Source organism: Hippopotamus amphibius, chromosome 3, assembly GCF_030028045.1.
Source record: "Hippopotamus amphibius kiboko isolate mHipAmp2 chromosome 3, mHipAmp2.hap2, whole genome shotgun sequence".
Taxonomy (NCBI): domain Eukaryota; kingdom Metazoa; phylum Chordata; class Mammalia; order Artiodactyla; family Hippopotamidae; genus Hippopotamus; species Hippopotamus amphibius.
In genome coordinates this window covers 92,856,127-93,144,484 of record NC_080188.1, presented here as the reverse complement: position 1 = coordinate 93,144,484, position 288,358 = coordinate 92,856,127, and the positions used below count along the sequence as shown (strand labels likewise).

The 288,358-nt window shown below is 35.3% G+C and overlaps 1 pseudogene; it reads right to left on the bottom strand.

The window, feature by feature from the left end:
- Nucleotides 1-82,040: 82,040 nt before the first annotated feature.
- Nucleotides 82,041-219,898, bottom strand: LOC130848494 (ATP synthase mitochondrial F1 complex assembly factor 1-like; annotated as a pseudogene).
- Between the last annotated feature and the right edge of the window lie 68,460 nt (nucleotides 219,899-288,358).

The following is a 288,358-nucleotide window of genomic DNA, read 5'->3' as shown; positions in this document are numbered from 1 at the left end:
AGAAACATATCAAAAATATCATTATCATACAAGCTCTTATATTCTGGGGATGAAGACACATGATAAAAAGATATAAGAATTCAGAAGAAAGAGAAATCACATTTGGAATGTCGTCAGCAGAGACAGCCAGGATGTTTTATTTGATTTTGGCCCTGCAGCATTATTGTTTGGGAACCGAGGGTGGAATGAGGAAAGGTAGAAAAGCACAAGGGTTTTTAGGAAAGAGAAGTGTGGGAAACCAGGGAGGACGTGGAGAACAGTAACTTGGAAACACCTGCAGAGGGCACATGACGGCTGAGTGACTGTAAACATATTCTGAAAACAGAACCAATCTCAAAGGAAAACCGGCTGAGATAAGGTAGCCATGAAGCCCGATGGTGCCAGCTCCAGGTTGATGCTTAGCTATACTCCCTAGTAGTGATAATATACACAAGGCATTTGGTTTGGCTCTTCTGAAGTTCCATGCCTTGTGTTTTTCATTGTTTTGTTTATAACTTGGTCTCTGCTAGAATGCTTTTGATCTTTCTCAATAAATATGCCATGGGAATCAGAGCTCGGGGCTCTTGACTGACTTGGTCTTGGGTCCCCTGACCCCGTGCTTTCCTATACTCTTGTGTGAATTTTCTTAATTCCACCATGCCACTCACATTCATGTTCGTTCGTGTGGTTACCTCCACAGAGAAGCAATAAAATGTTTTCCGGAACAAAATATTCATCTAAGGTATGAAGATGGCTGTAAACCTGGAAATGCAATTAAGTCCATTTGGTACAAGCCCTTATGTTCCAAGTTTCCTAATTTATATTTAACATACTGGTCTTTAGAAAGAAAAGCTGTGGCAGAAACAAGGTAAGATAAAATACTATTTATTCAGATACATTGTGCAAAATACTTTAAAATAACTGGATGTTACTTAGCACCAGGAATGGCAGAATGGTTCCCTAACTTCCAAAACAGATAGGATGCTACATCTTCTCCTCTCTCTTGTCATTCAGTTCTTTTACAGTCTTACACAATAACCCAGTTTATATACAATGTTTGATATTTAGTTTCCTCTTTTTTAATTTAATTGGATATGACTACTTCTGATGAGAAATGCTGGAGTATTCCTTCCTATCTTGAAAATCTAGGCCTATCAAAGTCTTTTAAACTACTTTTCATCTGTAAGGAACAGAATTGTCTAAGATTATTAACTGTGCCTACACAGAAAGATTTCCAGAAGGGTCACAAAGGTAAAAGCCATTTTTTTTTTCAAATGAGCACTTCCTTATCTCTGTGACACTAACGGCAAACACCATTGGCTATCTCTTTTTTAATTCTCTCTCTTATCTTTAAAAAATAAAAATTCACACATAAAAAGACCAAATTGTGTGAGCACCCTCACGCATGCGCGCACACACACACACACACATACACACACACAGAAGACATTTACAGAATGTTTATAGCAGTTTTATTTATAATAGCCTCAAACTGGAAACAGTCCAGGTGCTTATAGATAGGAGAATAAACAGACAAATTGGGATAAAATTATACAATGTAATTCTACCCAGCAATGAAAAGGAACATGTTTAGATAAAAGCAACATAAATCATCACAAAAAGAGTGAAAGAAACTTACACAGAATAATACATTCTGTATTTTTCTGTGCATAGGAAATTGTAGAACTGGCAAATCTTTTCTGTGGTGAGAAAAAAACAGTGGTTGTCTCTGGAGTCTGTGGACAGAGAATGGGTGGGAAAGCAAAGGAATTTGGGGTCTAGGGTAATGTTTATATCTCAAGAGGTTTGCGGGTTACATGTATCTATCCACTTGTCAAAACTCGGTGGATGTTTACCTAAATTTTCTGCATTCCAGTGTATGTAAGTTTGAACTCTAAAGAAAATAAACCAGCAAACAAATGTTAAATCATAGTAAATGATATGCAAGATGAAATGTTAGGGAAAGTCTACTGCTGCCTGAAATTTACTTTGGAACACATCAAAAATAAGATTGATGGATGAATAACAGAGGGATGGATCAATATGTTATAAAGTAAGCATAGGAAAACTTTTAAGTATGGAAACTAGGCCATGGTGGATATGTTGATAGTCACTGAAAAAGTCATTTAAGTTTTCCTACTTGCAAATTTTCACAGTTAAATCCTGGAAAACTTATCATTTTGTTTGTTTGTTTTTACTATATTACAGCACTGAACACAATGTCTGGTATTTAGGGAGTGTCCAATCAAATATTAGAAAGAAAAATAATGAATGGATAAAAAGGGGGAATTATGAACATGAAGTCCCAAAAAAATATCCAGTCATTAGGGCCCTTGTCTTGGCATTTTACAAATCATTTTTGTGACCCTGACTAAAACCTGACCCTACTCTTTCTTTCTTTCCCAGAACAGCACTGCCAAACAGTTGAGATGATTCTGAGAGAATCAAATTCTTTCTCAACTACAGAGGATCAAGATCTGGAAGGTCCCCATCCCAAGGATGAGGGAAGGAGACAGAGGAGTAAGTCACAGAAACAGGTTATTATCTTGACCATAATAATTTCAGAAAATCTGTAATCTTAGATGGACTCAGCAGTTTGAGGTTGTTTGTTTTAATGCTTAATTTTCCTCAGTTTAGTGGCTGGTCTTTGAGATTTCAGTCTCTTCTCCCTTCTCACATCCAAGATGGAACATGGATTTAAGAAGGAGGTGGGTAGCTTATAAGATCTCAGGGTGATGAAGGGAGACAAGATTGCAAGACTGCAATACCCCCATGTTACACTTTTATGCAGGAATAACTGGACTGGGCAAATCCCTGGACTGCTGACTGTGGTACAAAACTTGTCTCATCTGAATATTGTGCTTGCCAAATATTTTGCTGCTGAAACTTTTGTATGGGGTTAACTCTGGTCTTTTCCCATACTTCTTCTTCTTCTCAATTTTCTTACACTAAGTTTGTATTGATTTCACAGGGCAACCATAGCACATTACCACTAGCTTGGCAGCTTAAAACAACAAGCATGTATTCTCTCACAGATCTGGAGACCAGAAGTGCTGAACTCAAGGTGCTGGCAGGTTTAATTCCTTTTAAAGTCTCAGAGGTGAAAGCTGCCCCTGCCTCTCTCTCCCAACTCCTGGTGGTTGTCAGTGATCCTTAATATCCCTTGGTCTGTAGATGCATCACCCCAATATGCCCATATCTTCACACGGTATCTTCTCTTAATGCCTCCTTGTCTTTTCACCTGATCTTCTTATAAAGATTTAGGGCCCATCCTAATCTACTATGACTTTATCTTAACTAATTACATCTACAAATACCCAATGTCTAAATAAGATCACATTCTGAGGTTCTGAGTGGGCATTAATTTTTTTTTGGTGGGGGTTGGGGGGCACTGTTCAACCCAGTACAAGCCTCAGTGTGATTCTAATTTTGCTTAATTCCTGAAATCTGACTCTAGCTCCCAGTCCTGGTACAAACACCCCATCTTGTAGCCCTCAGCTATAGGCCACCTTTCCTTGTGGAAGTAGCCAATTCTGAAATACTCCTCAAACAGATTTCAGCTGATGTTTGTGTCCCTCTTCATTAGAAATTTAGGATATTCTGTGTTCTTATAAACTTTGGATAATAAATTGCTGTTAGTTCAGGGACCCTACTTTGAGAACCACTGCCCTAGATGTAACCAGCATAGCTTGTCCTTATGGCCCTTGGCCTGAGAAGATCTGGGCACATTTCCTCACACCCCTTCTCAGTTAGACAGTGCGGGTTTCAAGCTTTCTACCTTCTCTACACAAGATCCCTTCCATCTGAGCATAATAAGTTTCATTGGCTAACAGTTCTCAGAGAAAGTGACATCCTAAACATTTTATGTGAAAAACCCCATGGACTAGTGGCCTAGATTAGCTGTCAATGTGTAAAACAGGAAAAAAATTTACAGAATTATTTCTTCTAGAGAAATCCTGGCATTTCTTCAATTTATTATTATTATTAGTTCAGAAACTGGATTTTAAGTTTATTTTTCTTCACTTTCCAGTTATCTTAGCAAACTGAATTTCCATACTGTTAGAAGTTAAACTGAAGTATATTAAGATTTTGGAGAGTTTATTTGAACAAACATCAGTTTAAATCAAGTAAAGCCAAAGAGAAAATGGCTCAGAGCGCTCCACCAGCAGGAGATGAGGAAAAGTCTTTTGTAGAGCAGACATGAAAGGAAAGTAAGGAAATTATTTGGTTAGCTATAGCTCTAGTGGTTGCCTTATTTGGGAAGCTTAGTCAACTGTTTGTAATTGATTGTTCTTGAGTTTTGATTTTTTAACCTTGAGACATGTATAGGGGTTAACTCTGGCTTGAGTTTCAGCTTGCTTTTGCAGGCTGCTAAGGCCTTAGAGTTCTATTGGGTTGCACCCAACAGACCTACAAGCCCTGTGCTTGCCCAGCTTCAAGACTAAAGAAAGGATCCTGAGTCAGCAACTGAGATATCAATGGTTTAATGGATGGGGGATCTTACACATCTGAAGCAAGGTCCCAGAGTGACACCCCATGGTGTGCAGTGGATGGTGGGCAGGACACAGTGTCAGTCTTTGCTCTGGGGGGAAGGGGAGATTGCCAGTTATAGGAGAATTGACATCAGGTTGGTTCATTGGTTGTCAGGGAAACCAGTAGAGGGGCACACCCCTCACCACCCCTTTGATAAGAACAGTCACTAGCTTGGGCCTGGGCCAAGCACATGGGAAGGTCAGTCATGTGAGGAGGGTGTAGGGGAAGCAGGTCCTGGTCAAGCAGGGGATGTACAGAGAGCAAGAGAGCAGCCACCTTGAGTGGCCTGACCATACAATCTCCCTCAGCCTAGTGGCCTCCTGTTTAATGACTTTAATAGCACTGCCGACAACCCTGGGGTAAGTCCACATATGGGAAAATACAAAGAGGAAAGTGCATTAATAAAAACAAAATACCATACCTATAAGAAATATTCACACTTTTGATTTTTTTTAACAAATATTTATCAATTACCAACAACACTCTCAGCATCTTGTGCACAGTATTTCACACATATTACTTATTTTAATAGCTTACAACAGATGGATGTATCCTACCATCCTATTGCATATTGCTCTTCAGTGCTCCCTGGTTGTCACAGCATTTTTCCTACATTTTCTCATTTGCAATTGAAAATTTCAAGAATTATAGTGCTTATTTTTAGCTAGAAGCATTGAGGCTCAGAAAGGCATAAGGTCATAAAACTATTACAAGGAAAAATCAGAAAAATCTCAGTTTTTATTAAACCTAATTTAGTTCACTTTACATTTGTCCCTAGAGAAAGATTATGTATTTCTGCCTTTAAAAATAGTATTGTCTTAGGCATCTCACAGGATTTTTGAGACTGAGGTTTATAATGTTTATCCCGAACAAAACTTGGGGTAGAGGATCATCATTCTCTTCCTTAGGGTTGTTAAAAGAATTAAGTAACATTTACTTGAAAGATTTTACAAAAATTAAAATGAAATAATGTTATTTTGTATTATGTTTATAGGTGCCTAACATGGTTTTTTTTTTGCAGCCAGTGCTAGCTGACTACTGCAATATTCATTTTCTACTTTTTTATTAATAACAAAATCTTATTTTTTTTAGCTATTTAGAGTAAAAACTACATTGTCAGACCCAACTGTAACTGAAAGAATCACATGACTAACATCTAATCACATGTTTGAAACATAAATTTGAAATAAAAACAGCCATCCGCTGGTGAGGAAAGGGCAAAAGCCCTCTCTTACTAAGAATCTTTCACTGTTACAAAGCAGGGATCTGCTTTCATTGAGAACAGGACACTTGCTCCAACCCAAGAGCTCTCCCCAAAATACTCCAGGGACCCAAAGCAGAATTCAGCTGCCATGGGATGAGGGTCAGTAGTGCTAAGCCCTGTTCTTGAGGCAAGAGCACATGTGGCCTAAGTTTGCAGCTGCAGCAGAACTGAGCAACCCATCTGCTACCATTCATGAGCTTTTCATCAAGTTAGAGGCAAGAGAAGTTGACCTCTGGGCTTATGTCTAACTTCTGCACCTGTGTCACACCTGCATGCTGAAAACTGAGGGAAGAGTAAAAACACTGGTAAAAATCTCTCAGGACACTTAGGATCCACAATAAGCACAGAGCAGCAACATTCCATCTCTGGAGTAATTTGAAGTCCATGGTGCCCAAACCAAGCTCAACTACTCACTAGATTGACTCAATCACTCCCATTTACAGTATGACAGAAAAAGAGTTGTGCCTATTTCCACACATTAAAACTATTTACCTCAGTCTCTACACAATTTGCACATAGTGCCCAGTATCTAATAAAACCTATGAGACATCAAAACACATGAAAAAATTACCCATTGTCAAGAGAAAAAGCAATTGATAAAATCAGACTCAGATTTGACCCAGATGCTGGAAATATCAGAGACTTTAATATAATTATGACTAATATATTATGGTTTAATTTTATAGAAAGATTTTATTTCACATGACTTTAAAACAGTAGTATATTCAACATACACATTAGAATATATCTTAATGTTAAACTATGCAAATATGCATTAAGCTGTTTTCAATAAATATACTGACAGTAATAATATCAAAATCTCTGTTTTCAAATGTACTTATTATACATATTTACATACAAAACTATATATAAAATGTAGTTTTTAAAATATGATGCAAAAAATAAATAAAATATGATGCAAAGAATTTTAAATATAGATATAAAATGGTATGTGAATAAAGCAAGGTAGCACTCATGTTGAAGGTATTGGGAACCACAAATGTAGGTGTAATAGAAATAGACTCAAAGAACTTAGTAAAAACACTGGGTTTTTCTGAATCCTAAAAGTGAATTGTCAATACTAATAAGCTCACAAGGTGTAAGCCTAGAAAAAGTGACCATCCAATAGTAATGAGCACCACTATCATAAATGCCACTAAAGGGAAGCAGACAGCAGAAATATATACCTCCAGACCTGTGATAGGAAACATGCAAGATGAATTTGAAATATTTTGTTGAATATAAAGGTGAAAATCAATGACTATAGGATTATATTAAAATAAAACATGAGCCACATTGAAGGGGCTCCTCGTAGCAAATAGGGACCATTTTGAACATTAAAAAAAAATAAAACCTGAAATAGAAAGAAAAGCAACAAAGATACTAAAATCTATGAGTTCTTAATAATAGTAAAGGAAAAAACAGTGATGAAACTCTTCATATTTGAGTTTGGGTATAAACCAATTTGTTATTCTGAAGACAGCTAAACAAAGGAAAAGCACCAACCGTATATGCAGCCATTCCTACTAGATCTATAAATTATAATAACCTAGTAGTTAATGAGATATGTTACTTTTCAGAGAGGTATTTCAGAAAATAAGTGCAGAAAGATTAATAAAATTGAGTATTACCATTTGTAACCCCTGATGAAAGAGTGAATCGAGGCAATGATCTTCAATGGCTGCCAAGATGTTTTTGCAAAAGACTGCTGGGAAAACTTATTTTGGAAGAAAAGGACAGACAGCACCCAGCTGATGAATCTTAACATTACTGAGCAAGAGATAATCAGGATCACATTTCATGTGATACTCTAAGATATACACTGTACCACCAATGAATATGCGGTATTCTTTCAAAAAATTGAACCTGAATTTCATCTATCCAAAAGTGTTCCTGAAATATGGAACATAAAAAATGGGAACCTAAGTGCTGAACTTTGCAAAATATATAATATGGAAAATTTTACAAAACAAATTACCCAGTTTGTTCAGCAAATAGTGTTTTTATTTCCCTAAAGGTTTTCTTTCCTTCTTTTTTTTTCTTTTTTAAAGAGAGGTAGTGTCTCAGAAATCGGTGCACCGAGAAACCAAGCACCACACTTGGAGGGTTGGGGAACTCAGGTTTATTAAACCACTGGCCCCAGATAAGCTAACGCTCCAAAGTTCTGTGCCCCAAACTCTGGGTGAACTTTACTTTCATAGAGGTGTGTGCACATGTTTACAGTTAGTATTGGTAGATTTGTTACTTGGTTTACAGAGCACGGAAGTTTCCAAATAGAAGCTTACAAGAGCAGGTGCAAAACATTCCATATTTAGCAAAACATCCTATGGTTACATTTGATTGCTAGATCATCCTGTTTTTGTTTTTCCTTTTCAGTACAACAAGCATATTTTACAAAAGCAGAAGGAGCATGGAGTTATTTTTAGCTGAATGCAAGTTTCTAATTTTCCTCTTCAATCCCCCCTCTTGAGGCCCCTTAAATCTTATAAGGCATCAACCTCTTGATCTTCTAAGCCCAGGCGCTGATAACCTCTCAGGGCTAGGAGGTGTGTGGTGGCCCTCCTATCTTCAGTGGCCTCAGCTATGCTGGGAACTATCCTCATGAATAATAGCAAGAGGCAAGGTAAAAGAGGGCAGGTCCCAAGTAGGAGTAGGACTATTCCCACAAACATTTTGAATCCCCCTCGGTAAGAAAACCAACCCCAAGTAGCTCTCCATTCCAGGATTCCTTCCCTTCCAAGTCTGGACTGGGGCATGAGCTATTTTAGTCATCTTGTTGGTTATTTCTTCTATAACCTTGCTCTTATCATCTATCTGTAGGCAACAATTACTGAGATTGAACTTCCCACAGATGCCCCCTTCTATAGCCAGTAAGTAATCTAGGGCTAGGCAATTCTGATAAATAACATTATGCATCTTGGTTTGTTGCCCTGCCAACAAATTAAGAGCCTTGGCCATTTCATTAGTAATGATTTCAGCCACTGCCTGGAGCCAGATAGTTCTGTTGAGCATGTAAATTGGGGTTCGGTAGCCCCAGGACCCATCTTCTGCCCAAGTGGCTGGCCCAGAATATTGGATTATGCATTCAGGACACCACTCATCATCTTTCCAGTTTCCAATCTATAGAGACCTGTGCTTCCTGGTGAGGCCTCTGCTCTCATAAGCTGGGACCCCTGATGATTCACCTTGGGCTAAGGAAAGTAGGAAAAAGGAGGGATGGATAGTCTCGAATATGCATGCTCCTGACCTATTGGCTGGCAAAACTGAATATGCATTAGCCCCATAAATTGAATATAATCCTTCTGGAGCAGGCCACTGGCCATCGGTGAACAAGTCATTCCATCTGGTCTTTAAATTGGGGAAGCTTGCTAGAGGGTGAGGATTAGGCTCTGTATAGTTTGGGCTTCCCTACCAGTCAGAAGTGTGAGTAGTTGTAGTATAGTGTTTTTCCCCTAGGCAAGTGAGGTTTCCTACTGGAACATTGAATAATGGGCCCCACCACACCAGACAGTCCCTGCTGATTATGGAAGTCTTTAAATGCCAAACCCTGACCCTGGTTTTCTTGAATTCCTCTGAGTTGTTGAAGGGTCTCTGGAGGTCTAATTCTTTAGCTTTCCAAGGTCATTGGTCTCCCATATTACTTCCTCCACACACATAGCAAGAAGTAATCATCAATGTCTGGCCTATGGTTTCTGCTAGGGCTAAGAATAGGTTTTTAGTTTTGACTGAAATAGGAGGAGGACTAATTTCTACCTCTTCATAAAAAGAATGGAAGAGTTTCTGTGTAGAAGCCTGGAGTGAAAAATAAATACTCTGGAAATTAACACAGTTCCTGGGTCAACACCTCTCCTATTGTTATAAATACCGATTTTGAGACCATTTTTCCATTTTGAGTCTCCAGGGTTGAAGATAGTGAAATTGACAGGAGTACACATCCCTAATTTACAATTGGGGTCAACAGTTCCCTTTTGAAGAAGAGCTATTTTGCTTTGATTCTCCCAGGTTGCCCATGTGACACAGCTCCAGTAAGGGCAATAAACCCAGAAGTCACCATAGCAGGAGGAGTGGGCTGGGGCCTGTTCACACATATATTTGTCATTGAGCCTGTACTCCCATTGCCACAACAAGCCCCCACATCCTATAGTTACCCAAGGGTTCCTGCTAACAGCAGCACACACATCAAATTGTACCGACACCAGATGTTCTAGATTTGTAATTTGTGTCTGATTGATCAGAAGCCCCCTTTGTTGGTGCTGGACTTCTAACCAATCTTCACTGGGGGTGGGGGGAATCAGGGGTCAAAACAGATATATTGGCCTGCTTGTTGACAAATAGAATAGGTTGTTTTGTTATGTACACAGTTTCCTTGGACCTCCCCTTCACAGGAGAAGTGAGTATGGTAAAGCAAGGTCCAAGTGACCCCCTGACCTGATCTAGTCATGCAGATGCATGGAGTACATGAGAGGTCTATTTTACTTTCCAATGTACTACAGCTCAGTAGGATATAAATCGCTACTACACAAAACATTTGATCCCACTTAATAATTTCATTACTTTTGGGTAAATTGTAGCCAGAACGACCCCTTGTATTTGGCCTATAGAAAACATCAAGGCCAGTGGTGCAACCAATCCTTACAAGGCAGGGTATCATTGTAACACTGACTCTCAGATATCCCTCGTCAAATTCCTCAAGCTTCCACCATGTGTAGACCAGTCAGCCCTGGAGTGACTGGAGCAGGGCTGAAGATCTCAGAGGGGACTCAGTTGTCTCTGTAGGAATACTCGAAGCAGCTTGTTCAGTTGAGTTTTGGCAGTCCAGGTCCCTTGCCCTTCTAGAGGTGCTGCTCTCTTCACCTGGGTGTGGGGGATCCAAGAGGTGACTCCTATAATTTTAACAGCAGTAGGGGTTGCCAGGATGACCATATGTGGGCCAGACCAAACTAGTTCCTTCCTCCAATCTTTTACCCATACCTCATCTCCTGGCTGATAGGGATGAACCCAATTGCCCAAGGGAATGGGAGTCCTTTCTAAGGTTTCTCGAGTAATACAGTGGAAGAACTTTCCCAGGGCCTGGAGGTGTTGCAACATCTCCAGGTCTGCTAGTTGTTGGGGGTCTCCCTTGAGCTTCCCTATCACTGGAGAAGTCTCCTGTATAAGATCTCAAAGAGAGAATAGGCTGAGGACTTCGTGGTGCATCAGGCTCGAAGTAAGGCTAGGGGTAACATGTCAACCCAAGGTAACTGGATCTCCTGACAGAGCTTAGCTAACATAGTCTTGAGGGTCCAATTCATGTGCTCAACTTTCCCTGAGCTTTGTGGCCTATAAGTGGTGTGGAGCTTCCATTTGACTCTCAATGTCTTGGACAAAATCTAGACTATCTCAGACACAAAGGCTGGCCTGTTGTCAGACCCTGTGGAGAGAAGTAGCCCATATCTGGGGATGATGTCTCTTAGTAGGGCCTTGGCCACCTCTTGTGCCCATTCAATGTGCGTGGGGTAGGCCTCAGCCCATCCCAAGTAGGTGCAGACTATCACAAGCAAATACTTATAACCCCGGTAAGGCTTGACTTCAGTAAAGTCCACTTCTAAATCTTCAAAGGGCAATGTCCCAACTGTCTGCACCCCTGGGCTGGGTCTTGGTCCTTGGCTGGCATTGTTTCATGCACAAGTCATTCACCTAGCACTGATCTGGGCACACAGGGTTGGGAGCTTAGGAACAAAGTAGTAGCAGCTCAGCAGACTTTCTAGTGCAGTCTTCTGTAAGTGAGTTTTCTCATGGTGTTGCTTCACCAGCTGGACTGCCATAGCACTGTGGACAAAGAGTCTTTGGTCCAGAAGCTTCCACCAGCCCTCTTTTCCTTTAGTTCCTCCCTCATCTAAAGCCCATTGATCTTCTTCTTTGGTATATCTCAGGGATGGGGAAATTATGGTGCCAAGAGAACCATAGAGATTGGTTCTGGGCCCAATGTAGGACTCAGTTGAGTCACTGCCTCCTTGGTTGCCTGGTCAACCAACTGATTTCCTTTGCTGACTGGATCAGTTTCTCTTTGGTGGCCTTTGCAATGGATGACTGCCACCTGGGAAAGCTTCCAAATTTCCTCTAACAGCTGAAGGATTTCTTCTGTTTTTGATCCCTTTTTCCCCTGCTGTTAGTAGTTCCCTTTCTTTATAGATGGCTCCATGAACATGCAAAGTAGCAAAGGCATACCTTGAGTCTGTGTAGATGTTGACTCGCTTCCCTTTGGCATGCCTTAGTGCCTGGATGAGTGCCCACAGCTCAGCCCGCTGTGCCAACCACCCCTGTGGTAAGGCCTCAGCCTTTATTACCTCATCTGTTGTTGTTATTGCATAGCCTGCTTTGCATTGTCCTTCCTGGATGAAACTGCTTCCATCAGTGAACAGTTCCAGTTCTGGGTTCTGGAGGGGAGTGTCCATCAGGTCTGGCCACCTCGAGTAGATTTCATCCAGGACATCTTCACAGTCATGATCGGGGGTTCCCACCTCTGTAGGTAAGAAGGTGACAGGATTCAGTGTCCACACAGTCTCAAGGCAGACCCATGGGTTTTCACAGAGCAGTCCCTGATAGTGAGTCATTCTGGTGTTGGTCAGCCATTTATGTCCCTGGCTGTTCATCAACATGGTAACAATATGGGGAAATTTCACATTTATATTCTGTCCCAGTGTAAGCTTCTCTGCTTCTCTGACCAGGACCACTGTAGCAGCTAATGCCCTGAGACATGGTGGCCATCCCGTGGCCACAGGATCCAGTCGTTTGGACAGATATATGACCGGGAGCTACCATGGCCCAACTGTTTGTGTGAGGACCTCCAGTGCAGTATGATTTTTCTCATGCACGAAGAGGTTAAAGTCCCATGTCACATCTGGCAGTCCTAATGCTGCAGGACTGGTTAAGAGTCTCTTTATCTCCTTGAAGGCTTGTCTTTTGTTTAGGGCCCCACTCTAGGGGGTCCTTACCAGACCTTGCCATGGCCTCATACAATGGTTTGGCAGTTTCAGAGAAACCTGCTATCCAGATCTGGCAGAATCTGGCAGCCCCGAGGAACTAACAGACCTCTTTCTTGGTCCTCAGCCAAGGTATTGAACAGATGGTTTGTTTCCTCTCATGTCCGAGTACCTGATGCCCTCTCAAGATGACAAGCCCAAGGTACTTGACCTCCTGTCTGCAGATCTGTGCCTTTTTCCATGACACTTTGTACCGCTGGTGGAGAGCAGGACCAATAGGGCTTTGGTGCCTTTCCAGCAGTCCTCTTGGGTGAGACTGGCTGGCAACAGGTCATCTACGTATAGGAGTAGGGTGCAGTTCAAAGCTCCTCTGGGAAAGGCAGCAAGATCTGTAGGCAGTGCTTCACCAAACAAGGCAGGCAAGTTTTTGAAGCCTTGTGGCAGTTGGGTCCAAGTCAGCTGTGTCTTTCTCCCAGTGTGTCGGTCTTCCCATTCAAAGGCAAACAAGGGCTGGCGGGCTGATGAGAGCTGGAGGCAAAAGAAGGCATCCTTGAGATCCAGACAGGTGAACCAGCCTGTCTGCATGGGTAAGAGGCTCAGGGGGGTGTAAGTGTTCGGGACCACTAGGTGGATGGTGATCACTGCATTACTGATGGCGTGGAGGTCCTGGATGGGGCAATAGTCATTCCCTCCAGGTTTCTTGACTGGTAGGAGTGGAGTGTTCCAGAGAGACTGACACTCAATCAGAATTCTGGTATCACGCAGGTGTTGGATGTGGTCCCAAATTGCCAGACATGCCTCTCATAGTACTAGATATTGCCTCTGCCTGACAGGAGTGGCCCCTGGCCTCAGGTCCACCATGATGGGTGCATGGGTTTTGGCCAAATCTGGGGCCCCCTTTTTTGCCCAAACAGCAGGGAACTCTTCTAGCAGACTAGTTGGATTTGTTTGTTCTCTTTCTGAATAGAGACACCATTTGTCTTCCCTGGGCATGGTCACAACCATTATCAGAGCTGGTTGGCTCCCCAGGGTGAGGCTTTCAGGCTTCCTGGGGACAAAGGTGATCTGTGCCCCTAGCTTCATCAGCAAGTCTCTGCCCAGCAAAGGAATGGGGCAGTCTGGTAAGTACAGGAATTCATGAGTCACTAGGTGGCCCTCTAACTGACGTGAGCAGGTGTTGCAGAATGAGCAGGCAGTCCTGTCACTGTAGCCCCAATAATAGCTGTTGTTCGACCTGTGAGGGGAGCCACAGGTGTGGTTACCACAGAAAGTTCAGCTCCAGTATCCACCATAAAAGTCATTGATTGGCTGCCTACTTTCATTGAGACCATAGGCTCCCTGGGGCCCAGGATCAGGGAACCTGGTCCTCCCTATTCTGATTCTACTCTGACCAGGCCAATAAGGTCTTGGACAGCTGGCTCAGGTTGGTACCTTCCTCTGCTGGATTGATTGAACTTCTTTGACCCTTCAGCTGTCCCTCTGCGATGGGGACATTCATTCATCCAGTGTCTGGTCTCTTTGCAATAGGTGCACTGGTCATGAAATAGTGGTGGTCTCCTCTTGGCTTCCCCTTTGCGAGGGGGGAGCAGTCTGCTTTCCTGGACCTGAGTTCCCCAGTGCGGTGGCCAGCAGGGGCACCTTCTGCTTCATGTGCTTGTTAGCCACCTTTGGGGGTTCTTGGTCACAGTTCACAAACATCTTTTTTGCGACTTCCAGCAGCTAGGTGTCATTCATTACAGTGAAGCTCGCAAGCTTCTGAAGCTTATGGCATATTTCAGCACAAGACTGGGCCATGAATGCCGTGTTGACCATGTGTTGGTTTTCCCATGCTTCAGGGTCAAAAGGGGTATACACGCAGAATGCCTCACACAGTCTCTCATAGAACTCCACGTGTGATTCATCTGGCTTCTGGTGCACTTCTGTTGTCTGGGACATGTTGGTTGGTTTTCTGGCTCCTGCCCTCAGTCCCTGCAGCAGGGCTTGTCACTATTTATCAAGGGAGTCCTTCCCATCTGGGGTGTTGAAGTCCCAGTTGGGTTGATCATCCGGTGCAGCCCCCAGGGCCCAGGTTGCAGGATCTACTGTATCAGCTGGTGCCTGCCCTTGGAGACATCTCCGTGCCTCCAACAGGATCCAGGAGCATTCCTTGGTGTTGAAGAGAGTTGGGAGGAGATGGCAACAGTCATCCAGGTAGGTTGGTGGGTGTGAAAATTGGACTCAAGGAGGTCAATCATTGCTTGTGGCTTCTCCGAATAGGACAGGGTGTGGTGTTTCCAGTTGAGGAGGCTGGTGGTGCTGAAGGGATGATAATAAAGGACCAGGCATCCTGGCTGGATGGGGCCATGCTCGTTGATCTGGGGTGGGCCTTGGACCTCTCCCAAGGGCATCTGCAGGCTATGGGCTTTTGAGCTGGTTGGTTGGCCAAACGAAGTTGCCGTGGGCTTGGAAGGCAATCTGGATTTGGAGGCGGTGGAGGCAGAGATGGCAGAGGGCTATCTAGTAAAGGGTGAGGAGGCTGAATAGGAACTGGCAGAGAAGCTGGCATATAGGGCAGAGGCACAGGGGGCTCTTCTTCAGGCTCTTCTTGGTGGATAACCTTTGCCAGCTTTTCTTTGCTTTTCCTCAGAGCCAGTTGGGCCATGAAGATCCTACACTGTCCCTGCCTATTTGCACAGAATGGAACCCAAGGAGGCAGCTGAATGGTGATTTGCAACCAGGAATCTATGTATGGAAACTGGTCTGGGTGCGCAGGGGTCCCTGTCACCACTCGGTATACAGTTCTAATGGTAGGAAGGTCTAGAGTACCCTCCGTGGGTCATCCCACCCTGAAGGTAGGCCATTCTAACTCACAGAGGTTGTGGAGCTTTCCCGAGGTCATCTTAAACCCCTAGTCTCCAAAAAAACCTTTCTTAAAGTTTTTCATCATAAAATCCAAGGCAGTCAGCTTGGAGGAACTTTCCCCCATGTTGACAAGTGTAATCTACGTCTTTGACCAGGGAGCAGAGGGGTGCACATGGGAAGGGCCTTGTCTTAGGGCCTTATAACCCAGGTAGTGCTGATGTCACTACTCCTGGAAAGCCCAGTATTCCCAGACAGCACGAGTATGTGCCTCCTTGAAGATGGCCCTGATCATTAAATGTCTCAGGGCTGAAAGGAGGTGGTCTCTTGTAATGGGGTTTGTGGAGGAATAACTTCAGGTGGAGCTCCAGAGGGGGTCTGGGGTGGTTGATCCTCTTGTGGGCACTGAGCAGGCAGAGGGAGCAAGTGTGCATACTCCTCACCTAAGTGAAGAACTTGAAATCCTTGGGGAATCAGGGGAGTATAAAGGAAAGGTGACAGAGGAAGGCAGCCTTGTAATGAGAATCCGAAAGTATACAAGAACATATCAGAGTGTGCCGCTCTACATGGACCAGTCCAGGGGACCAAGAGGGAGGGAGGTAGAGATCTATCTGGCAAATGGGGCAAGTCTTTCAGGGAAAAGCTAATTCCTCAATAAATCAGCTCAATGAGTCAGTTTATGGAAGGGGAGAGTAAGCCTTAAAATTTTAAGAAAATAATCTTGGTGGAGGGCCCTTGGGCAAAAGGGACATTTGGACATACACAATTTCTAAATCAAATCAATAATCAATTGTCCCCCCCCCCCCGGTCTATCCTTCCCTATGTTGGTGTCACAAAAACAAATGAGGGTGGTTGCCCCCTCAAAAGAGGAGATCATTCAGTTGCCCGCCTGGCTGCGTCCCCATGGGGAACTTAGGTGCCTCTTAACTTTGGTGGGCCAGTGTAAACTCCTGGCCTGGATCTGACTCGCAGGGAGGGATTGGGTCCCCCAGAGACAGACACTGCCCTGAGCTGTATGAGGTCACCACAGAACCTCAGGTTAAGGTCCACTCAGACTCCGTAGCCACAAAGGCCATGGAGCCACACAATCACCCTGGAATGAGGACGAACCAGGGTGCTCACTCACATACACACACATTCAGACCAGAGTTTATCACAGTGCCTCCCCGCTCTGGGAATTTCCCTAACTGGTGGTCTTACTGAAGACCATAGGAGGTGATCAAGCTCCTCTTCCATCCAGAGATGGGATCTGACTGGGTTCCATGGCCTGGGGCTTCACCTGATCCTGTGGCCATTCCTGGTGAGTTGGTCAGTCCCTCCAATGAGTCAGGTCAGGACCCAGCCATCTGGAGAGTCAGAGCACCCATCCGAAAGAGAACCTGGAATATCATCAGGTGGCGCGCCTCCTTGTTCATCTCAGATCTCCTTCACTCCAACTCAGTTGAGCCACTGGTGCGGTGGCTCAAAGGGCCAACATGGTTGGAATCTCACTGGGGCCTCTAGAAATGTTGCAGAAGTTGGTCCGTCGAGAAACCAAACACCACACTCGGAGGGTTGGAGAGCTCAGGTTTATTAAGCCTGCAGCCCTGGATGAGTTAATGCTCCAAAATTCTGGGACCCGAGCTCAGGGTGAGCTTTACTTTTATAGGGGTGTGTTCACATGTTTACAGTTAGCATTGGTACGTTCATTACTTGGTTTACAGAGCACGGAAGTTTCCAAACAGAAACTTACAAGAGTAGGTGCAGAACATTCTATATTTAGCAAAACATCCTATGGTTACATTTGATTGCTAGGTCATCCTGTTTTTGTTTTTCCTTTTTGGTGCAGCAAGCATATTTTACAAAAGCAGAACAAGCATGGAGTTATTTTTAGTTGAGTGCAAGTTTCTAATTTTCCTCTTCAGTAGAACCTATAGATTAAACAGACTTGATAAGCATATAATTTACGTGCAAAGTGTAGACCTTGTTTTTATCCTAAATAGAACAGATCAACTGTAAAAATGTAGTAAAATCTGGGGAAATTTGAACAGTAACTGAATATTTGATAACATTAGATGATTATTGCTAATTTTTATTTCAGTTGTGATAGTGTATTATTTTTATGTTTAAAGTATGCTTATCTTCTTATCTTTTAGAGATAGGTAGTGAAGCATTTACATATTGGAAGTTATGATGAGTGATTTTGTTTTAAAATAATCCATATTTGTTAGGTTAGGGAGGGAGTGGTTGGGTATATGTAGAATAACATAAGATTGGCCATGAATTATTAGCTGTTTAAGCTCAGGAAAGGCTACATAGGGGTTCACTCTTTCTCTCCTTATTATGTATTTGAAATTTTCCTTAATGAAAATTAATTCTCAAAAGAAGAAAGGAAAGCTAAACATATATGTTTGCATTTTTAAGCCCATTTAAAATTATTCATGGGTTAAATATATGTAACTAAATGAAAAGGCAAATATTAATATAAAAACATATGGGAGATAATTACACTAAGGAAATTTCATAGTCAACCATATTTACAATAAATAAATAGAAACAAATTATATTTAATAAATTAAAATTTCAACTATGTTAGTTGGGAAAAGAATAAAAGAATAAACTCAATGTGGAGAATAATGAGAGTAAATACAAAGCATAAATTAAGGAGATGAAAAATGATGATGTAGTGTGTATCAACAGTGTGTAAATATAAGCCTCTCAGCAGATGATTACAATTTCTTGGCAAATTAGAAATAGATGGACATTAATTTCATGAAGTAAATCTACCAAAATCCTTAATCTTGATTTGAAGCATCATAAGTGGTCCCTTTAAAATCAGGAATTAGGTAAGCATATTTAATATCACTGTTCCTAGACAATATTGAGCTGGAAGTTCATAGCTTTGCCCATAATAAAGCCAAATAAATAAATAAAAATAATAAGTATTTGAAAGGAAGAAATTATATTCTCATTATTTGCAGATAATATGATTTTCTACAAAGAAAATCCAAACTTATATATAGAAAAAGTATCTAAATTAATAACAGAGTTTAGAAAGATACCTAGATATAAAATCAATATGGAAGAAATGTGCTTACTGAAATTCATTTACTTCTAGCTGTGCAGTTTATAGGTTTGTGCAATGATCCAGAAATGAAAGTGAGGTTTACTAGCTTTGCTCAATCTGCATGAGGCCAGATATTGCATCTCACCATCTAGTCTTTAGGCAGAGTTGTCAACATTGGCTGCACATTAGAATCACATGGGGAGCTTTCAAACCTTCTGATGCTTGGGTACCACCTCCAGAAAATGCTGATTTAATTGGTCTGTGTTATGGCCTGAGTATCAGGATTTTCAATGCTCTCAGTTAAATTGAGAATTGCTTTGAGAGTGGAGAAGTAAATGATTTAAGTACCTTTGTTTTCACCCCAGGACTTGTGCCTTAGATTCTTGGTTTGTAGTGCTCACCTTCAAACTACACTCCCAAGAGCTCATGTATAATGACTCAGTTTACCTGAGTTGTACCAGGGCTACAGCTTGGTTTTTGACTTATTTGAAGCTTATTTGTCCCTTAGTAGAGTGTTTCCCCACCGCCAAACCCCTGATGGTATTTATGAAAAATACAAATTACTAGACCAGACTCTGAAGGATGGAGGAGTTTGGATCCTAAACAAAAGCCCAAATTAAAACAAACAAACAAACAAAACAAAACAAAACAACTCAAGAAAGCACATGGTGTTTGAATATTGATATATTTTAAGTATGCCATTTCTGGAAAACAAAATAAAAGCCCAAATTTTTCTTATAGTCAAGTAAGTTAAAGAAATGTTACATAAATGAAGCAGTTAATTTTATTAAAGTGTTATTTTATATTTTATCATTTTTATCTTCTCTACTGATAAAAGACCAAAATAAAACTTTTGTTTTCTATGATTGGGAAACATATTTATTTACTTCAAAAGGTACATAAGGACATAGGGGCATCCTTGTCCTGGTGACATCCTCCAAGAATTGGGCCGTCTTGAAGTCATTACAAACTGCTTCACCCAGAGAAAAAAAAAAAAAAAAGACATGGCATCACCATCATGGCTTGGATAAACAATGGTTTTAAATTATGTTTTAGAAAGATTACTATATTCAAGCAAAATGTCCAGGAAATAGTTTAGTTTAAATGGCTTCTTCTATATACAATATTTCAGGATAAATTATAACCTTAGCAACAAGAAGCATCACAACTGTGACCTACTTTAAGACTTTAAATTTGGCTGGCTTTGACTACAGAAGAAAACAGCCAACTGCTGTTAGAGCAAGCGATCATTTCAACTCTCCTGACAGAGATTTCATTACACTGAATTGTTTTCAATCTGCACAGTTGATAGGCAGTTATGGATGATATGAAACTCATTAATGTATAAACAAGTGTATGTGAGCTCACATTTCAAAGCTTTGCGTTTGAGAATGTTTCATTTTAATTCGATTTTGTGATACCTTCTATGCTATAGAAATGTCTAAATGAAGGTTTTAGCTCAAATATAAATCTCATGTTGTATGAAAACATCTGACAACAATCTTCAGAACACCAGCTCTACTTAAATTGAAAGATGTAGTAAGTTTCAGTTCTAGGTAATTACAGTAGTATGGGTGAATATAGGTCTTGAACAGTACAATATGTCTGGTCTCTTTGAAATAGCTTGTACAATATTTCAAAAATAGATGCTTTGCATGTAGTGAAAATATCATCAGAGACATACATTAATATTGCTTTTTCTGAGCTAAATGTCTATGTATGAGGTAATATGAAGACCATTCCTTCTGATAAAATGATTCTTTAGGATATAGTCTGAAAACAAGTCTAATTCTCTCATTCATGAAACTGTCAATGGCTCCAAGAGGAATTAAATATGTTAGGCAAGAGAGAATTAATCAATTAGAGACAAATAGTTGTTTTGCCAACCATTTAAACAGGTGTTTTTTAATACTGGGAAAGAAATTGACATACTAAAACAAAACAACCATGAAGCCAAAAGAAATAGAGCCTTGTTTTGATTTTCATCTTTGATGGCAATGCTTTTAAGTTTCTGATCTTTTATTTCATAATATAATTGACCTTAGTGATTTTTCAAAGTGAAATGAAGTATAAATATTTACATCTTGATAAGTTAGGAAATTTTGCCAATTATTTTTCTATGAAATTTGTAAATTTGTATATACAGGTGTATATATAATACATGGAAATATATATAATATATGGAAATATAAATTTGCAAATACATATATGGAATGTGTGTGTGTAAGGCTGAAATTTAAAAATATGTATATAATTTGAAAAATCAAGAGCAAGAATCTTCTTAATGATGATTTGTCCCCAAATTTACATTGGTTCACTTCATGTAGAGAATTCTATTCACTCACACTTTGAACTTGCTGCCTTATTAAAAAAATACATATTAATTTATCTGAATGACCATTTTTCAATGCTGCTTTTAGGGAAGCTATATAGCAGTACTATTACAAAAATCAAGTTTCAAAGACACTTTCTTAGTGAAATGTAACTTTACATTAGGTGGTTTGAAAGTACATTTACCTTTAGAGTAAGAGGGGATGATTTATTATAATACCAGAGTACATAAAGCCTTACTGTCTTATATCTCATTTTTTAATCTCACTCTACAATTTTAAATGTATGACACAATTTAATTTCTGAAATAAAGAGATATGAGGAAAAAATGACTGCAAATTATTCAGTGCCTTGTAACAGTTATTGGTTATTTGTCATGAGAATGAAATAACAATGTAGGCAAAACACAAAATAATCAAATAAAGTCTAATTACACTGGTCTAATTCACACTGCCAGACTTTTCTTAGCTAACTTCTGGTTTCCAAATACATGTGTGTCACAAGGGAGACCTTGTGACATTCTGAAGCTAGATCCATTCAAATTTCTTTCTGCAAGTAAAAAACAACAACCACCACAACAAAAACAACAAAAACAAAAAACCCTCACATCCTACCTAGCACTGATAGCTTAACATTCCCATTGTGGACTAAGAATGGCCTTTGTTCCTGGAAAGAGGAGATGAATTGATAGGAAATGAATCAGATACAAGGAATACTATTGTGTTAAAGAACAGAGGGCTGTCAGAGTAAACAAATGGGGATTGTGCTGCAAATGATTAAAAAATGTAATGGACAAATTGTGAAATATATAAGGAATAATGACAATATACTTGATATGACAATAGATGCAAATAGACTGGTTAAACAAGATGTACTCATTTATTTAAAAAGAAGATGAAGCACAGGAAACAATTCATTCATTTTCTTCAAGGAATACATACTTATTCTGACTTTAAAGGAAAAAATTCAGAAGTCTCTGGTTGTAGCATTTGAAGCTATTTTAGTGAGATCAATATGAATTACCAAAATAATTTTGATACCATAGGTTGATTAGTTTAGTTGGATGACATATAATACTTTTGAGAAATTTGCTCTGCTTATTGGGTATCCTGCTATTAATATGATAGCCAATGATTATTAATCCTTCTAAAATTTAAGAAAGAGACAAGAAAACAGAATAGCTTGAAGTGTGTTGACTTAAAAAATTATTTACACAATGTGAGAGTTGCGAGTTAAGTTTTATTTGGGGCAAAATGAGGACTGCAGCTGGGAGGCAACATCTCAGACAACTCTGAGAAACTGCTCCAAGGAGGTGAGGGGAGGAGCCAGGATATTTAGGAGTTTTGCAGCAAAGGACAGGGCATCGGGAATGTCAAAAGATTAATTAAAGAAAACCAGATATCTCAAGTTAAGGAATTTTAGCATTTTTCTATGTATGGGAAGATACAAGCTCCAGGCTCCCTGAAATCATTCCTTTGATATGCATGTTAGCTATATGGGGGCTGCATTTACACATCCTGAGTTTCCTCAGGGCTCACCACAGGGAGTGGCTTGCAGTCTGATGGCAGGTATTCTTTCCAGCTAGGGCTGCAATCTTTGATGACTGTGACATCCTTTGTTTATTGATATTGCAGGAAATATTCCACTTATAATTATTCCATTTATCAAGTACTTAGCATGAGAAGAGTGGTTCTCAATAACTTGATATGACAATATAGTTTGCCATCATCAGAACAACAGCTTCTATAATCTTTATACCAGAAATAAACTTCAGTGTAGGCATTTAAAGGCAATGATTTCTTTGTATATATCTAGCAATATAAATTTTCATGGATGTCCTGAACTAGTGCATAGGATCTTTTTATTGATTGGCAAATCACCTGATTTCAATCAACAAATTCTATGGCTTTACATGTATGCCCAGCAGAGACCATTTCTTCCATCAGAAACATCCATTGATGTGCTTTTTTTTGCAACTCTTTTTATTCCTAAATTTCAGAATTGTTTTATTCTAACCATTATACTAAAAATCCTAACAGACTGGCCTTTAAAATAAAAATTTAAGTTGTTGCATTCAAAAAGCTATAATATATTAAGAACATTAAAAGGAAGTAAATAAGAGAAAAGTAAACCTAAGAAGTCTGTCACAATAAAATCCTTAACTGAGAATATAAACTGAAACTCAAGGAAAAAATACTTGCCTCAATTAAAAACATATCTTTAATGTTAGAATGAATAACTAGGAACATGGTGATCCACTGATTTGAAACAAGGCTGAAGATGAGAAAGGTCAACCCCTATTTTGTTTCCATCTTCTAAATACATGAGAACTTATCTTTAAATCTGGAAATATAGTGCAAAGAATTCAAAGAGAGAACTGCTGTCTGAAAGGTGAAGAGTCCTTAGGAAAGAGCATGGTTGCTTTTAAAATTTAATTCACCTTCAAGGCTTGTTCAATTTGGATTACATGATACTGGAATAATTTACAGATATTACTCAGTCAATGTGGAGCATCCTTGAGAATTTATGAAAAGGAAAATATGTTCTAAAAATAGAATATGCCATTATCTTGATTTTTAAATAACATTATGGATCAGATTTTCAAAAGTATGGACAAGTGAACTTGATACAAACTTTTTTCTTTTTTTATTGATAGATTCTTCTAGTTTTGATTATGCAGCATGTTCTGGTTCTGCATTCTTTTCAGAATATTTTCCCTGTATTCCAGGCACACTACAATACTTGTATTCTTTAAAACTGAATATATGTTCATTCATATTGCCATGCTTGTTTTGTAAATTATTTATTAGGGAATAACTTACATAGAAAAAACATACAAATAAATTGTATATCTTGATCAATTTTTAAGACTACTTAGACATATAAGCACCAGGACAATAAACAATATTGTCATCTCTCTAGAGGTATTTCCTTCCAGTTTCTTTTCTCTCCAAAAGAGTCACCACTATGAGAACTTATAAAACCAAAGAGTAGTTTCAGCTATTTTTGAACTTTATATAAATGTGATATGATCTCCTTTGTGCCTGGCCTTCAATATTCAACAGTTCAGCTGTGAGGTTCATCCTTATTGATGTAGGAGATTGTAGTATAAAATTTTCTTGCAGTATCACATTCCAATGTGTGAACAAATCACCATTTATATATCTGTTCTGTCTTGTTGGACGTTCAGGAAATTTAAAACTTGGCAGTATTATATGCAGTTCTGCTATAAAAAGTCTAGTCCAGCACTATCTGCTGAACGTGTAAATACATGTCAGTTGATTGTTCACTAGAAACAGAATTACTGCGTAACAAAGTATGGATGTCTCTTCATTAGACTTTGTTAAACAGATGGCCAGAGCAGTCATACTCTCTCTAGCAGAGTATGAGATAGCTCCAATCCTTGCAACACATTAGTCTACTACATGATTATTTTTAACTTTAGCCATTTTCTTACAGGGAGTCATGAAGTGGTATTTCATTGTTTTATTTTTTATTTCTCTGAAGTCTAATGAAGGTGGACAACTTTTCAGGTGCTTGTTGCCATTTAAATATACATTATTGTAAAGATCCAGCACCTTCTATCTTTCATCTTTCTAATGAATTTTCTGTTTTTTCATCTTTTGATTCATATGATTTCTTTACATATATTGCACTGAATCCATAGAAAGATTTGGGGATTGTTATCCATAACACTGAACCTCCTGATTCATGAAAATGGTATAATCCCTCTAAGTGTTTAGATTATTTAAATTTTCTCACCAATGCTTTGCCGTCTTCAATGTCTTATAAAACTTGAATATTTTCATTAGTTTTATTTTTATGTATTTGATGTTTTGATGATACTGAAATGGCAGTTTTATAAATTTCCTTTTGTACTTCTTTGTTGCTGAAATGAAGAAATTCATTTATTTTTATATATTTACCTTGTATTATAACTTTGTATTCAGAGATTTTGCTTAATAGTTTTCCCACAGATTCCTTTGGATTTTCTAGAGATGAGATTACATTAAATGCAAACAATGACAATTTTATTACTTCTTTACTTATCCTTATGCCATTTATTTCCATTTCTGACTTCATTGCATGTATTAAAGACTCTGAAACAATGTTGAATCTAATTGATGAAGAGAATATTTTTATCTCATCCCCCAAAATCACAATTAAGTGTGATGCATACTATAGGCTTTTTGTAGTCATTATTTCCATATTTAGTTGGCTAACAATTTTTTTAATGAATGTTAATCAACTGTTATCAAATCTTTCCTGGATCTCTAGATATGGGCATTTAATTTCTCCTTTTATTTTTGTTAATGTGCCAAATTAGATTGATTTTTAACAGCTTTATTGAGATATATTTCATACACAAGTGCACAATTGATTGGTTGTCAGTATGTTTAGAGAGTTGTAAAATCATTACCATGATTTTACATTTCCATCCCCCCAAAAAGACACCTTGTATACATTTGCAGTCACTCTCCGTTCCCTGCCCCACACAACTCTTTGTGACCTAACAATCACTAAAATAATGCTGTTTCTACAGACTTGCCTATTTAGGACCTTTCATAAAAATTGAATCATACAATATGTGTTCTTCATGACCGACTTCTTTCCCTTAACATAATATTTTTAAGGTTGATCCATGTTGTAGCACATATCAACATTTTTTAATATTGAATAGTGTTCCATATATCACACTTTGCTTATCCATCAGCTGGTGGGCATTTGGCTTATTTCCACTTTTTAGCTTTACCAAAATGCTGTTAGGAACATTTATGTACAAATTGTTTTTATTTCTTTTGGGTATATATCCAAGAATTGCTTGGTCTTATGGTAGCTGTATGTTTAACATTTTGGCAACTGCCAAACTGTTCTCCCAGGTGACTATATCATGTTAAATTGCTACAAAGGATGGATACAAAGGATTGATGTGTTCCAAAGTCTCCACATCCTTGTTGGCACTTGAAACTTTCCGCTATTTTTGTTACAGCCATCCTAGTGGCTAAAAAGTGGTATCTCATTATGGTTTTGATTCATATTTCCCTAGAGATTGATGGTGATAGACTTCTTTTCATGTGCTTATTGTGATTTTTACATCTCCTTTAAATAATGTTGATTGGATTATTTATCCACTTTTTAGTTGGGTTTTGTCTTTTTGTTGTTGAGTTATCAGGGTCCTTTCTTTACTTTGAGTACAATCTTTTACTAGGTATGTGACTTGAGACTATTTTCTGCCATTTTATGGGCTATATTTTCAGATTCTTGAGAGTACCCTGTAATATGCAAAATTTAATTTTGATAAATTAAATTTGTCAAATTAAGTTTGTATCTTTTTTCTTTGGTTACTTTGTATTTTTTTTTCTGTCATATCTAAGAAGACTTTGCCTAACCCTGGAACTGGGCAAAACCTTGCAACTGCCCCCACACCCACCAACTGCAAAACCTCTCTATATCCCTTCCTCTTGTTTGTAGAAAAGTTGAAGTCTCCAAGGCCTCCCAGAGTCACAAAAGAGCAGGCTTGAACAGTTAATGATTAGGATAATAGGGTCAAGGACTCAGTGTCTGATGAAAAAATGGGATTAACACTTTTGCTCATAATAATATGTATCTTTATGGGCATTAGAACACTTGTAGCTTGTTCTGCCCATATATGTAAGCAGGCAACTAAAAGTGTCATCAAAGAGTGCTACAGAACCATGTCGACATCTTCAACTATGAAAATACAGTGCCCTGCATCAGCATGGAGAAGTTACAGAAGATGGATCTTCACCCTAATCCCATAGAAATGGAAAGATGTCTGACAAGTAGGGATTTGTAAGCAGCTCTTTTGCCACTTCCTGTCTGTCTATTTCTGTTCCCCTTAAACCTTAATTATAAGAAGGAGATCACTAGATAACATTTAACCTAACTCTTGTCTTCTACTTTACTGAATGTACACAATGCCTTGCCTAACCTATTTATTCCTTTCCTGGATTAAAACAAGTAAGAATGAAGAATTAAGTAGTTAAAGAATGAAGAATTAAGTAGTTAAAGAATGATTGACTATACCCTCAGCTTCCCCTTAATAAATGTGTGTGCAGGTGGATCACATGGGCAAGAGAGCATCCAACTGCAGTCAGACCACGCAAGCAAGACAGCATCCAAAGGAAGATCAGGAGAAGTCAGCAGGTCTGCATGCAATGGAAAGATGACAAAGAATCTGACCTCCCACCTTAATGATTAGCTGCGATTGTTTCCCCCTTTTCCCTTTAAAAATTGTCATGGCTGAGCAGAATCTTCAAAGTTGGCTTCTGGACAAGAACCAACTTTTCCCCAGATTGCTGGCTTTTCTGAATAAAGTACTTTTCCTTTCTACTGACACTTGCCCGTCAATTATTGACTTTTGACCTGCAAGCAGCTGAACCTGAGTTTGGTAACAACCCATGGATATGGATGTTTACACCTACAATATAGTCTCTACTGAAGAATGCTCCATTTGTACTTTCACTTCTTTACTGAAATATATTCCTAACTCGTTTCTGTTGGTGCTATTGTAAATAAAATTTTATTGTCATTTTCATATCGTTCTTTGCTAGATCATAGAAATATATGTAATGTTTGTGTATTGATGTTTGTGTATTGATCTTGTATCCTACAACTTTGCTAAATGTACTCATTAATGCTAATAATGTTTTGTAAATGTGGTTTCCCATGTATAATATTATGTCTTTGGCAAATAGAAATCATCTTACTTCTTCCCTTCTAACATGCATGCCTTTTATTTATTTTTCTTGCCTGATTGCCCTGATTAAAACTTCCACACGGTATTGATTAGAAGTGGCAGAGAACACATTCTTGTCTTCCAATCTTAAGGGAAAATTATTCTTTCTTTCACCATTAAGTATGCTGCTAGCAATGGGTTTTCTATAGATACCGTTTATCAGGTTGAAGTTCACTTCTCTTTGAATTAAGTGTTTTTATCATACAAAGTTGTAGGATTTTGTCAAATGCTTTTTCTATATCTACTGAGTTGAACATGTATATTTTTTCCTTTAGTCTATTAATATAGTGTTTTTATGAATTGATTTTTGTATGTTGAATTAGCATTGCATACTTAGAATAAATCCTGCTTGGGATTCAATTTGCTACTCTTTGAGGATTTGTGCATCTATATTTATAAGAGCTATTGGTTTGTAGTTTTCTTGTGATGTCTCTGATTGGCTTTGGTGTCAGGGTATTATTGACTTATAGAATAAGTTAAGAAGTATCTTCTCCTCTTGCATTTATTGGGAGTGATTGAGAAGGATTGGTGTTAATTATTTTCTTATAAAGATACAAGTGATTGCATTTAGGGTCTCCCAGAGGGTAATCCAGGATATACTTTTCTCAAGCCCCTTAATTTAAGCAAATATTTTGCTATATAATGTTGTTTTTCTTTAAGAACTTTTATTGAATTTCAATTGACACACAATAAACTGCATATATTTAAAGCATACAATTTGATATTTTTTTCCAATTAGTAATGTGTATATGGCAATCCCAATCCCCGAGTTCATCCCACCCCAACCCCCCCACCCCCACTTTCCCCACTTGATGTCCTTATGTTTGTTCTCTACATCTGTGTCTCTACTTCTGCCTTGCAGAAATCTTCAATTTTTTTTCCATATTTGCCATTTTGCCATTTTAAAATATTTAATCCTTCATTAATTTTTGTTTTTCTGTCTTGAAAATGCACTTAAACTCTCATATTCAAAGCCTGATCCTCAGGGAGCAGCTTTTAACATATGCGAATAGACCTCTTTCAGGGAAAGACTGGGAAATGGGCTTTGGGCCTGCTCTGCTATGAGCTCTGTAGGGATAGCCAGTTAAGAACCACTTCTTTATTTGCTAGAGTCCTGTGGGACTAATAAGTGAAAGCCCTGTGGGCTGGGACCAAACTTCTGTTCAGCTGCTGGTTGCACAAAAGTCAATATTCAAGATATAAGGGTTTGTGAAAGATGCTTTATGCCAGACGCCGGCAACCTGGGAAGATGGCAGACTAGCATCTCAAAAACAACCTCAGAGTTGCCGGTTAGATAGAAAATGGTTTTATAGGGGAAAATCAGGAATTTTCAGGAGTGAGCCTGTGGGGCTACATGCAGAACACCACAGTCAGCTCTGATGATTATCTCAAAACTGATCATGTGACAGTCTGGTCAGCATCATCTTGTTTCAAGCACAGTTAATCTTTAACTGCAAGGTCAGTCTCTTTCCATTTTCTCAAGGCCAATTTCTGGAATTATGCAAGCTGGAGCAGGTTATGTCACAGCTACAGTCCAGTCATTATGCAGTTAACTTTTTCCCTCTGGTGGCAGTTATAGTATCTGCAAAACAACTCAGGAATGCTCCTCAGATATGTTGTTGTCTATGTCCTTCAGGAAGGAACTAAATATTCTGTTACTGCTATATGGCTGACTTGTTTAAATCATTACCAGTTCTCCTGGTCCAACTGCTGTCTTTGTTATTACACATTCATATTCCTCTAATCCTTAACTCTTGAGCTAGCCTTTTGTAACTCACAAGAGCCTTGGGAGACTAAATCTTTTCTACAGACAAGAGGCAGGCAGAGGACATGAGGGTATCTGTCCTGGGAAGGCCCCATAGGGTAACACTCAGTTGCATTTTCCCTATATTCTTTCCTGGACTCATGGATTTTCATGGTATGCATATGCAGCTTAGAATTCAGCAAAATATCCATGGGCTTTCTATGAGAATTTCTACAGCTCTTTTTATGTGAAATCTTTTCTGTTCAGATTTCTGTTATAAAAATTTCACCCTCCTGAGCTAAACCTTCTAACCTCTGGCTACTTGACTTAGTGTGAAGCCCCATGTTTTACTTGGAATCCCATACTTGTTTCACAGTGCAGACTGCCACCAGGCAGAAAGCTGAAGCAATTATGGAGTTCTTTTTTTTTTTTCTCCCTCTCTCTCTCTCAAGGATCTCAGTATCACACTGCTGTGTCCAATGTTAGAAAGCAGTTATCTTATACATTTTGTCCTATTTCTAATTTTTTATGGCAAAAGACTAAGTCTGGTCACAGTCACTTCTTTATGATCATAAGCCAGGATTTTATCAACTACATTTTATTCTGGGATTAAATTCATTTATTACCATATATACAGAGAAATGAATAACAATAATATTTTTAAAATCATTATTTCCAAGAAATATGAGTCTACACTGAGGATGAAGAGATGAATTAGTATAAATTTAGAAAACAAAAGAGAGAAATATACTAAATCTAAATTTATGAAACAAAATCTTTGGACATGGGGATTCTAAATAGGATTTATTTCAGTGGATTGCATTTAAATAAAGAAGAATTTTAGAGTTGAGGTATTTATAGTAAGGAATTAAGGACATCACAGCATGAGGGGAAATATTACAGGAATGAACTGTCCTGAAATTTGAAAAAATTTTAAGTATATACCTATGCTTATGTTGAAGAAATATTGTGTGAAATTTATATTGCTTTCAGGGGATAAAGAATTATAACCAATTAATTTTACTATTGCATGAGACAGAGTGAAGATAAAGGTTATCTACTTGAAGTCATAGAAATTTTTCAAACCAATTATTCAATTAAAGGTAGAGAAGAAAACAGTACTATTACCATAAGTTTCCTCCTATCAAGTAGTAGTTTAAAAATTGTAACCTGCTTTTTGTGTTTTCCAAGATCCCATACTGAAGCAATTCAAAGACTTATGCTTGTCATTTCTTCACTAGCTCATTAAATTAAATAATAGGGGATCAAAACAAACTGACGTATATACCTGAAATATCAAAAGTGTATTTTTGAACCTATGTATGCAACACATATTTTCTACTAATTTGTTAGTTTATCAAATACTTGTTTTTTTCAAGTGTTCTAAGATCTACTCTACACATTGAAAATATAAAGATGAATAGGAGAAGACAAGGACTTATCCTCAGCAAGCTGACATTCTACTGGTAGATATGATAGAAAACTAAAAATTAATAAAATAATTTAAATCATAATAAGTCCTATAAACCAACAAGAAAATGTACTGGAACATTATTAAGCTATAGGGAATTGTTGCTATAGCTAATTTTGTCAAAGACGACTTCTCTGAGGAACTGATATTTGAACTGTGGCTGAAAAAGAGGGCTACATGAAGATCTGGGGAAAGAACATCCAAGAACAAGTGTAAAAGCTCAGTGATGGAACTAGATTGATATATTTCTGAGTTCAAAGTTAAGGAATAAAGCTATCTTAAATTGGAGGGTGTTATGCTAAGTGAAATATATGAAAGCTGAGATAGGCTGAAATCTAGGTCTTTTGTACCAAACAGCCAAGTTGTGAATGCAAAGGAAAAGTTCTTAAAGGAAATTTAAAAAGCTACTCCAGTGAACACACAAATGATAAGAAAATAAATAAGAAAGTAAGTATCAACACCCTTATTGCTGATATGGAGAAAATTTTCATGGTCTGAATAGAGGATCAAACTGGTCACAACAGGCCCTTGAGTCAAAGCCTAATTCAGAACAAGGCTCCAACTCTTTTCAAGTCTATGAAGGATGAGAGAGAGGAGGGAGCTACAGAAGAAAAGTCTGAAGCTAGAAGAGATTGGTTCATGAGATTTAAAGAAAGAAGCCATGTTCATAAGATAAAAGTACAAATTGAAGCAGAAAGTATATAGGCTGATGCAGAAGCTGCAGCAAGTTATCCAGAAGATCTAGTGAAGATAATTGATAATGGTGGCTACACTAAACAGATTTGCATTATACATGAAACAGCCTTCTGTTGGATGAAGATGCCATCGAGGACTTTCATAGCTAAAGTCAGTGCCTAGCTTCAAAGCTTCAAAGGACAGGCTGACTCTCTTGTTAGGGGTTAATTTAGCTGGTGACTTTAAGTTGAAGCCAAAGTTCATTTACCTTTTGAAAATCTTAGGGTCCTTAAGAATTATGCCAAATGTACTCTGCCTGTGCTCTGTAAATGGATGACAACACCTGAATGACAGTGTATTTGTTTACAACATGGCTTACTGAATATTGTACAACCACTGTTGAAACCTACTGCTCAGAGAAAAAGATTCTTTTCAAAATATTGTGTTCACTGATAATGCACCTGCTTATTGATAGTGGACCTGATCACCAAAGAGCTCTGATGGCAATGTACAATGAGGTTAACATGGTTTTCATGCCTGCTAATACAGCCTGATTTATTCTGAAGCCCAAGGATCAAGAAGTAATTTTAAATTTCAAGTCTTATTATTTAAGAAGTACATTTCATAAGCCAAATAGCTGCCATAGATAGTAAATCCTCTGATGGACTGGGCAAAGCAAATTGAAAAGCTTTTGGAAAGGGTTCACCATTTTAGATACAATAAAGAACATCTGTGATTTGAGGAAATATCAACATTAACAGTTTGGAAGAAGTTGATTCCAACTCTCAAGGATGACTTTGAGGGCCTCAAGAATTTAGTGGAGGAGATAACTGTAGACATGGTGGAAATAGCAAGAGAATTAGAATTAGACGTGTAGCCTGAAGATGTAACTGAATTGCTGCAATGTCATGATAAAATTTTAACAGATGAGGAGTTGCTTTTTAAGGATGAGAAAGTGTTGTTTTGAGATAGATTCTATTCCTGGTGATGCTGTGAAGATTGGTGAAATGACAACAAAGGATTTAGAATATGACATAAACTTAGCTGATAAAACAGCAGCAGAGTTTGAGAGGATTGACTCCAATTTTGAAAGAAATTTTATGAGTAAAACACTATCAAACAGCATTGTATACTACAGAGAAATTATTTGTGGAAGGACAAGTCAATCGATGTGGCAAATTTATTTGTTGTACGTGCACTAGAAAACCAAAAGAAAAATTATTTGACTAGTTTTATTGTGATATTCACTTTATTGCAGTGGTCTGGAACTGAACTCACAATATCTCCAAGTATAATGCCTGTATAATAAATTGTGTATATATATACACACACACACAATAATTTTTGTGTATATATACAAACAATATTTTTGAAAGGTTAGTAAATAAACAAGCTTTGTTCTTATAAATAATCCACTTACTGTGAATGGTTTTAAACATATCACAGACAATGTTCCTGATAAATTTTATATCAGGGGACAAAGGGCAAAATATAAGCAGTTTATAACATGCTCAAGAGGCAAAGTCATTTTGTAAAGCTAGTCCTTATAATTATGTTTTTTGTTTTTCCATTTTTTTATCTTGAGGGAATATGTTGAAATGACATGTCAGATTTAAAAACAGCCTTCTGCACGTTATTTTAAAATATATAAAATTATTTCAATCTGTTTATTTTGTGATTTTAACAAAAAGCCAAATATCTTTTTAAGAGCTATATGGTATTTATGGACTGACATTTCCTCTTAACCTCTGAGAAGTACAGTAAATGACATAAAGGGTTAATCATTTGTCTGTTAATTCCTATATTTAAATTATTTGATGGAAATTTCAGGCTTCTTTTTCTCCCTAGTTGCTTTAATAAACAAGTTGCCTCTATTTTTTTTTCCTTCTAGAGTTAAATTGGCAAAGTTCATTAAGTGTAGACGTTTTCAGAAATTGCTGTGTGGATGTATTAAGACTGTATTCAATTTCAAAATTGGACATGGTTTTTAGAAAGTTTGACTTAAAGTTTGTTAAATTATGTACTATATTATAACAAAATTCATTTAGTTTAAATAAGACAAAGTATCCTTAACTGCTCTTGAATTAAGCCTGTAAAGAAGCATAAATCCAAGAATCATAAATTTCTAAGTACCCAAAAGAAATGTTAAAATATGTTTAACTTTCCTAGTACTTCTAAAGAAGGAAGAACAAATATCAATTCATCGTAAGATCACCTTTTTCTCTTGGGTACTCTAGGATTCTTAACAAAGTTAAAACTTAAAGATTTGTAAATTCCCACTTATCCTCAAAGAAGCTAACCAAAAAGGTTGTAAATGGTGAAATATCATTTTCTCAATTGATCTGAGGTGTCCTACAAACACTTCTTCATGGAAGAAAATGCATTTTTGTGATATTAGCACAGCTCTTCTCTCCTCCTAGTTTAAGTGCCCCTTTCTTCATGGAGATCATGACAAGGACAATAACATTGATCAAGTTAAGTATCTTGACAAAGGAAAAAAGATTTTTAAAAAAAGCATGCAATTGTACTTTTTCCTTTTCATACTATATTGGAAAGAAGTAGTAATGATGTCTATGAACACAACTATTTCTATATTTTAAGGGATTTATTAAAGTTCTACGATGGATTCTATTTTTCAGATATCCAGAAATTAGAAAAAAAAGTCACCATGTTTCTAAACCTCCAAACACTGAAACAGAAACCTAAAGTAAAGATTTTGTATCACTCAGTTTGAACTGGGCACACGTTAAATTCTTAGGTCCATGTTTCTAAACAATGTTTTCCTAATAAAACAAAACATATATTGGCTACTGTTTCTGTGAGTGGGGCTTCAAAATAGAATAAATTTGGAAAATAAATCTCTGCTTCTGATTCTACCTTGATGGGAATAATGAATGGAAGGAAGTTTAACCTCTGATAAAAGAAATAAAGAAGTAATGGGTCTACTGTGAGGACACTGTGACTTGGCTTCAAAGTTGGGTCTGATATGCTTGGAATATCTTTTATCAACACAATACTTTGAGTACCAACCAGATAACTGACTTTCTCAATGTGCAACAATTGATGGGGACATTTAAGGTTAAATTTCACTGTAAAAAAACAGAAAGGTTGAAAATAACAGTGGATTTTAAAAGTTTCTTCTTATGTCAAAGAATTCAAGGCAAGAATTAGAGGTTAATTTATGTTGATTTTCAATTGTCAAGGACAAAAGTTGTCCTATTGTACTGACCCCTCATTTGCCTTATTCTTTCATATCATCCAGCTGTGATATCTTTGGATTAGTTCCAACTTAATTTTAATAGTATACAAAAACTGTGCCACCGTCTCCAACATTTTTATACCCTTATTATCCCAGATTACATCTGTGTACAGTTTCTGATGTAAACATATATTTATAATTAATGTTTTATGAAGTTTTTTAAAAAAATAGATTTAAAAAGTTAGAAATGGAAAGTACACCTATGTTATTTTTTGTACTTATGCAGTTAACTTTCTTGGTGCTTGGTATTTCTTCACTTGACTCTGAGTTGCTATTTAACATTCTTTCATTTCAGCATAAAAAAAAGTCATTTTAATATGTTTGTAGAACAGATCTACTACAGCAAGATCTCAATTTAAAAAAAAATTTAAATCAGAGACTGTGTTAATTTCTCTTTCCTTTTTAAAGGACAGTCCTTCTAAGTATAGTATTCTTAGTTGACAGATTTTTTTTGAATACATTATCTCACTGCCTTATGACCTCATAGCCTCTAATGAGAACTCACCTGTGTTTATTGAGGATTCCTTGTTTAAGATGAGTCACTTCTCTTACTGCTTTCAAGTTTCCCTTTGTAGTTGGCTTTCAGTAGTCTGACTATGTTGTGTCTAGGTTTGGATCTCTCTGAGTGTAGCCAACTTAGAGTTCATTGAACTTCCTAAATGTGTAAAGTTTTTCTTCAAACAAGGGATGTTTTCTGCCATTATTTCTTCAGATATTCTTTCTACCCCTTTCTATTTATCCTCTTCTTCTGGTATTCTTGTTAGGCATAAGTTGGTATGTTTTATGGTATTCCATAGAACTCTGAAGTTTAATATATTTTTCTTCATTCTTTTATTTTTTTGGGTTCCTCAGATTGAATAATAAAACTGACCTACCTTTAAGTTATTTGATTTTTCTTCCATGTATCTTTTTAAATCTGTGGTTATTTCCCTGCAACATTTTTTTTATTCCAACTATTTTACTTTCAACACCAGAATTTGTATGTTTTTCCTTTTTATTATTTCTAACTCTCTATTTATATTCTTTATTTGATGAGACTTTGTTCTCATATTTTCTTTTTATTCTTTAGACATGGTGTCTTTTAGGCTTTTGAATGTATTACAATTTTTTTGATTTAAAATCTTTGTCTAGTAAATCTAATGTCTGTGTTTCCTCAGGAGAAGTTTCTACTAATTGATATATATATATATATTTTGTATGGGCCATACTTTCTTGTTTATTTGGATACCTCATCATTATTTTTGTTGTTGAAAACAGTAAATTTTAAATAATAGAATGAGGTAACTCTAGAAATCAGATTCTCCTGTCTTCCAGGATTTGTTGCTGTCACTTATCGCAGCTGTTGTAGTTTATTTAATGACTTTTCTGAATGAATTTTGTGGCCAGTGAATTTCCACTTAGTTAGCTAGGTGGTCAGCAAATACTAGAATAGAGAACTCCCTAAATGCCTGGAACCAACAAATCTCCCAGCCTTTACCAAAGGGCCCTGTGTATGCTGGGGCATGCCTTCAACATTGAGCCAGTTCATTTAAAACTTGGCTTAACCTTACACAGAGCATCAAGATTAACTGGAAGAAGTCTTAGGGCCTTCTCAGATTGTTTTCTGGACATGTGTGTATTTCTGTTTATTTGAATTCCCAGAAATATTTTGGAGCTTTCTAAAGTTCTGGTAGCTATTTTATTTCTCAGCTTTTGCTATTAAGATTTTTGTTAAACTATTGTTTATCCCAACTATTACCCATTGCCTCAAATAGCCATCCCTTTAAAATAGCTGTTAGTGTTTTCAGCAAATGCTAGCCTAGGAGAAGCTTTTGGCACTGAGCAAGCCCTGAGTAAGATCTGATACAGACAAGCCTTTTAAGCAGTTCTGGCAAGGAGTCAAGCAACATGTAAAATAATAACAATTCTTTGTGAATTAATTTCATTCTGCTCTTACCAGTACTGTGAATCTGTAGTGTTGTTTTCAGTATTGCCACTGAGCTAGGAAGCAGGGGATGGATCTTTAGTAAGTTACAATAACTTAAAGGTCACTGTTTTCACTGATATTGTGCCTTCTTTCTTGCATAAATATTTCCCAAGTTGCTGAAAGCTACTGGTTAATTTCTTGAGTTCTGAAAATTTTTGTTCAAATAATTTTTGCAAGTTGTTTTTCACTGCTCTTATGGAAAGGCAAATTTTCAGATTTTTTTATTCAGCACATTTAACTTACAATATTATATTATTTTACTTGTGAAACATACTGATTAGATATTTTTATAGATTATATTCCATATAAAATTATTAAAAAATATTGGCCATATTCCCTGTGCTGAATTCAGGAATTCTTTTTTTTTTATAAATGTATTTAACTTATTTATTTTATTTATTGGCTGCGTTGGGTCTTCATTGCTGCCCACAGGCTTTCCCTAGTTGTGACAAGTGGGAGCTACTCTTCATGGAGGTGTGTGGGCTTCTCTTATTGCAGAGCAAGAGCTCTAGAAGCATGGGCTTTAGTAGTTGTGGCATACAGACTCCATAGTTGTGGCTCACGGGATCTAGAGCACAGGCTCAGTAGTTGTGGCATACCAGTTTAGTTGCTCTGTGGCATGTGGAATCTTCCCAGACCAGGGATGGAAACTGTGTTCCCTGCATTGGCAGGTGGATTCTCAACCACTGTTCCACCAGGGAAGTCCCAGGAATTCTTAATACATTATTTTTGCAGATATCTTCTAGTCATGACATCTTAATACAGTCATAGTGAAGGGAGAAGGGACAAAGTAGGGCAATGGATAACTCTAAGGATATTTCTAGCATGTTGGACATATGATTTTCCATCTTTATTGTTGGCCAAAATTTGTCACATGCCACATCTAGCTGGAAGGCAGGCTGGGAGACATATTTACTCACAGTGGCCATATACCCGGCCAAAAATCAGGGTCCTGTTGTTAAGAAATCAGAAAAATAAAAAAAGATTATTAAGGCAGACAAAGGCAGCTGCAAGATTTTCTTACATACAACACATTCCATATTCCCCAAGGATACCTCATAATTCTGCCTCATGCTACTCTCATAATTGTATTTGGCTACCTTAACCAGCCTGAGGTTGAAGATCTCTAGGTGCTAAACTGTCCTGTTCATATAACTCAGATGGGGCTTCCTACAGAGTATAAATGTTAAAAAAAAAGATAAATCAGAAAATAAAGATAAAAATTGATCAATGATTTGTTTCTAGTTATAATCAGATACCACAACAGAAATTGCACAGATCCTTGACTTCTCAGGGGAGTACGTTCTTGTGTAGGCTAGGTGAAAGACCCTGGGCCTGTCTCTGTCTTTCTTCATAGAATTTTGCTAAAAACAGTGAAAAAAAGAGGAAAAGACAGCAGAAAGAGTCAGAAAACAGCAATAATATAATTTTCAACCATTTTCCCTATCACTGTACCTTTAGTTTTCATGTTGCCTTCCTTCCTGTATACTGCAAGTGATATCTGGATTAATACTTTTACCCCTGCGGAAAAGGGTTTCAGCTTCCCATTCTTCATAGATGAGTTCCTAAAATGCATCTCTACTGTGATCTGGACACGAAGAATTCATAGCACAACTTCTGGCTCCAGAACGAAATTGCTTCAGCTGTCTCTGCACCAGAATGATCATAGCCTACATCTGCTTCTTGACAAAACAACAGTAAGAATTAGGCACTGGGCCCTCTGCTTCAGCTGCCACAGAGGAAAATGTGTCCCTTTCCATACTTGTCACCTGAAATGGGAGTCCCCACTTCAAGTAGTTTACTCTTGCCTTCCAAATTTCATGTGGATGTGTCTACTAGTTGAAAATTTTGTCAGTATATCAAACCATAATTCTTAGGCCACTTGGTAAATGAAAGGTATTTGAGCCTCCAGATTTAGCATGATGATTGTTATGGTGGGTTCAAACTAAGTGACTTAATTTTAATATCTGCACCCAAATCCCAAAGCAGTGAAGTAATGGTAAAAAGAAGATTATTAATGTGTCTACTGACAGCAGGTGCTATAATATAGGTTAAAGGAGCAGGGAAGGGCAGAGGAGGTCAAATGTCAAGGAAAATATCTTGCTTTGAGGTAGAATTAGAAAAGTGAGAGAACAGAGAATAAGTCCAATTTATCTAACTAGTCCAAATTATTACTGAAGAAAAAGTAATTCACTTTGCTTTTATTATTTTTATAAATTTATTTATTTATTTATTTATTGGCTGCATTAGGTCTTCATTGCTCCATGCAGTCTTTCTCTAGTTGAGGAGAGCAGGGGCTACTCTGCATTGTGATGAGCAGGCTTCTCACTGCAGAGCACGGGCTCTAGGCATGCAGGCTTCAGTAGTCATGGCACATGGGCTCAATAGCTGTGGCTCGTGGGCTCTAGGGCTCAGGCTCAGTAGTTGTGGCACAAAGGCTTAGTTGCTCCACAGCATGTGGGATCTTCCCAGACCAGGGCTCGAACCTGTGTCCCCTGCATTGGCAGGTGGATTTTTAACCACTGCACCACCAGGGAAGTCCTGCTTTTATTCTTTCTTTCCCTTCTCTTCGATTCTTTTCTTCTCTCTTTACCTTTCTCTTTCCCTTACACTATTTTATTCTTTCATATTATTTTTATTCTCTTTTCTTTATTCTTATAATTTTTTTTCTTAAAAATAATACATACATTATTCTCTCCATGTTTACCACCTAAATTTCAAAAGTTCTTTGCTAAAGTTTCAAACTGAGTCATTAAAAAAATCACATGCAAAACAGAGTAGATCATTTTCAGATAGTTACTGAATCATACTAAACCAAGGGTGCTCTTTTGATCTTGTAATTCTTAATCTGTTTGTTTGTTTTTGATGTTTTATATTACACTGAAATGTCTGGATAGTGGTTACCCACTGACACGTCATGAAGTATTGGCTTACTGGCTCTTATCTGGAAAATTTTTAACATCCATTCCCTCTTTTCTTGCTTTCTTTCTCTCCTTCCTTCCTGACTTTCTTTCTTTCCTTTTTTCTTTCTTAATTTTGGAAAAATTGTAAATATTAGGAAAGGGAACACAACACTTCTGAGAAAGTCACTCACTTGCTGAGGCCCTTCAATTCAGAAAGCTATCATAATCTTTAGTAAATGTTCTCTGATGCAAAGTCAATGTGGCTTAGTTTGAACAATCAAGTATATGTCAAGCATTTCTTAGCTTCTAGAGCACTTTAAAAATTTAAACTTCATTAAATAGACTGATAACACACTTTAATTTTAATAAGCATTCTTAAAAAAGACTGCTTACAATTTATTATTTATTTTAAAACATATTTTTGACCTTTTGTTCTAATGATATTATCTTCTCAGGCAAATGTCTTAAAGATGTCATTTGACAACATAAAATTAGCCCTAAAAAAATCCCTTACTTTCTTAGTTTATTTTTCTTTCAAACTCTTCTTTACTTTTTGTTCTCTGACACAAAGACTGAGCGATGACATGAAAAAAAAAAAGTGTATTTCAATTTCTCCCCAGGGAATTACTCATTATGTTTTAGACATTCATCAAGTGCTATTAAGCATTTAAAAATGCAAAAAGCATAGCTAGTAAGTGACAAAAGCTTTCATATAATTAGTAGAATGAATATAATGACTTAAAAAATCATTCTCAAAGGAGAGAAAGAGGAAAGTCTTTAGGAAAATATGTAAGATTGAAAGCAGTATAACTACCTTACTTATTCTCCCAACCATCATGTTTTGAACAGTGTGTGGTTAAAATAAATTCCAAATGAGTTGTATTGGAATACTGATATATCAAAGTGTCATCTTCTAGACACTGAGAGCCTTACTAGTACAGACAGCCAGCATGGGAAAAAAATATTGGTATTTGAAGTGAATACTCTTTAGACACAGTCTTAAATTATAGTGATACCAGTAAGTTTGTATTAAGCCAGGATGAGAAAATAAGGTTATAAAAGTGACAGGCTGATAGAGAAAGAAATGAAGGGTGGAATTCTGTTGTTTTGAGGATGATCTTAATACATGATTGGATATTCTATTTTCTTTGTTTCAGGGTAGTCTTTGAGACATCCCGTGTCAGCCCTTCTTTTGGTGTTGTGACATTTCACAATAATGTGCCTGGTTTAGGTTTATTTATGAATACATTTCCTGCAGATGCTAAAAATTGCATGGGGATATTCAATTTTCTTTTGATTTCTTCTTTATAAATGAAACAAAGAAATAAACAATTATACCATTTCAGATAGCTTAAAACAATGCTGCTTATATTTTATATAAACACATTCTAGAGAGAAGTTCAGGTTTGGATAGAGATGAAGTGTCATGTTTATATCCTACTTTATCTCTTGCTAGCTATGTAACATTTTTCAATTACCTGTCATTGAGATTGTGACTGTTTAGTTCAAATGGACATCATTTTTATCTATATTTCAAAGTTGTTTAGATGGTTAAAGGTAATAGCACAGGAGAAAGTGCCCAGCAAAACAAATGGAGCACAACGTGTTCACAAAGAACACAGCTTCTCCTTTCACTTCACTTATGTGGCTTTTGAGTTTTCATTTCTCTTAATCCTGTAGACCATATTCCAGAGTTGAATAACAAATAATACCTTTCTAAGAAGGGAAGGAGTTTGAGGGACACAAACTTAAGCAATAAAGACTTTCTCAATGAAAAAAGTGTGCTTTAATTGTGAATTACTACTGCAAAAGAAATGTTATCTCTATTATTGATGGCTAAGCAATAAGAAGTCTTCATCTAGAGAAGTCTGCAGTCATTCATAGCTCTAATGAGCTGAATATATGTCTACAAATATTGTCATCTTAAATGCCAACAGTAACCCCCATTTCCAGAACTATGAGGATTGTATATGTGAGCATCCAGAACTATAATGCATTTTGTAGTGTGAGCAGGACTATTGTGTCCCCTCCCCTAATCTATTTTACAGGTTTATAGTCCTTCTGCCTGATGGATATCCTCTTCATAACATTTGATAAACCTCCTGATCTTCAGGAGTGAGAAAATTATTTATTTGCTTAAACTATACTTGTATGTGTCTTATTAATTATCTGGTATTCAACCAATTTTATAGAAACCCATGTTTTACAACTGATAAAATATTATTTTTATTATCATTGATAATTTTAACACAAAATAAAATTTAAACCTTAATCTGGCCTCTTTTTCCTCCTTCTCTATAGGTATTTAGACCCTAGGTCTACTACAGGGAACATTAGCTTTTATCTCAATTAGATAAAATTGAGATTTTCATCTAGGCTCAGTGAGTGTGACTTCCTTAATGGAAAATAATAGCCATTATCAGCGAAAAAGGAAGACATGGACTGAAAAGTTGTCTGCTTATGGATGCTCCAGCATTCTGTAAGTTCTATCATCTGGCATTACAATGAAAATCTGGGAAAATCAGGTCAATCACTTAGAATGGTAAATATTTTAGATTTTGTGAAAAGATGAATAATTGAGCAATCTGATTGGAAAAAAGAGAAGATTAAATAGCTGCACAAACAGAATTGGCAGTAAAAGAGGAAATAGTGATTCTGACATGGGAGCCAGGATTTGAATCCAAGCATTCTAGCCTGAAAGGTCAAGTTAATGGAGGATTAGAGTTCCACTTTCAGCTCAGACATGTAAGTTTGGGAGTCATCATGCCCATCCTATCCTGATGGCAAGATAATTATTCTCCAATAAGGAAGAATATCAGAGAAGAAATACATAGCTAATTTTTTAAATTGATCTAAAAGTATTAAAATGACAGTATTAATAATGGATTGTGTGATTACATTATATGGATATGTAAAGTGAATGACAGCAATGTCCTAAGGGATAAAAGGAAAGAATTGGGAATAGTTTATTATAAGACATTAGCACTACACATCAAGTGGAATAGTATTATTTGAAGGTGGGTTTATATTAATTCAAAATGTCTATTGCAAACTATAGGAAAACCTTAATTTAAAAGAAAATAATTCGCATGCTAAGAGATAAAACAGAACCATATATAAATGCTCAATTAAATCAGAGATGGCAGAAAAAGAAGCCTCTGGAAATAAACAGAAAACAATTATAAATATGATTGATATTAATCTAAATATCTCAATAATCACTTTAAATATGAAATCTAAGTATACCAATAAAAAAAAAGATTCTTAGAGTAGATAAACAAACAAGACATAACTATATGTTGTCTATGAAAATTCTACTTTGAATATGAAGACGCTTGTATATTAAAAGTAAAGAGACAGAGAAAGCTGTACCATGGTAACACAATAGAAAGAAAGGTAGAATGCCTATATTAATTTCAGATAAATCAGACTTCAGAAGAAGGAAAATTATCAGAAATAAAAAGAGACACTACATAATGATAAAGGAGTCAATACTCCAGGACATATAACAAATGGAAATGTGTGTGCACTTAACAGCAGAGCATCAAATACACAGGATAAAAACTGATAGAACTGAACAGATCCATTCCAGCACTCCTTCTCTCAGTAACTGATAGATCAATAGGCAGAAAATCAGTAAGGATGTAAAACTGCACTATTAATCAACTTGACCTAAATGAAATTTACATACAAAAATAGCAGAAAACACATTCTTTTCAAGGATACATGGGGTATTCACAAAGATAGACCATGTTCTGGACCAAAAAATACACACTAACAAATTTAAAACAATATAAATTATTAAAGTATATTCTTAACCAAAATAGAAAAAAGAGATCAATAATGTAAATATAGAAAAAGTCTCCCAAGTAATTGAAAATTTAAAAACAGACTTCTAAATACCTTCGATCAATAAAGAAGTCTTCAAACATTTTTAAAACATATTTTGGAAGAAAAGAAAATGAAAATACAACTTACCAAAATTTGTGGAATGCAGTGAAAGCTGTCCTTTGAGAGAAATTGTAGCATTAAATTAATATATTAAAAAAGGTGTTAAATCAATAACCTAACTTCCACCTTAGAAAACTAGAGAAAGAAGATCAAATTAATCAGAAAGTAAGCACAAAAATATAATAAAAAATTAGAGTAGAAATTTATAATATGAAAATGGTAAACAGCAGAGAAAATCAGTAAAAACAGAAGCTGATTCTTTGAAAAGATTTTAAAAAATTGACAAAACCCTAGCCAAACTAACCAAGAAAAATAGAAAATACATGGGTTATCAATATAAGTACAAGAAGGGTCACTACTGAGTCATAGGACATTACAAGGATAATAAGATAATATTATAGATAATTTTATGCTCACAAATTTGATAACTTAGATGAAATGGAACAATTGCTTGGAAGGTACAAACTGTCAAACTTACACAAGGAGAAACAGATAACCTGAATAGCTCAACATTAATTAAGGAATTTGAATCAATAGTTAATATCTGTCCAGAACAGAAATCCTAAAGTCCAGATGGTTTAAATGGTGAATTCTATTAAACATTGAAGAAATTATACCAATTCTCCAAAAATCTCTTTCAGAAATTTGAACAGAGTGAGCATTTTCTAACTCATTCCATGAGACCAGCCTTATTATAATACACAAACCAGAAAAACATATTGCAAGAAAGGAAGGGTAATGATCAACATCTCTTATGAATATGTATGCAAATATCCTTAACAAATATTTCACAAAAATTTTATATGCCAAAATTTATAAAAACTATTATATACCTTGACCAAGTAGGATTTAGTCCAGGTACTCAAGGCTGGTTTAACATTCAAAAATCAGTCAATGTAACCCAACACACACAAAGTCTAACAAAGAGAAAACACTTGAGCATACCAATTGAAGCAGACAAAACACTTGATGTAACTGAATAAGGCATACCTTGGAGCTACTATGAGGTTCAGTCCCAGACATCACAATAATCAATTATCACAATAAAGTGAATCACACAGTGTTTTGGTTTCCCAGCACATAAAAATTTACCTTTATACCACACTGCAGTCTATTAAGTGTACAATAGCATTTTAACTAAAAATAAACAATGTATATACCTTACTTTAAAAATACTTTGTTGCTAAAAAATGCTAACCATCATCTGAGCCTTCAGTGAGTCACAGTAGTAACTTCAAAGATCACTGATCACATATCATCAAAACAAATATAATAATAATGAAAAAGTTTGAAATACTGTGAGAATTGCCAAAATGTGACACAGAGACATTAAGTGAGCAAATGCTGTTGGAAAAATGGTGCCTATAGACTTGTTCAATGCAGGGTTGCCACAAACCTTCAATTTGTTTAAAAAGAAAAAGTTATATACATGAAGAGCAATAAAGTGAAGCACAATAAAACTATTCCTGTACTCGTTTATTCATAAAATCTCTCAACAAATTAAGAACTGAGAGTAATTTTCTTATTTGGATGAGAACATCTACAAAAAGCTTTCACTTGACATCATACTTAATGTTGAGAGACTAGATGCTTTCACCCTAGGACTGGGACAAAGACAAGGATGTCAGATCCCATGAATCCTAGTTGACTGTGTATGGGAAGTCCTAACTAGTGCAACAAGAAGAGAAAAAATATATACAAGAGTATATATGTATACATATATATATATATGAAAGAGAGATTTTAAACTGCATTTGTTCACATATGACATGATTGTTGTCCTAATCCATTTGGGCTGTTATAATGCCATAAATCCAGGTGGCTTATAAACAACTAATCTTTTATTTCTCTCAATTTTAGAGGTTGAGAAGTAAGATCATGGTACCAAGCCAATTCAGTGTCTGGCAAAACAGGCTTTCTAGTTTATAGATGGCATCTTTTCACTGTAACCTCACATGGAGGAAGAAGCAAGGGAAATTTGTGGGGGTCTTTTATTTATAAGGGCATAAATCCTATTCATGAGGGCTCCACCCTCATTACCTACTCACCTCCCAAAACCTTCCCTACCCCCACCTCGGAGTTAGGATTTTGGCATATGAATTTTATGGGGATATAATTCAGACCATAGTATTCTCCTGTCCTCCAAATCCATGTCCTTTCTCACATGGAGAATACATTCAATCCATTCCAACAACTTCATAAGTGTTAACTTGTTCCAGCATCAATTTAAAAATCTGAAGTCAAAAGTCTTATCTAAATATCCTAATTTGATATTGTTGAGACTCAAGGTAAAATTTTTTCTTAGGCAAATTCCTCACCAGCTGTGAACATTTGAAATCAAACAAGTTATGTGCATCCAAAATACATTGGATAGACATATCCATTCCAAAAGGGAGAAATAGGAAAGAAAAAAGGAGTAACGTGTCCAAAATAAATTTAAAACCTAACTGGGCAAATACCCTAAACTCCAGGATTTGAGAACAATCTTCCTTGACCCAATGTTCTACTTTCTGGACCTTTGAGCCCCCAGATCTCCAAGTGGCCCCACCCCATGGCTTTGTTTGGCACAGCCCGTGCTGCAGCTCCCCTGGGTTGGAGTCTCAAGCCTATGGCTCTCCCAGGCTATAATGGCAGCCAGTTGGTCTACTGGTCTGGTGGGGTGGGAGCAGCCCTGCTTCCATGGCTCCACTGGCCATTGCCCTAGCGGGGGCTCTCTGCTGTTGCCCTGCCTTCTTTGAAATCTAGGTGGAGACAGCCATGCCCCATTGTTTGTGCAATCTTTGCTCTGACAGAGCTAGTATGATGAAGATGCTGCCAAATGAGTGCACCATGAAAGAATGACCACCATGACCTGTATTGCACCTGGTCCTGCAGGGGCTGCACTTGGGTGGCTGTGGATCTCAGTACCAGAGTGTGGATGTGAGGCAGTGCCAGGTAAGGTACACCAAGGTCCCAAGGTACTGGCAGCCCCTCTTTTAAATTATACTGATGAGTTCTCAATTACCTTTGGGATCATTCTTCCATTTTCTTGGACAATATGTCTTAGCTTCTATGTCTAGGCTGACTAACCTCCCTATTATCTTGTCAACTAGTTACTAGCTTATGTTGACTTGATCAATCCATACTAATATCCTTATCAAATTTTGCCACTCCTTATTCTCTCTAGAATAAGCTATCTCATTTGTTTTAATATAGATACACTGAGAACATTCAGAATTTTAAAGTCCGCTTCCCTTTGATTAACAACTGTTTAGGACTTCCTAGGTGGCGCAGTGGTTAAGAATCCTCCTGCTAATGCAGGGGACATGGGTTCAAGCCCTGCTCTGGGAAGATTCCACATGCCATGGAGCAACTAAGCTTGTGTGCCACAACTATTAAGCCTGTGCTCTAGAGCCTGTGAGCCACAACTATTGAAGCCCATGCACCTAGAGCCAGCACTCCACAACAAGAGAAGCCACTACAATGAGGAGCCTGCACACCACAATGAAGAGTAGCCCCCACTCTCAGCAACTAGAGAAAGCCTGTGTGCAACAACAAAGACTCAACACAGCCAATAAATAAATAAAAAATAAAAAAAACACAAAAAACACAATTGTTTAAGTCATTTATCTCTTCCTGCATTCAAATTTCCAATTTTATCACTAGCAAGTTTTACCTTCTGCAAAACACTAGGGCATGACTACAGTTCAGCCAAGCTCTTTGCCACTTTATAACAAGGATGAATTTGCTTCAGAGTCCAATAAAGTATTCCTTATTTCCATCTGAGACCTCAGCAGAATGGCTTTTGGGGTCCATATATCTACAAACATTCTGTTTATAACCACTTAGATCTTCTCTAAGATATCTGACCCTTTCTCCACAGATCTCCTTTCTTTTTTCTGGGTTCTCATCAGAACCACTTTAATGGTTCATTCACAAAAATGTAGGCTTTTTCTATCATGCACCTCGAAACTCTCCCAGTCTCTATCCATACCCAGTTACAAGCTGCTTCAGTATCTTTAGATGTTTATTTTACCAGCATCCCCACTCCTGGTACCAATTTTCTTACTACTTCTGGGTTGCTATAAAAAGTTACCTCAGACTGGATAGCTTATGAGAAACGGAAATTCATTTCTCAGTTCTGGAAGCTGAGAGTTCACAGATTCGGTGTCTGGTGAGAGCTTGCTTCCATACTGAAGGCCATTTCTCACTGCAACCTCACATGGAAGGGGTAAAGGAACTTCCCTGGACCTTTACTATAAGGGCTCCAATCCCATTCAAGAGTCTTCCACTTTCGTGACCTAATCATCTCCCAAAGACTCCACTTCTTAATACCATCATCTTGGAGGTTAGGATTTCAACATATAAATCTGGGGCAACACACATATTTGGAACAATGATAAATAGAAATAGTATAGCAGTGATTAAAAATGACTTATCAAGCCATGAAAAGACATGAATGAATCTTAAATTTTATTAGCCTTAATTTTTACTAAGCCAAAAAAGAACCAGTCAGAAAACGCTACATATTAATATGATATCATCTGAATGATATTCTGAAAATGGAAAAACTATAGAGACAGTAAAAAAGATCAATTATTGCCAGTGGTGGGTGTGGTTAAATTGATAAAACATACAGAATTTTTATGCTGGTGAGGCTAAAGGTATAATATTGTAATGATGAATACAAGATAGAATGACCATGCCCAAATCATAGAACTTACAGCGCTAAAAGTTAAACCTAAATGTTTGAAAAATTAGAAAATCTTCTTTAGGAGGCTGGAGAGTCAGAGAATGGGATGCTGTGAGGGACAAAGTAATTTAAATGTTTCACAAATGCATGAAAAACCTCAGTGAAGGGTTTCAGAGAATAAGCTTCTGACCTAAATAACTCTGGAAATAAGTTCCGTCTATAAAAATAAGCTCAAAAGGAAATGTACCTAAGCATGTACTCAGTTCATAAAGTTTCTGTTCACAGAGGTAAGGTTAACAATTCCATTACTGCTATATGTGTATGTATGAATTGAATGATGAGTTAAGTGGATGGTGGATGCTGGGATCCAGGAGCCTCACTATTGGAGCAGGAATTTACAGATAAACAAAAGGAAAAAGGTAAAATGATCCATGTGATAATGGCTTAGAACTGGAGCTACCAGAGTGAACTCATGTTTTACGTCATACATTAATCCCCCTTTACCAATGGTTTCTGCAGATTCAGTTACCTATGGTCAACCAGAGACTGAAAATATTCAATGGAATGTTCCAGGAATAAACAATTCATAAGTTTTAAATTGTGCACAGTTCTGATTAGCATGATTGAACTCTTTTCCTGTCCTGCTCTATTCCACCCAGGACATGAAACATCCCTTTGTCCAGCTTGTCCTGCCTATTAGTCACTTAGCAAATCTCTCAGTTATTAGGTCAACTGTTGCAGTATCTCTGTGCTTGTGTTCAAGTGACCCTTATTTTATTTAATAGTGGCCCCAAAGTTCAAGAGTAGTGAAGCTGGCAACTTAGATATGACAAAGAGAGGATGTAAAGAGCTTCCTTTAAGTGAAAAGGTGAGAGTTCTCAGCTTAATAAGGAAAGAAAAAAATCATACACTGAAGTTACTAAGATACATGGTAATAAATTTTCTGTCTTTGAAATTGTGAAGAAAGAAAAAGAAATCGGTGCTAGTTTTCCTGCCGTGTCTCAAACTGCAAAAGTTATAGCCACAGGGCATGACAAGCACTTGGTGAAGATGGAAACTGCCTAAAATTTGTACAATCAGATATTTTGAAGGACCACATTTGCATAACTTTTATTATATGTTGTTATAATTGTTCTATTTTATTATTATTGTTATTAATCTCTCCCTGTACCTAATTTACAAATTAAATTTTGTCATAGTTATGTATGCATACACAAAAGCATGATATATATAGGGTTTTGTACTATTTGTGGTTCAGGCAACCACTGGGGGTCTGTAATGTATTCCCCACAGATAAGGGGGGGACTACTGTGTAGTATGGATGGTTAAATATAAAGATATCTATAGATATGTGTCTATACATTAGTTAGTAGTCAAACATACATATCTTTGTTCTATTTGCTGAGAGGGCTGGAGGTAACACCCTGGCAGCATTGAGCACACCTAACATTCTAATTTTTGTTTCTAATAGTATTTTCAATAAAACAAACCAGAGGTCCTCAGATAAATGGTTTATTATAGTATTGAAGCAAGGCATATATGATGATCATGGATCATATTGTATTGCCAGAATGTGAGTGTCACACACACACACACACACACACAATGATTGGAGTATGTCAAATGGAAAAGCAAATCAACAGAAAGAGATTTCAATGGCCAAATTTGGAAAATTTGAACAAAAAAAGGAATTAGATAATATTAATTTAAAAACCAAATATGACATTAATATCCATGATTTATTAGCTCTGTAAATAAATGTCTAAATTAATGGGAAGAATATAAAAATCCATCATGCACAAGAATTCCAAATAGTTTATGGAGATGCTTCACCTTTAAAAAGATGGAGTATAATACCACACTCTTTGTGGACTGTGCATAGCAACTTCCTTCCAAAGAGTATAGTATAGAAAGAGAGAACAAAAAAGTAATGCTTTTTCCAGCTTTGTTTAGATATAATTTACATATAACATTGTGTAAATTTAAGGTGTACAATATGTTGGTTTGATATCCTTATACTTTGCAAAAAGATGACCATCACAGCATTAGCTAGCACTTCCATCATGTCACATAATTGCCAATACTTTTTTGTGGTGAGAAATTTTAACCTACTCTCTTAGTAATGTTCCAGTATATAATACAGTATTATTAACTATAATCACCATGCTGTACATTAGATCTCCAGAACTTATTCATCTTATAATTAGAAGTTTGTACCCTTTGACTAACATCTCCCAATTTTGCCTACTCCTCAGTCCAGGTACCCATCATTCTATGAGGCCAGATTTTTAAGATTCCACATATAAGTGATATCAAATAGTATTTCTTTTCTCTCTCTGACTCTTTACACTTAATGTAATAGTCAAGAGGTCCATCCATTTTGTCACAAATGGCAACACTTCTTTCTTTCCCATGGCTGCATAATGCTCCATCACACACAGTTGGCCTTCTGTATCTATGGGTTCTACATCCTTGGGATCAACCAACCACAAATTAAAAATATTCAGAAAAAATTCCAGAAAGTTCCAAAACACAAAACTAATTTGCTGCATACTGTCAACTATTTCATAGAATTTACATTGGATTAAGAATTATAAGTTATGTAGAGATTATTTAAAGTATATATAGGAGGATGTGTATAGATTATATGCAAATACTATGCCATTTTATATAAGGGACAAAAGTGTCCTCAGATTTTGGTATCCACCCATGAGGGGTCATGGAGTGAATCCATTGAAGATATTACCAAAGGATGAATGTGTGTGTGTATGTGTATGCATCTCACATCTTCTTCATCCATTCATCCAATGACACACACTTCGGTTGTTCCCATATCTTCACTATGTGAATAATGCTACAGTGAACAAAAGGGTGCAGATAAATCTTGGAGATCTTGTTTTCATTTCTTTTGGATATATAGTCAGAAGTGGGGTTGGTGGACCATGTAGTAGTTCTGTTTTCCATTTTTTGAAGAACCTCCATACAGTTTTCTATTAGTGGCTGTGCCAATTTAAATTCCCAGCAACAGTGCATAAGGGTTTGCTTTTCTCCATATCCTTGCCAAGACTTGTTATCTTTTGTCATTTTGATGATATCCATTCTAGCAGGTGTGAAGTAACACAATATCTCATTATGGTTGTTATTGTATTATATTATGATTTGTATTTCCCTGATGATTAGTGATGTCAAGCACATTTTCATGTACCTAATTGTATGTCTATTTTGGAACCATGTCTATTCAGTCCCACTAACTTTTTCTTTCATTCTCTCTTTTTTTTATTTATTTTTTATTTTTTGCTATTGTGTTGCATGAGTTTGTATATATATATTATATTTTGGGTGTTAACTCATCAGATCTGTGATTTGCAAATATTTTCTTCAATTTCATAGGTTGTCTTTTTATTTTGTTCATTCTTTTTCTGTGAAAAGGTTTTAGTTTTGTGTAGTCCCACTTGTTGATTTTTGTTCTGGTATAATATCCAAAAAATATGTCAACAAATGTCACTAGGCTTTTACCCTAGGCTTTCATCTACAGTTTTATGGTTTTAGGTATTATATTTAAGTCTTTAAGCCATTTTGAGTTACTTATTATTAGCGCTATAAGTTAGGGGTCTGATTTCATTCTTCTGTATGTGGTTACTCAATTTTCTCAATACCATTTATTGAAGAGACTTTTCCTTCCCTGTTGAGTATTCTTAGCTCCATTGTCAAATATTAGTTGACTGTATATGATAAGGTTTATTTCTGGGCTCTCTATTATTTTTCTTTGGGTTATGCATGTATTTTTGTGCCATTATAATACTGTTTTGATTACTATAGCTTTGTAGTATAGCCTGAAATCAGGACAAGTGAAGTCAGAAAGCTGTTCTACTCTCTTAAGATTGTTTTGGCTATTCAGGACATTTAGTAGTTCCACATATATTTTAGGATTGTTTTTCCTATTTCTGTGAAAAATGTCATTTTGATAGGGATTGTATTGAATCTGTAGATGACTCTGGGTATTATGGCCATTTTAATATTATTAATTCTTCTGATTGGTGAACACAGGTTATGTTTTCATGTGTTTATGTCTTCAGTTTATTTAATCAAAGTCTTGTAATTTTCAGTGTACAGATATTTTACCATCTTGGATAAATTTATTTCTAAGTATTTTTTTATGTTATTGTGAATGAAATTGTTTTTAAAATTTTTCTTTTTGATAATTTGTTATTAGCATATATAGATTTTTTAAAAATTTATTTATTTTATTATTTATTTTTGACTGTGTGGGGTCTTAGTTGCAGCACATGGGACCTTAATTGTGGCACATGGGATCTTTCATTATGGCATGTGGGCTCTTTGCTGCAGTGCTTGGGCTTCTCTCTAGTTGTGGCATGCAGGGTCTCTAGTTGTAGCACATTGGCTTAGTTACCCTGTGGCATGTGGGATCTTAGTTCCCTAACCAGGGACCAAACCCATGTCCCCTGCATTGGAAGATGGATTCTTTACCACTGGACTACCAGGGAAATCCCAAAATATAGATTTTTAATTACTGATTATGTATCCTGCAATTTTACTGAATTCATTAATTCAAACAGTTTTTTGGTGGAGTCTTTAAGATTTTCTATATATAAAGTCATATCATTTACAAAGACACTTTTACTTCTTACTTTCCAATTTGGACACCTTTATTTATTTATTCATTCTGTTTTTAAATTTCTGATTGCTTTGACAATATCTTCTATTCTGTGTTGAATAGGACTGGTAAGAGTAAGCACCTTTTTCTTGTTTCTGGCCTTAGAGAACTTTCAGTGTTTCAACACAGTATGATGTTAGTTGAGGGCTTGACATATGTGTCCCTTATTATGTTGAGGTATATTTCTTCTATACCCAATTTTTTAAGCAATTTTATCATGAAATTATGTTCTATTTTGCTTAATGTGTTTACTGTATCTATTGAGATGATTATAGGACTTTTATCTTTCATTCTATTAATGTGTATCCTATGTATTGATTTGTGCATGTTAAATCATCCTTGCATTCCAGGAATAAACTCCACTTAGTCATCGTGCATAATCATTTTAATGTATTTTTAAATTTGGTTGACCATTTGTTGAGAATATTTGCATCTAAATGCATCAAGGTTATTGGTCTGTAGTTTTCTTTTCTTGTTGTCCCCTTATCTGGCTTTGGTATCAGGATGATGCTGGCCTGGTAAAATAACTTTGGGAGTTTTCCCTTCTGTTTAATTTTCTGGAGGAATTCGAGTATTGGCATTGATTCTTTTTTTTTAATAAATTTATTTATTTATTTATTTATTTGGCTGTGTTGGGTCTTTTTTGCTGTGTGTGGGTTTTCTTTTTAGTTGCAGTGAGTAGGGGCTACTCTTTGCTGCAGTGCACAGGCTCCTCATTGTGGTGGCTTCTCTTGTTGTGCAGCATGGGCTCTAGGTGCGTGGGCTTCAGTAGTTGCACCCATGGGCTCAATAGTTGTGGCTCACAGGCTCTAAAGTGCAGTCTCAATAGTTGTGGGGCATGAGCTTAGTTGCTCTGAGGCACGTGGGATCTTCCTGGAGCAGGGATCGAACCCATGTCTCCTGCATTGGCAGGCAGATTCTCAACCACTGCACCACCTAGGAAGCCTGGCATTGATTCTTTAAAAAGGTTAACTTTACAGTGGAGGTACAGGGTAAACATAATTTTAACCAGGTGATCAAGATCAGTATCAACAGTGATGTCATGTTAAAATATGTGCCCTTGATACAGTGCAATGTAAATGGCAATTTACTTCTGTGATCTTCCTCCCTCAAATTCATAGCTCAAGTCAAATTATGAGAATAACATAAGACATATTCCAATATAGGGACATTCTATAAAATACCTGACCTAACAACTGTCAAGGTCACCAAAAACAAGAAGGGCTTCATAAATTCTCACTTGTAAGAGTGGCCTAAAGAGGCATTATGGCTAAATGTAATGAGGTTTTGAAACAGAACAACAATATTAGAGTAAAACTGAGGAAATTTGAATAAAGTATAAACTTTATTGTTTTATTAAGTGTGATGTGTGCCATAGTAATTTAAGATGTTAATAATAAAAGGTCTGAATATAGGATACACAAAGATTCTTTATATTCTTTTTTGCAATAGTTCTGTAAATCTAAAGTTTTTTCTAAAATAAAAAGAATTAAAGAAATGTGTATAAAAAGCTATAGCTATAAATAACTTTTATTACAAAATAATATTACAAATTATCAGAAAATACATGTGAAAACAAATTGCAGCTTATTTAATGAGTAATTAAAAGAATCAATACATAGAAAGTATAATATTTATAAAATATGATTATATTTCTAGAATCAAATATATTTACATTTAAATAAATTTAATATTTAAGGAAAAAGATTCTCAGATTTAATCTCAAAGCCAAATGCAGTGTTGGGGAGGAAAAAAGTTTTCTGCTACACTTCTTGGTTCTTTAGTGGTTTAATAATCAAATTAACATAAGAAAGATTAATAAGAGAAAAACATTTAATTGTGTGTCTACAGGGGCCCCATAAAAATATAAGATCCACAGATAGTCAGACAATTGAGATTTATATGCCATTTTGAGCTAAGGATAAGAAGGCAGTGGTCTTAAACTTCAAAGGGGAAGAAGACAATTCACAGGAAGATGGGAAGAGCAAATATTTTGTAAAGGAATGTTTGCTCACTCATGCAGAAACAAAGGAACACCAAGAGGAATTTGATCTCCAGCACATGCTGGGATCATCCCAGCTCCTCACACCTGGATCAAAATCTCTGTAGTCATCTCTGGTGACAACTGTCTCCTTAGAACAGGTCCTCTACCTAAAGTCTTTTATGTAGCTGAGGGTGAGGTAAAAATAAAAATCCTGAATGTTTTGTTTCTTAAAAATAATGAGTCTAAAATAATCCTCATGCCAAAAAGAGACATTTTGGGGTGGCAAATTGTCCTCTCCCACAGCAGTATTTGTGATTTAACAAGAGACACACATTACTCAGCATACCTGAATATATGGATGAGTCTATTTGGTAAATTCAAATTAAAAAAGTAGGAGTATAAACTTGAATATTTGTCAAAAATGAATTCAGAAAATGAATAAATAAAACAAACAAAAAAACACATCTTAAGGCAAAAGTTTCAATGCACAATGAACACCTTGGTTATAAATATCTATGCCTTAAATGATATAGTGTCATCATTCATAAATTGTAGTCTACAGAGGATATACAGACATAGAAACTGGTAAGAGCCTTTAATTTACTCTTAGTATGTGATAAATCAAGAGGACAAAAATTATAATACTGAAATGCTAAATAACCTTAGCAATGATGTTAGATGAATTATATTTAAACCAATACTCAGAAAACAATAAGCATACCTTGTTCTCAAACACCAGTGAACATTCTCAAGGAGACCTACACCAGTCCCAAATAGTAGTACAAAATAGCACAAAAAATGATCACTGATTAAAACATAATAAAACTGGAGATTAATTTTTAAAAAGTATAAAATAAAAAGTAAATACAAACATCCTAAAATTTTAAAACATCTTAATTTTCTTGAGTTTGAAAAGCACTGAAGTGTAGTCTAAAATATCTCTGTACTTTGGACATTGGCAACAGTCAAGCCAGGGCTGAGGTAAAGGATGAGAGTGAGAGCAGCATTCTAGCTGCTTCCATACCTGACATTCCCTAAGGCAGTCACACTGAGTAGGTCCCACTGAGCCCACAATTGAAACCAGTTTCAAGATGTAATTAGAATTCTTTATCTGCCTCCTTTTAAATGACCTATCATACTCCTTGTTATAGTCATCACAAGAATCCAAGGCTCTAAAGTAAATACTCATCACTTATTTATTTCCCTATGGCTCTGTGTAATATAAATATCTAATCAGATAAATTCCCACCCTTTCCAGTGCTTCGATGTCTTCCTTCTAGGCTTTAGGAGCTCATTATCTTAGTTTTATCAGAAAATCAGTTTTTTCCTGAGCTCACTGCTGTGTTGGGTAGAGACTGTTCTCCTCCCGTGCCCACGTATCAGTGAGACTAGGAATAGGATACAGTGGTTCTTTGTGTTCCTGTCAAGTCAAGACATTCTCTCTTAGATAGATAGATAGATGATAGATAGATGATAGATAGATGATAGATAGATGACAGATAGATAGATAGATAGATAGATAGATAGATAGATAGATGGATGATAGACATAGATTCATACATACATACATATACAGATATCATTTAAAATACACACCTAAATATTTCCACTCACTGTCTCTTATCTCTTTTCATTGCATTCAACTACTCACTTATTTATTTATTTATATGTTTGTTTATTTATTTATTTATGTATTTATTTTGACTGTGCCAGGTCTCACTTGAGGCACATGGAATCTTCATTGTGGCATGCAGGATCTTTAGCTGTGGCATGCAGGCTCACAGTTGCAGCATGAGGACTTCTTAGTTGAAGCATGGGATCTTTAATTGTGGCATGCAGGCTCACAGTTGCAGCATGGAGACTTCTTATTTGCAGCATGAGGACTTCTTAGTTTAAGCATGTGGACTCTTAGTTGTGGCATGCAGGATCTAGTTTCCCAACCAGGGATTGAAGCTGGGCCCCCTGCATTGGGATCATGGAATCTTACCCACTACTGAACCACCAGGGAATTCCCTCAACTACTCACTTTTTAAATTAATGTTTTAATATTTTATGAAATGGATTACAGTCTGTCCTTCCATCATTACAGGATTCCTATAATCATACTTGGTGATTACAAAATATTGTTATATATATAGGTGATCTAGCTCATGACTTTTAATTTGTGTCCCCTCACCTGCAATGAATTTATCCTCCATGCCAACTCATTCACATGTTCCCATGCCTAAATTCCAAAAAGCTAAATATCATTGGAGGAAAAACATGAAACTATGATGATAAGTGTCATTTTAAATTTATGTTCAAAAGCATCAAGTGAGTGCTCAGCACTTTCAGGCAATTCTATTCTATTCCATGATTAATTTACTCTCCCAATGCGCAAACATTCATAATTTTCCCTCTCTTCTCAAAAATCTACTTCTTTCAAATACTTTGCTCCTACAGTTAACGTCCCTCTCTTATGTTTCATTATTTTTCCTCTACTGGATTCTGTTATCATAATATGCATTAATATAATTGTTCTTACAGAAAAATCCTCACTTTTCCCCAGATCTCCGTCTAAATTCTCCCCCATTTTTTTTCCCTTCAAGGTAAAACTCCTAATAGATTATCTGTGTTCTTAATCTTCATTTTATGTTCTTTTGGACTTTCTTTAAGTCATTTTTGCAGTGATGTCTTTATAATCTGATTCGTAGAATAATTAAACCCTATGGATTTATTTTCCATATGGCAATGATTTGCATCTTCAGCTCAAATTCCTTTATTATGTTCCATGGTCATGCATCTAAATGCTTAATATCCTTCTGTATTTTGTTTTCTAATACAAATCTAAAGTTCAACGTGGCCAGTGTTAAACTTTGACCCCTTTAATCCCCATCCCTATTTCTTCAATCTTCCCGATTTTAGGAAATGGCAACAGTTGCATAAGCAAAAACCATGTGTCTGGATTCACTGTTTATTCCTCATTTACCATCAATCTCCTGTGTAAAGATCTTTTTGTTCCATCTACAGTGACCCACTTATGCTGTTTGTTCAGGTCTTTCCCAGTTATAACACTGAACATCCTGCAACCCAAGAAACTCCTCAGGCTTGGGCAAACAAGGATGGTTGGTGTCCCTAGTTAAATCTTCAAAATCTATCCCTTTCTCTCCATCCCCACTGGTACCACACCTAACCCAGATCAGCAGTTTTGTTCACCTGGATTAGGGGTCTGAGCTCCTGTTTCTCTGTTTCTTCTCTGCGATTTGCAACTCATTATCCTTAGAATATGTTGAGTGATATTTTAAAACATAAATGAGATGACACTCATTTCTCTGTTTTAAAACCTTCCAGCTTTTTTCATTACATCCCATTATAATCCAGTTTCCTTTTCTTGGGTGATAAGATTCTATATAAACTGAATCCGCCTTGTTTGCTTACAGTATCTTGTACTTTTCACAGATTGATCACTAAATTTGAGCCATGTATCTCTGACTTTCTCTCTGCTCCATGAACATGCAGAGTTTCTTCACATTTAGGGTCTTCAAACTCAAAATACTTACTGACTGGAATGCTCTTCCTTCTGTGGATGTGTCTCACTTCTCCTTGTTTTAGAAACCTCAGCCACTCATGATGTATGAGCTAGGTCTCGTTACCAAAACTGAAAGTGTGAGTTAGAATGTCTTTTTGCCCTGATCAGCCTTAAGTATCTTTAAATTGCAAAGCCATGATTCTAATACCAGATTATCAAGATAACTAAAATCCCTAAGCAAAAGAAAATGTTTCCTAATTTCCTCTTTCAAATTCTACCTAAATATTTTCTTCAGTAATCATATAAAATGGTCACAACTAAATATTATTAAAACAATACAGTTTTGTTTAATAATCATAACTTTTTTTAGCTTTTTATTTTGAAATAATTATAGCTTCACAGGAAAATACAAAAAAAAAAAAAAGTACAAGGAGATCCTGTGTAGTCTTTACCCAGCTTACCCCAATGGTAACATCTTGCTTTAGCTATAGCATGACACCAAAACTGGGAAATCAACATCGGTATAATTCACAAAGCTTACTCAAATTTTATGTTTTATATGCATGTGTGTGTGTGTGTGTGTGTGTGTGTGCAATTCTGTGCAACTTTGTCATACAGTAACAAGTTTTAAAAATGACTTTCTCTGTTAACACAATTATTTTGTAATAAAGCAGAATGCTTTATGCTGTTTTGCAAAAACTTTCTATTGCTACTTGTATCCATAAAGTTAGAGGAAATTATCAACTTTCTGTTAAAAATTTATCCAGATTTTGTTTTATAAATAAGCAGGTTTGTAGATAAGCCAAACTATTAATAATAAAAAATAAACTAAATTTTTGTTAGGCTAAATAAATTTCCATTTGATTTATGTTGACCTCATTCAAGTTTGAAAGTTTTTGACTCATAAATAACATAATTTATACTAGTTCTGTAAAATTGTATTTTAATGACACCTTTTCCATGAGTGATTAGTTTCATAATGATTTGGAAGAACAGACCCTATTTATACTAGCAATACAAAGAATAATGTAAGCAAAATCTATAACATAAAAATAGTGACATTCTACAAACAGGTATTTAAAAATGACTTAAATACACAGGTATGTCAGGTTCTTGAATACGAAGAGCCAAAATTATTAATTTGTTAGTCTTCCCATTTATGATTTATCCTTTTGAAAGTTATCAATTGTGGTTTTACTTCCATTCTTGCTCTCTAAAATTCATTCTTCAAACAATAATCAAACTATCTTTTTAAAAGACAGAAAGCATCACTATGCTTTTTTAAAATAGTTCAAGGACTTCCTAGCCTCTTTATTTCTAAAATTTGTTATCAATATCAACAAACACTAGATGATTTAATCCATTTGCTCTCTATCATACATTACTCCGATAAGACTTCCCATTTACATAATCTACATGTGCACCCTCTATTCTTTTAGGTCTCCTTATTTTATTTTCTTCATAGTATTGTCACTACTTAACTTTATCTTGTTTATATATTTGGTCACTTGTTTAAGATCAGAGGGAGAGCATTGTATCCTGTTTTTTTTTTTTTTTTTTTTTTTAATTTGGAACTATTCTAAGTACCTAGTACGTACTAAGTACCTAAAATTAGAAGTTAATAATACTTGTTGAATGGATAAATACATTTGATGATATTTAGAAAAAAAGCTTCAAGCAGAATATTAAAGTGTGGTTTAGAGTTTTAATTTTAATGGAAATAATATACCACATATGAGTTAAAGGCTTTGTAAAACAAACTTTAGTACAGCCTGAAAATCTTTATAGAAGCAGAGAGATGTATTATAAATAAATAACTTAAAGTGTCATTTTATTAAGCATGCTTATTCACAATGCAAATGTGAAACCACTTGTGTCAGTGATAAGCAGAACAAAGAAAAGGAAATTATTGGAAGATATTAAGGGGAATTACTTTGAGAATTTGCCTTTTGTAATTTGTCAATGAAAGTTCAATTAACAATCAAGTTAATTAAAAAAGATAATTTTATTCAAACCAAACTGAGGATTATAACCCAGGAGACAGACTCACACACACAAAGCTTAAGAACTGTTCCACCTGGTAGAAGCTGAAAGTGTGATCATATACATTTTTGAGAAAAAGCAAACAAACTTGGAGGTATATGCTGAAAAGGAAACATTTTATTGATTATACATTTTCTAAGATAACTCTGTTATCTAATACTACTTGGACTGAAGAATTTAGGGATGTCCATTTTGCTGCAATGCTTTTTGTCAGTTATCTGACCAACGGTGGCTGATAGATTTCTGAGCCTAAAACTGTTTATATCTAGACTCTTGTGTTCTGAATCAAGGCTCCCATAAGATTTTTCCACCAGATATCTTGGTATCTTGCTAACATCGATCTTTTGACTGTAATGGAGAGAAAAAGTTGGTTCACCTGCCTCTTTGTATAGACATTAGGGTAACTAATGTCTCAACAAATATAAATCTTTTACCTGCTAGCTAGTAAGATATGTGCCCCTCCTTAGATAGATGTGTCAAACTCAATACCATATATAAAGATAAAACTTGGGAGAGCACAAGTGATCCTTCTCAGAGTGCTCTCATTGACAGCTTCATTAAGTGAAAGTTTTGTTAACAAAATATTAAACCATGGGTCATTTTTTTTTACTTTCCAAAAGCCATCTGTATAGGATTTGACATAGGGGAGTTGTGGACACAAGTTATTTGTATTTCTCTCTTCAAGACATTTGTTAATTAGGTAAGGGATGGAGGAGGGGGGCCCTAGGGCAAGGGTAAGTTCCTTCTGTTCTATAAGGACCAAGGATGTTATCAGACAATGGATGGGCAAATTAATATGTTGGAGAATTTGAACCTGAAAGGTTAGGCCAGAGGGAGATTGATCTAAGTAAGTGTTCACGTCAGGAGCACTTGAAACGTCAGTGATAGGAATTATGAGAGGCCTATATCAACCTGTATTGACTGAGGAATTTAACAACAGATCCAATAATTGATTGAATTTCTTCCAGTGCCTATACTTTGTAAGAACTGTATTAAAACATTTTCCTTTTATATTAAAAAGCATAACTAGAAGCAAAACAATAACTTTCAATTTTGACAAAGAGATAGACAATTGGTAAACAATACAATTGAATTAGTAAGATGGGTCTTACAGCCTTGGTCCAGATTCTTGGGTTAGCTCTCTGCTACTATTGTCTTATTCTTGTTCTGGGATGATGATGCTTGTCTTAATTGAAGCCAGGTGTTAGAAACAGAGGTTGAAGTCCATTCAGGTTGAGAGATTTTTTTTAAATGAGCAACGTGAATCCTTGAACATACGGCCTTCAGTTTGTGTGCACATGGATTAGTTAATAATACTCGATGAGATTCTTTCCATTTTGGCTGCAAAGAATCTTTATGTGATGTCCTTTCAAATAAAGAAAATCTCTAGGTTGTAGTCCATGGTCCTTAAGGGTTTTATTTCCTGGGACCTTGCTGGAAAAGAAGTTAATTACCTTTTATTATCCTTTTAAGTGCCTCAATAAAATCCTGATAATAATGTCATCTATTTCCTTTGAACCATTGTGGGTGAAAGTCTCCAAGAATATTGTTTCCCCCATAAAACTATTTTCTCAGGTTCCCAATGGGTTAAAGAGTATATAGGCTGGAGTAATAGCAATTGTGCTCCAACAGACACTGTAGGCATTTTTTTTTCCTTTTCTTTTCTTTTCTTTTTTTTTTTTTTAATCAGTCTAAACCATATTTGTGTGGTGGGGTCAAAATTCCCCTTTTTGTTGTCATATTTGTTTCTTTTCTTTGTTGGTGATTTCTTGAGCCTGTAGAAGGAAATCTCTTACTGATGTAGCAGGGTTAACAGAGAGCATAGGATATTCTTAAGGCTGGACAAGATGAGTATTTAAAGCTGTTTCTTTGACTGCGGCTTCAGCCAGCTGATTTCCTTCAGCGTTTGTAGTGTCAGATTTGGAATGCCTTGGTGTTTTAATAATTGCTAACTATTTTGACAGTTGTATAATAGTTAATAACTGTAATCTCTTTCCCATTGGGTTAAAAGCTTTGTTTTTCAGCATTTCAAAGTTGTGTGCCACTCAGAGATATGTTACCTGGTCTTTAGCTTATTTGAGGAATTTTGTCAAAATCTTTTCTCTAAGTAGGATCATAAGTCATTGTGAAACAACACCTATTCACTTAACCAAAGTGACTATAAAAGACTTTAAAGGAAAATGCAGAAAGTTATAAGAGATTAATTAAATGGTAAAGAAACTTCACCATCTGTTATCAAAAGCAGATCAATATTTCAAGAAAATAAGATCTTTAACAGAGAAGTTCTACTTTTGCATCATTTCACTTTTTAATATAAAAATTCATCCATTTAAATAAATTTGATCTAATCTTAGTCAATCCTGACCATGCATAAAACTTTTTTCTCAGAGTTCCTTTTAAAAAATTAATTTCTAGAAATATACACCATTGCATAGCATAAGGGACAAAATATATTTATTAATATTCTCAAACAGATTTAGTCTCTGTAATAAGAGGTCAAAATTAGGTAAACATCGATTCCTTTACCAATTAATGTTTCAGTATTTTATCTTATTAAATATGACCTAGACATTCAATGAATTTTCATCTTTTAACTTAATTTGGCAGAACTCTGAAGTTTCAAATTACCAAAAATCTGGAGAAAATGTTTTTAGGTAGATGTATCATAGAATATAATTATTCTTAAAGAGTTCATCCAAAATCTTTTATCCCATTTATCTCTATTTCATTACATATGAAAATATCATCATACCAAGTTAATTTTCTTGTTGACAAATTTTATAACAAAGATAGCATAAGTGTATTGATTTTCAGTAGACTTAGGTACAATAAAAGTATTATAATTAATGTTGATGACTCTAAAGGCATGTCTATATTAATTGAACCATTGCTTTAAACTTGCTTTTATTCATTAAAAATTACTCCTAGATCATGTAATTCTTTTAAAATTGGGCTAATGTTACACTTAGATATATTAGATTTGGAAGCACTTACTGTTAAGGCAATTAAATAGAGCTTTTATAAATTAATTTTGATAATGTCATCTGGCTGTAGAGACCTATCATATTTATAATGTGCACAGAGACATACACACATCCAGATAGACACAGAGATCTCACAGTTTTACTGCTTGAATTAAAAAAGGCATCCTCTGAAACTTTTTATTTATTTATTTATTTATTTTTAGTTTTAGATTCTATGAATTGATTCAGGAGATGGGGGCTGTCTTTATATTTCAAGGATGTGATAAGAGTTATAATTTCAAGCTTTCTCCTTGGAATACCTTTTGTTCTCTCAGAGTCAGAGCTTTGCAAAGGTGTTTGATCAAGCTGCCTTTCTCTACAGTTTTGGAATGTGAAAAAAGTTGCATCCTGGCCATTTAAGAGTTAAGTACTTGAAAGCATTGGCTTCCTTCCAATTGTATCTGAAGCCATCCAGAGTTCCAGGGTGTGGCTGTCTCTCAGGGAGCTGTTGGACATTTGAGACACAATTTCCCATTATTAATTTAGTAGCCTAATTCAGTTATAACCTGAACAACTTTCTGAGGGCAGTGTGATCATTGAGTGTGTGCTGCTTCTGAGTCTAGCTACCTAAGGTATTAAGCTTGGGTCAGTTCAGCTCTCTTTCATGTCTCGTTTCTCCCTCCAACAGTGTAAAACTGCCATGGTTGCTTGGAGTACTAGATGATCAGCCTATTCTGCATCCCTGCGAAGCAGAATTTACTTAATGGTTGTAGTGGGATTCCCTGTGGGACTACTACATGTCATGAGAATTGATCCTCAAACACTCCTGCTAGGTTCTCAGTCACTTGAGAACACCTTGTGGCTAGAAGAACCAAGTGTCCCTTTTCTTTGGAGCTAAGCAGACAAAGTCTCTCATTTCATGGCCAGTTTGTCCAGATCATATATATAATCTTTGCAGCTTAAGCCAAATTTTGAAAAGCCAGCCAATGCAGATCACTCAAAAGTTCCCCGAGGTTTCCTCCTAAGAATTTCCCCCCAGGTCCCTGTCTAGGGAATGTACCCATAACCCCTTAGGACTCCAAGTCCCCCAAAGCCAGCTCAAGTAAAATTCAGGACTTTATTTATTTATTTATTTATTTATTTATTTATTTATGTATAGCTGATTTACAATATTGTCTTAATTTCATATGTACAGCCAAGTGATTCATATATATAGATGTTATTTTTCAGATTCTTTTCCATTATAGGTTATTACAAGATATTGAATATAGTTACCTATAATATACAGTAGGTCCTTTTTGTTTATCTATTTTATAGGAAAGGGACACAGAAGTGGATAGAAAGAATAAGAAAAGGCAGCATACTTGTGAGAAATGATGAAGGCAGAATAAAGGGTTTGTAGTAGGATAAAAGGGAATTCAAAACTCAAAAAAATGATGAAGTAAAGGCAATTGGAGTCTTTTACTGACCATAAGTGTCTAATATAGTAATGGAAACACATTTTTAAGTGAGAAGATAAGATGGATATGTGGGCTTTTAATATTTGTAGGAGTTATAAATGAAGTATATTCAAAAAGCAGAAAAATGTTAAGGAAATCTTTAGTAAATTCTGAGAGGTTTGTGAGTTTATATATGCATTCATTTTATTTGAATAAAAATAAAATATAATTTTATATTGGTATTTTAAAACATGAAATGGTATATTACTCAGGAAGAATTTTGAATAGAAAGTGTGATGTAACATTTGAATTATTGAGTTAATAACATTATTAAATATTTGAATTTTTATTCTGTCCATCTTCAACATTCTTATTCTGCTAATGTAATCAATATCTTTTCCATCTTTCTCATAGATCCAGTAGGAAACAAAGATGAATTTTAGAATCTAGTGTTGCTCAAAAAAGATTTGTTTCATATGAAATCATCTCCTTAGGATGCAAAGATTTGCATTTTTTTTTTCTATCTCTTGAATTTAAGTTTATCTAGGAAATAGTTACATGAGCTGAAGAGATATGAAGACAAGTGCATCAGAAACTAGTACTGATAATTTTATCACAGAAAATAATTATGTGCCAAAGATATAAAGTTATAAAAGCTAATTCATGGAAAGTTAATGTTGACCCTGACAGCTGCAAAATCATCTGTGGATGAAGGAATATCTGGGATCTCAACCAGTTTTGCTGATATTGGTGAGGTTAGTCAAGGTTTGTTCTTTTTGGTTAATGCATTGCATTAATCATGTTTTTTATTTGCCATGTATTTTATGATGCTTTGATTTTTGGGCATTGTGCTGGACAGCCGGGGAGGGGGGGCAGCTCCTCCCAGGGTTAACTATTTCCTAGAGATAGTAAACAACTTGCTTGATAGCATTCCTTTCACATGCAAACCAAACAATTCAAAGCCCAAGTACCCAGCAGCCTTTTTATCTAACTCTCACACACCAAGCCAATATTTCCTTATTCTTAAATCACTCTATGGCCAGATATCAGACAACTAGAGACCACATCTATAACCCAGAGCCCATTGCAAGTATTCAAACTATCCAATCCTAAGCTTGCTCATAGTTGCCTACCCTGTCACCCAATAAAGCTTCTGTGCTGTGCTTTCTGCTTTATTCCTTCCGCCACCTGAAGAACCCTGGTACTTCTCCATGTGGCCTTTTTTGTGTGGCATGCTTCTTTTGCTCGGGAATTGTAAGTAATAAACTGTTCTTTCAAAGCAGTTGTCTCCATGTCTGTCACATTACCATACATGATCAAAACAAGTCCCCAATACATTTTAATACATATATCAATTCATTGTCCTGTAGAAATGGTATTTGTTTGATATAAGAAGGTCAGGATAAAGAAGTTGCTACTTGGACTCTTTTAACTGCTATACTTCACAATTGCCCTGGGACTGGAGAATCTTAGCTGTGTATTTATAATGAAAATTTTTGATAGTTAAAGTTTGAAGGAATATCTGGCAAATATTAAAGCAACAAAGTTCAGGGCTATTTATCTTTGCCAAAAACATAGATTCTGCCAATTAGAGACTGCACTGACTATTATTAAAATTTAACAAGCAGAATTGATTGCTCGGAAATACTTCTTGACAATTCATATAACATCCCTGTGATTTGCCTTTCTATATTTTTCTAACCTGTAATGGATCAATAAAGATTGATTTTAGCATGCAATCAACATTTTTCAAGATGTTGTGGAAGTAAAAGTAAAAATCATATAAATTGCATATTACTAAGTGAAAGAAGCCAATTTGAAGGAGCTACATATAATATGATTCCATCTATCTACATGACATTCTGGGAAAGGCAAAACTATGGAGAAAATAAAAAGATGAGTGGTTGCCAGGGTTTTAGTGGGAGACATGGATAACTAGATGGAGCACAGAGGATTTTTAGAGCAGTGAGAATATTCTGCATGATATATGGTGATGTATGGTGGTGAACATATGTCATTATATATTTATCCAAACTCACAGAATGTGTAACACAAAGAATGGACCATAAACTGTGAACTTTAAGTGATGTGTTAGTGTAGGTTCTTCAGTGGTAACAAATACACCACTCTGGTGAGGGTGTTTATAATGGAGGAGGCTATGCCTACGAGGGGACAAGTGGTACACAGGAAATCTCTGTACCTCCCTTGCAATTTTGCTTTGAACCTAAAACTGCTCTAAAAAGTGTGTTTTTTAATTACATGAATAATCTTCCGGCTCTTAAATATATTACTCTAGAGCCATTTAGCTTAAGGCACTGAAGTAGTCAAAGTGGGGGGTGTGTGTGTGTGTCTGTGTGTATATGTACGTGTGTGTGTGTGCTTGGGTTGCTTCATAAAACAAAGGAATAATTGGATAACCCAAGTTCTGGCTAATGTAGGAAACCAAACGACTTCCAAGATCTCAACAGTTCATGGACATCACTTCTAGAGCCCTGCTGCTCTAAATGTGGACTGAGGATGAGCTGGGGCCAAAACAGATGGGGGCTGGTTAGAGATGCAGAATCTTAGGTCCCACCTTAGGTGCCCTGAATCTGAATCTGCACTTTAACAAGATCCTCTGGTGATCTGCATGCACATCAAAGTTGAAGTGCTGCCCTAAATAGTAGCTTTTAACAAATTTTGTAGACTTTGTTTTTCAGCTAAATTCCTGGAAAATAAATACCACATGCTCAACATGAGTTCTGTAACCTCCTCCTCTTCTGTACATTCTGCCCCCCTCCCCCCAACCAAGACACACCAATTATCTTTGGATGATGAAGCATAAATGAAATGTCAAGGCCTGACAAAACAACGATATACAATATATCCACCAGAGATATCTGAATTCAGAGTTTATTCGAGTGTTTTTTTTTTTTTTGTAAAATAGTCTGTTTTTTTATACAACTATTACGTTGATGCATAGAGACAACTGGAATTGAGTGGCATCCCTGAGAAGGAGGCAGAGAAACAAAAGTGAAATTTATGGTAATGTAGTGTATGCATATTGTTACACATACTATTGCCTGTGCCTTAATGGGCTTTAGAAAATCATATAAATTTGTTAATTAAATTTAACCTATTTCTCACTGAGTTGTAAATAAAACTGTATTTTGGTATTTAGTTGTACTTCTGGCATTAAGCAGTGTAGGTGTAAATGTGTTTTTAGCCTCTGGCTCTATTTTGGGATCATCGTAAATGAAGACCAAGTTCTTAAAAATGAACAAGTCATGTTATTGTGTTGTAAGTGAGGTAGAGGAACAGCATAAGGATATGGACAATATTACTTCAAAAGATCAAGGACTCCAGGGTGGACAAGATTGGACTAAAACTGTAGTCCAAAGAGAACTTCAGAACAGTTCAAAACTTTCTTAATTTCTTTAGTGGAGAAAAGTGTATTAAATGCTAAAGAATATGTTTGAGTATTTTTACACCTTAAGATTTTCAGACTCTAGCGATGGAACTCTAATTTATACCACCATGTCCACCCTCCACTATCTAATTTTAGGTGATTTGGTGAAGAGGAAATCCTGAGAGACTTTGAGATATAGTTACTCTTTCTTGACTGTTTCAAGACAGGTAATTTCCATTTCCAAGAAAAGCTGGTTGCTACGTATTATCCAACAAGCTACAAGCCATAATGATATCATTTTAAAGAGATTTGAATGATAAAAAAATATACATAATTCCCCTATCATTACATTTCCTATGCCTCTCATTCCTTTGTGTAGATCTTTATTTGCATCTGGTATCATTCTTCTACAGCCTGAATGAGTTTTCTTAACATTTCTTGTAGTGCAGGTCTACAGTTGAATTCTTTCAGCTTTTACATGTACAAGTCTGAAAAAGTTTCTCCTTCATTTAAAAAATATTTCCTCTGGGTAATGAGTTCTAAGTTGACAGTCTGACAATTTAATTTATTTTAGTACTTTAAAGATATTGATCTACTAGGATTTGCTCTCATGTTTAGCTTTTTTCCTTTGTACATAATGTGCTATTTTTTCCTGGCTGCTTTTAAGTCATTCATTCTATTATAGTTTTTAAGCAATTTGATCAGACCACGTCTTTATGTAATTTTCTTCAAATTTCTTGTGCTTGGGGATAGTTGAACATCTTATATTTGTGAATTTATAGTTTTCATAAATTTTTGGATTAACATATATACACTATTGTATATAAAAGAGACAACCTAATATAGCACAGGACACTATACTTAATATTTTGTAATAACCTATAAGGGAAAAGAATCTATAAATATATACACATATATATATTACAAAAAACTGAATACTTTGTTGCACACCTGAAACTAACACAACATTGTAAATAAACTATATTTCAATAAAGGACATATTCCATACCTTAAAAGACATAAAAATAATAAATTTTAGTATTATTTGTTCTTCTGTGAAAAAAAAATTAAACAAATTTTTATCATTATTTATTCAAATAATTGGACTTTTCTTACCCCCTTCCAGGATTCAAATTGATATACATTTGGTTGCTTAAAGTTGTCTCACAACTCACAGATGCTCTATTAATTTTTTTCTGCTCTTTTTTTGTGTGTCTCTGTTCCATTTTGGATAGTATCAATTGCTGTCTTCAAGCTCACTAACATTTTCCTCTGCAGTGTCTTATCTACTTTTCCTATCCAGTGTACTTTGCATCTCAGACATTTCAATTTTTTGTATCTAGAATTCTATTTGGACTTTTTTGTTATCTTCCATGTCTATCTTTAATAGCTTCTTGAAAATATAATAACTCTTTTAACCTTTTCTCTTTCATTTTTATCATCTATGTCATTTCTGGGTAAAATTTTGGTGAACTAATTTTTCTTATTGTGTATAGTATTTTCCTGCTTCTTCACATACATGGTAGTTTTTGATTTGATGCCAGAAATTGTGAATTTTACCCTGTTGGGTGCTGGGTATTTTTATAGTCTTAAAAATATTTTGGGTCTTTGTTCTGGAGATGATATAGTTAATTGAAAACAATTTGGTCCTTTTCTGTCTTATTTTTACTTTCCATTAAGCAGGACCTGAGCAGCATTTCGTCTAAGATTAACCTTCCCCACTATTGAGGTGGTATCCTTCCAGTAGTTGAACTCATGCCCCTTAATTACAGTCAATCTTTGTATCCTCAGGTATTGCATCTGCAAATTCAACTAACCATGGGATGGGAATATATATATATTTTTTTAATTCTAGAAAGTTCAAAAAGCAAAACTTGAATTTGCTCCATTCCAAAAACTATTCATATAGTATTTGCATTGCATTGACAAGTATTTACATAGAATTTACATTGTATTATGCATTATAAGTAATCTAGAGATGATTTAAAGTACACAGGAGGATGTGTGCAGGGTATATACAGATAGCATACCATTTATATAAGGGACTGGGACATCCTTGGATTTTGGTATCCACAGTGGTGATTGGGGGTGGGGTGGGGTCCTGGAACAAATCCTCCATGGATACCAAGGGATGACTGTATGAAGTTTTCCAGTCTGGCCTATGTGAACTTTGGCACTCTTTCCATAATTTTTTGATGTGGCTCTTTCCCTGGCTTTAAGTCGTTTTCTTTGTCCTGATAAATTCTCAACTGAATTCTCAAGAGGGATCTTCTGCATTATCCCTGGATTTGTCTCTGTATGCAGCTCTCTCTTCTTCAGTAGCATGCCCTGAAAACTCTACCCTACTTAGCTTCCTTGGAAATCCAGACCAATATGTCCAGCACAGGCAAGCCATTGCCTATGCCTTAGTTCCATTTTCTTGTATTGCAGTCTAGAAACTTTCCGGACAGAAAGCTGTGCCATCGTGGGGATTACCATGTTTGTTTTCCTGTCCTCAGGGATTTCTGCCTTCCATTGCCTGATGTTCAATGTTTTGAGAGCTGTTATTTTACACATTTTTTCTTTTTGTTTGCTTGTTTCTTTCAGGGAGGAGGGTAAATCTGGTCTCTGTAAATCTATTTTGGACCAAATCAGAAATTCTTGGGCTATTATTTTTATCAGTGTTCTTTAGTCCTTATCACTGTTATAAGAGCAGAAAACCTGCATTTTACAATACTCCTAACTTTGAGAAGCCACTGAATTTATGTTTCATTAAAGGGCTGTTTCTGTGGAAGGCAAATAGCTTTTTGGCTATCCATAGACCCTACTACAAATCATAGAATTTTGTCACTTTTTTCCTAACTCCAAATATACTAATGCTTCTCTCCTTAGATCCTCTCTCCTGAACACATTAAGATCACTTCCTAGGAGATAACATGTCTTTTTCATTGATTTTTATCTGTCATTTTCCACTTGTTTTATGTCTGTCTATCTATCTATCTATCTGTCTATCTATCTATCTATCTATCTATCGCTATCTATCTAATCTATCATCTATCTAATCTACTTCTGACTTGTACCAAAGAGACTACATTATTGGATTCATAATGAGAAAAAAAATTGCAAGGCAAAGAATTGCATTACAGCTACACATTAATAATTTTCCACCTTTGAAAATAGTTTTTACCATACTAGAAAATATCTTCTAACACCAAAATATGTATGTACTGGGTTGGCCAAAATGTTCATTCGGATTTTTCCATATGATGTTCATTTGGGTTTTTCCACAACATCTTGTGGAAAAACCAGAACAAACTTTTTGGCCAACCCAATAAATAATTAAACAAGTACTTAGCTAGTTAGTTAGATAGTGGATATAACACAGTAATTGATGTTTACCAACACAGTCAACAAAATGTCATTGTAACATTAAATCAGTCACATCATCTGCCATTCTTCATCCTCTTTCTCACATTTATTTTATTTGAACCTTTGGTCATATTCTGCTGTGTATTCATATTCTTTTCTCTCTAGTAGCAAAGCCAGCTACTAGATTGTACACTGTAAAAATATAAGATAAAATATACTTATATACTTTTAGGATCTCATTCTGTTTTAGGGCAGAGTTTTATATATTTTATCGAAGGAAGTAAATCTATCCACTTTAAATGCAAATTGCCTACTTAATCAGAATGATAATGTAAGATACATTGATAAGCTTAATTTTATCCTAAAAATGCCCTATGAGCCCTCAAGGAAAAAGAAAAAGATAAATATAAAATAAACAGCATTGACAAAAGTACTTTTCCTCCAACTATGTCCTAGAGTCTGGGCATTAGAGTTCCAAGAGCCCTAAGGTTAGAGCTGACAGTCTCAGCAGGCACTAGCGTTTCACAAAAATTAAGGAAAAATTAAGCAATTTTGGATTCATCAATTTTTTTCTGACCACTAACTTTCTCAATTCCAGTCAAGATGCCTTAACCTTTTCTTATAGAGAGAAATGGTCTGACATGGAATATTACTCTAAACAACAATATTTTCATCAAAAACTGTTTTGTAAAAAAGATAAAAAACAATGTTGTGCATAGTTTGTTAATCATTTGAAACCTTTTAGAGTTATAACCTCGAAAAACCAATTTTGACCATGCTTGATCAAAACAATGAAAGCTTTACATGATCTTTAGACAGATAAATATATTCCATTGTGACAAGTAATTAATATTACCTATGGTTTACATTTTTTAGAGTGTTTTTTAATGTATGTGCTATTAAGAATTACTAAATAACTGTGCTGAAATAAAGTGTTTACATCATGGAACTGTTTGGAATATGTAACACTGTAAAGGATTTTTTTTTTTTATATTTGTGATGTGATATTTATCTTGCTTTATTTTTTTTATTATTTTATTTATTTATTTATTTTTTTTTTTTTGGGGGGTACACCAAGTTCAATCATCTGTTTTTATACACATATCCCCGTATTCCCTCCCTTCCTTGACTCCCCCCACTCAAGTCCTCCCCACCCTCCCCGCCCCAGTCCTCTAAGGTATCTTCCATCCTCGAGTTGGACTCCATTATACAACAACTTCCCACTGACTATCTATTTTACAGTTGGTAGTATATATATGTCTGTGCTACTCTCTCGCTTCGTCTCAGCTTCCCCTTCACCCCCCGCCCCCTCCCAAACCTCGAGTTCTCCAGTCCATTCTCTGTATCTGCGTCCTTGTTCTTGTCACTGAGTTCATCAGTACCACTTTTAGATTCCGTATATGTGAGTTAGCATACAATATTTGTCTTTCTTTTTCTGACTTACTTCACTCTGTATGACAGACTGTAGTTCTATCCACCTCATTACATATAGCTCCATCTCATCCCTTTTTATAGCTGAGTAATATTCCATTGTATATATATGCCACATCTTCTTTATCCATGTAAAGGATTTTTATATTATTAGTGAATGTACTCTAGAAACTGTACATTCATTAAATACTTTTTTATTCAGAGAGAATTTTTTAAACTATTTGTATAAGATTTCTTGTTTGTGTATCAATAGATCAGCAATTATATAAACTACTAAATGAGACATCAATGATCTTGGGTTAAAATGCTTTCTACCAAATACATTCTTTTTCCAAATAATACTTTTCCTGAAAATTGAAATGATCTGTTTTGATAGCCAACTTACTCTCATTGAACACAGTAAATCATTTGTTAGATATAGCTAAATAAAAAGTAATTTGAAATTGTTCAAATATCAGACTGTTTCAAGGGTAACGTTATTGGAGAGCACAGCTATTGATGAATTTAAACCAGATTGTTAGGTACTACATCGGTCCAGCTGAATGTGCCAGGTTTGTAGAGATTAGGCCTGTTCATTAATAATGTGACTACCTCAGATGCAGACTGTGAAAAGACTCATTCAAAACCGTCACTTGGTCAAAATGGCCATCATCAAAAAATCTACAAACAATAAAAGCTGGAGAGGGTGTGGAGAACAGGGAACCCTCCTCCACTGTTGGTGGAAAATTAAATCGGTACAGCCACTATGGAAAACAGTATGGAGGTTTCTTAAAAAACTAAAAGTAGAGCTATGATATGATCCAGAAATCCTACTCCTGAGCTATACCCAGAGAAAACCTTAATTTGAAAAGACACATGCACCCCAATGTTCATCACAGCACTATTTACAGTAGCCAGGATGTGGAAACAACCTAAATGTCCATCAATGGAGGAATGGAAAAAGATGATGTGCTACACATATACAATGGAATGCTACTTAGCCATGAAAAGAGAATGGAATAATGCCATTTGCAGCAACATGGATGGACCTAGCGATTGTCATACTGAGTTAAGTACATCAGACAGAGAAAGACAAATATCATATGATATCACTTATATGTGGAATCTAAAAACATGGTACAAATTAACTTATTTACAAAACAGAAATAGAGTCACAGATGTTGAAAATGAGCTTACGATTACCAAAGGGGAAAAAAGGGGAGGGATAAATTGGGAGATTGGGATTGACACATACACACTACTATATATCAAATAGATAATTAATAAGGACCTACTGTATAGCACAGGGAACTCTGCTCAATATTCTGTAATGACCTATATGGGAAAAGAATCTAAAAGAGAGTGAGTATATGTATATGTATAACTGATTCACTTTGCTGTACAGCAGAAACTGACACAACATTGTAAGTCAACTATACTCCAATAAAAATTAATTAAAAAATAAAAAATAAAAATAAAAATAGTCACTTGGGAAAAAGGTACTTTTCTAGAAACTTCTTAACATTAACTTATATTTCTGATGAGTAAATGCCAGGATCCATTTTGTAAAAGCAATCTTTATTTTTCGTATGATTGCATACAAGACCCCACCTGATCCTGAACCTGGCCACGGATACATCTCACTTCCTGCCTCTCCTCACCTGTCCCACTCTAATTCACCCACATTGGCCCCTGCTTTCCAAGACATACTTATTGTCTTTACAATCACAGCTTCTTCAGCTTGGAGTACTCTTCCCCCAGATATCCTAATGGTGCTTTCTTTTTCCTTTTTTTGAGCTTCTGCTCAAATATCATCCATTTAGATATACCTTTCTTGACTACCCTATTTGATTAGAATCCCGCCTCACTCCTAGTTAATCTCAAGCCCTTACTGCCTTTATTTCTTTCATAGCATTTACCATATAACATATTTCATGTTCATTTGTTTATTCATTTATTAACTGTTTTCTCTCAGAGGAATGTGACCTTCAGGGGATTAGGGATTTGTTTAACTCACTGCTGTTACCTCAACTTCTAGAATAGTCCCTGACTCCTATAGGACAGCTATTAAATATTTGTTAAATGCATGCATCAATGAATAAATAAATGTTAAAAATGAGTAACTGTTATCATTATATGCCAAGTCCTAAACTGAGGAGTAAATATACAAAAGCTGATTATTCTCCAGATGTCAGGGAGTCAAGAAATACATAATTCATTACACAATGTGTTTAACTGGAAGGTTTGAAATATAAGCAAACTGGCTAATATCAATACCTAAGAAATGTTAGAACAGTACCCATTTTAGGGGGAGGAAATCTCTAGATATTATGGTGCTCCCTCTTTCCTTGACCTGCTACTTGGCTTTGATTCCCTCCTAGCAGTGTGCCTCTCCATGCCTTGACACCAGATTCCAATTATCCTCTTTCCCTCAAAATCAAATAACAGCAACAGTAAAACACAATAACAATATTTAAAAAGAAAATACTTCTTATAGCATTTGTATTTTAATAGGGAACTCCTGCAAATCAAAAAATCTCAACTCAAGATTAACATTTGATTGTGGAATTGCAGGTACAAGTAACTGGGGAGAAAAGCCTAAGTAAAGTCCAGTCCTGCTATTAATAATAGTTCTACTTAGCCTAAAAGTACTTTTATGAGTCTAGTTTATGTTTACTTGTAACATTTCCTAAAGGTTGGCACATCTGCCTTCAGAAAGCCCACCTCTACCCACCTTTCCTCAGTTGAATGTTGTGTTAGTCCAGACTCTCTGAGAAGCAGATACCAAGATGCTATTAAATGTGCAAAGATTACAGTACATGAAATGTCCATATGAGAGAAATTAGAGCGGGAGCTGATTAAGGCTGGGAAAGCATTCAGACCGAGATGCAAAACTGACCCAAGAGAAAGAGAGTGGAAGAGAAAGTTGTGTAGAAGTACTGCACACTGCCTTAGAAAGGTTTCCAGAGTCTTTAAGGAGTTCTTAAGCTAAAATTGAGAGGAGTCTGTCTTAAGGTTTCAAACACACTCACTTGCTGTCTAGACATAGACTGTGGATGTGTGGTCTCAGGGCAAACACATGATGGATTTCAGAGTACAACAACTGGGACCTCAATCACCATGTGCCCTGCAGTTGCAGGTCTACATAGTATGTTCTCATGACCACAAAGGTTCTTCCTCTGTGAAATTACTGAAACTGAGTGGGACCCTGTGGGGCTTCAGGGAACAGAAGCCTTTCTGTCCCTCATTTTTTTGCTTGTAGGGAACAGACTCCAGCCTTCATGACCTTCCCTGAGTTCGAAAGGATGGATTCCAACACAGGTGCTAATCAAGGGAGGAGCAACCAAGAAACCACCTGAAGCAAGATGAAAGGAACCAGAGAAGCTCATCAAGAATATTACCTGAGACCAGATTAGAGGAGTGCAGGCCCTCCACATACCCTAATCTTATCAGCAATCCCACACTTGAACCTTGCCATAAAATTCCTCACCAAACTCCCCTGGGTTGGGACACACAGTTTTGAGGGGAGGAGGCCCCTGTGTCCCCCCTTGCCTGGCAAATAAAGCTAGTCTTTTCTATTTCACCCCAAATTCTGTCTCTGAAATTTGATTTGGCACCAGTGCTTTTGACATCATTATCCATTTATGTTTCTGTCTCCTCTTTTGGCCTCTGCACTTCTCTAGACCAGAGTTAACTCCTGTTGACTTGTATCTTTGTATCCATAGAACCTAGCTCATGCTAGACCAAATGCTTTCCAAGTGAATAATTTACATCTGTAATGGTGAAGACATTATGTCATCCTTTGTTCGTCATTGTGTCCCAAGCAGCATTAGTACGAATGCGAGCATTGGTATGAATGAAGCACACAAGAAGGCTGTGGTGGTTAGAACAAAATCTCTGAAGTTAGACGTGTAGGTTCCTCTTGCTCCTGCTGAGTGACCTTGAACAAGTCTCTTCAATCAAATAATTGTTCATTTCCCATCTTCAAAACTGGGTTAATGGTGGTTCCTTAATTAAATGCTGTCTGTGGGAACTAAGTTAATTTATCATACAACAACAACAAAATACATTTACATTCATTATCTAGCTTAACATCTTAGTTCACAAAGCGGGGAAGAAGGAAAATGAATGCAACAACTATAATGAGGAATATGCATTGGCTAAGCAGAGAACTCATTACAAAATCCATAGAGGCTGGGGGCTTCCTAGGTGGTGCAGTGGTTAAGAATCTGCCTGCCAATGCAGGGGACGCGGGTTCGATCCCTGCTCCAGGAAGATCCCACATGCCGCTGAGCAACTAAGCCCGTGTGCCCCAGCTACTGAGCCTGAACTCTAGAGCCCACGAGCCACAACTATTGAGCCCACATGCCTAGAGGCCGCGCTCTGCAACGAGAAGCCATGGCAATGAGGAGCCCACGCACCACAACAAAGAGTAGCCCCCACTCACTGCAACTAAAAGAAAGCCCGCACACAGCAAAAAAGACCCAACACAGCCAATAAAATAAATAAATAAATAAATAAATAAATAAATAAATAAATAAATAAATTTATAAAAAAAAATCCATAGTGGCTGAATGGATGTGGTACTATTTAAATTTTTCCATGCAAATAGTTTTAGTTGGAGACCTTTTATTTTTTATATTTTTTTAATTTATTATTTATTTATTTTATTGGCTGTGTTGGGTCTTTTTTTTTTTTGCTGTGCACAGGCCTTCTTTTTTTTTTTTTTAGTTGTGGTGAGTGGGGGCTACTCTTCATTGTGGTGCATGGGCTCCTCATTGCCGTGGCTTCTCTTGTTGCACAGCATGGGCTCTAGTTGTGTGAGCTTCAGTAGTTGCAGCACATAGGCTCAATAGTTGTGGCTCACGGGCTCTAAAGCACAGGCTCAGTAGTTGTGGCACACAAGCTTAGTTGCTCCTCGACATGTGGGATCTTCCTGGAGCAGGGATCGAACTCGTGTCCCCTGCATTGGCAGGCAGATTCTCAACCACTGTGCCACCTAGGAAGCCCTGGAGACCTTTTAAATACCATGAACTCATCATACACATTAGGAAACTAATACCTGTGAGAATGGATCTCTCATCTTTAACAGATGAGCCACACCATTGATGCGCCATTTTTTTCTGCCAAGCCTTGTAAGACGATGTCCCTTTCCTTGCTGGGTCACTTTTTGCACCTTCTACTCCTCTCCACTGCCACCTAGAACTGGCTTGAATTCAGTATTGACTCATGTTTTAAGATCTTACTACCTTGCAACCTTAATAATCCTGAAACACAAATGTAAACTAGCTGCCTTATCTTTAACGGTACTGCCTTAAAATTTTCAATTTCACTGCTCACCCTCCAGGTACCATTTTATATCCAAATTTAATATCACCCTGTCTCATATTAACTATAGCTTTATGGGGTACATATTATTATCCTACTTTTACTGTTTATTGACCGATGTACCTTAATACTCTGATTTCACCAGCTTATATGGTTTAAAAAAAAACGAATAAGCAAACACAAAGAATAATAAAAACACCAAAACAATTCTTACAGATTCTTGTAACAAAATTTCTTTTCTAATATGTACACTATCAAGGTAATTTTTCTTCCCAAGCAAATTCCAATTTACTGTTATAACTTGTATACAGCCTTTCTTAAAGCAACATCTACATCATGTTGATTAAACAAACATTTACTCTGCAAGTGTCTTTTAATTATTATCATGATAGAAAATGTTATAAGGACAGTAGGACAGTGGTCCCTTGAAATGTGAGGATGAAATACAGTGTGAACACAAAGCACTGGGTAGCCTAAATATTTTAAGATGATTATCACTTTTTATTTTAACTTTGCCAGAGAAATTAATGAAATACTCTGTAATCCTCAAATTTTTCTTCTTGTGAAATGGTGCTTGGAAAATTCAGTGTTTTTCTTCTTCATAAATTATTAATACGATTTCAGTGTCTTAATTTGTTTCAGCCCAAGCTACAAATAGGAGCAAGTAGATTTTCATTTTAGTCAGTATTATGTTTTTGTTTCATTACAAAGTATCTTATGTATAATACTACTCCACTAGGATAGAGTGATCCAGACAACAGCCTCTCTCATAAACGTTCACGTCTAATATCCAAGTACAACACGTCTGTTGTAATTACAGTTCAACATTTAACATTTCCCCTGAAAAAAGGAAGAACAAATCAGTGGATGGAAATTCTAGATTGGAAGGTGCTATAATAGTGTTTTCATCTATAGAGAACATCTATAACAATGTTTTCATATTTCAAAGTAATATGAACAAGAAACTAAATATTCAGTGTGATTTATTTTCCACCAAGAAAGAGATAGATCAGGGATACCAGGATTGAAATAGCCAAGCCAAAGATTAGTAAAGAAAATGTAAAGTTTCATATACAGGAAATATATATAAACTGAAGATCAAAAAGGAGCATCAAGGAACAGGGACTGTGTATAAGAAGCTGAGGTTCCTTTCAGAACAAAAAGCAAAAGCCAGTTAATCAGTGAGGAGACAAAAAACAGACAGTGCTTTGAAGACACAAATTTAAGCTGAAACCAAGACAAAACTGGAGAGCCTCTTCTGAATTCTGTATTGACTGACTGGCTTTTCTCAACATATTTGGATCAAAGCAATTTAACTCAATTTAAGCAGAAACCTTGAGTTCATTACAAATCAGACAACAGGTTACGTAGATGTTTACGATTCTTAGGTAAAATGCAAAAGTATAAAATGATTCTGGTATTTCATTGTGAATAACTTTGCTGAAGCTCAAGGGAACACTAACATTGAATTATTAGTTACAGCTAAAGAAACAGAAGCAGAATGTCAGGACTGAGATAGATATTTTCCACTTAAAAGCTCAGAATAAATGGTAGCCTTAATAATATTTAAAATTTGATCTTTAAGAAGATGTATTTTATTTTCTTCAGTTTTGATAGATAATATACTTAATTTTATTTTATACTGCATTAATTCAGCCTCTCCAAATACACAGCTTTCAGAAATAAACTATGGTCAACTAATCTATGACAAAGGAGGCAAGGATATACAATACAGAAAAGACAGCCTCTTCAATAAGTGGTGCTGGGAAAACTGGACAGATACATGTAAAAGAATGAAATTAGAACACTCCCTAACACCATACGTAAAAATAAACTCAAAATGGATTAAAGACCTAAAGCTAAGGCCACACACTATAACATTCTTAGAGGAAGACATAGGAAGAACACTCTTGGACATAAATCACAGCAAGATCTTTTTTAACCCACCTCTTAGAGTAATGGAAATAAAAACAAACAAACAAGTGGGACCTAATGAAACTTCAAAGTTTCTGCACGGCAAAGGAAACTATAAACAAGATGAAAAGAAAACCCTCAGAATAGGAGAAAATATTTGCAAATGAATCAACAGATAAAGGATTAATTGCCAACATATATATAAACAGTACATGCAGCTCAATATCAAAAAAAAACAAACAACCCAATCAAAAAATGGGCAGAAGACTTAAATAGGTATTCCTCCAAAGAAGACATACAGATAGCCAAGAGGCACATGAAAAACTGCTCAACATCACTAATTATTAGAGAAATGCAAATCAAAACTACAATGAAGTATCTTCTCACACAGGTTAGAATGGGCATCATCAGAAAATCTACAAAGAATAAATGCTGGAGAGGGTATGGAGAAAAGAGAATGCTCTTGCACTGTTGGTGGGAATGAAAAATGATACAGTCACTATGGAGAACAGTGTGGAGGTTCCTTAAAAAACTAAAAATGGGACTACCATATGACCCAGCAATCCCACCACTGGGCATATACCCAGAGAAAACCATAATTCAAAAAGACACATGCCCCCCAGTATTCACTGCAGCACTATTTACAATAACCAGGTCACGGAAGCAACCTAAATGTCCATCGACAGATGGATGGATAAAGAAGATGTGGCACATATATACAATGGAACATTACTCAGCCATATAGAGGAATGAAATTGGGTGATTTGTAGAGACATGGATGGACCTAGAGACTGTCATACAGAGTGAAGTAAGTCAGAAAGAGAAAAATATATATTGTATATTAATGTATATATGCAGAATCTAGAAAAATGCTACAGGTCAACCAGTTTGCAAGCCAGAAATAGAGACACAGATGCAGAGAACAAACATAGGGACACCAAGGGGGTGAAGCTGGGGGTGGGGGAGTTGGGGTGGGATGAACTGGGAGATTGGGATTGCCATTTATACATAACTAATAAGAAAAAAAATAAGGCAGAGTTAGAGAAGCAGATGCCACATACTATAGTTTAAAAATATGCAGGCAGCAGACACTGTACTTGTGCATTTAACTATACCTGAAATCTACTGATACTCCAAACCAGCTACACTAATGGCAACTCTGGGGACATCAAGACAGGGTCTTAGTCCTGAAGGCAATATCTTGTTGTTCTAGAGTCTAAACAGAGTATCCAGGTTATGCTTTTGGCCAGCCAAGTGTGAAAAGCATGCAAAGCCCACATCTAACTACAGCAGATCATCAAGCTTGTCCTGTTTCACTTTATAAAGATGAAGAACTAATCATTTAGGAGCTGTGCAGTCAACATGGCCAGAATACAAATGTACTATTACAGTGCAAAAAATCAAGTCAACCATCTTATGGATCCTTGGCTGTCTGTGGTTGTGACCTCAAACACTTAAAAAGGAAACCTCGGGTATGCTGGGAGATAAATCATCAGAATGTTTGGGTACCTTTGTTCCTGAATATCAAGTGACAGGGCTCACCTCCATGTCACTTCTTTGAATAAGCACACAGGGCAATTCCTTAGAGACTGCTCGTGATAGATGCTGAGCCTCCGAGGGTTCGAGGGGTGCGTAAGCTCAGGACCATCCAGAGTTGAACAGACTCTTTAAGCCAGCCTTACAGCTTTAAGTCTTATCCTGGTTCTGAGAAGATTTCAGTTCTGCTCCAAGTCCGCTTTGCTCCAACTCAGCAATGACAGACATACAACTGAACTCATTTGGTCTGAAGTTAAAGTTCTCCACTAACCCCAGGTCTCTTTTCGATCAGCGGCATAGAAGAGCAATGGCAATGCACCGAAATCGGTTGGCAATGCACTGTTGCCTCAGCAACATTCAGAAATATGCAAGCCATTTCTGCTGTCATCAGCACCATGTCCTTTTCTTCCTTAAGTTCAGGGTAGTCATACAAGATCAGTTGGCTGGCTGCAGCTTCCCCTCGGGTCTGAAAATTTGTAAGCGCAGTGAAGTGGAGTTCCATACCTGTCCATTGTCTGATAAAAAAAATCATAACCTTCCCTTCTTAGTAGTGCACACAGAAATGTTGGACAAGACTGAGCCCGGTTCCAGATCAAATCAAACTTCTCTTTAGGAATAACTGTGTAGTCTGTATCTTTTACTGCAAAATACGGCTGCCAAATCTGTTTTACTTCTGCAGTTTCGTCTCTCACCATCTCAATGTTTAAGACTTAACTGAGAGTCTTGTCCTTAGTCATTCCTCTGCTCATAGGCTGTCCCCCATTGTGTCTGTCTGCTGTTCCACACCTTTGACAAAGTCCCCTTGCTTGGAGTGCCCCACTGGCTGCTTCGGAAACTCACTGCGCTTCTCCAGTCGGGACTCAAAAGCAGCTGGGTCACACCTGCGCAGATGCGGGATCCCGTTGCGGTAGTAGTCATAGAAGGCGTTGGCCTCGAGGTCTTTCCTGACCGTGCTGCGGTGGGCGCCCCCGGCGGGCCAGCCCGAGCCACGGGCACCGGGATCAGGTGCAGCTGCGCGAGCCCCGGCCCAGCGCGCGGCTGTGCACCGCGCACAGGCTGCGGTAGAGGCAGGCCACCTGCAGGACTGCCGGGCCCCTGCCGCTGCCACGCCCTCCTCCTCCTGCCTGGGCGCGCTGACCTCCATACACTTATAAATTGCTAATCTCTAAAGGAATTGAAGATTAAGCATTTTGAAAAGAGTCTCTCTGAGGGCACTTTTACCGCAATTCCTGAGTTCCACTCTTCGATGGCAATTAATATCATTTTGTAGTGTATCATTCCCATATACTACGCATATGCAAAGATGTATACTCTCACTTGGACAGATCAGAAGAATGAAGATATTGCTTCAAGAAGAGACCCTGGTCTTCAGTGTAACGGTATTTATTTTTTCATCATTCAAACTCAACTGTGGGTCAGCGTGATGTAGATCTCATCAATACAAGTGATGACGGAGAGCTGGAGACCTATAGCAAACAAAAATACAGAGCCCTGCCATGTTCTGGGTTGCACATATTTAATTCTCTTCCAATCTATATTTATTGCTTCCCCACTCCAACCTGGTCTATAGCAGTCAGACTATGATCTGTCTTCACTATTAAGTTAGAAAATCTTTTTGCTCCTCTCCTGTGTTGGAATCTCTTCTTTATTTTAGCTGCCATGTACACCCATAACTGTGTTTACTCCCTTGGTTTAATGTTGTATATTCTCCAGCTGTGTTCCTATATAGTCTTGGAATGTTTCTTTTCAGCTATTTCGTTGATGTTTTATTTCTCTTCCTAAAACCTAGATTTTTAAGGTTGTGTTCCAACAGATTCTCTAATTTTCTTGTCATCTGCCCCTAATTTTCAGGTCTGCATTATTGATCTATTTTGTGGGATCTGCTTTAGGTGCCAAGTTTTTAATTGATTATTGATTTATTTTTTCAAATTTTGTTCATAGTTCTTTCTTTAAAATTTCCAATAACTTTTTCCTTGTTATTTGATTTTTTGTGTCTGTATGTTTATTTTCTTGATTAGAAGTGTCTTCTCTCATTGCCTTGAGGATATTAATGTTATCATTTAAGTTTTTATTTTCCCTAAAAAAATCAATCTTTCTTTTTTTTTAACTTTTTATTTTATATTGAAGTTTAGCCGGTTAACAGTGTTGTGATAGTTTCAGGTGCACAGCAAAGTGACTCAGCCGTACATATACATGTATCCATTCTCCCTCAGACTCCCCTCCCATCTAGGCTACCACATATCACTGGGGAGAGTTCCCTGTGCTACAGAGGAAGTTTTTGTTGGTTATCCTTTTTAAATATCGCAGTGTGTACATGTCAATCCCAAACTTCCTAACTATCCTTTCCCTCCATCTCCCCTGCCCCGTAACCATAAGTTCTTTCCCTAAGTCTGTGAGTCTGTTTCTTTTTTGTAAATACATTCATTTGTATAATTTCTTTTTAGATTCCACATATAGGCGACATCATATGATATTTCTCTGTCTGACTTATTTCACTTGGTATGACAATCTCTAGGTCCATCCATGTTGCTGCAAATGGCATTATTTCATTCTTTTTTATGACTAATATTCCATTGCATACATGTACCACATTTTCTTTACCCATTCATCTGTCAATGGACATTTAGGTTGCTTCCATATCTTGGCTATTGTAACTAGTGCTGCTGTGAAGCTTGGGGTGCACGTACCTTTTTGAATTAGAATATTCCTCTTTTCTGGATATATGCCTAGGAGTGGGGTTGCAGGATCACATGGTTAAGAAGTCAGCCAAAGAACTGACTGCAGTCTATACATAGAGTTTGGTCCTCTGCATCTCCTGCTTTCTCTGAACTTCCAACAATTTTTTACCTCAATTTCCATCAATTTGTAGATGTTTCAAACTCTGTCCTCTAATCTTTAAGCCAATAGGCTTGCAGGTTTTTCCATTGTAGATTTAACCTCCCCACGTGGGACAGACTGGGGCATGCCACAGTCTAAAAGTAGTAAAAGACAGGAAAATCACCAATCCTATTCCTTTCTTCCAAGTTTCAACTTCCCACCAGTATATGCCTATTTTTGGTTGCTCTCCAATGCCTTATTTACTTTGTATCAATGCTTTTGTGAGGCTTGCTAATCTCCAGTGTTTGATATTTTTCTACATAGACAAAAGATTTTAAGTGTATTTTCCCCCTTTATTCTTATTGTTATTTCCTATTTATGAGAAATTTGTGCTTTATACTCTGTAGGACATTAATTTTGCAAAATGCATAAGTACACAAAATTTGAAATTTAAAAATACTTTTCTATACCATTTAAATGCTGATGGAAAAATATAGTAGGAAGAAAAAAGCAAAGAGTTGGAGAGAGGAGGTCTATAGCTGATAGAGAAGTTCTCTGGAGCAGAGAGGAAATGCTATATTGAAATTTTTATCTTAGAGAAAAACTTTTTGTGTAATAATAGATGGGACCTAGAGGAGAATAGGTACTGTGTGCAATGATTAATAAACCTCAAAAATTGTGTATGAAATGAGGAAATATAGGAAAATGTTGAAAAGATAGAAGGAGAAAAGAAGTGGAGGAATCAGGGGATTGAAAAGTCACAGAAAGATAATTCTATGTAACAATGGAGATGCTATAAAGGTAAGTTATCAGGAAAGGTTGTTGGTGGGGACTGGAATTTCTGATTTAGTGATTTGGATGTTGGGGCACAATTTCTGGCAATCTTTGGGCGTGACACGGAGAGGAAATGGTTGTGATGGTTGGGGGAAAGGTTGATGGAATTTATGCCAAAATAAAGAAAAGCCAAGATATTGGATATGTTTTAAATAACCTAGGATTAAAACAAATGTCATGGAATTGGATGCTGAAAGCCAGATATGTGCATCTTTATAAATGTGGTAAACAGGAAATCTATTGTGTTTTCATCACAAGTAAAGGGAAAGAGTAATCTGAGTTTCAAAGAAGCATATTTTGGTTTTAAATATAAAAATGGGGGAAATTTTTTGAAAAAGGAAAAGGTATTGATTCCATACACTGATTCTGAGATACATAAGATATGAGAGAAGAAAATAACTTCAGCCTTAAAAGGTTGCAGAAAAAGCAGTCATTTTAGAGTGTATTTAAGGCCAGGATATAGACTATATATCTACAGAAGAGTTTAAAATTTTAGAGAGTTAACTCATAGTGAAGCAGAAATATTAGAGGACACATCAGAAAGAGATACTTGGGAGCGGTGAGGAGCAAGGGGTTGTGTTAGAAGAAAAAGCTAACATTGACAGACCCTGACAGATCACTGGTGCACTGTCATCCTTACCCTGTCTTGGAAGAGAGTGGATGCCTGTTTCTTCAAACACTATATGCACATGAAATGATTTCATTTTCCTTACAAGAAGCCTCAATAAATCTATTCAATCAAGGTATACTCAGATACTACAAATCAACTCCTTTAAAGCTATATTTATCATTGCAGATGAATGCCCATAAAAATTTAAATGGCTTTTCATTAATACAACTTAATCATCAAATTGGCTCTTTATGTACTCATAAAATATCCCTTGCCGTTGATCTGGGAGGGAACACAGAAAGAATTCCTTTTTGTTTGAACTGTATTTCAAATAATAATAATCACATCTCATGAACTGTGCTACAGGACTTGATCAATTATTTTACTTAAAACTCTCAATAACTACTGGAGTTAGGTACTATCAAAATCCCCATTTTAAGGCTTTAGGAGGTTATATAACTTGTTCAAGTTTACACGCCTAGTAAAAGAGAGAGCTGGGACTTGAATCTAGGTACTCTGACCCCTCCCTCAACACATACATGCCACTGATGTGGGACTTGATTTTAGATTTGTTTCTGATGCTAAAACCAAAGAAGGAGAAAAAATGGTTCATTGAACTTTAATGCTTGTGTTGGGAGAAAATCAATTTGGAATCAGTTATCTTGATCCATAAGTAGTTATTGACTATGGCAGGCAGCAGACATTTCTGGTTTAAAAAGTAGACTCTTTGCTTAGAATTCATAACATAATAGATGTCTGATGCTGGAATTCCTTTTTAAACCTTTCTTGTGGGGATTACATTATTGAATATATGTAAAGCACTTAGGACAGTACCTGATGCATAGTAATTGGTGATGTGTCAGGAATTATTACTAAGTACTGTTTAGACTTTTAATTTTAAGAACATGGGAACAGGCACAAAACTTTTCATATCTCACAAGCAAACAGGTATATCCAAAAATATTTTTCATTTAAGACTGGCACAGTCTGAAACCTATATAGATTATTTTTTTTTTTAACATGCAGCTCTTCTATTAGAAAGGAAGAAAAAGCTTTAGCAGTCAGGTATACAGCCAATTGGAAGCACTTCTAGGTGGTAAAACAGTGTCATCTAGTGAGAGCTTTAGGTGAGAAAATTCCCTGAGCTAAATTAATATGCCTAGACAGATCTATTTACAGGATTCAAATTTCTAGAATTTAAAAAAAAAGTCATTATCACTTAAATGATATGTAAATGAGAGTGAATGTTTCAGGTGAATTGATCACAATGAAGAAGACACAAAAATTCAGAAAGTCAAGGAGCACCTTACTTAGTACTATAAATGGTACATTAGGTTGTTCTCATAACAATTTTGAAAATTCTGTATTTAAAGGTTTATTCCTTTGTATTTTGAAAGTACGGAGGTAGTTTGTTGTTCTCGTTGTTTTGCCTGGTGTTTTGTTTTGTTTTGTCTTTGATTTCCCTCTGAGGATACAAATAACTTCTGAGACAATTAAGTAGTGACTCTTCTATTAGTTTAAGTTCCATTGGTCAAGTGTTGATTGACAACTATTTGAAAGTATCTCGCTATTATAACTGTACAAAATAGAGATATCTTTTTTGTGGGCAGAAGAGGCATCCGTTTTGGAAGTGTTGGCAGGTTTTACAGAGAAATGCTCAAGGTGTACAAGAAGACCATCAGAGCCTGACGTTTCTTGTTCAAGTATATTCACAGTAACAGAGAGTGCCTCCATCCTCAGGTTAAACATTCACGGCTTTTAAAAACCACTTTTGACTTTTGACAGTATTCTCTGAGATTCTTCCTCCCACCCCAGGAACATCCATATTTCTTTCACAAAATACTTTGAAACGAAATGATGAAACAGAGAATTCCTCAGAATTTTGGAAAATATTTAGGGTAGAATTTTCACACTGGGTTTAGAAATCCACCAGGAAGTGAATTTGTAAGAAGTGAGTAGGCAAGGTGCTCAAGGTCTGCACTCAGTGCAGTGGTTCCATTAGGGAACCAGCAGCTGCTTCTCTCCATTGGAATGGTATTGCTGCCTTATGCCAACAATTCAATGGCATCTTTTGTTCGTTAAGTTCCACAGAGGATCCCACATGGAACACATTCATTGAGATATTGGCATTTTCACTGCTATTATTGTTGCATTGTCTTTTGTTCTGATGACTCAGTTACGTTATGAGCTCTCGTCTTAGTCTAGACTAGAATCTCAAACATTCATTAAATATCAAGGTGTTATTGTACTGAACAAAATGATCCCAAACATTAAAAAATCCTTGATTCTAACAATACCTAAAAATTATCACCAATACTTATAATATTACATCAGTTAATGAATAATTCAGTTGAGCTTATTTAGGAAGTCACTTAATAGCATGTTACTTAGACTTAATACAATCTGGTTCTAAATGCGTTTTAAGAATTGTATCGTAAAGAGTTATTAAGTTTATTGGCCATCTAATCTGAATCTTTTGATACAATTTGGTGTAGTAAATTTTAATTCTTAGCTGGAAACATTTAGGTGGTTTTAAGTTTTTTAATAAAGCTTGAATACATTATTTTTCAATTTAGAATTAATTAATAGCATTAGTTATTGGTGGCCATTTGTATATATATTTTGTAATTTTGTTTCAATTAAATTTTCTTCCAACACTGATATATTTTCTCATTCTTCATAACACAATTTAATTTTTTTGGGATTACATCAATTTAAAAAAATCCATAGGGGAATATTATCACCATAATCTGCTTGAGAGATTCCCACTATGCGTTTTACCCCTATTTATCTAGGTCACGGCAGCAAGCCAAGTCTCCCAGGCCTTCTTTCCATCAGGATGCCGATCCCCTTGCAGTTCTTTGTGTTCTCCAACCCAACCCTGTTTTTCACCGCTCACTAAAGCTCTCACTGTGTATTCTGGACCTCGAGCCTCCCATCGACACACACTCCCTCAGTCACTCACATCTTTCCTGAAGTTCTGATCATGTTCTTGTGAGAACTATTTCTGGAGGACACTGCTCCCTCTGAGGCTCAGCCACGTGGGCCTGCCTCCCCACACGACTGGATTTGGAGATGTGGAGGGTCTCCTTTGGCTTTACTTTGATGACCCCCGGCTTTTTCTAATTCTTCTCTTGAACATATCCCAGTTTTTGAGGCTTTGACCTCAGATCTTTGCTGTCATAATTCTTGAGGGTTTCACTATCCACAAAATAAACTGATTTGTTGGTTGTTCCAGTCATCTTCTTCAATGCCATCCTCCCACTACCTCAGCTGCCTATACCTAAGGTCACAACTAACTATCATCAATGCCAATGATGGCACCTCCTACATAATTCAGTCTTCAAATTAGTTACCCTCCATCTATCTGTCTCCTCTCATTTCTCCAACTCATAACTCCTATTAATCAAACCCCAACAATGAGTAATCTACCTAGGAGCTCCACTTCATTGACCTTACCACCATTCTGCTGAATCTCCACTTTCTCATGTCTTCAATTTCTTTCATTATTGAGATTAGATGCTGTTGGCCATATATATTATCACTCCATTTTGTGAACCCTTCCATGATCCCATAGTACTCTGGACTTTTTCTCTCTCTTTGTCATATTAACCTGGCAGAATTCCGGCCATGTCTTCACTAAGATCTACCCAGGGCACACCTGCCAAACAATCTTACCCCAATTTGTAAAATTCCCCTACATCACTATTCTATTCCTTCTGCTTTTTTCAGGCATCCAGTGTTTGATCTTGATTCACCTATCGATCTTGCTGCTTATCTCACTTGCAGAGTAAAATAAATCAAACCAAACTAAAAACACCAACTCATAGGAACAGAGAACAGACTGGTAGTTGCCAGAGGCAGGGGGTGGGAGGTGGGAGAATTGGATGAGGTCAAAAGCTACAGACTTCCATTTGTATGGTAAATAAGATCTGGGGATGTAACACACAACAAAATGAGTATAGTTGACAGTACAGTAGTATACAATTTGGAAGTTGCTAAGAGAGTAAATCTTAAAAGTTCTTATCACAGGGAAAAAATTGCAACTTTGTGAGGTGATGAATGTTAACTGAACTTATTGTGGTAATTGTTTTGCGATATATGCATATACTGAATCATTATATTGTATTCCTTAAACTAATACAATGTTATATGTCAATTAGAGCTCAAGAAAACTGGGGAAGGTGAAATAAAATAAATTAGCTAGAGGACATCCGCAGGCATTTAGCACTAAATCTGAGCACATATGTCCTGCCTTCTTCCCATATAAGTCAGACTTCTCCATATTTTGATGAAACCCTGTCCATTCTTCTATAGAGGCTCATCTCTCCAACAGTTTTCTACTAAATCATTCTCTTTAGCATGGAATTATTATGTAACAGATCTCAACTTAAAATACAAAAGAAAACCTGCCTTTCCAATCAGCTACCCTGTTTCTCTGTTTTGTGTTTCAGAATGCTTCACAGAAAGTTGCTATCAGTTTATATTATCTAATATCCTCTTATTTCAGTCTATTTAAGTGTTTATTCCCATCACTCAACTTAAACAACTCTTGTCTAAGTTGCCATTAACTTTTCATCTTTCCTGACTTATCAGCACCATAGGATATAGTTAATCACCCCTTTCATTTTCTTTCTTGATTTTCAGGATCCAACACTCTTTTTCTCCTGCTCAAAGGAAGTATTTTTCTCTGCTTCCAAGATTCCTTTTTATATTCCTGACCTTTAAACTATCTAGTACCCAGCCCATGGCCCATTCTATTTTTTGTCCACTCAGTGGGTGATCCAACTCATCCTTAGAGACTTTAGATACTGAGAATCTCTGGAGATGTATCTTCATTCTAGCTCTCTTCCCTGAATCCACCTATAAGTTCAACTTTTCCATCGGGTTGCCTAATAGGAATTCAACTTTAACGTGACTGAAACTCACTTCCCCTTCTCTACTATTTCTTTCCAAATCAATTATATAAAATAGTAGTTTCTTTTAAGAACTTTTATTGAGATATAACTAACACAATAAACTGCATATATTTAGTGTACAATTTGATATTTTTCCTTATCAGTAACATATACATGGCAATCCTAATTTCCCACTTCATCCCACCCCAACCCCTCCCCCTTGCCTTCACCCCTTGGTGTCCATATGCTTGTTCTCTACATCTCTATTTCTGGCTTGCAAACACATTGACCTGTAGCATTTTTCTAGATTCCTCATATGTGTGTTAATATACAATGTTTGTTTTTCTCTTTCTGATTTACTTCACTCTGTATGACAGTCTTTAGGTCCATCCATGTTTCTACAAATGTCCCAATTTCATTCCTGTTTATGAATGAGTAATATTCCACTGTGTATGTATGTGCCACATCTTCTTTATCCATTCATCTGTTGACGGACATTTAGGTTGCTTCCATGACCTGGTTATTGTAAATAGTGTTGCAGTGAACATTGGGGTGCATGTGTCTTTTTGAATTACGGTTTTCTCTGGGATTTCTCCAAAATGGGATTTCTGGGTCATATAGTAATTCCATTTTTATTTCTTTAAGGAACCTCCATACTGTTCTCCATAGTGACTGTATCAATTTTCATTCCCACCAACAGTGCAAGAGGGTTCCCTTTTCTCCATACTCTCTCCAGCATTTACTGTTTGTAGATTTTCTGATGATGCCCATTCTAACATTTCTTTAATAAGAAGTGATGTTGAGCAGCTTTTCATGTGCCTCTTGGCTATCTGTATGTCTTCTTTGGAGAAATGCCTATTTAAGTCTTCTGCCCATTTTTTGATTGGGTTGTTTGTTTTTTTGATATTGAGCTGCATGAACTGTTTATATATTTTGGAGGTTAATCCTTTCTCTGTTGATTTGTTTGCAAATATTTTCTCCCGTTCTAAGGGTTGTCTTTTCATCTTGTTTATAGTTTCCTTTGCTGTTCAGAAGCTTTTATGTTTCATTAGGTCCCACTTGTTTGTTTGTTTTTATTTCCATTACTGCAGGAGGTGGGTTAAAAAAGATCTTGCTATGATTTATGTCCAAGAGTATTCTTCTTATGTTTTCCTCTAAGAGTTTTATAGTGTTTGGCGTTACATTTAGGTCTTTAACCCATTTTGAGTTTATTTTTGTGTATAGTGTTAGGGAGTGTTCTAATTTCATTCTTTTACATGTAGCTGTCCACGTTTCCCAGCACCACTTATTGAAGAGGTTTTTCTCCATTGTACTCCCTTACCTCCTTTGTCATAGATTAGTTGAACATAGTTTATCCCTAGCCTTTCTATCCTGTTTCTTTGATCTATATTTGTTTTTGTGCCAGTAACATATTGTCTTGATTACTATACTTTTGTAGTATAGTCTGAAGTCAGGGAGTCTGATTCTCCTAGCTCCGTTTTTTTCCATCAAGAATGATTTCACTATTTGAGGTCTTCCGTGTCTCCATACAAATTTTAGGATTTTTTGTTCAAGTTCTGTAAAAAATGCCATTGGTAATTTGATAGGGATTGCATTGAATCTGTAGATTGCTTTGGGTAGTATGATCATTTTCACAATATTGATTCTTCCAATCCAAGAACATGGTATTTCTCTCCATCTATTTGTGTTGTCTTTGATTTCTTTCATTAGTGTCATATAGTTTTCTGAGTACAGGTCTTTATCTTTTTAGCTAGGTTTATTCCTAAGTATTTTCTTCTTTTTGTTGCAATGGTGAATGGGATTGTTTCCTTAATTTCTCTTTCTGATCTTTTGTTGATAGTGTATAAGAATATAAGAGATTACTGTGTATTAATTTTGTATCCTGCAACATTACCATGTTCATTGATTAGCTCAAGTAGTTTTCTGGTGTCATATTTAGGATTTCCTATGTATAGTCTCATGTCATCTGCAAACAGTGATAGTTTTTCTTCTTTTCCAATTTGGATTCCTTTTATTTCTCTGATTACTGTGGCAAGGACTTCCAAAACTATGTTAAATAGTAATTGTGAAAGTGGACATCCTTGTCTTGTTCCTGATCTTAGAGGGAGTGCTTTCAGTTTTTCACCACTGAGAATGATGTTTGCTGTGGGTTTGTTGTATATGGCCTTTATGATGTTGAGGTAGGTTCCCTCTATGCCCACCTTCTGGAGAGGTTTTATCATAAATGGGTGTTGAGTTTTGTCAAATATTTTTCTGCATCTTTTGAGATGATCATATGGTTTTTATTCTTCAGTTTGTTACTATGGTGTATCACATTGATTGCTTTGCATAAATTGAAGAATCCTTGCATCCCTGGGTTAAATTCTACTTCATCATGGTATATGATCCTTTAAATGTGCTGTTGGAATCTGTTTGCTAGTATTTTGTTGAGAATTTTTGCATCTAAATTCATCAGTGATACTGGTCTGTAATTTTCTTTTTTTGTGACATCGTTGTCTGGTTTTGGTATCAGGGTGATGGTGGCTTCATAGAATGAGTTTGGGAGTGTTCTTTCCTCTGCAATTTTTTGGAAGAGTTTGAGAAGGATGGGTGTTAGCTCTTCTCTAAATGTTTGATAGAATTCGCCTTTGAAGCCATCTGGTCCTGGACTTTTGTTTGTTGGAAGATTTTTAATCATGGTTTAAATTTCATTACTTGTGATTGGTCTTTTCATATTATCTATTTCTTCCTGATTCAGTCTTGAAAGCTTATATCTTTCTAAGAATTTGTCCATTTATTCCAGGTTGTCAATTTTATTGGCAGATAGTTGCAGAAAATAGTAGTTTTAATTTTCAAGTTGCTCAGGCTCCAGCTCCTAGAGTTTTCTTTGACTCTCATAATTACAGAATCAACCAACAAATCATATTTGATTCTCACTTCAAGTTCTTTGATGAATTCACCTGGTTCTTACCACTTGCACTGCTGATTTCCTGATCTAATCTGCCACCCACTTTGCCTTAGTTTTCTATTGCTGCTGTTATAAATCCCATAAACCTATCAGCTTGAGATAACACAAGTTTACTATCTAACAGTCCTGCAGTTCAAAAGTCCTAAAATCAAAGTGTTGGAAGGGCTACATTCCTTCTAGAGGTTCTAAGAGGGAATTCTTTTCCTTGCCCTTTTCAGCTTTTAGAGGTCATTTATATTTCTTGGATTATGGACCCTCCTTTCATCTTCAAAATCAGCATCATAGGATCTTCAGTGTCTTTCTCTCATATCTCTGCTTTTGTTGTCACCTTTCCTTCTCTCATTCTGATACTCCTTACTCCCTTTTATAAGAACAATTCTAATTACCTCGAGCCCACCTGGATAATCCAGTATATTTTACCCATGTTGAGATCCTTAACCTCATTTGCAGAGTCCCCTGCTTTGTAACGTAACACATACACAGGTTTCAAGGATTAGGACATTGACATCTTACAGGAGTTTCCTTTCTCCACCACCACACACTTTGATCTGTAAAACTGCAAGGGTTTGAAACTGGTCCCCTGACTCCAAACTTCTCTCACCAGACACCCAACTGATTCCTTTGAAACCTGTCAAAACTTTATTTCTTATTGATGGGTGGGAAGACAACATCAAAAGATATGAGCTATCTTTAAACCAGTCTTAGGTTAAATTGCACTAGACTGAGTGCAATTCCACTTGACTCCCACAGTTCTTTTCATAAAATTTGAAGAGATAATTGTATAATTAATATAGAAGTATAACTATCAAGGAATAGATAGTATAATTTTAAAGAAAAAGAACAAGAGTGAATAATAATATCTTAACAGATTTCAAAGTGTATTTTAAGTGAATAGTAATTAAAATATTAAGGTCTTGTCTGTGGAGTAAAGACTAATTAAGCACAATAGAAAGTTTATAAGGATACGCACACACATAGAAATCTGATGTGATATTGTAGCTCAAAGGAAAAATGGAGAACTTATTAGGTATTCATTGGATACTGTTCATGCATAATGAATAATTAAGATCCTTTAAGCCTTACACAGAAATCTTCATCAATTTAGAAGAAAATGTAAAAGTCATATCTAATTAACTTGATAGAGAAGTTCTCTTAAACATGGTGTGTATACACAAACCCGCAAACCATATGGGGAAGATCAATAAATTTACCCACATTACAATTAAATACTTATGTTTATTAAGGGAATCTACAAAGCATGGAAACACAAGCACAAACATGAAGAAGAAATTTGCAGCAGGGTTAATCAATAAAGAAGTAGTGTCTTTAATATGCAATCCTATGCACGGATAAGAAAAAACACTCCTGCTGAAAAATAAAGTGACATGAATAGGCTGTCTATAGAGGAGAGATTATAAGCAGCAAATCAACATATGGAAATATGACTGATCTAATTAATTACAAGTATACAAGTAAAAGCACAATGTAACCATTGCAAACCCACTTGATTGGAAAAATTATTTTAATTTAATTAATTTTAATTAACAAAATAAAGATTTTATTAAAAAGTAAAATGGTGACGATGCGAAAAAATGAAGTCTCTTTCATGCTCTTAGGTGAGGGTGTAAATTAGTAGAAATAATTTGGAAAAGAAGTTGTCTTTCAGCAGGAAAGTGCAGATATACATTCACTCTAGGTCAACAATTGCAATCCACCTCTCACACACTAGAGCAGGAGTTCTTCCAGCCAAATTCATCTGCCTCTTTGCATAGGTAATATTTTATTAGGGCACAGCCATGCCCATTCATTTGCATGTTGTTTAGGGTAGCTTTTGTCCTACCATGGTAGAGTTGAGTTGTTGCAGCAGAGACCACACAGCCCGCAAAGCCTAAACTATTTATTGTCTGGCCCTTTTTTAGAAGATTTGCCAGCCCTGCCCTACAAGAACTACTGCATGTATGCACCAAGAGATGTGAACTGGAAAATTCATAGCAGCATTGTTAGAAATAATACAAAACTGCAGACAACTCTACTATCAACCAAAATAGAGTGGATACCTCATTTTATATTTTATCATGACATAACACAAAGCACAGAGAATGAATATCTTCATATATGCCCCCACATGTATGGCTCAGCAACAATGATGGCTGATAAAATCAAGCCACAAAAGAATACTCAATAACATGACTCCGTTTATATAAAGGTTAACAAACATGTTAAACTAAGCAATATATTGTTTCAGAATGTCTAACTATGTGGTACATTTTTTTTTAAAATGTAAAAGAATAACACAAAATTTAGGACACTGGTTACTGGTGGAGAAAGATGAGGGTTGCAGTAACTGTAAGGGACACTTTTGAAGGTGATGCCAAAAGTTTTTGTAATGTTCTATTTTGTAAACTGATTTAGGGCTATTCATTTCTTAGCATCCTCATAGTATATGTGATGTATAATTTTTGTTTGTGTGTTGTATTTTGTATTATATTTTCACTTAAGTAATCATTTGTATAGGAAGTTATATTTTTGCAAACAAAACTTTTTATAAATTTGGTTTCATGAAATAAAACTACTTTTCATTGTATGTTTATACTGTGCCAGTGACTATTCTGAGTGACTTATCTAAATTATTTCTTTAAATCTTTACCTTAGCCCTTTGTGGTGTGTGTAGCTGAATCTCCATTTTGTAGTTGAAAAAAATCCTCATACTTTTAGTGAATATACATATATATATATATATATGCCTGTGTGTGTGTGTATATATATATATATATATATATATATATATATATATATATAGGCCTCATTACTGGGAGAGGTGTTTAATAGCTACTATGCACCCAATCCCATACCAAGTATGCTGTTGTTTGATTCTCAGAACAAGAGTAGGTGCTATTGTTATTTTACGGTTCAGGACATAGGATCAGAAACTTAAGTAACTTGTTCAAGAAATTACTTATCTGATCATTTATTTTATACCCCAGTAGGTATTCTGTGTTCTCATGATGCCCTGGTTGTAATCTATTAAATGGGAAAACATTCAGAAAACAGCTGTATTAGGAACACTGCAGCAGTGTTCTCTAACACACAGTCTTACTGCATCGACTAGAGTTAAAAAATGGATGGTAGCTGGGTGTACACATGCCTGTATAACCTCAGCTAAAATAGGACAACCTCATGCACAGGACAGAAGTGTATTAGGAACAAAATGAAATGTTCACCTTAGTGTGGCATGCTATTTATGGTTAGTCATTTCTTATTTGGGATTGTACCTTAGTAATGATGTCAACCAGTAATTAATGTTAATCTGTGGGAATACTTAATATAAAGCCCTAGAAAAGAGATCCATATAAATTACACATTTTTCTGGTCAATATTACGTATCAGTATTTTTTCAGTGTTATTTAGTCCAAGTAAATTGTGAGGACTTTTTCTATATTTTTCTGAAGTATTAATTTCTCATCCTGACTTAGAATTGATTGAGAATTGCAGATGTTTCCTTGAGTAGGCCATTACATTACCTATCCAATGGCTGTCATTTATTCCTGTCTCTGATCTCCCTGTGGGTCTTTTTAGTTTGAGGGGCAGCGGTTTGCCTTGTGACTTCAATTCTTCCATGAATTAAAGCAGAGTTGTTGATTTTCAACTTGTTCAGCTTTTTTTTTTTTTCCCCTTTTTGTCAGAATAGGAATGATGACTTCCAAGACATTTAAATGTGGAACTGGAAACCAAAAGTCCTATTAATCTTTTTAGGAATATTTCTGACTTGTTGCTCATAGAGACTAAACAAAACACCGTGGGCTGTGAAATGACAGTGAACATATGGTATGGGGTGCCGAGACCAGCTCGGCGACTCGAGGTGAGTGACGGGTGCCGCAAGCTTGAAGAAAACACAGACACAGACTGAAGAGAAAGATGGGACAGGGGACTCAAGACCTCTAGGATCAAGAGCCCTGCTGACTCATCCCACGCTGCTTTTATTGAGTTCTTCGGCGAACATTCTCAGGTTACTCCCATAAACAATCAAAGGTCTCACATGACTGGGGCAATTATCTTTGTTTGCCTCCTGGGTCCGAGTTGAGCAGGTGTGGATTTGAGCTGGGCGTGGAGAGCAAAACAGCCCTGGGGGCAGGAGACCTCTCTCAGATATTAGGGGTCTGTGCCCCACCCCTGTTGGCCTCTCTGCGACTGTGCCTGTCTTAGGTTGTTCCTCCTCTGAGGAATCTTACCCGTCTTTGGCTAACCAGCCATCCTTCAGGGCCAAACAGGGTGATATTAGTCTCCACGCCCCGCACCCTCAGCTCCTCCACTGCTCAAGCAGGACATTCTGAATCCCATCGCTCGGCCCACATACTTTAACATTTTCAAGGTTTCAGAAAGGCTCCTGAATGTCTTCCCACAATGGGGTCCATTAAGAACTGTGTGCTCTCTGACCCACCAGCCATAAGACTATATGTACCCAGCAGCAGCCGGTAGTCAACGGAAAATCCAGCATCAAGATAGCTTGCTAAATATTGGTATCATGTTATCTTTACAAAGGCTCAACATGATTGACATCTTGTATCAGAACCCTTTGATTTTAACCATAAATACCTGGTTTTCTGAAGGAAGCAAATAAAGTTTAGAAGTTGTGTGATGAAACTGAACTCAGGGGACGAATAGAGATTTAGTGGTGGCTGTAGTGTATGTGCAGAATATGACTTTGGCCCAATCCTGTTACATTTCCTTAGCTTTCAGGGGACTACTACAGGACACTTAGTGAAGGTGTTGAAAGCCACCGAGGAATTTTTTTGAGCTCTCCTGATCATTCCTCAGCCCTGGGAGGACTGTAGAGTCTGTAGAGAATGACCCAAATGTCTTAGAGGGATTCCGCTATAGACTTCTGCTCCTCTCCAGCCTTCCCCAGAAGGCCAGCTGTCTTGCGTTTAGGGAGACTATGCCTTTCAAAGAGAAGGTATATTTTAAATCTCCTGATAATGTTCTGCAAAAAAAACCCATGCACTCAGCAAAGACCCTTGTGTTCAGACTCACTTTGTGGCTGTGACTCCCCAGTATACTAATTTGAGATGCCAGCCCATATAAGGACAGTGTAAGCCTACCAAAACTTCAGCAGTTTCATCCTTTTGCCTGTGTGGTAGATTCCTCCTCCTACCATACCAGCAGGGATGAACACAGTCCTTAATCTCATCTCTCCAAAGAAGCTAGATGGTTTTAGGAATCTGGATTTGTAGATTGCTTTTTCTCTTCAGCTCTTGAGTGGTCTTTAACAACCATGTATTTTTGGTCCTTATCCAGCCTGCTTCTGCTGTTAGGGCAGGGACAAGTTCTCATGACTTTCTATCTTGTAATAGGAACAGGAAAGTTGTGCAATAAACTTTTACTTACCAAAAATGTTAACACATACTTAAAATTTTACAAAATTTAGGTTCAGCCCCATCCTATATTTTCTATGTGGACAGTAAGTTATAATCTCTCTGTTCTACACAACAAAAGGAATTTTAATCATTGACAATACTCTTGTGACACTTTCTCCTTGCAGTGGTGCTGAATTATGTGATTTGTGATTTTCCATCAAAAACTCTTTTTCCTTCCCTTGAGTGTTTTCCATCAAATAGCTTTTGATTAATGTGTCCTTTGGAACAGTTATTTTTACCAAGGCTACCGTTCACTTTGCAAGGCATTTATTTAATATAATGATTGCAAGTTATCCAACTTTATAATTCTTGAGTTGCTTTCAAAGTCTTCCATTCCATTACAGTATGCACTGAGGGTAAATAAATCTTTATTCTTTCTGATAGGTGAGATTAGGCTCATAGATGTCACACTCACTATGTTATTAAAATGAGATTGCTTTTTACTCAGGTTGTGAAAAGTCTGCCTTACTTGATAATTTCTTTTGAGACTTTGACTTTAAATTTCAAAAATGTTCCATGGTTATAGAATTATAATCACAGAATCATTTGATATATTGTTGTACCTAAAATTCAAGACTAACTTTTGAGTGTTAGAGAAAATGCTGTTGGTTTAGGTTAAATAAGCCACGGGTCTGCAGAAATCATATGCACAACATAGTGTGCTATAAACTTTGTTGAATATTGGGTCATAAACCTTTAAGAAAGGTATAATCTTCATGAGTATGATGCAAAGTGACACAAATGGATGCTGTGTGCATAGGAATCCTTGTGGCACAGCTGGGAACCTTCAGATAGGAAAGCCCCTGAACTTATAAAGGAGCTGATAGCAAATCTGCCAAGTTTTATCTCAGAGGGAGACCTTCTAATATATTGTGCTAGTCAAGATACTGCTCTGCCCTGTCTTGGACGGAGAAGGCAATTAGTAGAAAGTTATTTGCTACAAAAACATCACTCGAGATGAAGTTTTAGAACAAAATTTGTCATCCCTCTTCTTTACAAGATGTTTAGTTTTCCTTTGACTATTAGCATAATTATTTAAATATAGACTTCTAAAAAGTATTGTTCATTCTTGAGAGATGGAGGTGTCCTCATGAGCTTGAATCTTTATCAGAGGTTAACATTTTATGTTACCACCCAAGTACTAACCTAAGAGAACACACTGCTACCCCTCTTTATTTTTCAGGTAAATAAGCACTATTCTCATATTATACTGTCTCTGCAGAAGACAAAATTATCACTCAAAAGCATTTAAAGTGAAAGCATATGAAATCAGAACTTGATACACCAAATTTTCAAGCAAGATAGCAATGGCATAGGAAAATAAATCAAAAAATAATATTTTCATAGTCTTTAAAAGCAAAATAGGATTATTTGGTGTTTGATACAGACATTAACAGCAAAATTCTTAGCTGAATTTCTTCTTAATTTTTCCATCCTAAAGGATGGTTGTTAATTACATGGGCAGAAATTTAATATATTTATAGATTATTTGTTGGTCAGTGTTCTGGGACTTTTACCTTAATATCTGGAAATTATAAGATCAATTTCTTCTGTGGCTTTACATGAACTAATTAAATGGCCAAACTCCTTTGTGAACAGACTGCTATCAACCAGTTTTTAACACTCTTTAAGTGTGTTGAACTGTACCGGTTTTTATTTGTTCTCTTGATGTATTTATTTTGGCTTAAATTTTTGAAGGGATATGTTAAAACCAAATATATTTAAGATACATTCTGTGACATCCAGGGTGGAAAAGAACTGCATTCAGAAAAGTAACAGCACCGAGACACGGATATAAGGAATTTCAAAAATAATTTCAAAGAGGTAATGAGAGTGTGGTCATTCACTAACCTGAATATGTTCTCAATCATTTTTTCCATCAACAAAGTAAATTAAGATATTCACTTGAAAGGCAAATGCCTAGAAGCTGTAAATTCACTTGTGAAAAATTCTAGCTTAATTTGAAAACATTTGCCTGTAAAATGCATTCTAATATCTACATATCTTAATAAAAATGTGGTGCTCTTCCTTTATGTGTGGTGTATATAGAATTTAATTAGATACCTTGTTAATTGTTCAGATATAGCCTGTTGGATTTTGAAATTAAAATGGACTGGACAGGACAACTATTACATTGTCCCTATATTTTGTGAAAAGTTCAAATTAATACAGTCATACTTAGTCACATGAATAAATACACTTAGCCATAATTTGGATTCAAAGGATATATTATACAAAAAACATATTTTATTTTTTATTATTTTTTAATCTTTATTGCAGCATAATTGCTTTACAGTATTGTGTCAGTTTCTGCTGTACAACAAAGTGAATCAGCCACATGTATACATATATCCCCATATCCCCTCCCTCTTGAGCCTCCCTCCCAACCTCCCTATCCCACCCCTTTAAGTCTTCACAAAGCAACAAGCTGGTCTCCCTGTGCTCTGTAGTAGCTTCCCAGTAGCCATCTATTTTACATCTGGTAATGAGTATATGTCAGTGCTACTCTCTCACTACATTCTAGCTTCCCCTCCCCTCAGTGTCTTCAAGTTCATTCTCTATGTCTGCATCTCTATTCCTAGCCTGCCGCTAGGTTCATCAGTATCATTTTTCTAGATTCCATAAATATATGTTAGCATGTGGTATTTGTTTTGCTCTTTCTGGCTTATTTCACTCTACATGACAGACTCTAGGGCCATTCACCTCACTATGAATAGGTCAATTTCATCCCTTTTTATGGCTGAATAATATTCCATTGTATATATGCGCCACATCTTCTTTATCCATTCATCTGTCGATGGACATCCAGGCTGCCTCCATGTTCTGGCTACTGTAACAATGTTGCAATGAACATTGTGATACATGCATCTTCCCGAATTGTGGTTTTCTCCAGGTACATGCTCAGTAGTGGGATCACTGGGCCACATGGCAGCTCCATTTTAGTTTCTGAGGGAAGCTCCATACTGTCCTCCATAGTGGCTGCATCAATCAACATTCCCACCAACAGTGAAGGAAGGCCTCCCCCACACCCTCTCCAGCATTTATTTTTTCTAGATTTTTTGATAATAGCCATTCTGACAGGCATGAGGTGACACCCCACAGCGATTCCAATCTGCATTTCTCCAATGACCAGCGATGTTGAGCATCTCCTCATGTGTCCGCTGGCCATCTGCATGTCCTCCCCGAAGAAATGTCCACTTAAGTCCTCTGCCGATTTTTGGATTGGGTTGTTTGTTTTTTTGATATTGAGCTGCATGAGCTGCTTGTGTATTTTGGAGATTAATCTTTTTGTCAGCTGCTTCATTTACAAATATTTTCTCCCATTCTGAGGGTTGTCTTTTTGTGTTGTTTATAGTTTCCTTTGCTGTGCAAAAGCTTTTAAGTTTCTTTAGGTCCCATTTATTTATTTTTGTTTTTATTTCCATTATTATGAGAGGTGGGTCAGGAAGGATCTTGCTATGATTTATGTCATAGAGTGTTCTGCCTATATTTTCCTCTAACAGTTTTATAATGTCTGGTCTTACATTTAGGTCTTTAATCCATTTTGAGTTTATTTTTGTGTATGGTACTAGGGAGTGTTCTCATTTCATTCTTTTACATGTAGCTGTCCAGTTTTCCCAGCACCACATATTGAAGAAGTTTTTTCCATTGTATATTCTTGCCTCCTTTGTCATATGTTAGGTGACCATATGTGTGTGGGTTTATCTCTGGGCTTTCTATCCTATACCATTGATCTATATTTCTGAAAAAAACATATATTTTAAAAACTGATAAAATTATATTTCATGAACCAAAATATTTTTGGAAAATATAAAAATAAAATCACTGTACAAAAAGAAATATTTAAAATATTGAAAGAAAATACCATATTAAAATAGCTTTTAAAAATATTACAGTACAGGTGGCTAAAATGGTGGAGTAGGAAGAAACTGAGCTCACGTACTTCCACAAGTACACCAAGATTCTAACTATTTACAGAGTAACTATTAATGACCTTAGGACTAGCAGAAAGGACTTTCCACAATAAAAGATAAAGAGAAAGAACAACAATGAGACAGGTAGGAGGGGTGAAGACACAGTATATTCATGACTCACATTCCTGGATCAGCAATACACAACTGGGAGGATAATTACGATTGCAGAGGTTCTCTGCAGGGAGCAAAGGGTTCAAGGCTACAGTGCACTCCCCAGCCTGGTGTCTTGTATCAGGAAGATGAGCTCCAAGAATGTCTGGCTTTGAAGGCCAGGAGGACTTGTATACAAGACAGCTACAAGGCTATAGGAAATAAAGACTTCTCTCCCAAAAGAGCATGCTCAGTTGAATTATTTGTAGTGAGGTGGATGGACCTAGAGTCTGTCATACAGAGAGAAGTAATCCAGAAAGAGAAAAACAAATACCATATGCTAACTCATATATATGGAATCTAAAAAAAAAAAAATGGTACTGATGAACCCAGTGACAGGGCAAGAATAAAGATGCAGATGTAGAGAATAGACTTGAGAACACAGGGTGGGGGGGGGCAAAGGGGAAGCTGGGACTAAGTGAGAGAGTAACATTGACATATATAAACCAGCAAATGTAAAATAGATAGCTAGTGGGAATAGGATGGGAAGGGTGGGGGGGAGTCATGGGAGGGAGAGAATATGGGAATATATGTATAAATACAGCTGATTCACTTTGGTGTACCTCAAAAATAAATAAATAAATAAATAAATAAATAAATAAATAAATAAAATCACATATGTTCTGTCTTCCAGTGCAGAGGCAGTAATTTGAAAGAAGCCTTGTCACACTCACTTACTGATTTTACAGAGCCTCCTGTCAATGCATGAGGCAACTAGAACTCCCTCTAGGGACACAGAAACTGGCAGTAGCCATTTTGGGGTGCTTTTTCTTTCTTTTTTAAATAAACTATTTTATTTAATTTATTTATTTATTGGCTATCTTGGGTCTTCATTGCTGCAGCCAGGCTTTCTCTAGTTGTGGCAAGTTGGGGCTACTTTTCGTTGCAGTGCCTGGGCTTCTCATTGCAGTGGCTTCTCTAGTTGTGGAGCCCTGGCTTTAGGGGTGTGGGCTTCAGTTGTTGCAGCACACAGGCTGAGTAGTTGTGGCTTTCAGGGTCTAGAGCACAGGTTCAGTAGTTTTGGCACAAGGGCTTAGTTGCTGAATGGCATGTGGTATCTCCCTAGACCAGGCCTTGAACCCATGCCCCCTGTATTGGCAGGCAGATTCTTAACTACTGTGCCACAAAGGAAGTCCCAGGGTGTTTATTCTACCATGAGGACACTGGTCCTGGGCAGTGCTATTTTGAAATCCTCCCACTAGCTTACTAGTGCTGGGGACTTACCCACACAGCATTTGGCCAGCACCAGCCCAGGAATCCATGGGTCATAGAGCCATGCATGCTGGGTCCCAACCCCCCAACAGCAACCCAGACCTGTACTCAGGACTTCATGAGTTGGGCAGCCAGCTTGCCAGGACCCAGCTTCAAGAAGGTCAGCAGTCACTGCATAAGAAATACCTGGCTACCAAATGGACCAGGAGACATCATCACCCTACTAGTACACCCACAGTAGTCAGTCCTGCCAAAGTAGGAATGCCCATGTAGCCCACATAGAGGGAACCCCTAGAGCATATAGTTCTGGAGACAAGAAAGGATATTGTGCTGCTGGGCCCCTTAAGATGCCTTCTATTAAGGCCATATCTTCAAGATTGAGAAACATAATTGACCTACCTATTACATACAAATAGACACAGAAAATTAGGCAAAATGAGGAGACAGTGGAATATGTTCCAAATGGAAAAAAGAGAGAGAGAGAGAGAGAGAATCTCAGAGAACTAAGTGAAAGGGAGTTAAGCAATCTACCTGATAAAGAGTTCAAGGTAATGAACTCAGGGGATGAATGCGTAAACACAGTAAGAATTATAACAAATTATTATAAAATATAGAGAAGAGCCAAAAGGAGATGAAGAATATAATATCTGAAACAAAAAAAAAAAAAAAATAATAATATGCCAGAAGGAATCAACAGTAGAGATGATACAGAAGAACAGATAGTGAACTGAAAGATAGAGTGGGGGAAATCACCCAAGCTGAACTGAAAAAAGAAAAAAAAAAATGAAGATTGTTTAAGAAACCTCTGGGACAACATCAAGCATACAACTCTTTGAACTATGGGGGTGAAAGATGGTGAAGAGAAAGATAAAGGGGCAGAAAATTTAATGAAAGTAATAATAGCTGAAAAATTCCCTAATTATATTCAGGTCCAGGGGGCCAGTAGAGACCCAAACAAGATGAACCCAAAAAAATCCACACAAAGACACGTTGTAATTAAAAATAGCAAAAATTAAGGATAAACAGAGAATCTTAAAAGCAACAAGAGAAAAGCAACCAGTTATGTACAAGGAAATGTCCATAAGACTTTAACTGACTTTTCAACATAAACCTTTCAGACCATTAGGAAGGGTCACAATATATTAGAAATAAATGAAAGAAAAAAAAAATCCATAATGAAGAATATTCTATCCAGCAAGGCTATCATTCAGATTTGAACTCTATCAAAAGATAGAGTTTTACAGACAAGGAAAAGCTAAAAGTGTTCAGGACCACTAAACCACTTTTGGAAGAAATGTTTGAGGGACTTCCCTAAAAATTACTCTACAAGAAATGTTGAAGGGACTTACCTCAACATTCCTCAACATGTAAAGGAAAAAACAACAACTAGAAATGTAAAAATTATGAAAGAAAAAAAATCTCATTTATAAAGAAACACAAACAGTAAACTTAGTAGATAAACCACTTATAAAGTTAGTAGGAAGGTTAATTAGTGAAATTACCTACATCCAAAATATGTTTAACTACATAACTAAATAAATTAGTGAAGTTACCTATAAAACATAAAACAAAAAAATGTAAAATATAACATAAAAACAGTAAACAGGGGTAGGAGTAAAAATGCAGGGCTGTTAGAATGTGTTTGAACTTGAGGTCATCATCTTAAAATAATCAACTGAAAATATGGAAAAATATATATATATATCTTTCATTGTAACCACAAACCAAAAATCTATTATGGATACATACACAAAGAGAAAGGAATCCAAACATAAAGCTGAAGATAGTCATCAAATCAAAAGGGAAGAGAGCAGAAGAAGGAAAGAACAAAAGTGAACTACAAAAACAACCAGAAAACAGTTAACAAAATGACATTAAGAACATACCAATCAATAATTATATTAAATGTAAATGGACAAAATGTACCAATCAAAAAACTTAGAGTAACTGAATGAATGAAAAACAAAGTTCATATATATGCTGCTTATAAGAGACTCACATCAGATCTAAAGAGCCATACAGATTGCAAGTGATGGGATGAAAAAAGGTATTCCATGCAAATAAAAATGAAAAGAAAACTGGGGTAGCTATACTCATATTAGACAAAATAGAGTTTAATACAAAGACTGTAATAAAATTAAAGATGGACATTCATAATGATAAAAGGATCAAAACAAGAAGACATAATAACTGTAAATATATACGCACCCACCATAGAAACTTCTAAATAAAAAAAAAAGATATAAACAAACAGAAAGGGAAAATTTTATATTAACACAACAAGACAAGGGGACTTTAACAATCCACTTACCTCATGGACTGATCATCCAGACAGAAAATAAATAAAGAAATGATGTCCTTAAATAGCATATTAGATCACATGGCCTTAATAGACATATGTAGAACATTTCATCCCAAAGCAGCAGAATACACATTCTTTTTGATTGCACATGGAACATTATTTAGCATGTTATCACATGCTAGGTCAAAAGAAAGTCTCAATAAATCTAAGAAGATTGAAATCAGATCAAACATCTTTTCCAACCACAATGTAGAAATCAACTACTGGGAAAAATTTTGCAAAAAATACAAACACCTGGAGTCCAAACAATGTGCTACTAAACAACCAATGTGTCACTGAAGAAAAGGACATTAAAAAATACCTGGAAACAATTAAAATGGAAACACAATGTCTCAAGATCTATGAGATGCAGCAAAACTGGTTCTAATTGGGAATTTATGTCAGTGCAAACCTATTTTAGCAAACAAGAAAAATCTCAAATAAAAAATCTAACCTTACACCTAAATGAACTAGAAAAAGAACAAATAAAATTCAAAATTAGAAGAAAATAAGTAATAAAAATCAGAGCAGAAATAAAATAAGATGAAAAAGTATAAAAGATCAACAAAATTAACAGTTGATTTTTAAAGACATAAAATTGATAAATTTTCAGCTAGACTCATCAACAAAAAAGAGTTGGTTCAAATATATAAAATCTAGAAATAAAAGAGAAATTACAACTGGCACCACAGACATACAAAGAATAAAAAGAGATTACTACAAATAATTATACACCAAGAAAATGAACAACCTAGAGGGGATAGATAAATTCCTAGAAATGTAAACTCTTCCAAGACTTAATCAGGAGTAAATAAAAAATATGAAAAGACCAATTAATAGTAATGAAATTGAATCAGTAATAAAATAAACTGCCAGCAAAAAAAGTCCAGGATGAAACAGCTTCACTGGTGAATTCTACTCAACATTTACAGAAGAGCTAATACAGCTATCCTTCTCAAACTATTTCAAAAAAAATAAATAAATAAGGGAAAGGAACACTTTCAAGTTCATTCTGTGAGGTCAGTATCACCCTGATGTCCAAAATATACAAAGACACCACAAAAAAGAAAATAAGTGGTCAATGTCACTAATGGATGAACATGGATGCAAAATACTTCAACAAAATATTAGCAAACTGAATTAAACAATACATTAAAAGGATCATAGACCATGATTAAATGAGATTTATCTTAGGGAAGCAAGAATGGTTTAGTGTCTGCAAATCAATCAACATGATATACCACATTAACAAACTGAAGAATAAAAATCATATCATCATCTCAATGGATGCAGAGCAAGCTTTCGACAAAATTCAGCATCCATTTATGATACTAATTCTCAATAAGGTGAATATAGAGAGAAAACCTCTCAACATAAGGCCATATATGACAAACCTACAACCAACATCACACTTAGGAGTGAGTAGCTGAACACATTTCCTCTACAATCAGCAACAATGCAAGGATGCCTACTCTCACTACTTTTATTAATATAGTATTGGAAACTGTAGCTACAGAGATCAAACCAAAAAAAAAAAAAAAAAAAAAAGAAAAGAAAGGAAAATGAAAGAGATCCAAATTGGAAAGGATGATGAAGTAATATGTTCACTGTTTGCAGATGGCATGATACTATATAGAGAAAATCCTAAGTCCACAACAAAAAATCACCTATTAGAACTATTAAATTCAGTAAAGTTTCAGGATACAAAATTAATATACAGAAATTTGTTATTTCCATAAAGTAAAAACAATCCTTCTGAAAGAGAATTTAAGAAAACCACTTCATTTACAGTTGCAACACATCCTCATCAATACATATTTCTTGCCTTTTTGATAATAACCATTCTGATAGGTATGAGGTGATGGTTCATTATGACTTTGATTTGCTTTGTCCTGATGATTAGTGATGTAGAGCATATTTAGTAAGCTCCCTTTTTGTTTCATTGGTAGTTTGCTTGCTGTACAAAATCATTTTTGTTTTATGTAGTCCCATTCATTTATCTTTTGCTTTTGTTTTCCTTGTCTGAGAAGACATATTGAAAACAATATTGCTGAGATCACTGTCAAGGAGGATACTGCCTATGTTTTTGAGTAGGAGTTTTGTAGCTTCAGGTCTTACATTTAAGTCTTTAATCCATTTTGAGTTTATTTTTGTATGTGGTGTGAAAAAGAAGTCCAGTTTGATTTGCTTGCAGGTAGCATCCAATTTTTCCAACACAATTCTTTGGAGAGTCTGTCCTCTCCCCATTGTATATCCTTGCATTTTGGTCATAGATCAACAGCTCTGTAAGTGTGGGTTTATTTCTGAGGTCTTTATTCTGTTCCATTGAGCTATGCGTCTGGTTTTCTCTTGTTGTTTTTTGTTTGTTTGTTTGCCTGTACCATGCCATTTTGATTACTGAAACCTTGTCATATAGTTTGAAATCAGAGAATGTGATACCTACAGCTTTATTCTTCTTTATCAAGATTGTTTTGGCTATTGAGGATGTTTTCTGCTTCCATACACATTTAATATTTTTGTTCTAGAGCTGTGAAAAATGTCATTGGTATTTTGATGAGGATTGCATTGAATCTGTAGATTGCTTTGTGTAGTATGGATATTTTAACAAAATTAATTCTTTCAACCCATGAACATGGTGTATCTTTCCATTTATTTGTGCTGTCTTCAATTTCTTTCATCAATGTATATTTTTTTTTTGGTACAATTTTTTTACCTCCTTGGGAACCCTCATGCACTCTTACTCAGAATGTAAATTGGTACAGTCACCAGGGAAGATAGTATGGATGGTCTTCAAAATATTAAAAATAGAACTACCATATGATTTGCAATTCCACTTCTGGGTATTTTTGCAAAGAAAACAAAAATCATGAATTCAAAATGATATATTCATCCCTATGTTTATTGCAGTATTATTTACAATAGCTGAGATATGGAAGCTAACTTAGTGTTCATCAATAAATGAATGGATAAATAGTAGTGGTATATGTATACAGTGGAATATTATTCAGTAATTTTTTAAAAGAATGAAATCATGCCATTTGTGAAAACATATATAGACCTAGAGGGTATATTCCTAAGTAAAATAAGACAGACAGAATAAACAAACACCATATAATTTTACTTGGATGTGGAATGTAAAAAACAGAACAAATGAATAACTATGACAAAATAGAAACAAACTAAAATACAGAGAATTGACAGGTAGTTGCCAGAGAGTGGTTGGTTGGGATGATGAAGGAAGTAGTTAAGTAAGATCAAGAGTTGCACTTTCAGTCATAAAAGAAATGTTATAGGCATTTAGTGTACAGCAAAAATATTAATAATATAATAAGTATGTATAATGACACATGGAAACTAGATTTTATTGTGGTGATCATTTTGTAATATATTAAAATATCAAATCACTGCATTGTATACCTGGAACTAATATGATAGTATAAGCCAATTTTGCTTAAATAAAAATTAATTAAATTATTACAATAAAAAGCACATTAAATTTACCAAATTTGATATTGTTTTCAGTTAGCTTATTATCCCACTAGTATGGATTGAATGAAGGATATGCTTTTACATTTGAAAATAAAAATTACAAAGAATACAAAAGAAAAGGAATACGATATTATCCTTTTTAATCATTCACTTAATAAATATTTATTAGGTACTTATTTACCACATTTTAGGCATGGTCCCATTGGCTAGGAAATCCAAGCTGGATCTCTTATTCACTGTAAACTTATGCATGATATTATAACTCTCAGCTTCTTTTGCATGTGTCACATGGAGATGATAATAATAATAAGAAGAAGAAGAACAACACCTTCCTTATAGGCATATAGGATAGTCTTCTAGTCTACCATTTAGAAGTTCCTTGATAAATGATTAATATTTCTGTGTCCTTTCCTTTGAAAAAGAAAGTTATTTCTTTACAAGATCCATCATATCAATGAGTTGGTTAACTTAAATATTCCACATAGCTGATTATTTTTTGAGTGAAATTTTGCATGTTTCTGTCAAGGATATTTTATTTTATTTATTTTATTTTTTTGCACATTTTAAATGGTAAATTTTATGGTATATAAATTATATCTCAACTTTTTTAAAAGGGATGTTGGGAGAGTAGTTGCATATGAGGAAAAGAATACTGTACAAAGTGAAAGAAAGCCAAGCATCAAGTTCTGTCTCTGCCATGAACTGGTCAAGTCACTCACTCCAGATTTGTAGGCCAGATTTCCTTACATCTAAATGGGAAGATAGGCAAAATTATTTCTGGAGTCTTCTCTGGATTTTATTTCTTTTTCTTTTTTCCTTCATTCTGTTTTGTTTTGTTTTGTTTTGTTTTACTTTTTATTTTGTATTGGAGTGTATCTGATTAACAATGTTGTGATAGTTTCAAGTGTACAGCAAAGTGATTCACTTATACGTATACATGTATCTATTCTTTTTCCAGTTATTTTCCCATTTAGGTTATTACATAATGTTGAGCAGAGTTCCCTGTGCTATACAGTGGGTCCTTGTTGGTTATCCATTTTAAGTATGGCAGCGTGTACATGTCAATCCCCAGCTCTCTAACTACCCCTTCCCCTTACCCTTCTCCCCTGGTAACCAACCATAAGTTCATTCTCTAAATTTGTGAGTCTGTTTCTGTTTTGTAAATAAGTTCATTTGTATCATTTCTTTTTTGATGCTGCATATAAGACATACCATGCGATATTTCTCTTTCTCTGTCTGTCTTACTTCACTCACAATCTCTAGGTCCAAGCATGTTGCTGCAAATGACATTATTTTGTTCTTTTTAATGGCTGAGTAATATTATGCCATATATATGAACCACATATTTATCCATTCCTCTGTTGATGGACATTTAGTTTGCTTCCATGTCTTGGCATTGTAAACAGCACTGTAAAGAATATTGGGGTGCATGTATCCTTTCAGACCATGTTTTTCTCTGGACATATGCCCAGGAGTGGGATTGCAGTATCACATGGCAGCTCTATTTTTGGTTTCTTAAGGAACTTCCATACTGTTTTCCATAGTGGCTGCACCATAAATTCCCACCAACAGGGTAGGCAGGTTTCCTTATCTCCATACCCTCTCCAAAATTTATTGTTTGTGGATTTTTTAATGGTAGCCATTTTGACTTTTGATTTGCATTTCTCTAATAATTAATGATGTTGAACATCTTTTCATGTGTGTCTTGATCATCTGTATTTTTCTTTGGAGAAATGCCTATTTAGATCTTCTGGCCATTTTTTGATTGGGTTGTTGGTTTTGATTATATTAAGCTGAATAAGCTATCTGTAAATTTTGGAGACTAATCCCTTGTAAATCACATTATTTGTAAATATTTTCTCCCAAGCTGTGAATTGTTTTCTTTTTGTGCTTATGGTTTCCTTTGTTGTGCAAAAGATTGAGTTTAATTAGGTCCCACATGTTTATTTTTGTTTTTATTTCCATTACTCTGGGAGACAGATTGAAAAAGATAGTGCTGTGATTTATGTCAGAGTGTTCTGCCTATGTTTTTCTCCAAGAGTTTTATAATGTCTGCTCTTATATATAGGTCCTTAATCCATTTTGACCTTATTTTTGCGTATGGTGTTAAAGAATGTTCTAATCTCATTTATATACATATATATAGCTGTCCAATTTTCCCAGAAACATTTGTTGAAGAGACTGTCTTTCCACTGTTATATAGTCTTGTCTCCTTTATTGTAGATTAATTGACTGTAGGTGTGTAGATTTATTTCTGGACTTTCTATTCTATTCCATTGATCTATGTTTCTATTTTTGTGCCAATACCATAATGTTTTGATTACTATTGGTTTGTAATATAGCCAGGAGTCAGGGAGCATGATTCCTCCAGCTCCATTTTTTTCTCAAGATTTTTTAAAATTAATTTTTATTGGACTATAGTTGCTTTACAATATTTTGTTGGTTTCTACTGTACAATGAAGGGAATCAGCTATGCACATATATATATCCTTTTTTTTTTTTAAATTTCCCCCCCATTTAGGTCACCACAGAGCACTGAATAGAGTTCCCTGAGCTATACAGTAGGTTCTCAGTAGTTATATTTTTAATACATAGTATCAATAGCATATATATGATGGGAAAGTTAATAAAAGTAGTCTTGTTTGGGCTTCAGAGGCAATAGACCATGAAAAAGAGTTACATGTCAAACTGCTGACCAGCAGAAGCCACAAAAGTAGGTCTTGAGAACCAACAGATAAGGAAAGGAATAAGTCCATCAGGTCTTGAGAACCAACAAAGGGAGTAAGTCACAGAGCTTCCTGGGCCCTGGGCATCTGGCCAGTTACCAGGGATCAGTGAACATTTTGAGACATGATCAGAAATACAAGCATTTAACATAATAGCCAGAGCTGCACATTTTCACATAAGTTGATGATTATCAGCTTGCAGCCTAGCATTAAAAGCAGGACTCCTTTGAGGAGTAATCATAAGTTTCACCCATGAGGTGGATGCAATACCTGGGACCTTCCCAATTGGGACTCCAGGTTGCTGTTTCAGGGACTTGCCAGCATTGCTTGATTCTGGATGAAGTTCTCCCAAATTGGTGATGTATGCCCTTCCATCTCTTTATATGTTGCTTGTTCTCTCAATTTGGTGATAAATGTTCTCTCAAACTATTAACCTATGTGGAGATATAAATGCCCCCAAACTGATGATGTATGTGTATCAATTGTGGAGTGATTATTTTGCTGGTGAATCCTCTGAACCCAAAGCTGAAAGCAGGTCTTTTGGCAAAACATATATTGGTGCTGTGAGCAGGATTCAATAAGCAAAATGCCTCTCTTTAAAAAGAAGGTGGTAAAAGCTAATCAGGTTTTTATTCCAGGATGGGAAGAGCTCCCTTATTGTTCATTCGTGGTGGAATGGGGTCCCAAGAGAAAAGACTGATAGAATAGCTACGAAGGAATTATAGGAAATATTTTTTTTTAATAAAGGAAAGAGACCAAGAGACATTTTAAATCTCCAGTGGAAACTGTGAGATCTGTGTCTGTCTGGATATATGTTCATGTGTCAGTTGTGTAATATTGCTGAGGTTAATTTGTAAATGAGCTCTATTTAATTGGCTTAAAGAAAAGTAAGCAATTACCAATCAAACAATTCTAAGTACAAGAGAAATTAAGCTAAATGAATTTCAGGTTCACATGAACTGGGACATATTCAATATTAAATTAATACCTGGTATTAATGTTTGTTCATCTAATTAATATAGATATGTCTTAGGAATCAACATTAAACATAATACTTTTATTTTGCCTAGGTGTAATATAAGCTAAATAAAATCTTGCTAGATCTGTTACATATTTGTCAACAAGGAAAGTAACTCAATATGAAAAAACTTTCAAGGAAAGAAGATACAAATGAAATAAAAGCCTTTAGATAAACTCTATTAAAAATGATTATGCTTTAAGAATGTCTATGTGAAATAGCTTCTTCAGATTCTGGTAACTTACAATTCTAGAGTTGCACTAAATTAAGTGATGGAAGCTTATTGAATAGCTAGGTCATTTCCAAGTAAAATAGGATACTGAAACATTAACTACTAAATACCAGCTTACAGAGAAACTAAAGATAGTTTAGACTATTAATGAATATGTTTGGTGCCATGCTATCTAAAGTAAGCAAATATTTTTAGAAATTATCACTGGTATTTATGTTCACCAATCTATAAAATGCTAACATAAAGGGCAGTTCATGGTTGCCTAAGGAAAGTAAGATATGCATTTTCAGTAAAGAAGCCATGAAGTATGGTATTGCATTTTATTAAGGTAAAAGATAGTAAACCTGACTTACAGGTGGCTGTTTCCAGATGGGAAAATAAAGTAATGGATACAGAAAGTGATAAAAAAAAAAAAAAAAAAGCTTTGTGGAAAGTGGACCCTGAGAAAAGAGTTTTATACATAGTCAGGATTGACTAAATTTAGAATAAATTTAATTGAGTAAGTAAATTTTAAAAGTAAACTGGTACAAAACTTGAATTTGGCTTTTCTCTCTGTTAAGAAGACAAATTTTCTTAAAATGTGAACTGCCTTTGATAATATATTTTAAGTTTCCTTACCTTTTAAGTGATCTGTTCTGTGTTTGCCTTTGAAATCTTTTATTGCTATTTTGGCTAAATGAATAACTATTTTTGCACAGTGACCTGTGATCCTATCTGACTGAATGTTCTAAACAATTTTTGATAAAGCTTCCTAAATCAAATTCTAATGAAGTCCTTTTGACCTCTAGCTAACTTTAGGATGTTTCAAAGGGCCCCTGAAGCATCCCAAAGAGAAAAATATACTAAGTTCTTTTCCTACATTGTTACATGGGAAGTATTGTCAAATGAGTAATAAATATTCTTAGATTTTGATGTATAATAAATGTTATTGATATAGATATTCTAGAAATTATATGGAGTTCCTAAAATTCTGGTATGCCCTGATAAAATGTTATCAATCATAATTCTAGTTACTATCTTAAAGTATTACATGTCACAGCAGTAACCAAGTTACTTTGTCAGTTACATTGTAATCAGATTTTAAACATGACTTCTTAAGCCTTTTTGTCATTATAGACAGCTATGGTTTCACCCTGATGTCTTTGCAAATATGATACCTCTTCAAGATTTATAGAAAGGACTTTCTAATATTGAATTAAAATTAGACTAATAACTTTTGTTATTAACTGTAAGCTAGTACAAGACTGGAATTTGTTTTGTTTTTTTTTTTCTCTCTGTTAAAAAGACAGTTTTCTTGGGATGCAGCTTTTGATAACAGATTATGTAAATTTCTTTGCCTTTAAATGATTTATATTTATTTTTAAAATCTTTTGTTACTTTGGTAAAGTGAATAAGTATTATTTCACAATGACCTATAAAGATTACAGCACATGTAGATATAGCTCATTCTACTACTATAAGAAATTAACCCTTCATTGTCAGACTTTTGTTATCTTGAGGTCCTTAAAACATGGCAATAGTCTACTACTAAATCAGAGAATGTAAAATGGGTAAACAATAGTTATAAATCAAACAGTCAGGGCTATAGGGATTCCAAGACATCTGCTTAGCTTTTCGCAGCTCCCTGACAAACATCAATCTTTATTTGATAGAATAAAGCCTTCCCTGGCTGCAAAGTTAATGCCCTCAATGGAAAAAAAAGTTTCACTGTTGAAAAATCAGTGTAAAAAGGAGAAAAAAATGCCAGCTTTTATTGATGGAGGTCTATACTCACTACAATTCACTTCCTGGATAGTTCCTTGCTGTTACACTATATTAATGTAAAGTCTAATTGAATTATTAAAAGGACACTCTAAGTTTGCTTCTGAAGCTCATCTCAGTAATGTAACTTTGGATGAAAATCAGATGCCCCACCATCTACAACCAGGGGATTATACATACTGGAAAGGACATAACTTAAAGGACAATCTCCAACCTAGATGGAAGGACACTTATCAGATGAAAAACTCACACTAAGACAAGAAGAAGCCCAGCTAATCCAAGAAGTAGACAGCTAACCCAAGAAGTAGACAGCTAACCCAAGATCCTGGACCTGACTCATGATCATTGATAATGTTTTCTTGATTTTTTGGAGCTTTGTATATGAATCCAATGTTTTTCTATCATGGACATGATCCTATGATAATTAAAAAAAGATCAATTCAATTGTTGGGTTTATGACTAATTACCTGTGTCTAGAACTTCTGGGTTACATTGAGGAATTTCTCCCCTCCAAGGTTCTAGTTGGATGGCCCTTAGGAAATTTATTCTAGAGGAAAAAAATTAGAGTCCTCTTCAGGGCATCTGCTCACCTAGCCAATTAATACTACCTGCTCTGACCCTGGCCATTAAAAAAAAAAAAAAAAAAAAAAAGGATTTTCCTCTAAAGTTACTCAAGCTCAATCAGACAAGCAATATTTCAGCTGAGAAATAAAACTTCCCACAATTATGGGATAGATTTATATAATTAACAATAGGCTGTGGTCACTTAAGTTTTAATGTACCACTTTATCTTGGAAACAAATTAGTCTAAGGATAACCAGCCTAGTAATGCTAAAAACAAAAATGGTCTAGAAAACTTATGGACAATGTCAATAATTCCCTGAAAGATAAAGATTGGTATAGCATGGACTAAGTCAGACAACCTGAAGACATACTGCGCTACATCTAATGGAAGTTCTTGGCTTAATTCTTACTTATGACTTTAATAATACTGCTAGCTATGTTATTTGTATTTTGCCTCTCTTACAAGATTGTTGTTGTTTCTTACATTACCAAATGTGTGACTAAGCCTCCATCAAAAATACATAATTTTATATGAGATCAGTGACTGTAATGGTGTAAATCTGAATATAGGAAGATACAAGAGGAAATTGTTCTTAGACCATAACAGTTTAGTAAGGCAGATGGTCCAGAGCTACCCTTCGTTACTGTTTAAAAATACCTAGTCCAGTAATAGCCAGACCTAGGAATGAGTCTTTCTAGTACTGTGGGACAAAATGGTCATGAAATGCCTCCCAAAGCATGGTCAAATTTATAACCATGAGGGGGCCATACCAACTACAAATTGCCACTCGCCATTGGCACTTGCCACCTACCTCTACATGGATTAAATCATGTGTTGCTGGAGCTGCTGATTTTCAACACCCCCTGAAAGGAATTCAGTGTGGAAAACAGAAATGAGGCACTCTGTGCTCTGGAAAAAAACTGGCAGAACACATTTTCAGATAGTTAGATATTTTTAGGAGCTGATTTTATGAACCTAATTCTTGTATCTCCTCATATCTAGAGAAACACTAAAATCCTTCATGGTGACGACTGCTCCTTGGGTCTAGCAATAAGCTGCATGGCTAATTATTTCTGTGGACATATGCAATAGACATAATTTAACTTTATGGCTCAAGCAACCAGACACATTTCTTGCTGGACTGTGAGTGAACTGCTAAAGGATCAGTTTGTGGGCAAACCAAAAATATGGAAACCTTGTGAACTGCAACATTCTACCAACTATTGTGAATGGACTATATTTCCTCAATCCTATGTTTTTTAAAGTTGGTCCATAGTTTGTATGTATTGTAACTGATGATGTAAACACAATTTCTACTTATCAGCTAGAGACCCTTTTCTCAGGATGTGTAACACATGTGGATTATTTATATTGGAAGAAAACAACTTATTACTTTTCTCCTATACATTCACAATTGTTGTGGACTCAAATGCTGATCCCTAATTTACCTGTTCTTAATGCTGGCCTACAACTCGAACCCATAAAGAAAATGTTACAGGAAACAGAGTTACTACAAAAATTTATGGATAAATGTAACTGTAATTTGTTAAAATACTCTATCTACCCTATCACAGCTAACAAATTAATGGATATGGGAATTAATGTACAAAAGCATACCTCTCACTCTTGGTGGGGCTTTTTCTTTACTCAATCCCCCAAGGCTCAAAAATTGTTCCCTACACTATTTAACCCACTGCTTGTATCTTTGCTTGTATTGCTCCTACTTACGATTTGTTATTTATCCTGCCATATTTGAAAAACTGTTCACTCTATAACTGACCATTTCCCAGGGATCGGTGAACATTTTGAGACTTATGATTAGAAATACAAGCATTTCACATAATGGCCAGAGCTGCACATTTGCACATAAGCTGATGATTATCAGCTTTCAGCTTGGTGTTAAAAGCAGGACTCCTTTGAGGAGTAATCTGAAGTCTCACCCATGAGGTGAATGCATCACCTGGGACCTTCTCAACTGGGACTTAGGGTGCTGTTCCAGGGACTTTTCAGCACTGGTTGGATCTGGATGAAGTTCTCCCAGATTGGTGATGTATACACTTTGATCTCTTTATATGTTGCTTGTTCTCTCAATTTGGTGATGTGTTCTCTCAAACTAGTAACCTACATGATGATGTAAGTGCTCCCAAAATGATGATGTATGTACATGTACATAAACATAAAAAAATATATATATTATCTATATATTGCTTGTTCTTATATTGTAACTTACTACTAATATAACAAATTTCCTTATTTCATGCTTATTAAAGTGTGGAGTGGCTCTTTTTGTCAGTGAATCCAATGAACCTGAAGCTGAATGCAGATCTTTTGCAAAAGAATATGTCAATCCCAATCTCCCAATTCATCCCACCCCCTTTTCCCCACTTGGTGCCCATACATTTATTCTCTACATCTATGTCTCTGTTTCTGCTTTGCAAATAAGATCATCTACACCATTTCTCTAGATTCCACGTATATATGTTAACATATGGCCCCTATCTGACTTACTTCACTCTATGTAACACTCTGTAGATCTATCCACGTGTCTACAAATGACCCAAATCTATTCATTTTTATGGCTGAGTAATATTCCATTGTATATATGTACCATACCTTCTTTTTTTCATTCTTATGTTGATGGACATTTAGGTTGCTTCCATATCCTGGCTATTGTAAATAGTGCTGCAATGAACATTGGAGTACATGTGTGTTTTTGAATTATGATTTTCTCTGGATATATCCCAGTATTGTTTTTGCTATTTGCTGTCTTTTGTGTCTCCATACAAATTTTAAGGTTTTTTGTTCTAGTTCTGCGTTCTTTATTATTTCCTTCCTTCTGCTGACTTTAGGTTTTATTTGTTCTTTTTTACTAAATATTTTAAGTAGTAGATTAGGTTATTTACTTGAGATTTTTCTCATTTTTTGAGGAAGGCCTGTATTGTTATGAACTTCCCTATAAGGACTGATTTTGTTGCATCACATAGATTTTGCATGGCTGAGTTTTCAGTGTCATTTGTCTCAAGGTATTCTATAATTTCCTCTTTGATTTCATCTTGACCCATTGGTTTTTCAGAAGTGTGTTATTTAGCCTTCATGTAATCTTTTTTTTTCTCATTTTTCTTTCTTTGGTTGATTTCTAGTTTCATGCCATTGTGGTCAAAAATGATGCTTCAAATAATTTCTATCCTTTTAAATATATTGAGTCTTGTTTTGTGCCCTAGTATGTGGTCTGTCCTAGAGAATGTTCCATGTGCACTTGAAAAGAATGTGTATTTTTGTTCTCTTTTTTTTTTATATGTAATGTCCTAAGAATATCAATTAATTTTAACTGTTCTATTATATCATTTAGTATCTCTGTTGTCTTATTGATTTTCTCAATAAGATCTGTCCAGTGATGTGAGTGGGGTGTTAAATTCTCCTATTATGATTGTATTCTGATCAATTTCTCCCTTTGTGTCTGTTAGTATTTAGGTGCTCCTATATTGTGTACATATATGTTAATGAGTATAATGTCTTGCTGTATTGATGCTTTTATTGTTATATAGTGTCCTTCTTTATTTTTTATTTTTTTGGCCTTTGTTTTAAAGAGTATTTTCTTTGACATGAGTATTGCCACCCCTGCATTTCTTGTCATTTCCATTTGCATTAAATATCTTTTTCCATCTGCTTACTTTCTTTTTTTCTCTCTTTTCTTTTTATTTTTTGGCCACACTAGGTAGCATGTGGGATCTTAGTTCCCTGACCAGGGATCAAACCAGAGCCCCCTTAAGTGGAAGCATTAATTCTTAACCACTGTACTGCCAGGGAAGTCTCATCCCCTCACTTTCAATCTATGTGTGTCCTTTACCCTAAAGTGGGTCTCTTGTATGCAATATATTGTAGGTTCCGTTTTTTTTTTTTTTTTTTTTTCTTCCATCCAGTCTGCCACTCTAAGTCTTTTTTTTTTTTTTTATTGGAAAATAATTGTTTTACACTCTTGTACCAGTTTTTGAGGTACACCAAAGTCAATCAGCTGTATTTATACACATATCCCCATATTCCCTCCCTCCCTCAGCTCCCCCCCACCCTCCCCATCCCTGTCCTCTAAGACATCATCTATCATTGATTTCATCTCCCTTTGTTATACAACAATTTCCCACTAGCTATATATTTTACAGTTGGTAGTATACATATGTCTATGCTACTCTCTCACTTCATCCTAGCTTCCCCTTCACCCCCCGCCCTCCCAACCTCATGTCTTCCAGTCCATTCTCTGCATCTGCATCTTTATTCTTGTCTTGTCACTGGGTTCATCAGTGCCATTTTTCTTTCTTTCTTTCTTTCTTTCTTTTTTTTTAGATTCCATATATATGAGTTAGCATATAATATTTGTTTTTCTCTTTCTGACTTACTTCACTCTGTATAACAGACTCTAGGTCTATCCACCTCATTACATATAGCTCCATCTCATTCCTTTTTATAGCTGAGTAATATCACTCTATGTCTTTTGATTGGAACATTTATTCCATTGACACTTAAAGTAATTATTTATATATGTGTATTTATTGACATTTTAAAACTTGTTTTCCAATTGCATTTGTATTACTTCTTTGTTCCTTTCTTTTTCTTTTTCCTTTTGTGGTTGTATGGTTTTCTTTTGTATTGTTCTTGTGTTCTTTTTGTTTTTGTAAATCTGTTGTATGCTTTTTTGTTGTTGTTGTTACCATGTTTTTCAAGTATGTCAACCCATTACTCTAGCTACCTGACTTAGACTGGTAGCTGTATAGGCTCAAACATATTCTAAAAAAGAAACTATATATTTTCTTACTCTCCTCCCCTATATTTTATGATTCTGATGTCTTCTTATAGCTTCATGTTTACCCTTTTGATGTTCACTGTAGTTATCATTGCTTTCACAACATTTTTATTTTTTAAAACTGTGTACTGGCTTATTTAAGTTATTTACTTTCCTATTGTGACTTTCCCTTGCCTGTAGATTCTTGCTTCTTTTCTATTTAGAGAAGGCCTTTTGATATTTCTCATAGGATAGTTTTAGTATTGCTGTATTTTTAATTTTTTTTTTCTTGTCTTGAGAATTCTTTATTTCTCTTCTATCCTAAATAATAATCTTGCTGAGTAGAGTATCCTAGGTTGTATTTATTTCCCTTTCAGGACTTTGAATATATCTTGCCACTCCCTTGTGGCCTGCAACATTTCTGTAGAGAAATCAGCTGATAGCTTTAGGGGTGTTCCCTTGTAACTCTTTGTTTTTTCTCTTGCTGCCATTACAATTCTCTCTTAAATTTTGACATTTTTACTATGATATGTCTTGGTTTCAGTCTATTTGAATTCACCTTGTTTAGGACCCTCTGTGCTTCCTATAGGTGGAGATTTTTTTCTTCTTTAGCATGGGATGTTTTCAGCCATAATTTCTTTAAATACACTTTCTATCCCCTTTTCTCTTTCTTCTCCTTCTGGCATCCCTATTGTGTGTAGATTGGCACAATTTATATTATTCCATAGGTCTTGTATATTGCTTACATTTTGTTAATTTGTCCTTCTGTCTGCTATCCTGATTGGGGGATATCTATTATTCTATTTTCCAGATTACTTATTCATTTTTCTGCATTATTCAGTTTGCTTTATTACCTTTAGCTCAGCTTTCATCTTGGCAAATGAGTTTTCTCATTGTACTTGATTTCTCTTTATAGTTTCTCGTTCCTTTTTATGGTAATCTTCCTTTTTATTGTATCGATAGCCTTTCTTAATCCTTCAGTATTTTTGTTACTTCCTTTTTGAACTCAGGATACAATAGCCTGGAGAGGTATGCTTTATTGTTCATTCTTTCAAGGGAGTTTTCTTGATCTTTTAGTTTAGAGTGATTCCTCTGCTTCTTCATTGTACTTATATTTCTCTCACTCTATGAGTTTAGGATTAACTGTCAGTTGTTTTTATGTGGGAACATCCCTGTGAGGGCTGCATGAGTTTAATATTTTTGGTGCAAGTGTTATTTTTAGTATGGATTACAGCTGCATCTTTCCTCAGTGTATTTTGGCCAATATTCCCTGCACTGGATACTACGTGGGGTCTTCTCTTTGCTCTGTGGTTGTCACAGCCTTGTCTGGGGCAGGATCTGCTCCCCAGTTGTTGGAGTAGAAGTCCCCAGATCCATTTTGGAGCTGCAATGTGAGGTAAGTAGTACTGGTGTGCTTCCACTTGGGGAGGAGACACTGGGTATTTCTTCACAGGTCCTGTCCACTGGGAAGTGTGTTCTGTGGTGGTGCTTGCCACCCATTGTGTGGGCTTACAGTGTACATGGTTGTTGGCACTGCCCAGTCCTACTTCAACTGTGGGAATACAGGCAATCAGCCCAAGTGTACTTTAGGCACTGTGCTCACACAGCCATCTGTGCAGACTTGTTGGCACAGATCTGCTGAAGTCAGGCACCAGGACCACTGTAGACATGCACTTGGATCTACTGTGGGAGTTATGGTATCAGCCCAGACCCCAGCCACACCTCTGCACTGTGGGAGCTGGCAAAACCAGAAGCTGCTAACACTGGACCTGATCTAGCCATGGGAGCACCAGTAAGGGCTCAGGTGTCCCACAGGCACTGAGCTTATATAAGAAGCACACCTTCTGGGAGATGGCTCAGATTTCAGCCCTGCTTCAGGAGTCACAAGGCCCCTGGGGAATTAGCTCAGATTTCAGCCCCACCTCCACATGTGGGCACACTCCCAAGGTAGAGCCCTACCCACTGTGAATTTGTCAAGAATGAGGCTGCTTTGGTGGGCCACACACTCCAACAATGGGGCTTCTATGGCATACCTGGGCTCTGCCCTGCACACACCCCTGGTTGAGGCTCAGATCACACTCCAGCCCCTTCAGGCTGTTTCTGTGCAGCCAATCCCTCTCCTCTCCCCAGGTCTGTTCCCTGAAGCCTGAGTTTCCCACTGTTTTTAAGTTGTCTTTTTCTTAATTAAGTATTCACTCTGTTGCTATAAATTTTCAACTCTTTTCCAGAGCTATAGTAAAGTTAATTTTGAATTTTTTTGCTTACATTTTCACTGTTTCTATGGAAAGGTGGACTGAAGAGCTACTCCATAAGTTCAACTGATGCCATCCTCTTTCATTTCTTTTTGATATTTCCCTATTGATTCCATTTCTCTGTTTACATAATCCATCCATTTTTGGATTTTGTGCACTTTTCCAATTACAGTTATTAACATATTGAGCATAGTTGTTTTGAATTATCTTTTGGTAACTACTACATCTGTGTCATCTCTAATTTTTTTTTAGATTTTTTAAAAGAACTTATATTGATCTAAGTCTTTTTTTAATGCTTGCTACATCTCTTGAGACATTTTATTTTTCTTGAAGTTGCAATGTTTTGTACCTTTTTGTTGAAAGCCAGACATGATGAATTGGGTAATGAGGAGGTAAGGAAGGCAGTAATATGAGTAATTTTATTAATCTGGCTGGGAGTTTTTTGTTTTTAATGTATGCTATAGCAATAAGTGCCAGAGGCTTAAAGTTCCTCTCATGTCTTTGTTTTAGTCTCTCCTCTCGACTTTGTTACTACTCTTTGTGCTGCTTCTCAAGAAAAATCTGTGTTTTGCAGCTCTTTCTGCAGTAATTCATTGTTATACTGGAAGCTTGTTTATATGGTAGTAGGTTTTGGGAGGGGAATATTCAATAATTCTGAATAAGTCTCAGTGTTTTAGTAGGCTTGTTAATCAGGGCTGTGACCTTCATAAGTGTTTCTCTCCCTCCTCCAGGGGCATGGTTTCATCCTTCCTTAGCTATAGTGTTTCTAATCTATTTTCTGAAGTCTTGTTCTCTTGACTATGTTTACTTTTTTCTCCTCTTACATGAAATAGGAAGGCTGGAGTGAGCTAAGTAAGGTAGAATTCCCACCCCCCATATCATTTCAGAATTTCCCTTGGTGAATTCTTTTGCCCTGTCTGCTAGACCTTTTTTAAGGAGAAAAATTTGAGTTTCAGGGTGGCTACTTTACCCCTCTCCCTGACATGGCAATAAGGGGATATATCTTAGCTCCTTCCCAGAGAATCTTGTTTGGTTCCTGGAGGGAAAGCCAGTAAGACCCAATGGCCCCATAAATGTCTACAGTTCCCAGGAATTTCTCACTCTCATGTTACTCTACACTCAGCCTATGATACTTTGTCAAAGGACCATTTAGATGTTGCTCCCAGTTTCAGGATTTCAGGGAGTACTGCTCCCATTAAGTAAATATTGGAAGTCTGTGTTTCTGAATGTGCCTGTCTCAAGATTTAAGGGTGTTGGTTTGCCCTGAAATCTCAATTATTTGATGGATCCAAGAAAAGTCATCAAATTTCTAGTTTGCTTTTTTATTTAACTTGCTTTAGGAACAAGCAACAAGTTCCAAGTTCTTTTCCTGATGAAACTGAAAATGGAAGTCAATGTTCAAATATTTTCAGAAGGTCCTTGTGGTTTTTACTGTGATCTTAGAAATACTTTCATTTCTAAAAATTAAACATGCCTTTAAATCTTTAATTTCAATTCAAGAAATAATAACAATAGTCCATCTACGTTTTTCTGTACTTAAATTGTATTATATTTCTTTATGCTTCACATTCAATTTCCTTAGCTTTGGAAGATTGCATGGCAATATGAATTAAGCTATTAATTTATTTTCACAAAATAGTATTAATACTCATATGATATTTAGTTGATATGATATAAGAAATAAAATTTAAATGAAAAAAGCTTTATTTTAAAGTTTTATATGGAATTTTGTGCAGACTACATAAGAAAAGACTAGGTTTCACAGTTAAATAGAAAGAAAAGCTTGTTTAGATTAGTAATGAGGTGCATGTTACTGTATACTGAATGTTTCAAACTAAAACAATTTACTTTTCAGAAGAATGTATCTGTCTTCCTCAAGTCTTTGAAAATCAAATTGGAACACTTAGAACACTTCGTAATTTAAATACAATGATACGCACATAAGAAAAAAGGTGAATTCTGCTTGACCATAAATTTATTTGGATTGTTACAAGTGTGATTAGCTTAAATTTAAATCTAATACAATAAAACAATTTATTTATATTGAAAACTAGCTGTGTAAAAACTAGCTGGTGATAGAGGCAAAGCCCAGAATACAAGTTCAAAGGAAATATTTATTTGGCAGAGTATAAATAGTTGCTCTGGGTCCACTCAAAACTAGCAACATTGCATGTTATTCCATAAATGGGTATACGCAACTTCCAAAACTCAAATATCTAGTGAGCAGCACAATATAGTAAAGACTATATAAGACAAGCTATAGCTAACGTTATACTCAGTGGTGAAAAGCTGAAAGCATTTCATCTAAGATCAACAACAAGAATTGGATGTTCACTCTCACCACTTTATTTCCATATAGAATTGGATGGAAGTGTTAACCAGAGCAAAAAAAAAAAAAAAATGGTGCTGGAAAATGTCAGACAGATAGAGACAAATACAGGCATACCTCATTTTACTGTGCTTTGTTTTACTGCACAACAGCTAGATTAGTTTTAACGAAAGGGAACCCTAGTGTTGAGTCCGTTTATAACCTCCATCTTTGCCCACCCCACCCAATTCATATAAGAATCCATCCTACAAGTACTGAAGTGGCTAAGAATAGAAGATGACCAACACTTACTGGTTTAGTTACTTTATCCTCTCAGGTGGGTATGGTTCTGGCTCTCTAGTGAGAAATAATATATGCCACAAATGTTTCCACATTTACTTCTTCCACTTATTGGCCTGGCCCCATTCTTCTTCCCTAGTTTCCTTGTCTCTAATCTTTCCATCTTTCTCCTTTCTGTACCCTGACCAATGAGCTGAGCCATTTGCTCATTACCCATAAATAACCTCTATTTTTCTCTTCATAGATAGTCAGCACTGAAAACTCTACTTATTGGGAGGATTTCCATGCAAAATCATCTTTCAAACCAGCTCTGTGGGGCTGCAATACAGTAGAAGTCCACTTTTAGCTTCCATCTCTGTACTAAGCCAACCCATTAATAAATAAAACTTGGGTGCTTTCCTCCTCTAGAAGTTCCTTGAGGACCACAGATATGAATTAAAGAAAAGGCCTTGGTATACCAGTAGTGGGTGATGTGAGGGTCACTTGTATCTGAAGTTTACTTATATCTCCTAGACATGTACAGGTTCAGTACAGGTTCAATCCTGGATGCAGCAAATTGATCTGGGCCCATCAGATGTTACAACTTGTTGATCTGACAGCATCCATCTCATGTTGGGTAATTATGAGCACATGGTCACTTTATGTCTAATGGGCAAAAGCTCAGTCTCTACCCAGACCTAGTACCATGTCAGTCCTTGCATTTCAAATGGTATATAATCTTCTGCCAAAGGCACGGCTTTGTTCTAGTACCTTATGAGTATATAATACAAACTTTACATGGCCCATGCAGCAGGAGAGCTTGTACTATGACCTTGAACTGCTGACGTGTTCTCTCTTGCTCTGAGCTCCACTACAGACTAGCAACTTTCCATGTCACCCAATAAATGGGTGATAGTAAAATATGCTCCAAAGCTCCAAAAGATCTAACAAACACTGTACTTCTTTTTAAGTGGTAAGAGACTCAAGGAGCAATAAACTCTCCTTCACTTTGGAGGAGATGTGCTAGCATTATCCAGAGCACTGGACTCAATACTTCAGTGATGTGGCTGGTCTCTGAAACATTTTAAAGTTATCTGCCACTATCTAGAATACATATTCTTAACAGGATAGCCAGAGTACTTGCTATATCTTGCTTCTCAGGTCCAATTAACATGATATCATCAATATGTTGAACCTCTGTTATGCTTTAAAGAGTGCTCTGTTGGTCCAGGTTTCTTCAGACTATTCTGTGACAGACTACAAAAGAATTAACATAGTTCTGGGTCAAGAGTGTAAATTAGCACTGTTGTCTGTTGCATGTGATACAATTTACTTAATCTTTCTTTCTGGTGGGTGTTGAAAATAGCATGCATTTATCATATCAATTGTTACCTGCAAAATATTAAAAATTCTGTTGGTAAAAAGTAACAAAATTTGGTATAGCAAGTGCAATTGAGATTCCTACTTCATTACTTTTGTTCATTGTCATTTACTATTATGAATTCAATATCTGAAGGAGCCAGACTTGTGAATTACATATGATGTGATAGAGACTACAAGTCCTGAAGTCCTTAAGATTTTTAGGGTCAGGCTCATTCCCTTCCCCAGATGTAATAGATGTTTTATTATATATTTTTTTCTGGGAGTGGTGAGAGACATATTCAAAGAGTTCCATTTGGCCTTTTCTATTGCAATATGTCTTGTTCTAACCATCAATGTGCTTACCTACTAATTTAAAAATTGTTTGTTCTATTTCTGTAAAAAATACCATTGGAATTTTGACAGGATTCCCTCAAATTTGTAGGTTGCTTTGGATGTATGGACATTTTAACAATATTTATTAATATTAATGAATTCTTCCAATCCATGAGCTTAGAATATCTTTCCATTTATTTGTGTCTTCAAATTTTTCCATCAATCATTTAGTTTTCCAGTGCACAGGTCTTTCATCTCCTTCTCAATTACTGATCCATTTGAAATCTAGCTCGTGTGTGTCTATTACAATGGGAAAGATGTGCCTTTCTCATGGTAATAGAGGTAGCATTTCCATGGTGGAATTTTAGACATCTCACTGGATATCTCTAGAAGCCAACTCTGTGCGGTACTGGGAGTTACTTCTGCCAAGCCCATAGCAAGTTTCTAATTCCCTATTTCAAACACACTTCTGCTTAAAATGTCAATGCTCTCTATTTATGGAAGTGAACCCTGACTAGTGTAATTATCATGCTCTTTCAATTTGAAATTTGAGATCTTTGGTGGAGAAATAAACTGCCACAATACATTTATCTATCACACAGTCCACTGGATATGGTGCCAAAGGAAATTTCAGGTTGAAGTTTATCCAGATTTTCTTTCATGTAAAAGGCTCAGATAAGATGAGATAAGAAAGGTCACCATGGAACATTTGTTATGATTTTGTTCAATAGAGTTCTTGATTCCTTTCTGCTGCTAATTTATTAATCAATTTTATGGTACTTATAATTCTACCTTTATCATTATCTTGGTAACTGTAAATATAGATATATAATCACACACAGTTTTCTAATGTCTATAATATATTTGCAATTTTGAGACACCATCATTTCCCTGAATTACTATTTATGTTCCTGCCTGCAATATGAAGGCGTTCGTTTGGTCTACATCATCTTTTCTACATATACTTTAATAAACTTCCCAATTAACTGGATTTCTTTTGCTTTACATTACCTGATTCTGAAATTGTTTTCTTAGAAATTTTATTCATTCCATTTTTCAGGTCCATATTGCTGTGATGTTCTCCAAGTTAATTTCATTTTTAGGCACCATGTTGTGGAAAAATAGGGGCAATATAATCTTCCAAGTTAAGTCTAACAAAAGCAGACAATGTGTTTCTCTTCCAACATTCCTCCAAATGTATCATGACATTGTATTGCCTCCACCTATAATTGGCTCCTATATGCATTTCCAGCAAATCACTGAGGCAGGGGAACACAGCATATTGTTTTATGCTAACCATGTGCCTGCCCTTGAAGTGTTAGACTGTGTTTGTCAGAGCAATTCTTAGCAGGAGAAAGTAGAATAAATGGTACGACGAAATACAACAGATAACTACCACATTATCTAATATAAAAATACTTTTTAACCCTCCATTTACTATTTTTTCTATTGTAAATGAATAGCATTTTATTCACAACAAATAAAAATTATATTATTTGCAATTTATTGTGTCTGTTTCCAGTGTGCTCACAAGCCTCTACCTACTTTACATATTCATAATTTGGCAAACTAGATTAAGAATCCCTAGAAGTAACAATCTTAAACTAGATTAAGAATCCAAGTTTTTTTTTTTTTTTTTTTTTGGTAAACTTGATAACTTTAGTTAATTTTAATTAAATATTAAAATTATCCCATAGTTTCCATTTTAGAAGTAAAGAGAGTGATAATATATAATTTTAATGAACACACAAATTCATCATTATATAAACACATAAGAGAGTAAAGAGTAAAAATAAAGTTGGAGATTAACATGGAGATATTTGTTATGAGGCAAAGAAATTTTGAGTCAGATATTCAAATTGAATCACAACTGTGTCAAATATTGTGAAAATGCATCAAAGAGTTTGTTTACAATGTGAGGAGAGTAAAGATTAGTGTAATAATGCAGGTGAACAGGCACTAATGTTAGTCTGACTCATAAAATGAGTTCTTGTCATTGACATTATCATTAAAATCTTAAAATAAATTCAGGTTTGGCATGAATATACATTGAAAATTTTTTTCATAATTTTTTATCATCACCGCATGTTTAATACTGTTTTGCCCATAATTTCTCCTATTCTAATTCACTGCAATTTTATGACTGTAATATGAATATCATTGCAGTTTTATCAGCCATAAGCAATTAGGCCAAGCCAGACTTTGTGATCATTATGCTGCTTTTGTTAGTGAATAAAAGGTCTATTTTCAACCATAATATCCACATGGTCAGTTAATATTCATAACTAAATGATTTGTTGTCATTGCTACTGACTCACTCTTTAAAGTTACACTCACCTTAATGTTGATATCATCATGACAGTTATTTGAAATGAAAAACTGGTCAGTTTCATATATAACACAATCACTGTATCAACTGTTATTTCTTGACAGTTAATCTCAAAACTTATTTTTAATTTTGTTGCATGCTTAACTTAAATTCACATTTTTAATGCTCTTTTTACACCTAAGTGGAGATTTTTTGAAAGTGTGAAACACTTTGATTTAAGTTAATACTATTGGGTATGATTTCTTGCTATAATATAATAGGAATAACATATTATTTTGAATAAGATATACCTAATTTTGAATTTCTGAAAATAATTTATTATCCCTTTTAATGCTTCATTTTTATAATTTTTTTAAAATAGGAAATGTATTTATGTTGGAATACTGTTTATGTCATGCATGCTTTGTATCTGGCATTAGAAAACAGGAAATCCTGTTAACGTAAAATAAATCAATCCTTTAGTTCTTGAGTCATATACTAGTGCCTATCTATGGCATCATATCTAGTTGGTAGTATGAACTGATCATGGCACTCTGAATCTCTATGTCATACTTAGGCATGAAAGTCAGGTTTTGATGCATTGGGTGATACATAGGAAAGTAACAAGTAATGAGCACTAGTTACTAGCAACAGAGATTCAGGTTCTTGACACCTTAATGAGCCAAGTGACTAAATGGCTAAGTCTTCCTCTGTATTGAGCTGTCATTTTAGTTATAATAATATTGCTTGTCATTCATATCTTATGCTGACTGAAATATCAGTTGAGTTTATTACTATGAAATACTGGGAAAATTTAGAAATACAAATGCAACAATTTTACTGCTTGGGGAATACAATAAATTTGTCATCTCTCCCTAATTTCTGAACACATTGAAAAGAGGTGATTTCTTGAAAATAAGACAAGCATGTTACTACACAAATTGGATAGCTCAGTCATCTGACAAACTAATATCTCTAAGAGATTTCTCTTAAATTACAGTCATAAACTGTCAAGTATATGGAGAGTGCATTCTTCATAAACAATAATTTTATTGAAAAAATTTAAGGCAAATCTGGTTAATAATAGGCACAACAAACATGAACTTTAGAAGCAAAAACCCCCAGATTAAAATTCCTGTGACTATATTTTTGGCTTTGTCCTAAGGGGAGGCACACTTACTCTTACAGGCATGAGAATTTTACTTGTAATTTATTTTGGGGGGAGGGCAGGGAAGTACATTATTTTCCTATGGCTGCTATAACAAATTACCACAAGCTTTGTGTTAACAATCATTTATTATCTTATATGCATACTTATTATTTTAAACACATATTTACTATCTCACAATTCTGGAGGGCTGAAATCATGGTGCCAGCTGGGAGGTGCTGCCTCTGAAATGTCTGAGGAAAGAGTTGGTTTCCTTGTCTTTTCCAGTTTATAGAGCTGTCTTCCTCATCTCCTGTCTTTTCCTCCATCTTCAAGCCAGCAGTGTAGACTCTCCAAATCTATGTCTGATGAGGTTGTTGCATTGTCTTTTGCTTTGTCAAGTTCCCCCAAGCCTTTCTCTTTTAAAGATACTTCTGATTACATCCAGGGCCTATGCATGTAATACAGGATGATCTCTACATTTTAAGATCTTAATTTAATCACACCTGCAAAGTCCTTTGACTGTGTTTCTGTAGTTTTATATTTGCTTCTTTTTTCATAAACTATTGTGTTGGAAATTTGGAGAGTGCTGTCGGAAAAAAAAATGTTGCATTCCAGTCACTTGGAAGTTATAGCTTTCCTTTCCATTACAAATCAGTAAACAAGCAGCTAGTTTATTAAAATGTGTATAACATATTAATAGCTTTAATTCAGTCTTTGGAGAAAATTAAAAAAAAAAAAAAAGATCTACATTTGCTTTCTGAGATCAAAACCCTGACTTTGTTTTTGCCACATTAGGTTTTTTTTCCTTTTTGAGAGGTCCTGTCTGAGCTCCAACAAATATTTCATTTGATGTCTGTGATGGTTAAGTAATAAGGCAATATGATATTTGCACAGTTACAAGTAATTTCCCACTACATATGCACCCTAATATTGGCTAGGCAATAACAAGACTTCAGATAAAACACACTATAATATGGCTATGTTAACCAAATTTATTTCAAAATGCTGTTACTTAAGTGTACTGGTTTGGAGTGTGGTGAAGGCAGCATGTTGAAGGGAGGTAAGTGTGTAATCACAGCAAAAAAATGATGAGGGTTTTTAGCTTCTGATACTCAATATCCATTGTATAATAATAATATTTATACATAGAATTTGTGAAACTTACATGCAGTAGGAGCCAAACTGCATTTTAAAAAAATTACACAATTTCAAGATGAGAAGAACAAGGGTAAGTAAGAAATGCTAAGAATTTGACAAATTATTACATAGTTCAGAAGAGGCAGAACTTGGACTTAACCCCAAATTTTCCTGACACTATAAGGTTAGAGTTGCTGCTGATAATAATGCTAAGGTAAACATTAATCTATTTTCTCTTTTATATACAGTCCATTATACATAAATTTGGAGAAAAGTAATGTCTATCAACATTATATGTTATACTTGCATTTTTCCTGCCTTCCTTCGGATTGGGTATTTCTTATGATTATATATCTTTTCACCATTATTGGCTTTAGCTAATTATTTTATTTTTAGAGGTTGCTCTGAGATTTAAATATTGCAAATTTAACATTACAGTCTACTTTCAGAGAATGTTATACCATCTCTCACGTAAAGAAACTTACAATCGACTTTCATTTTCTCCCTCAAGTTCTTTGTACTATTATCCTTATACATTTTATTTCTATACATCATAAACCTCATAATATATTTTTACTATTTTGTTTAATCAACTTATCATCATTCAAACAATTTTAAATGAGACTTTTAAATATATACCCCAATTTTTGTGATTTCTGGTGCTCTTCATTGCTTTCTGTAGAAGAACATTTTCATCTGGTATCATATATCTTCTGTCAGAATAACTTCTTCATTTCTTGTAGTACAAATGTGTTGCTATTGGACTCTCCCAGCTTTTTTTTCTGAAAAAGCATTTTGCCTGCATTTTTTGAAATACATTTTTTCTGTGTTCAGAATTTCAAAATGACCTTTTCCCCCTGGTCATTGATATTCTTTTCTGCTTACATAGTTTCTGACAAGAAGTTTGCTGTGTTTCTCTCTTTGTTCCTATGTAGGTAAATTCCTTTAATCTCTGCTGTCATCAAGATTTTCTCTTAAATTTTGTTTTCCAGCAGCTTGATCATCATGTACCTACTTAGGGGAATATCTATTTGTGGTTCTCTAAGCTTAAATAGACTTGTGGGCCTTCATTTATTTTGGAAATTCTTGGCTACTTTCTCCTCAATTCTTTTGATCTGTTCATTTTCTCCTTCCTACACTCCAATGACACATATGTTAGGCTGTTCTATTACATCTTCGAGTTCAGTGATTATTTCCTCTGCTGTGTTCATCTTGTTGATAAACTCATAAAGGGATTTTTTATTTCTGATAATTGTGTTTTTGCTCGGCTTCTTTTTATGGGCTCCGTCTATCTGCTAAAATTCAACATTTGCTCATGCTTGCTGTTTATTTTTTTTCACTAAAATACTTAACATTAAATATAGTTATTTTAAAGTCATCATTCTTATAGTTTGAGCATTATATATGTCTCTGGGTCTGAGACTTTTAATTTTTAATCATGAATCTGATTTTTTATCTTGATTTTTAAATAAATCCTGTATTTTTAATTAAATTTTGAACATTGTGTGCAAAAAAAAGTACTAAAGACATGTATATTATATTTCTGCTTGGAAATGGTTTACCTTATCTTCTATCAGACTATTAGTATAGGGATTGAGTCAATCTAGTCAGTAGCAGAACTGGTTTAGGGTTTTGTTTTTAGTATAGTTACCTTCAGTATATAACAGGCTTCACATTCTTGGGCTGAAGTTATCTTGTGGTTAGTAGGAAGTCTACTATGGGGATTTCTCAGTGTTCTTTCACTCTCATCTTTTGACAGGCTTTGCGCACTTGAACATAAAGAGGAGTGGTCTCTCCCCTTTTATCCTTCTTAGGTGGTAGACTGCTCTTGATCTCTTGATGGGTACTCAGTAAAGAGCTCAGAAGCAGAGCAGACATTTCTTATTTTTTTTTAATTGAAGTATAGTTGGTTGACAATAGTTTATTAGTTTCAGGTGTACAACATAGTAATTTGATATTTTTACAGATCATACTCCTTATAAAGTTATTATAAAATAATGTCTATATTCCCTGTGCTGTACATTAAAGAAGTGTTTCTTCATTCTTCTGTTTATTCAAAGGCTTAGGCAGGCCCTGTGTATCTGAGCCTCAAGGGTATGTCTGTCTCAGCATTTCTGCCCTTCCCCCAGTGACACTCAACACTTCATATTTGGTGCAGAGACCAGGGTGAAAGCTAGCTTTGTGTCACTGCTCCTCCTCATGGCAGTCAAACACTGTCTTCTATCAGTGGGAGCTCTTGGACATGAGGTTTTTCCTGCATCTCTCTGGGCTGGTGAACTCTCCCTAAGGAAGTGAGAAGTGATATATTTCATAGTGAATGTGAAGCTTTTGATTTTCCATTCTGAAAGTATGAGAAATTCCTTTCACTGAATTATAATGAGGAGAGAGGTGAGCATTTGAAAGTTTAAAGAAAGTGAGAAGTTTTGAAATCCTTATTATGGAGAATGAAAAGCAGACTAGAAAAACATGGATAGATAGGAAGAATAATCAAAATTTTGGAGGAAACAATACCCCCCTTTTTTTTTTTCCAGGATCAAACCACAGCCTCTATGGAGGTAAGAGAGAATAGAATATTTGCACTTCATACTTAATTACAGAGTTCTAGGTGGGAATAGTGGAGGGATAATTGGACAAAAGAGTTTGGAATATAGTTGAAATTATTTGGAGTGCTATGACAAGTTGAGAGGAAATGAAGCAGTAAAAGACTATTGCACATGGATAGTCTAGAGTGGTGAATGGGCAAGATGGTTCAATTATTAAAAAAAAAAACAAACTTGTTAGCAAGAATAGTTGAAAGAACAAGATAAAAGCATAAAGGAAGATTCAGGGAAAGTAATGTTCTCAGGAGTCAACCAGGTTTCACTTTAGACTCAGAGGTATGCTCATAGCAATGCAGGGGGGTAGTTTAGTTAGTCATAGAATGTGTCAGGGAGGGGACATTTCCCCCTTCCCCACTGAAATTCTTTGCAAAGGTTTAATAATTAAATTGACATAAGACAGATTAACAGGAGAAAAAACAACAATTTAATTCATATGCATGAAGGCCTCATAAATATGAGATCCCTAAAATAACCTAAGCAGGTTGTTTTACACCAGTTTTAGATTAAAAAAACAATTCTTTGTGAAGATTCAATGAAACAAAGTGACTTGTGCTTGGGGTAGCAGACTAATGAAAAAGGAAGTGTTTGTTTATACAGTTTTCTTAGCTTTGAGTTCCTTAACTCAGGTGATAAGGGTGCTTTCTATACTCCCAGTATAAGGAGTATACCTTCACATGAAAGATTTATTTTCTATTTTCAAGGGGAAAGAGGAGAGTCAGAACATTTTTTTTTATAACAATTTATTTCAGCAGCTGTTTCTCAAATGACTTTAATACAAAATAATCAATATGCTTTTGTGGCATGTCTCAGGGTAGACTGCTCTGAGCCCAACAAATGGATATCGAACAGTATATATCAGAGACTTTAGCTCACATTAGATAAGATATACCATCTTCATGTTCAACTAGGTAGGTGGCAAGACATTCTTGTTATGCAGATGTGAATTTGGGGGTGGGGTGGGTTAAGGTTACTCTGTAGAGTGAATTGCCACATTTTTCTCTAGAAAGTTTTTCACATGTTCACATGAAAGTTGTGTGGTGGAAGGGCTTCCAGTCCTGAGAAGAGAAAATAGGTATTTTGTCATTACAGATGGAAATCCTGGATTCAGAAGAACTCCAAGTATATTTGGGTAAGAAAGTATGCAGACATATAATTAGTCAGTCACACACAGGATATTTGGCAATGACTTAGAAGGCTACCTGGAGACTAAGTTAGTATTGGCCTTTTCAAGTTACTATCAATGATATATTGAACAAATTAATCAACTTCTATGAGTGTCTAGTTTTCTTCTTTTAAAAGGGAACACCTTATAAGATATTATGAGGATTAAATAATAAAAACAAGCATACACAACAATAATTTATTCTGTTCTGTTTGTAGTCAGGTAAACTCCTAGTATATGCTTTATGTGACTGATTTGTATTATTTTCTATTAGATAGAAATTCCTCAAAAATACAATGCTATTATTATTTCATTATTTTTATTATACTAGGCTTTTTGATTTGATAATGGATGTCATGCATGGTTTTTGAGGCTAAGGAATTAATAATTTGTCCAATAATTATAATTTCCATTTGTAGAAAACATTTATATCATTCCTTTCAGCTTATTTTGTAAACAATTTTTAACCAAAAATGTTTTCCTCTCTGACTCATTCTCCTTCTCCTCCTCCTAGCTTCCCATTTCTTCTAGAGGTGGGGGGATGAATTTTTTTTAAGGTAGAATCATGGGGAAAAGCTCTTTGTTGGTTTCAGACACCAAACTTTGGTATAAAATAACTCATTAGTTCAAGTTTCTTACCAATTTTGTGTGTGTGTGTGTGTGTGTGTGTGTGTGGCAACCTTCTAAAAAGAGTTCCACGGGTAAGGCAAATCATTTTCAAAGAGAAGATTTTTAATTGTAAATTATTCAAGCCTTGTCAATTTTTAATTTTCTTGCTGAATTCTAATATTAAAAATAATTACTTGTGTCACGTTGAGATTAAATTTAAGTGCCATACAATTTTAATAATGTCCTCCAGTCCATTCTCTGCATCTGCATCTTGATTCTTGCCCTGTCATTGGGTTCATCAGTACCTTTATTTTTTGTTTTTTAGATTCTTTATATATGAGTTCACACACAGTATTTGTTTTCCTCTTTCTGGCTTACTTCACTCTGTATGACAGACTCTAGGTCTATCCACCTCATTACATATAGCTCCATCTCATCCCTTTTTATGGCTGAATAATATTCCATTGTATATATATGCAACATCTTCTTTATCCCTTCATCTGTCAATGGGCATTTAGGTTGCTCCCATGTCCTGGCTATTGTAAATAGTGCTGCAATGAACATTATGGTACATGTTTCTTTTTGGATTATGGTTTTCTCTGGGTATATGCCTAGTAGTGGAATTACTGGATCATATGGTAGTTCTATTTGTAGTTTTTTAAGGAATCTCCAAACTGTTTTCCATAGTGGCTGTACCAACTCACCTTCCCACCAACAGTGCAGGAGAGTTCCTTTTTCTCTACACCCTCTCCAACATTTATTGTCTAGATTTTTTGATGATGGCCATTCTGACTGGTGTGAGGTGACACCTCATTGTGGCTTTGACTTGCATTTCTCTAATGATGAGTGATGTTGATCATCTTTTCATGTGTTTGTTGGCCATCTGTATGTCTTCTTTGGAGAAATCTCTTTAGGTCTTCTACCCATTTGTGGATTGGGTTATTTTCTTTTTTGGTGTTAAGCTGCATAAGCTGCTTATATATTTTGGAGATTAATCCTTTGTCTGTTGCATCATTGGCAAGTATTTTCTCCCATTTTGAGTGTTGTCTTCTAGTCTTGTTTATGGTTTCTTTCTCTCTGCAAAGGGGGAGGGGGGCAGGTGGCAAAGGGGAAGCTGGGATGAAGTGAGAGAGTAGTATAGACATATATACACTACCAAATGTAAAACAGATAGCTAGTGGGAGGCTGCTGCATAAAACAGGGAGATCAACTCGGTGATGGGTGATGCCTTTGAGGGCCAGGATAGGGAGAGCAGGAGGAGGTCACAGGAGGGAGAGGATATGGGGATAGATGTATAAATACAGCTGATTCACTTTGGTGTACCTCAAAACTGGTACAAGCATATAAAGCAAGTATATTCCAATAAAGAACTTAAAAAATATTACTAATATTAAAATTAAACTCACTACATTTTGTTTCTGTTGTTCTTTCTAGTTGTATTTTGCTCTCTAAAAATGGTATCTTACTGAAAATAAATAACTGCTGTTTCTATTAAATAAGTAACACTTTTTATAGAGAAAGAAATATAGCTTGACTTTGTAAGTTCTACAAACCTGCAAGATAGATTAAATGAAATTATTAAAATGAAAACTATTCTTCTATTTTTTATTTCTGACAATAAGATAAAGAATTATCTACCCCCCCCTTTCCTCTCAGATGTCATTATAAAGTATTGAGGGAAATAAAACTGAAATATAACTAACTTGAAAGAAAATTGGAGAAATCTTTAACCTAGGATTACTAAGAAGGGGGAAGTACTTCAAACTTCTCTATAAATGCAAAACGGTTGCATACAATTTACAGTTTAAAAACATTATGGTTTTAGTTTTTGACAAAACTAGGTTCTTTTCTAAAGATATAAATTGTCAGGGTTGAGGGCAGAAAGGAGAAAAATCTAAGAATACCATTTATCACTATAGAAATAAGAGAAAAATTTAATGAGCTATCTGTGCTTCCAATAAAACATTAGGTCTACATGGTTTCTCTGAGAAAATTTCATATAAAGTTTAAGAACACATAGGCTATGCTGTTTAAATTGTACCAAAGCATAGAACATGTACAAAATCTTTTGAGTTCTTTTTATGTAGACTTTATAACATTTATACTAAAATCCAACCTATATAGCATGCATGCAAAGAGAAAAAATACATTAATCTCACTTAATAATAATAGTAAAAATCTTAGAGAAAATATAAGTGAGCCTAAATACCCATGCTTTAAAAAGAATTACATGTGATACCATTAACAGGTTTTCCAGCAATTTAATACTTCAATATTAAGAAATGGTTTATTAGAGTCCTTTACATGAGTAGAACAAGAGAAAATTATATAATCTGTTCAGGTTTTAGAAATCTATGAGATAAAGTTTAAAATTTATTCCTGAAAAAAATAAACTTTTAATGAAATAATACATGACATTTTCCTCAATAAAACCATCAACTTGAAAACTACTAACAATCTCATTGAAATGACAAATAAGACCAAATTCTCCACTACTACTACTGTTATTCAATATTGTAAGGGAGATATTTGTCAATATATTTTGGTAAGAAAAATGTTATTGTATTAAATACAATAAGTTAAAATAATACTTATGTTTAATGAATGGCTAGGGGACTTCCCTGGTGGTCCAGTGGCTAAGACTCCTTGCTCCAATGCAGGGGACCTGGGTTCAATCCCTGGTCAGGGAACTAGAACCCACATGCTGCAACTAAAAGTTTGCATGCTACAACTAAAAGATCCTGCTTCTTGCGATTAAAAAAAAAAAAGAAAAAAAGATCCTGCATGTCACAGTGAATGTTTGCATGCAACAACTGAGAGTTTGCATGCTGCAACTAAAAGATCCCTTGTGCTGCAACAAAGATCTGATACAGCCAAATAAGTAAGCAAATAAAAAAATAATAAAAAAGAATGGTTAGAAAACTCTTGGAACAGAGAGTTGAAAAAAATTGTGTAATGGATCTGTAAATCTGACATTATTTCATATCAAACTTTAAAGACACAAATTAATTATAAGTTTTCATGCAAAAATAAGCCTGTTAGCCAGAAAAACTAAAGTCAAATAATGGAGCCAGGACTAATGCTAATACAAGTTACTACGTTTCCGTGAAGATAGAAAAAGTAGAGTATCTTTTAGAAATCAAAATAATGGAGGCTTTTCTGTAAGATGTTAAAAAAATAATCTAAACAGGGAAGACTGTTAAATTAGCTACATGAGGTAACATGAGGTAAAAGATCCTTATGTACAGCCCACATTACAAAGTAAAAAAAGAAAAAAAAAGTGACAAAATGGTGTAAAGTAACTGCAACACATATTAAGGGTGAGTCTAGTTTCCTTAAAACATAAAAAGCACCTAAGTCAATCATAAAATAACAATAGAAAATGAAGTTGTAAGAGTCAAGATTTGGGAAACCTATGCAGAGAAAATATATTTTCTTGATTATTCACTACTTTGATATTGTCAAATTTTCTGAATTTTTTATCACTCTGATAGGTTAACAAAATATGCTGGTTATTAATGCTCATAACAGAATCTCCCTTTTAATAATTGGCTACTCATAATTTTTCCCCTTTTTTCCCATTGGTGTTGCATTTTTGTTTGTTTACAAAAATCTCTTGCATTTTCTGAATATAAATTCTTTATAATTTTTGGCATTAGGCATATTGTATTTTATTTGTATCTTTTTAACTTTATATATAAAGTCCTTTCTTTATTGTAGAATACCTCTGAACAAAATTCTTAGTTTTGATGTAATAATATTTATCTTTAAGTCATTTTTGTCATTAGTGCTTAATATAGGCTTACTTACCATTTAACTTTGTGTTATATTATCTCTACTTAATAATTTGTTTTCTTTTTCTGAATAGTTCAAACTTATATTTCTGCTTCACAATGAATATCTACTAGTTTTATTCTTCTAGAGCTCTTCCCTGAAATGCATTCTAGTGTTTACCCAAACCCATTTATTTTTCTTATCAGTTTTATACTACTATAAGTAACCTTGTGTGAGAAAACTAACTCGCAGTGCTCCATTCTGTGATCTCCTCCACCCTACTTCCAGCCCTCCACCAGGCTGTCATTTTCTACACATTTTATTCTTGACTATTGATAAAGAAATATCTTTCTTCTTCTCTTTTCTTGCCCCATGGTATTTTTCCTTTTTTGCTGTTTGTATATGTGTGTGTGTGTGTGTTTTGCTTACTATGACTATTAAACTGTTTCAAACTTACTTGTCCAGTATAATTTCCACTGTCATATAGTATCCTCCTTAATGTATTTCTTTCTTGCTGGAGTTCAGATTGGGTCTGTATATGGTAAGCTTTCTGAAGCCTTGTTATTCTCTTTCTCCTAACTAGGAAGAAATTTGAATTTAGAGGTTTCAGTTTTTTATATCTATTCTCTTTTTGCAGCAAGTGTAATTTATAGTGTCAAACTGATTCTTTGTTAGCTAATTTAATTTTCCCCCTGGCACCTTTAGGATTTTCTATTTTTCTTTTACAATTTAAAATTTTATGAATACAAGTTTAGTGTGGAATTTTGCTTGGCACTTTATAATACGAGAGATCATTCTCTCATTTTGAGAAATTTCTCAGTAATTATTTCTAAAAAAATATTGCTTTATCACTCTTTATTTCTTGTTTTCTTAATTTTGTTATTGAAATATAGTTGATTTACAATGTGTTACTTTCAGGTGTACAGCAAAGTGATTCAGATATATGTGTGTGTATATTTATATGCATATACTATATATATTATAGGTTATTTTCCATTATAGTTTATTACAAGGTTTTATTAATGTATTTATTTATTTATTCATTTATTTATTTATTTATGTTTTTTTTTGGCTGTGTTGGGTCTTTGTTCTGCACACAGGCTTTCTCTAGTTGCAGTGAGTGGGGCTACTCTTCATTGTGGTGCATGGGCTCCTCATTGTGGTGGCTTCTCTTGTTGCAGAGCATGGGCTCTAGGTGCATGGGCTCTGGTAGTTGCAGCACAAAGGCTCAATAGTTGTAGCTCACAGGCTCTAGAGAACAGGCTCATTAGTGTAGCACACAGGCTTAGTTGCTCTGTAGCATGTGGTATCTTCCTGGGGCAGGGATCAAACCTGTGTCCCCTGCATTGGCAGGTGGATTCCTAACCACTGCACCACCTAGGAAGTCCCTATTGCAAAGTTTTGAATATAGTCCCCTGTGCTATACAGTAGGTCCTTATTGTTTAACTATTTGACATATCATAGTGAGTATATGTTAATCCCAAACCCCCTATTTATTCCTCCCACCACCTTTCCCCTTTGGTAACCATAAGTTTGTTTTCTATGTCTGTGAGTCTATTTATGTTTTGTAAATAAGTTCATTTATCATTTTTTTAGGTACCACATATACTTCACTTAGTATGATAATCTCCAGGTGCATCCATGTTGTTGCAAATGGCACTGCTTCATTATTTTGTATGGCTGAGTAATATTCCATTGTGTATGTGTACTACATCTTCTTTATCCATTCATCTGTCAACAGACACTTGGGTTGCTCTTTATTTCTTTAAAATCTATGATGTACATACTGGTAATTATACTTTCAATTTCCATATCTCTTTCACTAAAATTCCTTCTCTTCCTAGCACCTTCTGAGAAGTTTATTTTGCCTAATATTGCAGGTCAATAATTCATCCCTCTCTGGTTTTCATTCTAGAACTCAGCCCATCTGTTGAGTTCTTTATCTTAACTATTGCTTTTTCTTAATAATATTTTCTGCTTGGTTTTCATGACTTCATGTGCCTTTTTACTGCTCTAATATTTCCCTTGCCTCTTTGCAGATAATGAATATGCTTATTTTAAATTATTGTTTATCACATATGTTGCTTCTGCCTCATCTGATCTACCTTCTCTTTCTCTTCCAGCTGTGGCATACCAAAGACTGATTTTCCTGTGAATTCTTATTTCCTGGAGCTATATTCATGGCAGCTGATAATGTGTACCATGGAGGAGCAGCTAAAGTCAAATGGTAGCTTGTGCCTTGTGTGATGATTTTGATAGATAGGGATGACAAGTGTGAAATAAAATTCACATTATGGCAAGAAAAAAATTTAAACATAAAAAATATTTTCTGTCCTTTGGCCTTGTTTCTCCCCTCTACTCTGCACTGTGTATCTGCGCATTGATCAAACCTCATTAGCAGAAATACCTGCTCAACCATAAAGAGCAACATGCTCATATCATCAACAAAACAACATCTTAAAAAATAACATTTCTTCTTGATCTTGTAAGGGGCCATAATGACACTTAGGTATGGAATATGTAAGCTGTCCATAATACATCATTTAACATGTAACCATCTCTGTCAAAAAAGTTATATAACTGTGCCTTGACTTTTAATGGGCAAAACGGTTCTTGGGACTTTCTGAGATGCTGTCCTTGCGTTATAATCCTCAATTTGGCTTGAATAAAAATTTCCATCTCTTTCTAAGGTCAATTGATTAATTTTTTTATTGACACTCTCAAAGAGTTATACTAAACTAATTAAGCTTATTTGGTGTATTAAATTATATGGGGAGCATTCTCAAATAAGGAATAATAAACCTTTGTAGGTTATTTTATGTGGATGAATGCTATTAATATGTGTTCTAAAAATTATATGACATTCCTAAAATCTGATATGTCTTGGTAAAATGTTAACAGCCTTAATTCTGTTTATCTTAAAATGTTATATGTCACAAAAATAATGAAGTTTTTAATTAATTGTATTGTAATCAGATCTGTATGCCATCATAAGTCTTTTGAAATTTGTAGACAATTATTTTACTTTGATGCTTTTGCAAAAATTCTTTATCCTCAAGAAAATTCATAGCAAGGACTTTTTGACAAATATAGGTTTCTGATAACTTTCAGATCATAACACTGAACACAGAAAATTCTAATGGAAAATCTGATAACTTCATGAAACCTCTAAGAAAAAAAAAATCAAGATGAACAAGAATTAATTACATGACACTGAATGATTTAATAAATATGATTATAATTGTTATAACTTTTTCTGAAATTTTACTAGCTTTTTAATCTTTGTTTTCCAGATATAAGGAAAGCTCTTAAGAAAAATATGATTCAGAGCAATTTCATAAGTTATATCTTGGTAAGGAGAATTGAAACATTTTTTCTTTCTCTCCCTACTTGATCCCTCCAGAATTGGGAAACTCTTAGTGAATAGTCTTATGTTCATGACAATATTGTTAGTTACATAAATTCACTAAAAATCTGCTTTCATTGTGACAGGACACATTTGGAAACTGATTATATTACCAAGGTTTTGACTATAATGTCATATTTGAGAATGTGAACAGAATCAGATATAACCAGACAGATTTAAGGAACTAAGTTTGACTCTATGTAGCCATAAAGCTTTTTGGAAAACAAGTAGATACTTTGCCTACATGATTTCCAGCAGCCACACCAGATGAGTAAGGAAGGTCACTTTCTGGCAGGTGCAGAAATGTCAGGATATTTTTGGGACCACAAGAAGAAAGGAATTCACCCAAATCTGTAGGTATTACAGACAAGTCTGATGGCAAGCTCCTGGCTTCTTGGCCTCTTGGCCTTGAGAGGTATTTAAAAATTCAATCTAAAGATGCCTTATGAAAAGTTCCAGCAAAGCGAATTTAAAAGAGCCTTTATGGTCAATTACTGTTATTGCTGGACAATGTAAGTAATCAGGCCAAGTTTATTGAAACTAGACATTTTCTGTAAACAAATTAGCCTAATTTGGCTATCTTTGATATAAAAAAATGAGAATAAATTTAAAGAAAATTATGTTTCAATAATGGATATTAGATTCTAGTTCTTTAATCATCTTTGATATTTTATTTTTCCACCTGATTACTAAACTGGATCCCCAAATTATTCTAGTTTTCTCAGAATTTGGCTACAACTCTCCAAACTAATATTTCTACTTTTTCTTTCACTTTTTATTTGGAATAATTGAAAGCTAAAGTTGTGCTTTTCCTGAAGTCCAGCAAATTGAACAACTTGATACAAATTTGCAAGATATCATCACAATTGCTCATGTTTAGATAATCTTCTTGCCTATTGCTGTGTAAGTCACTCAGAAGTTTACCTGGACACCTGATGATATCACCAGAGACATTCAAACTACAAACCAGGAAAATCTGTAAGATTGTCACTGCCTGTCCTCTCGTGATCTGAAGATGCTTTGATCCTGACACTGAGAAATCTTCTCAACTGGCTGGCCCCCTGGGCTCAGAAACTGGTTTAAAATTTGCTCCAATCACTAATCTTTGTTTTCCTTTTGTCTCCATAGAAATGCCTTTTATTAAATACCTGGTTTCTTGCACCACACAGGCCTTATTTTGAGAGCCCATTTGCATCACTGCCTCCTGAGATTTAATTCAACTGACTGTCGAGTACTCGACTGACTTTGTCAGAACTAAGAGACTAGTTCAAGGGGATGACTCAACTTCTGGACTCTGAGACTTCTTAGAGAAATTTCTAATGTGGAACTGTAGGCAGCACAATTTGCCACCCCAAAATGTATCTTTGGGGCAAGAGAATTAACTTATGCTGATTATTTTTAAGAAATATGACTTGGGAAGTCTTTCTTGTTATCTTCCCCTTAACTACCTGAAAGACTTTAGATTAATGGTACTGTTCCTGGAATAAAAGTCAGTGGAGATGTCTGCAAAACATGGTCTAAGTGTGGTGGGGAACAGGGCCTAGAGATCAAAGTCCACTCTGTGTCCATTGTCTCCATGTGGCTCAGCAAATATTTGATACCAAACATTTGCTTTTCCATCTTCCATGAATTGCCTTCCTTCCTTCTGAAGTCCCACACCCCCAACCCCCCACCCCCACGACATATTCTTCTGTCTTCAGCTGAATTAGGTGTTTAAAGTGAGAATTTCAACCATTTTGGTGAATTGCTCAGTTTTCCTGGGTCTCTTCCATGTATACAAGTTATTAAACTTATGTGTGATTTTCTCGCTGTTAATCTCCCTCATGGCAATTTAATTCTTAGAGCAACCAGAAGAACCTAGAAGGGTAGAGGAAAATTTCTCACTCCCCAACAATGTACACACACACACACACATTATATAATTATTGGTTCTGTTTCTCTGGAGAACTCTGACTGATACAAGGATCTGCAACTGTGGTAAAGGGCTAGATTGTTTTATATAGCTTAAAACTACAGTCCCCAAATTTCTCCTTTTAATTTCTCAATTTTCCATTTAATATTTATAGTGACTATCTGATAATAGAGTAGTACAGAAATAAGTATGTAATTTATTAGAAAATCACAAAACTTTTCCTTTTAGTTATTTACATAACAAAATAAGTATTAAGACATTATTTTGCATAAGAATAAACAGAATTGAGACCAAATTTGAGATGAGATTAAATATTTGTTGTCTCCATATTATTTAACTTTCTTGTCTACAATTTGCAGAAAATGCTTTTTTAAATTTATTTTTTATTTTCTTATACATCTTTATTGGAGTATAATTGCTTTACAGTGTTGTGTTAGTTTCTGCTGTACAACAAAGTGAGCTATATGTATATATATATCCCCACATCTCCTGCCTCTTGAGCATCCCTCCCATCCTCCCTATCTCACCCCTCTAGGTCATCACAAAGGACCGAGCTTATCTCCCTATATAAGCAGCAGCTTCCCACTAGCTATCTATTTTACATTTGGTAGTGTATATATATCAATGTTACTCACTCACTATGTCCCAGCCTCCCCATCTGCCCTGCCCCAGTGTTCTCTAGTCTGTTATCTACATCTGTGTCTTTATTCCTGCTCTGACACTATGTTCATCAGTACTATTTTTCTATATTCCATATATATATATATATATATATATATATATATATATATGCATTAGCATACTGTATTTGTTTTTCTCTTTCTGACTTACTTCACTCTGTATAACAGTCTCTAGGTCCATCCACCTCACTACAAATAACTCAATTTCATTCCTTTTTATGGCTGAGTAATATTCCATTGTGTATATGTACAACATCTTCTTTATCCATTCATGCATTTATGGACATTTAGAGTGTTTCCACACCCTGGCTATTGTAAATATTGTTACATGTATCTTTTTGAATTATGATTTCCTCAGGGTATATGCCCAGGAATGGGATTGCTGGGTCATATGGTACTTCTATTTTTGGTTTTTTAAGAAATATCCAAACTGTTTTCCATCATGGCTGCTTCAATTTATATTCCCACCAATTAAAGACCTCAATGGAATGGCAGACACTATAAAACTCTTAGAGGAAAACATAGGCAGAACACTCTATGACATAAATAATTGTCAAAAAGCAAGATCCTTTTTTTACACACCTTCTAGAGTAATGGAAATAAAAACAAAAATAAACAAATGGGACCTCATGACATTTAAAAAGTTTTGCAAAGCAAAGGAAACCATAAACAAGATGAAAAAACAACCCTCAGAATAGGAGAAAATATTTGCAAATGAAGCAACCAACAAAGATTAATCTCCAAAATATACAAGCAGCTCATGCAGCTCAATATCAAAAAAACAAACAACCCAATCCAAAAATGGGTGGAAGATCTAAATAGACATTTCTCCAAAGAAGACATACAGATGGCCAACAAACACATAAAAAGATGTTCAACATCACTAATAATTAGAGAAATGCAAATCAAAACCACAATGAGGTATTCCCTCATACTGGTCAGAACGGCCATCATCAAAAAATCTAGGAATAATAAATGCTGGAGAGGCCGTGGAGAAAAGAAAATGCTTTCTTCTATCCAAATATAGTGGGGTCCTTTTGCTCACTGTCACTTTCATGTCTTCTTTTTCCGTATGTCTCAACATTCACAGAGCTTTAAGGTCCTTCTTCTCCTTTATGTTCTATCACAGGACACAAGGTTATCACTCTATTCACTTGCATCTAACACCTCATTCTTTCACTCCCTTCCTTCCACTTTCTGTCCCTTAAGTGTGAGTCTTTTCCCACCTCGGGATCTTTGGACTTTTATTTTCCTAATCATTATTTCTGTCAAAAATTTAATAATTCTAAGAATTAAAGTATTTGTTTTTTTGTGTTGTGTTTTTAGAATACACACTTTTAAGTTTCAGAAATAGAAAAAGCAATTGTATTTTACAGTTGGAGGTGTATTGGTACACTTTTAAAAAAACAACAATTACTGCTGTCAGTAATTAGGAAGGGGGCTAGCAGCTCACACAACAGGGGAGTTTGGGGCAGACTCAAAGTAGGCCCACTTTGAAATGGGATAATAACAAAATTACGCATTTAAAGAGAAGTGGGAATTTTCACAATAGACTCTTCATTATTTGCACGAATAATATCAAAACCAGTGCCTCTCTGTCTAGGAAGGGGGGCAACTGATACGAAGAAAAAGTGTAGGTGTGTTATTTTTGAATTGGCAAATATGGAGCAGCCTTTAGGGAATGAGATATAATTCATATATTTCTAAAGTACAAATATTAATTTATTTCTCATCCAGCGTACTTCTAATTTAAAATGGTTTTTAGACCCAAAACTCCTAGTCTGTGGAAAAATAAGACTTATGAATTTTTAAACAAGTGGAATTAATTTTTTTTTAATTGAGGTAAATACATTATGATATTCAGTAAAGTATGTACACAGTAAGTCAGGTGAGATTCAATTCAAAATAATCTAAGCAGAGATGTTTGCAAAGAGAAGAAACAACACATATTTCTCTAATGTTCTAAGGAATCCAAAGATATTTATGGTAAAATATATTATAATTTAATTGTAAAGAGAAATTCAGATGAAAATTTGAACTATATATATGTATATAAATGCATACATACATACATATATTTGTAAAAAGTTCATACTATATATATTGTAAAAACTTCACATTTTATTTGAATAATTTATATTTAAGAAAATGTATTTCTTTCTGGCAGTACTTCATGCATATGGAAATCAGAATATTATCACTGACTTGTCCTCAGTACAAAATGTGCCATTTTAATAACATGATATAATAAAATAGCTATTTGATTTCAGGAACTTATGCATCTGATTTGATAGTACATTCTAAATTAAATAGATAGCAGAAGTTTTCTTTCACATTTCCAATATAAAAAAGGGGCCAAAATATTTGCATATGAAATATATTAACTGTCATGAAATACTTATCGTCACAGTCAGTTTCAGCAGACAATATTTATTCAATCATGCAGTCAGAATTCAAAAGGAAATTTAATGGCAATTTTATTTAAGAACATTGTCATCTTGGTTTTGGAAAAAAACAACTGGGAAAATATTTCTGCCAAAGAGGTTGAGGAAACTCAATGTCGCCAGTTATGCAAATTCATTCCAAACAACAACTCCTACGTCATTCAAGGACACCATGTTTGTAATGATTTTCTTCTACTGTGACCATCTTTGTAATTGTGCATTTAAGAAGAAAAGTTATATTTTCAACCCATTTAACATCAGGAAGAAAATAATGAAGCTCAGGGGTGGTTGTTTTGATGATAACATTGAAATTGTTATAGATTTTGTTAAAGAAATGCCTTTTCCTCCACGATTCATTTTATTTTTCTGGTTGCTTCATTTCTCTTTCAATTGCCTTGGTTGGCAGTAATGACGTGCAATATTGGAAGTGCATTATTATTGTATAACAAGTGAAAATGTTGTAATTTTGGGGATTTGTCCTTTTCCCCAAACTAATTCAGAACCAGATGAGAGAAGGCTTCAGGATTTAGATTGATTAAGGTCCAAAATTTACCTTTATGATTAATAAAGCTGAGTAAAGAGCATGATTTGATATGTATGTGAAAAAAACTTGCTACCACTTATACCTGGTTTGGGTTTATTAACCAATCTAGTTAGGGCCACAACTAGAAAAATTACAGGATTTCCATGAAGAAAATCATCCCATGCAGCTTGTGGTCAGGCAGCCCCCAGAGAATAAAACATTGAGGAGCAATGTTTTCTCAGAAACTTATTCCTAACTTACTGTATTAACTCTCTGTCAGTGCACAAAAATCATCACAGGCTTACCAGCTTAAACCAATACTCTTGTACTCACACATGGTCAGAGGTCCAGGCATGGGACTCATATCACACAATGTCAAGTGGGCCAGAGCTGAGGCTCAGGGTCCTCTCTCAAGCTCGTGGGACTGTGGACAGAGTTTGTTTTCTTGTTGCTGTTGAACACATGGAAGTTTGTTATTCAGGACCAGATGGATCATTGCTCTGACCTCAACAAGAACCTAAACAGTCTTGTAAGGGCTCACTTGGTAAGGTCAGGGCCACCTAGAATTATTTTCCTTTTGATTAATTCCATGTCAAACTATTTAAAGACCTTAATTATATCTGCAAAATGCCTTCACCTTTGCCATTGAATGCAACAACATCATGAGAGTGAATTCCATCATACTTATAGGTTCTTCCTACAAAAAAGGGGGGATTATGGAGAATATTAACACTAGGGGGGTGGGAACATTTGGGGGCATCTTAGAATCCCACCTACCAAACTTACCAATGACAAAATTCATTCTTTCCTTTAAGCAGTCAACATGGAGTAAAGAGATAGGTCAAGAGTTACCCTAAATTTTTTTTTTACTAGAAAATATCAAGCTAAGGGAAAGATTGTTTCCAGTGAGGATCTTTGCTATGTTTTACTTTAATATTTATTTAGTCAAACTTCCCTAGTGTTCAGTGTTTATTCTAAATTTCTCCAATTAGCTCTTCAAGAATTCAAAAGGCATAAAACTCATAATATTATGTTTTAAAACTATCATTTATCTATATAGTAGTTTCATTGTGGTTTGAGCTCATGTTATATACACATTTAAAACCCTGGAAGAAACTATTCTAAAGCATTGTGCTTCACTTCCAGTTTTATAAGTTACAACTCTCTGGTATTATTCTCCAAATGTTCCTCTATATTTTTTTTTCTACTTCTTCCTGTGTTTCATTACAAATATTAAGCATAAATGCTGTGAAATTATTGTCTGCTAACTCTAATGTTCAGATTAGATAGGAATTTACTTCTATTGACAATTATATCTTGTATTTTGCTCATTTGGTTCTATCTTTTGGCAACCCTAGTAATATTATTAAATATCTGATGCTGTTTGAATAGCAGATGTCCTAATTATGCCATTTTCCACCACAAGTTTACCTCTTTCTCTGTTAGGAAGATAGAGCAGGTATCTCATGAACCAAATCTAATTATGAAGTTGCTGAGTTTGAGATGGGCTAGAGTTGCAGTAATAATATGTCATTTGTGTTTTACACCCACTTCTCAGCATGTCCCTCCAGTGATTTCAACTGAGAGTCTGAGTGTTTCATTGAGGTTTGTCTCCCAGTGGGTTCTGAACTTTATAATCTTTGTTTATTCAGTGCAGTGAGACAAGGGAAAACCCTGTTCCACTTTTCAGAAAGTTTTGGCTCAATTTCTTCACCTTCTACTTACATTATTTATAATTTAGAAAACACTCCGATTGAAAAATCATCTGAATTTATGCTCAGTTCTCTGACCTTCCTTTCTATCAGAGCCTTGCTCACTCCCATCGCCAAAGCTTGTGGCTTCAGTCACACAGCAATTCAAAATACTTGCTGATTTCTCTGACTCTCAACTGCAGTCCTCTTCTCAAGCCCTGTGCCTACAAACCCAGCCTCTTTCCATACACCTAGCAACACATACACGCAATGATATATTACTCAGTCATAAAAAGGAACAAAATTGAGTTATTTGTAGTGAGGTGGATGGACCTAGAGTCTGTCATACAGAGAAAAGTAAGCCAGAAAGAGAAAAACAAATACTGTATGCTAACATATATATATGGAATCTAAAAAAGTAAAATGGTACTGATGAACTTAGTGGCAGGACAAGAATAAAGATGTTGACATAGAGAATGGACTTGAGGACCCCAGGGCCGGGGTGGGGGTGGGGCAGAAAGGGAAGCTGGGATGTAGTGAGAGAGTAGCATTGACATATACACACTACCAAATGTAAAATGGATGGCTAGTGGGAAGCTGCTGCACAGTACAAGGAGATCAACTCCATGCTTGGTGATGATGTAGAGGGGTGGATAGGGAGGATGGGAAGGAGGCTGAAGAGGGAGGGGATATGGGGATATGTATAAATACAGCTGATATACTTTGTTGTACTGTGGAAACTGCACAACATTGTAAAGTTGTCCAATTATAGTCCAATAAAGATCTGAAGAAAAAAAAAGAAATATCCTAAAAGAAGAGTGGCTGCCCTATATCTGCTTACCTCTCTGCACTCCCCATCTATGGAATGCAGGCCTTTCCCCATTACCTCAGCAGCATTCTGCTGCCTTTAAATTAAAAACAAAATTAAACCCTTATATTAGTAAATAAATAAATTAGCAATTTTTCTAGATTTCTAGGTCATTTCCATGGGAGGATTGTTTGGCTACACACTACTCTATCTTAGCCAGAAGCAGAAGTTTTCTGCCGACCTAGTTTTAAAAAGGCTTGAATCCTCACCTCAAATTAATAAACAAGATAAGGAGAATCCTGAATTTAAAGGTGTAAATTCAATAGAGGTAAAATAAAGGGAGTGAATTAGATAAATTTATTCCTGCTCTCTAAATGACCTGCCTTCCATTACCAAAATCAAAGATTATGTAATAAATCATTTGTGTAACTAAATCTCTAAGTCATGTTTTTAAAATCACATCTAGTTGTCTGGTATGCTGCCAAGAAAATTCTTAAGGAACATTCTTCAGTGTTGGGTGAAAAATTCTCAATTGAGAAAGGCTGTGCAAAATTGTCGGACCATGTCCAACATAATTACACATTTTATTCTATAGTCCCAAAAGTTATTTTCTTTACTAGGTATGCATTCTATTGGGTAAGGAACAATTATGGCTCTTAAGATCAACAGGTTTTCTATACCATCTGAGAATCATACGTATACTTTGAATTTTGGAGAAAGCTCAACTATGGAGCTTTGCTTTATAGAAAAATAACATACAGAGGAGAGTTTTACTTAGAAGGAATTTTATTCAGTGGTCACCAAGAGTTACATGCGATCACTTTCATTATAAGGATAACTAGTATCAGGGACTTCCTTGGAGATCCAGTAGTTAAGACTTTGAGCTTGCACTGCAAAGGGGCGTGGGTTTGATCCTTGGTCTGGGAACTAATGTCCTGCATGCCTCTCAAGGCAGACAAAAAAAAAACAAAAAAAGAAGATAATTAGAATCTTTCTGGGTTGATTGTAATGTTTACTCTTCTCAGAGCTCCTCTGGCCCTGTTATTTTATGTTAGATAAGGATAACCATATGTTAAACAGAATATCTATTTGTCCATATATACAAAGATAGATATTTACCTTATTGTAATAGAAGGTGATATAAATTACATTTCATTTTAACCATCTCACATAAAATTTCATATGTATATATGTATTTGTCTTTGACTGGGGTAAAAGTCTCCTAATGCCACTTTAGGATCAAGTGCATTATGATATAGACTATATAAACTAAAACAGAAAAAGTGAATAAAACCTAAATATATCACAAAGTTAACTTAAAGCAAAGGAATTTTCATTATACTTTTAGACAAGGAATTTGAGAACAAAACACACCATCTTAACTGCAGAATGTTTAATCTACCATCAAAAAGTACACCTGGCAGACAATATACTGAATACAGCAAACAAAATATTGTTGTTCTAAGAAGTCAACAGTCTTAGGTTTGGATGGAAAATTTGTGGGAAACTGGACAGAAGGCTTATACATGTATAAAACATAGCTTTAATGCAAAATGGAATGTTTCCATGGTCATGAGAGTTATGGGTATATGGAATGAAAGATATTATTGCTGCTTTTGAGAATGATCTTAGGGGAAAATTTCAGTAGACTTAGCATTTTAAGTAGGCCTGGAAAAATAGGTAAGCTTTCATGTTGTAGGGAAGTAAGGGCAATTCAAACATAGAAAACGCAAGGAGTAGAAGCAGAGATGTCAGAGTGAATCTTAAGTGCATGATGGAAAATATCTGTAAATGTAAATGAAGATGGAAAGATTAGTTGTGGTCAGATTATGAAGGCCTTGAATACAGATACAAGATTTTGACATCCTGCAAGCCCAGAAGATTCACTGAGAAGTGTTATTTTGAGTTATGTTTCAAGATAATATTCCTTAATAGCAGTCCTTAGGAGTTTAGTTACAGATGGGAGAAACATGATACTGGAAGGCTACTGTGAACATCAGAATATAATATATACAATATATGTTATGTATGTTACATATATTAATATATAATAGGTGACACTTCTGAGGGAGAGCTGGCTGAGAAGCTCATGACATAGATATCAGCGCTTCTGAAATAATGAAACCCCTACTCCAAACACCCAGCATACATATATAAAAATGGGCAATGTGCAATAAAGAGTTAACAATATGAAACAAAAATCTGACTGAAGGGGAAAACAATCAGGATAAGAGCAGGGTCATAGAGTCAAGAAGGAGAATGTGGTGGACAGGAAGGCTACCCCACCTGGAGGGCTGTGCCCTTGCCCTAAGGCTGCCTCCTAAGCTTTTTCTCTCCAAGGCATGAACACATATCAGTGGTTTTACTTTAAAAAAAAAACTGAAGAAATGGATGCTTAAATATCATGGTGTTTTTCTAACTCTGCTGACTTTTCTATTGAAAAAGAAAAAGAAATGTGGGTGAATGGCAAAGGACAGACCTACAGAGATTTTTCTGAGTGGGCTCTCTTTTACATTGTGTCAAATAGAAAAAAAAAAAAAAAAAAAAGCTTTTTTGCCAAAACATAATTTGTGTCTCAGTGTTTCGGTTTGTCACTCAAATGTGCTGATATGTGTAAAAAAAGAAGAAAAAGAAAAGGAAAAAAGACTTTATTGGCAAATATGCTTTCCAATTTGGCTAATGACAATTTAAATTTCAAAAAATGTAGTATTTTCTCTAAGGAATGTAACTTGGAGGATAATAAGAGCAAATGAAGAAAGACTACCATTCCAACCATTGTTTAAGCACTTTGCATATCTTAACCTACTGTGAAATAATAATGACTCTATGAGGTAGGTACCATTATTTTAAAAGAAATTGAAGAACATAGGTTAAGTAATGTGCCTTAAGGTACTGTATGTGAATCAGAGAAAAGGGATTCAGACCCAGCCAGACACCAATATCTCTGATTATGATCACCTCACTGCACTCACTTTTATGGAAAAAAATTGATAACTGTGTTAGTAATTTAATAGAACTAAATTAACACTCGAAGGTACTCAATTTTTCTGTTCCAAGTTCAACTAAAACTTAAGTATCAAAGTGGTTCAATGTCATGGCTTAATTTAAGGCATAAAACCATAGGATAGGCACAAAACTAATCTGTAATATAGTACAATAACTTTGGAAAAAATTTGTCACTTTCTTCTAAAATTTATCCTTCTTCATGGTGTTATAATTTTTAGAGGTTGTATGATCAATCCACATTTGTTTATTATACTACTAAAATGGAGCTTTATTTCTACTACTTTATTTTGTATTTTTATTTATCATGCTATTCTTTTACCTTTGTCCTTTACTGATTTCCTTTTTTATTTTCTCCTCATCTTCAATTTATTCATTTTTTCCATAATGTGTATATGAATTGAATTTGATTGTTCAGCACTCAGAGTTAACTTTCAATCTGAGTAATCTTGACTGTTTACATTTCTTCTGATAAAATATCAGCTTTTAACTCATAGAATATTACTTCAAACATTCTTCTGTTCTGAAATTCATTATAGGCATATATAGGAGCCATCTGATCTAGCTTTTATGTCTCTTGAGAGGATTTTTTTGTATTTTTAGAATCATTGTACAAATTTTGTTTTGTTTTGTTTGTCTTTTCATTAATGTCTTCCAGTTCATCAATTTTATCTTCACTGATTTAAAATTTGTTCTATTGTGTGATATGTTTATTTCAATGACTTCTTTTTATTTCCAGGCTTTTTCAGATGGGCTTTATTTTTAGAGCAGCTTTAGGTCAAAGTAAGATTGAGAGGAAGGTATAACTCCTTCCTTGAGGTGGTACATTTGTTACAATCCATGAGCCTACATTAATATATAATCATCATCTAGGGTCCTTAGTTTATATTAGAGTTCACTCTTGGCATTGCACATTAATTCTATAGGTTTGGACAAATATAAAGTGACATGTGTCCACCATTATAGTATCATACAGAGTAGTTTAATTGTCCTAAAAATCCTCTGTGCCTCACCTATTCATACCTCCCCACTAACTCCTGGCAACCACTGCTCTTTTTATTATCTTCATGATTTTGCCTTTTCCAGGATGTCGTACAGTTAGAAACATAACGTGCACACTCTTTAGATTGGTTTCTTTCACTTTGAAATGTGCATTCATGATTCTTCCATGTCTTTTCATGCCTTGATAGCTCATTCATTTTTAGCACTGACTGAATAATAGTCCATTTCTGGATGCACCAAAATTTATTTATGCATTCACCTTTGAAAAGACATCTTTGTTTGCTTCCAGGTTTTGGAAATTATGAATAAAGCTGCTATACACATCTATGTGGGGGTATTTGTGTGAACATAAATTTTCTACCCAAGAAGCATGATTGCTGGATTGTATGGTAAGAGAATGTTTTGTTTCACAAGAAACTGCCAACCTGTCTACCAAAGTGGCTGTACCATTTTGCATTCTAACCAACAGTGAATGGAAGTTCTTGCTGTTCCACATCCTCACCAGCAATTGGTATTATCAGTGTTTTGAATTTTTATCATTTTAATAGGTATGTAGTGGTATCTCAGTGTTGTTTGAATTTCCAATTCTCTAAGGACATATATTGTGGCACCTATTTTCATATGCTTACTTGCCATCTGTATATCGTCTTTGGTGAGGTGTCTGTTAAGATATTTGTCCCATTTTTAATTGGTTTGCATGTTTTCTTACTGTTGAGTATTGTGTTCTTTGAATATTTTGAATGAGTTCTTTGTCGACTATGGTTTGCAAATATTTTCACCTAGTCTGTAGTTTATTTTCCCATTCTCTTGACTGTGTTTTTGAAGAACAGAAGTTTTTAATTTTAATGAAGTCCAGCTAATCTTTTCTTCATGGATTATGCTTTTGGTGTTATAACTAAAAAGTCATTGCAAATCCAAAGTTATCTAGACTTTCTCCTCTATTATCTTTTAAGAGTCTCACAGTTTTTCATTTTACATTTAGGTCTGTGATCCATTTTGAGTTAATCTTGCTGAAGGGTGTAAGTTGTGTCTAGGTTTTTCTATTATTATTATTATTTATTTGTGTGTGGATGTCCAGTTGTCCAGAAAAATTTTCATATTACTTTTGCTCCTTAGTTAAAGATCAGTTGGCCATATTTATTTGAGTTTATGTTTGGACTCTTTATTCTGTTTCACTGATCTATTTACCTCTTCTTTTACCAATATCACACTTTTATGCTAGCTGTATTTCTAGTATTTTTACTTTGTCCCTCTTCATTGCTACTTGCTTATGTAACTTGAAGTAGAAGGGTTTTTTCTTAATTACTTGTATATTTCAATTAATCATATTCTTTATTTCCTTAAGGATAAGTATATATTCATTGGATAGCTCTTTTAAGGTTGTCTAAGTTTTTAGAATTCTAAATAGATTTATCTCATTTTTTTTTATTTGTTACCTCTCTTACTATTACATTTCATCACATATTTTTGATTGTACTTTGTAGACTCATCTTTAATGTGTATTTTTTACCTTTCAGGTTACACTTCTTAATGCTACAGTTTTGTTTTCACCTTCATCATAGGTTTATAACATTTTAATAGACAAAAATGTGTTGCCAAACTATCTTTACACTTAAAATTCTGGATCTGTTCTATTTTGCTATAAAATTCTCAGAACATATTTACTGAACTGACTTTATAGTTTGCAGTCTCCTAACTTGCAGTATGTCATTATGCTATACAATTTGATTGATTTATTATTTTTATTCTGTGGAATACACTTAAGGTTATACTAACAACTATGTCACTTTCAAGCACTGTCATTCTATACAAATTCTTCAGGAGAAAGTAAAAGATGGATTCATGCCATGAAAATTATGTAAAGCTATGGTAGATTCATTGATGTGTGTTTAAATGTTAAAGTAAAAATGATGAAAATGATTGAAAAGTATTTTTCTAGACCATACAAAGATTGCTACATATAACAAGTGGAAGCAATCTGATAGCTTTTGTATTTTTCCATGGTTTTCTCCAACACAAAAACAAGATCAGGAGGTATATGAATACAAAGTGTTTCTGGTGAGTAAGATAGACAGACATTGGCATGCACATGTTGTCAAAACGCCATACTGTCACATACATCATAGGTTGTACATCTAAGTTGATCCCAACATTTCTTTTCTTGTCTATCCCACTGATCTCAAAATAATCAGTGATTAAAACAAAAGGTTCTACTTTTTTGGCAGGATCATTCAGTGATAAGCAGGGCAAACAGTTGCCCATCATTTCTTTCTTATGTGAGTTGCTCACATACTGAGATGCATACTAAGGAAAACCTCAGTTCTCGTTTCTCTATCATCTTTTCCTCTCACATGGAGAATGTAAGAAATGCAAAACTCTTCTTTTCACCCAACATATACTTTTAGATGCACTCTTTATAAATGTGGTGGAAGATTTTGATCAGTTTTCTATGCTGCTTCCAATTCATCTCACCAATTACTCTTTTCCTGTCTTGATGATCTTATCCAATTAAATATCATCTATATGCATGGAAGCATCTTCAGCCAGGACTCTTTCTTGATCTAAAGACTTCTATATATAACTTGAAGGTGCTGGAAATGCAAAGATGGAGAAAGAGATTACATTATCCTTTGAAACACTTGGTTTTGTAAGAGAAACAAATACTTTGTCAGTTGACAAACATTAAAAATATCTGAACTATATAAAAATCTTAAAATAACACAATATGATGATGCTAACATAAACAGGTAGGGTAGGGACTGAACAAGTGAGACAAGACTTTAGCATGTGGAAAAATGCTGCCAAATACTTCCTTTAAAATATTTTATTTAATGCTGTTCTACACACTTATAACTAAAATTAAATGTCTAGATTTATGGTATAATTGTTGTTTTAAAATGTATATGTTACAATTCTGCATTGTAGATAAGTATACTTTCTGAATGTTATAGAGGGCAAGTAAAGTGTCCATATAATGGTTTATATATAGTGAATTATATTCCCTAGTCTATAATTTTTCCCTATGGCCTCTTTCTATTTTTCTTTTTATTGTCATATAAGAATATATATATACACACATTTACACACACATGTATGTATATTACATAAAAATGTTCCTACAAACACAAGCACACATGCATGCTACATGCACAGAGTTATACCAAAGATATTGGGTGGGCCAAAATTTCATTTGTTTTTTTCTGTAAGATGGCTCTAGTAGCTCTTGATTGTCTTCAGTTTCATTCAAAACAATTTTGTTAGATTGTATTGTGACAGCTGTCATATCAGTGTGCATTTAAAAAAAACATCAAAATTGGTGAGTTTTTGAGTAGCCATTTTAACATTGAAGGTGGAAGAAAAAAAGCAACATTTTTGGCATATTATGCTTTATTATTTCAAGAAAGGTAAAAACACAACTGAAATGCAAATAAAGATTTCTTCAGTGTATGAAGAAGGTGCTGTGACTGATCCAATATGTCGAAAGTGGTTTGCGAAGTTTCGTGCTGGAGGTCTCTTGCTGGATAATGCTCCACAGTCGGGTAGACCAGTTGAAGTTGATAGTGATTAAATTGAGACATTAACTGAGAACAATCAATGTTATACCACAGGTGAGATAGCCAACATACTCAAAATAACCAAATCGAGCATTGAAAGTCTTTTGCACCAGCTTGGTTATGTGAATCGCTTTGATGATTGGGTTCTACATAAGTTAAGATAAAAAAACCTTCTTGACCATATTTCCACATGCAATTCTCCACTGAAATGTAATGAAAACGTTCCATTTTTTAATACAAATTGTGATGGGCAATACAACAATGTGGAATGGAAGAGATTATGGGGCAAGTGAAATGAATCACCATCAACCACACCAAAGGCCTGTTTTCATCCAAAGAAGGTGATGTTGTGTATATGATGGGATTGGAAGGGAGTCCTCCTATTTTGAGCTCCTTCTGGAAAACCAAAAGATTAGTTGCAACAAGTACTGCTCCCAATTAGACCAAATGAAAGCAGCACTAGATGAAAAGTGTCTGAAATTAGTCAACAGAAAATGCATAATCTTGCATCAGGATAATGCAAGACTGCATGTTTCTTTGATGATCAGGGAAAAACTGTTACAGTTTGGCAGGGAAGTTCTGATTCATCCACCATATACAGCAGACATTGCATCTTTGGATTTCCACTGATTTTGGTCTTTACAAAATTCTTTTCATGGAAAAAGTTTCAGTTTCCTGGAAGGCTGTAAAAGGCACCTGGAACAATTCTTTGCTCAAAAGAAAAGGATTTGGGAAGATGGAATCATGAATCTGCCTGAAAAATGGCAGAAAGTAGTGGAACAAAAGTGTGCATATGTTGTTCAATACAGTTTTTGGTGAAAATGAAAAATGTGTTTTATTTTTACTTAAAAATCGAAGGCACTGTTTGGCCAACCTATAAAAATAGTGGGACAAGAACAATGAGAGTTAACCATTTTGTATCATTTTTTTTCCATTTCCCTTATGTCAATAAATCTATTAGTTGCATATTAAAAACAATCTCTGGGTCACAGGGATTGCTTTATGAAACAAACATCTCAATTTTATGGACAAACAGAAACAGCTGTCACACAATCTTGCTCCAGGATTTTCAGGCCAGAGTAGCAATTATAAAACGGGACACTTTGTCTAATGTAGCTGATATGTAATCAGCTTCCATTGTTGCTTTGGCCAAAATGATGTGCATTAAATTTTGCAAGAAAAACACCTTTATTGAGCAGGAAATTTTTTGTAAATGGTTTTGCCTTCAGTGAAACAATATTCATTTAGAACAACAATGATGTTTTTGAAAGGATATAATAGATAAATTTTGCTTGATGAAAACTACCTATCTATAATCTATCACAATTATTTCAGAAGTTAAGTCAAAGGTCTCTATTTGCAGAAAAATAAATACTAGCTTTTTCAATATTCCAGCTTCTAAAAGTTTTTTGACAATCCATTGATAAGACAGTAAAACATCAAATGAAGGGTTGAATAAATAGAAAAGGCTACAATATGGAGACTGGCAGGTTGGCATATTTATATATATTTGTGTTTAACATCTATGTAGAACTTACTATGTGCCATACAAATATTAATTCATTTGATCTTGGTGTCAATACTCTATGAAGGAGTTACTGTTTTCATTTTATAGATATGGAGACTGAAGTACAGAGAGGTTAAGTAATTTGCCCAAAGTTGTGCATCTAGTTCATGGCAAACCTGGAACCTGAAACTAGACACTCTGATCCCAGTCTGTTCTCTCCAACAGGACTGTGTGTCTTCTTTAAGTACTAACTACAGTGAAAATTTGAAGAGGTCATGCATCATTGTTGTCTCATGTGATTAACAACGCTTCCCTATACTAGGGGTGATGGAAATGCGAAGAATGAAAAGAGAAAAGGGAGAGAACACAATTAATAAAACTTGAATGATTGAAAATGGAAAAAAAATCATTATACAAGAAAAGGAAAAATACTGCTTTCCTCTTTATGTGGGAAAAGGTCGCTATATACAAACACAAAAACTATTTCATGGTCACATAGTAAAATACACTTAGTTTGTAGTAAAAGGATTCATTATCATTTTACCACTGTCTTTGGTATAATTAAAATAGCACTGAATCACAGAGTAGAGATTAAAATTCAAGTCCACTATCTGGCAAGTACTACATGTGTTACTTAGGGCAAATTATTCCCTTCAGGACTGATTTTCTCCTCTTTATAAAGTTCCTTGACTCTCTTTAATTCTATACAGTAAGATGGTCAATTGCCTAAAGGAAGATCATGGTTTTTGTGAAGACATTGACAAGTATAGCACATATTTATGAAATATATATGTGAAATCATAGTGTTTTCTATAATAGTGTACAATTTTAGTGATCAAAAGAGGTAAAAATTACATTTAAAAACATGTCTTAATATGCGTTTCTACTTACGGAGTACAAAACTTCTTGTGTGACTCAGGACAGTGGGTCCCATGTATAGACAGCCTATGTGAGCATTTTTCCTTTGGTGTGCCTTTCTTGTTTTCATTCACTAGCAGAAATATATTTTTATTACCTCTTGCTACTGTTATAAGATTAATTTTTAAAGTGAAATTTATAGGCTACCGTGAATGTAAATGACCTAAGGATATATGTTTTGCCTCTTGTTTACACAGGAAAAATAGCATCTTTTAAGATTTTTGTCTCTGAACACTTTTTAACTTCATGCAATTTGTCTAAGTTTTTGTCACTGTACAACTTCTATCCTAGAATTTTGTGATTCTATTTGTATGTTTACTTTACTTGAAAACTTAGGAATTTTCTGCCATTATTTATCAACTAAACAGTCAAGTACAGGTTTCACTGTTAAAGGATAACCTTCCTACTGACTTCATCCTTTCTCCCCTTATTTTCAGATAGTTATTATTTTTATTTTATGTTATATTTTTCTAGAGGCCATTTCATTTATTTGTTGCACAAATGGATATATAAGTTCATAATAAAAAAATAAAAGATGACTTAAGAAACTGTATTTGAGTACACTTAGAAGTTTAAAAAGTTTAATTTTCTAATTTATTCTTCTCTTTCCCTCCTTCCTGATAATGGTGAAGATCCATTGAAACTCCTAGTGGTGTTCTACAATAAAAGCTTTGAACCACTTCTTTTCTGAATAATACCTTCACATACTGAGTCCAAATACTTCCACTGTTAACTGTAAAGTGTTTGTTTTGTTTTGTTTTGCCACATAGTTTTTGAGATCTTAGTTCCCTGACCAGGAATCAAACCCATGCCTCCCTACAGTGGAAGCACAGGCTCTTAACCCCTGGACCCCCAAGAAGTCCCTTTTTATTTATTTATTTTTTTGAATGTCCAGGAAATAACTTTATTACATTTTATACAATTTGGCTTTTCATGGATTTATATTTCCTTACCATAGGGATAATTTTCCCTTGTTAATTCTTTTATTATTTTATTGCCTCTCTTCTCTATTTTTTCTTTTTCTGGAGCTACTGATAGACAAATTCTGTATTTATTCTCTACTTCTCTGAACTTTGCTTACCTAAGGCTTTTAATCTTGTCCTTTGCAGACCATTAAACTGTCTTCTGTTCTACTTATTTAGAAAAAAAATTCTAATCTATAATTCCTCTTTGATTTCAGTTTGCAATACTGAGGAGATTCTATAAACTCGCAGAAGGAGATTAACCTAAAATTGATGAAATGTGATTGGGATTTATACATATATACACATAATATATATACAAGATATATATATATGTATATATATATATATATATATATATGTCCTCTGACTGACAGACATTCCTACATGAATAACTTAAGAAATTAAATTTTTATTATTCTAACACAATGAATATAGCAGAATTTAACCACTGAAATTTGTTTAAATGTGCCAGTTCTTCAATGATAAATCTATCCACTTACATTCTGGAAAAATATGCTTAGGTGCCTCGGGTAAGTTTTTCTCAATATATCAGTAATGGTATAATATATTGCTTGGCAATTTATTGAAAGGTGCCAAAACACAGTATTCAAATTATGTAGGAAACTGTTTCTTAATTATCTAGATTCTTTTTATTTAGCCCAGATAAAGATTTATTTCTTGTGTCTCTTTTGAGTGTTCCCAAATGTAGAATATATAGAATATAAGGAGATTCAAGTCAGTAGTTGTATATGTTCTCTTATGAAAAGAAGAAACCAATGAATTTATGAAAAAGTTTATATATATAAAATAATATTAATTTTCAGATGCCTTTCAATAGTATGGCAAAGCTTTTAAAAATATCCATCTATTTTGATTTTTCATTTCAGAGTATCATTATTTTCTAAAATAATTCTTTGCTTTTCCTTTTACATGCAAATGTTTTTCCTGCTAAATTATCATTCATTGTCTTCTCTAAGGATGGACTTTTATCTTCTGAAAACAAATAAACAAAAAAAGAATTTGGAATTAACATTGTTTCAGGTATTAAAGTTCTTCATCCTGGAAGTAAAAGTAAAAAGCTGTAATTTTAGAATGTTTTGATACTTAAAAATAGGATGCTTTCACCTGATTGAAGAAATATCCCACTCGTCTTTGGCTTTCTTAGATAATTATATGACTGATACAAAATAATGTCTTAATTGCTAGTAGAACTAGATATTTGTTACTATAAATGTAATGAGTAGGCAGCTAATCAGGTTAGAAGTAGGCTATGTGTGTCATTATTTGCATCATTCATATTTGGATTGAAACAAATTGGATAATCTAGAAGAACCCTTAAGATTGTTTTTATTTGTCTCCCTAAAGTCTAGAAAAAATTCCAAACAAAACATTTAGCCTCTGTCTCTTTTTTGTACCATTCTCCAACATCTTGTCTATCTGCCGAGAGCAAAAAGACAGCAAAAAATTAAAAGGACTAACAGATTCAAATAGGAAGAAAAAGTATGCACATATACATGCACATACACATATGTGTACATACAGACACAGCAAGCAGAAGAAACCAGAGATAAAAAGTCTATAATAACATAAATAGCCACCAACTGGAGTCTGATTACTATGACAACCCCTCCAAAATTATATGTTCTTTTGTTCAGAGTTATGTTTTTTGCTTCATTAATTCATTCAACATATTCATTCCAGGAAAAATAAAGAAGTAAAATTGTCACTGTTTGCAGATGACAGGATGCTTTACATAGAAAATCCTAATGGTGCTACCAGGAAATTACTAGAGCTCATCAATGAAGTCTGTAAAGATGCTAGATACAAAATTAATACACAGACGTCTATTGAATTTCTATATACTAACAAATATCAGTAAGAGAAATTAAGGAAACAATCCCACTTACCATTACATCAAAAATAATAAAATATACAGGAATAAACCTACCTAAAGAGGCAGAAGACCTGTACTTTGAAAACTATAAAATGCTGATGAAAGAAATTGAAGACAACACAAACAGATGGAAAGATACTGTGTTCTTGGTTGGAAGAATCAATACTGTAAAAATGACTATAATATCCACAGCTACCTACAGATTCAATGCAATCCCTATCAAATTACCTATGGCATTTTCATAGAACTAGAACAAAAACCTTCTAAATATGTATGGGGAAAAAAAGACCCTAATTAGGCAAAACAATCTTGATAAAGAAGAACAAAGCTGGAGGAATCAGGCTCTCTGACTTCAGACTACACTACAAAGCTACAGCAATCAAAAGAGTATTGGTACAAAAACAGAATTATAGATCAATGGGACAAGATAGAAAGTCCAGAAATAAACCCATGGACTTATGGTAAATTAATCTATGACAAAGGTGGCAAGATCATACAATGGAGAAAGACAGTCTCTTCAATAAGTGGTGCCAGGAAAACTGGACAGCTACATGCAAAAGAATAAAATTAGAACATTCCCAACCACATACACAAAAATAAACTCAAAATGGATAAAGGATCCAAATATAAGACTAGATACTCTAAAACTCCTAGAGGAAAACCTAGGCAGAACACTCTTTCACATAAATCGCAGCAATATTTTTTTGGATCTGTCTCCTAGAGTAATGGAAATAAAAACAATAGGAACTTAATTAAACTAAAAGCTTTTGCACAGCAAAGGAAACCATAAACAAAATAAAAGGAAGACCTACAGACTGGAAGAAAATATTTGCAAATGATGCAACTGACAAGTGATTGATTTTCAAAATATTCAAACAGCTCATGCAGCTTAATATAAAAAGAACAAACAACACAATCAAAAAGTGGGCAGAGGACTTAAATAGACTTTTCTTCAAAGAAGACATACAGATGGGCAACAGACACATGAAAAGATGCTCAATATCACTAATTATTAGAGAAACAGAAATCAAAACAATGAGGTATCAATCATGTAACACCAGTCAGAATGGCCACCATTAAAAAGTCTACAAATAGTAAATGCTGGAGAGGATGTGGAGAAAAAGGAATCCTCACACACTGTTGGTGGGAATGTAAGTTGGTGGAGCCACTATGGAGAACAGCATGGAGAATCCTTATAAAACTAAAAATAGAGCTATCATATGATCCTGAAATCCTAATCTTGGACATATATATAGAGGAAACTAATTTGAAAGGATACATACACCCCAATGTTCATAGCAGCATTATTTACAATAGCCAAGACATGGAAGCAACCAAAGCATATATATATATATAGGTAGATAGATAGATAGATAGATGATAGATAGATAGATAGATAGATAGATAGATAGATAGATAGATATAGATATGAGTAATATATGAGTAATATTCCATTGTGTGTATATATGTATGTGTATATTAGATTAACACCATTTGCAGCAACACGGATGGACCTAGGGATTATCATATTAAGGAAAATAAGTCAGAGAAAGACAAACATCATATGATATCACTTATATTTGGAATCTAAAAAAAATGATACAAATAAACTTAAGTACAAAACAGAAATAGACTCACAGATATAGAAAACAAATTTATGGTTAAAAAAGGGGACAGCGTGGGTAACAAGAGAGAAAAATTATGAGTTTGGGATTAACATATGCACACTACTATATATAAAATAAACAGCAAGGACCTCCTGTATAGCACAGGGAACTACATTCAATAACTTGTAATAACCTATAATGGAAAGTAATCTGAAAAAAATGTGTGTATATATATATATATATATATATATATATATATATATATATCAGAATCACTTTGTTGTCACCTGAAAATAACACAACATTGTAAATAAACTACACTTCAATAAAAATGGTTAAAAAATATTTATCCCACAAATATCAGTCATGTACCTGATATATGCCAGACATGGGTCTAGGTGTTAGTATTTCACAATGAATTAGACACTTGAAAGTATTTGCCCTTCTGGAAACTGGAAGTTATAATTTCTGTATACCAATGCTCATTGCATCATTAAAGAACTTGAATCTACTTTTTTATTCTGTGTTTTTAAACACACCTTTATTACATTCCTATCACTACTGCATTCATCTCTGAATTTACCATGTAAGATCTCTTACTTCTCATTCAGTCTTATCTTTTAAATTTTATTAATTATTATGCATTTATTATAATGGAAGCCATTTGCAAATAAAAGCTATACAGCACAGCTTTATATATATCTATATATGAATCATTCAAAAAAATTCTTACTCACCACACAATCCAACTTAAGGCAACAGGTCAAAGCAGTTATAGGAGGAAAGTTTATAGCAACAGAGTCCTACCTCGAGAAACAGGAAAAAAAATATCAAATAAACAACTTAACCTTACACCTAAAGCAATTACAGAAAGAAGAACAAAAAAACCCCAAAGTGAGCAGAATGAAAGAAATCATAATGGTCAGATCAGAAATAAATGAAAAAGAGATGAAGGAAACAATAGCAAAGATCAATAAAACTAAAAGCTGGTTCTTTGAGAAAATAAAAAAAAAATTGATAAACCATTAGCCAAACTTATCAGGAAAAAAAGGGAGAAGATGCAAATCAAAGAACTAGAGATGGAAAAGGAGAAGTAACAACAGACACCTCAGAAATACAAAAGACCATGAGAGACTACTACAAGCAACTATATGCCAATCAATTGGATAACCTGGAAGAAATGGATAAATTCTTAGAAAAGTACAATCCTCCAAGACTGAACCAGGAAGAAATAGAAAATATGAACAGACCAATCACAAGTATGGAAATTGAGGCAGTGATTAAAAATCTCCTAACAAACAAAAGCCCAGGGCCAGATGGCTTCACAGGAGAATTCTAAATCCAACATTTCGAGAAGAGTTAACACCTATCCTTCTCAAACTCTTCCAAAATATAACAGAAGGCAGAACACTCCCAAACTCATTCTACAAGGCCACCATCACCCTGATACCAAAACCAGGCAAATATGTCACAAAAAAAGAATATTACAGGCCAATATCACTGATGAATATAGATGCAAAAATCCTCAACAAAATACTAGCTAACAGAATCCAACAGCACATTAAAAAGATCATACACCATGATCAGCTGGGGTTTATCACTGGGATGCAGGGATGCTTCAATATATGCAAATCAATCTATGTGATACACCATATTAACAAAATGAAGGATAAAAACCATATGATAATCTCAAAAGATGCAGAAAAAGCTTTTGACAAAATTCAACATCCATTTATGATAAAAACTCTCCAGAAAATGGTCATAGAAGGAAATTACCTCAACATAATAAAAGCCATATATGAGAAACCAAAAGCCAACATTGTTCTAAATGGTGAAAAATGGAAAGCATTCTCTCTTAGAACAGGAACAAGACAAGGGTGCCCCCGCTCTCCATTATTATTCAACATGGTTTTGGAAGTTTTAGCCACAGCAATCAGAGAAGAAAATGAAATAAAAGGAATCCAAATTGGAAAAGAAGTAAAACTGTCACTCTTTGCAGATGACATGATATTATACATAGAAAACCCTAAAGATTCTACTACAAAACTGCTAGCACTAATCAATGAATTTAGTCAAGTAGCAGGATACAAAATTAATGCACAGAAATCACTTGCATTCCCATATACTGACAATGAAAGAGCAGAAAGAGAAATTAAGAAAACTCTCCCATTTACCACTGCAAAAAAAAGAATAAAATATCTAGAAATAAACCTGACTAAGGAGGCAAAAGACCTGTATGCGGAAAACTAGAAGACACTAATGAAAGAAATCAAAGACAATGTAAAGAGATGGAGGGACATTCCATGTTCCTGGATTGGAAGAATCAACATTGTGAAAATGATTATACTACCCAAAGCAATTTACAGATTCAATGCAATCCCAATCAAATTACCAATGGCATTTTTCACAGAACCAGGACAAGAAATCTTACGATTTGTATGGAAATGCAAGAGATCCCAAATAGCCAAAGCAATCTTGAGAAGGAAAGACAGAGTTGGTGGAATTAAGCTTCCTGACTTCAAACTATACTACAAGGCCACAGTGATCAAGACACTATGGTACTGGCATAAAAATAGAAAGGAAGACCAATGGAATAGAATAGAGAACTCAGAGGTAAACCCAAACACATATGGGCAGCTTATCTTTGACAAAGGAGGAAAGAATATACAATGGAAAAAAAGACAGCCTCTTCAATAGGTGGTGCTGGGAAAATTGGACAGCTACATGTAGAAGAATGAAATTAGAACACTTCCTAACACCATACACAAAAATAAACTCCAAATGGATTAAAGACCTAAATGTATGGCCAGACACTATAAAACTCCTAGAGGAAAACTTAGGCAGAACACTCTATGACATACATCAAAGCAAGATTCTTTCTGACCCACCTCCTAGAATAATGGAAACAAAATCAAGAATAAACAAATGGGACCTAATGAAACTTAAAAGCTTTTGCACAGCGAAAGAAACCATAAACAAGACTAGAAGACTGAGGAAAAGATGGCGGTGAAGTAGAAGGACATGGAATGCTTCCCTCTCCACAGATGCATTGGGAATGCACCGAAGGATGCAATAATTCCCACAGAGAACCAGCTGAACACCAGCAGACAGCCTTGGGCACCAGAAAGGACCGCAAGGATCCTGACATAACCAGTAGGGAGGCAACTACAATGGCTCAAAGAGGGTGAAGCGGCAGAGCTGTGGCAGACGGGAGGGAGTGAGAAACATACGGAGGGTCCGCACCGCAGCTCAGCGTTCCTGGACTGAGACGTCGATCCACAGCTGAACAGAGGGTCTGAGAGCGGGAGCATGGGAACCGGAGAGCTGGTTCAGGGTGAGAATCATTGTTGCCGGTAAGGTGATAGACCGAGAGGACAGGAGGGAAGAGGTCTGTGGCGAGGAGTGCCCGTCCCTGAGAGTGGCCCGGCCATGATGGCGGCTGGATCCTGCAGGCTCATGGGCAGGGGGAGAAGCCTCGGGTGTAGCCTCAATCTCTCTTTTGGTGCCTCTGCAACTGGCAGTGGAGAGAAGCCCTGTGAGCTACCTAAGGCGCTCAGGGATAACAAGTACCCTCAGGCACTCGGGCGGGGCTAGATTAAAATCCCTTGGAATGGCCAGCAGCAGAAAAAAAAACACCCAGAGAGGGCCAACTCTAGAACTTTCTGTTTACACCTGAGCCACCAGCGTCCCTCTGCAACAGGCACCTCCAAGCACGATTGAAAGAACAGTGCACCACTGCTCACTCACTCCCAGGGGAAGGAGCCACTATTGTACCCTCTTACTCCCCACACACCGACTCTTACAGATGAACAGTAAAGGAAGCTCTGCTGGTCACAGAATAATGCAAAAAAACCCAGGGTGAGTAGAAGGACACTTACAGCTGTGACTCTAAGGAAACAGAAATGTTAGTATCAGTCCTATTCAACTGGTCCATTCTGGGATCAGTTCTGAATTTTTTTATTTTTTTTTAATTTATTTTTAATTTATTTTTAATTTTTTTTATTTTTTATTTTTTTCTCTCTTTTTTTTTTTCCTTTATTAATTATGATCTTAGTCCTAAGGGATCTACAAGTTTTATAACATAATTTTTAATGCTATTTTTTATTCTATTTTAATTTTTTTGCCCTTTTATATAATTCTATATCTAGCTAAGTTTTTGGTAGTATGGACAATATACCTCTCATACTTTCCTTTCATCCCTATCTTTTATACATTTCTATTCCTTTCTTTTTATTTGCATATTTCCAATCACACTATGCTCTTCTGTTCCCGTTTCTTCCAGCCATTTTAAGTTTATTTTATCTTAACATACTTATAAGCAACACTATCGATCTGCTCAGACTCCTTGCTCTATTCTCCAGATGATGCACCGCCTTGGTATTTAATATCAGGTTTTTGTCTATATCTTAGTTCTTAGTACAACTGTCTAATTTCATTCTGAAAATATCCATTCTGTCTGGTGGTACTCTAGCTCTTTTCCATATTTGATCCTAGCTTACAAAATCTCCCTGGATTAGTGTTTGTATGTGTAAGGTGTTATTTGTTTTTTTGTTTGCTTTTGCTTTTGTCTCTGATTTGTTCTGTTTCAGTTGTCAATTTCTGTTGGGTTTCTCTTTGAATATCTGATAGCACACTGGGGTTCTGTCAGGTCTTTCCAGAGCCTTATGTCCTAATGGATACTGTAATTGTGTGTCTTATACATGTATGTGTTTCCTTCACTAAGTATTTGTTTAATCCAATATTTGGACATTAGTCTGAGGCTTGGACAGTCTTCTATAAACACCTCTATCACCAGGACAAGCAATTCCAAAAGTTTGGAAAAGCATGAGGAAACAAAGAAACACCATGCAGACAAAGGAGCAGGAAAAAAACACACAAGACCAAATAAATGAGGAGGAAATAGGAAAAAGGCATGAAAAAGAATTTAGAGTAATGATAGTAAAAATGATACAAAATCTCGATAACAAAATAGAGAAAGTACAAGAAACAGTTCATAAGAACTCAGAAAAACAAACAGCAAAGGTTAACAAAATAACTGAAATTAAAAATACTCTTGATGCTATAACCAGCAGAATGACTGAGGCAGAAGAATGAATAAGTGAGTTGGAAGATAGAATGGGGGAAATAAATGCCACAGAGCAGGAAAAAGAAAAAAGAATAAAAAGAATAGAAGACAGTCTCAGAGACCTCAGTGATAACATTAAGCATACCAACATTCGAATTATAGGCATCCCAGAAGAAGAAGAAAACAAGAAAGGGTCTGAGAAAATATTTGAAGAGCTTATAGTGGAAAACTTCCCCAACATGGGAAAGGAAATAATTCACCAAGTCCAAGAAGCACAGAGAGTCCCATACAGAATAAACCCAAGGAGAAATACACCAAGGCACATATTAATCAAACTAATGACAATTAAACACAAAGAAAAAATATTAAAAGCAGCAAGAGAAAAGCAACAAACAACATATAAGGGAAAACCCATCAGGATAACAGCTGACCTTTCTACAGAAAGTCTGCAGGCCAGAAGGGAATGGCAGGATATCCTGAAAGTCCTGAAAGAGAGAAACCTACAGCCAAGAAAACTCTACCCAGCAAGAATCTCATTCAGATTTGAGGGAGAAATCAGAAGCTTTCCAGACAAGCAAAAGTTAAGAGGATTCAGCACCACCAAACCAGCCTTACAAGTGCTAAAGGAACTTCTCTAGGTAGGAAACACAAGAAAAGGAAAACACCTACAAATACAAACCCAAAACAATTAAGAAAATGGTAATTGGAACACACATGTCAATAATCACCTCAAATATAAAAGGATTAAGTGCTGCAACCAAATTACACAGATTGATTGAATGGATACAAACACAAGACCCTTCTCTATGCTGCCTACAAGAAACCCACTTCAGACCAAGGGATACATATAGACTGAAAGGAAAGGGATGGAAAAAGATATTCCATGCAAATGGAAGTCAAAAGAAAGCTGGAGTAGCAATAGTCATATCAGACACATTAGACTTGAAAGTAAAGACTATTACAAGAGACAAGGAAGGACACTACCTAATGATCAAGGGATCCATTCAAGAAGAACATATCACAATGGTCAATATCTATGCCTCCAATATAGGAGCACCTCAATACATAAGGCAAATGCTAACAGCTATAAAAGGGGACATTGACAGTAACACAATAATAGTTGGAGACTTGAACACCCCACTTACATCAATGGACAGATCATCCAAACAGAAAATAAAGACACACAAGCTTTAAATGACACATTAGACCACCTTGACTTAATTGATATTTATAGGACATTCCTTCCAAAAACAACAGACTACACTTCTCAAGTGCACATGGAACATTTTCCAGGATAGATCACATCTTGGGTCACAAATCAAACCTCAGCAAATTCAAGAAAATTGAAATCATATCAAGCATCTTCTCAGACCACAATGCCATGAGACTAGATATCAATTACAGGAAAAAAACTGCAAAAAATACAAACACATGGAGGCTAAACAATTCACTTTTAAACAACCAAGAAATCACTAAAGAAATCAAAGAGGAAATCAAAAAATATCTAGAAACAAATGACAATGAAAACACAAGAACCCAAAACCTATGGGATGCAGCAAAAGCAATTCTAAGAGGGAAGTTTATAGCAATACAGTCCTACCTTAAGAAACAAGAAAATTATCGAATAAACAACCTAAACTTACATCTAAAATAATTAGAAAAAGAAGAACAAAGAAACCCCAAAGGGAGAAGAAGGAAAGAAATCATAAAGATCAGAGAGGAAATAAATGAAAAAGAAAGGAAGGAAGCAATAGCAAAAATAAATAAAACTAAAAGCTGGTTCTTTGAGAAGATAAACAAAATTGATAAACCTTTAGCCAGACTCATCAAGAAAAAAGGAAGAAGATGCAAATCAACAGAATTAGAAATGAAAAGGAGAAGTAACAACAGACACCTCAGAAATACAAAAGACCATGAGAGACTACTACAAGCAACTATATGCCAATCAATTGGATAACCTGGAAGAAATGGATAAATTATTAGAAAAATGCAATCTTCCAAGACTGAACCAGGAAGAAATAGAAACTATGAACAGACCAATCACAAGTACAGATATTGAGGCAGTGATTAAAATTCTCCCAACACACAAAAGCCCAGGGCCAGATGGATTCATAGGCGAATTCTATGAAACATTTAGAGAAGAGCTAACACCTATCCTTCTCAAACTCTTCCAAAATATTGCAGAAGGAAGAACACTCCCAAACTCATCCTAGGAGGCCACCATCACCCTGGTACCAAAACCAAGCAAAGATGGCACAAAAAAAGAAAATTACAGACCAATATCACTGATGAATATAGATGCAAAAATCCTCAACAAAATACTAGCTAACAGACTCCAACAGCACATTAAAAAAATCATACACCATGATCAAGTGGGGTTTATCCCTGGGATGCAAGGATTCTTCAATATACGAAAATCAATCAACATGATACATCATATCAACAAATTGAAGAAAAAAAACCATATGATCATCTCAGTAGATGCAGAAAAAGCTTTTGACAAAGTTCAACATCCATTTATGATAAAAGCTCTCCAGAAAATGGGTATAGAAGGAAATTACCTCAACATAATAAAAGCCATATATGAAAAACCAAAAGCCATCATCGTTCTCAATGGGGAAAAACTGGAAGAATTCCCTCTAAGAACAGGAACAAGACAAGGGTGTCCACTCTCACCATTATTATTCAACATAGTTTTGGAAGTTTTAGCCACAGCAATCAGAGAAGAAAAAGAAATCAAAGGAATCCAAATTGGAAAACAAGAAGTAAAATTGTCACTCTTTGCAGATGACATGATATTATACATAGAAAACCCTCAAGACTCTACCAGAAAACTGCTAGCACTAATCGATGAATTTAGTCAAGTAGCAGGATACAAAATTAATGCACAGAATTCTCTTGCGTTCCTATACACTAACAATGAAAGAGCAGAAAGAGAAATTAAGGAAACTCTCCCATTCACCATTGCAACAAAAAGAATAAAATACCTGGGAATAAACCTGCCTAAGGAGGCAAAAGATCTGTATGCACAAAACTTTAAGACACTGATGAAAGAAATCAAAGATGACACAAACAGATGGAGGGACATACCATGTTCCTGGATTGGAAGAATCAACATCGTGAAAATGACTGTACTACCCAAAGCAATTTACAGATTCAATGCAATCCCTATCAAATTATCAATGGCATTTTTCACAGAAGTAGAGCAAGAAATCTTATGATTTGTATGGAAATGCTAAAGACCCCGAATAGCCAAAGCAATCTTAAGAAGGAAAGATGGAGTTCGTGGAATCAGGCTTCCTGACTTCAAACTATACTACAAGGCCATAGTGATCAAGACAGTATGGTACTGGCACAAAAATAGAAAGGAAGATCAATGGAATAGAATAGAGAACTCAGAAGTCAGCCGAAACACATATGGGCAGCTTATCTTTGACAAAGGAGGCTCAAATATACAATGGAAAACAGATAGCCTCTTCAATAAGTGGTGCTGGGAAAATTGGACAGCTACATGTAAAAGAATGAAATGAGAACACTTCCTAACACCAGACACAAAAATAAACTCCAAATGGATTAAAGACCTACATGTAAGGCCAGACACTATCAAACTCCTAGAGGAAAACATAGGCAGAACACTCTATGACATCCATCAAAGCAAGATCCTTTTTGACCCACCTCCTAGAATCATGGAAATAAAATCAAGAATAAACAAATGGGATCTCATGAAACTTAAAAGCTTTTGCACAGTGAAAGAAACCATAAACAACACTAGAAGGCAACCCTCAGAATGGGAAAAAATAGTTGCCTATGAAACAATGGACAAAGGATTAACCTCCAAAATATACAAGCAGCTCATGCAGCTTCATACCAATAAAGCAAATAACCCAATCCACAAATGGGTGGAAGACCTAAATAGACATTTCTCCAAAGAAAACATACAGATGGCCAACAAACACATGAAAAGATGCTCAACATCACTCATCATCAGAGAAATGCAAGTCAAAGCCACAATGAGGTATCACCTCACAGCGATCAGACTGGCCATCATCACAAAATCTGGAAACAGCAAATGCTGGAGAGGGTGTGGAGAAAAGGGAACTCTCTTGCACTGTTGTTAGGAATGTAAGTTGGTACAGCCACTATGGAAAACAATTTGGAGGTTCCTTAAAAAACTACAAATAGAACTACCATATGACCAAGCAATCCCACTCCTGGGCATATATCCAAAGAAAACCATAATCCCAAAAGAAACATGTACCATCATGTTTATTGCAGCACTATTTACAATAGCCAGGACATGGAAGCAACCTAAATGCCCATTGACAGATGAATGGATAAAGAAGATGTGGCACATGTATACAATGGAATATTACTCAGCCATAAAAAGGAATGAAATTGAACTATATGTAATGAAGTGGATAGACCTAGAGCCTATCATACAGAGCAAAGTAAGCCAGAAAGAGAAAAACAAATACCGTATGCCAACCCATATATATGGAATCTGAAGTAATGGTACGTACAAACCCAGTAACAGGTCAAGAGTGGAGATGCAGATGTAGAGAATGGATTTGAGGACACAGGGCTGGGTTGGGGGGCAAAGGGTAAGCTAAAATGAAGTGAGAGAGTAGCATACACATAGGTACACTACCAATGGTGAAATAGATGGGTAGTGGGAAGTTGCTGTATAACAAAGGGAGATCAGCTCAATGATGGGTGATGCTTTAGAGGGCCAGGATAGGGATGGTGGGAGGGAATCATGGGAGGGAGGGGATATGGAGATATATGTATAAATACAGCTGATTCACTTTGGTGTATCTCAAAAACTGGTAGAAGAGTGTAAAGCAACTATATTCCAATAAAGAGCTTAAAAAAAAAAAAAAAAAGACAACAGATCATTGATACGTTTTTAAAACCGGTAGTGTCTCCTCCTCCAGCCAATCTACTTTGTTTCCTCCCTTGTTTTTACTCATACTTCTGTATTTTGTTACCTCACTTGCACTCCTTAAAGGTTTATGTGTATGTGGGGGTGTGTGTATTTATATATACATGTTATATATGTGTGTGTGTACACATACAAATGCATATACATGTATATATATAAACTTGTACATTTTTCATGTTTCCTGTTAACAATTTTGAATATTCACTTCTTCCTGTTTCTAGTTCCAATTTTGAGTACCCACTTTTTCCTACTGGTCTGCAATGGCCTCTCTGAAATATTAAGTTTTCAATAAATGTGATTGGATATATATTAGTTTTCCTTCTCATCACACTACTTTTGTCTATTCCTGCACCAATATACTAGCATTTCTACTCAGTCCTATAACTTGGCATGACATTTCTGCCCTACTCGTTTTCCCTCTCGGTATGGTTTCAAGTCTTTCTATTCAATACCTTTCTTTTTATTTGTATCTTATTTAATGTTCTGCAAGAAATAATTTACTTTTTATAAAATAAATTGTATTTTGGTTTATTTCTAGGTACTTTTACTGTTATAAATTCTATCTTAATTACCTTTTTAACAGATTATTTCTTACATATAGAAGTGAAACTTTCTTCTGTATTGTAAAATAACATCCAGAAATTTATGCATAATACTTTGGCTATAGATTATTGTGTGCATTCTGTGTAGACAGAAATTTGTGTCCTTCATTCAGTATTTTATTTATTGTTATTATTTAATTTTTTCCTTTTAACTAGAAATTTCTGTAAAATATTCATTAAAAGAATACCTGTCTTGCTCTTGATTCTAAAGGAAGCACTTGTTGCTTCATTAACAATGACAGTGGCTAAACATGTTTTCTGCTACTGATAGGTTGTTTGATAAAGGATAAAAACTGTGAACCGACCATTAGTTTTAATAAAACAGAAGTCAGTGGTGCCTTTGAAAAAAGCATCTGGGGTGGAGTAACAGGGGCAAAAGCCTGGTCATAAGGGTTTTAAGAGAAGGTTGGAAGTAGAGAATCAGAGAAGTTGGTGTATTAGTTTGCTATTGTTGCTGTAACAAACTATCACACATTTAGTGGTTTAAAAGGACACTATAGTTTCTCTTACAATTTTGGAGGTCAGAGTGTCTAAAAAGGTCCAGCAGGGATGTGTTCTGTCTGGAACTTCTAGAGAAGAATTTGTTTCTTTGACTTTTCTACCATTTAGAACCCTCCTGAATTCCTTGGTCCCTCCCTCCATCCTCAAAGCCAGGAGGCTGCATCTCTCTTTCTCTCCCCTTCCCTGCTCACATTTCCTTCTATCTGATTCTACCTCTACTGCATCCCTCCTACAAGGACTCTGGTGAACACATTGGGCCTATCCAGTAATCCAGTCTAATCTCTGCATCTCAAGATCCTTAATTCCATCACATCTGTAAAGTATCTGTTGCCATATAAGGAAACACATGCATAGTTTCCAAGGATTAGGACTTGAATATTTGGGAGAGATGGGCATTATTCAGCTGACATATTTGTTATAGACAGCACTTTTTAAGGACTTTCCTACAAAAGAAGTAAAGAAGTGGATGACATCAAATATTGTCAATTTTTCACTAATATATAAAGATAATGGGTAAGATGATGCACATCTTAATTTCCACTGCCTTAATGTTCTAAAGTGTCTTCAATTTGGGCCTCTGCTCCACTTAATTTACTTACTACTTAATTAAACATGTGTTTCTGTGTCATGAACTCATTACTCTCCTTTTGTATATGATTGCTAGACTTTCATCCTACCTTGGAGCACATTGCAGGAGTCATTAACAAAGCCAGGGTAAAGGAGGGGTTGTGGGAAAGTTTCCTAAATCTTATGACATTTCAGCTGAAACCAGAAAAAAGGAGCACAAGTTTGTGAACAAGCAAAGGAAAAGAGCATGGACTGTGGTGTGATGTGAGGAAGAAGAAAATTCCTGGAATTAAACACAGAAATGTATCTATCAAAGCCAGAGAACCAATGGATATTTGAAGCTGAGAGAAGCCCGGTACAGCTATGATGTGGAGCAGATAGTGTGGAGATGAGAGGTCGGGGCAGGAACAAAATCAGGAAAGTCATAATGATGGGGCATTGTGCCCTCTGTACTTCTTTGTTTTGTTGTTGTTTTGTTTTGTTTTTGCTGACCCTTTCTTTCTTAGTTTCCTCTACTTGTTCTTTTCCCTTTCCCCATCTCTTAAATATTGATGTCTCCTAGGTGTTAGCATGCCTTTCTTAACTACACACTTTTCATAGGGTATATCTTCAACTACTATGCTTAAAAAAACACCAAGTAGTTGAAAACATTCAAATTTACGTCTTCATTCCCAGCTCACTTCCTCTCACACCATGCCCATTATCAATTCATTGCCTCTCTGCTCCAGATTCCCCTTCAGCACCTGCTCTGTAATGGACTCTTAGGTGTTTCTCAGTGGTATGAGGAAGAGGAGAAGTGTGGTGGAGCCCTGCTTCAGCTGGGGTAGAGCATGCCATCCATCAAGGACTCTGTAGCCCTGGATTGGACACAGTGACTTCCTTCCTGAGGCCCTAGTAATGCAGGTACCACACACTCCAGACATCATGCCCATTGAGACACCAAACTCCTTGTGTGCCCGTGAATCAATCCAGGGTCTTCTGCTTTTTAGAGAGTTATCTCTTGCCATCCAGTGACTGTGGACTAGCTCTTACTTGGGCAACCCAAATATCTCTATTATCCAGTGGGGGCAGTCTATTCTCCAGAGAAGGCTAAAATCCAGCCATGGTGAGGGGTCTTCCACATTTATTCTTCCTTGGTCATTCTCCTTTGGGTACCCTTCAGTGTTCTCTTTATTTCTTTGTAGTTACTCTCTTGTCATAGATTAATAATTCTTTATATTAAGCACCCCTGTTTAAATGAATATATGGTTATATGGTTTCTATTGCCTGAATGGAAACATATGGATGTACATACTATATCTGCAAGTGCATTCTTGTGTGGCTCAAGCTTGAATACTTTAAATTGGAAGTCCACCATCCTATTCCATTACCAATATTATTATCAAATGATCATTAAGTGATATCTATTCTGTATATTAAGAAACTGCAGTTCCTCTATCCACTCTATTATAACTGTCAGAGAACATGATATTCTTATACTTTCTTCACCTATAGACAAAAACAATAATTAAACAATTTTAAAATTGTATGGTGTTATAGGACCTATACGTCAGTTTTGTAGCATATTACTTTGTATCACTAGTATGCAAGGAATTTCACTTTTATTCTTAAAATCTAATTTTCTGATACTGTGTCATTTCATGCTGGTAAGATATTCAAACTCATCTTCACTGAGCCCCCTTGAGCCAACTTCCTCATTTTTGTTTTCTTAATGATTATAAATGCTTAGAGTAACCAACTGTATTTAGGAAAGGGCTCTGTCATTTTCAGTTTCTATCAGACTCTATAGATGTGCATTTTATAAACTGATATGATCATGGAAAGTCTGGCAGCTGTTTGATTTCTTATATCAAGCACAAGAATGAGCTCTTTCCTTGAAGTTTCCAAGATCACAGCATTCAGTGTAAGATGCCCATCTACATCCCATAGCAATCCTTCATTAAGAATGCTATATGCAAAAGTAGCCTTGGTTTCTAATCTGTAGATAATTCCCTTTTTCCTTTTGTAAGCTATCCCAAAGATTTTTTTTTTTTCCTTTTGGTTTTGGTAGTATTTCTAACTCCTACTCAATTGAGCCATTTTTGCTTCATAAACTTTAAACACATTTCTCTACCCTTTCATGTGCTAGGATAATTTAACAAGTTGTACTCAATTCATCTAGACTTTCACAAACAAAATAAGGGAGCTGTCTTATGAATACTTGGCAACTGCTGCTTTTTGTTCTGTAACATAAAAGCTATCAAAGCATGGAAAAACAGTGCATTAGACAACTCTAGAGATGGATAAGAGAAAATAAATATAGCAGTGGTAACAAAAGATAAATTACTTTTTAAAAATTTTATGATATAAATATAAGAAAGCACAGTTTTAATTGCTTTTATTGAGATAGATAAGAGCAATAGCTCATACTTTTTAGCTACTTTTATGCTTTATAATGTCAAATAACTATCTAAGATTTTTATTTTTCTGTATTATATAGAGAAGTTTTCTTATAATTTCTTATTGGATAATTGTCATGTGATCATTAGGAAAGACTGTAATGTTTCACATTTATATATTAGAAGCAAACTGTGGTCATTTTAGATCATTGAAGCAGGGAAAACAATGTCAACTTTGTAGTATAGAGGACTTCAAATTAGTGAGTGACGGTGGATCAGTTAAGATTCTTTTATTGTAAACAAGAGAAACCAACGTCATCTTAGAAAAATAATTTTCTTACTTCATGCAATTCAGTACTGTCATAAGTGAGAATTTTGTTTCACAGTTTCTATACTTCTCATGATATCTGAATTTTTCTATAGTAACAGATAGACCTCCCTGCAGTTATCTCAAAGATGAAGGAGCCACTGCTGATAGATTAATTCACTGCTTTGCAACTGCATGTCATGGGGAGTTATTGTCTCATCTTGGTCTTTAAATAGCAATCCCACTGTTGTTTACCCATCTTAGTGTGGGTAAATATTTCCAAATACTACACATTGTTCAGACGATCTATTGCCTCCACTTCTGGAACTTATTTTGTGATCAACTGATACTCTTTTATTGTAGAACATACCAACTCTGACTAAATTAAAAAAAATGAGTTTTAATAGGAATCTAGGTAATTTCATAAGCCAAAAATAGTAACTGAACAAACAGGCTCATTAGAGATAGAAATCATTGCCACTTTAATGATGCCAGTCAGGCATATGAAAACTTTTTCTTACAGAGCCAGATAGTAGATATTTTAGGTTTGTGACCCACTTGATTTCTGTTGTGACTACTCACCTCTACCATGAAGTGTGAAAAAAGCCATCCACAATATTTAAGCAAATGAGTATGGCTGTGGGGCTTCCTGGGTTGCACAGTGTTTGAGAATCTGCCTGCCAGTGCAGGGGACAGGGGTTTGATCCCTGCTCCAGATCCCATATGCCACAGAGCAACTAAGCCCATGTGCCACAACTATTGAGCCCACATGCTGCAACTACTGAAACCCATGCACCTAGAGCCCATGCTCTGCAACAAGAGAAGCCATGGCAATGAGGAGCCCACACACAAAAATGAAGAGTAGCCCCCACTCACCGCAACTAAAAAGAAAGCCTGCACACAGCAAAAAAGACCCAATGCAGCTGATAAAATATATAAATAAATTTATTTTAAAAATGAGTATGGATATGTTCCAATAAAATATTTATATAAATAGGAGACTGATCCTTTTTCCATAGCTTGCTGACCTCTGATCTACAGAGTAGCAAGCAATAAATGAACTCTTGGTTTTCTTCATGCCATTTGTCCAAAATTCTGAAGTATAGGAAAGGGACTTTTATTGCATTTAGTCAGTTTTCACTTTTATGGGGCTAAAAAGATACTTTGATTGACTGTTCCATCAGCCATACATAGATTGAGAAAGGAGGGTATGAAGGTTAGGATGATGTTTCTGGTAGAAGAAAGAAGGAACACTGAGGAAATTATATTGTATAAAGAACACATATTGTTTGCAATTCTTAACCAAACATGTGATGTAGAAGTCTGACCACTGGGTTGAAAGGCATTCAAAATTTAGATTGCCAACCATTCATGAATGAATCTGAAGGCCTGTGATATATTGCCCTTTATTCCATGCCTGGAAGTGAAAATCGGTGAGAGCCTGGAGTTACTGAGATAATAAAGAAAACTTACCAATAACCCAATATCTAGACCTCAATCAATGTTTATTGCTTTCTATTCATAATCAACCCAGTAATGTGTTATCAGTCTATAAAAGGGTTACTTAAATATTTCAGCTATACTTAATTACATTTTAAGTAGGAATTTTTATGTGCCAGAGACATTCAGTAGAGGTTTTCACTGTTATCCTAGTGGCTCTGTACAGAATACTTACATTGCTCTTAGGCAAGCGAAGATGAAAACTTTAAAAATGCAATTACTTTTTACAGACAATGGTTCTGTGATATTGCATCTCTCTATTGAATTCAATCAGGATTTTGCATTATCCAAAAAAGCTGTACCCTATTTAAAGAGGTTTTAATTACAAGGTCTGAGCTGGATAGAAAATAGATGCATAGAACATTAAGGGACATAATTATCTAGAGCTGACAATTGGTCCAGATGTCAGATGCAACACCAGTAGCTCTATACACAAAAATGTTTTTAGTTTAAGAGATTGATTTAACTATTTCAAGCAATTCAGGCATAAACAATATTTTCAGATGGCATATAGATGGGTAGTGTCAAATTTTGAATAATTTAAAATGTGTGTTTACAGGGGAACAAGTACACTGCCAGATTTATCTACATTAATTACCACTTGCCAAAACACTAATACATGGACATTTTGCTCTTCTTGCGTCAAGTCTACATGTAGAGAACTAGAACTCTCACTTTATGAGTTGAAGAAATGAAAAAAAATTAATAGCTTTAGGAATTTTACAACTACTAACCATCTGCAGTATTATTATATCCTTATACCATTCCTTAAGACCCCGCCAAAAATGCCTTACTCTCATATTTCTTGTTCAATGTCTTTAAGATCTTATTGTGTGTGTCTGTGTGTGTCTGTGTGTTTGCACCGGGGGGGGGGGGGGTGAAAAGGAGTAGTTAGAAATCCCTACAATCACTTTCTCACTTTCAGGAGTCTAAATGTTCTATATTAATTCTAGTTGATTTAGAGAAAATGCCATTACATCAGTCAGTAAGTTATTGTTTCAGTCATTAATTAGTTTATTTATTAATGACATTGAGAACCTATGCAAAAATTTGAATAATTATCTCTCTCAGTTCTCAAGGGATTTTAGTTTCATGGGAGACCAAAATTGAACTTTATCTTTTTATAACTATGATTCCATTAAAAATTTCATCTTTTCCTACTGTATTGCTTTTAAACAATTAATGCATTAATCATCTTTTAAAAATTGACTGAGTGGTTGAAACAATGTTCAATTAATTCTATATTTTTCTTCTGCTCTTGACAATTCTTACTGTTCTGGTTATTTATTGCTGTGTAACAAATTACTCCCCAATTTAGTGCTGTAAAACAACCATTTTGTATGCTCACAGGTGCTATGGGACATTACCATTTATACAGGACAGAGGGAGGACCATTTGGCTCTGTTCAATGATGTCTGGGGATTCAACTAACAGCTGAGGGCTTGAGTTGACTCTACACATAGGAGCTGAAGTCATCTGAGCCTTTTCTCTCACACTATGGTGGTCAATACTTAACTGCTGGGTGATAAGCAGGTCCCTTAACTTGGCCCATCAACTATAATACAGTGTTTGTGGTCTCTCAGTGGGTCAGAGCTTTCCTACAATATGGTACATAGATTCCAAGGGTAAGTGTCCCAAGGGACAGTAATTGTATTTCCTGTTCTAATGTAGCCTTATAAGTTATGGCATGTTACTTCTGCTATATTCTATTTGATCAAGGCAGTTACAAAGACCCAGTGAAAATTTGGAATCAAGTTGTAGGTGGATGCTGGAAGTGCCTTGAGAAGAGTGTTAGTGAAAGTCTAAGAAAAGACTGTTAGAAAAAGCCAAAATGCCCTCAAAAAGCCTGTTGATAAGGACTTAAATGAAATATATGTAAATCTCAATGGAAGCACGATAGCCTTGTTATTAGAGTAGAAGAAATCTCAGAACACAGTGGCCTGAAGTAATGTGGAAAGAGAAAATATACTTAAGGAACTGATAAACTAGCTAAGGATAATTGCAGGAAGAGAGTTGAAGATATGGCCTGGCCTCTCCTTGCTGTCTATAGTAAAATGTGAGAGAATAGAAAAGAGCTGAAATAAGAACAATATAGTATAAAGAATCATAGGTTTTCTCAGCTTAAAAATAAAACAATTTTTTAGATCCAGCCTCTCCCAATAGCAAACACGTCTAAAATTAAGAAATGGCTTCAAGTCAGTGGCTAAATGCAAGATACTGCAACAAACAAACAAACAGTTCTGAAAATGGAATCAAGACCCTAAAAGTAAAACATTTTGTCAAGACTTCTGAAAAATCTAAAGTCAGACCTCAGTGACCTATCTGAAAAAATGAAGGCTCTCTAAGTATGATTACATCATTTTTTACATATCCTTTCTAAACAACAGGGCCCCCTTGCCTCCTAAGAACCTTGCCTTATAAGAAAAAAAGGTGCCTCGGCCAAGCACTCACTAAAAAGAGGAGCGAGAAGACTATTTTTCCACCTCTTCATGAGCTTCTAGTGACCAGGATAAGACCAGCTGGGTCATCCCACTCACTCCAGAGCCTGCAGAATCTGGGGAAAACTGGCAGAAGACAGCAAAGGCATCCAGGAAGGAGCTCAGAGGCTGCATGGCCTGGGGACCTCACAGCACGAGGCAGGAGGACAAGCAACCCCAAAAGTTTGGAAAAGCATGAGGAAACAAAGAAACACCATGCAGGCAAAGGAGCAGGAAAAAAGCCCACAAGACCAAATAAATGAGGAGGAAATAGGAAAAATGCCTGAAAAAGAATTCAGAGTAATGATAGTAAAAATGATATAAAATCTCGATAACAAAATAGAGAAAGTACAAGAAACAGTTCATAAGAACTCAGAAAAACAAACAGCAAAGGTTAACAAAATAACTGAAATTAAAAATACTCTAGATGCTATAACCAGCAGAATGACTGAGGCAGAAGAACGAATAAGTGAGTTGGAAGATAGAATGGGGGAAATAAATGCCACAGAGCAGGAAAAAGAAAACAGAATAAAAAGAATAGAAGACAGTCTCAGAGACCTCAGTGATAACATTAAGCATACCAACATTCAAATTATAGGCATCCCAGAAGAAGAAGAAAACAAGAAAGGGTCTGAGAAAATATTTGAAGAGCTTATAGTGGAAAACTTCCCCAACATGGGAAAGGAAATAATTCACCAAGTCCAAGAAGCACAGAGAGTCCCATACAGAATAAACCCAAGGAGAAATACACCAAGGCACATATTAATCAAACTAATGACAATTAAACACAAAGAAAAAATATTAAAAGCAGCAAGAGAAAAGCAACAAACAACATATAAGGGAAAACCCATCAGGATAACAGCTGACCTTTCTACAGAAAGTCTGCAGGCCAGAAGGGAATGGCAGGATATCCTGAAAGTCCTGAAAGAGAGAAACCTACAGCCAAGAATACTCAACCCAGCAAGAATCTCATTCAGATTTGAGGGAGAAATCAGAAGCTTTCCAGACAAGCAAAAGTTAAGAGGATTCAGCACCACCAAACCAGCCTTACAAGTGCTAAAGGAACTTCTCTAGGTAGGAAACACAAGAAAAGGAAAACACCTACAAATACAAACCCAAAACAATTAAGAAAATAGTAATTGGAACACATATGTCAATAATCACCTTAAATGTAAAAGGATTAAGTGCTGCAACCAAATGACACAGACTGATTGAATGGATACAAACACAAGACCCTTCTCTATGCTGCCTACAAGAAACCCACTTCAGACCAAGGGATACATATAGACTGAAAGGAAAGGGATGGAAAAAGATATTCCATGCAAATGGAAGTCAAAAGAAAGCTGGAGTAGCAATAGTCATATCAGACACATTAGACTTGAAAGTAAAGACTATTACAAGAGACAAGGAAGGACACTACATAATGATCAAGGGATCCATCCAAGAAGAACATATCACAATGGTCAATATCTATGCCCCCAATATAGGAGCACCTCAATACATAAGGCAAATGCTAACAGCTATAAAAGGGGACATCGACAGTAACACAATAATAGTGGGAGACTTGAACACCCCACTTACATCAATGGACAGATCATCTAAACAGAAAATAAATAAAGACACACAAGCTTTAAATGACACATTAGACCATCTTGACTTCGTTGATATTTATAGGATATTCCATCCAAAAATGACAGACTACACTTTCTTCTCAAGTGCACATGGAACATTTTCCAGGATAGAGCACATCTTGGGTCACAAATCAAACCTTGGCAAATTCAAGAAAATTGAAATCATATCAAGCATCTTCTCAGACCACAACGCCATGAGACTAGATATCAATTACAGGAAAAAAACTGCAAACAATACAAACACATGGAGGCTAAACAATTCACTCTTAAACAACCAAGAAATCACTAAAGAAATCAAAGAGGAAATCAAAAAATATCTAGGAAAAAATGACAATGAAAACACAAGAACCCAAAACCTATGGGATGCAGCAAAAGCAATTCTAAGAGGGAAGTTTATAGCAATACAGTCCTACCTTAAGAAACAGGAAAATTATCAAATAAACAACCTAACCTTAAACCTAAAACAACTAGAGAAAGAAGAACAAAGAAACCCCAAAGGGAGCAGAAGGAAAGAAATCATAAAGATCAGAGCAGAAATAAGTGAAAAAGAAAGGAAGGAAACCATAGCAAAAATAAATAAAACCAAAAGCTTGTTCTTTGAGAAGATTAACAAAATAGATAAACCATTAGCCAGACTCATTACGAAAAAAAGGGAGAAGATGCAAATCAACAGAATTAGAAATGAAAAAGGGGAAGTCACAACGGACACCTGCGAAATACAAAAGACCATGAGAGACTACTACAAGCAACTATATGCCAATCAATTGGATAACCTGGAAGAAATGGATAAATTCTTAGAAAAAATACAATCTTCCAAGACTGAACCAGGAAGAAATAGAAACCATGAACAGACCAATCACAAGTACGGAAATTGAGGAAGTGATTAAAAATCTCCCAACACACAAAAGCCCAGGAGCAGATGGGTTCATGTGTGAATTCTATCAAACATTTCAAGAAGAGTTAACACCTATCCTTCTCAAACTCTTCCAAAATATTGCAGAAGGCGGAACACTCCCAAACTCATTCTATGAGGCTACCATCACCCTGTTACCAAAACCAGCCAAAGATGTCACAAAAAAAGAAAACTACAGACCAATATCACTGATGAATATAGATGCAAAAATCCTCAACAAAATACTAGCTAACAGACTCCAACAGCACATTAAAAAAATCATACACCATGATCAAGTGGGGTTTATCCCTGGGATGCAAGGATTCTTCAATATACACAAATCAATCAACGTGATGCATCATATCAACAACTTGAAGGATAAAAACCATATGATCATCTCAGTAGATGCAGAAAAAGCTTTTGACAAAATTCAACATCCATTTATGATAAAAGCTCTCCAGAAAATGGGCATAGAAGGAAATTACCTCAACATAATAAAAGCCATATATGAAAAACCAAAAGCCAACATCATTCTCAATGGGGAAAAACTGGAAAAATTCCCTCTAAGAACAGGAACAAGACAAGGGTGTCCACTCTCACCATTATTATTCAACATAGTTTTGGAAGTTTTAACCACAGCAATCAGAGAAGAAAAAGAAATCAAAGGAATCCAAATTGGAAAAGAAGAAGTAAAATTGCCACTCTTTGCAGATGACATGATATTATATATAGAAAACCCTAGAGACTCTACCTGAAAACTGCTAGCACTAATTGATGAGTTTAGTAAAGTAGCAGGATACAAAATTAATGCACAGAAATCTCTTGCATTCCTATACACTAACAACAGGAGCGCAGAAAGAGAAATTAAGGAAACTCTCCCATTCACCATTGCAACCAAAAGAATAAAATATCTAGGAATAAACCTGCCTAAGGAGGCAAAAGATCTGTATGCACAAAACTTTAAGACATTGATGGAAGAAATCAAAGATGACACAAACAGATGGAGGGACATACCATGTTCCTGGATTGGAAGAATCAACATCGTGAAAATGACTGTACTACCCAAAGCAATTTACAGATTCAATGCAATCCTGATCAAATTACCAATGGCATTTTTCACAGAAGTAGAGCAAGAAATCTTACGATTTGTATGGAAACGCAAAAGACCCCGAATAGCCAAAGCAATCTTGAGAAGGAAAAACGGAGTTGGTGGAATCAGGCTTCCTGACTTCAAACTATACTACAAGGCCATAGTGATCAAGACAGTATGGTACTGGCACAAAAACAGAAAGGAAGATCAATGGAATAGAATAGAGGACTCAGAAGTAAGCCCAAACACATATGGGCAGCTTATCTTTGACAAAGGAGGCTCAAATATACAATGGAAAACAGATAGCCTCTTCAATAAGTGGTGCTGGGAAAATTGGACAGCAACCTGTAAAAGAATGAAATTAGAACACTTCCTAACACCATACAAAAAATAAACTCCAAATGGATTAAAGTCCTACATGTAAGGCCAGACACTATAAAACTCCTAGAGGAAAACATAGGCAGAACACTCTATGACATACATCAAAGCAAGATCCTTTTTGACCTACCTCCTAGAATCATGGAAATAAAATCAAGAATAAACAAATGGGAGCTCATGAAACTTAAAAGCTTTTGCACAGTGAAAGAAACCATAAACAACACTAGAAGGCAACCCTCAGAATGGGAAAAAGAATTGCCTATGAAACAACGGACAAAGGATTAACCTCCAAAATATACAAGCAGCTCATGCAGCTTCATACCAAAAAAGCAAATAACCCAATCCACAAACGGGCAGAAGACCTAAATAGACATTTCTCCAAAGAAAACATACAGATGGCCAACAAACACATGAAAAGATGCTCAACATCACTGATCATCAGAGAAATGCAAGTCAAAGCCACCATGAGGTATCACCTCACACCAATCAGAATGGCCAACATCAGAAAATCTGGAAACAGCAAATGCTGGAGAGGGTGTGGAGAAAAGGGAACTCTCCTGCACTGTTGGTGGGACTGTAAGTTGGTACAGCCACTATGGAAAACAATTTGGAGGTTCCCTAAAAAACTACAAATAGAACTACCATATGATCCAGTAATCCCACTCCTGGGCATATACCCAAAGAAAACCATAATCCCAAAAGAAACATGTACCATCATGTTTATTGCAGCACTATTTACAATAGCCAGGACATGGAAGCAACCGAAATGCCCATCAACAAATGAATGGATAAAGAAGATGTGGCATATATACACAATGGCATATTACTCAGCTATAAAAAGGGATGAGATGGAGCTATATGTCATGTGGTAGATAGAACTACAATCTGTCATACAGAGTGAAGTAAGTCAGAAAGTGAAGGACAAATATTGTATGCTAACTCACATATACGGAATCTAAAAATGGTACTGATGAACTCAGTGACAAGGACGCAGATACAGAGAATGGACTGGGGAACTCGAGGTATGGGAGGGGGCGGGGGTGAAGGGGAAACTGAGACGAAGCGAGAGAGTAGCACAGACATATATATACTACCAACTGTAAAATAGATAGTCAGTGGGAAGTTGTTGTATAACAAAGGGAGCCCAACTTGAGGATGGAAGATGCCTTAGAGGACTAGGGAGGCGAGGGTGGGGGGGACTCGGGGGGGGGGTGAGTCATTGAAAGGAGGGAATATGGGGATATGTGTATAGAAACAAATGATTGAACTTGGTGTACCTCAAAAAGAAAAAAAAAAGAAAAAAAAAGAAAAAAAAAAAAAAAGAACCTTGCCTTATAAAAGACTTACAGGAAAATCAAGGTATAAAATAACTTTTCTAGATCAAATTTGTGGGATTTTTTTTTTTTTTTTTGTCTAATGGAGTGAATTATAAATTGTGTCATAAGAAACCTGTAAAATTTTTAAAGAAATTGCATCAGCTAGAACTGAAAAGAAGACAGAGTACAACATGAAAAGAAAGACTTGAATCTTTGAATTTCTCAAGGTAGCAAGAATGCTGAGAAATTTACCTAGCTGCAAAGACAGGCCACATTTTTTTCAAAGAGGAGGAATAAGTTAGATGGCAGCACCAAAACCAAGAATGGTGGGGAATCATTCCCAAGAAGGAGAATTGTAAGCTAATTAATGACTGGTCTTATATGCTCATCTGGATTTCACAAATGCTATGGACCAGTGACTTCTGTGTGCATCCTATTTTCCTTCTTTTGAAACAAGACTGTCTATAGCAATTATACAATTCTGTCTCCCCCATTTATATTGAGTGTATAGTAGTCATTTAATTAGTCTCTAATTAACAAGTGTATCGGTCAGGATTTCCTAAAGATAGGGAACCAATTTATTAAGAAAGAATAAGAGAGAGAGAGAAGGAGATAGAAAAAAAGTGTTGGACCACTGAGATAGTATAATAATAATAACAATAATTAAAAAGTGCTGGTGAAGATGTGGTGAAATTGGAACTCTCATACAAGGCTGGTGGGAATGTAAGATGATTTAGTACTATGGAGAATAGTTTGGTGGTTCCCCAAAAGTTAAACATAGAATTACCATATGACCCAGCAATTCTACTCTTAGGTGTATACTTAGAAGAATAGAAAACAGGTACTCAAGCAAATACACAGGCACGTGTGTTCATTGCAGCATTATTTACAATGGCCACATGGTGGACATACTACAAATTGTGGTATTTACATATAATGAGGTATCATTCAGGCATAGAAAGAAATGAAGAACTGTTACACAGTACAACATGGATGAACCTGGAAAGCATTACGCTCAGTGAAAGAAGCCACATACAAAATATTACATAATGTATGACTTATTTTATAAGGAATATCCAGAAAAGGTAAATCCACACAGAATGCAATTTGGAGGTTACAAGGGGCAGGCAGAAGTGGGGAATAGAGAACAAATACCTAACAGGTAAGATATTTCCTTTTGGGGTGACGAAGATATTTTGAAACTAGATGGAGTTGGAGTTTGCACAACAACGTTCATGTACTAAATGCCATTGGATTATCCATTTTAAAATGGTTGATTTTATGTTATGTGAATTTCACATTAATACAAATTTTTAAAATTAACTGAAATCACTAAAAGATTAATTATTCAATTACAGAGAAAAATATTCTAGCATAAACAATATACACAAAGGCAAAGAACACAGAATAAAATGTGAACATTTTTGAAATCAATGTCACAGAATCACAGAAATGGACAAAAATGTCTAAAATATAATGCATGCCTAAATACTAATTTGAACAAGTTATATATATATATATATACACATACATATACACAGTGGAATATTACTCAACCATAAAAGAGAATGAAATAATGCCACTTGCAACAACATGGAAGGACCTAGAGATTATCATACTAAGTGAAGTAAATCAGACAAACACAAATATATGATATTGCTTATACGTGGAATCTAAAAAAAAAACACGGATGAACTTATACAGAAAACAGAAATAGACCCACAGACATAGAAAACAAACTTATGGTTACCAAAGAGGAAAGGTGAAGGAGGAATAAATTAGGAGTTTGGGATTAACATATACACAATACACTACTATATATAAAATACCAACAAGGACCTACTATATAGCACAGGAAACTATACTCAATATTTTGTAATAGCCTATAAGGGAAAAGAAACTGAAAAAGAATATATATATGTAAGAATCATTCTGATGTACATGTGACACTAACAAAACACTGTAAATCACCTATAAGTCAATAAATAAATAAAGAAGGCTAGTTTCAGAACCAAAAAAATTAAAAATACAAAATAAATAAAAATGGGCAAAACACAAGAACAGATAGTAAATAGAAAAAGAAATAATAATTATTTTGAACATTTGCAAAAATGCTTAACCTCAGGCTTGAAAAGGGTAATACAGATAGAATCTTCAAGTATAAGTTTTAAACTTTTCAGAAAAGCAAAGATCAAAAATATTAATGTTACACAGACTGAGCTAGAGTGTAGAGAATAGGTACTTTCTTCCCTTTCGATGGAACTCTATGTCTGCAATGTTTCTCTTGTTTTACTGCCAACTGAAGTCAGTTTGCTAGTTTGCTAGAAGAGACAGCAGCGTCCCATACCTAGAATCAAAGATTTTATTTTTCTGTCAACATACAGTGCTCCCCAATGTGGACATTCTCTTCAGAATGTGATACTCTCTAGATTTTAACTTCAGGTGCCTGATAACTTATGGAACTATCTTTGATATTTATCACTCCTGCACCCGAGGTGTTTATTATCCTTTCTTTTTGTAGTTGCCCTTACATTAAAAAATAAAAATCCTTGATATATTAAATTGCACATTTTCACGCAATAGTTTCTTATTAATATATATTGCAAATATTTAGTTCCCCTGCTTTATTACATCATATATTTTACAATTAATTTTAATATATTTAATTTCAAATTAGAATGCCTAATATTTAATTTTCATTTAAATTTATTTCTTAGAAATCTTCTCTGTAATAACCATGAAACTTCTTCACCATAATTTACGAATGTGAGGGACACAACATGAATAAACTCTTAGGGTCTATGAATACCTTGAGAATGTAAGGCAAATATTGTCTTTGTGCGAATTTGTGGTTTACATGAGACAATAATGCATATGAGTCATACAGAGTGAAGTAAGTCAGAAAGAGAAAGACAAATATTGTATGCTAACTCACATATACAGAATCTAAAAATGGTACTGATGAACTCAGTGACAAGAACAAGGACGCAGATGCAGAGAATGGACTGGAGACCTCGAGGTTTGGGGGCGGGGTGGGGGGTGAAGGGGAAGCTGAGACAAAGCAAGAGAGTAGCACAGACATATATATACTACTAACTGTAAAATAGATAGCCAGTGGGAAGTTGTATAACAAAGGGAGTTCAACTTGAAGATGGAAGATGCCTTAGAGGACGGAGGGGGAGGATGAGGGGGACTCAAGGGAGGGTGGAGGGGGGAGTCAAGGGAGGGAAGGAATATGGGGATATGTGTATAAAAACAGATGATTGAACTTGATCTACCCCCCCAAAATAATAAATAAATAAATTAAATTAAAAAAAATAATGCATATGATTTACAATATAATAATTATGTAACATTATAATTATGAAACAATAATTATCTACTGCTATTGTATGTGTAATATTTATGAATTATTAATACATGTAATAATTAGGTATGTATAATTTATAATACACAGTATAACTTGTAAAATGTAAATTAATTTATTTGTTTAGTATGTTTATATTTAAGATGCACAATTCATCTTAACTAGAAGATTTATCTACTTCTACCTTAAAAATGAACACTTTTTCAAAATGTTATATAAAATGAGTATTTAGCTAATATCTAATTTTCTATCAGACATAAACTTTGAAATTTTGTATTAACTTAATAAAATAATAACATTTAGACAGCTGTAATAAGGCTAAGTATGGAAAATAGTACCATTATCAAATATTTATAGCAATGTTAAATTACTGAATAAAGAAAGAATATGTTGCCAATTTAGAAAATGTAGAAAATCTAAAGAATAAAATAAAAATATCCTACCATTGGGAAGTAATTAATGGAACTTCCCTGGTGGCACAGTGGTTAAGAATCCCCCTACCAGTGCAGGAGACACGGGTTCGAACCCTGGTCTGGGAAAATCCCACATGCTGTGGAGCAACTAAGCCCATGCAACACAACTACTGAGGCTCTGTATTACAACTGGATAAAATCAGTAATATAATTTTTCACACCCAATAATTATTCATTTCTCCAAGGAAGACATACAGATTGTCAACAAACACACAGAAAGATGTTCAACAGCACTGGTCATTAGAGAAATGCAAATCAAAACTACAATGAGTTATCACCTCACACCAGTCAGAATGGCCATCATCAAAAAATCTACAAACAATTAAGGCTAGAGAGGATGTGGAGAAAAGGGAACCCTCCTGCACTGTTGGTGGGAATGTAAATTGATACAGCCACTATGGAAAACAGTATGGAGTTTCCTTAAAAATCTTAGAACTTAAATAAAACTATCATAAGACCCAGCAATCCCACTACTGGGCATATACCTGCGCATATACATCAAAAAGATACATGTACCACAATATTCATTGAAGCATTATTTACAATAGCCAGGACATGGAAGCAACCTAAATATTCATCAACAGATGAATGGATAAAGAAGATGTGACACAGATATGCAATGGACTATTACTCAGCCATAAAAGGAACAAAATTGAATTATTCGTAGTGAAGTGGATGGACCTAGAGTCTGTCATGCAGAGTGAAGTAAATCAGAAAGAGAAAAACAAATACCATATTCTAATGCATATATATGGAATCTAGAAAAATGGTACTGATGAATCTAGTGGCAGAGCAGGAATAGAGACACAGATGTAGAGAACAGACTAGGGGACACAAAGGGGGAAGTGGAAGCTGGGATGTAGTGAGAGAGTAGCATTGGCATATATACACTACCAAATGTAAACTAGATAATGGGAAGCTGCTGCAGAGCACAGGGAGATGAGCTTGATGCTTTGTGAAGACCTAAAGGGGTGAGATAGGGATGGCTGGGAGGGAGGCTCAAGAGGAAGGGGATATGGGGATATATATATATATATATATATATATATATATATATATATATACACACACACATATAGCTGATTCACTTTGTTGTACAGCAGAAACTAACAATACTGTAAAGCAATTATATTCCAATAAGGATGACAAATTAAAAAAAAATAAACAATAGTACATAGTTTAATCTGGATAAAATCAATAATATAATTTTTCACACCCAATAACTATATCTCAATATGGTGGTAAGCATAAACATTTGCCTGAAATTGCTAAATTATGATCAAAAGATGTATCAAGCCACACAAGAAATTTATATGTTTAAACCTTTTTTTCAGCAGGATAGGAATATATAAATACTTTCATGATAACTTTTAAATACAAAATACACCATACCTCTTGATAATACTACTTTTTTCCTGTTCATCACCACCTTCATTATTAAACAGATAAATGGAGAAAATTGCTTTCTAGCTGTTGTAGCACAGTTAACTTTCTGGAAGCATTCAATATTGATCCATAAGGTATTAGGGGACAGCAGGCAAGGGGGGAATGGACTTTTAAACACAAGCTGCGTTTTTTAATTCAGAAGAAATAACTATTCATATACATACCCATTTCTTATTCAAATGTTGATTTGTATAGACAAAATATTGTAGGTTATGCAGGAACCTCAAAACATTTGTAAAAAAATGTTTTCTCTGGGAAAGATAATGAGTAAGAGGTTTTAAAAATTTTAGACAAATAATAATGGTAATAGTATATAATGCCATATATACCTCTCACTTGCAATGTGCTCTGAAATTGAAAGCTGCAAAATGTTTATTAGGAATACATATATAAGGTAAGTATTGCTATTTCATTTTATCCTGCCAGAAAGAATATTAATGTCTGAAAGCCTTGTGCTTGATACCTACTTTTTTTTTTTTTTTTTTTGCTTTTTACAATCTTCTTGTACAAGTTACTTATTCACTAAACATTTATGTTCCTCCATGTGTAAAACAGTACACCATTATTACCACTTTATCATGTTGGTGTGTGGTCTCAGTGAGATAACATATATGCAGGGCCCAGCTTGATCCTGACCTCCTATGGAGTTATTTCCCTTTCTTCCTCTCATATAATCTGAGGTTGATCCTCTATCTCTTCTTTAGTTGGCAGGTACTTCATACCACAGTCTGCTGTTTTCTCCTCTGGTCTTTATAAGAATCAGGTACTAAAATATTAAGATACTAAGAAGAGAATAACTGCCTATGCATTATTTAAATTTCTCCTGTTTAAAGAGAAACCAGTTTAAAAAATAGCAGCTCAATTGCAACCCTAGTGGCCAAGGAGGCAATGTGTCTAGTGCAGGGCTTTGTAAAGCTCATCCATGGTGCAAATCACTGCTGAACTGAAATCTAAGACATTGCATTGAGCTTTCAAAATTCCCACTCTGAGGCTGTGCTGCTCTGATTCTAAATGTACCAGCTGCAAAAGATTCCTAACCACAACACCTAAAATCCAATGACAAAGTAGTGTGACATTTTTAAAAAATTCTGACATACTGATGAACATTATTAAATAGGATCAATCAGTATACTTTTGTCTAGCCAAGTGATACTACACATCTTCTTGGACAGAGAGAGGCAGAGAGAGAGTGGGAGAGAGGATACATGGATATTACAACTGTATAATTGTTTTAGTAAATGGTTAAGAATAAAGCAGGGGAAAATGTAGGTTAAAAAATATGCCTTGACCTGGGCTAAGATCTGAGATCATACGTTTTCTTTTTAAACCTTCAAGTGGCACTCTCATTTAAGTCATTTATGCATTTGCAGATTTATTCACTTAACTGACATGCATTCACTATTACTAAAGAAATACCAGACAGTGCCCAAGGTAGAGTAAACAAGGCTCGTAAGGACTCTGCTCTTGGAAATTTTGTTCTAATATGAAAACCAATACAGAAACCAATTTAGAGTCTTAAAGACATGGATAACTGTAAAGTGTCACATTACATTCATAGAGAATGAATACAAGCTGGCCTGATAGATGGTGATAAAGTGGTCATTTTTTATGTCAGGGCCACAAAGACCTCTCTGAGGAGATTGTATTAAAGTCCAATTCAGAATTCCAAGAAGAGAGGTTGTGAAGATCAAGAGTGATAGCATTCTGATAGCAGGCTAATCACTGACAAAGCCTTAAAATGGGGATTGATTTGGCATGATCATGGACAAGAAGAAGATGGTGTGGCTGGAAGATTGTAACTACAATGGTCAGAGGTGAGATCCCAGAAGCTCAACCACAAGCCACAGAAAAGACTTTAGATTTCATTCAAAAGGAAGAAATTGGAGAGTTTCAAGCAGAAAAGTGATCTGATTTTATCTATCTTTATTTTCCCCCAGCTTTATTGGTATAAAATTGACATATTACATTGGGTAACTTTAAGGGGTGCAATATGATAATTTGATACATCTGTATATTGTGAAATGATTACCACAGTAAGGTTAGTTAACACACACATCATCTCAGTTACCTGTGTGTGTGTGTGTGTGTGTGGTAAGAACATTTAGGATCTACTCTCTCAGCCCCCTCCAAGTATACAATGCAGCATTGTTGACGATAATCACCATGACCTATCTTTAAAGGAGCTTTGTGGATACTCTATGGAAAATGGATTGCATGGGACCCTTACTAAAAGCAGGAGAGGGATGAGAAGAGTGAGCCTGCTAGGACAGGAGAGGTAGAGAAAGAGAGATGAGGGAGGAGTTGAGATTTGCTCTATGATAAAGCTGCTAGGACTTGCTGATGAAGGGACGAGGAGAAAGGATAGCAATTTATTAAATTATAATGCTGGTTACTTGTCTAGGGCTTTGGAAGGAGACTGCGCAGGTAAGATTAGCTTAGTGCAGATGGAAGGATGCTGTGGGAATATAGGCATTTGCTGTAGCCTCATGAGGCTTGGATATTAAGCATCCCAGCAGAGAGGTAGAGAAAGCAGATATGAACATATGACTCCAGAGTTTTTGGGACAGGGAAGGATTATATACATAGATTTGGGAGTTATTGGCACTAAGATGGTGTTTAAAGCCATAGAACTTGAGGAGATGAACTTAAAACAAGGATAGATAAGTAAATCTTCATAGGTCAGGAGGACAAATGAGGATAAGTTAGGAAAGGATACTAAGAATAAGTATGTAAATCAAAGTTCAAGAAAGGGTAAGAGAAACAATGATGCTGACAGTATAGGTGAGGAGAGAATTATAAAAGGAAGCAGTACCAGTGACAACTTGAAAGTTATTTATGTAACTGCAATCTCCATGGAATGGTGAGAGAAACCCAAGTAAAGTTTTAGAGGAGAAAATACAAGATGTGGAAGTGGAGGCAGAAATTATTAAAACTTTGAAAGTTTTCAAAAGAAAGCAGAAGAGATAGGTATCTAGAGGCCTATAGGATAGGAAAAATTTCTTTTTTAAAATTTTTTTGTTGTTTTTTAATAGGGACATAAGAATGTTTGCATACTGATGAAAATGTCCAATGGAGAGGGAGGAATTGATAATGGAAAATGCAGTTAATTTTAAGAACAAATTTCTTAATGTGAGAGCACAAGTGAAAGAGGTTTTCTGATGGGAGCAGGAAATTTTCCATTCACAGTAGTGGGAAGTCAACAAACTATCAAAACATACAATTTTAAGTAGGATAATAGTTTACTAGATAAACACAATATAAAGCAGTGCAATGTTTATACTTTTAAGAAATCTGCAATCCCTGAAATTTCTTCTATAATTAAAGATGTAGTTATAAAGCAAGCTTAAGTCAGGAACTAATTGCAGACTTGTGCTATTTAACTTAATACTGGCTCACTGAATGTATAGCCATAACATACTTTACATGAGTTTCTCATGAAAGCAATTTCTCTAATATTGACACATGATTAAGATTTATGCAAGTGATTTCTTTGGAAGATATACTAGATAATAAAAATATAACATATTATTAATTTAACAAAATAATTCAATTTCCAAAAATCATAAACAAGTTTACCTTCCATTTTCATAAGAAGGCTTTTCAAATTAATTAAAGTCTGAATCTAGTGTCAGATTACAGAATTTTAACTAATAACAAGTGGGTATTTTTTACAATTTGAGATAGAATTGCTTATTTGTGGCAGAATATGATAAGTGGATATTCCCTCTATTGATAATTTGTTTCTTTGGGATTATGGATGTTTTCAATTGATTTGTTTTTAGTGAAAGATATACATTATGCTGAAATATTATTATTAACAGAATTTTAGAATGTGCAAGTTTTCTTTTCAAGCCAGTTTAATGCAATAATTATAAAGAGGGATGTTTAAGTATGTTTAATTCTCTAGAGGGGCAGCTTTCAAGAATATAATTGTCATAGTTGTGACATTTCTGTTGCCGATAAGTTGTTATTTATGGAATAAAGCAATATATGTTTGATTTTACTATTCAAACAGTATGAATTGTATATAGAAAAGTTGAATGCTCTCTCCATCCTTCCCCTTTATATTCCTTGATATATCAAACTTGATCAGGTAGTTGTGCATCTTTGAACAATTATTTCTGAGTTCATGTGAATACTTTCAAGTTCATATATTCACATGTATATATGAATTTTTCTCATTGCTTTTAATAGAAAATGTAATTTGCAACTTATTGTATTCATTTGTTGTTGCATTGCATATATATCATTATATTCTCTCTCAGGGAAGTGTATATACATACATATACCTCAAATATATTTATATTTCACACACTGTCATCAATATTACTTTCACAGTTCTAAAGTAGAACAAATATAAATATACTACATATTTAATAATAATATTGAAAGCCTATCAAGTTTATTACCCCTTTCAAATATCTCAATATTAATATTAGCATCATATTATTAGAGTTAAAGCATGAACAAGAGGAAAATAAAAATAATAGCGAAGACATTTTTCATGAGGTATTTGTGCTCTCTGACAAAAGCTTCAACACTATTACTGTGTGAAGGTGTGTGAGCTTTTGAAAGGAAAAAAATTAGTTCTCACATTATGATTACATAATTCTTTTAAGCTCTTAAAATACCTCTTTTTCATAATCTGAAGATGATGCTAAAAGCTTTAATCTTTTTTTCTCTCAAGTGAGTATAATCAGATCTCTTTTAGTGTTAAAAGCAAATATGAAAATATAAATTATATGTTATCTTTAAGTATCTTAATTACAATGGAAGCAAAAGAGCTGCTCTTTTTCAATAAGTAGATTATGCTAAAAGATTTATAATTACCCTTCTGATAATATGATTGTTAGTTCATCAGGACCAGAGGAGAACTGAATTAACATTTACTGAGACTTAGGATGTGCCAGGCCCTGTACTTTGAGATTTGAATACATTATCTAATTTAGACCCAATAACAACCTTATAAAGGAGCCATGACAGACAATCACTTATACTCGTGAATAATGCTTTCCTAAAATTATTTAGAAATTGAATATTAAAAAGTGATGCATTAGACTTACATAAGTGGATCCTATTCTAAAAAGAATAAAATATAAGATCATCAAACAGGATTTGCATAACTCCAGTTATTATAAAGACATAAGTGATCATGAAAATAGCAAACATTTCTTAGTATCAAATATTGATGCCTATCAATTTCTAAATTGATTTATTTTAAAAATCATACTTTTTTCTTTCTAATATATTTGTGAAAGTTTTTATTTTATTTTGGAATGTACTCTCTCTCTCTCTCTCTTTTTTTTCTGGCCAGCCACGTCCCTAGGATACAGTAGTCCTTTTCAAGTGATGACTGTGGCCCTCATCAGTTGGTTCCACCTTAAGACTGATTGTTTACTGCCCTGGCAGCCAAAGCCTATGCTGTTGTTTCCACAGTGGAGGTGTAATAAGGTTTTAGGGAGGAGCAAGCTACCTGAGCTTAGGACAGACATGAACGTGATGGATAGGATTGTTATTTTGGAATGTATTCTCTTGAGTATCATAGCAAAGATGAGAGGAATTACATTTTCTTATATATTTTGTTTGTAGGGAAAACTGACTTCCAGCAAGATCAATAGGAATACTTGATCTAAGGAAATGAGCTAATGAGAATCCTCAGCTCACCTGTGATGTCATTTAATAGGCAGCACTTTGCTACTAGGAAGAAGGACTTGTAATAGTACATAGGGGATAGGAGGAGTTTCAGGAGAATTTATGATAATTATATGGTCATAACAACTTCAGTGGAAAAAGATACTTGTTTAAAAGTTTGATTCTCTTTATGAAGAAACCAATTATAAATTATATCAATATCAAGAGGAATCTGAACCCATCCATGTTAGTTTACATGTAGATAATGGGAATTATTTTGTGCAAAAATGACCTCCAATTTTTTTATCACTACCTATTGTCATTCATGTGCAATTTTCACAACATATTTCTACTATTTTAAATGTGTTTTATGTTCCTTTTTCATCCACATTTGAGTGTACTTTGAACCTGTTTACACACAAAGAAGCATCCCATCTAAATGAAACTAAATATATGACTGTGTTTGCATATATTGTAATTTCTTTGAATAAATTGTGTTAACCTGTAGTAAGATTTTCATTTAATGTGTTTTCCCCTCATTTCCATGCTGTAGCAAGAGCAAGAATTAATAAAAGTCAAATAATCACTGCTATGCAAAAATATATGAGAAACATTAGAATTCATGTGATTGTTTGGGATTGATTAAAGATTATGACTGTATTAAAATAATTGTTTGTCATGACCAACATGTACTGTTTGAAATTGCAAATTGTATGGTATCTAAATGCATGAATGTAAGGTTTCTTCCCATGTATTACTTTGTCCATTCTTCATATAAGAGCCTTGAGAATGAGACATAAAGTAATCTGACCAAAGAAATAAGCTTTAAGTGAATAGACTTAAATTTAAGGCTGTGAATTCTTTTATTAAAAGATTTCTAATATATTATATTGTCTTTTATTTAAATTCCAAAGATAAACTTATCTTTCTTTTTTCATTGTTGTTAAAATAAAGCATTAAAAATAAGTTTGGTACTCCATTAGCAGATTAGATAGATTAAATGTGCATCTGTTTATCTACCACTGAACTCAATTATAAAATATAGGCAGAACCCATGGCAGCATTTGAAAGCTCAGTAAGGAAAGTATCAATAGTAAAAGAAGACCAGAATTCAGAGTAACTCACCAAACTAGTGGTGAGTTTTCCTTTCCCCCCAAAAAAACCCCTGAAGCTTTAACTGAACCTTAATATAATCTGAGACCTAGGTGTGACTATTGTTGTGAAAACTGGGAAAGACCCAGGAGAAACTGTTTAATTCTGTGGCTTATTGGGTGGCAAGGCAACTCCTAAAACTAAAAAAAATGGGAAAATCCCCCTTTTATCACCTCTCTTTCCCCTGTCACCTCTTGCTCTAGCTGGTGGTGGCAGCCAGGAAAGGAAGCCTCCAGTCTCAAAATTCTGAGATCAGGAAACATTCCTACCTATTCTTGAGGTTCCAAAAGGACAGGGCCAAAATCCAAGGGTTTTTTTATCTGCTTGTTCTCTAGAAATGGGCAGCATTTGCTTAGTGGATCACAAAGGAGAACCCATGAAACTGGAATATGTTGGCATTATCTTGGGAAAGAGAAGCTTGAGAAAATGATCTATTAAGGTGCTTTAAAACTCCTGGGCTCACTACTAAATTGTGCATACATGTGTCTACTCTTAAGTATCCAACAAAGACTTTGAAAATGAACTGATGGGTAGAATTCTGTCTGGTTCCAGACTGAACAGTACTCAGTGGCAGAAGTAAGAAACAAACCCAAATAACACTGCAATCTTTGAAAACTGTATTGACCTTGGACCCACGGTCCACAGATCACCAAAACAGAAGTATTAATGCTCTCCCAGGGATGTAAACAGGACTTCAAGCCTAATAATGCAGTATTTAAAATATCCAGGATACAAACTAAAACTATTCAGCATACAAAAACCATGGAAATCTCAACCCACATGAAAAATTAAATAAAAAATACCAAAGAAGAGATTACATAAATATGTGAATTATGTGACAAGGATTTTACTGCAGGAATTATAAAAATTGAAACATTGTTGAAGCAAATATTAAAATATAAAGCATTTGCCAAAAAAAAAGACAAACTAAAGAAGAATCAAATGCAAATTTTAGAACTGAAAATCACAATAAATTATATAAAAAATATTTGAAAATGTAATGGCTGAAAACTTGCCAAATTCATCCAAAGACATATTCAAGAGGTTGAGAAAATTCCAAATAGGATAGACCCGAAGAAATCCATGGCCAGATACATTGTTCAAAACTACTCAAAATGAATGAAAAATCTTAGTATCTAGAAAAAATTGATACATTGCTCACAGGGGTATACAAATTTAAAAATCTACAGACTTCTCATCAGAAGCCATAAAAAGTGGCAGACCATTATTTTAAAAGTCTTATAAGAAAATTGCTATCAATCCAGAATTCCATATCCTTTAAGAATGAAAGTGAAATAAAGATAGTCCTAGATGAAAGAAAGCTAAGCTTCAAATAGAAGGGAAATGGAAATCACCCTCTGGAAGGTCAGGAATGAATAAAGAGAAAAAAAAGTTGCAAATATCTGTGTAAATATAGTAGCCTATTCTACTCTTGAATTCTTTAAAACATGTCTGTGGGTAAACAGCCAACATATGTAACACTGTAATTGACATTTTCAGTGTATGCAGATTTAACAGATAAGACAACTACAGCATAAAGAGAAAATAGTAAAGGAATATTTGTGTTTTCTGCAATACAAGCGAAGTGATTAAGTATGCATTTGGTAGTCTATAAAGCAAGCAGTATATATACACACATACACACACACACAGAGGAATATAGATAAACTCAGCAGGTAAGTTAAATACTGAAAATGGACAAATAGCCCAAAGAAGACATGGAATGGAAAACATAGTAACTAAAAGCAGAGGAAAAAATAGAAAACAAATAATGACCAAAATTAAAATATACAAATAATAACACTAAATGTAAATACAAATAATAATACAGAGATTGTTATATTGGATTAAAGATATCCCAACTATATTCTGTCTATAAGGTACAAATTGACAATATCAGGAATAAAATAAGGTATACACCATACCTCCTGCAGAAACTTAAAGCATAATAAGGGAAAACATAAATTCCAAAACTTAGATGAAAAGGAATAATGACACTAAAAGGGGAAGCTGAGAAACCCACCAAAGGTTAAATATCTCAAGTAGCCCTATCGCTAGTAAACAAACTGAATTTTAATAAAAAATCCAAAAAGAAATCTCTAAGTCCAGAGGGGTTTTTTTCCTATTTTAGCAAACATTTAAGGAAATACTTTAAATTTTCAGGATCTCCTCCAGAAAATAAGAGTAAAACTAGTTTCCGCATGTTCTGTAACAATCGTCACAGATCTGGTGGCTCAGAACAACAGCCATTTATTATCTTACAGTGTCTGTAGTTCAGGAGTCCAGTTACTACTTGACTGCATTCATTGCTCAGAGTCCCACAAGGGCAAGGTACTACATAGGAATGTTTTTATGTCATCTGAGGTTCAGAGGCCTTTCCAGGGTCCTTCAACTCAAGGTCACCTGCCAGTCCTTGATATGTGGCCTGCCAAAACAAGTGAGTTCATTCTTTCAACCTTCTAGTCCAAGAGGAGAATCAATACTTCCTCTCTTGCACCCACTTCCCTCTCCCCTCCCTTCCTCATCTCTCTGACCATATGAATATCTTACCTGATCAGGTCAGATTTACCCAGGATAATCTCCCTTCTTTAGCTCAAAAATCAAGTGACTAGGGATTTTAATTACATTTTATTACAGCATGGCTGTAATTATACAAAGTGTGTACACTAGATGGAAATCTTGGTCTCACCTTAAAACCCTGCCTAATGTAAGAGAAAACACTTCTTATTTTATCATATAAACCAAAAAACTCATTCCTGGGCATTTATTCTAGAGAAAGAAAAAGTTATCTTCATACAGAGACCTACCTATGATTATACAGAAGTTTTATTTGTAATAGTCCAAAACTAGAAACAAAAAATGTTCTTCAAAATATGAGTAAATAAACAGAATCCAGTACCACTATTTAATGGAATAATTATCAATGATAAAAATAGAACAAACTATTGATACATAGAATAACTTGGGGAAATTTCAAAGAAATTTTATTGAATGAAAAAGCCAATCTTCACAGGTTACATAAGTCCATTTATATGACTTTTTTGAAAAGACAAAATATAGTGGTTGAGGGCAGGTCAGTGGTTGCCAAGTTACAGATGGGGTAAATGGAATTATAAAGAGATCATCTGAAGGAGTTTTGGGAGGATTATGGTATCCTGTATCCTGATTATAGAGATCATTACACAAATCCATATATGTGTTCAAACACATGGAATGTACACCAAAGAAAAAAAAAAAGAAAAAAAAAATGTGTGTATAGTTTAAAGTAAGGCTTTCTAACCTCCTTTGGTCCATTTTCTATTCCAGACTTGAAATCAGTCATTTCTCTAAAAAGGCTTATTTTATTTTAGTAGGAAATGACATTTCAATCTGGCTGATGGAGACAGTCACTGACACCAGATATGTTATTTTTCCTAGGCCTTTTAGGTGGACAGAGCTAGGAAATGTTTCTTATAAGTATAAAATACATTCCTTTTTGAGGTAAAACATATCATGAGTTCAAACTGCTATTCCCAATTTCAATTCTAGATTCCATAGTATTTATATAACTCTTCAGTTCCTCCATTTCTCACAAAGAATCGTGGTTCTCAAAGACCCAAAGGTAGATTTTATAAAAATATGATATAATTATGTTTTTTTCTACAATACAAATAAAACATTCCCAGAAAGGCAATGCAATATTCACCCATGTTATTACTGCAAATATTATTTTTTTAATTTTATTAACTTTATTTCAAATTTAAATATAGCTATAGCCATTACATAATCTCTGCTCTTTTTCCTCCCAATTTATTTTATTCTATATATGAATATATATTTAACATTAAAAACACTTTACGTCAACAATTCTTTCATAATTTTACTTATCAATTACTCATTCTTTGGAAGATTTCTGGGAAATATATTCCCTGGAAAGTTGCATGTTGAAGACAGTTTATCTGTAGGGTTTATGTTTGAAAAGCAGTTTAGTTGTAAATAACATCTTTGAACGATTGTCTTTTTTGTAAGTATCATAAAAATGTTCACAATTTCCTCTGCTGAGTAGTAGATTACATTTGAATTTTCTCATCCTTCCAACTCACTTCTTTGTTCACCTGTTTGGTTGGATTTTTCTTTTCTATTTCTTTCCTGTAACAATCATAATTTACTAGAATATTTCTTAATCTTAGACATTATATGTATATTTTTTTCCAGATGTGTTGTTGTATTCCTTTAATATGGGCTTTCAAACCTTCTTTAATTCCAATTTCATAAACTTTTGGGAAGTTTTAGCCCTGATTATTTGTTTTTTTGTTTTATTTTTCTCTCTTGCTCTGGTATTCCTAACATATGGAAGTTGGATATATATATATATATATATATATATATATATATTGCTTGTGTTCAATGTTTTCATTTTTATGTAATTCATTTCTTCATTTATTTATTATACATTAAATGTTGTTTCCTTCTTTTCTTCTACTTTTCAGTGTATAGTCTATGTGTGTATTTGTTTTTACGTTGTCTCTAGTTTACACTTTTGTCTTACTTTTTTAGTATGAATATTGTATGGAATTCAACTTCATTGCTTTTCCATTTCTCACTTGTATTCAAAATTATGTTCCTGAACTTTCAGACAGGCCATAATAAGATTTTTTTTTTTCTAATTTCAAAACTCTAGAGCTTTCTCTTCTAAAAAAGTTTTTAATCTATGTGGCTTGGTTGCTTGAGACACTCTGGCCCCATTCCCTCCCCCATTTTATCTGGATCTTCTTTTGCTCTTGTTTCTGCCATCCCATTGTGTTACATTTGAGATCTGTTCTCTTCCTCAGAATGTTGCTTTCTCCTGGAAATGGGCTATGGCTGGTTAGTTCTGAGTATTCACAAAGCACAAACTACTGTTTTCTCCTTCAAACCTCATCACAACCCTTTGTACCCACCAGCTGTTGGAATATGTTAACCCCTTACAGTTTTCAAGTCAGCTCACTGAGATTTTGAGTGAATGGTGGTTGTCCTGAACATTTTAAGTCTTGGATATTACAGTATTACAGATATTATATTACAGGACTTACTGCTACTTCCTTGTGTACAAACCCTGATTTCATGTAGGCTCTGTAGTTGGTGGTGGTTTATCTCCTTCCACTGATGTTTTTGTGTTATATGAGAATGTTTTTCTACCTAATATTATTGCATGCATTTTCCATGAGTTTTTGATTTTGTTCTGGCTTGTTTGTCCTGGTTGTCCTGTTTGATTTTTATCAGAGAATTTAGACAATTTCAAAAACTATGCTGCCACCCCTGCTTTTTTGCTTGAATCTTATTTCCAAGAAGATTTTGTTAAAGGACCTCCATCCTTGCCCTGATGTTCCTATAGTCCAAAGAAGTTCTTGCCTTGGGATTACTATTTTATCTTTTTCTTGTGTATCTGTTACTTAATAATAATTTGTTGAATGGCATCTGAAACCCAGGTTCTTTTCTAAGTGCTAACAGAATAGAAAAAAATAAGTTATCATACCTATCTTTGCTCCCAGGTTGAGGGTATGTGGGGTAGAAGAATTAAGAAATATTTCAAATACATGTTAAATGCACATAGGTTCTTTTCACTTTGCCTAACAAGTAACTCCTTTTCTTTTTTCAAGGTTGTCTCGGACACCGCCTCTTCTCTGAAAATCTCTTTGCAACCCTTTCTTCACATACCTTATCACCACTAGCCCAAAAGGCACATTATCCCAATTAGGCTTCAAGTCACTATTTCTCTTTTTTAGAGAGACAATGACCTATATATGCTATATACCTGTCTTTCCTCACTTTTAGAATTTGGGTTTCTTAAGGCAATTTTTAAAAATAGCTCTACCACAATAAAATGGGTGCCACATAGCTGTTGATAATATTCACCAAATGAATGATTTTAATAGATAAAAGTATCTTGAAACATGAGAAAATAAATAATTACATTTTAGGAAAAAAAAATTTACAGAGAAGATATATTTAATCTGGGTCTTGAAATTTTGAATTAATCAATAGGCATTTGGCAAAGGGAAACCTTTTGTTCATAATCATTATCTTCCTTCAGAGGTAGGCATTTTATTTCTTAGCTCAAGTTTTGTTTTATTATAAGTGAATCTTCTCTATGGTCTGGCTCCCCAGGAGATTAAATAATGTCCTAAAGCAACTCTTAAGTGATGTACCCATGCTACTTTTAAAGTTCAAAATTCAGTGGAACTATGAGTACAGTATTACCAAAAGTTGACTATTGTCAAGAACCATTTGTGCGAATCTGCAGTTGATTCCATTACTGGGATGATGTCACTATGAGCGGCTAGTCATTTCACATGCACAAAAATCCCTTTCAAGCTCTCAATTTCCTGAGCCCTTTTTGGTTTTTAAAGGCTAAGTTCATTTTTTCTCCAAATGGCTCAAATCCATTATGCTTTTTCTCCACAATATCTCTAAATGTCTGCTCTTCTTTCCTTAGATTTTCTTTTCTTTGACCAGTGACTTCTCAATTTTTCTAAGTTAAACATGAAAAATCATTTAAAAAATCTTGTGCCTTATACTTTCATATATTGAATCATTTTGTGCCAATATCACCACATATGAACTTTTTTTAACTCAAAAATTGGCCTAAATAGTTGTTCTTTATAAACTGTTACTGATTCAACATAAGTCTAATTGTATTTTACACCAAGGCAAGTCATAACTTTTATTAATTTAGAATGGATTTGTAAACCCATGGTTCTATAATTCTATAACCTTTTAATGTACTTGGAAAGCTTATCATAATCAGCTATGAAGTCTTTTTAAAACTACTCTCACATCATTACTACCTAATCCTCCTTCACCAACCCACACATACTCAAATTTATACTCATATATACAATTAGAAGCCAAAAATATTGCTGAGTTTGTTTTTGTTCTGTTTTTTTATCCCTCATCAAACTTGGACGCAGAAATACTGAGAACTGTGGTATAGGGTGTGCTCACAAGAGCTGGAGGTTTCCCCTCTGATTTACACATAATCTTTGAACTATGTAAGCATTCTGTGTGTACATGAGTTAATTTTGATGTATGGTGTAAGATAATTGTCCAGTTTTATCATTTTGCATGTGGCTGTCCAGTTTTACCACCACCATTTACTGAAGGGACTCTTATTTTTCCATTGCATGATTTTTGTCATAAGTTAATTGGCCATAAAAGTGTAGGTTTATTTTATTTCTGGACTCTATTTTGTTCCATTGATTTGTGTGTCTGTGTCTGTGCCAATTTGTGATTGATATATCTTTGTATTATGGTTGAAAATCAGAGAGCTTGATACCCCCAACTTTGTTCTTTTTCTCAAGAATGTTTTCACTATTTGTGATCTTTTGTGATTCCATAAAAATTTAGAATTACTTGTTCTAGTTCTGTGAAATATGCCATTGAATTATTTATAAGGACTTAATTGAATCTGTAGATGCTATGGAAGTATGGACATTTGAACGATAGTGAATTATTTCAATCCATGAACACAGAATATATTTTAATTATGTGTCTCCTTTGATTTCATTCATGAGTGTCTTAAAAATTTTGGTATACAGTTTTTTCACTACATTAGTTATACTTATTCCTAGGTTTTTTATTTTTGTTACATTTGTAAATGGATTGTTTTCTTAATTTTTCTTTATGATGTTTTGTTACTAGTGCACAGAAACACAACAGATTTCTATATATTTAATTTTGCATGCCATAGCTTTATTTATTATTTTTTTAATTATTTATTTTATTGGCTGTGTTGGGTCTTTTTTGATGTGCATGGGCTTTCTTTTAGTTGTGATGAGTGGGGGCTACTCTTTGTTGTGGTGCACAGGCTCCTCATTGCAGTGGCTTCTCTTGTTGTGGAGCACAGGCTCTAGGTGCGTGGGCTTCAGTAGTTGCAGCACGTGGGCTCAATAGTTGTGGCTCACAGGCTCTAAAACACAGGCTCAATTGTTGTGGCACAGGGGCTTAGTTGCTCCATAGCATGTGGGATCTTCCTGGTGCAGGGATTGAATCCGTGTCCCCTGAATTTGAGGGCGGATTCTCAACCACTGTACCACCTAGGAAGCCCTGTATGCTACAGCTTTACTGAGTTTATTTATTAGTTCTAACAGTTTCTTTGATGGATTATTTAGGGTTTCCTTTTCTATATAAAGTATCATATAATATGCAAATTGTGACAATTTTATGTCTTCCTTTCCAAGTTGGATGCTCTTTAATCTCTTCTTCTTGTCTAATTGCTGTGGGTGGGATTTCCAATATTATGTGGAATGTAAGTGGTAAGAGTGGGCACCCTTGGCTTGTTCCTGAACTCAGAGAAAAAGCTTTTAGCTTTTAACAGTTGAGGATGATGGTAGCTATGGGATTGTCATATATGGCCTTTATTATGTTAAAGTACATTCCTTTGATACCTGGTTTTTGAAGTTTTTATCATAAATGAATGTTCTATCTTGTCAAAATTTTCCATGTCTATTGAAGATGATCATTTGATTTTTATCCTTCTTTTGTTAGTGTTGTTTCACTTTGATTGATTTGCAGATGTTGAACCATTTTTGCATCCTTGGAATAAACTCCACTTTATCATGGTGTATGATTCCTTCATGTATTGTTGGATTCGGTTTGCTGATATTTTATTGAGGATTTTTGTAAATGTTCGTTAGGTTTATTTTCTTGATATATCCTTATCTGATTTTGAAATCAGGATAATGCTAGCTTCATAAGTTGTGTTAAGGAAAATTTCCTCTTCAATTTTTTGGAAGAGTTTGAGAAAATACATATTAAATCTGTTTTGAATGTTTTATAGAATTTGCCAGTGAAGTCTTCTGGTCTTGAACTTTTCCTTGCTGGGAAATTTTTGATTACTGTTTCAATCTCCTTACCAGCAAGTGGTCTATTTAGATTTTCCTTTTCTTCATGATTCAGTTTTGAAAGACTGTATATTTCTAGGAATTTATCCATTTCATCTAGGTTGTCCAATTTTTATGGTGTATGATTATTTTAGTAGTTTCTTTTGATCCTTTGCATTTTTGTGATATCAGTTGTAACTTCTCCTCTTTCATTTCTGACTTTATGTATTTGAGTCCTCTCTTATCTTGGTTAGTCTCACTAATAGTTTGTTGATTTTGTTTACCTTTTTAAAGAACTGGCTCTGAGTTCCATCAAACTTTTCTATTTTTTTGTCTCTATTTTATTTATTACTACTCTGATATTTACTATTTCCTTTTTCAGCTAATTTTCTACTTATTCTTTTTCTAGTTCCTTTAGGTGTAAAATTAGATTGTTTATTTGGGATTCTTTGTTTATCTGTTTCTTGAGGTAGGCCTTTGCTAAGAACTTCCCTCTGAGAACTGCTTTTGCTGTGAATTTGATATGTTGTATTTCTGTTTTCATTTATCTCTCAGTATAATTTGATTTCCTCTTTGATTTCTTTGATAACCCCTTGGTTGTTCAGTAGCATCTTGTCTAATCTTCACATTTTTGTGGGTTTTATTTATTTATTTTTTCTTTTGTGATCAACTTCTAGTTTGATACCATTTTGGCCAGAGAAGATGCTTGATGTGATTTCAAACTTTTTGAGTTTTTTGAGATTTGTTTTCTGAACTAATGTGATCTGCCATATGCCCTTTTGAAAAATCTGTATTCTGCTGCTTTTGAATAAAATGTTCTGTATATATCTACTAAGCAATGTGATTTAATATATTATTTAACCCAGCAACTCCTTATTGATTATCTGTCTGGATGATACACCCATTGATGTAAGTGGGTATTAATGATTTTACTAATACTTTCACTTTCTCCAATTAAATCCATTAATATTTGCTTTATATATATCTTGGTATCCCTCTGTTGGGTGCATATATGTTTATAAATATTATACCTTCTTGCTGGATTGACCCCTTTATCATATTTTAATACCCTTTTTGTCTTTTATTATAGTTTTTGTTTTAAAGTCTATTCTGTCTGATATGAGTATAGTTACTCCAGCTTTCTTTTCATTTCCATTTGCTTATTTTTTTTTTCCATTCCTTCACTTTTAGTTTCTGTGTGTCCTTTCCTCTGAAGTGAGATCTTGTACGCTGATAGAACTGTTTATCCATTCAACCACTCTATGTCATTTGCTTGGTACATTTAGTACATTTATAGTAAATATTGCTAGTTATGGACATATTGCCATTTTTTAAATTGTTTTCTGCCTATTTTTATAGTTCCTCTCTCTTCCTTTCTTCTTCTCTTTCTCTTTTCCTTTGTGTTTTGGTAGTTTTCTTTCATCAAGTTTAGATTCCTTTCTCTCTCTCTCTTTTCTTTTTCTTTTTCTTTTTTTTTTTTTTTTGCGTGTGTGTGTGCATCTACTGTAAGTTTCTTTTTGTTTTTTCCCTTGTGGTTTCTGTGAGGTTCACATATAATATTCTATATAAACAATAGTCTAATTTGTTAGCACATTCCAAGGCTATCTTATTCACCCCCCCATTTTATGCTGTCAATGACATACTTTATATCTTTTTATTTTATGCATCCTTTTAACTAATTACAGTAAAACCTTGATTTGTGAGGATAATTCATTCTGGAAACATGCTTGTAATCCAAAGCACTTGTACATCAAAGCAAATTTCCCCATAAGAAAAAGTGGAAACTCAGATGATTCATTCCACAATGCAAAAATATTCATATAAAAATGATTACAATACTGTAATAGAATACAAAATAATGAAGAAAATACAAAATATGAAGAAAAATAAACAAATGAACCTGCACTTACCTTTTAAAACCTTTGTGGCTGGTGTGAGGGAGACAAGAGAGAGGAAGGTTATTGTGTAGGATGACTTTCACTATCACTAATGGAATCACTGCTACTATTGGCCCAATGGAATCTTTTCCTTTTCGTGCAAATTTAACAATGAACCTATCAATGACACTTGCTTTTGCCTCCTTTTGAGGATTTCAAGGAAATGTGACATTGCATTGTCATTAAACAGATTCATTGCTCACACTGCTACAGCCTTATTCAGGTGGTGCTTTTCTACAAAATTTTGCACTGTTTCCCACATTTTACAGATCTCCCTAATCTCATTTGAACTGAGGGATTCCTGCACCTTTTTCTCCTCCTCCTCTGCAGACGAGATCTCCTCCATAACCTCTTGCTGTTGCTGGTGATGCATATCCATCAGTTGGTCGGTGGTCAGCTCCATTGGCTCAGTTGTGATCCTGTGACTTTTGGCATCATGTACTACTTGTATTGCAAGACATTGCTCATTTATCAAGTTGAAATGCATTAGAAATGTTTGCTTGTCTTGAGGAACGCTCACAGAACAAGTTACTCACAATCCAAGGTTTTACTGTATTATAATTTGTTAATTTTACTACTATTGTCTTATAATCTTCATGCTTAATTTATAAGTGATTGAACCACTACTTTTATTGTATATTTGCCTTTTCCAGTGAGATGTTTTTGTATGTTTTCTTGTTAACAATTAGTACAGATTAAGAATCCCTTTAACTTATCTTGTAGGGCTGTTTTAGTGATTATAAATTTCTTTAGGTTTTGCTTATCTGGGAACATCTTTACTGCACCTTCAATTTTGAATGATAACCATTTTGGGTAAAAAATTCTGGGTTGAATTTTGTTTTTCTTTCAGCTCTTTGAATAAATCATGTCAATCCCTTCTGGCCTGTAAATTTTTGGCTGAAAAATCTGCTGAGAGACTTATGGGGTTTCCTCTGTACCAGCAAGTTGTTTTTCTCTTGCTGCTTTTAGGATTCTCTCTTTATCCTTAACTTTTACTGTTTCAATTATAATATGTCTTGGAGTGTGTCTCTTTGGTTTCTTTTAATTTGGCACTCTCTGGGCTTCCTGGATGTGGATTTCCATTTCCTTCCCCAGATTAGGGAAGTTTTCAGTCACTAATTTTTCAAATAATTTTTCTGGTCCTTTATTTTTCTCTTCACTTATGGGACCCCTACAATGTGAATGTTATTTTGATTGATGTCCCAAAACTCTCTTAAGTTGTCTTTGCCTTTTTTAAATTATGTTTTGCATTTTGTTGCTTTACCTGGTTGAGCTCCATTATTTTGTCTTCCAGATTGTGATTTGTTTTTCTACCTCATCCAGTCTGATATTGAACCCCTGTAGTGTATTTTTTCAGTTGAGTTATAACTTCTGTTTTGTCTTTCTTATATTTTCTGTCTCTCTGTTGAAATTCTCACTGTGTTCATTCATTCATCTCTCAAGTTTGGTGAGCATCTTTATGACCATTGTTTTGAATTCTTTACTAGGTGGATTTCTTATTGTTGTTTCATTTAGCTCTTTTTCTGAGGTTTTATCTTATTATTTTGACTGGAAGATATTCCTCTGCCTCCTCATTTTGCTTAATTCTCTGTCTGTTTCTATGTACTAAGTAAATCACTCAGTCTTGAGGTAGTGGCCTTATTTAGGGGATATCCTGTGAGGTTCAGAGCCACAATCCCACCTGGCCACCTGAGTGAGGCACTCAACAGGTGTCCTATTTGTGGGCTTTGTGTCCTCCTGCTGTGATGGGTCACAGATGCTGCTGAAGCATGCTAGTGATTTGGGCTGGCCCTAGACCAGCATCAAGGCCCACCCACAACTGTTGCATGTGCTGGTAGGCAGGGCTATCTCTCTGCTGACTCTGAGGTCCAGCTGAGGAGCAGGGTGGGTGGGGCTCTCAGAGGGGTGCACTCACACTAACAGGCTAAAGGGAGAATGTAAATGGTGCACCTAGTGCTGGTAATTAGCAGGTAGCCTAAGATAACAAAAATGGCACTTGCCAGTGTCTCTGTCCCCAGGGAGCTTCCCAACTGGTCCCTGCCCCTCCAGCAGACACTTCAAGACTAATAATGATGTTCCTTTCACCTGTAGTCCATGTGTTTTTTAATCCAGTGTTTTTGTGCTAGTTTTGAGTCAAGACACTCTGCATGCAGGCTCTTTATGAGTGGGTTTTCCATTCCCTTCAGTTGTATAGTTTTCCTAGATGTATTCCCAGTTGGTTTCCCAAGCCAGGTGTTTTGGGGGCTTGTCTCTCCTGCACAGGGTCTAGGGGTTGGGGAGCTTGATATGGAACCTGGATCCTTTGTTCCTTAGGGAAAAGATCCAACCATTTGTGATTCCTCTCGATTGTGGATCACTGAATGGAGTATGGCTTTTTCCTTGGCAAGATTGTCTCTGCCTCTCCTAAACATATTAGTGCCGTACTTTTCCCCCTTTATTGTGGAGGACTTGTTCATCCAGTTTTCAGGTCCCTTTCTGAGGGAATCATTCCATATTCTGTTGTAGATTTGTTGTGTCCACGGGAGGAGGTGAGTTTAGGATCTTCCTACGCTGCCATCTTAAATCCCCAAACTTGGAATATTTTTAACTTGGATCGTGTTTTGCTTTCAGAAATATCTATACTGTCAGGTGCTCTCATGCCTTTAATACAATTTTTTCCACTTAATTTGTTTTTAAGCATTAGAACTTATTTTATAAGTCAAGTGATCACATTGTCACCTTTTTTTTTTTTTTAATTTTGTTTAGTGAAAAGAGAGGATGATACTACTTGGAGAAAGTGATGAAATGCTACAGGAAGGCATTTAAAGATAAACATTGCTTCTGAAAATAAAGCTAGAGATCATTTCTAAGCTACTTTTGACTGCCAACCTAAATTTCAAATAGCTTTATGAGGCAGAAAAATTAGATTGCCTAAGAAGAGCAAACACACTAACTTCAAAATGAATAAGAACATATCAGTATATATCTCCACTCTGGTGTTGCAACAGAATGCTTTTTAAAATCTCACATTAGCTGGTTGTGAGGCTTTGTGCTATTTTCAATAGAATACAAAACCTTACAGGATTAAGAAGGCAATTACCTTATCAGATTGTTATACTGCTTTCTTTAAATTCCCCAAATCATTTTCATTATGAATCAGGAACTAATGTCTTTTTTGGAACTATCTGGCTTCCTAGAGGTTTAATTGAGCATCAGCTTGAGACCAAATGAGTTACTCAGCAACACGTAACCATCAAGCAGTTAATGCATGCCACACCTGGGTCAAACCTCATGGAGGAAGATAGAAGGCATCCTAACTCCTGAGGAGGCTGAAGGATGCATTTGGAATTAAATATAATCCTTTTAATACCATGAAATCTATCAAGGTACTTATCAAGCAGAGCACAAACACATTTAATGTGATATATAAAATAACACCTGAAGCAGCATTTAGAATATATTCTTCAAACAGCCTTAGGATTTATAGCATACCTTCTGTAAGATTTCATATCATAGTATCTATGCATGATTTGTGTGGGCCCTTCAACTTCAGGAGGTATGCTTTCTGCACATGAATTTTCCCCACCACATTCCTAAGTTGTCATCCATTCTCTGCCTAAAAACTAATCATAAATAGTAATGAAAGTAGCCAGTTTCACATTTGGGCAAGTTAAACTTAAAGTTCTTTCTCTTCCTTTCTTTCATATAACTTTCCAAAATTATACATATACTTTTTTGGGTAAAATCACCTTATTAAAATATTTATGCTTAAGTAGATAGAAAATTTCAGGAAGGCAGAGCTGTGGTAAGATCAATTCAAACTCTACCCCTGATGGTCTAGCACAATGTCTGGTATGTAGCAGAAATCCAGTAAGCAACCTATGAGATGATACCTGTTTGTAAGTTCACCAGTTAGTCCTAATTTTATTTTTGAAAACTTTGAAAACAAGTCTCTCTATTGTGGTAGCAGTTTGAATGAAGGCATTGTGAAAGAGTCAGTTGACCTTTCTCTGTATTACTTAGGACTAGGTTTGTCTTTCACAGAAAACTTAAAATAGCAATAGCATACAAGAGACAGAAGGTAATTTCTGTCTTGAGAAGTTCCCTGGAAGTGCTCAGTCAGGGACTGACACCTGTTGTCTCATAGTTCCACTCTTGTGTCTCATGGAAGCCATCACAGGAGCTTCTCTTCTAAATTCCCCTTATGGACACATTTATTGACACAAGCTTCAGCTATCTTGTTTATGTTGTAGCCACCAGAAAAAAGAATCATTCTTTCCTCTTTAGTAGTGTTATACTCCCCAAATTTTAAGCAGACATATGGATGAGAAGAGCACCGATAATATTCTCAGGTGTACCTTGGAGGTGGATGTGTCCATGGGACTAGATTTTGGTCCCTAAGATGTCCATGAAGGTGATATGTGCAAATTCTGGGAATTTTCCTGAATGGAGAATCACATTCTTCTAATTTTCTTTCTTACTTCTTGATAGCTAGAGTGATGACGTGAAGGTTGGAGCTGAAGCAGGTCTTGGGGGCATCTGTGGTCACTTAACAAAAGACATCTGAATGTCTGATCCATTAGAAAGAAGAGGCATGATTCCACAGAGCACACCAGCACTGAGACCACCATCTCCAGAATTTGACATGAGACAAAAGTCAGTTTCTGGGACATAGGGTTAAGATGGAGGAGGAGGAGGACCTGCACTCACTCCCTCTTGCAAGAGCACCAGAATTACAACTAAATGCTGAACAATCATTGACAGAAAGACACTGGTACTCACTAAAAAAGACACCCAATATCCAGAGACAAAGGAGAAGCCACAAGAGATGGTAGGAGGGGTGCAATCGTGTTAAAATCAAATCCCATAAATGCTGGGTGGGTGACTAACAAACTGGGGAACAGTTATACCACAGAAGTTCACCCACTAAAGTGAGGGTTCTGAGCCCCACATTAGGCTTCCCAATCTGGGAGTCCAGCAATGGGAGGAGGAATCCCCAGATAATCAGACTTTGAAAGCCAGCAGGATTTGATTGCAGGACCTCCACAGGACTGGGGGAAACAGAGACTCCACTCTTGGAGGACACACAAGAAAGTGTGCTCACCAGGACCCAGAGGGAAGGGGCAGTGACCCCATAGGAGACTGAACCAGACCTACCTGCTGGTGTTGGAGGGTTAACTGCGGAGGTGGGGGGTGGTTGTGGCTTGCTGAGGAGACAGGGGTGCTGGTGGCGGGGGTTCTGGGAGGTGCTCGTTGGTGTGAGCCCTCCCAGAGTCCACCATTGGCCCCATCGGGGAGTGTGTGGGCTCCAGTGCTAAGTATCCTCAGGCCAAACAACCAACAAGGTGTGAACACAGCCCCACCCATTAGCAGACAAGCAGATTAAAGTTTTACTGAGCTCCACCTAGCCAGCCAAACCCACCACCAGTCCCTCCCATTAGGAAGCACCCATGAGCCTCCTAGTTAGCTTCCTCCACAACAGGGCAGACAGCAGTATCAAGCAGTATCAGCAGTATTTCATCTTGGGGAACTGAAAACCACAGCCACAGAAAGATAGAGAAAATGAAAAAGCAGAGGACTTTGTACCAGATTAAGCGACAGGATAAGACCCCAGAAAAACAATTAAATGAAGAGGAGATAGGCACCCTTCCAGAAAAAGAATTCAGAATAATGATGGTGAAGATGATCCAGGACTTTTAAAAAAGACTGGATGCAAAGATTGAAAAGTTTACCAAAGATCTAGAAGAATTAAAGAGCAAACAAACAGAGATATGCAACACAACTGAAATGAAAAATACACTAGAAGGAACCAATAGCAGGTTAACTGAGGCAGAAGAGCAAGTAAGTGACCTGGAAGACCGAATGGTGATAATCACTGATGTGGAAAGGAATAAAAAAAAAAAAAAAGAATGAAAAGAACTGAATACAGCCTAAGATACCTCTGGGACAATGTTAAACACACCAACGTTTACATTATAGGCATCCCAGAAGGAGAAGAGAGAGAGAAAGGACCTGAGAAAATATTGAAAGTGATTATAGTCAAAAACTTCCCTAACATGGAAAAGAAAATAGCTACCCAAGTCCAGCAAGTGAGTCCCAGGCAGAATAAACCCAAGGAGAAACACACCAAGACATATAGTAGTCAAGTTGACAAAAATTAAAGTCTGAGAAAAATTATTAAAAGCAACAAGGGGGTGACGGCCTCTGTGCGCTCTGGGGGGCGGGGTGGCGCCGAGGCTCTCTGACCTCCCCCCACCTCCCGGGTGGCAGGAGGCAGGCGGCATTGTGCACAGGCGTGCCCGGTGGAGTTCCCCATGTGGGACAGCCAGAGGGGGTTTGGCAGAGGGAGGGTCATGCTGAGACAGCCTCCAGCTTCCCTGGGGCTGAGCAGTGGTGGCTAAGGAGCCGGTGGCAGGCAGAATGGCGGCAGCCACTGAGGAGGCATGAGCCCTGGCCGGGCCCCCCCACCCCGCCCCATGCTGGACCATGTACTCAGCCCACAGGCTCCTGGTGCCTGCATCTGGCTTGGCTTCCCGTGGTCTTGGCATGTTTGTGTGGATGAACGTGGAACCTTGCTCTGTGGTCATGTTCCCCTGGCACTCCTTAGTCCCCTTCCTGGCTCCCAGCAAAGAAAAAAAATAAAGCAACAAGGGAAGAATGACAAATAACCTACTAGGGAACTCCCATAAGATTAATAGCTGATTTCTCAGCAGAAACTCTGCAAGCCAGAAGGGAGTGGCACAATATATTTAAAGTGATGAAAGGGAAGAACCTACAACCAAGAATACTCTACCCAGCAAGGATCTCATTCAGATTCGATGGAGAAATCAAAAGTGTTACAGACAAGCAACAGCTAAGAGAATTCAGCACCACCAAACCAGCCCTACAACAAATGCTAAAGGAAATTCTCTAGGCGGGAAACATAAGAGAAGGAAAGGACCTACAAAAACAAAAACAAAACAATTAAGAAAATGGTAATAAGAACACTCATATCAATAATTACCTTGAATGTAAATGGACTAAATGCACCAACCAAAAGACACAGACTGGCTGAATGGATACAAAAACAAGACCCATATATATGCCATCTACAAGAGACCCACTTCAGACCTAGGGACACATACAGACTGAACATGAGGGAATGGAAAAGATATTCCATGCAAGTGGAAATCAAAAGAAAGCTGGAGTAGCGATACTCATATCAGATAAAATAGACTTTAAAATAAAAAATGTTACAAGAGACAAGGAAGGACATTACATAAAGATCAAGGGATCCATCCAAGAAGAAGAGATAACAATTATAAATATATATGCACCCAATATAGGAGCACCTCAATACATAAGGCAAATGCTAACGAAGGATGAAATACAAAGCAGAAATAGAGACACAGATGTAGGGAACAAACACATGAACACCAAGTGGGGAAAGCAGGGAGGGTTGGGGGTGGGGAATGAATTGGGAGATTGGGATACCAAATTGTACACTCTAAATATATGCTGTTTTTTATCTGTTAACTGTATGTCAATAAAAGTTCTAAAAAAAAAAGTCAATTTCTGTGTAGTTCACAGAGGCTTTCTCTCTCTTGTAACCAAAATCTAATCCAAACTAATAAATTACCATGTTCCTAGATCTCTCATCCCAGGATGGTTAAGCCTCTATCACTTTTGTAAATGTCTCATTTCCTTTTAAAACTTATGTTCACACCAAAACCTGAAGACAAATGTTAATTCTAGCTATGTGTGCAGTCATTAAAATAAGTACTCATAACTTTGGAAAATATTGTTTTGCCTGGGACCTGTCAGGCCAGAGACTAAAGGAGCTGTATATAAACAGAACACTCAAATTGGGCAATTTTTTTCTCAAGGTGATATGAGTTAACAAGTCAGTAACTGCTTTACATGCAAATGGAAGTTGAACAAGTAAGTAAATTGATAGTGGATGGCGAGAGTCAGAGAAGAAAGTTACAGATGAGCAAGATGGCAAAGATTAGAATAAACCCTGTTTTTCCATTTACATGGTACATGATCCATCCCTAATATGGTTGGTATAATGATGTGTTTGCATCTAATATTGTTCTCCTTGAGGTTGTAACCCCTTTTACACCCTTTTTTTACAACAAGCTGTGGGTATATATCAGAAGCACTCATTTAAACATCATTTAATTAGTTTCTAATTCTTTTTCTGCCTCAAAAACAAAATTTCTCCAAAGCAAAACTCTCATTAATAAATTTCTAATCCCATTCCTCCTCTTTTCAAATGGTCTAACTTCATCTGAAACCCTTACCTTGTTATACAGAACTGTCCCTGTTTCAGATCAACCATGTATTTATAGCTTGTCATATTTCTGCATGATATCTACATCTTTCAGATTTCCCAAATATATCTTCAACCTTCCCTGTTTTCCCATCATCACAATCTCTATTTTAGCTGCACTTTTCACAGACTATTGACTTATCGTCCTAGCATCACTCACTCACATTTAATGCCACACGTCTCATGAAGATGCTTCTATTCTGATCTCTCCAGCAAGAACTGATCATCCCATTCTCTGAACTAATAAGAACATTTATCTGCTTCTTAAGAAATGTATTTCATTCTACTTGGCAGCATAAATGTGTGTGTACATGTGTCTGCACATGTATTTGTGTTTTATTTAAAAATTTAGTTGCTCTGCACAACTCTAGCAGAGTGCCTTGCACAGAGATACTCTCAGTAAATATTTTGGACAAAATAATGTTACTTAATGTTATATCCCTCTGAGTACCACCCTACCATGTGGTACATTTCCTTAAAACTTGTGAATTAATTCTGCACTGTATTGTCGTGTTCAGTTGTTATTTATCCTGGTAACTGATTTCAAATTTCACCACTGTCATTAGGTAAGCAAGGGCTGTGCCTTCCCCTATCAATTCATAAGGGAGGGGTAGTCATGAAAAGAAGAAATATTATGCTTTTGTGATGATAGAATTGTACTAAAAATGCCAGTTGTATGCTCTCTCACAGACCTCCTAAGAAAAACTTTCTTGAGCTTGAAAAGGCAAGCTGAAGTGACAAAATATTTTTATCACATTATCAAAAACATTTTTCCAAATTTGTGGATAAATGTGTATGTATATTAGAACTTGTTTTCATACAAATATATATCTGTCTACTTCCCTTTTCTACCCAAGTTTATATATATGAGAGCCAGATAAAGGTGTTCTAATTGTGAACCACACAGTTGTGGTCCTTGGCCTTCTAGAGTTTGTTGTCTTTGAGGGTGGAAAGAGTGTACTAAGTGAGAAATTACAACATCCTAAATTTTTGGTTAAGAAAGTCCTGAATGTTGGTTCTATGATAGTGGTTAGGGAAGGCAAATAATACAAACTACCAAGGTCAAGGAAATTTTCCTGAAGGATGTGTTATGATATGATCCCAGAACATCCCCATATACTGATGAAAATGAGAATGGTTCATCAGGGGAACAGAAAGTAGTTCAGTGTAAACAGAATTTAATTTGTAATGAAGGGGCAATAGAAATAAAGTGGGAAAAGTAACAAGGGGACAGTAAACAGTTTCAAAAAAGATTAGCATAAAATTCAAGGGAAGTAACACATTATTGTGTGCTTGTTGTTGTTGTTTGCTTTTATAAAAAGCATTGTGTTTGTTAATATATATATTTAAAATATTAATTAATTAATTTTTGGCTGTGTTGGGTGTTAGTTGTAGCATTTGGGATCTTCCTTGCTTCACACAGGCCCTTCGTTGCAGTGTCTGGGCTTCTCTTTCTAGTTGTGGCATGTGGGCTCAGTAATTGTGACGCATGGGCTCTCCAGTTGTGGCTCATGTGCTTGGTAGTTGTGGCATGTGGGATCCTAGTTCCCCCACCAGGGATCAAACCCATGTCCTCTGCATTGGAAGGCAGATTCTTAACCACTGGATCACCAGGGAAGTCCCTGTGTTAGTTACTATATTTTTTAAAAGTTTGCTTAGGTAAAGAGTTTACATAATTACTGAGCCTTTGAGAGGATAACATTTTCCCTCCTTTGAAAATGTTACAGATGCTTCAAGAGAGTAATAATTATCCCGGTGTAATGATTATTTATACCATCTCTACTTTAATAAGTATAGATGGAGTCATAACAATTATAATAATAATTCATTACAATTCATAATAATTCATAATAATGATAGATTCTTGATCACGTGGTCAATGATTTCCAAAACCGACTTTGTGAATTTAGTTACTTGCCTAAGAACAGTGTCCCCATATGCTCTAATCTCCTCAAAAGGTAGCTATTATCACATAGAATGCTTGAATTCTTGAGTCAGAGAATGTAAGGGTTTTGATATAATTTATAATACAGATAATTCAGTGATTTCCTGACCCCATTCTCCTGCTCATAGCTTTCATCTGGGTATGTGAATTTGCTTCCCTCGTTTTCCTTTATTTTGCTAACTTTTTTTTTTTTTTGCTTCTTTCATCTACTATCACTCTTGCTTTTGAGCTTCCTCTTCTTTTCTCCTCATTTTCACAACACTTAGTAACATTACTAGTTAGACTAATACGCTATTAATAGGTAACACTCATCAGGCATCAACTATGTTCCAGGCACTTTACATACATTATTTCATATAATTACTACAAAATCCCTATAAAATGTTATGACTAGAATTTCTCAGAAAAAGAAAGCCATTGCAGGGACACTAAATGAGTTTCTTAAAATTCTCTCATCTAGTAAGTAAAGGAATCAGGAATCACATTCAGGTTTGCATTATTCAAAATTTTCTTTTATTCATCCTTTGATAATGGATCCCTAAAGCACTTTAAGATCAATGTCAACTGTTATTTCTGATACCCTAGCTATCAAGGGAAAAATGAAAATAAAAAAATCTTCACACAAGCTGGTATGGAAGGCTAGAGAGGGTAATGGAGTTCCAAAATTCAGTGCAAACCCATAAAACTTCCCTCCCTGTTCTCTGTCCCCAAACACCTAGCATTCCAGGGAAAGGTCCTATTTAATACTTGGAAAACACAGCAGGAGATGTAACATTTGAATAGAAACCCTGCAGTAGACCGCTAGAGTCTGCAGGAAAGGGAGTTATCTACCATCAGAAGCCTAAAACCTCAATTAACTTAGGTAAGCTTCAGCATGTCTTATAGGACAACACTTTGAACTTGAGTTCTTCATTAAACAGGACTTGAATTCCAAAACAGTAGAGAGATGATTCAAGGAGACATTGAAATGGGAGAAAACTATGTAAACAGAAATATTTATTTGGAAAGATCTTAGAGAGTCAGCTAGCATCATAGCTATTAAGGCTGACAAAGTGGCTGTCTTATCTCAGAAGCACAGCATGTTTTGTGTAGGCTGACATTGAATCGAATTCATTTATTTATCCAGGCGGCGTTTCAGGAGCTGCCACTGCCTGCCACTGCCTGCCAGGCACTCATCTAGGTGTGGCGGATATGCACTGGAGAAAACGAATGCAACACTCACAGAGCTCATACTCTAGAGGCAAAATTAGTCAGAAGTAAGTTAATACATAATATGCGGCATTGATAATAATAGTAAAGTCAAACCAGGAGATCCAAAGTGACAGACATACTACTTGACATGCTACTGCAGGTGAAGCCTTTACTAACGTGGTATATTTAAGAATAGCCTAGGATTACATGGGGGAGTAAGTTATGAGGATAAATGGCTGAATAACGTTCTCGTCAGAGAAAAAGATGAAAACACCGTAAAGTGAAAGTGTGACGTCCAAGAGCCTCAGGAAAGCCAGGACGGCTGGAGGGAGAGAAGGTGGGAGCAGAGTCAGAAGGGCGTGTCCGCCAGTCAGGAGGTAGTGCTGCTACGGGGGAAATTCCCCTCGAAGAGCTTAGACATTTGTTGCCTAGCCTCAATTGTCCCCACCTCAAACCTCCAAAATAACGTTTCAAAAAGGATGTATTTCCATCCTTTCCTATTATCAGTGGCTTTTGAGTGTAAAAATTGTCATGTGTCATACATGTGTAGGTGTGTTACTATTTTTAATTTCAAACATGGTATTTTTTAAAAAGGTTTCAGGCAGTTTATCATGAAACATGTGCTAAATTCCTCAAGATAAGATTTCTTAAGTACACAAGGTTAGCAAATTCAATCTCCTTCCACTATAGAGCAAATAAGTCTACATCCTCTAGAATTAATATATCAAACCATATTTCAGTAGTAGTTGATGTCCCCTGAATGATGAGAAAACACAGCCCATATAGCTTCCTTTTATGTTTGTTTTAAGATATTTCAATATAGAGCAGCGTTATTTCACTATATGATGTTTATTATAATCAATGCTTAACTTCAAAGAAAGTCTTCCAATCAGTATCTTACCTTTCTGCCGTTTTTGCTCAGAGAAATGGCTAAACTGTATTGTATCTCAGCGATATAACCTCATTATGTTTTCTTCCCTCCTGATTATCAGCGGCCCCGATTGCAGTGATGCCCTCGCTCTGACAGACCATGTGAAACCTGATCTAGCTCTTCATCACACTCTCCCATTCATGCCCATGTATCTGAGTCGAATCCTGGACGCTAGTAACTGTATACTTAACAAATGAAGAGAGTACATGTTACGCATTTAATATTTCTGCATTTTGAAATTTGTTATGACATTGAGTTCACTCCCAGTAACTATAATTTGAACAAAAATCAGAAAAACATATTTAATATATTCTCAAAACATGTGCTTTATGTTTCATGGGAAGGCCAGCTTTCTGCTTAGCAATACAAATGAGTTGTTGGTTTTTAAATTTGGAAATGATCTGCCCTAAATACAGCCAATTTTCTTCCAAAGAGGAAATACTAAGAACTGAACTGTTTCTATTAAGTTCAATTCAAAAACTATTTCTTGGATGTCTACCCTATGCTGCACAGTGTCCTAGGCCCTTGGGGTGGATCAGTGTGCAAAGGAAATGGAAATACTTGTCCTTCGGAGTTCATTTTCCAGCAGGGCAATTTCCACTTCATAAGGGGATGGCATGAGATTTCTAGAATGGTATATAGAAAGGCAGCTTCCAGGGTGACTCAGAGTATTTGCTTTATAAAATATTTCTAGTTAGATTTTCTCAGTTCTTCTTCAATCTGCCAATAATGTCCCATCAACTTTTCACTCTCACCAACAAAGACTTTGCATCAGGTCAATCTGACCGTGTACTAGAAATAGATGTAGCAAGTACAACCTAGTCTGCCAGCAGTAGTTTAGAAAATCACTGAGCGAAGACAGCAGATGTCATTAGCAAGTGTTGACAATAGCTCCCTAACTTGGTGAATAAAACATATTAAATATCTGACATACAGCCCTCACACTGTACTTTGTGGGGGTGAAGGGGTAGCCATAATCATCTAATTTAAAGTTGGCTACTCTGGGGTAGTTTGACTACAGCATATCTCTTAACTGCAGACCTTTACAGTTATCATCCACAGCACAAGGTGACAAATAGCCCAGAAACAGTCACATAGTAGAAGAGATTTCAGAGGAATTTAAATTCAATCTAAATTGACAGATGAGAAGACCGAGACCTAGAGTTTTTATACAATCATCCTGCAGTCCCAGACCACTCATTAACAAATCTTGGGTAAAATGTCCAAATGCTAATCTTCATGTCTTGCTCTTTTCAGCAAGTTATGCAACTTTCCTACAAATCCATTAAAAAAATTGATCATAAAATAAAACTCATCCTATTGTGAGATATACTTTATATGCAAACTTGTTGCATACATTATAATTCTAGAGTGCACCTCTCCGGCAAAGGCTCATTTGGAATTCAGGAAGAATAACTTTGAGAGATATTTTTTGGTTTGCATTGGCCAGGATTTGTGTTTGGCTGCCTATAATAGAGAACCCAAATGACAGTGTCTGTTCACAGAAGGACTGTTATACTCATATAACATGGAGGTCTGGGGAAAGGAAGTATAGCGCCAATGTCATCAGTGATTTAGGGCCAATCTTTCTGCTCATCCATTCTTAGCACATGGCTTTGTTCTCATACTTATCACCTAATGGCTAGAAGTTGGTTGTTTCATTTCGAGCATTGAATACTCAGTCCAGGCAAGATGAAGTGGAAAATAAAAGCAAAACTGATCCTGCCCTGTTTTAAAGAGATTTCATGAGAGTTCCATCTGGTCCTTATATTCCATTGGTCAGCACTTGATCACATGAGCATCTCCATTCATAAGGGTAGTTGGAAATAATTTCTTCACAGGCTGTTTTTTGTGGAGGGTTATGTAAATATCTCCAGTGAAATTGTGCTGTTAGGGACAAAGATTTATACTTTTATACCCTATGGAATGTCTTCTGATGGGCTACATTTTAAATGACAGACAAATAAATAAAACTTACATCACTGTCATGTATGACAATTAAAACAAAGCTAAAACAGGAGGAAAAAATGAAGAGGAGAATTGAGAAATAAAGCTGTGATTTAAAATAAACTTATAGTGATAGAGAACACCTCATTGAAAAGTGCTGTTTGTGTAGAGGTCTAAAATATGTGAAGGAGTGACCCCAGCAAATATTTGGAGAGGAGAATTCTGGGTAAAAACAGCAAGTGCTGCAGTGGACCATGCTTGAGCATTTTAGAGGAACAAGGAAGAACAGAAAATTAAATTTAGTAGTTTCGTTAAAGCAAAACATAATTTGCTCTACTGTATTCTGATAGTTTTATTTCTTAAAAATTATCTATCATTCTTAATTATAATTATATATATTATAAACCATACTATAAAATATTTTTCAGTTGGAGAAGAGGAATGATGTACAAAATGTTAAACATGTAACAACATTGTATTTCCTTTAGTAGGAATTTCAGTAATAAATTTGTGGCATAAACAATTTTGAGAGTGCAATTGGATTATAAAACATTGCTAAGGAAAGTATAATAGGTACAAACTAAAACAATTAGTATTATTAAAACCATTTTTTGTCTTTTGACTAAAATGGAAAATAAAATTTTTGAGGTCATTTGAGAGAGAAATTTTAATTCAGATAAATGCAATCATGTAAACCTGATCAGTCCTGGTCACCTGATGACTACAGGAAAGCAAACGTTTGTGATAATGGCAAGAATTTGCTTGAAAGTCAAGCCCAGTGGCCTAGAATAAGATAGTTGTGATTGATGAGCAGGTGATAGAAGCTACTGAAATGTTCTAGTTAATCCTAGAGCTGATCATGAAGGGCTTAGAATATCAGAATTCACCTGTGAATGAAGGAAAAGCCCTTGGATTAGGGAGACATACAGAATTACACAGGTCACATAGATAGAAACATTCTGTCAGGATCCCAGGCAAGATCAGTTCACAATTTGACTGTACAAAGGGCAAAAATCATAAGGCTAGAATTAAGGAAAAAAGCACTGCATATCAGTCGGGACACAGTCATCTTACAGGTTCAGGCAGACAGAGAGCAATGTCTGCAGCGTATTTACACAAAGCATGTTTAAAACCAAGTCAGACCTTTCTGACCAGTGATCAGCAGCAGCAGTAGAGCTAGAGCCATGCTTGTCACAGGCTTGCATCTGTCTGATCTAGAATCACTCTTAGAAGCAGGAAGAGGCCAACTTGACCCAGAATCTCAGTCACAGCTGCGTGAGGAGCCGCTGTATCCTGGGCTAATTAACCACAGCATCTGTAGAGGCTTCTGGAAGAAATAAACAGGGAACAACCTTTCGGCCATATTGGGCATGTAGGCATGACACAATCTGAGATGTTTTCTTTTTGTTGATGAGAAATTAATCAGTCAAGCTAAGAAAGGAGTAGGAAATTTTATTCAAGCCATATTTGAGGATTATAACCCAGGAACAGCATCTTAGAAAGCTCCGAGAACAGTTCTGCCCATTAGAAATGGAGGCAAAGTTATATATGTTTATTGAGATCAAGGGCTGTATGTTAAATGACATATAATTCCCATTTTACACAATCTAGAGCTAAGCATCATGTGACCCCTTATCAAGAAGAAATGTTACCTTTAAAGAACAGTCTTATTGGTGCTAGAATTTTGCTCTTTATGGTTAAGCAGGTATTTCTGCCGATGGAAAAGTTTTAGTCAATGCATAATGCAGATACACAATGCACAGTGGAGGGAGAGAGGAGGCCAAAGGGCAGAGAAATTTTTATGTTTAATTTTTTTTGTCTTGCCACAAAATGTGAATTTTATTTCACCCTTTGCTGACAAGCAAGCTCATATTCAGGAAGGGTATCCTGGAGGTGTTGCTGTGCTTTACCAAGGGATCCACACTCACTGAAGAACTCTTATCCGAGGGGGTATATTTCTGGGATGGCAATGGATCCTGGCACTTGATGGATAGCCCTCCTACACTCCCCCACAGAGATGAAGGAGATTTAGTTATGACTTTCAGTACAGTGAGTCCAGTACATATAAATGAGTTTGGTTTCGAGAGTGTGTTCATAAGTCCTATTTGTTCATAAGTCCTACCAAATTAGCCAAGATACCCAACTAACACAATCAGCTACATACTGCTGCTTTTATGCTTGCTTCCCAACATCCTGGGCTTGAAATAAATATAAAGTACTACTGTACTGTATACAGTACTGTACAGTAAAGTACACAAAAGCACAATCAATTGTAGAGTATGCATGCATGTGACAGTGTACGTCAGACACGTGAACTATCTTACATGACTGGACATATGAATACACGTTCGCACCTTTGAAAATTCGCAACTTGAAGGTTATTTTGTAGGGGACTTGCTGTACCGGTGTTTGGGAACAGAATGCAAAAAAAAAAAAAAAAGATTTAAGATTACTTGGATAAAGGGACAGACCAAGTATAAAAGTGATTGAACAAATTAAAACTGACCCAAACACAGAAGAATTCTGAGTTCTTAGACTCTAAAAGATGTCTCTTTTTGACAATGACCATGGTTTCTGCCCTTTTCCAGCTCTCTGTGGTACGTGGGGAGCTGTCCTGCTGGGTGTACTAGAGAGTTATCTGGAGACAAGGTCTGGGGTGCCTTTTAGCTTGCACTAGTGACTCCCGATGCACCCGCAGAGTCACATATTTCACAGGCCTAAAGCTAGGTGATTTTGTGAATACCTTGGAAGATGTCACATTTACCTGAACAATAACTACCTAACTACTGGAATTTCAGCTTTAGTGAAAGAAATGAAATGATTTTTTCCATTTTAAAATCCTTCAAAATGTTGAGGTAATCAAAAGACTTCCCAGATGACAATTTAGGGAGCAAGGGCTACAATCTATATCTTTTCTATTAAAGTGGCAATGATTATCTTTCTTTAAAGGAATTCTATCTCAAAGAAGTCTCTTGTAGTTATGAGTAGGACTGGGACTCAGGTTTAAAAAAAAAAATGTGCCAAAAAAGAAATAGTAAGCAGGCCCTAAACATTATCTCTTACTATTCACACTTAGGAATCCCTACTATTCATACTAGTCCTTAGGAATAGGGATTTGCAACAGGATACATAGCAAATAACATGAATTCTTCTGGCAATTAAAAGCCTTAAACATGATTAACTCACTGAGAGTGTACAAAAATGCTGAAATTGTGAATAAGGATAAGATAAAGTTAACATACTTTTACTGAAAAAATGTGCATGTTCATGTATTTCAAACCTGCCTCTTTTTAAAGAAAGTCTCTGATTTCTAAAAGTTGTATACATCACTCTCCCAAACTTGAGCAGAGCTGAATAACAGCATTAGTATTTGTATATACACACGTACATGTATAAAAGTGTTGTTATGGACGATTTGAGGTAATCTATGCATTTTAGACTGCAGTAATTGTCATAAAGCTGTATCATGTATTGCAAATAAATACTAGCAGGAGCTAGAGTCAATGTTATTTATCAGACTATCATTTCCCAACACTATAGGATTGTAATCAATCCTATAATGATTATAAAAGTAGTAAAGTGTAAAAAGTAGTTTATGTTTATTCTTGCCAAAGAGCTATAGCCATGGAACTTGTACCAAAGCCTTTAGTTCAGAGACCTGGAGATTTGGGTAAGTTCCATTTTCCACTACATGCCCATGTGGCCTTCTGGGCTTCAAGTGCGGTAATGGTACCCTTCTCCTTGCAGATCCCAGTGCTGGGGCAACCAGGCCCTCCCAAAGGGGCCACGTGCTGGGGCAGTTGCTGTCAGGTCTGTTCACCACAGGGGACGCTGCTGCGCTTTCCCCTCCAGGGTGTTCCTGGTTGAGATCTATGATGGAAACTGACACGCTTCTGCATTTACTTTGTCAACGATGCTTCACATAGAAATTCCAGTTTTGATTTCATTTTTGTTTTTATTTTGTTTTATTTGTTAATTGCTCTCAAGATTTCAACACCTTCCTGAAGGGAGCAAATTCAGAAACTTATCTGGGGTTTTCTCAATAGTCCTCGTCCCATATACCCTCAGCTGATACATTCCTTTCCCCACACAGCTGTGTACCCCGTCCTTTCCTTTAGGGCAAGCATCTGTGTTTAGATGTTTTATAAAAAATTGCTTTATTACAATTACAGAGGCATAACATGCAGATATTACCTCTAACTCTCCACTACCACACCTTTATATGTATATCTATAATACATGTACCTACAGACTAAAGGCATTATTCAAGCTCTTTTCAAGGAGATTAAAAAGCCCCCCTTTTGTAAAAGGTACAAACTTCCAGTTAGAAGATAAATGAGTACTGGGAATGTAAAATATGCCATGATCTTAGTTAACACTACTCTATGGTACATTTGAAAGTTGCTAAGAGAGTAAATCTTAAAAGTTCTCATGCTTTTTCTCTTTTTCTCTATTTTTATCTATATGAGATGATGGATATTAACTAAACTTACTGTGGTAATCATCTTGTAATATATATGTCAAGTTATTATGTTGTTCACCTTAAATTTATATGGTGTTCTATGTCAATTGTATCTCAATGAAATTGAAATAAAATAAATTCCCTGTTTTTCCCAGTAGCCAAGGGTTTTATTCTTGGTGTTGGCCTTTATAAAACCCCAAATTGCCTAAAATGACCAAAAAGGTCCAACTGAGAGCCCCTGAAATCGAGTCTTGGCCTCACCAGCCCTGCTCTGGGCCCACCGGCTTACTTTTATGGGGCAGTTTTACTATTTTTCTCAAGTATGTGGATTAGTTGGGTTATGGTATGCCCTGGTTGACATCCAGAGGCCATTGATGGTAATTTTTCAGAAACCACTTCCTCCATTTTGCCTTTAAAAATGACTCTGGGTAGATCAGATAAATCCACAAACAGGTTTATACTTTGGGGCTGTCAAACACAGGTTTGAGTACAGGGATTAATTATGTCAAGAGAAGTTTGAAAAGTCCCTCCATGTCTTTTTGAAGTAAGTCTATGATGGAGCCTCTGCTCTATGCCATTTGGCACTAACTTAAATATAAGGACTCTATGCTCATATATGACAGATACTTTCTTAGCTAGTCTCCGTATTTTACCAGAGACTCTTAATTTTAGAGCAGGTGGTAATAGTTTGAAAGAACTACAGAGAGGTGATTATTTTATCAGCACCAAACATGACCAGCTAAACTGAAATTCAACCTTTTACTTACAGCTTCTCTCACTGTTCAGTGTGAATCTTGGGCGAGTGTTACTCATTTAGACTGCATACACTTGAGTTAAAGTCACATTAGACAAACTGAATGGCAGTTGGATCATCATCATAAAATGGTTTCTTTCTTGGAAAAACATGGATATCTAACTGAAAACTTTATTAATACTCTTATTTAAAATTTGCAGTTACAGTAGCTTAACCAAAAAAACCAAAAACCAAAAAAAAAAAAACCTTTTATTACGTATGCAGTGAACAGTAAGATCACCACCAGAAGTGTCAAAACACTGACAAAAATAGAACACTTGTAATCATACTTCTAGTACAAATTTGCAAAATGTCTCAAATTTTGGTTGTGCTATTCTCAGAAAATTGCAGGACTTCTTGCACTTGAATACGATAATAGATGTACCACTAACATAGTGAGGTTCTAAGAATTTGTATTTGACACAAAGAAATATGTAGCAAAGATCAGTTGGATTTTTTTAACCAAATTAAATACATGATGGAGACAGGAAATTTTATGGAACAGGATGAGTAATCTTTCTTTTGGTGCTAAAGTACCAATCAACTTCCATGAAAAATCAGTGTTTATGAATTCTCTTGAGAGTATCCTTGAAAATGTGTAACCTTGTAAAAAACAAGTTTTAAAGAATGGTGATGCATTTAGATCTCACTGTAATATAAAAATATGTAAGTCATATATTACAGACAACAGTACAAATGATTCTACAGGCTTAGAATGTACTTGCCTAATGGGCCCGTAAACATAGTACAGTAGCATAAGCCACTTTATATGAAATACACATATTTAAGTTTCTTGATGTTTTATTTACAGAGTATTGCTAGGAAAGTTTGTACGGTTTTGAAATTTTGAGAAACCTTGAAAGAAATAACAGTGTTTTCGATAGCTGCTCTCACCTGTCCCTAAATTGTGGGAGTGATTAAAGCAAGTGAAGTGAACACCATTGAAATGAAGTGCAATGAAATGAATCAACTTCCCTCAAATAGAGTAGTTGCTCCATGCAAGGCCATTTTTACTAAGTTCTGAAAAGAGTTGCATCTTTGACGACAGAGTTTAGCTTTTGTTTCTTTAGTTGCTATCAGGAAGTTTGGGCCAATATGTGTGAAATAAGGAAGAAAATATTTCAGTATTTCTTTTTCCTTCTGTCTTAATTAGCCATCTATTGTAGGCCTGAGAGAGTCTGAAGAACTTAGCTGGATCCAGCAGAAGGTAGTCTATCCATACCTTCCTTCATTTGTTTAACACATACTCTTTTTTGGAATGATCTCTTGTCACATTTCTCATATATTTTTACATACCTACTCTCTGATTAAAGGTGCTATTAATATACATAGGGAGTTAAAATAAAACATTATTTTAAATATTAATCCACAAGGTGCGAGCATCTATATTTTTAGTGAAATATTATAACTGTCAGGAGAAATCCAAGGATGCTATTTGCCACTTCTCTCTTCCAAAAAAAAGAGAACACTGGCATGATATACAGAGACATACTAGACACAGACTCATCCATGATAGGGTGGGGTCAGCAGTAGTAATTCTGAAAGAAATTATTAAAATTAAATGTGCTTAGGAAAATCTTCTCTAATCTTTGTACTCTTCCTTCCGATTTTATTAATGTGATGAGATTCAACCTAAGAATTTGCCTCTGGCTTGTACGAACAAATACGAGCAGGAAAGGAGGTCAAAAGTGTCTGACTCAAATATAATCTCTTTTTTCTAAACAGTCAAAATGAGCTTATGCCTGAGTCTAGCCCAATAGAATGAGAGAACCTATGTGAATTTGGAGACAAAATATATGATATATACACAGATAAAGAATCTAAAAAAGAGTGGATACATGTATATGTATAACTAATTCACTTTGCTGTGCAGCAGAAATTAACACAACATTGTAAATCAACTCTACTCCAATAAAAATTTTTAAGAAAGATGTTTCAATATTGATTCATTTGTTGTAACAAATAGGCAATAATGGAAAATGGGTGAGGGGTATACAGGAACTCTGGACCACTTTCACAATTTCTGTAAATCTAAAACTCTTCCATATTTTAAAAGTTGCTTAGGAAGAAATTTGGATCAACCATGTTAAAAGAAAGACTGAATTATCTATTCTCCTTGTATAAAATACTATAAATTAAATTTTATAGAGCAAACAATGAAATGGAAAAATATAATGTAATGTGTGTCAGGAAAATAATTAAATGATTATGTAATATTTCTAGATTTTGTAATGTTTCTGGTATTTGTCAGCTTTTTAAGTATTTAATTTCTTGTAATTTTTTTTCTCTCATTCTAAATATTTACTTTTGTGCCTAAAATTTTTGTGAAAATGTCTTCTATGTAAATGCATAGCTCCACTGTGCATTTCTTTGTGGACATAGGGAATTAGGCAGCAGTCTCAGCAGTAACTGGCTCTTTGGGTTTCCTAGAATTCTCATTTCAAAACTGCTGTGAATTTGGACACTGCTTTTACTTATAATATACTAAAAGGTTATGTCCTATAGGCATACCATCATTGCATAGATTCTAGTGAGTAGAAAAATGATAGATAGCGTTTGATTATTACTTAAGAATCATCAGGAATAAATACATGTGAAAGTAAATAAATCACCGCCAAGGTTGAACACAAAACTAAAATGTATTTTATTATAATTTGGATAAAACCTTTCCATTATTGTATAAAGCTTTTCTTTAAATTAGATTTATGTAGACATTGATGAATCCATCTCCTTTCTGGAGTCAATTCTGAATTTTGTTCATAATCAACTATTTAAATTAAGGCTGTCAGGAAAATGTTGCCATAGTTACCTGCACCACGTTAACATAAAATGAAAGAATTCTTGAAAATTTCCCTACCTATTGTTATTATGAGTATGTTATGTGGAAGGCAATTATATCCTTTGGGATTAATACACATTTTTCTACAACTATATGGAGCTCATTTATAACCCACTTGCAATGGAACTCAGTATTCATTTTACTTCTATGGTGGACAGGATAGGAAAAGAGTGCTACAGAAATGCAGAGGATGATTTGAACTTTTCTTACAACACAGGTATACACTACTCATTATTTCCCGTCTATGCTGTCTTTATTTTTGTTCTACTTAGTATTTTCTGTTACTCTGTCTAATAAATAAAGACAGGTATCCTAGAGCGTTAAATTTAAATGCTTCTGAACCATTCCAAAGAACCTCGTCCCTTGAATTATCCCTAAGTCTTTAATCAGAGTCCTGCTAAAGTTCAACCTCAAGTATAGATAATACTTGTAAGATTCCTTCACTGCATATGGCAAATAGCCATGGTGGCTATTTTATGGCTAATACATATAAATAAAGATGATGGCTGGTAGATTTTGTTTTCATAAGCTTCAGGATAAATCCTTTTCATTTGTGTATTTTGAATACTTTCTCTGGAATCACTGAATTTTCACACTTATTTACCACTTATTTATCCATATTCTAAAATAGAGAGTTGTAATGAAAGCACTGTGCTTTATGCAAACTAAAAACATGATACTTCCCACAAGAGACCGATTTTATAGATTTTGTGTGTCCCCTCTTTTGCAAACTCACTTTTAATCTTGCTCTTTTTCAGTGTTGCCCTAACCAGATGGAGTAGTGCTCAGAGGTGGGGCCTCCTGTGCAGGCTTCTTTTCCCTCATTCATAGCTCAGGGGAGAAGCAGTCCCTTACAATCAGAATTGCCATCAGAGCAATTCTGATGAAATATCCTCTGGTGAAGTGCACCCTGTGTTCTCTCCATTTTCTCTTCCACAAGAACATTGTTCATATATCTTTGTGGCAGCAGTTTTTGTGGAGACTGGGAAGACCTCACTCAACCCCAGAACAATGATAGTATGGTATGATGTTCACTTGCATGGCAATTTGTAAAGAATTCCAAATGCATTGACACACTGTACCCATTTTACCTCAGAAACACAGAAAGTATTTTCTCCACTTTCCACGTAGGGGAAACAAAGAATTAGAGACAGGAAGTGATCTACCTGGGAACGTACAGTTGGTAAGTACCTGACTGCCAGGTGATAAAAGATAATGCCCAAGATTTTTCTGTTATACATTATGTATAATTCCTCCTCTTTAGTCTCCATGCCCAAGCCTAGAAAAATAAATACTTGTGCTCAGGATCCAAACTGGAATGAGAAAAGTCAGGTCTGATTTTTTTTTTCCCCATTTAAAAAGAATTATACTTTTATCAATTATTTTTCTGGGTGAATATTAAAATGCAAAATGTGTTTTCATTCTAGTTTTCTAATTTTGTACCTTTCAAGTCTTAATCTGACCCTTCTTTATTTTAGAAAAAAAAAGCTATTTGATTTTTTAGTTAAAATATATTTTTTCTTTAAGGCAAAGATCTCTTTGCTGACTTCACCTAATATAGGAAAAAGCCAGATTACCCCCAGAGCAATAGATGTTCAGAAGTCTGACAGGCCATTTCCTGGAATAGCCCAGCTCTGAGACAGTGAGCACACATGATATGCCAGGAAAACAACAGAATGGTAATGGAGGACAACTAAACATAGCATTAGAGTAAGTGGCTGAATTAGTTACAGAGAACGGAAATTTCCAGAAAATAGGTCTAGGCTTTTAGTGAGTGTCTGTGGTCTAATTCGACTCAACACAGATAATTCATCTTCCAAAAACTAATTTGAAATTTCTCTAACCAAAACTTATCCACAAAAACATTTACTTTAAGCATTCTGGTGAATTTTGTCATCAGTCTGATAATTATCTGAATTGTCTTAATATAGCATAATACTTCAAGTGCGTTATTTCTGACTATGTATGATGTTATCACTAAAACATACCATTGAAATAGTGGTTCTTATCTAGCTGTCTATCTTCTTTTTCCAGTGACATGTGCCAGAATTAAGCTTCATTAGTATTGATATTAACATTATTATAGAATTTGCTTCATGGTGTTCCTGTGTTTTACATACTTTTTTCACTTAATGGTATATCAAACCCAAAATGGGACTTATATATGCTGTCATCAACAATGTGTAAGAACTCAACTAAAATGGGACATTGTGACATTTTAAATTTTTTGAAATGTGGAACATGATCTTCACATTTACTTTGCATTTCTGAACTCTCAAAGATGGGGTCATTGGGATTGTGATAGTTCGAAAGGTCAGGGAAGCTTTTCCAAGCAAAGGCTAACTGGGCTGACCTCTGAAGGGAGCGAGGGAGCTGACTCTAAGAGTGAGAATCCTAGGAGCACAGCACAGCTGGAGGCCCAGAGCAAAGCCAGGAAGGGGTACTTGGATAAGATGAGGCTGGCAAGGTAGGTGAAGACAGAGCAATGAGGGACTATTAGAACCGTGCTCTTTATCCAAGAACAATGAGAAACACTGATGAGTTGCAAGCTGAGGTTGTGAGCATGTTTGGGTTTGCTTGTTGAACACATCGTTCTGTTTGCAGTGATCAATTAGAGTTAATTTCAGAGGGAAAGAGTAACAGCTATAAGGCCTGTTTTTAAGTCATTTCTGTGATGATCCAGCACTGCCCCTCTCCCGGCTCCAATCCCTACGCCCACAAGAGAGAAGCTGCTACAGCTGTGTACTCACAGATTCATATCCTAGACCTTGACATGACCATATACCTTGATCCCAACTATCACAATTTATCATCACCTCCTCTTCTACTTACACTGGTGATCCCACTCCAAAACTCTTTGACTTCATCAAGACCCGTAATTCAGTGAACATACCGTTTCTTCACTATTTTTCATAATCTTTTATCCCATATATGACTTCATATCCTTCACCCAACTAAGATCCCATGGCCCCACACTATAACAGTTCCATGGCAAATATCCTTACTTCCCTTGTTCTCTCTCCCTCTGTCATTCATATCTGGCAAAACTAAAATTTGCTAAACCCGAGTATCTACATGATAATTCAGTTAAAGCCGCTGAGCACTGACAGAATCATACCACAAAACCCACTAGATTCACTTAAAATTTATAAGCAAAAATTAGAAGTGGATGTTCAACAAAGAGAGAGTGATCTACTTTACATTCCTTGCCAATTAATTTTCCTGTTCCCTGAAATGACGATTTTGTAATGTCTTAGTTTTTTGCAGCTACTATAACAAAACATCGCATATTGGGTGGCTTATAAACAACAGGAATTTATTTCACATAGTCCTGGAGCCTGGAAGTTCAAAATCAGGATGGCAGCATGGTCAGGTGATGGCCCTCTTCCTGTTGTGGACTCCTTGCTGTAACTCACCTGCTGGAAGGGGCTGGATTCTCTCTCCTTCCTCACTCTAACTGAAGCCAGACTACTCAAGACATCAGTGTGCTGTCCTATCAATTGTTTGTTCTCTCTCTCACCAGGAACATTAGGAAATATGTAAGTACAACCCTTGTCAATTCCAGACTAGCAAAAATGTGGCCACTTAGGAGACCTGAGGTGGAAGGTAAGTAGAAAAAGCTGAGGATATAAGGAGTTTACTGATTACAAAGATAGAAGTCTAAAGGATCAAGAGAAGGGGAGTTGAAAAGGGATGCAAGACTGTCTCTTGAAAATTCAGATGCACCTGGGATGTTGGTGTGATGGAGGATCAGCAGGAAGGAGAGCTTACAGGAGATGAGACCTGTAAAAATATTTCAGAAGTCTCTTTAAGAAATGTGGGCACATTGCCTAATATCCAGAGAGAATATTGGCTGAAGGGGTGGCTGACTCAGAAGCTGCAAAATCTACAGCCTACAGGAACCTCCTACTCTGGCCATGTGGAAATGTCAAGATCTATAATCTTACACTATTTTTAGCCGCACCAGCTTTAAAGTAAAATTAAGTAAACAATATGAAAATGACCATATTTTATTTGGTGCTATAGTATACTTTTAAAAATCTGTATTTTAAGTAAAGCAGTCTCTAAACACACATCTCAAAATATTTTTCTAATAGTAGTTATGTCTGTGACATTCGTTACTTCTTCCAACATAGTTGGTCATTCTTTTTTCATTGAAATAAAATGATTTTGATGGCATGTGATTTGATGGGTAGGGGAGGGAAAGTAAGAGACTGATTCCCAGCCAAAAAAACTCAAAAAGACACAAGGGAAGTTCTTTGAAATCTGACAAATATTCTAAACTATACTTGAAGTGAGCAAGTAAGCCAGTTATTATGATCTCTATTATATAGCTGAAGCAATTGGAGCTTACAACAGTTAAGGATGAATCAAACTTATAATTACTAAGCAATGAAGACTAATTCTGAACTCATTTTTATGAGTTTTTTCCCAGTGTACTTTTCTTCTATAGTACGCTGCTTCTTCACTGAGGCTTATATTATGAACCTGATTATAACCTTTGCTGAGGACCAAATTGCAGCCATCTGAACATCTGGTGCTTCTTTTCTCTGGCACTAAGTTCTCTTTAAAGAGTTAGTAGCTGGAATACTAATTTCAATTCTGACAATAATTAACCATGAGCGCTGATTTTCATAGTAACATTGTATAAGAAGTTGCTACCGGACTAAGGATATTTTTGATTTCGTTTTAATCAGAGCAGCCACTTCACTGTGATTTCCAAAACAGTAAAATCTTTTTTGATGAGAATAAAAATGTTACTTTCAGTTTATCTTTTCTTTAACTGCCTAAAATCACACTGACAGGTATTTGATGTTTTCTTTGAGTTACTTTAGATCAGGATAAGAAATAGTTTACATACTGCAACATTATTATAGAAGCATTAGATAATATAAAAATGTAAAAGAAAATATTTTTTAAAAAATTATCTGTCACCTATTATTCCATTACCCAAACTCCACAATAATATGTATAGCACTTTAGCATATTTTCTTGAATCTTAATGTATTAATCTTTGCATGCATACGTTCTTTTCAAAAATAGATATTCATGTCTACTTTGTGCCAGACATTGACCTAGCCATTGGCATTGAGCCTATACAATACACCAGATAGATAAGACTTCTTTCTTCATTAAGACACTTTCTCCTGCTATCTCTCTTTGTCTCTGTCTCTCTCTTCAGTACTAACTGACATGAATGTGAGCATAGTAATATACTGGAGAATATCTTTTTATTTCCTAGAATTATACTTTGAGCATTTCCTTATTTTTAAATAATTCCTATGGTGTATTACCAAACATGGACTGTCCAACCCTAATGGACCATTCCCCTATCATTAGAGATTCAGATTGCAGTTCATAATATACTATTATCAATGTAATGACTAAATTTTTAATCATATTAATTACTTTCTGATCTTTAAAAAATGCTAATCTTATAAAATCTGAAAAATTTTTTAAATGGAACAAAAATAGTCACTCATCCTACCATCTTTAAATAATGATTGTTTATGATTGGGTGAGATTCCATCTCAGCTGTTAGCAAACTTGTCATAATGCCTTGCACTCTGTTTGTATTCTATTACTTTAATTAAAATTGTACATAACACTTTTCATATTTATTTCTAAATTAAATTCTTAAAAAAGTCCAGTGGTGGGACTTCCTAGGTTGCACAGTGGTTGAGAATCTGCCTGCCAATGCAGGGGACATGGGTTCAATCCCTTCTCCAGGAAGATACCACACACCGCGGAGCAACTAAGCCTGTGCACCACAACTATTGAGCCTATGCCCTAGAGCCCATGAGCCACAACTATTGAGCCCATGTGCCACAACTACTGAAGCCCACACGCCTAGAGCCATTGCTCCACAAGCAAGAGAAGCCACCATAATGAGGAGCCCACGCACCACAATGAAGAGTAGCCTCTGCTCACTGCAACACAAGAAAGCCCGTGTGCAGCAACAAAGACCCAACACAGCCAATAATTAAATAAATACATTTATAAAAAACAAATAAATACATTTATAAAATAAATACATTTATAAAAAAACAAGTCCAGTGGTTTTGAATGCATGTCTTGATGCCTGCACCTATGAGTTAAATTTTGTTTATTGATTCACTTTTTGCATGTTCTTTATTTGCGTTTCTTTGACTATTGTGAGGATGAATATTTTTTCATAATTTTACTAACCAAGGCCAGTTTCTTTTCCCTACATGTGTATATATAAATGTGTATGTATATATTCCTTTTGAGCTATTTTTTTCATGAACTTGTATAGATTTCTTATGTATTGAACCTAATTAATACTGAATATCTTTTTTTATTGATGGCTTATTTCTGAGTGTTTAAATAACATATTGTGGTTGTAAACTCACACATGCAAGCAGAGATATTGTTGTATAATTTCATTGTCAGCATAAAATATAATTTAGATTTTAGGTATCTTTGGGAAATGACATTACAACTATGTGTACAAATGCCTTTGTTTAATGTATTCTCATAGACCATAACCAACATCAGCTTACTGCACTGCCCCTCTAACTGTCTGCTCTGCCTTCACTGCTTTTATTTGAATTTGTGTTGGTGCTACCCTAGTGGCCAATCAGCTATAATCATGCACTTGATCCAACCACTTCTCAATTTTCAAAGATGTTTCTCTATAAATGTCCCCTCTTTTCTCTTGCACAAATTACTAGATTATTTCCATCAATATATACAAACTAAATTATCTTTGTTCTTTAGAAATAATCAATCTATCCCACATGTCTACTTCCCTTAACAGCAAAACTTTCTTGAAGAGTTGTTAATGCAAACTGTACTCATTTTGTATATTTTTGTTTTTCCTTGGGCCCTCTTCAAACAGGCAAGTTATTTCCCTATTCCTCCAATAAAATAGCTCTTAAGGCAACTGATGACATCCATGTTGCCAATTTTATGTTCATTTCTCAGAGCCTCTATCAGTGAGTTATCAGCTACACTAGATGTAGTTATTTACCCCTTTTTTTTTTTATTGAAACAATGCCTTCACTTATTCCTAAGGGTCATAGTCTCTTTTGGTTCTGCATTTACATGTTTGGAAACTCACTTTCAGCCTTCCTGCTGAATTCTTCTCATCTTCCCGACCTTTGAGTTTTGACATGTTTCAGGCCTCAGTCCATGAAATATCCATTTTTATAACTGCCTTTATTACCTAAGTTTTTTCAGTTAATCCCATAGTCTAAAAATGTAAACACATGATAGTACCAGATGTGTGTCCCCAAGCCAGATTTCTTCCATGAACTCCAGATTTGTGTATTCAACTGGCCATCTGACATCCCCATTCGATGAGTAATGGGTAACTCAATACTGGATTTCCAAAATCAAACTCCCTAAGAATCCCCTCTGGATCTCTATTACATTAAGTTAATCACCAAGTGCATTTACCCCAATCAAAAGCCTTGACTCTTCTTTGTCTTACAATAACCAATCCAGTGTCAAATCATGTAATCTCTACCTTCAACAGCTATACTGAGAACTAATAAACAAGTTTATCAAAGTTACAAGATATGATTAATATGCAAAAGTTAATTACACTCCTATAAACTAATAATAAATAAAGGAATTTGAAATCTTAAAAATATATGTAACTAATAATAACACAAAATATAAATACTTAGTCATAAATTTAACAAAATACATATAGGAAACATGAGTAGAAAACAACAAAAGTGTGAGAAAATAAAGATCTAAATAAAAGCCGTGATAGTTCATGGTCACGAATTCGGAGATTCAATATTGTTAAGATGTCAATTTGTCCCAATTTACCTATAAATTGGGACACAATCCCAACCAAAATCCAAGGAATCTACTTTGTAGATATTGACAAACTATTTCTAAAGTTTACATGGGAAGGCAAAAGACTTAGAAGAACCAATGCTGTTGTGAAGAACAATGTTGGAGGACTCATAATACCTCATATCAAGACCTACTATAAAGCTACACTAATCAAGACAATGAGGTGTTGGTGAAAGAATAGACAGATAGATTAATGGAACAGATAGATAGACCAAAAAAACACCCACACACTTATAGTCAAATGATCTTTGATGAAGGAGTAAAGAAATTAGTGGAGGAAGAACAGAATTTTCAACAAATAATTCTGGAACAATCAGATGCATATACAAAAACCAAAAAATCTTACAACTTTCAAAAAATTTAACTGAAAATGGATTGTCAAACTAAATACAAACACAAAATGATAAAACTTCTAGATAAAATCTACAAAACATTAGGTCTGGCAATGAATTTTTTAGATCCACATCAGAAACAAGATCCATGAAAGAAAAAAACTGATAAATTGGAATTTATTAAAAAAATAAACTACTGCTCTGTGAAATAAACTTTTAAGATGATGAAAAGACAAACCACAGATTGAGAAAAAATATTTAAAAAACACATATCTGATAAAGAAAGCACTCGCATCCAAAATACATAAAGATCTCAAAACTCAACAATAAGAAAGGAAATAATGCAATGTAAAGAAAAAAGGGAAAAGATCTTAATAGACTTCACCAAAGAATATATACAGATGATAAATCAGCTCATAATAATATGCTAAACATTGTTTATTATCAGGGAGTCAAAAACAAAAATAACAGTGAGATACCACTATCTGCCTATTATTGATGTAATGGCTAAAATACAAATCTAACAATACCCAAATCAAAAAACTGGAACAGAAAATCTCATTAATTTGCTGGTGGAAATGCAAAGTCAGCCACTGTGGAAAACAATTTGGCAATTTTTATGATGCTAAAGATATGCTTATCCTATGATTCAACAGGTGTGCTTCTAGGTATTTTCCCAAATAATCTGAAAACTTCTCCGCCCCCAATTGCACGTGGATATTTATAGCAGCTTTATTCTCAGTCACCAAAGACTGGATATGACCAAGATGGTATATTAGGTTTATGCACCATATGAAATTTAAAGTCATGGAGGACTTCAGCTCAAGGAATTGTGCTAAGCTTACTAAGAATCGTGACTGACAAGTCAAGGTTTTGGTTGGCACTTACTGGTTTAGCATTGCCTTTTGGGTTAGATTTGGAGGTGTGTTTGGTTTTTTGTTGTTGTTTTTGTTTTTTCCCCTGTAGCTAAAACCTAAGTACTAGTCAACTATGAATTAGCCTACCTAATTCATAGCCAGCCTTGCCCCAGTGCTGAGATATCTGCTAGATTCTCACTTAGACTTTCGACTATTATGTTACCTACTTCCAGAAACAGTGGCTTTAGCTTATGTTTGGATTCTATGTCATATGCCTGATGTTAGTGTGTCTATGTAAGTTTAATCTCATGCTCCTAGAAATGTTTATAACACTGCTCATCAAACTTCAGTACTCTGAGCAATGTCATTTTTTCAAACAGTTCTCATGGCAACGTGCACTACAAACTTTACTTAGTTTGAGAGTTTGAGAGATTTCATGGGCTGTCTAGTGAAACTGATGATTATTTAAGATATTGTTCCTATGAAAAAATAATTCTTGTGAAATAATAATTATATAACTGAACTGTGCATATTTGGATTACAGTCATCTGTTCTATAATTGTATAAAACAGTTTCTTCTGGACTATGTCCATAGGAACATATATCATTATTTCTATCATTTTCTTTAACTCATCATTTTGGTACCATTTTTTTGTACAAAATTTAATCTTCCAACATGGTGTATATATTATTGTATGCAATATGTATCCTGAAAATAAAAAGCGTAGTTTAATCACCTGCAATGTATTCCTTATTTCTTTTGGAAGTAACTAAATAATATCATAATTATAAAATATTGATAATTTAGTAATTAATGTTATTTTACATAACATAGAATTTGTTTTGTGACAAACTACTTGATTATTGCCAGAACTTTCAAGATTGTCTCTTAAAGTACTAAAGAAGTACTAAAGTCTAAAGAAAAATGTAAATATAAGAGAATACAATAGCAGTGTCACAGAAGTGGACATTGAGATGGGCATTGAGACTGCTTCTCACAGGCACAGAAGGGATTACAATATTGGCTGAGATAACTGTTCTTGATTATCAGGAGAAATGATCACTGCTATTACACAATAAAACAAAGTAAGTATGAAGCCCAGGAATCATCCGGAATGCCTCCTAGTACTTCCATGTCAGTGGTAAATTTAATGAAAGTTATGATATACAGGCAAAGTCACTAATACACTCAAGATTTAAAGTTTAGGCCCCGCAACCCCAGTTACAGAACCACAGCCAGCAGGAGATCAGACTGAGGACAAAGAGAATATAATGGATTATGAAAAATAAAGTTATAATTACTAACTAGGACTTCAGGGCTATTTGCATTTATACCTATGTATATATTAACTATTATCCTTTATTTTTCCTCTAACATTTCCATATTATCTTTTTCTTTTTATTTTCTTTATCTATTCCTCTATTCATGGACTTTTAGGTTGCCTTCACATGTTGGCTATTGCAAATAATGCTTCAATGAACATAGAGGTGCATAAATCCTTTCAAATTATTGTTTTTGTGCTCTTTGGATAAATATCCAGGAGTGGAATTGCTGAATTGCATGGTAGTTCTACTTTTAATTTTGTGAGGAATCTTCATATAGCTTCCTTAGTGGCTGCACCAATTTACATTCACACTAACAGTGCACAAGTGTTCTGTTTTCTCCACATCCTCACCAATACTTGTTATTTCTTGTCTTTTTGACAATAGCTATTCTAACAGGGGGGAGGTAATATATCACTTTGGTTTTGACTTGCATTTCCCTGATAATTAGTGATATTGAGCATCTTTCTATGGGTCTATTGGCCATCTGTATGTTTTCTTTGGAAAAGTGTCTATTCAGTTCCTCTGCTAATTTTTAAATCAGAATTTTTTTTTTGGTATTGAGTTTTGTGTGTTATTTGTATATTCTGGATATTAACTCCTTATCACTAATGATTTGCAGATATTTTCTCCCATTTAGTAGGTTATCTTTTTGTTTTCCCAATGGTTTCCTTCACAGTTCGAAAGATTTTTAGTTTGATATAGTCCCATTTATTTATTTTTGCTTTTGTTTCCCTTGGCTGAGGAGAAGATCTCCCCCCACCTCCAAAAAATAAAGATCAATATCAAAGAGGATACTGCCTATGTTTTCTTCTAGGAATTTTATGGTTTCAGGTTTTATATTTAAGCCTTTACTCTATTTGAGTTTATTTTGTATATGGTGTAAGAAAGTGGTCCATCACATTCTTTTGCATTTAGCCTTTCAGTTTTCCCAACACCACTTATTGAAAAGACTGTCTTACCCACAATGTAAGTTCTTGGCTCCTTTGCCATAAATTAACTGAACATGTAAATAGGGGTTTATTTCTGGACTCTCTGTACTGTTCCATTGATCTATGTGTTTGTTTTTGTGCTGGTACCAAACAGTTTTGATTATTCTGCTTTGTAGTATAGTTTAAAATCCGGGAGCATGATACTTCTATCTTTGTTCTACTTTCTTAATGTTAAGATTTCTTTGGCTATTTTTCTTTTGTGGTTCCACTCAAATTTTAGGATTATTTGTTCTAGTTTTTTGAAAAATTCCATGGTTATTTTGATAGCAACTTAATTGAAACTGTGGATTTCATTGGATAGTATGGCCATTTTAATTATTAAAATTAAAATGGAAAATTTTAATTTTTACATTTGCTTGTGTCATCTTAAATTTCCTTCATCAATGTCTTATAGTTTTTAGAGTATGCATCTTTCGCTACCTTGGTTAAATTTGTACCTAGGTATTTTATTATTTTTGATGCAGGTGTAAATCAGATTGTTTACTTCATTTATCTTACTGATAGCTAGCTTGTTATTAGTGTATAGAAATGCAACAGATTTCTGTGTATTGAATTTATATCTTACTCAATCATCTTTAGTGGGCATCCTTATCTTGTTCCTAATCTTAGTGGAAGAGCTCTCAGGTTCTCACTGTTGAGTATTATGTTACTTTTGTGTTTTTTCATATATGGCCTTTATTATTTTGAGGTATGTTTCCTTTGTTGAGAGTTTTTTTTCATAAATGGATGCTGAAATTTTCAAATGCTTCCTCTGCATCCATTGAGATGATCATATGTTTTTAGTCTCTCATTTTGTTTATGAGGTACATCACATTGATCACTTTGAAGATATTGAGCCATACTTGCATCCCTGGAATAAATCCCAATTGATTATTTATGTATGAACCTTTTAATATATTGTTGAATTTGGTTTGCTAATTTTTTCTTGAGGATTTTTATATCTATGTTTAATCAGGAATATTTCCTCTTTGATTTCTTTGTTGACCCATTGGTTTTATAGCATCATGTTTTTAGCCTCTATGTGTTTGTATTTTTTCCAGTTTTCTTACTATTATGGATTTCTAGTTTCATATAACTGTATTTGGAAAATATGCTCAACATGATTCTAATCTTAAATTTATTGAGACTTATTTTGAGACCTAGTATGTGATTTATCCTGGAGAATGTTCCACATGCACTTGAAAATATGTGTATTCTACCGTTTTGGGGTGGAATATTCTTTACATATCTATTAAGTTCATCTGAATTAAGACCAGTGTTCCTTTATTTATTTTCTGTCTGGGAGCTGTTCATTGATGTAAGTGGAATATTAATGTCCCCTAGTACTGTTGTGTTACTGTGAATATCTTTCTTTATGTCCGTTAATGTTTGTTTTATTTATGTATATGCTCCTCTGTTGGGTACATAGCTATTTACAAGTGTTATAACCTCTTGGTATTGATCCCTTTATCATCATGTAATGCTATTCTTCTCTTGCTACCTTCTTTTTTTAAATTATATTTTGTCTGATGTAAGCATTGCTACCCAGTTTCCTTTTCATTTGCATTTCTATGGAATAACTTTTTCTTTCCCTTCACTTTCGGTCTGTGTGTCTTTAGCTCTGATGTGAATCTCTTGTAGGTAGCATATATATATAGGTTGTTTTTTTTTTGAATCCATTCAGCCCTCCTAGGTCATGTGATTAGAGCATTTAGTAAATTTACATTGAGAGTAATCATCGACAGATATGTTTATTGCCATTTTGGTAATTGTTTTATGGTTTACATAGTTCTATCTTTCTTGTGCTGTTCCCTTGAAATTTGATGACTTTATTTAGTGTCATGTTTGTATTTATTTCTCTTTATTTTTTGTATATTTATTATAGATTTTTTGTTTTTTTGTTACCATAAGGTTTATATATAACAACCTGTGTATCTAGCAGTTTCTTTTAAGTTGACAGTCACTTAATTCAAGCACATTCTAAAAGCAATATATTTTTACTGTCCCCTCACTCTTTTAAGTTTTTCATGTCATATATTACATCTTTTAATTTTGTGTGTTCCTTAACTAATAATTAGAATATAGATAATTTTATTACTTTTGTCTTTTAACCTTTATACTAGCCTCATGTATGTTTAATCCACTCTCTTTACTATGTTGCCTTTACCAGAGTCTTCTTTTCATAATTTTCTTGCTTATATTTAATAGTTTTTTTTTTCTTTTTCATTTAAAGAGGCACCTTTAACATTTCCTGTAAACTCAGTTTAGTGCTCATAAACTGCTTTAGCTTTTGCTTGTTTGGGAAACTGTGTATCTCTCTTTCAGTTCTAAACAATAACCTTGCCATATATTGCCTTGTATTTTTGGTTATAAGTTATTTTTCCTTTCAGTACTTTGAATATATCCTGTCAGTCTTTTCTGGACTAAGTTTCTGCTAAAAAATCAGTGATAGTCTTATGGGGGTTCACTTGTATATTACTTGTTGTTTTTCTCTTACTGCTTTCATATTCTCTCTTTACCTTAAATTTAGACAATTTAATTATAATGTTTCTACATATTGGTCTCATTGGATTTACCTTGTTTGGATTTATCTCTTACTTCCTGGGTTTGGATGTCTGTTGCCTCACCAAGATAGGAGAATTTTTATCCTTTCTTGCTTCAAATATGTTTTCTGTCCCTTTCTCTCTCTCTTCTGTTTTCTGGGATCCCTATAATGCAAATGTTAGTATGTTTGATGTTCTTCCTGAGTCCCTTAAGCTGTCCTCATTATTTATTTATTATTTATTTGGATTCTTTTCTCTTTTTGCTGTTCAGATTGGGTGATTTTCACTATCCGTCTTTCAGATCACTGATATGTTCTTCAGCATCCTCCGATCTGCCATTGATGCCTTTTAGTGCATTTTTCATTTCAGTTATTGTGTTCTTCAGTTATAATAGTTGCATATTTTCTATCTCTTTGTTGACATTCTCATTGAGTTTATCCATTCTTCTCCCAAGTTTGGTGAGCAGTTCTCTGATTATTTCTTTTTTTTTTTTCTTTTTTTTTCTTTTTTTTTTTTTATTTTATTTTTTTTGGGGGGGGTACATCAGGTTCAATCATCTGTTTGATTATTTCTTTGACCTCTTTATCTAGTAAATTACTTATCTCCATTTCTTTCAGCTCTTTTTCTGGGATGTTGTCTTGTTCTTTCATTTGGAATGTATTTCTTTGTCTCCTCATTTTGTCTAATTCTCTGTGTTCCTTTCTCTGTATTAGGTATATCTACTACATCTTCTGGTCTTGAAAGAGTGGACTATGTAGAATGTGTCCTGTGAGGCCATAATCCCCCCTGGTCACCTGGGCCAGGTTCTCCATGAGTATCCCCTGTGTGGGCAGCTTGCACCCTCCTGTTATGGTTGGGTTGCAATTGCTGCAGGTATGCTGGTGGGCAGTGTTAAGCCCAGGCTGATTGGTTGTGAAACCTAGACATGTTGCTGTGACCACACTGGTGGACAGTGCTGGTGCATTGCCTGGCTGGCTGTATGGCTTGACTGCAATTGCTGTGGACACCCCAGTGGGTGGTGTTAGTCCACAGCTCAGCTGTCTAGACTAGTCACTCCAGTGACTAGTCTAGTTACTGTCTAGACTAGTGACTGCTGTAGGTGAACTGGTAGGCAGAGTCACCCATAGTTCAGGTGGCTGAGAAGTCAGGCCACATCTGATGTTTGTATGTTGATGTGTGGGGTAGCCTCCTGAAGCAGAAGGCACTTTGGACATGCACCAGTGTTGGCCAGGGCCACCTTCCAGGTGAGACAGAACTGGGGACATTTTGGAGGGTCCTCTTGCCAACCAGGGCCACCCACTTAGTGGGGCAGGGCAGGATCTTCTTTTGAAGGGCAAACTGGGACAGATAGGTTGGGTGCGGGGTACCTCAGGGAATGTTGGGGCAGGGCACAAAATATTATTTAGGTTGATGGAGAGTGACAGGATGGTGTGTGCCAATATTCAAGCCAACTCAGGGGAAGAAGAATAAAATAAATTATGCCCACCAGCACTTCTGTCCCTGGAGAAAGTTCCACCAGATACTTGCCTTCTGGTTCATGCCCTAAAGTAAGTCAATGAGTCTTCTCATATGACTCAGGCACTTCTCAAGCAGCTACCCCTGTCCTGGGATGTGGAGCAAATAAGTTTGTGCATAAGCCCTTCAGAAGTGGTTTCAAGAGTTTTGATTTCCCACAGCCCTCGGGCTCTCCTAGATGCAAACTCCACTGGTTTTCAAAGCCAGATATTTTTCAGCTTGTATTCCCAAAGCAGGCCCCTAGGGTGGTGAGCCCAGCATGGGACTCTTCAGGTCTTTGGGGAGACCTCCACAGTTATGATAGCTCTCGCACTTGTGGACCACTGAACCAGAGGTGTAGGTTCTGACTAGACCATGTCTCTGACCCTCCTACCCATCTCTATGTGGCTTTTTGTAGAAAAAGTTGTAGAAAATCTGTTCCACTAATCTTTGGGTTGTTATCAGAGATAGTTGTTCTATATATAGTTGTAGTTTTGGTGTGTTCGTGGGAGGAGAGGAGCTCAGGATCTTTCTACTCTGCCATCTTAATCTTCCCCTCCATATTATTTTTATAAGGTGTGCTGCTGGTAGTTTTCCATGTGAAATAGATATCAACCAGTGATTGATAAAATGGCTAATGGATTTGGGTCTCAAACTTTTAGGACAAAAGTGACAATATTTCCCTCTGAGGAAAGAGTTTTTGTATTATATGAGGTGAGAGCATATTTTTGTTGTTAATGTGGTTTGCAATGAGAATAGCATAGCTTGCAATAATTAGTAAGAAAGTATGTAAGGATATGGAGAAGCAAAAAGAAAATACAATAAAACCTTGGATTGCGAGTAACTTGTTCTGCGAGTGTTCTGCAAGACAAGCAAACATTTCTAATAATTTTTTTTAGGTGTATATAATTCTTTATTCATTTATTTATTTTTTAAGTAGGTACAATTGTTATTTTTTTTGGGGGGGTACACCAGGTTCAATCATCTATTTTTATACACATATCCCCGTATTCCCTCCCTTCCTTGACTCCCCCCACCTCGAGTCCCCCCCACCCTCCCCGCCCCAGTCCTCCAAGGCATCTTCCATCCTCAAGTTGGACTCCCTTTGTTATACAACAACTTCCCACTGACTATCTATTTTACACTTGGTAGTATATATATGTCTGTGCTACTCTCTCACTTAGTCTCAGCTTCCCCTTCACCCCCCGACCCCCCCATACCTCGAGTTCTCCAGGCCATTCTCTGTATCTTCATCCTTGTTCTTGTCACTGAGTTCATCAGTACCATTTTTAGATTCCGTATATGTGAGTTAGCATACAATATTTGTCCTTCACTTTCTGACTTACTTCACTCTGTATGACAGACTGTAGTTCTATCCACCTCATTACATATAGCTCCATCTCATCCCTTTTTATAGCTGAGTAATATTCCATTGTATATATATGCCACATCTTCTTTATCCATTCATTTGTTGATGGGCATTTAGGTTGCTTCCATGTCCTGGCTATTGTAAATAGTGCTGCAATAAACAATATGGTACAAGTTTCTTTTGGGATTATGGTTTTCTTTGGGTATATGCCCAGGAGTGGGATTACTGGATCATATGGTAGTTCTATTTGTAGTTTTTTAAGGAACCTCCAAATTGTTTTCCATAGTGGCTGTACCAACTTACAGTCCCACCAACAGTGCAGGAGAGTTCCCTTTTCTCCACACCCTCTCCAACATTTGTGGTTTCCAGACTTTGTGATGATGGCCATTCTGACTGGTGTGAGGTGATACCTCATTGTGGCTTTGACTTGCATTTCTCTGATGATGAGTGATGTTCAGCATCTTTTCATGTGTTTGTTGGCCATCTGTATGTCTTCTTTGGATAAATGTCTATTTAGGTCTTCTGCCCATTTGTGGATTGGGTTATTTGCTTTTTTGCTATTAAGCTGCATGAGCTGCTTGTATATTTTGGAGATTAATCCTTTGTCCGTTGTTTCACAGGCAATTATTATTTCCCATTCTGAGGGTTGCCTTTTAGTCTTGTTTATGGTTTCTTTCACTGTGCAAAAGCTTTTCAGTTTCATGAGATCCCATTTGTTTATTCTTGATTTTATTTCCATGATTCTAGGAGGTGAGTCCAAAAGGATCTTGCTTTGATGGATGTCATAGAGTGTTCTGCCTATGTTTTCCTCGAGGAGTTTGATAGTGTCTCGCCTTACATGTAGGTCTTTCATCCATTTGGAGTTTATTTTTGTGTATGGTGTTAGGAAGTGTTCTAATTTCATTCTTTTACATGTTGCTGTCCAATGTTCCCAGCACCACTTATTGAAGAGGCTGTCTTTTTTCCATTGTATACTCGTGCCTCCATTGTCAAAGATAAGGTTCCCATATGTGTTTGGGCTTACTTCTGAGTTCTCTATTCTGTTCCATTGATCTTCCTTCCTATTTTTGTGCCAGTACCTTACTGTCTTGATCGCTATGGCCTTGTAGTATAGTTTGAAGTCAGGAAGCCTGATTCCACCAACTCCATTTTTCCTTCTCAAGATGGCTTTGGCTATTCAGGGTCGTTGCGTTTCCATACAAATCGTAAGATTTCTTGCTCTAATTCTGTGAAAAATGCCATTGGTAATTTGATCGGGATTGCATTGAATCTGTAAATTGCTTTGGGTAGTACAGACATTTTCACGATGTTCATTCTTCCAATCCAGGAACATGGTATGTCCCTCCATCTGTTTGTGTCATCTTTGATTTCTTCCATCAATGTCTTAAAGTTTTGTGCATACAGATCTTTTGCCTCCTTAGGCAGGTTTATTCCTAGATATTTTATTCTTTTTGTTGCAATGGTGAATGGGAGAGTTTCCTTAATTTCTATTTCTGCTCTTCCGTTGTTAGTGTATAGGAATGCAAGAGATTTCTGTGCATTCATTTTGTGTCCTGCTACTTGACTAAACTCATCAATTAGTGCTAGCAGTTTTCTGGTAGAGTCTTGAGGGTTTTCTATGTATAATATCATGTCATCTGCAAAGAGTGACAATTTTACTTCTTCTTTTCCAATTTGGATTCCTTTGATTTCTTTTTGTTCTCTGATTGCTGTGGCTAAAACTTCCAAAACTATGTTGAATAATAGTGGTGAGAGTGGACACCCTTGTCTTATTCCTGTTCTTAGAGGGAATTCTTCCCGTTTTTCCCCATTGAGAATGATGTTGGCTTTTGGTTTTTCATATATGGCTTTTATTATGTTGAGGTAATTTCCTTCTATGCCCATTTTCTGGAGAGCTTTTATCATAAATGGATGTTGAACTTTGTCAAAAGCTTTTTCTGCATCTATTGAGATGATCATATGGTTTTTATCCTTCAAGTTGTTGATATGATGTATCACGTTGATTGATTTGCGTATATTGAAGAATCCTTGCATCCCAGGGATAAACCCCATTTGATCATGGTGTATGATTTGTTTAATGTGCTGTTGGATTCTGTTAGCTAGTATTTTGTTGAGGATTTTTGCATCTATATTCATCAGTGATATTGGTCTGTAATTTTCTTTTTTTGTGACATCTTTGCCTGGTTTTGGTATCAGGGTGATGGTAGCCTCATAGAATGAGTTTGGGAGTGTTCCGCCTTCTGCAATATTTTGGAAGAGTTTGAGAATGATAGGTGTTAACTCTTCTCGAAATGTTTGATAGAATTCACCCATGAACCCATCTGGTCCTGGGCTTTTGTGTGTTGGGAGATTTTTAATCACTGCCTCAATTTCCGTACTTGTGATTGGTCTGTTAATGGTTTCTATTTCTTCCTGGTTCTGTCTTGGAAGATTGCATTTTTCTAATAATTTATCCATTTCTTCCAGGTTATCCAATTGATTGGCATATAGTTGCTTGTAGTAGTCTCTCATGGTCTTTTGTATTTCTGAGGTGTCTGTTGTGACTTCTCCTTTTTCATTTCTAATTCTGTTGATTTGCATCTTCTCCCTTTTTTTCGTAATGAGTCTGGCTAATGGTTTATCAATTTTGTTAATCTTCTCAAAGAACCAGCTTTTAGTTTTATTTATTTTTGCTATGGTTTCTTTCCTTTCTTTTTCATTTATTTCTGCTCTGATCTTTATGATTTCTTTCCTTCTGCTCCCTTTGGGGTTTCTTTGTTCTTCTTTCTCTAGTTGTTTTAGGTGTAAGGTTAGGTTGTTTATTTGATCATTTTCCTGTTTCTTAAGGTAGGACTGTATTGCTATAAACTTCCCTCTTAGAATTGCTTTTGCTGCATCCCATAGGTTTTGGGTTGTTGTGTTTTCGTTGTCATTTGTTTCTAGGTACTTTTTGATTTCCTCTTTTATTTCTTTAGTGATTCCTTGCTTGTTTAAGAGTGAATTGTTTAGCCTCCATGTGTTTTTATTGTTTGCAGTTTTTTTCCTGTAATTGATATCTAGTCTCATGGCGTTGTGGTCTGAGAAGATGCTTGATATGATTTCAATTTTCTTCAATTTGCCGAGGTTTGATTTTTGATCCAAGATGTGATCTATCCTGGAAAATGTTCCATGTGCACTTGAGAAGAAAGTGTAGTCTGTCGTTTTGGGATGGAATGTCCTATAAATATCAATGAAGTCGAGATGGTCTAATGTGTCATTTAAAGCTTGTGTGTCTTTATTTATTTTCTGTTTGGATGATCTGTCCATTGATGTAAGTGGGGTATTCAAGACTCCCACTATTATTGTGTTACTGTCGATGTCCCCTTTTATAGCTGTTAGCATTTGCCTTATGTACTGAGGTGCTCCTATATTGGGGGCATAGATATTTACCATTGTGATATGTTCTTCTTGGATGGATCCCTTGATCATTATGTAGTGCCCTTCCTTGTCTCTTTTAATAGTCTTTACTTTCAAGTCTAATTTGTCTGATATGAGTATTGCTACTCCAGCTTTCTTTTGACTTCCATTTGCATGGAATATCTTTTTCCATCCCTTTACTTTCAGTCTATATGTATCCCTTGGTCTGAAGTGGGTTTCTGGTAGGCAGCATATAGAAGGGTCTTGTTTGTGTATCCATTCAGCCAGTCTGTGTCTTTTGGTTGGAGCATTTCATCCATTTACATTTAAAGTGATTATTGACATGTGTGTTCCAATTACTATTTTCTTAATTGTTTTGGGTTTGTATTTGTAGGTGTTTTCCTTTTCTTGAGTTTCCTACTTAGAGAAGTTCCTTTAGCACTTGTTGTAAGGCTGGTTTGGTGGTGCTGAATTCTCTTAACTTTTGCTTGTCTGGAAAGCTTTTGATTTCTCCCTCAAATCTGAATGAGATTCTTGCTGGGTAGAGTATTCTTGGCTGTAGGTTTCTCTCTTTCAGGACTTTCAGTATATCCTGCCATTCCCTTCTGGCCTGCAGACTTTCTGTAGAAAGGTCAACTGTTATCCTGATGGGTTTTCCCTTATATGTTGTTTGTTGCTTTTCTCTTGCTGCTTTTAATATTTTTTCTTTGTGTTTAATTGTCATTAGTTTGATTAATATGTGCCTTGGTGTATTTTTCCTTGGGTTTATTCTGTATGGGACTCTCTGTGCTTCTTGGATTTGGTGAATTATTTCCTTTCCCATGTTGGGGAAATTTTCCACTATAACCTCTTCAAATATTTTCTCAGACCCTTTCTTGTTTTCTTCTTCTTCTGGGATGCCTATAATTCCAATGTCGGTATGCTTAATGTTATCACTGAGGTCTCTGAGACTGTCTTCTAATCTTTTTATTCTTTTTTCTTTTTCCTGCTCTGTGGCGTTTATTTCCCCCATTCTATCTTCCAACTCACTTATTCGTTCTTCTGCCTCAGTCATTCTGCTGGTTATAGCATCTAGAGTATTTTTAATTTCAGTTATTTTGTTATCCATTGCTGTTTGTTTTTCTGAGTTCTTATGAACTGTTTCTTGTACTTTATCTATTTTGTTATCAAGATTTTGTATCATTTTTACTATCATTACTCTGAATTCTTTTTCAGGCATTTTTCCTATTTCCTCTTCATTTATTTGGTCTTGTGGGTTTTTTTCCTGCTCCTTTGCCTGCATGGTGTTTCTTTGTTTCCTCATGGTTGTCCAAACTTTTGGGGTTGCTTGTCCTGGCGATAGAGGTGTTTATAGAAGACTGTCCAAGCCTCAGACTAATGTCCAAGTATTGGATTAAACGAATATTAAGTCTAAGAAACACATACATGTATAAGACACAGAATTACTGAATCCGTTAGGACATAAGGCTCTAGAAAGACCTGACAGAACCCCAGTGTGCTATCAGATATTCAAAGAGAAACCCAGCAGAAATTGACAACTGAAACAGAACAAATCAGAAACAAAAGCAAAATCAAACAAACAAACAAATAACACCTTACACAAACAAACATTAATCCAGGGAGATTTTGTAAGCTAGGATCAAATATAGAAAAGAGCCGGAGTACCACCAGAGAGAATGGAGATTCTCAGAATGTAATTAGACAACAGTACTAAGAACTAAGATAAAGACAAAAGCCTAATATTAAATACCAAGGCAGTGCATCATCTGGAGAATAGAGCAAGGAGTCTGAGCAGATCGATAGTGTTGCTTATAAGTATTTTAAGATAAAATAAACTTAAAATGGCTGGAAGAAAGGGGAACAGAAGAGTGTAATGTGGTTGGAAATATGCAAATAAAAAGAAAGGAATAGAAATGCATAAAAAATAGGGATGAAAGGAAAGTATGAGAGATATATTGTTCATACTACCAAAAACTTAGCTAGATATAGAAGTATATAAAAAAGGCAAAAAAAAAAAAAAAAAAGAACAAGAATATCATTAAAAAATTATGTTATAAAACTTGTAGATCCCTTAGGGCTAAGATCGTATTTAATAAAAAAAAAAAAAGAGAGAGAGAGAAAAAGAAAAAGAAAAAAAAAAAAAAATCCAGAACTGATCCCAGAATGGACCAGTTCAATAGGTATTGATACTACTATTTCTGTTTCCTTAGCGTCTCAGCTGTAAGTGTCCTTCTCCTTGCCTTGGGTTTTTTTGCATTATTCTGTGACCAGCAGAGGTTCCTTTATTGTTCGTCTGTAAGCGTAGGTGTGTGGGGAGGGAGAGGGTACAATAGTGGCTCTTTCTCCTGGGAGTGAGTGAGCAGTGGCACACTGTTGTTTCAGTTGGGCTTGGAGGTGCCTGTTGCAGAGGGACGCTGGTGGCTCAGGCGTAAACAGAAAGTCTTAGAGTTGGGCCTCTCTCGGGTTTTTTTTGTTGTTGTTGCTGTTGTTGTTTTTCTTTTTTCCCTAGGCAGCCTCCCTGCTGCTGGCATTGCAAGGGGTTTTAATCTAGCCCCGCCCGAGTGCCTGAGGATGCTTGTTGTCCCTGAGCTCCTTAGGTGGCCCGCAGGCGTCTCTCCACTGCCTGTTGCAGAGGCTCCAAAAGAGAGAGAGAGGCTACACGCGTGGCTCCTCTGCCCCCCCACCCCCGCCTGTGAGCCTGCAGCCTCAATCCCCCATCATGGCCTGGCAGCTCTCAGGGATGGGCACTCCTCTCCGCGGACCTCCTCCCTCCTGTCCTCTCGGTCCATCACCCTACCGGCAACAATGTTTCTCACCCTGAACCAGCTCTCCGGTTCTCACGCTCCTGCTCCTGGACCCTCCGTTCAGCCACGGATCGATGTCTCGGTCCGGGAACGCTGAGCCGCGCTGCGGACCCTCCATATGTTTCTCACTCCCTCCCGTCTGCCACAGCTCCGCCGCTTCACCCTCTTTGAGCCGTGGTAGTTGCCTCCCTACTGGTTATGTCGGGCTCCCTGCAGCCCTTTCTGGTGTCCGAGGCTGTCTGCTGGTGTTCAGCTGGTTCTCTGTGGGAATTACTGCATCCTTCCGTGCATTCCCAATGCATCTGTGGAGAGGGATGCACTCCACATCTCTCTACTTCGCCACCATCTTTTCTCCTCCCAAACTTAGCTCTAATAAATTTTGACTTCATAAATGAGCAATGTCTTGCAATATGAGTACTACATGATGCCAAACATCACATGATCACAACTGAACCAATGGAGCTGACCACTGACGAACTGATGGATCTGCATTACCAGCAACAGCAAGAGGTTATGGAGGAGTTCTCGTCTGCGGAGGAGGAAAAAATGCAGAGGAATCCCTCACTTCAAATGAGATTAGGGAGATGTGTAAAATGTGGGAAACAGTGCAAAATTTTGTGGAAAAGCACCACCCAAATAAGGCTGTAGCAGTACAAGTGATGAATCTGTTTAATGACAATGCAATGTCACATTTCTTCAAAATCCTCAAAAGGAGGCAAAAGCAAGTGTCATTGGGTAGGTTCCTTGTTAAATTTGCATGAAAAGAAAGAGATTCCAATGAGCCAATAGATAGCAGTGATTCCATTAGTGATAGTGAAAGTCATCCTACACAATAATCCTCCACTCTCGTCTCCTTCACACCAGCCACAAAGTCTTTAAAAGGTAAGTGCAGGTTAATTTGTTTATTTTTCTTTATATTTTGTATTTTCTTTATTATTTTGTATTATATTACAGTATTGTAATAATTTTATATGAATATTTTTGGGTTGTGGAATGAATCATCTGAGTTTCCATTATTTCTTATGGGGAAATTTGCTTTGATATACAAGCGCTTTGGATTACAAGCATGTTTCCAGAACAAATTATGCTCCCAAACCAAAATTTTACTGTAGCAGACTCTTGCAATTGGCAATGGGCATCAATTTCTACAGAATTCCATGTTTCCTTGCTCTTCTTTTTCAGGGACTGGAATGCTAAAATTGCATATCCATGCCTCCCTTGCCATTATGGTCTGGATGGATTTAAATTCCACTGTGGAAATAAATGAAGACCAACCAAATGAGCTTGCTATAACAAGCAAATTATTCACTCCCCCTTGCATGTTGGCAGATATTCAAAGGCAAGCAGAAGAGTGGAAAAGCTTTATAACAGAGAAAAAGGAAGGTTCAGATATGCTCTGATTGAAGGCTGTTGGCTCAGGGAAGCTGGAAGCTAACAAGAAGCTAAGCATCTTATATGATTGCTTGGAGGTGCCTAATTGACTTTCTTTGTTAGTCCTAGATTGGGAATATGGAAAAGTTCTATAAGTTGTCAATTATTAAGCAGGACCTGGACATTGGCCCAATTTTCTTAGAAGTTATTGTTTAGCTTCCTGGTTGTCACTAGAGATAGCAGTCTGAATTCCTGCAAATCAGACTTATAGCTGAAAGATGTTCTGAGCTGTTTATTGCAGATAAGGGGTTGGATCCTGGGCAGGTGTCCGCGAGTTGTGGGTTAGAGTTCTATCTGTACCTATGGTTTTGGCTTTGCCTGCTTTTATATTCATTCTTTTACTACAATTAAATACATTGTACATATACTTAAAGTCAGCGAATTTCTCCCAGTAGTTGAAGGGTGGACTTTTTCAGATGTGAATTTTGCAGTGGTCAGACACCAGCCCTATTATCGTATCACCAACTTTATAGTGTAGGGCAGCTGTAATTTCAACAGCTGGCAGGGGCCAGAAGTTTCTGAATTCTGGGTGGAAGGCACAGGGTTTGGCATCTAAAGAATAAACTATATGGAAAGAAATAAAATGTATTTTAAAAGTTATCATTAAAGGCATCACAAATAGAGAAAATTTATATAATATATATAGCATATGTTATATATGTATACTTATATAGAGATCTCTCTATATATACATCAAGAGAGAGTCTTTATATTTATGACTACAATAAGAATAATTAGAGGAAAATACATTTGTATGTAGAGAAAAGTTGAAAATAATGGAATGGATGGTCAAGAATGTGGGAGCCACTTTGAAAGTACAAGTCTAAATGTATGGTTAAATTGAATTTTAGGGCCAACATGGTAACCACTGATAGCTAAGTTATTGACCCATTAGAATTAAAAATATGAAAAAAATTTACAATAGCCAGGACATAGAAACAACCCATATGCCCATCAACATATGATTGGCTTAAGAGGATACAGTGTATATATGCAATAGAATATTACTCAACCATTAAAAATGAATGAAATATTGTCCTTTGCAGCAATTTGGATGGACTAGAGAATATTAAACTTAGTAAAGTAAGTCAGACAAAGACAAATTCTATATGATATCACTTATATGTGGAATCTAAAAAGTAATGCAAATGAATGTACATACAAGAGACAGACTCATAGACATAGAAAACAAACATGATTATGAAAGGAAAGGGAAGGGAAGGGGAGGGAAAAATTAGGAGTATGGAAATAACAGATATAAACTACTATACATAAAATGGATACAAGAATTTACTGACTAGAACAGGGAATTATATTCAATTCCTTGTAATAACCTATAACAGAATGCAATCAGAAAAATAAAATAAAATAACTGAATCACTATGCTTTACACCCAAAACTAATACAATGTTGTGAATCAATTATACTTCATTTAAAAAAAAAACTTTGAATTTCAATAGTTAATATTTTGTAAAATCCAGATAATATAAATTATTTTTATATTCTAAAACTGCTTTTAATTATGAACTTGTTTTACAGAGCAGTGTTTAAAGGTTTCAATTTTTCCTTTAGCTCAGTGGCCCTATGCATTTACTTTTATCCTTTACTGCCACCATGTGGTTATAAAGAGAGATACTATAAATACTTTCATGTCCCTAATTTTCTTTTTTTTTTTGGTTTAATCATCAATGGGAATTTATAAAAGCAGAATTTTTAAAAATTTAAATATTATGTAACAATCCTAAGAAACAATTTTTAAGACAAATAAAATAATGAAACATAAATTTTTTTGTGCTAAAATACACACATGCACACAAAAATATATTATATATTAATATAATGCATATACACACAAATAACATAGCTGTCTATATATAATATATGGTATATAATATATAATATATAACCTATCCAAATCTATATCTATATATCAATTATATATAATGTATAGAGATTATGTATTTTAATATCTATATATCTATATATACATATATAATGTATTTTACATTCCTCTTTTTATATATATACTTGTATAAATATTGATATATATGATGTATATGGATTTTTATTTATGTATAGATAGATATCTATTTGCTATTCATCATTTATCAACAATTTCAGTGCCTTAGTTTACGAGAAAGAAACTGAGAGCTGGAAATTGAAGAGAGCATTACATTCTTTACAATGGGATCATTGACACTCCTTTTCCCATCCTCCAGAGTGAGCTATGGCTGTAACCCAGGAGACATCCCCCTTCCCCTTTACCCCAACTGCTCCTTTCCCATTGTCTTTCCAATATATCAGATTTATTAGATCAGAAATGTGTTATTATTCTGTGTGAGAGCATGATACCTGTGAGCCATCAATATCAGTATCTGTCATTGAAAAAAATATAAACCATTCATTTTTTTTCAAAAATATACTGGCTTTAATGTATTTACTTATAACCATAGTGACTGTGGAATTCAGAATCTAAATTGGGCAATTTTGAGAGTGAAAGGTTGTAGTATAAATAATCACACCAAGACAACTAGTTTAAAACTGATAGCTCAGCTAGCTAAAAATATACCAACATGCTACCTAAAAATATGCTAAATTAAATTATTACATTCAAGGTGGGCTTCTTGGTCATGGACTCTGTATAGTCTCACAGATCACTGTGCTCAGGAGGACTGTGTGCTTCTTTAATTTTCTGCTGTTGCTGTCTTGAAATTTTTAATTTTTGCACATAGGGTCTCATACCTTTATTTTGTACTGCATCTTGTCAATTAAGAAGACAATCCTGGATATAGAATTTTAAAATTATCTCATTACTCTGTATTTCATAAGAAAACTAGCTATTTATTTCATATTTTCTCCCTCAGCAAAAATGTCACACCATTCCAAAAGAAAACTTTCATAGACAGTTATGTCTAACTCACGAACACACCATAAAAACAGGTTGTGGCTTCCTCCACAAGTAAATTACATAGAATATTCCATTTTTTTCCCCATTTTCCAAGTACTAGTAATTTTTTACTCTATATTTCTCAATATTTTTACCTAAAACTAATTTCAGAAATATGTTTTAAGTTTAAAAAATGATAATATACTAGCAGTCCTCACATTGCACCATTCTGATATGCACAGAATTTTAGTTACCATGGTTTAGTTAAATAATACCAGCTCCCCAATAATGCTGTTGAAATTTTAGCTACAATGGTCTATTTACTGTGAAAAGTTGCATAAAGCACAAGCCTCAGTGTTAGCACTCAGCTCACAGATCCTGGTGTAAATTTCTGATGTGCTAAGTCAGGATCAAGATGGTGGAGGGGGGAGACCTGAGCTCATCTCCCTTATGAACACACTGAAACTACATGGAACAGGTCTCTTTGAGAATGACCTGAAGACTAGCAGAACAGCTCTTCTACAACCAAGGATATAAAGGAAAAAAACAAACAAACAAACAAGAAACACTGACACTAATAGGGGGACAAGATAAGTGATCTAGTCAGGACCCATATGTGCCCCCCCATCTCCTGGGGGGCAACTCAGAGGAGGAGGGGGGTATTACAGGCTCAGGGAGTCTCCCTAATGAGTGAAGATTCAAGCCCCACATTGGGTGCCCAGCCTTGGAGTCTGGGACCAGGAAGATGAGCTCCCTGACCTGGTTTGTAAAGCAGTGGAGTTTACAGAAGGGCTGTGGGACACCAAGCCTCTTCTTAAGGGTGGATGCACAGACTTGCTCACTCCCAATCCCAGAGTGAAGGCAGCAGATTGAAAAATGCCTGATGCTCTGCCCAACCTGCCAAGACCTTCTTAATGTACCAGGCTGTGGTTCCTGCTCTCTGCAATGTGGTGTCTGCCAGCACACCATGGGAGAAAATGCAGCTAGAATCATGCTCCAACTCTAGCCACCCCTCTTGGTTCAAGGCCATCCCTGCCAAGACAGTGGCCCTCACACACCCTGGAAGCAGCCCTGGCCTATGCTGGACTCCAGTTCCCACCCTACCTTTGCCAATGGCCCCAGCACTTCCGCACTTCCCCCCCCCCAAAGCCCCATCCCACACTTACTTCAGACCCAACTATTCCACCAAGTCTACTGGGCATAGGCAGACTGCTCCCCACGAGGCTATGTCTTTAAGTCAAGGATAGGTCATTGTTTTGCCTAATTTCATAGAGACAAACAGAAATATTCAAACATAATGAGCAGACGTGGAATATGTTCCAAACAAAAGAACAAGATAAAACCCCAGGGAAAAAAAACAAAAAGGAAAAACAAAAAACACACACAAAAAAGCAAAGCCTTAATGAAGCAGGCATAAGTCATTTAGCTAATAAAGAGTTCAAAGCAATGATCATAAAAATGTTTGCCAATGGCCCCAGCACTTCCCCCATCAAAAGCCCCAGGCTCCACTTACTTCAGATTCAACTCTTCCACCAAGTCCACTGGGCACAGGCAGACTGCTCCCACACAAGTCTATGTCTTTAAAACAAGGATAGGTCATTGTTTTGCCTCATTTCATAGAGACAAGCAGAAATATTCAATCCTAATGAGCAGACGTGGAATATGTTCCAAACAAAAGAACAAGATAAAACCCCAGGGGGAAAAAGAAACACACAAAAACAAAACCAAACTTAATGAAGCAGACATAAGTCATTTGCCTAATAAAGAGTTCAAAGCAATGGTCATAAAAATTTTAAATGAACTTTGGAAAAGAACAGAGGAATTCAGAACTTCAATAAGGAACTGGAAAATATATAGACATAGATACAAAAACAATCAGAGTTGAAAAATAAAATAAATGAAAAATATACTAGAAGGAATCAACAGCAGATTAGGTGATACAGAATGCATAAACAACTTTTGAAGAGAGAAGAGTGGAAATCACCCTATAAAAACAGCAAAAAAAACAAAACCAAAAAAACTAATGATAGTTTAAGGGACCACTGGGCAACATCAAGTATACTAACACTCACATTATAGTGGTCCTAAATGGAGAAGAGAGACAAAAAAGAAAACATATTTGATGAAATAATGACTGAAACCTCTAACCTGAAGATATTCAGGTCAGGAAGCACAGAGAGTTCCAGAAGAGATGAACCCAATGAAACCCACATTAATACATATCATAATCAAAATGACAAAAGTTAAAAATAAACAATTTTAAAGGCAGCAAGATGAAAACAGAGAGTCACATACAAAGGAATCCTTAAAAGGCTATGAGCTGATACTTCAGCAGAAACTTTGCAGGCCCAAAAGGAGTGGCATGATATGTTTAAAGTGCTGAAAGTAAAATAAAAGAAAAAATCTGCTACCCAGCAAGGATATCATTCAGAATTGAAGGACAGATAAAGACTTTCTCAGACAAGCAAAAACTAAAATTTCATCACCACTAAACCAGCCTACATGAAATGTTAAAGGCTCTATAAATGAAAAAGAAAGTTCCATAAAAAATAAGAAAATTTATAAAGAAAAACATCTTACTGGTAAAGGCAAACACAATATAGGCAGTGGACAAATGACTGCAAAAAGCTAGTACAAAGTGTAAAAGACAAAAATTGTAAAAAATAAACTATTACTACAACAAAGTTAAGAGCTACACATAAAGATATAATATATGATATCAAAAAGATAAAACATGGGGAATTGTTAAACATGTAGAGCTTTTAGAATGTGTTTGAACTTAATTGCTTAATTACAACCAGTATAGAATAAATATAGGTATAAATTAAATAGATATAGGTATAGGTATAAACATATGTAAACCCCATGTCCATGGTAACCTCAAACAAAAAAAGTACCATAGGTACAAAGAAAAAAAGGAGCACAAATATAACACTAAAGGAAATAATCAAACCACAACAAAAGAGACTAAAAGAAGAAGAAAAGAACAGAGAACAACTACAGAAACAACCAGAAAGCAAGTAATAAAATGGCAATAAATGCAAACCTATCAATAACCACTTTGAACAGAATAAACGCTCAAATCAAGACTATAGTGGCTGATTGGATAAATAAAAGATCCACTCATATGCTGCCTATGAGAGACTTGCTTTGCTCAAGAAACACACAGACTGAAAATAAGGGGATGCAAATAGATATTCCACATAAATGAAAATGAAAATAAAGCTGGAGTAGCAATGCTTATATCAGACAAAATGGACTTTAAGGCAAAGTCCATAGCAAAAGACAAAGAAGGGCATTATATGATGATAATGAACTCAGTTCAAGTAGAGGATATAACACTTGTAAATAGCTATGTACTCAACATAGGAACATATAAATACATAAAACATGCATTAACAGACCTAAAGAAAGATATTAAGAGTAATACAATAGTCATAGGGGACTTTAACATTCTGTTTACATCAATGGACAGATCCTCCATACAGAAAATAGATATGGAAACACTGACCTTAAGTGACACATTAGAGCAGATGAACTTAATAGACATACAAAGAACATTCCACCTCAGCAGAATACACATATTTTCAAGTCCACATGAAACATTCTCCAGGTTAAATCACATACTAGGCCACAAAACAAGTCTCAATAAATTTATCATTAAATCACATTAAGTGTCTTTTCCCAATACAGTGGTATGGAACTAAAGATCAATACTAGAAAGATAACTAGAAAAAATGCAAATACATGGAGGATTACAACATGCTACTATGAAACTAAGGTATCAGTGAAGAAATCAAAGAGGAAAGCAAAAAAATATCTTGTGATAAATAAAACTAGGAGCACAACTTCCCAAAATCTATAATACACAGCAAAAGCTGTTCTAAGGGGGAAGTTTATATCAATGCAGGCTTACCCAAAGAAATGAGAAGAATCTCAAGTAAACAGCCTAACTAGTCATCTAAGGGAGTAAGAAAGTAAGAACCAAGGTCAAGAGTAATAGAAGCAAGAAAATAATAAATATCACAGCAGAAATAAATGAAGTAGGGACTAAAGACACAAAATAGAAAATATCAATGAAACTAAGAACTTTTTTTTTAAGTAAACAAAATTGATAAACCTTTGACAGACTCATAAGGAAGAGAGAGGACACAAATAAATAAAATTAGATATGATATAGGAGAAATTATAGATGATACCACATAAATGCAATCATAAGAGAATACTACAGTTTTAAATCAACAAATTGAACAACCTAGAAAAAATGGATGAGTTCCTAGAAACGTACAATCTTCCATGACTGAATGAGTGAGAAATAGAAAATCTGACAGACCAATTACTAGTAAAGAAATGGAATCAGCAGCAAGAAAAAACAAACAAAAAACCAAAAAAATCTCCCAACAAACAAAAGTTCATGACCAGATGGCTTCATAGGTGAAATGTACCTAATATTTAAAAAATAGTTAATATTTACCCTTTTCAAACAATTCCTACACAATGAGGAGGAGGGAACACTTTAACCTCATTCTAAGATACTAGAAAAAAAAAAAAAAAAAAGAAAATGGTTGATGTCCTCGATAAATATAGATGCAAAAATTCTCAACAAAATATTAGTAAATTAATTCAGCAATGCATTAAAAGGATCATATTCCCTGATAAAGTAGAATTTATTCCAGGAATGTAAGGATCAACATCAGAAAATCAATCAATATGGAACACACCTCAACATAATAAAGGCCATTTATGACAAACTCACAACATATTGTACTCAGAAGTGAAAAGCTGACAGATTTCCCCATAAGATCAGGAACAAGATAAGGATACCCACTCTTGTCATGTCTATAGAGCCTCATATTAGAAACCCTAGCCACAGCAATCAGACAGGAAAAAGAAATAAAACACATCCAAATTGGAAGGGAAGATGTAAAACTGTCACTATTTACAGATAACATAATACTATAATATAAAAAAATTGTAAAGACTCCACAAAAAAAATTAGAACTAAATACAAATAATTCAATAATGTTTCAGGATACAAAATTAATATACAGACATTTATTGCATTTCAATACTAATAATGAACTATCAGAAAGAGAAATCAAGAAAACAATCCCAATTACAATTGAATGAAAAATAATAGAATACCTAGGAATAAATTTAACCAAGGAAGTGAAAGACAGACTCTGAAATCTATTAGACATTTATGAAAGAAATTGGAGATGCTACAATTAAACAGAAAGATGTTCCATGTTCATAGAGTGGACAAAATAATATTGTTAAAATGTCCATACTATGTAAAGCAATCTACAGATTCAGTGCAGGTGCTATCAAAATACTCATGGCATCTTTCACAGACCTAGAAAAAATAATCCTAAAATTTGCATGGAATTCAACAAAAGAAACTGAATTACCAAAACAATCTTGGGAAAGAACATAGCTGGATATAACATGCTCCCTAATTTCAACTATATTAAAAATCTATTGTTATCAAAACAGCATGGTACTGACACAGAACAGACATGTAGATCAATAGAACAGAATAGTGAGCCCAGGAATATACTCACACACATAAGGTCAATTAATTTATGACAAAAAGGGGAAGGAAGTACAATGCAGAAAAGACAGTTCTCTTCAATAAGTAGTGCTGAGAAAACAGGATAGCTACAAGTAGAACAATAAAACTAGAATATTTTCTCACATCATGAAACCATAAAACTCCCAGAAGGAAACAAATGTGGTACACTATTTGACATTGGTCTTAGCAATATTTTTTGGATATGTCTCTTCAGGTAAGGGTAACAAAAACAAAATAAACAAATGTTACCTAATCAACCTAAAAGGCTTTACACAGCCAAGGAAATCATCAACAAAAATAAAAGGTTTTCTAGAAGTGTTATTTACAATATCCAAGATCTGGAAGCAAATTAATTGTCTAGCAGCAGATGAATGGATAAAGAAGTTGTGGTACATATAAAAATGTAACACTGCTCAGCCATTAAAAATAATGAAAGTGTGTTATTTGCCACAAGATGGATGGACTTGGAAGGTCTTAGTCTAAGTGAAATAAGTCAGACAGAGAAAGGCAAATACTGTATAGCATCACATATGTGGAATCTAAAAAATACAGCAAACTAGTGAGTATACCAAAAAAGAAACAGACTCACAGATATAGAGAATAAACTAGTGCTTACCAGTGGGAAGAGGGAAGGGGTAAGGGGCAAGGTAGGGGTAAAAATTAAGAAGCACAAGTGATTATATATAAAATAAATAAGCTACAAGAATACATTATACAACACAAGGAATATAGCCAAATATTTCATAATAACTATAAATGGTATACCATTTTTAAAAATTGTGAATCATTATATGGTACAGCTGTAACACATAATATTGTATATTAACTATACCTCAATTTAAAAAAAAATGAAAATCAGCCTACTGAATAGGAGAATATATTTATACATGATATACATGAGAAAAGAGAACCCTTGTACACTGTTGGTGGGAATGTAAATTGGTGTATCCACTATGGAAATCAGTATGGAGGTTCTGCAAAAAAATTAAAAATAGAACTACCATACAATCCCATAATTGCACTTCTGGGTACTTAACTGAAGGAAAACACTAGTTCAAAAAGATATATGCATCCCAATGTTCACAGCAGTATTATTCACAAGAATCAAGAAATGAAAGCAGCTTAAATGCTCATCAACATATGAATGGGTAAAAAAGAAGACACACACACACACACATATTACTCAGCCATAAAAAAAGAAGGAAATCTTGCTGTTTGGGACAACATGAATTTGGAGGGTATTATTCTTAGTAAAATAAATTAGAGAAAGATAAATACTGTACATTTTCACTTATATGTGCAATCCAAAAAATAAAACAAATGAATAAATATAACAAAACAGACTCACAGATACAAGGAACCAACTGGTAGTTACCACATGTGAGAAAGGTGGGGAGTAAGACGAAACAGGTGAAGGAGATGAAGAGTACAAATTGACAGTTATAAAGTAAATAAGTCACAAAGATGTAATGTACAGCACCAGGAATATAAGCAATAATTTATAATAGTTTTGTATGGTGTATAATCTGTAAAATATGGGATCACTATGTTTTAACACCTGAAACTAATATAATATTGCAAGTCAACTATACTTCAATTAAAACAAATAAATGATACGCCAGTCATGTTGTTTTCTTTAAAATCTGTTAGCAATTGGTCACTGAACATCTGTTATTCAGTTCACACACAGACAGCAAACCATGTGGTTGTGTTGTCTCCTTGTCTACCAACGAGCACCACTGTTAGCCAACAAAGATAAAAGTATAGCAAAAAAAAAGTGAAGTTATTAATGAAGAGTAATGAAGTTATAGAAGAAATAGCTGGCCTTGAGAATGTTAACAACTGCGACTTTTTGAGAGATTTTTAGGTACACAGCCAAAGACACTCAGTGAAGACGAACTTAGCAATATGCTTTCTCACTGATTACTAAGATCATTTTGAGTGGTTTTCACTTGCATAATTACTTCATGATTCTGCACCACCATACATTACCTCTGAATACACATATATTAAAATGGTCAATATTTTTTAAGTATTTTAAGCTAATTTTATTTTATTTTTATTGAGGTATAATTGATTTACAATATTGTATTAGTTTCAGGTGTATAGCACAGTAATTCAGACATATTTTTTTTCAGTTATTTCCCATTATAAGTTATTATAAGATATTGGACAGTGTTCCCTATGTTATAGAGTAAATCCTTGACATTTATTTTATATATAGCAATGTGTAGCTGTTAATCCCATACTCCTAATTTATCCCTCTTTCCCTTCTTTTTCCTCTTTGGTAACCATAAATTTGTTGTCTATGCCTGTGAGTATGTTTCTGCTTTGTAAATAGATTCATTTGCATTATTGTTTAGATCCACATATAAGTGATATCTTGTGATATTTGTTTTTCTCTGTCTGGCTTACTTCACTTAGTATGATATTCTCCAGGTCTACCTATGGTGCTGCAAATCGCAATATTTCATTCTTTTATATGGCTGAGTAATATTCCATGACATATATGTGTGCCACATCTTCTTTATCCACGCATATGTTCATTCACACAAGTTTCTTCCATGCCCTGGCTATTGTGAATATTGTTGCTATGAACATCGGGGTGCATGCATCCTTTTGAATTATGATTTTCTGCAAATATATGCCTAGAAGTGGGACTGCTGGGTCATATGGTAGCTCTATTTTTATTTTTTAAGGAACCTTCATACTGTTTTCTATAGTGGCTTCACCAGTTTTCATTCCCACCATCAGTATAGAAGGGTCCTTTTTCTCCATACCCTCTCCAACATTTATTATTTGTAGACTTTTTGATGCTAGCCATTCTGACTGGTATGAGCTAATACCTCATTATGGTTTTGATTTGCATTTCTCTAATAATTAGCAATGTTGAACATTTTATCATGCACCTGTTGGTTATCTATATGTCTTCTTTGGAAGTATGTCTCTTTAGGTCTTCTACCCATTTTTTGATTAGCTTGTTTTATGATTTTGATATTGAATTGTATAAGCTGTTTGTGTATTTTGGAAATTAACTTCTTTTTGGTCACATTGTTAAAACTAATTTTAAGTGAAAATTCTGATTTCAAATATCAATACTTTATTCTGACCATGATATTAAGCCAAATGCCTGTAACAAAAAATTGAAAACATTTAAAATAACTCAGTATGAACTATTAAGCACACCTATCTGTTTTCCTCCTCTTTCAAAATCTTATCAAATTACCATTAAAAAATAGCCAAAGCTCATGAGCTTATAATAGTGAGATCAAGTACTCATCAATGTAAAGGCATTATGAATGAAGTTTGGTAATAGACATGACTGGGATTTGGAGAGGAAAGAAACAATGCTGGGGGTGCAGCGGACCTCTCACTGGGAAGAAAGCTGGAGGAACAGAGCATATATGAGGGCAGCCTTCCTTGAGGACTGAGGAGACACTCCAATCACAGGGCTTGGACCACAGATAGAAGTGGATAGTGCAGTAGAAAGAGGATGGTTAGTTGAAAAGTCACTTATAGAAAAGTCAGCCTGCTACTTTTCCTTCTTGACTCTAAAAATGTGATACAGCAGATAATCAAGCATTGTCTCTGCATGTCCTTTCTAAAACATGGAACCACTTGTTTGGATGGGAATTATAGATTTTAGTGCAGGTTTTGGTGACCGAGAATAAAGCCTCTATACTTGACATTACAAATTGTGCATAGCCTACCTTTTAATTTTCTGTCCATGCTCCCTAAGTTTGCTGCCCACATACTTGGAGACCTTATTGTGTATTCCCTCTTAGGAGTGAGACATATGGGGGAATGGATCTGCTTAACACCTAGGAAATTAGTTAATTAATTTCTTTCATATCAAACATGACAAAAATCCAATATTTAGTTTGAAACTGAGGAGAACCCCATGGGACCTTCCCTGGGACAGAACCCCCTCCCATGTCTTCTATATCTTCTTTGTAGAAAATTTTTAGCCTCCTAAGCCTTCCCAAGTTCCAAAGAGCAAATTTAATCAGAGAAGTGAGAAAAGTGTAGAAACAAAGGAAAACAGTCAAGCAATACAAGATAATAACAGTTCAGCCAAGTCAAGAACCTTTAGTCCCTCTTTAAGGGCTATAGATAACATCCCGAGCCATGTCCTTGAGTTGTTTTGCAGATACTGAAACCCCCACCAGGTAGAGGAAGCTAACTGTATGGTGACCAAGAGCACATAGTCCCCAAACTGGTTGAAAAAAGAAGGTTGGTGATTGAGATTCCTGAAACATCACCCTCAATATCAAACATCAGAGAGCTGAGCACTAGCTGATTATGCACCACACAACCTTCTCCCTCACACTGTCTTTAAACACCCTTCCCTGAAAACCATCAGGGAGTTTGGGTCTTCTGAGCATGAACTTCCTGTTCTCCTTACTTGGACTTGCAATAAATGGTGCACTTCCCTTCACCACAAGCTGATGTCAGTAGATTGGCTTTGCTGTGCATCTGGTGAATGGACTTAAGTTTGGTTTGATAACACATTGAAAACTAAGTACGCCAAACAGAACAGGAGAGGAGGACAAAGATAAACATGTTGAGAAATGGAACCTGGAAGTAACAGATGTCATTCAAGAATTTGGACTGTTAATTTTCAGGAGGAGAGGTAACATGTCATATTGTTAACATAACATATCCTAAGGTCCTAGAAGAGTATCTGGACATTTGTACTCAGTGAATAGATATTTGCTTAATAAATAAATAGACATTAGAATAGAAAATTAAATTATATATTTTTATTAGAGAAATTTGACTATCTCAGCCCAAAATGATCAAGAATATAGCAGTTAGAGAACAAGGAAGCAATTGAGCCAATTTTAAAAAGCATAGATGATGATTAAATATATGCAGTTTATTGTATGTTAACCGTATCTCAATAAAAGTTCTTAAAAAAAAGCATAAATGATGAGAACATCAGTGGAAAGGATGTGTATGACATTATGGGGGGGTCTACAAAACATAAAAAAAAGAACAAGAAAGAGAACATATCAAAAAATGAAAGACTAATCAGGAAAGTTTAATGATTTTCTACTAAAAGTCCCCTTAAGAGAGCAACAGAGAAAACAGTGTGGGGAAAATAATCAAGTTACAATGCTGTCAAAGTCTCAGAGCCCGGGAAAATATAAACTTTCAGTGAAGGGCTCAACCAGTGACAAACTAGAATAATAATCACAACTACAGATATGCTTGTGACTTTTCAAGTCACCAATATAAGCCTTAGAAAGCATCTAAAGGAAGAAAGTAAAAAATAAATATTACTGACAGAAGAATGCAACCCTTGTTGAAGAAGTATCAAACTTTTCATTAGCAGCATAACACAGTAGGAGACAATAAATCAACATTCATCATTCAATTTCATCTTTTTTTGTCCCACATGGATTATCCATTAGAGCAGATATAACATTCACTTTTCCAGTTGACAAATAATGCTACATGTTACACATACCAAGTTACAAATATGCATGTGGGTTCTGATCTGCACTGTTTGCTGTGTTTCATTGATGTATTTTTTTGATCCTTGTACAAGAAACTCTGTTCAAATTTCACTGTGTCTAAGTTATAATTATTTTCATGTTTTGATATTTGATGTAGCAATTTCCTACCTTGTTCTTCTTTACAATTACCTTCGCTATTCTAAGCAGTTAGTTTTTTTCTGTACATATTTTATAATGTGGGTCTATGAAAAACCCTTGGTAATGTTTATTGGAAATGAATTTAAATTATGAAATATTTTGAAAAGAGTTTTGATATTTCAGTAATACTGAGTCTTTCTATATGACTATGATATAGGTTTCTATTTGATTACATTTCTCTTATAGCATTCTTCATGTTGTATGATTTTGTTACATAAAATATTTCACAGCTTTGTTGAGGTTTTGTTTAGATATAATGTTTTTGATTAAAAAAACTATTTTGTAAAAATTACAAATATTCTTTTTGCTGGCATTTTGAAAGACAATAAATTTGTCTTTATATTGATCTTAAATTCAGAAAACTTGCTGTACTCCTCTTTAATTGTAATAATTTACCTGCATTTTTTACTTTTATAACCATAAAAATCATGCCTAGTGCTTTTCTTTTTAAATTTTTGTAACTTGTTTCTTTTTCTTTTGTATATTTGAAATTCTTTAACCTTTTTGATTAACCAACAAATTATTGCAACTATGTTATTAAAAAGTGGTTTCTAAAATAATTTGCTTTGATTAAGCATCTTTAGCTCTAATTTACATGAATAGATCTTATAGTTCGTTTCCGTTAGTTATCAACTTATTGTCTCTCAGCTCCAATTCTCCCTTCATTATCTGATCAGTTAAAATGGACTTGATTCTAGGCATTTCCCCCAAACAGTGAGCCTGATGCTCGGCTTTGTACAGTAGAGGGCGCTGAAGGGACATTACAGGTGAAAGTGTTTCTGGTTTCAATTCCTGTGTTCTTGGTCCCGCTGCACAGTCCATCAGCAGTGCACCTGTGGGGCATCCAGTGGTGTTGTGCATGCAGGCACTCGGTGACAGAGACTTTACGTCTCTGCATAATTACAATGGCCATCTTTCCGATTACACTGCCAGTTACAATTTCTTGCCAATTACAATGACCGCTTCCAGCACAGATGTCTTGTGCTCCAGGCTTCTCACTACAGTGCTCTGATACTCCGTGTGCCTGCCCACCAGTCGTGGCTCACCTACACCTCAGAGAGTTGTTTCTTTCCAGAATGGTTACTGTGGACCAACTCTGCCTCAGAAACCCAGAAAACTTAACAGCCATCTGTTGGACCTCGACTACGCTTTCTCCAGCAAGGCCTGAACCCCAGTCTGGTGAAGATCTACTCATCCACATTTGTCCTTCTTGAGTGCTCTGCTTGAGCCCTAGGGTACCTTATAGTATCTATCTTTATAGTTACTCTCCTATTCTACAGATCAATAATTTATATTAAACTTCCCCTATTTAAACTATTGAGCTCTATAACCTGATTAAATCCAGACTTATAATTCCCATTTTTTCATTTAGAGAATGGGATTTGCAAGATTTTATTCAATAATGTAAAACCTACCAACTTTAAATAATCAATCTGGCAACAAATATTAATTAGGTGCCATTAACAGTTGTCCATGGTGTTTCTGTTATATTAGAGAAATTCCCCCAAAGATTGAGCCTTTTTAAATTTTGTAAGTGTTCCTAGAAATTGGAAGAAAGTTACACTAACATTAGCAATAAAAATATTTGTGGTAGATGACACATAAATGAAGAAAGGTACAATAATGTTTGTCATAACACCCAGGAATAAAATAACTATAGCTGAAACGATGATCATATCTGCTTTCCACCTTCTGTGTTCTCTTTCTATACAGAAATCAGACTTTTCAATGACAAACCCAGAACCGTGGATGATTGTTTGTTCTGGCAAGTAGACTGTTTCAAGTGAATGACTTTCCAGTACCCTAAGAAGATGATGTCTCATTACAAGGATCTGAATGGATATCACTCTTTCTAGGGATACGAGTTACCACTAGTGGAATAAATATCTAATGATATTAATTCCATTAATGAGAGCTGGAGAACTCAGAGTGGTCATCTAGAACTTGTCCATCACTTTGGCTGGCATAGCGAACAGCACAGCCCAAGTTCTAATGCAGCACAAACCATTTGAATTTCTTCATACAAGTAGCTGTGAACAATAGATTCATCTTGGATTTTTATTCTGTTGTCCAAAGGAGAGTCTGTACTACTGCTAATAATTCGTGTGAACCAGTAATGTGAAATATGTAAGCTTAGAGAAATGAAAATCCAGCTATGCTATCAATAGATAGGATGGCTCTAGGTCTTGTTTTCTCTGTCAGGCAAGGAGAGTCTTGGGTCCTTGTTACAGAATTTTGTTTTATTATTTTCTTATGATTCTAGTTCTGCTTGTTTGCCCTAGGGTTCTTTGAAATTTGTTGTCCAGAATCTTAAATGCTTCTGGATAAGTATTTTCTCAACAGATGATTCAAAAAGTAATCTATATGGGAAAAGAAACTGAAAAAGAATGGTTATATGTTTATAAATGACTGGATCATTTTGCTGTACACCTGAAACTAACACAACATTTTAAATCGACTATACTCTATAAAATAAAAATTAAATTTAAAAAAAAATGATTCAAAGAAAAAACTGGAATGAAATTATGCTGATTGATGCTTAAACTGAAAATGTTTATTAGCAATTGTTTTGTTTTTGTTTGTTTTTGGCTGTGTTGGGTCTTAATGGTGGCACAGGGGACCTTTGTTGTGGTTTGTGGGCTTCTCTCCAGTTGTGGCATGCAGGTTTTCTCTTCTCTAGTTGTGGGACTGGGGCTCCAGGGTGCCTATGCTCTGTAGATTGTGGAACTTGGGCTCTTCAGTTGAGGTGTGTGGGCTCAGTAGTTGGGGTGTGTAGGCTTAGTTGCCCCACAGCATGTGGGAGCTTAGTTCCCTGAACAGGAATCCAACCAATGTTCCCTGCATTGCAGGATGGATTCTTTACCACTGGACCACCAGGGAAGTCCCTGTCAGCAATTGTTGAAGCCTCATTTCAACAATAGTAGTGAAGACATGGGAACTTCTTGACAGTCTGCCCTGTAGCTTTGGCTGTGTGAAAACTGAAAGGGGAAACTGAGAAAAAAATATTACCACAGACCTAAGAAAAGACTAATTATTCTATAACAATATGCCAAGTAATCACCCAAATTGGATTTTAATCCAATCAATTGATTGATGACATTTTTTTAACAAGCAAACCAATTCAGTGACAGCTTTTTACTTCAAACCGTGGGATAATTAGAAATGAACACACTCCCATAACACCTCCAAGTGCCAACCAATCCACATTTCTATCATAGTAACCATGTTTTGACAGCTAATGTCACCTTACCTAAGCTTTTGAAAGACCATCAATCACTGACCTCCATGCTTCCAAAAATTCCTACCTAAATGCAGTAGCTTTTTCTTCAAGAGAATGTGCCTGGTTAGGATATGTCTCTTGGTGGTGGTTTCCTCAACATTTAACAGAATCATTTTTCCCATGGCAGAATGGGTGGTAACATACCTTATTATGGGATTCCTTTTCAACATTAGAGCAATCTTCCCCTTAAACCAAGGAGTTAAAAAAAAAATTTCAATTCAATATTAGGTAGAAATCAAACGCAGAAAGTTTTCAGTCGAATTTTTATTGCTGTTCTTTCCTAAGCATATTATAGCTTGGATACAATCAAGATACTTTATTCCATGGACAATATAATGTAACAACTTATAACACTACTCAGCCCAGGGCTTTATTCACTCTGAAAAGGTGACTGGAAAATAGAATTAAAAAGTGACTTCACAGTAAGCATTGTTTTTCTTCTCAACATTTAAAGGACTTTGATTTTTCTTAGTTTTTTTTTTTTTTAAACATAAAATACATATGGTCACATTTGTTTTCACCTGGGTATATATATTGACAATAGAATATGCACAAAGGAAAATATGCTCATGGAAAAATCAGGTTTTAGGGAAAACTGACTAGGTCTTGCTTTTCAAGGAATAGTTGAATCTTGAAAGTTTTATCCGGTGGTAGAAAAATATTCAATCCAAATGAAAGCAAACAAATATCAATGAAGATGCTTTAATAAATATTATGGAATGGAATTACATTGCCAATATTGATTGTTTGTGATACTGCTCTGTTCTCATTGCATTAGCTTCTAGACCACTTGTTATAGAGTTCATGGCCATTTTCTGCTTAAGAACGAGAAAGTATACATGTGAAAACACAGCACGGATGATATCAGGAATACATTTATTAACATATGTCAGTGGCTGGAAAATAATATTTTTCTTACTGAGGAAAATTGCCTTTAGTTTTGACTTTGTTCAGCTCTGGCACAAAAACAATCGTTATGCTTCTAACTTAAAAGAATAAATATGGTTATTTTTAAAACTCTGTTTGAAATTAGATTAAAGCCAGTGTTTACAAAATATATGTGACCTCACCACATTACCTTTTTATTAAATTTATGGCCATATATTCAAAATCTTGAGCTTTAAAAAATTATGTATACCCGTATAAGCATGTACTCAGATTCATCCTGTAAATACTCCCTGGGTGTCTGTATATATATTTAGAGTTTAAATTATATACAAAAGAGACCTGTAACTCAACCTTGAAATTCAAAGAAGGTCTTTTCAAGTGGGTGACTTCTAAGCTGAGTGTTTAATGCATTTTCAATGTAGAAAAAAGGGAAAGCTTGTCAAATTTAGCAAATAACAATACAAGATGCTCTGTTAAATTAGCATTTTAGACAAAAACAAATAAAATTTTACAATGTATTTATTCAAAATATTTCACGGAACATTCTTATACTAAAATATATTTATTTGTTTGAAATTCAAATTTAACTGAGTGTCCTAAGATCCGGAAACCTTAGGCAAAGGGAGATTAGGACAGGATTCTCCAGACAGAGGGAGCAGCATAAGTTAAGGTCTGAAGATAAGACATATTGGGGCAACATTTGAGGAATAAAATGTAATTCATTAGTTCTCAAACATTAGGTGAATGGGTAAGGACTAGAAATGGGGTTAAAACTAGAGAATAACTGTATTTGTATAAAGAATATACTCAACTAAACAGGTACAGATACCTCATGTTCATGTATAAATCTTTTTTAGGAGTATTTGCACTTATTGTATTCATATAGTTCCAGGGTTATATCAGTGGTAAATACAGATTTTTAATTTTGCATAGTTCAATTATGGGCATTGGCCTCATAACTACTGAAAAAAATATATAATATATATATATATATATGTGTATGTGTATATGTGTGTATATATGTATATATATATATATATATATATATATATATATATATATATATATAAAATCTCACAGCTTAAAAAGGAAGATAAGGGAATTTCTGGGAAAAATGCAGTGTTTTAAAATCTCTCCAAACTCTCCCTAAAAGCTGACAGAGTTACTAGGGTAGTGAAACTAAAACTTTATGGACATCTACAATAAACATAAGTGATGAGGTTTACACTGAACCCCTAAAAATGAAGACAAATCATTGAGAGCTACAAGATCTGCATGACCTGAGAATCCATTTGGAAGAAAGCTGAGATAAGGAACAGAGAATCTAAAAACAGGAAAGTTAAAAAACATCCAACATGCACCCACTGGAATTATGGAAAGACAATCCATCCACAGCAGCTAGAAGTAAGAAGAGTTTGCACACATGAATTCACAGATAGGTAGGAGGTGCTAATAGTGTTCTGAAGAGTGTAGAGAAGTCTTCATCACATCACCTCTTGTGACAAACCATCAAAGGTCCTTTCTTGGATGAAGCTCCTACTGAGTAGAGACAGTGGAGAAATGAATTCACTTTGAGCTGCACAGAGATAATGGGAGTTCAGAAAAGAGAAGATTCACACAGAAGTTGTGGGGAGAGAGACAGAGCTAGGGGATTTCAGACAATAATGGCCATATTTCCTAACCATTCATGTAAATAACAAAAGAGAAGTCTTTCTAACTCTGAAGCTCAAAAAGTTATTCCAACAACTCTGCCTTTTAAAATAAGATAAACTTATTTCATGTAAAAGTGTGTCATAAAAAAGAATTACTCTTGAATTCCAAACAAGGTTAAGAAATAAAGATGGTGAAGGAGAAGAAAAACATTTCCAAAAGGAAGGAAAATACTTCAGAAATTCATGCTCCAAAATGAGGAAACTAGAATCTCATGCTTTTAAATGAAACAAATGGAACTATGAAAATATTCTAAGATATAAAAAAGCAATATATTTTAGAAATATTTAACAAGTGGAGATGCTAGAACTAAGAAATGGAAAAAAAATCTCAAAAATGATGCATCAACTAGAGTGAACAAACACAGCAGAAAGTGGCTGTGTAGACACTCCCAGACATCTCACCCAGATCACATTTAGCTGCTGGTTGGACCTACCCACTGGCAGGAACTCAGCTGAGCTGGAGAGCACACTGAGCTGACAGCTGTCAAAATAGGCCATTAAATTGATAAAACAGAATGGAAAAACAGACAAGCCTTTAATTACTTATGGTGATGGTATGAAATGGTATTTGGGGCAACTTTCTCCCATGAGACCTAACAGGGAAAGCCTTTGTGATTTTCTACAGTCAGGCTTGAAAAATCACAGTTGGGTTTTTATACTAGAGCCAGATGCTTCATCCATATCTCTGGAGAATTGCCCTCAGCCAAACAAGAGCTAATCCTCCCTGGAGGCTCTTCCCCATCACACCCACACCAACTACATCCCCTTTGACCTCAGCCAGTGAATAACTGACATGGGGGTAGTAAGCCAGTTTCCTTGCTTCAAGGTGAGACTAAATCAGTGGTGTATTTTGTGCTCCAGAGACTTGAGGTGGAAAGAAATTCTCCTACTGAGATCCCATTTTTGCCTGGCTTTTCTCCACTGGCCTTACTCTATTTCCCTCACTGCTCTTCTGAGAGTACTTCCAAAATGAATGTACTGCTTCTAAGAAATTCAACCTTGTCTTATTACCAAGTGTGAAACAGGGATGCAGATTCTAAGGTGAGCTTATTAAGTTAACACTCACTGGCTGGGTGGCACTGAGGACCTCACTATTGGTGCTAGATGTAGTATACAAAGTCCCTTGCATGCTGTAGTGTTGATATTGCTGAGATATTGCTAAGAATTCCACCAGTTGTAGAATTTTTTACCCAGGAAAAAATGTCTTGAAATAATAAAAGATAAATAACAATTTTTTCTTAAAACGATAACTGTGTGAAAATAAAACCATAGCAACCTAGCTAGAATAAAACTATCATAACTTTCTTTAGCATTTCTGTCACCAAATTCTCTTAGATTTTATTATTTGAAAATGTATTTTGCCTTCCATTTTGACAGATATTTTTGTTTAATTTAGAATTCTCATTTGACTTTTTGTTTGTTTGCAACATTTAAAAATGTCGCTCCATTGTCTTTTGGATTTCATAATTCCTGATAGGACAGTAAGCGATCATTTGAATAGTTCTTGACTGTATGTAAAATGTGGTTTTTCTGTGGTTTCTTATAAGATATTTATATGTTGATTTTCAGCTCTTTGACACTAATGTTCCTAGGCTTTGTTTTATTCATATTAGTCTTTCTTGGTGTTCATGCAGCTTCTTGAATAAGTATATTTATATCTGTCAACAAATGTGGAAAATCATCATCCTTTTTTTTTAAATATTTTTTCTGAATAATGTTTATGTCTTTTCCTCTTGTGACTCTAAGCTCACATATATTAGACCTTTTAAGATTATCCCACAGGTCCCTAGCTTTTGTTCATTTCTTTTAAAGTGTTTTTTAACTGTTCTTCATACTGTAAAATATCTATTGATGTATCTCTTCAAGCTTATTGATTTTCCTCTTTTATCACAATTAGGCTGTTAAGCAATCATATTATTCTTAACATACATTTTCTTCAATATTATAATATCCATTTGGTTCCTTCTATACTTTATATTTCTCCACTGATTTCCTATATTTTCATTCGCTGTTAGCAATTTTCTCCTTTATCTCATTAAGCAGTGCTGTAATAGCTGCATAATCTGCTTCATCTCAGATGTGCTCTCCCATGATTATCTTTTCTTTTCAGAATGTGTTGTGTTTTTCTATATTTTTGTCAAGAAATGATGGTTTGTATTCTGAACATTGTGAATATTGTTCACATTTTGGTAATGGCACCAAGACAGCAATTCTTTTTTTTCCCCCAGAGGGAAATGTTGACATAATTTATGAGCTGAATTTGGGACATTGATCCTAGCTCATTTCCTTATGGAAGTACCCTCTTATTGTCCAATTACTGAGGTTGCCTCTAAATATGTCTTTTATCCTTCACATGAGAAATAATATGGCTCTCTGCAGCTGAAGTGCCAACTGTAGCTCATCCTCAGACTAAAGGCCAAAACATTTAGAAAAGCAAACTTGTCATTTCTGTCTACCGTTTGTCATTTTTCCTCCATATTATGCCTTTGTTTAATCATTTTTTTTTTCTTTCAGGTACTTTTTCACTTTGTGAACATTTATAGTTTTTAATGTGTAGGAGAGTCAGTCCAGCACAAACTTACTTTCTCTGCCTTACCAGATACAGAACTCCAGTTACACATTTTAAGTAAAAAGGTAAAAATTGAGATATACATATGCTTACATGACATAAAAGTTGCAAGTAATTTCAAACAAGTACTTAATCTCATATCTCTAATTGAATACACTCTAATAAGAAAAAAAAGATGTGTAGAGAAAATACTTATCATTAATTATATTATTGAGTTGTAACATTAATATTTTTATTCTCAGATTGTTGTATATGTAATACAAAAAAAGCAAATAAGTAATTACTAATTGTGTGATATTATGTGTCTCTCATCCTTGTTTTTTCTTTGAATCAGGTTAAGGAATGGAAAAAGGGAGGTTCGGATTATAATAGAAAGTGATAAATAACATCCCTAGAATCCTGAGTTTAATTGTAAGTGTGAACACATTGTATATTTTGTCTTAAAGTGTAGTAATAGCTATATCATCTGAAAAGGCCAATTAAGTTTCAATTAATATTCCTTTCACTAAGTCTGGGATCTCCAAATATAATTTAGGGAATGACTGATGGTTAGTCTGTTCTAGAAAATGTATAACAATAATTTGCAACACTTTGTCACATCAGACAGAAAAGAAGCTTTCAAAACTATATAAGTCAGTAATCAAAGGCCTCCCAGCAAAGAGAATCCCAGGAGCAGATCACTTCTTGGGTGAATTCTACCAAACATTCAAAGAAAAGTTATTACTGATCCTTCTTAATCTCTTCTACAAAATAAAAGAGGGAATGCTTCCAAACTCATTATATTAGGTAGTATCAGCCTGAGACCAAAGCCAAAGACACCACAATAAAAAATAAAATTAAAGGTAAATATCTCTAATGGACGTAGATGCATAATTTCTCAATAAATACTAGCAAACTAAATTCAACAGCACATTTAAACTATCATACACCATAATCCAGTGGGATGCAAATTTGGTTCAACATACACAAATTAATCAATTTGATACACCACATTAACAGAATAAGAACAACAGCAAAAAAACACATGTGATCATTGCAATAGATGTAGAAAAGGCATTTGACAAATTTATCACCTTTTCCTGGTGAAAATTATCAACACAGTAGTTATAGGAGGAACTTACCACAACACAATAAAGGTCATATATGAAATACACACAGTTTCATTATAATCAATGGGGAAAAGCCAAAATTTTTTCACTTAGATTTGGTATAAGGGAAGGAGCCCCACTCTTGCCACTTTTATTCAGCATGGTACTAGAAGTCCTAGCTAGAGCAATTAGGCAAGAAAAAGAAATAGAAATCATCCAAATTTCAGTGAAATAAGTAAAATAATCTGTTTGCCAATGACATTATCATATATGTAGAAAACCCTAAATATTTCATGCCCCCCAAAAAAACTGTTACAACTATTAATGAATTTAATGAAGTTTCAGCATATAAAATCATCATACAAAAATGTCATTTCTGTGCACAAATAACATACAACCTCATTTATAATAATAACAAAAAGAATAAAACAGAAATAAACTTAACCAAAGATGTGAAGTACATGCACACTAAAAATTATAAGCATTGATGAAGGAGATTAAATACAACACAGAAAATTGGAAGACATCTCATGTTTTCAGACTAGAAGAATCAATATTGATTAACTGTCCAAACTGCCCAAAGTTATCTACAGACTCAGTGTAATTCTTATCATAAAATCCCAGTACCCTTCTTTTTAAAAATAGAAACAAAATTCTAAAACTTATATAGAAACACAAATGACCCCAGCCAAAGCAATCTTGAGAAAGAAATGGAGGTATTATATTTCCTGACTTCAAAATATATTATAAAATTAGAGTAATAAAAATAATATGGTTCTGACATAAAATGGGTATATAGGCCAATAAGACAGACAAGAGCCTAGAAATAAATCCATACATCTACAGTTAACTGATCTTCAACAAGAGTGCCCATAACACACAATGGGAAAAGAACAGTTTCTTCAATAAATGATATTGGAAAATTGGATATCCACATGCATAAAAATGAATTGGACCCTTATCTCACACCATATAGAAACCTCCACTTGGAATGGATTAAAAACTTAATCACAAGACATGAAACCATAAAACTACTAGAAGAAAATAGGGGAAAATGTCTCAGCAGTGATTTTTTGGATATGACATTAAAAGCACAGGCAACAAAAGCAGAAATAAACAAGTGGGACTGCATCAAACTAAAAAGTTTCTGCATGGCAAATCAGATAATCAAGAGTGAAAAATTTGCAAACCATAATATCTGATAAGAGGTTAATATTCAAAAAATATGAGGAACTTATACAACCCATTAGCCAAAAATCAAATAACCCAATTGAAAAATGAGCAAAGGACCTGGATAGATATTTCTCAAAAGAAGACACAAATAATCAACAGGTATATGAAAAGGTGCCCAAACATATCAATCATTAGGGAAATGCAAGTCAAAACAACAATGAGATATCACCTTGCATCTGTTAGAATGATTATTATTGAAAATACAGGAAGTAAGCATTGAAGAGTATGTGGAGAAAGTGGATTCCTTGTACACTTTTGGTAGGTATGTAAACTTGCACATCCATTATGGAAAACAATATGAATATTCCTCAAAAAAATAGATATGCCATATGATTCAGCAATTCCACTTCTGGGTATATATTCAAATGATATAAAATAACTATGTTGAAGAGATATCTGTATTCTCATGTTAATTGCAGCACTATTCTCAATAGCCAAGATATGGAAATAACCAAAATGTCCATTGATGAATAAATGAATAAAAAAATTACATATATATACATATATATATATACAACAGAACATTATTCAACCTTACAAAAGAAGGAAATCTTGCCATTTGGGACAACTTGGATGAACCTGGAGTATATTATGCTAAATGAAATAACCCAATCAGAGAAAGAGAAATACAGCATGATCTCACTTATATGTGGACTCTATGATAGTCAAATTCATAGAAGCAGAGAGCAGATTGGTGGTAGCCAGGAGCTGAGGAGAATGGAAAATGGGAAGATGTTGGTCAAGGGGTACAAAATTTTAGTTATGAACAAATTCTGGAGATTCCATTTATAGCAATGTGACTATAGTTAACAATACTGTATTGTATATTTGAAATTTACTAAGTGAGTGCATCTTAAGTGTTCCCATTACATATAAAAAAACAAAATAGTAATTATGTGAGGTGATGGATATGTTTATTAGTTTGCTTGTGATTATATCAAAATATCAAGCTGTATAATTTAAAATATATAATTTTTACTTATCAATTATACCCCAATAAAAAGGCTATTAGTATTTCAAAGGACTTAGGAATAAACTTGAAACCTTCCACTGAAAGTAGCTATGACAATTATATAACAATAATGATAACAGTTGCAGTGAACTTAAACATAGTAAATATTTTAATGAATTTATAATTATACTTAAACAATACACTTATTTGTCACTACTAGATTATGCTAGGAAAACAAGTCTTTTTTGAAAGCAGAGGAAATGAGTCTTTATCCTGACTTTCCTAAATAAGCCATAAGCCTGGGTAACCAAGTAGTTGTTGAAGGTAAGTTTCTATTCATTGAAGTATTCAGACTGATACAATGAAGAAAATATTATTTGGAGTATCATCATTTCCATTTTCTCAGTCCACCATTGCCCCGCATCTATGTGGTATAATACCACCTCTACACTGGGTCTAATTGTGGAATTACAAAATGACTTACTGAAAACAATGGCTCACAGGAAATATTTATTTACTTATCTCTAAGGCGTAGGTATCACATATGCAGAGCATAACAAAATAGTAGGTGCTTGGGGTAACTTTGTATCATATCACACTCAGTGTTCAGGCCCCTAGATCTCACAGGATGGCCTATGTTACAAAATTCAAACCTTCTAAGAAACTTGTGGCCCATCCAGGAGTGGTGAGCACAGTGGGTGGCCCTGTGTGTGTGGTTCCCTTGAGAACCCAGCAAGTGAATGGGACATATGCAATCTGTAAGGTGTCTGTGGTGTGAAGTGGGTTGCCAAGCTGGTGCCACACTTTAGAGTATGTCGTTTTCCACTTAAACTTCCTTTGATGAATACTTGGAAAAAGAAAAAAAGTAATCACTCAGCCATTATCACACCTTGAGAAGTTAAGGCTTTGTTACCTCTGAGGATTTTACCTAATGCTAAAGAGAAAGAGAAGAAATCTTCATCACACACTGTACAACAGCATTAAAAGTAGCCAGCAGGGAAACTGACCTATAAATACCCTGAGGACATTAAGAGGGAGGTAGTGATTCCAGAGACAAGATGGCATAGTGGAAGGATTTGAGCTCACCCCTTCTCACCAAAACACCAAAATCACAACTAATTGCTGAACAACCATTGACATAGAAGACTGAAACTTATTTAGAAAGATATTCTACATCCAAAAACAAAGAAGAAGTCACAATGAGATGGTAGGAGGGGCCCATTTGTGAGACAACCTAGTGCCATACATGTCCATGTGCACAATCCATAAACTGGAAAGTAATTACATAACAGAGGTTCTCCCACAGGAGTGAGGCTTTTGAGCTGCTCAGCATGGGGGTCCAGAGGAAATACACAGGACTGGGAGGAACAGAAAGTCCATTCTTAAAGGCTGCACAAAAGGTCTGGGGCACACAGGCACCCAGGAAAAAAAGCACTGACTTCATAGCTGACTTGGCTAGACCTACCTGCTGTTGTTGGAGGGCTTCCTGGGGAGGCAGGAGGTGGCTGTGGCTCACTATGGGGACAAGGACACTAGTGGCTGAGGTATTGGGGAGTACTACCTGGCATGAGCTCTCCTGGAGGCTACTGTTTTGATACCAAGACCTGGCCTCACCCAACAGCCTGTAGGCTCCAGTGCTGCGACACTTCAGGCCAAACAACCAACAGGGCAGAAACACATCCCCATCCATCAGCAGAGAGGCAGCCTAAAATCTTCCTGAGCCACAGCCACCTCTAGACACACCCCTTGACAGGGCCTTGCCCACCAGATGGACAAGACCAAGCTCCACCCACCAGTGGGCAGGCACCAGTCCCTCCCACTAGGAAGACTGCACAAGCCTCTCAGAACAGACTAACCCACCAGGGGGCAGACACCAGAGACAAGAGGAACTATGACCCTGCAGCCTGGGGAACAGAGACCCCAAATACAGAAAGTTAGACAAAATGAGATGGCAGAAGAACATGTCTTGGACAAAGGAACAAGACAAAACACCAGAAGAACAACTAACTGAAGTGGAGATAGGCAACCTACCCAAAAATAATTCAGAGTAATGATAGTAAAGATGACCCAAGATCTCTGAAAAAGAATGGAGGCACAGACCAAGAAGATATAAGAAATATTTAACAAAGAGCTAGAAGATAAAAAGAACAAACAAACATAAATGAACAATACAATAGCTGAAATGAAAAGGAATCATAGTAGGTTAGAATTTCAGTAAATGCTCTTTGAAGAAATCAAATTAGGGACCACTCACTCTATCATCCTATTACTTGGAAATTCTAAGTATTGATAAAAGTTGGCTTCAGAGGACAAGAGTCAGCCAAAACGATGTGGTAACTGAAGATATACAAATTCTGCACAGGTTTTTAAACTCTTCCGAGGGCTTTTTCAAGTACTCAACTACTGGTTCCTGAACTATCTGTTTCTCTTTCTGATTCCTGGACAGTGA